Source organism: Talpa occidentalis, unplaced genomic scaffold (genome assembly GCF_014898055.3).
Source record: "Talpa occidentalis isolate TD23 unplaced genomic scaffold, MPIMG_talOcc4v2.1 talOcc4.9, whole genome shotgun sequence".
NCBI lineage: Eukaryota > Metazoa > Chordata > Mammalia > Eulipotyphla > Talpidae > Talpa > Talpa occidentalis.
The window spans coordinates 95756850-96045207 of NW_023605305.1; the positions used below are offsets into that span (position 1 = coordinate 95756850).

The window sequence follows — 288358 nt, forward strand, 5'->3', positions numbered from 1 at the left end:
AACAGTTCATGGTCACAGAAAGTCTGTGCGGCTGTTTGTTCAAAACTTCCAAAGCTCACCCATCACACATTCAGAGTCTCAAAATTCCCCTCAGTCCCTCCTTCCAGCTGCTCCTCCCAGTGTCCACTTTTCAACTCAAGCAGGAATTGTGCCCGGCTCCCTGCACCCTCTGCCCACCTCTGCAGCTTCCTCTGTGCTCTCTCTGCTATCCCACCATGCTCTGAGCAGTGGCGCTATCACCACTAACATTCCTCTCAGTTTCTCATGCTGTAAACCCTCTTATCAAGCACCTCCAGGGAGTCTCACTGACTGTTGGGTAAAGTCCACTTCTCTATAGGCCACCATTTTGGCTCCAGTCTTTTGCTTCATGCTTTTAAAGCCTACTTACTCCCTACATTGAAGGCAACTGGACTTTGTGCCTTTCTCCTCTACAACACATTTTCCAGCTTCCCTGACTTTGTCCACTTAAACATTCCAAACAGTCCAACCTTTGAGGCTTATCTCACATGCTCTCTTCTTTATGATGCCACTTTGCCTCTATCCTGCCTGGCTTCTCTCATGCTATCACTGTCTTCTTTCCAGGGACATGATTGGCTATAGATCTGTCTGATTACCCTCATGTCCCCCAGTCCCTCACCCCTTGATGCTCCATGTCCTTTTCTGTTCAAAGTTCCTTCCGGGATGGCCCATGACCTCTAAGATAAAGAACAACAGGAGTTGAGGAACCTGGACTGCCTACCCCCCCCCCATTCTGCTTTAAAAGGCCGCTCCCACGTGTGACTCCTTTGTTCAAAGAGGAAGACTCTCCTCAGTGTCTCGAAGCACCTGCTGACACCCGCGCCATGTCTTCTCTGCATTATCTTTCCATCCTGGCTGCCTTTTATTTGTGTGTTGAAACCCAGCTTGTCCTTCTACACTTAGTTGGCACCTCGTCTCCTTGAATTGTTTTCTCATGACTTTGGTTAAATGTTATATTTCCTACCTCTGAACTTTTGTGGCATTCCATTTTTATTGCAATTTGTCACATATGTCTTTAAATTTTTCAGTTTTGTATTTGCTTAGTTAGCCAGTTAATTAGCAGAGTCTATAGCCGATGTGCTCTTTTTAGGCTACTATTTAAAAATCACCCATGGTTTTGAGTGTTATGTCTCAGGGCTGTCCATTACATGAAGACACACTAAATGACTAACCATGTATCTAATTCAATTAGGCAGCTATACATTTACCATATTCATATCTTCCTTTTCTTGCTTGAAAAATGGTATGATTTCATTTGGTGAAAGAGTAGGACAAAGCTACAATGGACAGTTGCTCTATATTTTTCAATATCATGTGTTTTTATTATTGCTTAAAGTGAATTTGCATCCTAATTCAAATGTAACAGAAGAAACCAGTTTCTTTAGGGTGTGGCTACCTTCACTAGGGAACTTGTGGTAAAAACTGATAGGGCTTGGATTCTACTATCATAGCTTGGGGAAAAGAAACAACACACAAATTCACTAAATTCTACTTATTAGAAACACTCAGAGCAGAGGGTTAAAACGAGCTCTGTACATAATAGGGGAATTAGGCAGTGCCTTTTCCTTGTGAAATTAAAACTGAGTGTTGTGTGGACCTCTCTTTCCCTCTGGACATCACCTGGAGGGCCACCAGCCCCTTGCACTCTTTTTTTTTTTTTAAGATTTATTTATTATTTATTTAATTTATTATTTTATACAAGCCAGAGGTGCGGTACAAGCCAGAGGTGCGGGGGAAGGGAGACGGTGAGAGGATTCACCAGACACAGAGTGGGGAACAGAACAGGCAGACAGACTGAAATACACTGCTAAGGGGAGCAGTGGGCACGACAGGAGAGGTCTGCCTTGCCATGTGGGTATCTCTGTGGCCAGCAGGGAATCAAACCCGCAGTGCAGAGGCTATGGGCAGCTTCACAGTGCTGCGCTCAGTGCGCTGCACCACCGGGGAGGCCCCCCTGCACTCTTGACAGCTAAAGCTGACTCCTTATTTTCCCTCCCAAACTTAACTTTATCTTGGTTGGTGGTACCACCTTCCAGCATTTTCTCTGGGGAAGCCCTCTAGTTCTCTGTTATCACGCCCTCTCCCCATGCTGATTTTCCTTCTTCCATCCCTAACTTTGGTTCCCTCCACTCAATCAGAGCAAACACCTCATACTGCTATGGGTTTCCACAGTGTCACTTCAATGGTGCTTCCAACCGACAAATGAGCATTTCACCTATTAAATCTGAACCAGCTGCTTGTCCTCTCCTGTCTGCCCAGTGACAAACTCATCCTCGGAAACCCTGCAGAGGTAGACCTAGGAACTCATCCTAGTTCTGCTAGCAACCAGATGTGCTTTGGACAAGTCAAGCATTTTTCTTCAGTCTTAGGTTTTCCTCCTGCAAAATAGCAGGGGCAGTGGGCTAGACTAAAGCTAGTGATTTAGAGGTGCTCAAAGGTAGGAGGGCAACAGCTGGAAAGGGAGCCTGGGGCTGGCCTGTTAGCCTGAGCAGCTCTCTCTTGGCATGTTTCATTTGTTTACACATCTTGGTGATATTTAGCTTGAACAAAGCATTCCTTTGTCAAAACCTGTTTGAAAATCCCTAGCTTAGATGAATTTTTAAAATCCTTGTCCTTCTATTATCTCAGCAACCACAGTTCCTCATTTGTTCATAAGGAAAAAAAGTCTGCGCTGGTCTTCTGAAAAGGATTATTGCCTCTCTTTAGTTTTCTTAAAATTGAAATTTAATCATAGGTCCAGATGGTTCTTGAAACTGAGTTGGGTTGAACACTCCTGGCTTGTTTGTGTTTTTGTCTTTCTAACCATTGTGCCAGTTCATGCTGAGACTTACTCGCTGATTATGAAGCACGATTCTACCATGATGTCATCTTGGAGATTAGTTTGCTCTTCTAGGAGACCAGAAGCAGGCTTGAACTTGCTTTCTGTGAACGGAGTGGGCTTTGACAAGATTCATTTTCACACCACTTAAAAACAAGTTAAAAAAAGTTAGGATGCAAACAAAAATTCAGTTTGGTTAAAGAAAAAAGGTGTGTTAGTTGGGCACCTGTCAGGTGCAAGGTGCTCAACTTGGGGCAGTGGAAGGGGGTATAAAGGAAGACTACACCATGTCTTCATTCAGGAGTCTACAGATCAGAAATTTTGCAAAAAATGATTTAATTACTGTTGTTTTATTTTTAAAACTGACCTAAATTCACCAAAGAAATGCTTCAATTTTGAGGCTCATAATTGTTTGTATCCTATTAAAAAGCAAAAAAGGGGCCTCCCCTGGTGGCGCAGCGGTTGAGCGCTGGGTTGCGAGGCTGCCCGCAGCCTCTGCAGCGCCAGTTAGATCCCTGGCCACTGGCCAGGGTCCCTCCCAAAAAAACCAAAAGAAACCAAAAACCCAAAAAAGAACGTGGGAGTCATTTTGACCTGGTTAGTATCACCTTCAAAAATCAACTTAGTTCTGACTTGTCTTTGAAATCTAAATCTGAATTCTTTGCAGATGGTACCTTCATGGTCCAATGGATAGGAGGTATGTTACAAATTCTGGAATAACTGTTACTTAGTGACTGACTTATTACTTATTTTGTTTAATTAATTTATGTTTTATGAATTAGACTCACCAAAGAAACATGAACTTTTGCCCCCATGCCTTTGCTTGTGCTGGTCTCCTCTTTCTATGATCAAGGGATACTTGAAGTCTCTGTTTAGGGTGCAAAGTCATGGAAAGCCCTCCTAAGTTTGGGCTATGTATCTTTTGTATGTCCTCCTAAAACATATTGAACTGCCTCTTCCTGTAGTGTAGTCTTCCTGAGAGCACCCATATTGTATTGCAATAATTTGTTTTATTATCACCAACTTTTCGAATACTAACTTATACATAGAACTTACTAGATACTAACCTTATCTAAAATGATGTTTATAAATTAACACTAAACATTTATAAATTAACTCAATCCTCTCATTACTACAAGGTCGGTATTATTTCTATATCTATTAGGTACATGGATATACACAGAAATTAAGTGATGTGACCAGTCATGTAGTGAATGGCAGCGCTGGGATACTAGTCCAGGAAGTGGAGCTCCAGAATCTATATACTATTCACCATGATGCCTTTCCAAGAGCAGGACAGTCTTTCTCAGAGGGCCATCCAGGTCCCTGCAATGTGCTGGGTGTTTGGAAGGCACCAATGCAGGCTGGTTGGAAGAGTGGATGGAGCAGGACCCTCCCTCAGGAACTTCCTGGGTTGGACCTGGTCCCCAAGAGCTAGAACATGAGGTCAGAGGCAGATGCTTCAGGAGACTGAAGGCCTGAGAAGGAGGGAGAGACTTTCCGGCGGCTGGGGGCTGCCCACTGGGGATTCCACATTCTCCACTTGGAATGTATCTTGTTCTGAATCTTGAACTACTCACCCAGATGACCTTCATTTTAAGGAAATATTATGTCTTTGATTTGTAAAAGTCTACTACTAGAAACAAAAATAAATTTTTTCCTCTGTGCCAAAGAATGAAGAAATTAAACATGCAGAGTCGTTCTGAATGGTGGGATTTCCAAAGTGCAAAGACCAACATTCTTCTTCAAAGGATTTTGATCTAAAAAGCTTGAGCAGAGCAGGGGCCATCCTAGTTCCCAATGCCCCAGCTATGCAGAGAGGACAGAATTATCAGCAGAAGATGGCTGAGGACATCACTGTAGAAGGACACATCCCTGTCCACCTGCAGCTCTTCCATCCAGAGTATTAGGGGAGAGGCATTTATAAGAGCCTCTCATTTCAAGATTTATTTTTTAAGATTTATTTTTTATTTTTAAAGATTTATTTTATTTATACAAGAGCCAGGGTACAGGCCAGATGCGTGGGAGGGTGACAGGATTCACCAGAGACAGAGTGGGGAACAGAACAGGCAGACTGATGAAATACACTGCTGAGGGGAGCAGCGGGTGAGACAGGAGAGGTCTGCTTGCCATGTGCGTTGCTCCGAGGCCGGTGGGGATCGAACCGGCACTGCACAGGCTGAGAACAACTTCACAGCGCTACTCAACTGCTTGCGCCACCAGGGAGGCACTTCAACAGATGTTTTAACAGCACATGGTCATACCTATTCAGGTAGGTTTTAATTCATAGATTAGATGCTTATAGCAGGCTTGTCAGAATATTTTGGTGTAGCAGTCTGTAGTTGGTCTTACCCCTGCTTCCAGAACATGCCAGACTCATGGACTGATAGACTATTTTCCAGTAATGGAGGACAGTCACATTGGACATTCATGGGCAATGCTGCTGACTGTTGCTTCTCTTACATATACTGGAACCCTGAAAAAGACTGTCTCCTAAGACTGCAACCTGAGATCTGTGCCACCATAGATATGGTGGTATAAAAATTAAAAGGGGGGAATTCTAACAGGGTGGTCCCCAGGAAAAGGGGAAGTTTCAGGTTCCCTGCCCACCCAAAGGAGGGTGGAGCTGAGCAGGGAGGAGAAGAAGCTGGAGAGGAGACTGGAGAAGGAAAGAAGCAGGATGGAGAGCAAGAAGGAGATCTGGAGGAGGCACATGGAGCAGAGAAACATGTGAAGAACCTGTGCTTGCCTTTTGGTCCTGGACTGGTTGAAACAGATGTTTGTGAGAGACCCATGGGGAGGATAACAATGGTGGCTTTTATCTTGATTTTGATTTTGCTCTTTTCCTCCCAGACTTGTCTGGGTGATTCTGATCCTTTCCTATGGGTCCCCACGGGAAGGTGCTTTAGACCTGTGGTAGGCCTTTGGATCTTGCTCTGGGCCAATCCTGTTTGGGTGGACTTTTACCCATGAGGGGATGGGTAACTTTGGGTGCTTGATTTAGAAACTATGTTCTTTGTCTTTTCTGTATTGTTTATTAATTGTATTAAAGTTCCTTTCCATTAAAAACAACAACAAAAAAACCAAAACAGAACATGCCAGACTCCTTCTCAGCCCATGAGTTCCTTGCCTCTTTCTTTTCCCTTGAGCCTCTCTAAATCCTTCTCCTTTCCTGTTAAGCCTTCCCAAGTTACTCCAATGCTCACTAATATCTCACTTTTGGGAAATGCTACGTTTGTAATTTGTAGTAAAATGCTAAGGTAGTATTATATGATACCTTGCCACATCTGGTTATTGGCTTCAGAGGTGCTTTTGTCCACATCTTGGGCAACCACTTAACCTCTTTGAGCCTTCAAACTAATAGCAGTTCCTGCAGTTTGGGGCTACTGTGATGATGAACTGAGTAGATGCACATATAATGGTGGGCACAGAGCCAGGCACACATCATTCCCTCCTGGGCCAATCTCTGTGTCTCTCTGGTACTGGTGATGTCCCGGAAAAGACTTTGGGGTTGGAAGTGGTCTTGTCGTCATCCACATACACAAGACACAGGCACAGGAAAGCTGACCTGGGACTGAAGCTGCTAATCTAGTGTTTGTGTCCTTTGTAATAGGGAGGATCTCTTTTGGGCTGCAGAGTAGAATATTGCTGGAGCAGCTTTATCTCTGGTTTACTTATTAACCAAGTCAGGTAGAGTTTGGCTAAGGACAATAACTTACATTCAGGGTGTTAGTCTTTATTCACCTCATTGCTTGCCTCATCTTGATCCTTTGGCTTTATTTAAATATAAGAAACCAAAGCCAATCCAAACAGAAAGGTTTATGAGCCTAAAGTTGGCAGAGGCACCTCTGGGGCACCCTAGAGATGAGGCTACCTCCCCACTCCAGATGCTATCCATTATCACACATCCCAACTTCCTGGTACTTCACACAGCAGGCTGCAGGGATTTTTCATGAGATTAAATAGTAATGATTCCAAAGGAATCACTATGAGTAAGCAAAAACTCACTAGAGCAGAGACACTGAAATGTCAAAGTCTGTAACTTGGATTTGGGTAGCCCAATCTTTGGTCCGCGCTGTCAGCGTAGAAAAGAAAGAGCAGAACTGAGCCGTGACGCTTCCTGGGTTTGGGGTCCTGACTCTATGGTCAGGAACAGACCAGTCTTTGCACAGGGGTTTTTATTGTCCCAGTTCTGAGTTTTTAGTTGTTTAATCAAAAGGAACTGGAGATATGGGGTGGAAGAGAGGTCACTGGCATGAAAAGACCTGAATTTCGTGTTGTGGGATCAGGATTTGGTCTTGACCATGATTCACAGGGAAATGTTTTTAACATGAGACCCATCACTCTTGGTCAGACTTTCCATGCTGTTAACAATTAATGTTTGCCAAGTGCTTACTCCGTGAAAGGCAGGCCCTGTGCTCTGGGTTTGAGACATTGTTTCATTTTATCCTCATAACCATCCTTCAAGATAGGCTTTCCAGGTAGAAATTATATCCCCACTCTGCAGATTCCAAACTGAGAGGCAGAGAAATTGCCAACTGTCCCAAAGTCAAATAATTAGAAACTGGCAGGACTGAGACTAGAACAAGGTTTAATGGAGGCCCAAGTCTGTGCATTTAGCAGAATACAGGAAAATACCTGGCTGTCTCCTTCCCCTCCAGTTCAGGGAACTCAGTGGGAAAAAATGTGTTCCCCTTTTTCTTGTATTATACTCTGCAGCCTCCAATGCTAACACCTTGGAAATGGATTCGCCTCCAGAGGTGCCCCAGGGAAGGTGCCCCAGGGAGGGAGCCTCAGGCTGCCTCCAGCCCCACGGGGTGAGGAGGCACAAGTGTCCTTTCTCTCAAAGGAAAGGTACTGCCCAATCAAGATTTCCTTGTTTATACAAGGACCAACTAGAAGGGCCTTTGTGAGATTTTTGCCCTGTGCCCCAGACTGTGAATGTTTACTGCAGAGAGAGTTCATTGCACAGGAGGATTTGGGTTGGGCTGTATCCAGGGCTGAGGTCAAGGTTTCTTGAAACCCAGCAGTCATGTTTTTTGGGTTGGTCTCCTCCTCCCCTACCTGCCCTCCCAGGACTCAGCCAGCACCTGAGCCAGCTTCTACCTCAAAGATTGTATGATAGACAGACAGACAGATGAGGAGTAAAGGCATCTGTCCAATGTCACAGCCATTTGGGGTGGAATCAGAACTCCAGCCCTGGGGAACATTCCTCTGTCAGCCCTGCAGGTCTTCTAACTCCTATTGGTTCCTGGCCCATCGATACTCTGATCACTTTGTGGGGGAGATCTGTAGCCCCAGTTACCCTTGTTGGCATTTAGCTATCTTCATGTGTTTACGTTTCTGTTACAGGAAGAGACACTTTAGTTACTATGGCTGTTTGCTGGAGTTTTGCCACCATTTCTCTTTCCCCAGGAATGATGGGGGGCTTACAGGTGAGCAAGTGAGGGTGCAGACCCCACCTGCCTTGAGGATGCCCAAGGGGCAGGCCAGGCCTTTAACTCATCCAGCACATGTTCATGGAGTTTGATGTCCAGAACTGGAGGCTGCTGTGGGGTTACTACCACCCTTGCCAGCAAAAAAGCACCAGTCTGGTGGGGGCCTGGGTGTGTGATCAGGCGAACACATGCAGAGCAGTAATGTTTTCAGAGGAGAGAGAGTGTACTGCTGGGAAGGGGAGAATGTGCCCAGAGATCAGAAGAGGTTCCAGATTAGAAAGAGGGGACAGTTTGGTGACCACACCTAGTTTAGTGCCTGGAACAAGAGATGTGGGTGGGAGAGATGAAGCTGAAGGGGGGGGGGGCAAGGGTCTAGCCTTGTGACTCTTGAGGAAGATGTTGGACACTGTCATGAGAAGAGCAGGCTTGGAGACCTCAGTTCTAATTCTCAACCTAAACACATTTGAGAGAGGAACCCTTTGAACCCTCTGGTGACTGCCCACAAAAGGTGTTTGTCTAAGTGCTCTGGAGACAGAACAAGTCAGGGCATCTGTGCCAGGGGTAATTACTAACTCTGGTACTCCACGTTTTTGCCCTGGGACATGGTCTGAGTCCAGATGCTGGGGCAGGGAAGCTCCGTGCACCCTGCTGCTCAGTGCCTATTCTGGGCACAGGTCACAACACGCACTGGATGCCATTATTGAGGGCTCGTCCCACAGAGAAGGGCTCCACCCTTGAAAGTCAAGCGCCATGTCATGTATATTTTTTTTTCTAAAAGGGACTATCTTCTTGTAAGGTACTATTATTGCAGTTGAATACTCTACTGTGGAGCTATAACCCCCAAAGTAAGTTACTTTTATGAAAGAAAGAAAATGAAAAATTAAAAAATTAAACATCCCATTAGAAAGTGGAGTTTATTGTCACCTCTCCTAATTTCATTTCCCCAATAAAATCATTTCAGGTGCCCATTGGTCTAGGGTAAAGGACTGTGGGTGCCTTGGTGGTGAGTGGGTTTGGTGATGTACTGGGTTGGTACATGAACTTATACTTCTGAATCAGATAGTGTGGTAAGCCAGTGTCCCCTAAAAAAAAAAAAAAAAAAGGACAAATAAGAAAAAAAAAATTTTCTTCCTAGACTTTTAAAAGAAACACACATATATGTTGGACAAATCTTTTCTATTGCTGTATCCCAAGTAAAAACAGGCTCTCCAGATCCTTGAAATATCCTTCCATTCTTCTGAAAGTCCCCCAAAGGGGGCCTCATATGTAGCCATAAACCTGTCCATTTTCACGAATAAGTCTTTTCTCTCCTGTCCTTTGTTTTCAAAGAATTTATATTAATTTGTAGACACTCTTGATAAGACTATTAACTTTCTACTCATGTGAAACTGTTTGCATAAGTTTATCTTTAACATTATTAGTTTTATTCTTTGTTCTTGAGAAATTTTAAAATTTATTTAGTCAAATCTACCTGATATTTCCTTTACTAACTTGGTACTTTTTGTCCTGCTTAGAAAGGATTCTTCTGCCCCAAGATCACAAGAATATTCTTTTTTAGGAATGCAGGAGTTGCATATTTAAGTTAAACACTTTTATCCATTTGAAATTTGTTCTTGTGACTATCACATGGTAAGTAGAACTTCTTTAAAATTTCCCATCGAGTTGGCTATAGATCTAAAACCTAAGAGAAGAGACGGAGTGGCCCCAGCGACTCAGCTGGTTCTAGAAGTCTCTGTGCAGGGGAAGCTTGTTTGCTGAAAACACAGAGGACTGTGTTCTTGGCCAGCTTGGAGTCCCATCTGCTTCCTGCTGGGGATGATTCGCAAGTCTTATATTTTCAGAACTAGTCTTTCTTGTCTGATTTTGTCCAGATATTAGCAGATTGGAGAGTTGTCTTTAGGGATGCATTTTGCTGTGTGTGAGGCAAGCTGAAGAATCACTGTAGACCACTGAGGCCCAGGGCTTCAAGTGGCATCTCTGATGCCTCCTAGCTAACCTCATCAATGACTGCCCCTCAGTGTCTGGCACATGTTGGGGCCTCAAAAAAGATCATTGCATTATTAGAAAGTCATTAGGAAGAAAGTGAGAATGGCCAAAACAGTAGAACTTTAATCGTTCTGTGTAGTAGTGATAACATCCATTCATTCATTTAGCAAACATTACTCAGGTATCTACGATGTGCCAGACATTTTTCTCAGAAGTATTATTTTTCCACAACAACCAATTTTCTAATTCTCTAATATCAACAATCCACTTTATTTTTATTTTATTTTAAAAGATTTATCTTATTTATTTTTGCACAGAAGAACTTGGGTGTAGGCCAGAGGTACAGGAGCGAGAAGATTCACCAGAGAGAGTGGGGAGCATAACAGGTGGATCTACTGAAACACACTACTTAGGGGAGCAGCAGGTGAGACAGGAGAGGTCTGCTGTGCCATATGTGGGTTAGCTCCCTGGTCAGCAACTGAACTCAGGCTGTGGTGGTGATAGGGCTGAGACTTAACCCCTAGGCTGCCAGAGAGGCCCGCAACAATCCACTTTAACTATAAATCTACCTACTGGAAACTAGTGCAGAGTTTACAAGTTAGAAGTTCCATCCCACAAGACTCCCCTACCTCCCATGCTTGACGCAGATGGGGACCCCAGCTTACTTGCACTCCTGTCAATCTGATTACAAAATTTGTTAATTTGCTAGAATAACGCACAGAACTCAGGAACTTATACCATGACTACATTTTATATAAAGGATATAAATGAATAGCCAGATGACGAGGTGGAGGTATGTAGGATGAGGTTTGGAAGGGTCTCAAATGAAAGAGCTTCAGTCCCAGGGGAGTTGGGGTGTGCTATGCTCCCAGCATGTGGGTATGTTCAGCAAACTGGAAGCTCCTCAGACCCTGCAGTGTAGAGTTTTTGTATGGGTTTCATAACATGGGCATTGATGGCTGGACTCCTTTTTCCTCATTGGAGGTTGAGAGTGGCGCAGAAAGGGCCAAACCTCTAAATCACATGATTGGTGCCTGTGGCAACTAGCCTCCCTCCAGAAACTATCTGGAGCTTCACCTGAAGTGGCCTCATTAGCATACCTTTGGCTATAATCAGAAGGTGGCTTGTTGTAAATAACAAAGACACCCGATCACTCAGGAAATCCCAAGGGTTTTAAGAACTCTGTGCCAGGAACCAGGGACAAAGGCCAGATATACATATATTGTTTTGCGACATTAAGATATCTGTACCTGTGGAGGTTATGGTCTAGTGGGAGAAAGCACACACACAAAATAGACATAATAAGTTATATGATGTGTTGGAAGGTGGTAAATTCTATGGGGGAAAAAAGCAGAGCCGAGTAAGGGAGGTTAGGGCATGCCAGTGGGGTGGCAAGTGTGTTACAATTTTAAATGGGTTTCAGATGAAAACTTAATAATTTAGTGATAGACAATAACATAAATACTGTAATTGGTGGAGAATAGAGTGATTAAGAGAAGGGACATGGAAATCATCATAAAAAATATTTGGTTGATGAGGCCTCCCAGGTGGCACAAGGGGTTTAGTGTCAGCACTATGAAGCTATCTGCCGCTACTGCAGCACAAGTTCAATCTCCAGGCAGGGAGGTGACCCACATGGCACAGTAGACCTTTCCTGTCCGGCCCACTGCTCCCCTCAGCAGTGTATTTCAGCAGATCTGCCTGTTTTGGTCCACACTCTGTCTGTGGTGAATCCTCTCACCCCCACATCTCTGGCCTATACCCCAGTTCTTGTATGCATAAATAAATCTTTAAAAAAAATTGGTTGAAAGAAATTTGCTGCACCTTCCCCTGCAGTGACCTTTAGGGCTAACCGCCCCTAGGTCCGGCTGGGCAACCAGCGCGCAGGGGAAGAACAGCAAAACCCTACCTGCTGCACCTCCCCCCGCAGTGATCTTTAGGAATGGCTTTCGCCACGGTCCCTAGGTCCGGCTGGGCAACCAGCGCGCAGGGGGAGAACAGCCTGAAGCAGAGGAAGTGCAACGGAAGTTCCCTGAAAAGGCAGAAGCTTATCAATAGATAACGACCACCAAGAACCACTACAAGAATGCTAAAAATCTTATCCCTCTTCCTAGAACTACAAACTTTAATCCCTTATTTGTCTTTCTAAACTTCCTTCTTTCTTCTATAATGGTCATTGCTTGTTATGTAGATCACCTCCCTGATAGTGGTAGACTGAGCCCATGAGCAAGCTAATTTCCTTGATATTCGTTCCTGTGCTTTTGGAAAACATATATATACTGGTCACAAATTTAGAGAAAATTACACTCAGATTTTCACTCTTGAAGTGTGTCTGTTTGTCATTTCTTTCGCCGACGCCCTGACCACCCTGCACGCTTCTCTCAACCCTGAGGTGGCCTCATCGTCTACTGCTGTGCTGGTCCGCGGCAGAAATTGCCTTCATTATTACTCTTCTCTTGATAAGTTGGGTTCTGTTTTGGTTGGTTAGCTCAGAAAACAAAGGCAATGCCAGTAATAACTCTGAATGAGGTTTGAGTTAATTAGAGGAAGGATTAAAATAAACACTAACCAACAATCCAGCATAGTGTGTGATATGCAGCCATGCATCTACCAAACTGACCTGAGGACAAACACAACACAGACAGGTGTGAAGAAGTCCCATTTGAAATGGATTCGTGAAGACCTTGAATCGCATTAATCTTTTTTCTCCCTCCTTTCACAGCATGGGATGTTGACATTCTTGAGATGCTGTACTCATTTGTTTTTTAGGAAGAAGTTTCAAATAAACCCTGGGGTTCATCAAAACATATCCGTCCCTCAGATATCTGTGTTATCTATTTGTGTTAAAATTTTTTTGAAATGACCAACATACTAATTCTCTAGAGAGATTTCAAATTGAGAGTGGCTTTATCATTTATTTTCAACTCCTTATTTTATAGATATAGGAATTTCCTACAGCCAGTGCAGAGAATTTATGAGAATCAGGACTCCTGACTTGTTTTTTGAAATTTATTTTTTATTTTCTTACATTGTTCTCCCCTCAGGTATAGTTCCCATAGTTCTCCCACTACCTCAGCACCCATGATCCATCACCACAGTCCCTTGTGCTCTTCCCTCCCCTGTTTTGACCCCTCTTCCTTCCCTCTCCCTTACTGTTTGCCTCTAGTCTATGGTCATTTTGCAAGTTTTGTCTTTTTTTTCCCTGACCTTCTATTTGGTTTTCCTATGCTCCACCTCTGAGAGAAACCATTTGGTATTTTTCTTTTTCCTTCTGACTTAGTTTACTGAGCATAATCCCTTCCAGCTCTATCCATGTTGCCACAAATGGCATGAATTTATCTTCTTTGATCAGTAATATTCCATTGTGTATATATGCCACATCTTCTTGATCCATTCATCTGTACTGGGGCATTTAGGTTGTTTCTGTATCTTGACTATGGTAAGTAGTGCTGCAATAAACAAAGGAGTGCAGGTTTCCTTTCAAATTAGTGCTTTTGTGTCCTTTAGATAGATTCCTGCTAGTGGAATCGCTGGGTCATACAGTAGCACCATTTTTAGTGTTTTGAGGAAACTCCACACAGCTTTCCATAGTGGCTGGCCCGGTTTACATTCCCACCAGCAGTGTAAGAGGGTTCCTTTTTTCTCCAAACCCTTGCCAGCATTTGTTGTTGCCAGTTTTTTTTTTTTTTTTTAATATGGGCCATTATCACTGGTGTGAGGTGGTATCTCTTTGTGGTTTTGATTTATATTTCCCTGATAATAAGTGATGCTGAACATTTTTTTGATATGCCTGTTGGCCATTTACATTTCTTCTTTGGAGAAGTGTCTTTTCAGCATTTCTGCTCATTTTTTGACTGGACTGTTTGCTTTGTTTTTGTTGAGTTGTGTAAGTTCTTTGTAGATCTTTGACATCGGTCCCTTTTCTGTTGTATGGAGTGCAAATATTTTCTCCCATTCCATTGGATATCTCTTTGTTTTGGTTATGTCTGTTATGCTGTACAGAAGCTTTTTAGTTTAATGTAGTCCCAGTTGTTTATCTTCTTTGCTGTTTTTCTTGCTTCTGGAGACAACAATTCCTGATTTCTTGCAGGTGCTTTCCCTACCAGATTGTGATGTCCATATCATAGTGTTATGCTTGGACTATGGAGCTACTCCATTGTTTTTATGAATGAATATTCAGTTGTGGCTATTTTTTCCTTGTCAAGAGCTTCACCATCATGCAAGGAAGAGTAAATTATAGTTTAAAAAAAAAAAGAGAGATTCAATGTGTGCTAAGAGAAACAGGCTTGGGTTCATATCCTACTATGTCTCATTGGTTATATGAACTTAACAGATCACTCAATTTCTCAGAGCTTGGGTGGCTTCATCTAAAACGTGGGGGTTGGGCCTGCCTGGTGGCACAAGGGGTTAAGATGCAACCTACGAAGCTATCTGCAGCCACTACAGCACGAGTTTGATCCCCAGCCAGGGAGCTATCCACATGGTGTGGCAGACCTCTCCTGACTCGCCCACTGCTCCCCTATTTTGTCAGTCTACCTGTTCTGTTCCCCACTCTGTCTCTGGTGAATCCTCTCACCCCCACACCTCTGGCCTGTACCCCAGCTCTTGTACACATAAATAAATAAATCTTTAAAAAAAAAAGTGAAGATAAGAACAACTACTTTGCAGGATTATTTTGAAGGCTTCTAGTCCATAATAGGAGCTTGACAAATAGTAGTGTTCCTGCCACTCCCATTATGTTTTAAATATTTTCTGTTTGCCATGGGTGTGTTACAAAGTCACAGCCTTTGCAACATGATTAATACAGCTTGGGGCAACCAGAGTTTATACACTCAGATGATGATTTGAGAATGGGAAGGACTCAGTCCAATGCATCTGAAATACAATCTTTGAGTGAACCAGCCAGGTGCAAGTAAAGCTTTTTATATGACTGTTGCAATCATAAATCAAGCTCGCTCTGTGTGTCTGTGTTTGTAAATATTGATCTGAAATTCACTTTTGTTATTTGGTGTCTGAAAGCAAGTCATGTGCTTCTGAGTAGTGTCCCTAAGCTGAGAGCACTTGGAACATGTACAGGCATGGCAGAGGACTACTCTGACCTTTGGTTCTGACCATAAAGGCATTGGTATAAAGGGGAACTCAGACCTCTAGAACACATAACCAACAAGCTGAGTTTTTTTGTACTTTTTGTTTACACCAGATGACATTCTTAACTATGAGAACAAGAGGCAGCTGTGTCTTCTGGACAAGGTGGCAAACCATGGTACATATTGATGTAGTGTGGTGGGTAGAAATTATAGTGGGAAGAATATGGGAATTGGCAGGGTGGGTGAACCCCAGAACTCTACTGCCCGTTGTTTCTGTGATCTTGAATCTCTCTATGTCCCAGGTTAATCTTCTTATTGAAGTAGGGATGACAATATCTAGACTTGAATGACATAAAATGAATTTCATGTATGTGAAAGAATAGAATGATAGAATATGAATTTCATGTATATGAATGTCTCCATAAGATTTTGTTAACCAAATGAGCACAGGTTCAGTCCTGTCAGGGACTCCAGAACATGACTAAACTAGACATGTATCTCATCCAGATTCCAGCCCCCAGCAGAGTTTTTGTCCTCTAGAACGCAGAAATCCATCAGTGGATCTGAAGCACTGTTTCCAGGCCTTCACAACCAGTACTCTGTAGTGCCCCGGACTGCAGAGTGGACTATAAAAGGTCCAAACGAGATACTGTCTCTTTCAGACCCAACTCCAAGCTTTGCAGCTTCCAGGCAGCTGAAAGTTGTTGGAGAATTGCCAATGGATTAGGGGGCTTTGCTGAGTGAGCACATATGGGATACTTTCTGCCTGAGTGATTTTTCTGAAATAGATCCGATCACTCTGACTCTCTGTGGTTCCATGTCTCCTACAGCTGGATCTGGATAAGAGTGGTACAACCATCCTTTGCATCAAACCAGTCCAGCAAAGGTAATGATTATTCAGTGCAGACTCCTGGGTCCACTCCCTGACCTGATGAATCTGAATTTCTATGTGCAGGTTCAGGAAGCAGAGTTAAAACAAGCCCGCACCACTCTGATCCTTATGTACACTGAAGTTTGAGAACTAAAATACATTACACATTAAAGTCCAAATTGCTTAGCCTGAAGGACAAGGTCCATCCGGATGCAGCTCTACCCCACTCTATCCTCTCATTCTCCCCAAAGCACCTACCCATCGCACATGCGCCCTTCTGGCCAAACTGATGCAACTCACAGAATTAGGGGTTCTCTCTCACTTCCAAGAGGCGCCCCCCTGCTCTTCTTCCCACCTCCTTTCTTTTCTTCTTCTTGTTATTCTTTCATTCTTCTTAACAATGAGCTCAGTCATCATCTCCTTTAGATTAGGCACACCTCTATTTAGTGATACACAGAGTCATCACCTTTGGGGTAACTGTCTTTCTCTCCACTGGATTATGAACATCATGAGAATGGGGTTCCTGTCTTGTCCTTGGTTTCCCAGTGTCTACTGTGCTTTCTGGCACTTAGGAGGGCTCAGAAACAGATGAGAATGCATTACATTCTCAAGGGAGAGGCATGAGCCTTGGGGCTACTTGGGTTGAATATGTCTTAATAAAACCCAAATAATAACAGTGATAGTTGTTTTTAAATTTTGGCTTCCCAAGGACAATAAAGGAATAAATAAAAAAAATCCAGGCTATGGAATTAATCACATAGACTCTACTAGAAATAATTAGGGACAACATATGCAATAAATTATAATGGAAGGGTAAGTGGGGTGTAGCCTTTCCTAACCGTGCAAAACCACATTCCTGGGGCTGGAGTTAGAAGATTAGGTTGTTGGATGAGTGGGTTACAGTGGGGAGCCAGGGAACCAGGGGCTGAAACTAAGATAGATGTTCTATCCTGGGACCGCCAAGGAAAAAGGAGATAGATTGGGGTGAGCACTGCCAGGTGTTCCCAGGGTTGGCACCCCAAAGATCTAGTAACCTCACCAAATCCTGAAGGCAGCCCTGGAGCAGGGGCTGGAACACTCGGTCTCTAAGAGTTAGGAGCTAGACAAAGTGGACCAAGAACCTTGAGGGGTTTGGAAAAGGCAGGGCTAGCCTGGCCAGCTCTGGGAGTGAGCTCTTGGGACAGCTCTCGTGATGAGGTTTTATCATAAAGGCCTTGCTTGGGTAGGTCACTGAAGCATAGCTGTCAGTGATGTCAGGGGAGGGTGGGATTTGGGCACGATGTTCAGGATCTCCTTGATAGAATTTTTTTTACCAGACTCCCTCTACTTCTCCCCCTTTAAAATAATAATAAATAAAAAACAAAAACAGAAAATAATTTCTCACGGTTCTGGAGGTTGGAAGTCCAAGGTCAGGGCGCCAGCACAGTTAGTTCTGGTGAAGGCCATCTTGTGGGTTGCAGACAGCTGACTATTTGTTTTCACATGACCGTGAGGGGGCAGAGCAAAAAGCTTTCTTCTTCCAGCCTCTGCTGATGCTGCTCCCGACCACAGCTTTTGATGAAAGCTTTTGGTGGTGAGAAGGGCCACCATCCCGCTTTCTGCTCTCACCGACTATACATCTCCCCCTCTTTATCTCTTGCCCCCAAATAAAGACAAATTGTGAAATGGTGGGCCTGTGAGTGGGCATGTCTGAAGCTTCAGGAGCACCCCTGTGAGCCTCTTTCCTGTGTGGCCGTCTCTGTCAGAGGATACGGTCCGTAAATGCCCAGTGCTTCTTCAACTCCACACACCTGTTTTCAACCTCAATCTGACAAGAAGTTCATGTCTGGCCCCCCTGCATGTACTGCGTCTGTTCCTGCAGCCCCAGTATCAGCACTGAAGTGTTTATTCCAACACCTCACCACCCCTGCTTTTTTTTTTCCCCCAGTTTTCTTAAATCCTTTTGTCTTTTTATTTCCTGTCTGGCCAGTGTCTGCCAGTTCTTTTCACCTCATCAAAAGGTTGAGTGAAACAATGTTTGTTCATGGGATTTCCCATGGAACCATACTATTGAAGGGGAGAGTGAAGGTAAGTTTTCCTGTGTTCCTCAGCTTCTGTCCTGGGGTTCCCTGCTCTGCTGTCTGTGACCTTGGGGTGTGCGGCCTCTGGGTGGTATACAGTCACCCTTGGTCTCCGTGGTCATTTCAAATCCCTTTTCCATCCTGCACTGCTGGTCCAGTCCCAAGGTTTGTTTCTTATTAGTGTGTTCAGCACTGCAAAATATCTCATTCCTTCCTTCCTTCCAGCTCTTTTGCAGTAATGGTAGAAATACCGTGGTTTTGAGAAGAGGATTGAATATGTGTATACATGTGATTTTGGCCTTTCATTGAGGTTGGTCTCTCTGCTGTTCTTCATAATTAAAAGGGAGGAAGGTGTGAGCATGGGCAAAGACAGGACTGGGGCCTGATCCTGGCTCTGACTTTGAGTCTCCTCTGGCCTTGGGCAAATTCCTGAAATCTTCCTTTTTAAAAACAACAACAACAAAAAAACCTGACTCCAAGAAAGTGTTCAGGCTTTTTCTTGGAAACATGCTAAATGTTGAAAATGCTAATTACTGAAAATATCTTCTGAGCTGCAGAGATGAATCCTTGAACAAATTCTAAATTCCTTTCTGCAAGGTCTGTAGTCAGATACCCTAGTTTCCCTCTGAGCACCTTCATGTAGCTGGTCCACTTTTCACTGCATAAATAGGAATATCAGGCATGGACATTCATTAATTGTAGTTATTAGAAAAAAACCAAACCCAAACTCCTCAGCAAATTCAGATAGAATGTGTGTAGGGTAAGTAAAGTATCAGGCTTTTTTGCCCTCCTGCCATTAGGAGTGATGATGGAACCCTGTGGTCCTGAATGCATGCCTGATGGCAGGCACCTGGGGTAGGGTATGGGCATGCGTAGATGGGATTCACCTGGGCTGAGACTGGGCTTATAAGGGCGTTGTCACGGGGACGCCAAAGACCCACCAGCAGAGCAGAACGAAAGAGAATCAGAGGCCACGAGAGAACTATGGAGAGCCCAGAAAGAGTGAAGACTTGCTGGGGTCTGGGAGGCTAGCAGGCTCCAGTCCCCAGCTCCCCGGGACCCCTGCCTGCCATGTACCTGGTAAATCCCAATAAAAGCCTGCAAAAGCCCCCGAGGGCTCCAGGAATCCTCCTTTACCCCATCTGCTCGAGTCATAGAGATCCTGCACTGTGCCCATCCTGCCCCTACAATGCAGTTATGAAAGTCAAGGCCTATTGCCAAAGAAAGATGTGTGTGTGTGTGTGAGTGTGTGTGTGCGTTCGTGTCTGCTATGGGCCATGTGCTGAGTTATGTAACAATGATCTTTGATCCCTGGCTCTTATCCACTGAGTAGCTGGTTGGATTTGGGGCTATCATGCTTTGGAGCTATTTGTAGCCTTGCTGGGAACTAGATGACAGTACAGAGTTTCCATCCTGCTTGATAAACAATCTTTTCCCCTGCTCCACATGACAAGGCCCAGCTGGTTTTCAGGTCTAGAGATTTTATTGGGCCTCCTAAAGCAAGCATTCCAGTTAGTGAGGCGATGTTTCCCAGCTCCTGACAGCCTGTTCAAGGCTTGCAGGAAGGATTCTGGGCATTCTGGGGACACCTGTAATTCTGCACAAGGGTTTCCAGGCTTGCTCTGTGGAACTTTAACCTCCTAAACAGCTGCTTGAGTTTCTTGGAGGGAATGCACTGCTCCCACCTGGCACAGAGAGCAGTTTATTTTCTAAGTCAAGCTCCCTCCTGGGGCTGGCCCAGGCCCCATTGCTGCCAATGCATAGGACCTACGGTCTGTTGGAAAGATCATGGGCTTCAGTGGAGAAACTTATTTTTGGTTGTTGGATGAATCTAAAATATTTCCCCCGCTCTTTGGTTTAATTAAACATTCATGAATCAAGCAGCATCCCATCTAGTGAGTGGGAAGTGTTGCCCCAAAATGGTATTCCTTTCACATCACTGCAGTTATTAAAGCTACACCGACAGCAACTTGAGCCGCCTGTTGATCTGGGAGCAGTCTGTATGCTGGCTCTGCTCCACACACATTCGAGGACCCAGCAGCCTTCCATCTGTGTCTCTGCAGTCCTGAGTCCTTGAGGTTGTTCCTGTGGTTGAAGCTGGTTTACCACGAGCAGATTTGACATGGAACATTCTAGTGCCAGAAGCACAGGGCAGGTTTGCTATCGATTCAGGCAGATGGATAGAGAGTCCTGGAGCCCTTGGTGGATTTTTCAGGCTTTAATGCTCTCTCAGGGAAGCAGGGACACAGGCCCACTGGGAAGGAAGGCTGGCATGTAAGGAAACAGACCTGGGCTGGGCATGAGGGAGCCCGGGAGTCAGGCAAGCAACGAGCTTCCCAGCCCCCTGCAAATCTTCGTGCTCTGTCTATGGGCTCTTTCTGGTGTTCTCACTCACGTGTTTTCTCGTGGTCTTACCTCTTTGTAGTCACACTGCTTGTCCTCTTACTGCCACTGCTTTTAGCCTCACCTCTAGGCTCAGGTGTGCACACTTACACATGCATGCACACCCACACTCCAGGTGTCCACAATCAGGCGGGCATGCCCTGCATGCATGCTCCGAAGTGCCTTCTGCATCAACACGATCAAGGCTGCAGGTGGTAGCCACAGAGGCTAGTGGCGTAAAAAGCTTGATTAATTCACTTACCTTACAAACTTCAAGAATATTCCATTCACTTCACCTGAGCATTGTGAAATCTCACCGCGCGACTAGCTCTCCTGTAGGAAGCCCCTTACAGCAGCTCACACGGGACAGGAGCCCACACCTTCACAAAGATGTTCCGAAACTATACCAGATGACGACAGCAGGAGATCAGTGAATCCGGATGGTTTGTGATGAGCACATTTACATTTTATTTTCTCCTTAAAAATGGAATAAAAGACAGGCGTGCACACACAGACACACACACAGACACACACAGAAGTCTACTTGAAATGAGAGTGTTATCAAGGTCAAAGATGAGCAGAATAGACAGATTTCTATTGCTGCAGTGTGGATGAGAAGGGTTTTGAATTCCTTTGACTGGGTCAGTTTCACCATCAGGTATACCAGGTGAGGAAGTTAGTTTGGGTTTCCTTCTGGAAGAGCCCCCTTCGGAGTGTGCTGTATGCTCCGTATTATTGTATGTTTCTGCTGGCGAGGGAATACTTGTGAGGCCGGTCTGATCAGATGACCATGAGGCAAGGGTCCCCGCGCTTTCAGCTGTTTCGAATTCCTCTCGAGCTGCAGTGAATGAGTAGCGTGAAAGGAGGTCAGACCTGTGGAAGGAAAGTAGGTGGACACTGGTCACGATGGTTTTCTAAAGAGATGGTGTGACATCTTTCAGATTTTAAAAAATAAGTCATCAACCAAGCTCTGAAGGAAGCTCAGTGGAGGGTGCTGTGCTGCTGCCCGATGGCCGAGGTTAAGGCTGTGTTTGTTTCCTTGTCTTGGAAAATATCCTTCCAGCTCCTCTTACTACCCAGATGTTACAGACTCACGTGCCCATGTGCTAACGTGCTGACATCTTAGAAGCTACACCTTCTGTGCTGTTTCCCAAGGCTGCCATGGTGTCATTGTGATAGTTTTTAGCCCAAGAGAAAGAAAGTCCAGAAGTCATAATTTAGTTCATCCTTGAGAGAGTTCCTTCTTTCTATAGAAGTGGCTCCCAGGAAGCATGAAGAAATGACTTGGGGATGGGCAGATGGGAAGAATCTGGAGCTGGGGTTCAGGATAGCAGGTTCCAGATCAAAGCTGAGACACTGAGGTCCAGTTCCTGGAGAAGAGGACATCAGTGTGACCTTTCAAGCTGAGGAGACTTGGTCTTCAGTTAGAAGGTGGAAGTTGAATTCCTGAACCAACACCCAGCTGGGGACATGGAGGGAAGGGGATGAAGAGGGAGCTGGATGAAGGCTTGCCCAGTCTAGATAAAATGTGGTTTACCCAATTACCAGGCTTAAAACCACACATCCTTAAAGATGACTAATCTGGTATTTGGGACTGAGAGTATTCTTCAAGGTTGGCCTAGGATGCCAATCAAGGTTACAGATTGTTCTGAAATGAACGGACTAGGATAAAGATGAGGTTAAAAAATAACACTGTGTAAGAGCTAGGATCAAAAATTGATCTGAGTTGTTCCGGATCTTGGAAAACACATATGTGATGGTCACTCAATTACTATTCCATTTAGGATGCATCTAAATGTACTAATCATCTGATAGAACCTTAACCCTTACCTGTTTCTTTTTTTTTTTTTAAAGATTTATTTGTGCATACAAGAACTGGGGTGTAGACAAGAGGTGTGGGGTGTGTGTGAAAGGATTCACCAGAGACAGAGTGGGGAGAAGAACAGGTGGTTTGAACGAAACACACTGCTGAGGGGAGCAGTGGGTGAGACAGGAGAGGTCTGTTGTGCCATGTGGGTCAGTTCCCAGGCTGGGGATCAAACTCATGACTGCTGATAGCTTCATAGTACTGAGACTTAACTCCTTGTACCACCATGGAGGCCCCCCTCACCTGTTTCTTAAAACAGGTGGTGAGATTTCACAAAACCTTATCCCCAGTATATTTTCCAGGATGAAATCCTTTAAGAACTTAAAGCATTCTTGTTAAGCAGACACACAGAACTCGAGATAAGGAAATGTTATGTAGTCCTTGCTCACAAATGGGTGGCCAGCTTCTGGTATTTTCTAAAGCTGTACTCACATTGTTCGGGGGCAACTGGATGTTTCCAGAACTCAGTGGGAGAAACAATCCTTTTCTTTTTTGTAGGTTACTTTAAGGAAGCTCATTTTAAAGTATATGATATAAAAAAGAATGTATTTACTTCTCGCTTCATGACACTTGTTTGCAATGCTATGCAGAAGCATGTTTGCAAACCTTTATAAAGTTAATATGTCATAAAGTCAGGTTAGTTTTGAGTCGTGCAATTATTATGAAAAAGATACCAATAGAGTAAATATGTAGCAGTTTTCTCACACTTGTTTGCTAAAGTGTGACAAACACACTTGAAAAATGGTCTTATCCAAGAAGGTGGGAAAATTTGGGATTAGCTGCTGCAGATTATAGATCAGACCTCACCTGGCTCAGAGACACCTGGTATTAACCCTTTATGAGGGAACATACCAAAGGTGTAGGAAAACCATTGGTAGTTCCAGTAAATATTTTTGCTACCCAATTATGTTTTCTAAGAATAATTTTCTACTGGTGTAATCAGCAACTATAAGATCTATAATTGAGGAAAAAGTGCCTGGAAAATCTCAGCAAAACTACCCTTCCTGGATGGGGAACTTCACATGAGCATTTTAGAATCCTCTAGGTGGACGTGGGGCAAAATCAACCTTGCCACATAGTCAAGAAGAAAGGGAAAAATTCATTGCAGGTGCAGCTTTGGAAAGGAGTATTTCAAGCATTCAAGACATTTGGTTTCTTGCAATCATGAAACTAGTGGGAGGAATGAGAACTTTATGGTAAATAAGGTTTTGCACATCTGTACTTATTGGAAAAATGTTTTGATTTTGTTTGATTCATTCTCCAGGTTAGTCAGGAGAGAACGGCTGAATGACTTCATCTCTTTAAAATCCCAGGTTGAAGTCAAGGCACCTGGATCCTGGAGTAGGCACCAGTACAACAAGTTTTTAATGTCATTGGCAGATTTTTGAAACCAAGTCTTTAAGTGAGCGGATACACAGTGAAAGCTCGAGGAAGCCCGTCCTTGTGTGATGTTGTTATGGTTAATGTCAGCATAGACTCTTCCTCATCAATGTTAAACAAAGAGGTGTTATTCAAGGACATGCTGCACATTTCCTCCCCATGCCCCACCGCTGAGATCACTGAGAAGGGCATGTCCTTATGTGAGGCACTGTGCCAGGGTAGGAACATGGAAACACTGATCCCAAGAGTTACTAAAGGGACTCCCTGGTGGCCTAAGGGTTAAATCTCAGTGTCGTAACCTCCATGGCCTGAGTTTGATCCCCAGCCAGGGAGCTGACTCACATGGCACAGCAGACCTCTCCTGACTCACCTGCTGCTCCCCTCAGCAATGTATTTCAGGAGATCTGCCTGTTCTGTTCCCTACTCTGTCTCTGATGAATCTTCTCATCCCCCTCCACACCTCTGACCTACACCCCAGTTCTTCTATGCAAAACAAAGAAGGGCTAGGATATATACCTTCTATTGCGTCTTCTTTTACATCTTGGTATTTTAATAGAGAACAAAGTGCCCTTTTCCTAAAACAGACAATAACCCTTTAACCACATGTACACACTATAGAAATGGTGTGCCAGTTAATTCCCTTCTTTCAGAGCTCAACAACCAAACACATGATAGTATTCTCTCAACATTCCTTCTCATTCCCTTCTCATAAAAACTTTCAAATTTTTATTGCTGTTAGTAAAAACATGTGAGAAAGTTCTTTTCAAAACACTCTTATACCATCCACTGGCTTCCTGATTATAAGAGGAACCCACAGAACCACTGACTGAACCACACTGCACAGAATTGGTGAGGAGTAGCAGGGATGTGGGGGTGGGGGAGACATGGACGGAACCAGAGGGAACGATGGAGAAATGGAATGGGTAGGGTTCTCTGAAAGAGTCACATCTGTGTCCAGGGGGCCCTCAGGCCCAGCGGAAGACCCCCTGAGCCGAGGGGCTGCCTCAGGCAGTGGGCTGAGAAGCAACAGCAGGGGTACCTTGGCTTGTCAACAGGCGCCAGCAGCTTGGGGGTGCAAAGGGAGGTCATGAATCTCAGTCTTCTGTTTAGCAAAGTTCACAAACACCTGGAGGCAAGAGAACAGCAACACTAGGTAGGTGTTTCCAGAAAAACAGCCCTTCTCCCCCATTACTTTGCCTTCTATCTTGCCCAGTAAGCATGCAGCCCAGCTGAAGTTTGGTGTTCTGCCAGGGGCTGGCCCACTTGAGGCAGTCTGGACACCAGTGCCCTGGACAGGCCACCAGTGTACCCTAGAGTTCTTAGATAAGTCAAAGAGATCTGTGGGAGGACTTGGGCCACTGAGTTTGGGTTAAACAAGGAAAGGCAGAGTCTCAGCTAGCAGGGTCCTTCTAAGCCTCTCAGAAGAAACTTAAAAAAAAAAAAAAAAAGGAAGGAGCCACTCTCTTCTCTGTTCTGTTCTTACTCAATGTGCAATGTAGACATGACACCTGCTCCTACCTCACTGCTCACAGCTGACAAGGAGGTGCTAGTTAGTAATTCCTCGAAGGAATGAAGACTCGCCTTTTTCTATTTTAAAAGATTTATTTATTTATACAAGCACTGGGTACAGTCAGAAGCACGGGAGGGTGAGAGAATTCACCAGAGCCAGAGCGGGGAGCAGAGCAGGCAGACTGATGAAATACACTGCTGAGGGAAGCAGCAGGTGTGGCAGGAGAGGTCTGCGCACCATGTGGGACCCTTGCCGGCAGTCGGAGATAGAACCGGTGCTTTAGAAGCTGTGGGCAGCTTCACAGCCCAGTGCTCAACTGCTGTGCCACCAGGGGAGGCCCAAGACTCGCCTTTTTATACTGCTTTATTAAACAGTTTTAAAAAAACAAACAAGGGGAAAAACCTCAGAAACAAATGTCCATGCAAAGGAATAAACAGAATGTCCTTATAAAGGGATAAAACAATATGTATGCACGCACGTGCATGCGCGCGTGCACACACACACACACACAGGAATATTACTCAGCCTTATAAAGGAGAGATATTCTGACACATGTGCAACATGAATGTACTTTGATGACATTATGTTAAATTAGATATGAAAGGAAAAATACTACATAGTCTACTTAAGCGATGTACATGGAACAATCCACAGAAAGGTGAACAGTGAAAACAGTAGCTGGGGGTATTAGAGAAGACTATTGTTTCATAGAAAGAATTTCAATTTGGAAAAATGTAAACTTTCTTGGGATCAACAGTGGTGATGGTTGTACAACAATGTGATGTACTTCGTGCCACTGAGTCTACACTAAAAAATGGCTAACTAGGTTGTGCATATTTTTATCACAATAAAAAAGTGATCACATAAAAAAAACCTACACACTCCATATAAGTTTATTAAAACTCACTGAACTATACACGTAAATTAAGCATCAGTAAAGCTTATGCAAAAAAGAAAAAAGTCACCCCACAAGCCAGGAAGGATGAAATGACATGTGATAGTTCTTGTAGAGGGAAGGATGACATCAAGTCAGAGAGGCTGGCTGATGACTGAAACAGTGTTGGAAAAGTTTCTGCTATACCAGGTTTTACCCTAATGGACAGAGAGGTGCAACCTTGGGCCTGTCCTGTGTCCCTCTTGTGCGGGCTCCAGCCGGCCCTGCTCTGCACATGGCACTGGGCCACTTGCCTGGTCCAGAGTGGTCTGTGTGACCGAGTATTCCTCCATAAGCAGGCTGTCCTGGTGGGAGACGAGCAGCTGGAAGATCCTGGCCAGGGAGGAGGCAGAGACCTGGAACTGCAGCACATTGTGGCGCCTCTCCCTCTGCACGCTGCCCGGGAAGTTACCCTGGAAGAACTGCTCCACGGGGTTCAGGTCAGGAAGCAGGTCATCCTTCAGGGATTTGATTTTCATTGTGACGATGTAGCCATCTCCAAACCTAAGGGGCACCCATGGCAGCGAAGGGGAGGCCTCTGTTAGAAGTCAGCCCAAGGCAACCCCAAATAAGGAATAGACTCATCCCAAATGTTAGGGATTAGAGGTCCTAATGAATTAGAGGTCCAGCACACCTTGTGTGCTGGAGAAAATGAAATACCAGGATAGCCTGGAGAGATTGTTTGATATTAGCCTTTAGAGGTCTAAATGTCAGAAAGGTAGAGTGGGTCACAAATCTTGTCAAGAGGGCAGGTGTATTCATCTTCACCACTCCTGGGGACAGTCCTGGGGACACAGCAGTGTCCCAGGTCCGACTGCTGGAAATGCTCCTTTTCCTCTAACATACCTTATGAAATCTAAGCTCGTTTCAGCTCCATGCGGAGGTCACATCTGCATTAGACTTGAGAGGCTAATGCTTATTTGCTGATGGCAAAGGCTGCCTGGCCTCTCAAGAGACTGGCCAGTGTGAGCAGCAGCACTTTTCTGAAGAAGCTGCCAGAAGCAAATGGGGCTGTCAAAACCAGGGTCATTGGTGCTCCCTTCCTCTCTTCCCCAGGTGAGCTGGTCACCCTCCTGGGGGTGAAGAATGGTCCACCAGGGAGTATGTACAAGGCTGCTGCCTGGCTTCCCTGCACTCTTACTCACCCTAGACTGAGTCAGTTATAACTATTCCAACGCTCCCTCGCTCCCTCCATGCTCAAGGACTAGTCCCTCTGCAGAAAATCGACTGTTCTTCCTGTAAGGAATGCTCCCCTCTTACCCGCTCTAAGTGGGGATATGAGGGAGTGAGAGAGAGAGAAGCAGGGAATGTCTGTGTCCCCAGCAGTTGAACAGAGGAAGCTACAGGCACAGGTCAGGTGACCACACCTGCTGGAGTACCCCCTTGATGTCTGTGCCATGTCCAAGCTGTGGTGCTGAAGAAATCGAGGGTCAAATATTTCCCCCATTAGCCAATCCACTAGATCTTTCTCTGAATCCTTTATCTTCCCTGAGCATATGAAGAATGGTGTGTATTATGCAGTGCAGTCCCATGGGTACCTCAAGAAGCATCTCTGCACAGATCAGGGGTGTCTTGGGCTGTTCCTTTCACCGTGACTCTGTGGCTTCTGTATTTTAGGATCTCAAAAGTGTTGGATAAATGAGTGATAACTATAATTCCACCCTTTGCCAGTTATAAAGCATAGGGAGCATGGCACTACTATGATGATGCTATTTTAACTGATTGTCAGCTTTGGTTCAACCACTATTATTAATAACTCATCATTTACAGCATTTACAATGTGTAAATGCTCAGGTCATTGGTATTGCTGGTTTGTTGTTTAATACATGGTCATTTCTCAAATTCAAAAGCTTGATAAAACAGGGCAGAAAAACAAGTTGATTCTCAGGCCATTTGGTCTCCTAATCATTTTAATGTTGACTCTGGACTCATTAAATAGGTCGTTGGTCTTAGATCTGTTGGGATCAGTGGTGGGATAATGAGGTAGGGGTAGTGATCCTTCCTCATCCCAATCAGGCTCTGCATGCACTCTGATCAGGACACCCCACCCCTCCATTTGCAAACTCATGAATCTCAACCACTGGAGAGGAGTTTCTTTCAACACTACTGCTTTCTCCATCTGCTGCTGCAGAATGAGGCCCAGCCACCACCTGCAGGTGCCCTTGGGATGAGGGGACAACAAGCCACCCAAGTGTTAGTAGAGAGCTCATGCCTGGCTGAATACCCCAGAGGTAGTGGAGGGACCCCCACCATCTCCTTACTTGTACTGAGGTGCTGGCTGGTGCCCAGACACTGAAAGGCACCCTTAACCATGATGGCCAGCCGGGTACACAGGGCCTCACATTCTTCCATGCTGTGAGGTGAGAGAGGAGGTGAGGGCTGGGGAGGTCCTGCTGGCCCAGCCATGCCACCCCACCCTAGGGAGCTCCTGCCTGTGGGATGTGAGGACCACGGCCCTCCCTTCTCTGATGATGCTCACAATGGTGCTCCACAGCATGCAGTGTGCCTGGGGGTCCATGCCTGAGGTGGGCTCATCCTGTGGGGAGGCAGGGGGCGCAGCTTGGAGTTGGTGGCTCCCAGTTTCTGCATCCCCAGTTTCTGCACCCTCCTGACCAACTCCCTCCAAGCCACTCTGCTCTCTGGCTCACAAAGCCCAAAGTCAACTCCCAGTTGGTGAGGCCCAGGAGCCCAGGTTTGCTGAAGGTGAGTCAGGACAGTAAAGAAACATCATGCATACCTCTAGGGCATTTCAGCCACAAATGGGTTACTTGATTAAGGCAATGGTCAAATGACATTTTAAAAAGAAAAAAGAGCCTACATTTAAGTTTACAAGGAGGCAGGAGAGCGCCCAGAGGACTCCTGTGGCCCCTCCATGTTCTGTAGCCCTGTCCTCATGGACCCCACCACATGAACTTGGGCCTCTGGGGATGGCTCCACTCCAGTCAGAGTCACATGAGCCTCTGATGCAGCCAGAGCCCCGGGCCACTGCAGACTATGTGGACGTGCTCAGGCGCAGTCATTTGTGACCAGACACCATTCCACAGAGGGGCTGGCTGTCCCCACTGTGGCCTGCAGCCTCCAGGTAACATCCCAGCAACGCAGCAAGGATGTGCCGTGATGGCCACCCAGCCGGAGTGTTCCCAGCGAGCAGCTTGAGGTGCAGCGACAGACAGCTGCACTTCCTAAGTGGGCTGACCCCTCCACTGAGATGCTGCACTTGGTTCAAACCCTTGGTCTCCCCTGTCCTCACAGGTCGAGGTGGCCTTACCAGCAGCACCAGAGTTGGGGAGCCTATCAGGGCCATGGCCGTGGAGAGTTTCCGCTTGTTGCCCCCACTATAGGTGCCTGCTAGGCGGTCTGCATAGAGAGACAGGCCCAGGCTCTTAATACTCCAGTCTGCAACCTAGGAAAGAGAAAGAAATCTCATTCAGGACAGATAGATGAGCAAACACCTCAAACCTCTACCAATCCAAAGCCTGGTTCCTAGAGCTCACACCCCATGATGGCAGAACCAGCGAGGCTGAAACAGTCTCATTCTCTGCCACATGTATCAGGGGTGGCAGCTCCCCTACACGCCACGCTTTTGCCTTCTGCAATTCCTGGGCCCTCTGCCTGGAAAGCTCTTTCCCTTGTATGTGCACAGCCGCCTCTCTCAGCAACGTTAGGTCTTCAGTGAGAAGTTGCTGCCTCTGTGAGCCTTTCTCCAGCCACCTCAGTGTGCAAACCCCAGCCTGACAACTCTTTCCGGCTTTATTTCTCACCTAAGGACATTTCAGTCCCCAATGTTCTGTATATACTACTTATGTTTCTATTTATTGTCTGCCCTGCTAGAATGTACGCTCCTTTTAAACTTTTTATTTGGAATAGTCCAATTTATAGAAATGTGTAAGAACCATTAGCACAAGGAACACTGATAAACCTGATACTCTCTTCCTCTCTTACACTCATTCTACACACACACACACACACACACACACTTTTCAGCCCGCACACACACACACACTTTTCAGCCCATTTGAGTTAAGTTATACATCATTACCCTTCACTTCTAAATACTTCAGGGATTACAAATAAAATATGAAAATAGGGATAGTGTCTTATATATCTATAACCCATATCTCTTAACTGTCTCTGACAATGATAATCACACACAGTTACCAATGTCAGTGTATTTAACATGATACCTTTATCTACCATCTTCCGAATACTTCTATGAATAGTATTCAGAATATATTGTCAATCAACTGTTTATGTTTGGTTTTGTTAAGTGGCCCAATAATGTCTTTCCTGATATTATATTCTCTTCAATACAAGATCCAGCTTGTTCAATATTCATGTACTGTGTCTACATAGTTTTCTGTGATGAGAACATTTCCATAGTCTTTGTCTTTTATGACTTTGACACTTTGGAAGCATACTGTCCCTGTATATATATATATTTTAAGAGTATGTGCCTCTTTGGAGTTTTTTGATGTTTCTTCATGACAAAATTCAGGTTACACATTCCCAGCTAGAGTATTGCTTAGGTGAGGTCCTAGGTCTGTCTGTCTCTGTCTCTCTCTCTCTCTCTCTCTCTCTCTGTGTGTGTGTGTCCTTCTCAGGGTATCATGTGTAGGGATATGTCCATCTGCTCCTCATAGATGAGGCTAATTTTGATAACCTAGTTAAGTGGTCATCTAATTTCTCCATTGTAAAATTATTATGCTTCCCCCATTGCAACCAATTAACAACTTGAAGGAGATTCTTTTGAACCACACACATATTTTCTCATAAAATTTTTCTCCTAGATTTTGCAACCATTCCAGTCTTTATTATGATCATTGCAAAATGATTACCCAATGCCAAGATTTTCTCATTAATTAGTTGGCCCTCAGCATTTATCTTTCAGCAAGAACCCTCGGTTTTGTCCTGTTTATCTATTCAACAGTATGAACTTATGAATTCCCACTTTCCCCTCAATGGTTTTTTTATTTTATTTTATTTTATTTAAGATTTATTTATTTATGCATACAAGAGGTGAGGTACAGGCCAGAGGTGGGGGGGGGGGTGAGAGGATTTGCCAGAGACAGAGTGGGGAACAGAACAGGCAGATTGACCGAAGTACACTGCTAAGGGGAGCAGTGGGCGAGTCAGGAGAGGTCTGCTGCGCCATGTGGGTTGCTCCCTGGCTGGCCGGGAATCGAACTCATGCTGCAGTGGCTGCAGATTGCTTCATAGGTTGTGTCTTAACCCTTGCGCCACCAGGGAGGTGGTCATGGTTTTATAATTTACTATGGTATTGAGTTATTTTGAGGCTCAAGTTGTGCCTATTTGACCCTGGGGATCCCTTTTGAGATTGCCTTCTTCTTTTTTTTTTTTTAATTGTTGACTTATTCTTTTTTTTAAAAAAAAAAGATTTATTTATTTATTTATAAAGCACTGGGTACAGTCAGAAGCGCAGGAGGGTGAGAGAATTCACCAGAGCTAGAACGGGGAACAGAACAGGCAGACCGAGGAAATACACTGCTGAGGGGAGCAGTGGGCATGGCAGGAGAGGTCTGTCGCGCCATGTGGGACCCTCACCAGTGGCTAGGGATAGAACTGGCGCTGCAGAGGCTGCAAGCAGCTTTGCAGCCCAGCACTCAACTGCTGTGCCACCAGGGGAGGCCCTGAGATTGCCTTCTGAGACACCCCCCCCATCGTTCTGTGGTTTTTTAATTAAAGTATTTCTTTGCTTTCTGCCATGATTAGATGTTGCAGGTTCGCTTTATAATTCTGTTGTTCTAGTCCTGGAGTTTGTCATTTATCTGAGGAGTCTTGGTTCCTTTCAATGGGGATTGGTATTGGAGACCAAAATGTCAGCACTAAACACGCTCATGACAATCGGGGTATTTGTGTTTCTTGGCCTTTCAGAGGACAGACACACACATACATGACCACAGACATATGTGTGCATGGACATATGCAGGCAGATGTCAATACACATGAGCACCCGTTCACCTGTGCACCTGCATGCACACAACACATGCAGAGAGATATTGTGTGAGTTCACAACAATCTCCCATTTCAGTCCCTCCCACAGGGATCTTCTCTTGCTTTCCCCTCCCATATTTGCATGTCTCTTCTTCCACAGTGAGAACTCTGACTCCCAACAACATGTATGTATTTATTCATTAACTAAATCCTGTAACACATCTAAAGTTACTTCAGAATTGCTTTGCCAGGCTACTATAAAAAAGCATAAAGAGCCCAGAATTTGTTTGTAGTTCTTTCCCTGTGCTCCCCTCACTGAGACTGAGGTGGTAGACTCAGAGGTTGGGCTAGCAGTGATTCCTCTTCTCCCCTTTCTATGTCATGACATTTACTTGAATAAAGCTGAATTCATTTGTTTCAGTTTGTTTTCAGGGTTAGGATTTCCTTTCTATTTTCACTTTTACCCTTTCCCATTCTTATTGTGTGAATGTTATTTTTTGGATATATCAAACATTTACCTGCTTCCAAAAGTCAGAACTATACTAGGCCATCTCCTGAGAGGTGTGTTCTTCACTCCTGCATCCCTCTGTTTGATCACCAGTCACTGTTTTCAGATTTATCTTTCCTGAGTCTCTACTTATAAAGGTAAGCAGACATCTGCATGCTTTCTTATTTTTCCCACTTTCTTACATTAAAGGGGCATTCTACATGTGTTTTTTTGTACATTTTTTCACTTAGAAAGAACTCCCTGTTTTTTTTTTTTTAATAATTTACAATTGCATAAAACTTGATTGCGTGCCTGTACCATAAATTATTCACTCTTCCATGCCTGAACATTTAGGTAATTTCTAATATTTTGTGATTACAAATGCAGTGAAATGCTTCTTGGTCTTTCAGAGGATCATCACTTTATGCATATGCATTTTGTACTGTGGGAGGTGTTTGCTTCAGGGCAAATTCCCAGAAGTGAGATTGCTGGGTTGAAGAAAAAAGTGGGGCCTCCCTGGTGGTGCAGGGGGTTGGGCATAGTGCCATGGGGCTGTCTGCAGCCAAGTTTGATACCTGGCCAGACAGGGAGCTGCCCACATGGTGTAGCAGACCTCTCCTGTCTCGCCTGCTGCTCCACTCAGCAGTGTGTTTCAGTCAGTCTGCCTGTTCTGCTCCCTACTCTGTCTCTGATGATTCCTCTCACCTCCTCCCTGCACCTCTGGTCTGTACCAGTTCTTGTATGCATAAATAAATATTTTTTAAAAAAGAACAAATACATGCATGGTTTTGTGAGATATGAAGGCAGGGATTTTTTTTGTCTGTTCTGTTCACTGCTACAAGACTTGGCACATAGTAGGTGCTTGGTAAGCATTTGCGGATTGTAGATAGAGAGCATACTCCAGCTCTTCATCTAAGTAAATCACTCTCATGAGATCATCTGATGGTTTATCAATTTCCTAAATGGCCACAAAAACCATTTCTTACCCTCTCAATTTCCTCCGGTGGTATACCTCGAAGACGGGCATAGAGGTAGAGGTGTTCACGCCCTGTGAGCAGGTCATCAATTGCATCAAACTGAGGACAGTAGCCCATACTTTGATGAACCTCAGAGATGTTGGTTAAAATGCTGCAGGAAGAAGCAACAGCAATTAGCAAGTTGCTGTGATCACAGAGGGGTGATCACAGAGCTGGGGCTGGAGAAGCTTCTGATAACAAGATGAAGAAGCTGACTCTTCTCATCTCACATTTTGCTTGAGAAATGTGCACATTTAATAAGAGGAGCAGGTACCCTCCAAAATCCAAGGGACACACCAGTTTTCTCTTTATAAAATCTCCTTAGCCTGGCAAAGTCAATCATTAGCACAGAAAACCAATGAGGACTAAGGTCTCCAAAGCCCCTCAAACCCCACCTAGAGAGTTGAGCAGAGAAAGGGTGCTGTGTCACTGGGGTTCTTCATCTGGGGCCCCGGGGCTCCTACAGAGTCATAAATGTGCTCCATGGATCAGTAAATTCCCCCGAAACTGCAAAAACAGTGGGGAGGTAACAGGCACAATGGTGCATTTTTTTTAAAGATTTATTTATTTATACAAGAACTGGGGTACAGGTCAGAGGTGCGGGAAGGTGAGAGAATTCACCAGAGAGAAGGGAGCAGAACAGGCAGACAGACTCAAATACACTACTGAGGGGAGTGGCGGGTGAGACAGGAGAGGTCTGCCACGCCATGTGGGACTCTCCCTGGCCAGCCAGGAATCGAACCTGCACTGCAGAGGCTGCGGACAGCTTCACAGAGCTGCGCTCAACCCGCTGCGCCACCATGGAGGCCCACAATGGTGCATTTTTATAGGAAGAAGGTGCAAGTGTTCATCAGATTCTCACTGCAATCCATGCCCCGAAAAGATGAAGAACCACTGACTTAGTGCAGCCAAGAGCTCCCCAAGACTCCACGCGAACAGATGAATCTCTACAATCACAGTTCAAATAAGTTTGCCAAAGGGCAGTGTTTTGGATGTTGTGGACTGTGCTTGCGGGGAGGTCTCGCCCTCTGCACAGATCTTACAGGGTCTGATGCTTTCACCCTCCCTGTGCTGGGACAGGGACATGAGCCAGAAGCCATGAAAGACACCCTGGGGCAGGACGAGCAAGACTCTCACCTCTTGCCTGCTACAGTAGCATCACCTGAGGTCACTGCGGTGTCTCCAGTAAGCATCTTGAATATGGTTGTTTTGCCAGCTCCATTCACTCCCAGGAGGCCGAAGCACTGAGGGAGAACACAAAGAACTGCCTTGTCCGAGAGCTCAAAAAGGCCTAGAATGTTGGGTCCTGGGGCAAGTATGTGGGTTACAGAGAGGCATTTTAGACCTGCGCTTCCATTACAGAGGCTACCAGGCATGTGTGGCAAGGGCAGGCAGAACATGCCATCCCCAAACAGGCCACTATGGTGTAGGAATGATTTGATCTGAAGGCCACTGAGAAGCAGCAGGTACGAGAAAAACTCTTTGTTCTCCCCCATTTGCATAAATGCAGGATAGAAATGTGTAATTTATGTAAATTTGTCCCCAGATTGTCCCCCATCTCACCACTCTACTGTAAAGGACAGACACTAACCACTGGAGACAACTTTAGACCCTCATCAGCTTGGAGATGACACCACAGGAACTGCACAATAAACATCACTAACTAGCCTTTATCTCCCACTAGTTTTCCATATGGCAGCCTTCCTGCAATTTCCGCCCTACATACTCACAGTCCCTTTCCCTGTCCTGTCACTTCTCTGAAAATGCATCATTCCTTGGCTACTACGGCACAGAAGCCCAGCTCTCACCAGCCCTGAGTCATTCCTCTCTGATACTCTTGTGTGTTCACAACATACAAGCTAACAAACTTCTGGTTTTCTTTTCCTTTTTTTTTTTGTTTTTCTTTTCTTCATCAGTCTTTTGTCAGTTCAATTTACAGAGCCCAACCCAGGCCCTCAGAGGGTAATAGGAAAGAGAGTTTTTCCTCTCCTATAGTTGCTACTGACTGCTGGAAACACCTTATTCAAATTGACACGTGCTGTCAATGGATTTTGAAGATTTAGAATGAAAAGAAAATGCAAAGAGCTCATTAATAATGTGTCATTACAAGTTCAGGTGATAACATTTTAGATATACTGGATAAGAGAAATAACTAAGATTACCTTCATCTGTTTTCTTTTTACTTTCTTCATGGGGCTACTAGAAAAACTTAGATGACCTATGTGACTTGCATTTGAATGCTCCTGGCTAGTGGTGGGGGAAGAGACATACAGAGAGCTGATTTTCTGAAGTCCTTTCATGTGTGGTCTGGAGTACCCACCTCTCCAGGGCGGACCCCCACACAAAGCTGGTCCACCGCTGGGTTGGAGGTTCCAGCGTAAATCTGCAAGATCCAGAGAATATAGGATGAGAACTGAGAGCAGGGAGGGGGAAAGAGTGAGTGAGCAAAGAATATTAGGCAAAAGCTATCAACACAAGAAGGGTACACTGATAGGGGTGCTCAGAGAAAGGCTCTGATCCCGAAGAGTACCCTTTGAGCCACTGGGCAGAAACGGGGAAAGGTGCCACTGGTGCTTGCTGGTGTGGCTCCCGCTGAGGCCTCATGTCTCTCTAGGTGAACACTGGGGAAACCACATTGGAACCAGATGTTCTTAGAAGGCAATTTTAACTCAGCGATGATAACTCCATTTGAAATTAGGAAACTAATTCCTTGCATGGACCACTTATTCTACGGAAGGCAAATGACAGCTTTGTGACACCTGCGGGTCTAACTGGCACCTCCTCACTACACCTGTTCCCTTACCTTGGTCAGCTCATTTAGTCTTAAGATATCAGTTTTATTTCCCCCACTAGTAATTCTTTGTCTTTCTTCAGCCACATCATCATCTTCTTCTATGACTGATCCTTTAGTGGGCTCGGCCATCCTAGAGAAAGGAAAGGGGACAGGACTGGGGTGGTCACGCATCCCTGACACTGTCCTTTGTGCTTACTTTCTTCCCTCTCTGGGCTACTGCCCAGCCTGACCTAGCACCCCCCAGGCTTGAATTCTCAGGACAGCCACCAGGCGGAGAGCAAGCACTCATGTCCAGCGCACTTGAGTTATGTCTGATGTTTGACATGTCTCTGAATCTGTCAACTTCACTCCTTCAGCCACAGGACAGGGAGCAGGTATCAGTGTCTTCCTTACAGGAATGTGGTGAAAGGGAGCTTGGTACAGGGTCTGGTGCAAAGTCAAGACTTAAAACCTGGTAGCCATCATCATCACTGAAATACCCTGTTGATGGTAGACCCTGAGTATGCAGTTGCACTAGCAAGCAAGCCTCCTATTTCTTCATCAGGTCACCCAACATCCCGACCCTTTCATGTTTCCCCATCAGCTTTAGGTTTAAGCCCCAAATCTTCAGCTGGAACCCCAGAACCCTGCAATCGGGCCCACCTACTCTTCCCAACTGTGCTCCCACTTATCTCCTACACCAGCCATTTGGTCTACCCTGTCCCTAGCTCAAGGCTGGCTGTGCCTAACTTGCAACCAGTGTTGCAAGTGCCCCAGTGGTCTCTTCCTTCTGATCTGCCAAACAGAATCCTCTCCATCCTCCCATACCCAGCCTCTTCTCTGAAATCTTCCCTGACCATACTGATCTAGAGTCTTCCCTTCTCCCCACTACCATATACAGTTCATAACTAAGTCCTGTCTAATAAATTCCGATGATTTAGTCCATCAACCTATTTTTCTCCATCTCCTGATGTCCCACTCCTGTCCAGGCCACCACTGTTGCTTGTCTGTGTGCACGAATGGGCTCCTGTCTGGCCTCCTAAGTCACTGCCCTGATTAAAGCACTGTGACAGCTCCCTAAGCCCTCAGCTTTAAGTCCCAAGTCCTCACCCTTTCTTGCCCCCCACCTTTCTCAGCCACCCATGTCATATCCTCTGCCTTCCTTTCTCCAGCCTCCTCTCTCCTGAATGCCTGTCAGTGCAGACAGGGTTGTGAGCTTCTGGAATCAGAAACTGTCATGCTTCTCTGGTTCTCTTTCAGTGCTAATGCAGGCAGGGCTCACTCAATTGTCGAGGCATCTGACTTTGAGGCTATTAAGTTTGTTTTGGTAAATAGCTCCTTCCCCTCCCACAAAGCCTTTAAAGATGTGGTAAGAGCCACAGAGATGGGCTTGAGGTCCAAGCACCCTGTGGGCAGCAATTACTCCCACTGTTTCCCATCACCAGAACGACTGCCTGATCCTGCCTTTCTATTCAGAGGGTGTTGACACCACTTCTCATTCAATCCTCACAACCCTGTGAGTAGAGAGGCAGATTCATTTCCAACAATGCAGGTCCCGTGGATCAAAATCTAAAATACAAGACCTTGGAATTTCTATTTAAATGTGACCAGACTTGCCTGAGTGGATGAAAGGATAAGAAACAAGACACTGTCCAGGAAAGCTTGTCCTGAGGGCCCAGTGATTTGCCATTCAGGCTGCAGAATTGAACCCAGTAAAGGTCAAGCTGGATCGCAGAAGGCCTGCCTTCGGGAAACTGAGTGCCCACAGCAGAATGAGGCAGGACCTGGGACAAGAGCCCCAGGAAGAAGGGCAGGGTTGATTGGGGCCACTGCTGAGCTGGTCGGATAGAATGAGGTGGCAATCACCTCCCTGCACCCCACGGTCACTGCCTCTCCCCACTTGGCTCTCCTCCCACATCACTCCCTAGTACCCCCTCCTGCCCTGCCCCCACGTTAAATGAACATTTATTTTAGTTCATCAACCTATTTTTGACACCTGCTGTGTCTACTTTCTCATGAATGCAGAGATGTAGATCTATTTCTTAGTACTTTGAATACCCCTTAACCAATGTCATTTGTGATGTTATCCTGTTTAACTTGAATAATTATCTATTGAATAAATGAGGAGGATTAAATATAATAATTTTCATCAAAACTAATAGAATCTGGGCCTTCCTGGTGGCACAAGGGGTTAAGACACAGCCTATGAAGCTATCAGCAGCCACTGCAGCACAAGTTCAATCCCCTCAGCAGTGTATTTCAGTAGATCCACCTGTTCTGTTCCCCACTCTGTCTGTGGTGAATCTTCTCACCCTCCCCCATACCCCTGGCCTGTCCCCTAGTTCTTGTATGCATAAATAAATAAATCTAAAAAATATCTAATAGAAACTAATGATATATGGTATTTAAATATGTGAAAGATGAGATTCTGCACAAGTTTTAAGGTGCCTATTTCAATGTGTTTCCCCTTCTTGCATTATTCAGACCAAACTGGGCTCTCAGGATGTAAGAAAACACGCTGGAGTAAAGATCAAAAGAAAGGCGACGACCCCAGAGTTGTGAAGCTCAGACCATGGACATGTGCAGGGAGCTGCCCTGGCACCTGTAGGGAGAGACATACCGTCCAGTGAGGAAGAGGTGGCGCTGGATGAGAAGCGTGAGGAGGAAATACACCATGCCTTCTGCCGCCATGGCTGCCAGGTTCTTCCCAATCAGGTCCCACTGGAATGGATTTGAAGAACGCTCCTCACCTGGGGAAGGAGGCCACGGGAAATAAATCCACTCCACCTGCCCCAGCTGCCCTGAAAGATCTGGTTCCACTAGACTTAACTCGAGCAGGCCTTCCGCACAGGGCTAAGTGAGAGCCAACCGCAAGGCTCAACTTAACTCCTCAAGTGGGAATGTGGAAAAGTAGAAACATGCCCTTGACCTCTCATCCTGTGAAGTCCCTTCCTCCATCATGGAACAGCAGCATCCCAGTCCCTCCCAGGTGGCCGGGCAATCCCAGATCAGTCAGGGGTCCCCACCCCACTCCTAGCTGCAGGGCTGACCTAGGAACCCCCACTATAGCCCTCCCTGCCTTGGAGTCCCCAGACATACGCTCTACCACCCCCAATAGCCACCTACCAAACTGAGCAGAGACGTCTGTCACAGCCTGACTCAGTGCCAGGTCAATGAGGCCCCGGCCCAGGCAGAAGTGGGGGAAGATAATGAGCAGCTTCCTCAGGCCAGCGTTGAATCTGAGCAGGGTCTGAAACTCAGGAGAGCAGGACAGTTGGTATCAAGGCCATACCCACTGGCTCTCCTGAGCAGGGTGGGCCTGGATACCTTCCTGGGGCTGGACAGCAAGAAGACAGAGGGGGCCCAGCAGGAGGACTTTTTTAAGCAGATAAGGGAGTCTTGGAGTGCTCACAGGAGGGGCTTCTTAGGCAGCCTCTTCTACAGACTTACCATGCCCAGGGCACTGGATGTCTATGAGGAACTTCCAAGTTGCTTTCATAAAACCCTAGCTGACCGTGGGCACCTGTGGGACTCTGGAGAGAAGTGGCTCTCCTGTCATCTACTAGGGGGCCCTCACTGCAGACTCACTTTGAAATTATACACTTTGAAAGTTCTCCAGGGTATCTGTCAGCAGAAGTGTAGCCGCTGGTGGGATTGTGACCTGGGCTCTCTCTTCCTTGGTACAGCCATGAGTTGTCACTTGAGACAGGGGCTATTTCATGGGATCTCTCTTAACCCAGCTTGTACCAAAGGGGAGAGAGGCCCTGAGCTTCTCCCAGCAGTGATCTCAGCTCCTCACTAGGTAGCTATGGCTGTGAGTGGCTGCTGTCACCAGCAGAAAAGGGGATCAGGTAGACAGATGCTGCAGAAACCCCCAGTTTCCCTCAGGTCCCAGGGGCTGCTGTCACTACCCAGTTGAGAGGACTGACTAGGTGAACAGCAGGTGATGGACATGCCTTGCCCACGGACCTTCCCATCCCAGTTGGTGCCCAGTCTGTTGAGTGGGGGAGTTTAGGGGGGAACTTCTTTTCAGTGCCTAGTTTTGCATGCTGCCTTAGCCTTGGAGTGTTGGGCAGAACAATGCCCAAGAGGGAGGAAGGAGATGCCAAGTGCCATCAACTCCATCTGACACATCCTTAATCCATCACCTCCTTCCTGTTTAGTTTTTACACCTTCGCTCACATCACCTCATCTGACCAGGGGGACATCTAGGGTGTGGCTGGGACAATAGGACATTAGCGCTCATAAAAATAAGTCATTTAGGACCATACATTCTTAATCCTGTCACCAAGATGTACTTTTTGTACAGCACTTATGTTAGTAGATTATGATTTATGTAAGAAAGTGGGAGATATATATCTGACATGAATTCATTACCTACATGTGTATACTAAAACTAATATCCAAAGTCTCCAAGGAAACCTTCTTAAAGGAGTAAACACATCTAAATGTTTAGGATCATGGTAGGTTATTTATACCCTGCAGAATGAGCTCAGATAACCATGATTCTCAGGGCACATAAATGAACAATTAGCTCAAAGCAAAAAAGAAGGAAGGAAAGGTGTTAAGAAGAAAGGATAGAATGAGTGAAGGAAGGATGGAGGGAGAGAGGAATTATAGTCATTTATATTCTAAGTGTATGCAGGCAAACACTTGCTCATGGCTCTGCTTGGCTTCGGGTATTCTCCAGCATCCTAGTGATCAAACAAGGAAGCCAAGAAAGTCATGCTTACCTGATCATTCTCAAATAATTCCAAGATGAAGGTGATGGCACTGCTGTTGATGCCAATGAAGAAATTAGCACAAGACAAGGCCACATAGGCTGTGTTGGGGACATCAAACAGGAAAGATGCAAGGTACATCATGGGGATGACTGCCCATCTGTGTGAAATGACACAACTTGGTGGGATGGAACTCGAATTTCCATTTCACCTGCTGTACCCTGAGGTAGAACGCATTCCCCTCACACCAAGGTGACACATTTAAACTGGCAGGAGTCCTGGGAACCAGAGCTAGGTCATCCCTTGATCTTTGCTTCTCATCTTTAAATGGAGATACTAACACTTGCCCTGACCACATCATGGAGTTTTGTGAGGAGCAAACGTGATGGCTTAGAATGTGCTTTGCAGATTAATAAGCCTTAAACAATGTATGGGAGGATTCACCCCCCTGCTATGCTTTCTGCTTCTGTCTGCATCAGCTAAGCAGAGCTGTGTTCCCAACAGGCTTGTCTCCCCAGTCCACAGGGGCACATGCACCACAGTCATGCTAGTTCCTAAATTCTCTGTTTCCAAGGGAGATGAGTGGAGAGCATTGCTCTGGCAAGACTCTACTATGCCAAAGGGAGGGCTAGGTATCATTATTGCCATGTTCAGATGGGGAAACTGAGGCCCAGGGAGGGTGAATGACTTTCCACAGTTATGGATATAGTAGGTTGTAAACCTGGATATAAAGTTGCAAGATTTCCTCTATGTTCTACTGTGTCATCTTCTGGCCCTACCTCAGGATCAGCTTTTCAGCTGGGATCTTCTACTATGTGCAAGTAACTCTTGGTCAGTACACACTGAGATGGAGAGATTGGCCACAGAGGAATGAGAATCATAGCTGAGTGAAGGAATATGGGGATGAGCAATTCCCAGACTTGGGTCAGGCCACACTTCAGATTCTGTGAGGCATCTCCATCGTCCCTTAATATACGGGGCCTCAGGAATACCTCCATGTGTGAGAAACAGAAAGATTCCTGATTTTCAGTCTCAGCCCCTGAAGGGGATTGAGCTAAACTGGTGCCAGCACTGCCACCAAAACCCTGCTCTCCTGTCAGGGGAGCATGCCCCTCCCCTGGTTCCTTTTGGGTGGCCTCAATTGATGACCCAAACAACTCACCCATACAGCATCAGCAGAGCTACAAGGGCAGGAAGGTGGTCTGGAGAGGAGTAGGCTTTCTTCTGAAACCTGATGAAGATGCCCACCACCAGGGAGGCGCTCACAGCATAGTTCATCTTGAAGAGAGGAGAGCAGAGCCAGGATTTGACCTCTCTGGATCGGTTACCTGTTTTGTCAGGTGAGGGCTGGCTCAGCTCCTCTGGCACATGTGGTCTGGGATTCTGACTCTACTGTCTGATTAAGTTCTTGATTAGCAAACACATCTTAAGCTGACCTTAGTCCCTCTAGTCCTCTTAATCTACCTCAGCCCCATCTCATGCACAGGGAACCTTCAGGCTATCTCTTTTGAAAGAATGAATTTTAAAATTCTGTCTCATCTCTCATGCACTCTTTCTAATTGGTCATGAAATCCTGTTAATTCTACTTTCTAAGCATTCTGAATTCAGAAAAAGTTAAAACTAGTCTTTGGCCTTGCAAAGCTCACACAGATGACATGCTTTCATCTCCTCCCATTTGTCCCTTCCTATACACTTCAGTCCTAAAGCTTTCAGTTGGGACAGACGTGGGCAACCATGGTGGGGTTGGGAAGTAGTCACAGTGGTCCCAAGCAGAATGAGAAAGTGAGAAGGGTGAAGAGTGCGTCCCACAGTTCTTTAGGAGATTGAGCTGGTGGGGGTGGGGGTTGTCAGAGAAGAGCAGAATGAGGAGGAGCTCCATGCAGGGGAAGCTGCAGCAGGGAGAGGAGGGAGTCCATGTTGGGGAGGAGGTAGTGATGATAGAGGGGACTTACTACATACAGTTCTATTATTCAGGTGGGTAAATAGAAACCAATTTCTCACTCAAGGAATTACTAGAAACCAGAGTGAGCCCGGTGGTTTTGAATTGGAATGAGAGGTTTAGAGCACCTGATGTTCAGTAGACAAAAATGTATGTGTAAACCTGTGCATATCTACACCTGTTCATACACACATCCCAGGCCTCTCCACTAAGGTGTGGGACCTTAAGGACCCCAGTGGCAGTGAACATCTCTAACAGCCACATCTTGGCTTCTGAGAGCATTTTCTACCAAAAGGAGCCATCTCCCTGGGGAGATGGTTGATTCCCAGCTAGGGCTGGGGAGTGAGCCTGGAATGTCTTGCGTGTCAGAGGGCATGGAGATGCTCACACTGAACAGGGACACACATCAGGGAGACAGGCGGCAGCTTGAAGGGACCCCACTGGCCCAATAGGATAAATTGAGCATCACTATAAATAATAATGGTATTGGATTATAGTCTATCAACACAGAAACCATACAGGCATTAATAAATAAATGAACAAAGGGAAACCTTGCTAAAACCTTGTTAAGACACAGATCTTCCCATAGCATCAGCTCCATGCCCAGCAAGGCCAGCCTCATGCCTGCAGTACGGATTTATTCCATGGGTCTGCAGACCTCCTCAGTGTAGAACTCCTGTTCGGCAGTTGCTGAATTTCACATCCTTCCCCAGCTTGGGGGTCCTAGTTTTGTGACTTTCTAAGGAGGTATCAGGGGACAGCAGGCACAAGACTCTCGGCACAGCCCCTTTCAGCAGCCCTGGCAGTGTGAGAGTCCCACCTGCAATGTCCCCTCACAGCCGACACAGGCGCCCACACACTTTGAGCCCAGGAAGTCAAGGGAGGTGCCGTGACTTGACACTTAGGATGTCCCAGAGAAAGTTGGTCAGCCAGTAGGTAGTGGGGCTGACACCACTGACAAACTGGAGGTGCTTGGCTTTGTTCACCCTCTCCTGGATCAGATAAAGGACAAAGCTGGCTGGGATGAAAGACATGGCAAAAACCACGCAGATGGCAATCAGAGCATCCACTGAAGTGGTCAGCCTGCAGCAAGACGGGGTATAGGGAGAAAGAGGTGAAGGAAGAGGACTAGAAGCAGGAGAAGAACAAAGTCCAGCTCTGGGAAGCTCTCATCCAACCCCAGGTAACGGCCTCCAGAATCCCCTTCCCTTGCCCGATGCTTGTTTTTCCACTCAATTGTCTAAATCAAATTGGATCAAGGTCAAGTGGCTATTTGGAGAATTTCTGTTCATGTTAATATTGACTGTTAAAATAAATGTTACATGGACTATTGTTCCATGTTAACATAAAAATCTAGAAAAATTTTATTACATTTTCGAATTATTTGTTGATGGTATATAGAGATGGACTTTTATATTAATTGCATAAATTGCAATGTTCTTATTAGTGCTAATAATTTGTCTCTAGATTCTCTTAAATTTTTGTAAGTAGATAGCGATATAGTCTATGAAAGTTATTTTGTTAAAATAAAGTTATTATCGGGCCTCCCTGGTGGTGCAGGGGTTAACTCTCAGTGCTATCAAGCAAGCTACTGCCAGCCACTGTGGCCTGAGTTCGATCCCTGGCCAGGGAGCTACCCACATGGCACAGCAGACCTCTCTGGTCTTGCCCACTGCTCCCCTCAGCAGTGTATTTCAGTAGATCTGCCTGTTCTGCTCCCCACTCTGTCTCTGATGATCCTCTCACCCTTTGCATCTCTGGCCTGCACACCATTTCTTGAATGCATAAATAAATCTTCAAAAAATAAAAAAATAAAGTTATTATATTGTTAAATAATGTTTTCAAGATGTACATCACAAACTGGGAAAATGTACATAATAAATTTAAGTGAAAAGAGAACAAGACAGTTACAGAGCAGTGTGGCTCTATTTGCCTTTCCCTGGATCAAACAGGAAGGAGGCATCTGACTAAGGGTTGTGTGGAGGCTGAAATCCACCTTGAACCATACACCATGACTCCTGGTGTGGGCAGCACCCGCTGGAGAAAGGACCATCCTTTACCCACAGAGGGACCACACGTGCTAGTCATGGCTCGACAAAATTACAGGTAGCACAATCCACACAGAGAGTCAGGACAGGACAAATGACTGGAAGGAAACACACATAAATGTCTAGAGGAAACACCCCATACTATGTAGGGTTCCAGTTAATAAGTTCTTAGAACTATATACTTTATTTAATGAATCTATACTATTTTATAACCACGGAGAACCCATGTTTCATATTTCAGATTCAAAAGGCTTGGCAGGAGGTACAGAAATTTGGCTGAGTCAAAATTAACCTCCTGCCTTAGGCCCCAGAAGTGTCCAGAGGGAGCCCCCAAGGCGCCAGGGCCCAAGTCCCAGCAGACACAGGCATGTTCAGTAGCACGCTGAGGTAGCCACACCGGGGCAGGAAAACAAGGACCCTGACAGCCTTCCAGAAGACGTTTGCACTGGGCCTTCCCTGGTGGCGCAGGCAGTTGAGCACAGCGCTGTGAAGCTGTCCACAGGTTCAATCCCCGCTGGTCATAAGAGTCCCGCATGGCGCGGCAGACCTTTCCTGTCTTGCCTGCCAGCTGCTCCCCTCAGCAATGTATTTCGGTCGTCTGCCTGATCTGCTCCCTGCTCTGTCTCTGGTGAGTCCTCTCACCCTCCCACGCCTCTGGCCTGTGCCCTGCTTCTTGTATAAATAAATAAATAAATCTTTAAAAAAAAGAATTAAAAAAAAAGGAAGTTTGCACTGACAAAGGACTCCCCACTAGATACAGGCCTTGCACAGAGCAAACATATTACAGCATGCAGAGACTGATGTCCATACTGCCTGAACCTGTGAGCAGGAGCTGAGGCTTGAGGAAGGTGAGGAACTATTAGCATCCCCAAATCCTGACTGTCTGTGGGAAATGACTGGAATCTGAGGTAATTACTGCTGGAGTGAAGAAAGACTCACTGAACTTTCCTGGTTCCTGGCAGTCATTTTGCATACTGAAAAGGAGAATATTTGTATAAGCTCCAGGAGTAAGTTGTTATCAACAGCCAAAAGGGAAAGGAACCAAAGATAAACTTACTTTTCAAACAATGGCAGAGGGGGACTGTACAATGGTTTGGTAGACAAAGCATTTGAAAGTCTGACGCTCATCTGTGCCATTCACCCAGCAACTCATGTCAGTGAAAACCCTCTCCAAGGCCCACAGGGTGGAGTTAAGAAGGAAGCTGTGAAGCTGGGGCCCGGGGCCTTACACTGTGATCTCTGAGAGCTGCTCCTTGGTCAGGTTCAGGGGCTGGCTGATAGCGGTGATGCCATGCTCCTCCGGGTTCCTGTCCTTGTGCAGGCTGGCCCGCAAGATGGCGTTGTGGGCTACATTGAGAAAGCTGGCCAGAGCATGCCAGCCTTTGTTGTTAAACCACACCTAGGGGAAGGCGAGGCTCAGGTTGTGCTACAGGTGATGAGGAGAGGTAACACCCGAGTTACTGCACTAACAGTGATCTAAAAAAATGAGCTGCAGGAAAAGGAATGTGAAGAGGAGGGCTTGGCAGCTGCAAGACATTCCACACTAGATTTCAACAGGAGGGATGATATTTTTAATTAAGCTGGGGAAATAAAAATTAAATTGCCAGTTTGCGTGAATTTTTAACTCTAGGTCAGGTGGGGCAGGGCCAATACCTTAATGTTGTCTTCAGTTTCTAGATGTTGCAGGAAAGCAGACATTTCTTTAGCGGCCTCTTTGGTGATGGGACCCTAGAAAATCAACATAAACAAGAAAGAGGGTTGTTTTTCCTCAGCGCTCATGCTAATTTCTGTTTCTTGGTATCTGGCAAGTTGAAAATTCTAGTGAAATCCCCAGCCTGTTTACATACCCCGCTCACGTTCATTAGCTGGCCAAGGTCGCTTAAAAATCCAACGAGTGCTTCCCTGGTGATGGGGATGACTGGGAGTTTTCCTCCGATGGAAATTCCTCCGTACCTGAGGAGGGGACAGAAGTCCTCAGATCAGTGATATGACTCAGGGCCTGGTGCACCCTGCTTGCCAGCAGTTCTCCTGGGAGATGTGTACTTTAGGGGGATTGTCGGCACCAGCAAATGACGTGGCTGCACTTTACAAAGCTACTTTTTCTCTTTTTTCAAATTTTCACTTTATTTATTTTCCCTTTTCTGTCTTTTTTTTTTTTTTCTTACATTGTTGTTGTAAGGTAAAGAAAATGTCAGGCTTTTCTGCCCTTCTGCCATCAGGATAGACGATGGATCCTTGTCCTGAATGCATGCCTGATGGCGGGCACCTGGAATAGGGTGTGGGCATAGGTAGATGGGATTCAGCTGAGCTAAGACTGTGCTTTTAAGGGCGGCGTCACGGGGACGCCAGCAGAAGCTGAGAAAGAAGCCGATGAGAGAAGCAAAGAAGCAGAAGCAGAGAACGCCAGAGAGCCCAGAGAGAGTGCGGATTTGCTGGGGGCTGGGAGGACTGCCAGCCTCCCGGCCCCCCAGCACCCCGGCCTGCCATATGCCTGGTGAACCCCAATAAAAGACCTGCAAAAAACCGCTGAGGACTCTGACTCCTCCTTTACTCGGTCTGCATGGGATCAGAAAACCTGCACAGTGGTCCAGTCCTACCCCTACAGTTGTTCATTTTTGTACAATATTTGATTTCTCCCCTCAGATGTAGTGTCTGTAGTTCTCCCCCCACCACGGCACCTGTGATCCATCCCCACAGTCCCTTGTGCTCTTCCCTCCCCTGTTTTGACCCTCTTCTTTCCTCCCCCGCCCCTGCCCCTGCCGTATGACTCAGATCTAAGGTCAACTTGCAAGTTTTGCCTTTTTCCTGATGCAAATCAACTTTCAATGCTTCCTCTCTGCCTCCAGGATGAAGTCCTGATCACTTCTGATCCCAGTCTCTGAGCTCACCTCTCCAACTGCACACCTCCTGCACCCCTTCCCTTGAGTGGCATTTTCTCTCCCTGTTGAATCACTTCCAGAGCACCCCATGACTGGGCAACTTCAACTCATCTGTCCTATGTCATCTCTTTAAGTCTTACTTGACTCTCCCCCCAACACCAATGAATGATTCTTTTTGCAGATATTTCTGGTAGCACTGGGCTCAGCTTAACATAACCAAGACAGTATTACTCTCCTCTCTCAGTGCCTCTCAACCCCGTCCCGGCCCCAGGTAGACCTGCACGATCTCCTGCCTTCACTCTACTTCTAGCTTCTTAACCGGGATCTAGTCTTGGGTGTCTCTTCCTGGAATCCATTGAAGGACAGGCTTCCCCAAGTTGCTCGGAACAGGCTTTCCACAGATGTTATCACTTTGGCATGCAGCTTGATTATTTTGAGTTAAAGCCAATCAAGACCCGCAGGCTCACAAGAAACACTATGATCTAGAAGAATGAAAAGTGGGAGTATTTCCCAAAATTAGGATTATTATCAGAAATAACCTTTCTAAGAATTTATCTATATAGCAGGGCAAACATCTTATTGCAGAGCATCTTGTCATCATTAAACAAATTACCTTCTCATCATGTGAGTCTTCCTCCTTTCTCCTTAAAGCTCCAGACTTCCTGTCCCATGCATTTCTTAGCTCAGCATATACTTTCTCATTTTGTCCCACTTACCCTAGAATCTATATGCATGTAGATTCTCCACACATATGAAATTAATTCTTTTCTTCTGTTAATTTGTCTGATGTTAATTTGATTGCTGGACTAGCTTAAGAACTCAGAAGGGTGGGGGAAATTTCCTTTCCACCCCTACAGTAGATTCCACCTTGTTCTAGAAGTCTAAACAGCCTGCTGCTCTCTGACTGAAAATCCTTCAAAGGCAGGATAAAAGCCAAAATTCTTAATAGAACAAAATTAGTTTGCTGGTTTGGCAAAACAGAGGAGGAGAGCTTTATTTTTCAGAGGCTTCAAATTGTCCCCCTGATCCTTTTCTACTATGCTTCCCTCTAGGGCGAAATTCTGAAAGTGGGATTTCCCTTTTATGATTTAGAGTCTACCTAGGAAGTCAAGTCAACATCAATTCTGCATTCTAGAGACCACTTTCCTGGGAAGCCCAAGGCTGGCTTACATCTAGCATATCCCTGGAGGAGACTCCAAATCTCTGGAACCACTTGAGTCTATGGCATGGCTCAGGAAGGGGCTGAGTCTAGGGAGTCGGACACCAGAGGCTTAAAATGAATGGGCCAATGAGTGGCCAGAGCTTAGGTTCCAAAGCCTTTCATGCAGCAGCCTAAACTATTATGCTCTGTGCTATGGAGTATAACCTCCCTTGGGCTTTAGAACTTCCCTTGGGTAAAAATGCTGTAGAACACCACCTTCTTTTTATGTTCTTAAGATCTACTGCTGAACATCTTCTGGTCCAGGGTGTCCTTAGCTACATATCCTTCAGGACATGTTTTGTGAATTTCTGAGCACATGTAGAACAGTCCATCCATGTGGCTTTAAGGTGTGACTTTAATGTGCAATTATTTTATTTATTTATTTATTATTCAAAGATTTATTTATTTATTTATGCAAGCACTAGGTACAGTCAGAGGTATGAGAGGATGAGAGAATTCACCAGAGCCAGAGTGGAGAGTAGAACAGGCAGAGTGACGAAGTATGCTGCTGAAGGGAGCAATGGGCTGCAGGAGAGGTCTGCGCGCCATGTGGGACACTTGCCTGGCGGCCGGGGATTGAACCAGCACTGCAGAGGCTGCGCACCACCGGTGAGGCCCTAATGAACAATTATTTTAAATGAATCCATTTTAGATTTAAATTCTTAAAGAAATAGCTTCTTACCTCTGTTCATTGACCCAGAATTTGCTCTTTAGGCTGAAAGTCAAAATGAAACATATAATGAATGCCACAAATACAGTAGTAATGTTAACATTCTTTCCCAAACATTCACTGGGGTGTCTCAGTCTTCAAAGGACATTTTGCATTTCCTGATAGCCAAGCAATGAGGAACACCCTCATCCAGGGCAGAGCCTGAATACACACGCAGAGAAAGGACTGATGTTTTCCACCACTAGCTCCCTTAGTCACATCCATATGCTGGTCATTCTGGGTGGCCTGTTTGTCAGGTCGTTTGTCAGATCAGTGTGTCCCATCTGGACCTAGAAAATATGGCCATGACCATGCCAGTGTGGAGGGAACACTGCAGCTCTCTTCCACCTGCACAAGTGAGGCTCTAATAACCACCTACTGTTCTGGGAATTGTTCAATAGACAGGGCCATATTAGGCCCACTATGCTCCTAAGACAAAGTGAGTCTTCTCTTGCTGCTTGCACTCTCTCTGAAACTCAGGAGAGGCTCATTGTGATACACTCAGAGTTCAGAACTCCCAAGAGCGGATGTTACTCAGAGCTAAGTTTGTGGAGGTTCCTGCAAAAGATAAGCTGCTGGCTTATCCAGTGTGTGCCTGTGCATGTGTATGCATGTTAGCTTCTTAGTAGGACTGCTAATAAGTACGTAAGTACATACATTTGAATGAACTTTACAATATTGCATACAATGGAGCAGGTACTAACTCTAGACTTCATAATTCAGACCCATGAAGTATCATTGTCACCAACTATCAAGCACAAAATCCATAAAATTCCATATTACAAATTTGCTGCTAAGAATAAAGTTCATAAAGGGCATTGTTATTGCATTTTTTGTATAAATTCTATGCACTTTGCTTTTATTTTTGTGCTTAGGTGGACTTCATTTTACTAACTGCTCTCTTGGCCATGTGTTCACCATCTGCAGTTAACTCGTTAACTGAGTCCATTTGTCTTTTGTTCATGGTCTGAAATAGAAAGCAACTAAAAGTACTGCTAAAATTAGTATGTTTTTAATGAAAATTCCAGAGCATGTGGGGTCTGGATCAGGGATCCCTAGGATCCCTTTTCTGTAGCAAGTTTTTGTTAAGGTGCTTGCTCTGATGTGGGCTGCTGAAGCCTGTTCCATCCTAGGTTGGGGCTGGTAAGAGCATCTGCAGAATGAGAGAGTAGGCACTTATAGAGGAGCTCATTGGTATTTGAAAGGGTAGTGATGATATGGATGATAATTTACAGAAGGTGATTGTATAGTAAACCCAGCTAACCAGGTTGGGTTCATTTAGACACTGTCACTTTGCCTTTATCTTATCTTGATCTAATTTTTTTTCTTTCTCCTCTTTTGCATCTCGCTTTCCACCTTTTGCTTCTGTCATTATCCTCTATCCTTTTCTCCTTTACCCCTCCTCCCTCTAAAATTTGTCTCTTTTATAACTATTAAAAAATAAGACTGCACTGCTGGATCAGTTCAATGTCTTCTTATTTTACTGTGACTAGTACATGGGTTAGACTTTAAGGCTGCTTGGCTTTCTATCCCAGAAGACAAGAAGAACTGCAAATTAAAAATAAATCTAAGTTTGCATCTTAAGGGAACTAAAAGAAGAAAAAGCAAAATGAAAAGTCAGTAGATGGAAGAAGATAATAGAATTAGAGAATAACAAAATAGAGCTCAAAGAGACAACCCAAAATATCAGTGAAATAGATTAGAAGGATTAGCTTGTTAAAATGACTATACTGGGACTTCCCTGGGCGCCACACTGTGAAGCAATCCGCAGTCTCTGCAGCATGAGTTCGATCCCCGGCCAGCCAGGGAGAAACTCACATGGTGCAGCAAACCTCTCCTGCCTCTCCCACTGCTCTCCTCAGCAGTGTGCGTTGGTCAATCTGCCTGTTTCGCTCCTCACTCTGTCTCTGGTGAGTCTTCTCACACCCTGCATCTCTGGCCTGCACCCCAGCTCTTGTATGCGTTAATAAATAAATCTTTAAAAAATAATAAAAAATAAAATGAATATACTACCTCAAGTAATATATTCAATGCAATGCCTATCAAAATCCCAACTGCATTCTTCACAGATATAGAACCAAGAACTATAAAATTTATTTGGAACTATGAAAGATCCGTGATAGCAAAAATATTCCCAAGAAAAAGAACACAAATGGAGATCTCATATGCTCCCAACTTTAAAATGTACCACAAAGCAATCATAATTAAAACAGTTTGGTATTGTAATAAAAATGGACACACAGTTGAATGGAAGGGAATTACGGGTCCAGAAATAAAACCACACGCATATGGACAACTAATTTATGACAAAGGAACCAAGAACTTACAATGAGGAAAGGAAAGTTTCTTCAGGGGCAAAACTGGACCAATACATGCAAAGCAATGAAACTAGTCTATTATGTAACACTATATACAAAAATTAATTAAAAAATGGATTAAAGACTTGGATGTAAGATCTTAAAAATGGGATATATAGAAGAAAATAGACAATATGTTCCTTTATATCAACCTTAGAGATATTTTTGGGAACTGGACTTCCAATGGCAAGAAAAACAATAGCATTTGTAACACATGGATGGATCTAGAGGGCACTTAGTGAAATAAGTCAGACAAATACCAACATATGTTTTCACTCATATATGGTATATAGGGAAAACAAACAGGTGGGCTAACTAAAGAAAAAATAAACTTTGGACTATAAGACAAGTTAGTCAGTTTGGGGAGGCTGGTAAATTGAATAAAAGGGGGCAACTGGTATGGTGAAGGATGGATTTGGATATTTAGCAGTGAACTTAATGAAGTATGTACCATGTGGAATGTCAGTGATGCACACCTGAAATTTATATTAGGTTATATATTATTTATATAACATAATTTATATTACATTATAATGCAATGTTATTTCAATACAAAAAATGACTACTTGGTTTAAATGAAAGGCAAAAAAATATATCTTAAGCTGTATTTTACTTGCATATACCTTAAATGCTTTTTCTATTGCATGAAGTTTTCAAATTAGGAAAAAGAAAAAAGTTCATTGCTCTGACTTGATAAATCATGACAAGAAATTATCTTCTGTTCCTAGTTCATACTGTGTATAGGGGGCCAGGTGAAATGTAGGAAAGGGTCTCTCCTTACCTATATCTTATAAGAGCAGGATATGTTTTCACCAAGAAGTCAGAGATGTTCCTGTTGGTAAGGTCCTGCAGGACTTCAGTGCTGCGCTGTATTCTCTGAGACAATAAGACATTCATTTTAATTACTTTGGAATCTGAGGCACTCCAGTTTCTGAAACTGCTTGTTCTTCTCCAGAAATTATATATGGGCTTCACTGCTGGGAAAACTCTAAATTTTCAGCGAGTTCTGGGTCTTCCTAGTTCCTGCATCAAAGATATGGGAGTCATCTCTGATCCCTCTCTTTTCTCCAATTCATGGACAACATAGAATAGCTCTGCCTCCAAATAAATCTCCAACCCATTTGCATCTCTCTGGTTCCACCACTACCCCTTAGCCCAGGCCTCCATCTAAATCTCCCTTCAAATTGGTCTCCCTGATTCCACCCTTAGCTCTTCAAATCCATTCTCCACCCAGAAGCCAGACAGAACGTTAAAAATTTAAATCAGAGACCCCCACCCCCCAGTCACGTGGCTAATCACACTCCAGTAAACCCTAGGATCATATATAAATTCATTACCGAGACTGATGTGGCCCGCATGGTCTGGGCCTGCCCGGCTCTCTGAGCTCACCTGCTGCCTCTGCCCCCTCATCCCTATCTTTCCACCTATTCTCCCAGTTTCTCAAATCAACACCTTTCATTCCCATTATAACTTAGCACCTGGTTGATCCTTTGTCTAGGATGCTCTACCTGAACAACCTCACATGGCTCCTCTTTATTATTCAAGTCAGCCCAAGTTTTATTCTTCAGAAAGTGTTTTTTATTTCTAGTCACTCTCTATCATCACATACTAGTGTATTATTTTCACATCATTTCCTTCTGAAGGTTTTCCCTATTGATCTGTTTACCTGTGTGTGTGGGTTTTTTGAGCTTTGTTTACTTGTTTTTTCTGTTACATAAATTCCATGAGCAGGGGCTTTCCTGACTAGTTACCTATGTGTCACCAGCACCCAGAAAAGTGCCTGGCATACAGCTGAAACAATAAATTTGTGACCAGAATGACAGGATCCTACAATGCACAAATCACTTTCAAAATGCATCCAGGACTGGGAGTGAATCAGACTTTGAAGGAGTAAAAAGTGATGATCTTGGCCACCAGGTGGCAGTATTACTTAAATTTGGGAACTCGGCGCTGAAGAGGTTTCTGGTCTATTAGGAAGCTTGGGTATCAAGGGTGCCACCCAGAGGTAGCGGAGAGAATTTTTGGTGTCCTCAAATCATCACCCACCACACAACTTTGATTTTTATTTACTTGTTCCCCTCTCCCTTTTCCCATCGTACACACTCTCTTCACCTTGTTCCTCTGTCTACCCTAGGAAGAGAACTAGACACCACGGAATGCTTACTGTGTGCCATCTAAAACATTAACTGTGTCAAATGTTTTCTCTAGGCTATATCCCTTAATCCTTCTACTCTTATGAAAGTTATTACTTTAATTATAGGCAGCTATAAACAACTTTGCCCTCTCTGTTTATCTCTTCTTCCATTATGTTGCCTGGAAAGTATATTGTGCCATCTTGACCAATGAGGTTCATTTGAGCCTGTTTAAATTGGAGGACAACAAAGCAGATCATCATGGACCACTGACATAAACTTATACATGAGAGAGAAAAATTTGTGTCCTATTTTGCTCACTATTAGCAAAACTGTTAGTCATCACTAACATCAAAACTGTTGCTCACTGTTTGTCATCACTTGAGTTGAATCTAATTCTAAATAGTATAAGTTTCTAACCACATGATTTCACTGAATGGCCATATGATGCTACAAGGTCAGTATAGTTTTCCCCAGCTTATAAGTGAGGGAATAAAGACTCAGAGGCCAAGGAACATACCATGGCTTCCCTTCAACCCCCATACCACACTGTTTCTCTGGGAACCATTCATTCATTGGCAGATCTTTCTAGAGGCCCATATCAGGCCTAGGTCTGTGCAAGTCAGCTGGGAGGCCCTTTGTCATCCTAAGACAAAATGAGACTTCTCTTGCTGCTTTCACTGTCTCTGAAACCAGGAGAGGCTCAGTGTGATACATTCTGAGTTCAGAACTCCCAAGAGCGGATGTGACTCAGAGCTAAGTTTGTTGACGTTCCTGCAAAAGATAAGTTGCTGGCTTATCCAGTGTGTGCCTGTGTGTGCTTGCGCACGTGTGTGCATGTTAGCTTCTTTGTAAGCCTGCTAATAAATACGTAAGTACACATGCATTTGAATGGACATTGCAACATTGCTTATAATGGAGAAAACTTGAAGACTGACATATCCAACAATGAGAGATTAGTTAAGTAAATTAAAGTAAATCCAAAGAGAGGGTCAGTAAGCAGGCAGGCATGAAAAATGTTGATGTAGATGCGTATTTATTGACATGGACAAAGTCTTATGAAATGCTATGAAGTGAAAATAGCAGGCTTCAAGACAATGTTTTGAATACAATCCTGTTCGCATAGATAAAACCCAAATGTTGTTGGTGGTTACCTCCAAGTGATAGGATAATTTTTTCTTCTGAATTGTGGATTTTAAATTTTTCAGTGATGAGCATGAATGATGTATCTAATTTTTCCACATTTAATAATATTTTCTTACTAGATTAAATAGGGAGTGTTAGTTGACAAGGAAATTTTGGTCAATGACCTCCTCTGCATGGCAACCACTAGGCCCCTGGGAGGCTCCTCTGAGAGGACAGGGGTCAGCATTTAGTCCCTCTTTGAAGTGTCAGATTCAAATGTTAGCTGGCTAGAAACTTATGAGACCCAACTAATTTTCCCCAGTACACAATGGTTTCCCCTGGAGGGCTGAGTACCTCAGGGGGTGAGGGTCCTCCTGCCCCCTCAGGGCACTCGGGGAGCATGGTGAGTCTCTCTCTGGTGCTGCACCAGCAGGAAGGTGATGGGTTGTCTGATGTCCACTTTTGCTTCTGGAACAGGTGGGTGATGTGGGGGGACACAGAGGGTATTTTCCAGGGGGTTGAGTTGCCACAGGGGTACTCCCTCATGGAAGACAAGAAAATATTTCACCATCACTCCCAAAGTTAATAAAACCTATGGAGATGAGAACTAGTGCCCAGCGCTTTACTTTTTAGCTTTTCCTTCCTCATAAGACCCTTGCATTTTCCTCTTCTAGCTTTAGTTTCCTCCCCAGCGCTTTAGTTTCTACTCAAAAAAATCAATTCTAGGATTCTACTGGTTGACTAAGTGGGGCTGGGGAAAAATTATCTAGTTTGTGGATGGTTTTATCTCCCTTTTTCCTTCTGGTGGCTCTAGATGTTGAGAGAAGATATGAAAGAGGAATTTGAAATTAGCCCATTTGGGCCCTAATCAGTAGCTCTGAAAAAGACTGAATCAGAGAAGAAGTTAAAATTATATTGAACTTTTGGGATTCTTAGTGGATTTCAAAGGGCCTTTATAGCTCCTTTCTTTATACTTACAGCAATAATTGAGTTGGCCATTGGAATAATGTGACTTGTAATGAGAAATACATATTTGGACTTTAGCCACTTGTGACACAGAGTTCCTAAGACCCTTGGAATTTCCTATGATGAGAGTCACAAAGGGGTCTTTTGTTATGTTAATGTGGTGACTTTTGGTAAACACCTAAGGATGGGGACTGGTTGACAGTGGGATGAAGTATGTGACTAAAGGTTGGGACTTTCACTCCCACTTCTGTGGAGGGGAGAGGTTTGAAGAATGAATCCATCGCAATGGCTAATGATTTCAGTTAGGATTAATTTAGAATAAGTAATTGGCTCACTTAGTTAAGTTAGAACAATCATGCCTATGTAATGAAGACTCCATAAAAACCCAAGAGAACAGGGCTGGGAGAGTTTCCTGGTTAATGTGGAGACCATGGTGCTCTCAGAGAGGCAAGGAAGACCATACTCTTCCCATATCTTGCATCTCTCCAATATGGCTGTTCCTAACTTATATTCTTTTATAATAAACTAGTGACATAGCAAGGAAAATGTCTGAATTTTAGGAGCAGCTCTAACAAATAATTGAACCCAAGGACTGAGTTTTAGGAATCTCCATCCATCATCTATCCAGTTGGCCAGAAGCATAAACAAGTGACAACCTGAAGGTGGGGATGGGGAGTGGAAGTGTTTTGAAGGACTGAGACCTTTTCTCCAGGTAGAAAATGTCAGAATTGATTGAATTGGAATAGCCAACTGGCAGCCTAGAATTCCCTGGTGGTGTGGGAAAAAAATCCCTTCCCCACCACCACTTATCATAACTAGGTGCAGAATTAAAGCCATGCTTGCATCAATGCCATTCTAGGTCCAATTATATAACAGCACGTGCACATCTCTCTCCTTTCTCTGTTCAAACTCTTTTCCAATAAGTTGTGGGAAGCAGGTATCAAGTCACTATGAAACTTTCGATACTGAGAATTATGGAAAATATAGAGTGCCCAGTGATGCAGAGGCTGCCCAAGAGGCAGTGAACATGCTTGCACACCAGCCTTGGAGAGGCTGAGTGAATGCTGGTAGAAGATAGGGAGTATCTGTATGATGCAGGATGGGACTGGGATGGGGCACCTCCCAACCCTGCTATCCCGGGACCCCACCACCATGTCTCCAGGGCAGCTGCTGAGGTGGGCGCAGGGTGTGCAGGGACTTACGGAAGCCAATCTTCCTTCATGCAGCGGTTGCCGAAGCCTGGCTTATTGAGGAGGACATCTGCAAGTGCTGTCAGCTGCCCACTGCCCGGCTGGTCCATGCTAGACAGAGTGAGAGGGGCTTACTGGATGGACATGGGGCTGGGACAGAGGGACAAAAGCAACCTACGCACAACTCAAGAAGCATTTACTGATTGGCTGCTATATGCCAGGCACATACACGAGGCACCTCTTGTAGATAGGTTGGCTCTGGGTCCCCTGCAAGGGGGCAGGCTCTCCAGCCACACCAGTGATCTCCCGGCACATCACATCTGCACCTCAAAAAGGTGCTTTCTCACTCACTCAAGTTACTTTCTCTTTCCTCATTCCTGATAATCTCTGTTGTCCACATGATGTCACCTTTCTGGGCAGCTGCAGCTATATTAACTTCCTCTCTGAGGCAGCCCGACGACCCCTACCATGCTGGTGTCTGTCCTGGGTAGTGGAAAGGGCAGGCTCCACCCAGCAGCATGCAACCCAGGAACCCCACAAGCCACGGCAGTGAATGAGGAGCTCTGGGGAGATGTCTCCGCACCTGAAGAAGGTATACTGCTGCCCATACATCCAGGGGTGGAGGGTCAGCGCAGGATATTCACCAAAAGGATTGGATGATGATGGAAAGGGTCAGAGCCAAACACACAAAAGTGGCTGGGAGCATAATCTGTAGAAAAATAAACATGGGCCATGGTATACAGTCGTTAACACCCCACCCACGCACCCACCCCCACACACATAACATACACAAATTCTTTTAAACGTTTCTCCTACAGTCTCATAAACATGCCCTGGTGGAGAAGATCAGGCTTCTGGGGAACATTCTAGGCAGCATGCACAAAGGCAAGATGTGCCAGAAAAAATAGTGAAGAATGGCTGAATTAGGCCAACAGTGAACAATGTTGAACACTGAAGTAGGACAAAGTTCAGTCAGAGGTGAACCAGAGTTTCATCAACTGAATAAAAAAACATAAAAAGGAAAAAGAGGACAGCACCTTCCTGTGTAGGTTCACCTCAAAAATGAATGAAAACATGACTTTTACCTTCCCCGTAAAAATACAGACAGTATTAACACGGTCACTATTATTCCATTTTCTCTGGTGAGGCTGAACTTACAAAGAAGCTTTGTGTTACCAAGAGTCAAAATAAAGATTGGCAAGGAGGAAACGGAACAGGCAGGACCTCAAGAGGGAGCTCGTGACCATGTTTGAACCTACCAGTGGGACAAAACAGGGGGAGGTGGGTCCGGCAGGAGTGGGCATGCCAACCCCGGTGGGGGAGCAAGATTGCACAGACTAAGAGCCTGGCCCGGGCACTGCCCACCTGAGCCAGGAAGTCCTTGTGGCTGCGGATGGAGTGATGGAGGCGCTTGACCAGCAGCGCTTGCATATGCTGGAGGACCAGCCGGGCCCCTGTGTTGCGTCGGAGCCACTCCTGTGGATATGGGGAGGGCCGGCCCTCAGGGGCAGGAGCTGGCTCCACGACCGGTTGTTGGAGCTCTGGGTTGTCTGTTTGGACTTCTCCAAGGAACCCAAACCATGATGTTGGAAGCTGACGTTTTCTTTTTTCTGCTCAGTGTGGCCTGGTTTGGGGATTGAATTCATAATTTAGAAATACACAAGGTCTCAATCTCTTATGCCATGGCTTTCTTATAGCATTGGTTTTTCCTTCATTTAAACCAGCAGCAAAATATCAGGGCAGGTAGGGTAATATACTTAAAAATATTATATTTTTCAGTATAGATGCTCTATAGACAAAAATCACTTGAAGTTACTTAAAAAGTGCCCATAATGTTGATAGTTTAAGGGAATAGTATAGATCTAAATGCATTGACAGAGGACTAAATTGTACAGGTTAAAAAAAAATGAAGTTGCAGAATATGTATAGTAAAATCATATTTATATTTGAGTGCATAGATCATATAAAAAGAAAAATGATATTTTATATATACATGTAACCACAAAGCTCTGAGAAAACACCCCTTTCCTCCCAATGTCAATTGAGAATATCACCATGGGGCAGAGCTGGAACAGGGATGGGGTTGAAGTAGAATGTGATTTTAGCCTTTTTTCTGAAATTTTAAACATCAAAATATATTCATGCATGACCTATGAACTCAAAAAAATTAGAAGTCAAAGTTGACTTGGTTCTTTCTAAATTCTTACAGCTACTGACAAGTGGGGAAAGATTACAATCCAGGCATTAAGAAACTAGGTTTGAATCCTGTTTCTTACAAGATGCATCAACTTGGTTAAGGGATTCAACTTGTCAAAATCTGAGGCTTCTAATCTGTAAAATGAAAATAAGAACAATTCACAGAATTGTTATGAGCTGACTCATGTGAATTTGCACTATAAACCACTGCAAATCAGCAGTTAAAAATCTAGTTTACTTCACTGACTAGTTGCTCATTTGCGAAACAACTATGGTGGGATGTAAAGGGAGCACTTAGGGGATAGCTGGCTAGTCCTAGCTGCTTTCCTAACCCTTAACCTGGAGTCAATTCAAAATAAGTGCATTTGACCATCTGAAAAGTGGCCTTCATTTGAATGTGGAATCAGTGGGGTCAGATTTAAAAGTTCAGGCCTCAGAAGCTGGTGTGACTTTAGACAAGTCACCTGACCATGTAACTCAGTTTCCCCTAGACAGGACTGATCCTGCCCTATTTGCTTCATAAGATTATAGTGACTATCAAATAAGACAATGGATGGAAATCCTTTGCAAAGTATAAAGGACAAGTTTGAGTTAAGAGATATTTTGTGAACGTGGAGATTAGTTGTTAAGTCTTAGTTGGCTATCACACACTGTGTTATGGCTTGGCATGTATGAATGGATGTAATTTTCTCAACAACCCTAAAATGTGGATATTATTATTCTCCCCATCTTGCAGATGAGGAAATGAGGTTAACCAAGACTAACTATTTATCCAAAGTGACTCATTTAGCAAGTTATAGAGCATAGATTTGCTGTGTAGTTGGCCTCATTCTAGAGGCTCTTTTTTTTTGTTAAAGATTTATTTTATGTATTTATGCATACAGAGCAGGGGTGTAGGGTAGAGGTATGGGGGTGAGGATTCACCAAAGACAGAGTGGGGAGCAGAACAGGCAGGTCTACTGAAATACACTGTTGAGGGGAGCAGCAGGTGAGACAGATGAGGTCTGCTGTGCCATGTGGCTCCCTGGCTAAGGATCGAACTCGTGCTGCAGATAGCTTCGTAGTGCTGGGACTTAACCCCTTGCACTACAAGGGAGGCCCCCTAGAGGTTCATTCTTAATCTCTACCCTTCACTGTCTCTTTGGAACATCCTATTTTATGCCAAAACTAATGTGTGTTTTATTCTCCTGAGAGGACCTAATTATTAAGAAGGAGTATTTTGTGAAGATAAAGGACACTAACTCTTGAATCCAGCATAGCTTCTGATATAAATTTGCATCTTTTCATTTTGGTATTTGGGTAAATCTTTGCCTTTGGGTAAATGGAGAATTCAATTTCTGAATCTGTCAAACTAGACAGAAAACATGGACCTTGTGGTGAGCTGCTCCCACCCTCTTGTGAGGACTGCCCCCAGCTCCCCACTCTGCCAGGATGGCCACCTCTTCTAGGTCATGGGCATGCTTAAGTTGGTATGTTTGGCCATCAGTAGTTCTAAGCTTGTCTGATAACTAAACTTCTGGGATCACTTATAGAGAGTAAGATATTATCTTACAAGTTGGCAACAGAAAACCACAGGCACAAAATTCTTGATGGACAGAAAAACATCTGATATACCACACTGAGTAGAGGAGGTAACCAGTGGCAGGAACCCAAGGCAGCAAAGGGTAATTGTCCTACAGCTTTGCCCAAGACCAAGAGAGAGGAAAGCAGCATGGAAAAAGGAACTAGGGAGAGGATTTTAACAGTGGGTATTTTAATCAGTGAAAAGATTTTACCTAATAAGGTGATGCTTATTGTTTTATCTGAAGTAGCTTGTGTTATAGTCAATTCCCTACCTCCCACCCTGCACTACAAAGCCTACTGTACTCGTAAATGATTTCTCTGACCTTGAGATTTGGTAGGACTCATGGATGGGGCCAGATGGTGCCTGTGCTGACTCATATAGAAGTGAGACTCCAAGAGAGAATCCATAGAATTATAATCCCCAATGATTTCAGTACCATAGGGTAGATGAGAATTCAGAACTCTTTTATCTTGATCTCAAAGGGACCAGCGCTTCCTAGCTGGCATCTGGGTTGTATTTGCTGTCACCTTATCTCTAAGGACTCTGCCTATTGTCACCCACGCAGACAGGAGTGGAATCAGAGATTGGTGGAGATTAGAGGAAGACATGTGGATGGTGATGTGGCAGGAACAAGAGCCTGGAAGGTGGGATGAGAAGCTGAGGGACAGAGAAGCTACCAGCCTGACCTCCTCAAGAACCCCCATTCAACCAGAGTATTCCTGCCCAGACCTCATTCCTTTTGCCATTCTGTTGTCCTTCAAAGGAACAAAGAATGCAAAATGCCTGTTATTTGGGGGTCAGATAAATACTATGGAGAAGTATTTGCTTGCTTTGTGTTTCATGAGTTTTTCCTTAGGCTTTTAAGATAGAGCTTGGGGGAACAGCTACACAGCTGAGGAAACAGCTACACAGCAAATACCAGCAAATAGAGGTCCCAAATCAGAATCCTCTGTGACCTTCAGAAAAATTTGTTAAGAAAGAAAAAAGAGAGGATTTGGTAGGCATTCCCACTCTCAGAAAAATTAAACTAAGCTCAATTTTGTGGGTATTGTTCATAATGGGAAGAAAATACATTATGATTCTTTATCAAAAAACACAATCTTCTATAACTATAAATGTGTGCACGTAGTGACCACAACTACATAGAATATGTGTGCATATGGCCATAGGCAGGAGGAAATAGCCATAAATGAAGATAGTTGCTGTGTCTGGGTAGAGAATTAAGGATTTCTGCTCTTATAAAATTTCCTCCAGTGTTAGATTTTTGCAAAGAACCACCTCTTTGGGCAACTGGCAGAAACCAGCTAGAAACACTGCCTTACCTCTTCCAAGGGAGTGTCAGAAATTCCAAAACTGCTGAGCCCGAGGTCAGTCAGTGTCTCTTCCAGCTCTCTGAAAAGGCTAGCATATGCTCTCTGCTTGAAATTCTTATTTGGAAGAAGGAAGATAAGTTCTTGACCAATGCATTCCACCAGTTTTGCCTCTGGAACATGATGGCGAACTATATCCATCAGCTCATTCACATCCCCTAGGACAAAAAATAAACAAACACCAATGTCAACTCTATTTTCTAGGATCTGGAAGATTGTGAGTTTGCCTGGGCTCCTTATTTTCTTTCACTTTACGTTTGAGGAAGGGACCTTTTGTCCCTCAGTAGTGACTCTTTCTGTGGCTAAGACTCCATCATGGCTATTTTATCCTAGTTGGCCCTGGGATGGGCACTGAATGGGAGATGTGATGGAAACAAAAGCATTCCTCACTAACCAGCTGGGCAACTAGGGAGGTTATGTGATGCCCTGTGCCAGCTTTCTCCTCTGTTCTATCAAATATCCTCTCCTATTCAAGTTATGCAACATTGAGCAGGTCACACCCTAATTTCTTTATCTGTGAAAGTGGAAAATAATGGCACCCACTCTGTCATTTAGTTGAGAGAACTGGATGAGTAAAAGTACATAAAACATTTAGACAAATGTTCCTGGTATACTGATGAGTGATAGCTCCCATTGTTATCGTGAACATCACCTCAAGTGAAAAAGTGCTTGTCATCTTTATTACTCATTCTTATTCACCATAGCCTATGAATTAATTCAAATTTGTTTTCATTTTCCTGGTCTGGTCCAAGATGTAGTGGATTTGCTCAAGTTGCATACCTGGAACTGATGACTAAGTGGGGTGAGAACACCTCCTCCTAAATCACACACCCATATCTGCTCTGACTTTATGGAGCATGACACCATTTCTGTTGGGATTGCACCTTCCTCCTCAAACAAAGCAAAACTTCAGGAAAGGCTAAAGGGGGTTGAGAAGCTGTGGAGGTGGACCCAGGGATGGAGCGCATGTGCATAGTATGGGTGTGGGGAAGTGTCCAGTTAACACTCTAATTTAAAAAAGTTGAAAACATGCATTTGAAGACACGGTTCCCTAGCATGTCATCTTGAAAGGTGGTCAGAGATGAAAGCATTCCTGGGACTCAGAACCCATTTCTTCAATCAGTCCTCTCAAGAGTAAGAATCACCCAGTGGGTTCTTTTCTTTCTTTGTTTTTAAAAATGATCCATAAAGAGGTCCAGCAAGATGGTGGCAGAGTGAAGACACCGGGCTTACTTTCTCCACATATTCACAAACAAATTATAACAAAACAAAGACAACAACTCTGGAAAGATAAACAGTTGACTATTACTATATATATCAGGAGCAATGACACAGTGAAAAGGGGTAGGAAAAACTGTAATTAAACTTTGTTTAGAGCAATATGGGCCATAGAACTCATGAAAAGGAGGGGTAGCTGCTATATGGAGTCGCTCTGCTCTTGCTAGCTCAAGGGCATACCCATATACTGAGGACTTTAAAAACTAGGTATTGCACTGGAGAAGGGGTTGCACAGTCAGTGTACAGAAGAGAGAGTGAACTACTGGAAAACTACAGGAATCAGTGTACAGAGTGGTGATTACTGGGATGAACCTGATACTCATAAATTAAAACAGTGGGAGCTTGAACTGGGAGGGGGAGGCAGATTAGACTAACCTTTGCCTTATTTTAGAGGAGGTTATTATTTGTAGCCTGAGGCTATGATAGGTGAAACACCTGCGTTGCCCCCAACAAGGATGAAAACAACCGAACTCTCTCACTGAGCAGAGTTTGGAGCACCTGGGTCTGAGCAACACACACAAGAGCCCCAGGGTAATATTCCATACTCAAAATGCAAAGAGAACAACACCTGGCTTGTAGCCTTGTCTCAAATATAGTCCCCACCCAGCACTACATCTATTGCTCAACCAAAAACTAGAGGTTGAGCCTGGGACAAGACCATACAAGACATTTTGACCGAAGAGTTGACTTACTAGAAGGGATCACTATGGATCCGCAACACACAATTTGGGTACCTGCAGCATTGTAGGAAGTTTGAACCCTTGAGGCACACTAAACGCGACCTTTCAGTTACCTACTATCCTGGTTCCCTCCTACCTATTGCCCCCTACCTGCACCAGTTCCCCAACCATGTGCAAAGGCATTGGCCTATGAAATAATAGACACCTAAGAATTCTGGGTAAAAATCCTAGGGTTCTACCCAACTTCCTGTAGGATGGATATAAAGTCAATTATTTAAGAAAATTCTCTGTTTGAACCCATAATTCTAAAAATGAAGAGATAGAAGAACATATCACAAATGTTGGAACAAAAAATCATTGAGAAAATCTCAATCCAGGAGAACTGTGGCATATGCCTGAGGAGGATTTGAAGATAACACTTATAACCATCTTGCCAAATTAAGAAAAACAGTATATGCTCAAAACCAAGACCACAATAACATTGAGAAAATATGGGACTGTTCCGACTAGAAATAATGGACCTAAAAATCCTACAATTGAATTTAAAATATAAAAGAGTGCCTCAGCAGTAGACAAATACAATAGAGAAAATCAGCAACCTGAAAAGCACAATGCCGAGTAGACACAAATAGAACAAAGAGAAAAAAAGAATAATAACAAAAGGAAACAGCATAAGAGTTATTCAGGATAACTTAAAGAGAAATAATATCTGCATCATGGGGGTTCCAGAAGGGGTAGAAAAAATGAAAGACATAGACAATTAAAAGTATTGAGAAAAGAAGAGTAACCCATAGGGAACACATATTTGACCTATATGTTCACAGAATTTTCATTAGAAATTTTACATGCAAGAATGGAATGGCAGCAGATACTTAAAATACTTAGAAAAAAAAAGGATTTCTAGCCTAGAATGTTTTAGCCTGAAAAATTATCATTTAAGACAGAAGGGAGGATAAGGAATTTTGCTGAAAAGCAAAAATTAAACACCAAGCTGGATATGAAAAAAGTACTAAAGGGACTACTATAAAGCAACAAAAAACATATACATAAAGCAACAAAAAATCATATACAGAGGTAATAGATACTAAATTATACAACGTGAAAGAGGAGGAGCCCATCAGAATGAGTATAAGACTGGACTAACAGGCCACAAAAATAGTTCGTCACACACTAACTTCAGCAGAACCTTCAAACAAAGATGAATAGAAATAACACATAATGACAATGGAAATGGAACCCAAACAAAACAAAAAAGGAAGATGTCAAATATAAAAAGACAAAGACAAGCAAAAAAATTTAAAAAAATTAATGGGCAATAGTCTCTTAACCTTAAATATAAATATCATTAGTTGACCAATTAAAAGGTATTGAGGAACTGAATGGATTTCAAAACAAAGTCTATGAAACCATTAACTCAAAAAATTATATGCCCTGTGATATTTATTGCAGCATTATTTACAATAGTAAGAACAAAGAAACAATCTAAAGTGCCCACTGATACAGGATTGGATCAGAAAATGAGGCATAGCCACACAATGTAATATTTATTCAACCATAGGAAAGATGAATTCTCACCATCTATAGCAAAATGGAAGAAATATGAGGGGATTATGTGTTGCAAAGCAGGTCAGAATGATAAAAATATTGGACATTTACAGAGCAGATGATTTTAAAAAGTAAAACACAAAAACTAAAGGACACTATTAAATGAAGTGAGGATTCTGAGGGAGAAAGGGTCAAAGGGGTACAAAGGAGAATAATATTAAAAACAATAAAATAAAAATGACCCATCGGGGTGAGAGCTCTACACCTGAGAAGTGCATTACTACACTGTGCTGGGCCACCAGCCACAATGGGCTGGTCCAGCTGCCATATGCAATGTGCAGCCAGTGTGGGCCTCCTGTTACATTTGCCTGCCAAGAAGCAGCAGCAGCAGGCTGAGGTTGGGCCAGCCCACAACACCAGCTGCTTGTTGCACCACAGTTATATGCCTCAGCTGAGCACAACTGTTATCATATAGTCAAACCAGGTCGATGGCCTCCTAGATTGTCCCACTATGACACAGCAGGTGCAGCACCCACAAGGAACACACCTTGAGCATCTAGCTCAGTGGTCAGAGGGGACTATGATGATGAACTCCCTTTACCTAAAACAATGGAGACAATCACTCACCTAAAACCAATCCTTCAAGACCAGGAGAGGTAATAGGATTGCCTAATACATAGAGGCAAACACAGAGAATCAGGCAGAATGGGGGCAGGTCTCAAATGCAAGAGGAAGACAATAATCCAGAAAAAGACCTTAAAGAAGTAGAGATAAATAAGTAATGGTAATAGGGGCCTCCCTGGTGGTGCAGGTGTTAAAGATAGCACTATCAAACTATTGCCAGTCACTGCAGCATGAGTTCAATTCCCAGCCAGCCAGGGAGCAACCCACATGGTGCAGCAGACCTCTCCTGCCTTGCCTGCTGCTTCCCTTAGCAGTGTATTTCAGTAACTCTGCCTGTTCTGCTCCCCACTCTGTCTCTGGTGAATCCTCTCACCCCCGCACCTCTGGCTTACACTCCAGTTCATGTATGCAAAAATAAATAAATCTTAAAAAAAAAAAAAGGTAATGGTTATAAAAATACTCACCAAACTTGGAAGGAGAACATAAGAACTAGAAGAACTTTTCTTTTGAAAAGATTGAAATAGACGTTTAGAGCTATAGAATACACTAATAGAAAGGTACAGTGGAGGGGTCCAACAGCAAACTGAACAAAGCTGAGGAGTGGATAAGTGAGCTGGAAGACAACACAATAGAACCCTTGCAGATAGGGAAGAACAATTAAAAAAAGATTACAAAAGTATAGACACCTCAAGAGACATGTGGGACAACGTAAAGAAGAATATTTTTATTATAGGGGTCAGAAGAAGAGAGAAAAGGCCAGAAAAGAATATTTGTGGGAAAAAAATGACCAAAACTTGATCTGGGGAAGGAAACAGACACTCAGGTAAAGGAGTTACAATAAGAGGAATCCGAAAGGATCCACACCAAGCACAGCCTAATTAAAATGGCAACAGATAAAGGCAGAATTTAAAAACTGAAAGATTTTTGTCACATATAAGGGAAAACCCAGAAGGCTATCAGCAGGCTTTTCAATAGAAACTTTATAGACCAGAAGAGAATGGCAAGATATGTTCAATGTGGGAAAGAAAAAAAAAAAATTCCAGCCCAGCAAAGTTAACATTTAATATTGAAGGAAAGATTAAAAGTTTCCCAGGTAACAAAAGCTACAGGAACTCATTATCACTGAACAGACACGCTACAGATTTGGCTGCAAAAAATGTTAAATGGAAAAGAAATAACTAACATCAAGAACATACTTAAGAACAAATCTCACCAGAAAAGCTCTATCAGTATAGCAGAAATAGCAGAGTAATCATGTATAAAGGAAATGTAAAAATTAAAATGTAAAAATAGTAATATTTATCTAAAGTTGCAAGAATTAGTTAAAGGGTACATATAAGATAAAGATGTAAAATGAAACATCAAAAATATAAAATGTTGGGGGAGGAGCAAAAATGTAAAGTTTTGGAATGTGTTCAAATGTAAGTAGTTATCAACCTAAAGCAGAACATCACAGAAAGTTATATTTGAATATCACAGTAACCAAAGCAAAGACTTACAGTATAAAGAACCAAAGCAAAGGAATGAGCAAAACAAAACAAAAAAACAAACCTCAGATTCTGATAACAAAATGTTGGCTATCAGAGGGGAAAAGCATCGTGGGGAGGCACATAAAATGCATAAAGGAGACAAATTGTATGGTGAAGGATGGAGACTAAACGACTGGTGGTAATAGTGATATACTATATACAGATATCAAAACACATCACTATATATCTGAAACTTAAAAAAAATGAGGAAAGATAACAAAACAAGAATAAGTTCTTAGATTATGAGAATAAAACCGGGTCACCAGGGGAGTAGGGGGCTGGGGGCTGGGCAAATCCAGTAAAGAGAATCAATTGCATGGTGGTAGATGGAAACTGGGCTTTTGATGGGGATCAAAATATAGGGTCTATTGATGCTGAAACCTATAGGTTCTAAACCAATGTGACTTCAAGAAAAAAGTATTTAAACAAAAATTTACCCAGATGGAGGGATTTCATGACTTTCAACCCAAAATTCTTCTGCTTAGCTGGGCTGACAGGCTTGTTTTATGTTAAACCTGAAAATCAGGCCCAATTGTCTCTAGTTCAGGAATGACTTCATACAGAGGCTGGAGGGCCCCTGGGCTAGGAAGCAGCTCTGCCCTAAGGGCTCTCTAGGGGTCATGTTCATTGTTCTCTTAGGAAGGAAATCAAGCCTGAAGCTGCTGGATTCCCAGGAATTGTGTCTTAGATGTGTGTGTCAGCCTTTCCTGAGGTAGTCTACGATGCAGGGGACTGTCAGCATCTGGCAGGGAGGTCTAGGAGTGTTTGTGGTATGTGGGTATGTGTGGGTAAAACGTCTTCCAGGGAACAAAATGGGGATTAGCATGACCTTCCTTCTCTTATTTAAACATAACTACTAATTGCACTTCTCGCCTTTCACAGCATCCTCATTCTACTCAGAGAAAATATTTAGAAATAAAGTAACCTTTCAAAGAACCACTCCAGCCTGTTTCCAACTAGTTTTGGGTGCATGGTGGTAATCAAAATGATTTGCCCGAAATGCCTCCTGGGAGGAAACTAAGAAAGCAGAGAGCTTTGCCACAGGACGACAGGCTAGGGAAAAAGACCCAGAAACATCTTACAAAGATGTGTTCTGGGGCCTCCCTGGTGGTGCAAGGGGTTAAGATGCAGCACTATGAAGCTAGCTGCAGCCACTGCAGCACAAGTTCAATTCCCGGCCAGGGAGGTGACCCACATGACACAGGAGACCTCTCTTGCCTTGCCCGCAGCTCCCCTCAGCAGTTCATTTCAGTCGATCCGCCTGTTCTGGTCTCCACTCTGTCTCTGGTGAATCCTCTCACCCCCACATCTCTGGCCTACACCCCAGATCTTGTATGCATAAATAAATAAGTCTTAAAAAAAAAAAAAGATACGTTTTGTCTTTCGGTTTCTATCAGTACAAAGAAGATGAGAGAGAAAGTATGATGAAACTCTGGGCACTCTTCCTCAAAATTTAAGCATAGGACATAAACATTGACTGACTCTCGTTTCCTCAGATTTTAGCAAATTCTTCACATTTAAAAACTGTGTGCTTCAGTGGTTGAGCGCTGGGCTGGAAGCTGCCCGCAGCCTCTGCAGCACCAGTTGGATCCCCGGCTGCTCCCCCGCCACAGGAGGAGGGTCCCACATGGTGCGCAAACCTCTCCTGCCGCCTGCTGCTCCCCTCAGCAGTGTACTTTGGTCCTTCTGCCTGCTCTGCTCCCTGCTCTGGCTCTGGTGAATTCTCTCACCCTCCCGCGCTTCTGACTGTACCCAGTGCTTGCATAAATAAATAAATAAATCTTTAAAAAAAAAATAAATAAAAACTGTGTGCTTAATAGGAAACTTTGTTTTCTTTTTGATAAGCAGATACTTTCTCCCTCATCAACATGAGTCAGTATAGATTTAGTTGTGCTTTCCATTGAGAGCTCTGGGATATGTGGTCTTCCATTTGCAAAGTCATAGGGTTGGGGCTTGGAAAGGATTGATGGGAAGCATTTCCTGAGGTCAGACCTGAGGGCATGGGCTCTGATAGTGAAAGCCTCTATTCAGCATCTCCCTGGAGGTGGTGGCCCCCTTAGGAAATTTAATGCACCCTAATCCAAAAGAGAATTTCTGGAAAATTGGGAAACTGAGGAAAAGTTAGGAGTGTAACACAAATATGCAAATATTCCATAGACCTGGCTTCCACACAATGCAATATGACTCTGGAAAATTTCATGAGAGCTCTGTGTCACCCTGGCTCCATCAGAGGGTGCCACCTGGGATGTTTAAAAGCTCTCTTTCTGGGCAGGAGGTCCCCAGGAGCGGAGGCTTAGGGTGGGCAAAGGTGCAGAGTGAACAAAAACTGGATTCCTCCTTAGCGGTTGAGAATTTTTAGATATTGCCTTTTAAAACCCCTTTGGGGATGGAAGAGAAAAAAAGAACACAAAGAAAAGGATGAGCACTTAGTAGCATGACCTTGGACTTGGGAAGTACACAGAGTGTTCTCTTGACTCCCATTTAAATGCTTAACAATAGGGGCCTCCCTGGTGGTGCAAGGGGTTAAGACGCAACCAATGAAGCTATCTGCAGCCACTGCAGCACAAGTTGCTCCCCAGCCAGGGAGCAACCCACATGGTGCAGCAGACCTCTCCTGCCTCACCTGCTGCTCCCCTCAGCAGTGTATTTCAGTAGATCCGCCTGTTGTGTTTCCCACTTTGTCTCTGGTGAATCTTCTCACTCCCCCCGATAACTCTGGCCTGTACCCCAGTTCTTGTATGTATAAATAAATAAATCTTTTAAAAAAATAAATAAATGCATAATAATAGCACACACCCAACAATAGAGATGATGGCTAGACAAGAACCAAGGTATGGCCTGTCTGAGTCCTTACCATCCAAGACTTGCTCTGCAGTTACAGCATCTGTGCAGATTGGACACCGGATGGAAAACTCCTTAGATGCACAGTTGCAGGTTCCCTACAACAGAAGGACTTCCATCACGTCAGTGACAGCATCTCCCCATGCCAGCCGCCGTCACCACCACACTTTGTTTGTTTCACACTGCGAACTGTGGTGAAAACATCTTTTCATCACCATTTTAATCTATTACTTCATCAGAGCACTTTGAGGGTGTGACTGTTTGATTTTATCCTGGAGAGTGTGTGAGTCAGACCCAGAAAGAAGCAGAACCTCAAAGTCTCCCTTTGGCTTGTCATTCATTATGTGAATGCTGTAGAGCGGTCTTTTCTGCTCCTCCCGGCCCCTGGATGCACACTGGGCGGTGGAAGTCTACCCAGGGCAGGAAAACCCAGAAGCAGCCAGACTCTTAAGCCACAGGGCTGAAGGCATCAATAATGCTCCAATATGTTAAGCGTGACAACTTGAATATGAGCAGCGCCTATTCTGAAGGGGCCCAGAGCATATTCCTAATCCTTTATCTCATTCATCTTCACCACATCTCTCAGAAGCAGAAGCAGAGATAATCATTTTCATTTTCTGTGTGGAAAACACTGCCAGCAACCAGAAATTAAGTAATTTGTCTGGGATGACAACTTGTCCACCTGGCAGCCCAGGATGAACCTGGGTCTCCTCACACACTGAGGTGGTCTCTCCTGGTGGCAATTTTTGGCTTCATCATTTTCAGCTTACAGTTCCTGAGGAGACTTCTCTGAGCTTTCCTTTACCAGTGGAATTTGGGACACAGAACTGGAGTGAAAAAAGAAAACTTAAACTGCTACCTTTCCTGACAGTGAAGCCTTGTAGAATCAGACTCACTTCGATGTTGCACCACCCATGTGTAGTTCAGGGTTCTGGAATATAACCTCTAACCACGGGGCATTTAAAATGAGTTGTTTCATTAGGGGTAAAGCATCCTTGTAAGAGGGTTCGAAATATGTGTTTGTCAAAAATCTTCAAATGATCCCAGAAACAAGGAGGTCAAAGCTGGCGCTAAAGCACAGTCTGGAAAAATGTCTGCATTTCCTGCCTTCCACGCTGCGAGCTCCTGCTCACCCACCCAGGATGGGCCCTGGCCCTGGGCTGACACATACCTCGCAGTCTCTTCTTTGGCTCTGTATGTTTTTCATCTTGCGCACCAAGGTTAAGTAGAAGCCCCTGCCAAAGCAGTTCTTCAGGAAGAGCAGGGTGCCTGAGCAGCAGAGCCTGCCCTGGGAAATGATGGCAATGCGGTCCCCCAGGAGGTCAGCCTCGTCCATGTGGTGGGTGGACATGATGATAGTCCTGCCTGCCAAGGGAGGGTCAGGGGATCACCACAGGCGGTGCCAGGCTGGAGTGGAGAGGATGTACAAGGACCTCCCCCTCCATGGGTGTAACAACTGGGAGTTATTAAACAAAAACAAGCACTTAGCAGCAAGTCCAGAATACGGTAATAATAATGTCAATAGCTAATATTTTACAGCAATCTGCATGCTGTAAAGCACTGTAACATCCAGAACCTCTTCATCAGGCAGAGGCCCTGATTGCAATATATGACCCTACATGGGGCATTTATTCTTATCAGCCAGCATCTACTGAATTCTATATATATCAGTACTCTCTGGGCTATTAAACACTGCAGGTATAATCTTTGAAAGCACAAACATACAGACACACATTCTTATACAAATCAAGATGTTATTAAAAGGAAACAGTAATGAGGATGCCAGGATGGCAAACCAACCATGGAATTGGACTCTGCCCTCATTTTGGGGGCACTCTGAACTCCTCTGCTTGGTGCCTCTTTTGCATCTGCTCTCTCTGGTTCAAGGTGGCGTGAAAGGGGAAGGATGTCCCATTTTTTAAAAAAATATTTTATTTTTATTTATTTATGCATATAAGAACTGGAGTGTAGGCCAGAGATGCGTGTGTCGTGGGCGAGAGCATTCACCAGAGACAGAGCAGGAAGCAGAACAGGCAGATACACCAAAATATACTGCTGAGGAGAATAGTGGGCGAGACAGGAGAGGTCTCCTGCGCCATGTGGGTTAGCTCCCTGGCTGGGGATTGAACTCATGCTGCTGCAGTGGCTTGATAGTGTTGAAACTTAACCTCAGCGCCACCAAGGAGGCCCCAGATGTCCCATTTTGAGACATTTCCTTCTGCACATGGAACATACAGGCAGGTTACCCTCACACCTGGCCCCAAGTGGTCATCTGGCTACTCTGGAACTTCTTGGGATGTTTACAAGTGACCTGGGTTTCCTTAGTCAAACAAGACTTAGTCAAAGTGCACAGCTGCACTTGCTGTTTCAGAAACAAGGGCTAAAGGTTGATAGGACTTTCTAGAATATTTCTGGGAGCAAAGATTCCACCTTGTATTTGTATAAAGATCTGAGACTATTTAGAATTTAGATTCACCCAAGTCATGGATAAAGCCCCATCTGAGTGTAGTCACGGCTACTCCCGTACTCAGTTGCAAAACATCAGGTTTGAGAGCGGGGGCCATAACTCAGTGAGAACACAGGGCACTAAGCAGAGGCCATTACCTGGGCGATACTTCAGGAGCAGGTCCCAGATTGAGCGTCTCGAATAGGGATCCACACCAGAGGTAGGCTCATCCAGAACCACCACCTTGGCATCTCCCACCAAGGCAATGGCAACAGACAGCTTCCTCTGCATGCCACCTGGAGATATGAGGCAGGGAGGTTACAGGGGCTGTGGAGGACAAGCCAGGGGCCGGTTTTATGCTGTCTCCCAAGATATTTACAATGTCCAAAAACCTACTGGTGCACAGTGTTGTAAATGCAGAAAAGACAATGTTTGCTTGGATGGAACCTTTTAATTCAAACACAAAAAACATCAGCATGAACACAGCCCAGGCTGCAAGACAGCATCCTTGTGGGAATTGATCCAGGGAGGTCTGCTCTGAGGTGCTCAGAATAACTTCAGGACTGTCCTGTTGTAAGTCTCCCTGACGTTGCCCCCCACACAGGGAAACACTGGTTTGCCAGCTGGAGCTGCATCTTTTTTCAGCACCAAGCACCTGATAGATCCTGGGCCTCTTCATTCCTTGCATGGCGGAGGCCTGTGTCCTTCAACATGGCTTCCACCTCTAGCTGCGCCTCCTGCCAGGACTTGCCTTTCAGCTGCGTGTAGAAAATGATGTGTTGAGCCACGGTGAGGCTGTGGGGACAGGGTGAGGGGGATGCCATGGACTTAGCAACCCCACAGCTAGCAGTTGGTCTTAAAGAAACAGTGAGGCATGAGAATAAAGGTTTAGCATCAGGGATCTTCCTTGTGGTGATATCAGACAAGAACAAAACCCAAATATACCCTGCCAAATAGTTCCCGGACTGGGACTGCTTAAATAGCATATGTATTCAATGGCATAGTATGTAAATGTTAAAAGTTGTTTTATAGAAGAATATCTAATAACATGAAAAGATGTTCACGATATCTTAGGTTTTTAAAAAAAGGTGACCACATTTTAAAAAGTGGTAGGTTACAAAACTGTATGTATAGTTTTGCCCTCCTTTATCATTTTAAAGCATACACAAATATCTATATACGCCCACAAGAAAGTTCTGAAGCATCATTTACCAAGTTGTTAACAGTGATTATCTCTGGGTGGTGAATTAGAGGTGTCTTTTACTTTCTTGTTTTAATCTTTATTTCCTTCATTCCTTCCCTGTTTCCTTTCTTCAGGTAAGAACCTTAAGTTGTAGAGTAAAGCAACTGAAAACCTCCTGAAAAGTCTGTTTTTTAATGGTCTCATCACTTGTTCCCTGGAAGGAGAACTCTGGGTTTGAGCAAGCCATGTTGAAGGACACAGGCCTCCGCCATGCAAGGAATGAAGAGGCCCAGGATCTATCTGGTGCTTGGTGCTGGGCTCTAGCATCAGCCCCTATCAGAGAGAAGACAGCACTGTTCTTGGGGGAGAGACCCAGCTCTGAGTGGCAAAAGGCACAGGGGTTTCGCATTACCCACAGGACAAAGGTCCTTCAGCAGGGGACACCAACACCAAAGTATCCTGCCCAGACCTAGCAGCCCCGAGCTGGGTTCTAGGGAACACATTGTTGGGGGCAGGTGGAGCCCAGAGCCAGGGAGGGTCTCAATTCTTGCTCTGCTTACTGGTGGAACAGGATGTTGTGCTGTGGACACATGCCGAGACTCTGCCGGACGGCATCCAAGCTGGTTTCGATGTCCTTTCCCCCGATGAGCACAGTCCCTGATGTTGGCGGCAATAGGCCTGACAGGATGGACCTGCCAGGAGGAAGAGTCAGTGGCAGACCAGATGGGCTTTAGGAGCACCCTGGGTCCAGGATGGGTGAGGACCCTCACAGTGATTCCTGCCCCTGACTTCCAATTGAACCCAAATCATTGCTACCTATGGGTATCTACAGGACTTTCCACCAGTGTGTAGGTCCAGGTCCTGATGCCAGGACCACATCTGTCTTCCTTGCCTGCCTGTACTTCATTCCTAGTGCTCCTAGGGGGGCAGGTGCTGATGGGTCTTCTGATTCCCAACTACAGAATATTCACCTATAGCCAAAGGACCCACCTCTATGCAGTCGTCACAACATTGTGGGGGCTCAATAAAAGGTGTACAGTGCATGGGTCATGCTTCACCTGAGTCTCCATTACAAAGCACAGGGAAGATCTTAGTGATGGATAAGAAACCCAGGCCTTCAATATGTATTTGTGGATTAATTGGTTAAAGGCAAATATGGGAATTACCATCAATCATATCATCTTTGGATCCAAAACATAAAATGCTCAATAGCAATGTTGGACTTTTTTTTGGGTAAAGTCAGAAAAAAGGACTCCTCCCTTGTGGGGATTGTGGTGAGGATTAACTGAGTTAACCTGTGAAGCACTTAGGACATTGCCAGCATACAGCAAGACTCAAGAATATTATTATTTTTATTAAACATCGTGTTTCAATACTCAACGGTGTTTAATTTCGGGGTCAATGAAATAATGTGTTTGTCTTTGAGGAGCCCAGGGGTCCTGGATGGAACTTTGGACTCTTTGACTGTATTAGTTAACAAGGAGAGAAATCAGATGGATCTGAGCTACCCCACCCAGTTCTGTCGAGGCCATGTGACCTTGTACTTAGAAGATGAAATCTCTGTTCATCAGCCACTAGAGGGAAACAGAACCAAATAGAATGGCACCAGCCCCACATTCCATTCACACGAACCACCCTCAGAGAACATTCCAGTGCAGGGTGTACACGGCTGTTCCTTCCTGGGGAGCTACAAGAAGCCAAGGGACACGAAGACTGTGTATCACAAGGCTTTCCTGCCCCTTGAGAAGGCACCCCAGCCACAACTTAGGAAACCTCCACCAACTGTGCACTCCTCAGCAGATGGCGCTGTGTGCCTTAGAAAAGCCTGGAATTTTCCTGAGCTGAGCTTTCATTGTCCCTGAACTTGGCTTTCAATTGCTTGTTCTTACCCCACAGAGCCTCCCTAGAGACTGCATCCTTTTAATTTTCTCTGGAACTACCACCATCCTCTCATAAGTAGGGAAAGGAATGTGCTCTGAAATAAGCAGTGCTCTCCCCACCAAGCAGGTGATGGTGATGGCCATGACTCTGTTGTCCCTGTCCATGACTAACACTGGAGGGTGTGGCTGGGGGATGGGCTTGCAGTGTCAGAGATAAGAGGCCACCATGGCGGGATTTAGCTCTTACCCCTATGAATCATTACAACTTGGTGACCTCAGGAAAGTTGCTTTAACACCCTGGATGTCCATGTCCCTGGCACACGAAAGGAGAATAAACTTACTTTTACCTGCCTCTCCAACTTTGGGTATGGATCAGATAAAACAAAATGTGTCTTCGAGCTTTGAATTCTACAACGTGCTTTACATATTCTTGGGACACAATATATAGAGTACTGTTTTGTCATTAAACACAGTAGGAAAGAGCGGAGTGCAGCTAATAGGGGAAGACTAGAACCCAAAGATGGCAGGCTCGACTGGCCAAAGACTCACAAGGTGGTAGTTTTCCCTGATCCGTTGTGACCAAGGAATGCAGTAATCTGGTTCTCGTAGAAGGTAATGTTAAGGTGGTCCACAGCTGGTCTGCCATAGGGCTCAAAAGTTTTTACCAGATTCTTTACACATATCCCAGGAATGGAGCCTGGAAGCTCATGCTCAAAGAAGGAGTCTAGGGAGGAAAAAATGAGTGTGAGGAAAAGATTCCTTAATAGACCCACTGGAGTTTTTTTCTTTAGTCCATTGTCTTCTGCCCCTCGGCTTCAGTATGACCTCTGTAAACACCACTACAGAATAATAATGTTAATAAGAGTAGTAGCTAATGTTTATTGAGCCGTTGCTATGTGCTTGGTATTGTTTGGAGTGTTTTATATGGATTACCCCCACTTGACCCTATGACAGCCCTGGAGGGGGGCGACAGATACTGTTATGTGCGTGACTATAAATGAGGAAACCTAACACACAGACATCAAGTATTCAATCTAGGTCACATGGTTCACGAGTAGCAGAGCTGGGGCTCAACCCATTTACGCTCGCCATCTATATGGAAAATGAGCCTTAAGTTCCATCCTCAGTCCCAAGCCCTCTTTCCAATGGTCTGTAGGGTATTTCCTTACAGTTTTTTTGGCTCCTCCTCTTCTTCCCCAAACAATATTTTCCTTTAGCCTCTCCCAAGTTCATTCCTGGAACTGCCTTTCTCTTAGACACTTTGGCTCAAATCTTGGAGTCAGCTTTGACTAAAGTTGAATTCTTGCTCTTCAAAACTCCAGAGTTTCTCCAACTAATTGGGTGGGTGAGTCCACCCTTCCTCATCACGGTCCCTCAAACTCTGCCCCTCCACTTTTCTATCCCCTCACCCCACTAACACAGTGTCTCCTCTCTTCTGGCTCCCAGTCATGCCCTGCTTTAGTTCACACTACAGAGCACTATTAATTTGTTTTCTTAATATTGTGGCTCATTTGGTCCCCTTTGAAAGTATCTTAATGCTTCTTCTATCTCTGTCTCTTGGCTTTGCCTGTAACTGAAGTGAGACCAGCCCACAAAACCCCGATTTTGGCTGTGGAATTCCATCCTGAGAGAAAGGTCTTCCCAGAGGCACTGTTGACTGTAAACCAGCTCTCTGAGGAGTCTGGGTCACTGACCTCAGCTTTGTGAAATGGCACCTGGGCTGGGCCAGAGGCGTGGAGGCAGACCCTTTTCGTGCCATGTCAGGCAAAGTCCAGAGGCTGTGTTGCCTCTGTAAGCCCAGGGTGGAGATAACAAGAGCGTTTCAGCATCCACAGAGAAAGGCAGATGCTTAGGGAGGAGAGACTGGTTCAAGAGGGAACTGAGGCCAGCAAAAGCCAGGGAAACACTTGCAAGTCTAGACCATTTGTTCAGGAATCATTAGGTAACTTCCATGGTCAGGAAAGGCGGCTGGTGGCCTGAATGAATGGACTCCTAGATTTGTAAACCGTGAGTAAAGAGCAGTCAGCTCCACTAGACCCTTTCCCCGTGTGCACAGAAGCTTTTATTTTTGTCTTTCCTTATAGCTCATATCCGCTTTAAGTCCTAGTGACCCAAGTTATTGTTCTTGCTAAATCCTCGGAAGTCAGCACATTTCTGCAACTCACTTGGGAATTGCCTAACAAGGGCACAAACACATACTTTGGATTTGCTTTCTCCAGGAAATATGTGTTAATGTCTGGCTGGACCATTCATTCTGCACACGTGCAGCTGGACCCTCAAGAAGCTCTCAGGTTTAACTCATGACTGCAGAGAGTTAGTTTCCTGGGTTTCATGTCACCCCAATCCCAAGCTGCTTTGTTCTGACCCTTTGCAGTGTTCAGAGTTCCTCCCCTCTGCTCCACTGAGGTTTTTACCATTTCTTTCCTCTGGGCATTCTGGGTCTTCCTCCTCTGTCACAGGTTCGGTCTTTTCCAGGGCCCTTTCTTCTCTGGTTGAACACCCTGCACCAACCAGAACTCACTGTTACTCTCCTGGTGAGAACTGAGAATCAGTAAAGGCAGGAAAGGAAGGGAGAAGGGAGGGAGGCAGAATCGATGACCATAACTGGAAAACATAGTTCCTCCAAAAGGCCAAGTCAGCATTCCCAGAGACCAGCCCGAGCCAGGCCCTGCCAGGCCATGAACTACAGGGCTGAGGAGTTCTCTGAAAGTGGCCAGGGGTGCCTCCCAGCTGGACAGATTGTGCAATCTTTGCTAAAGCTCAGGGCATTTTGTAACAGGAGTTTTACCTCACCCTCTTAGTATGTCAGGAGGAGCCCACAGTGTCCAAACTCGTGATTAAAAAACAGAAAGCTAACAGACCAGGATGGAATCTGAAATGGGTTAATTTTCTTTAGCTCATCAGCAGACTTTCACTCCAATCTAAAATATGTCAAAGTCAAGGTGAACCTTGAGAAAAAGTCCATTCAAGGTGACCTGACACTCAGCCAGCTCAAATTACTGACTGAGAAATGACTTACCTGAGAAAGCAACCTCTATGGACATTCATATATTGGGGGTTTAACAGCAGTTAAGCCTAGTTGAGGTACAGGCCTGCACAAATTGGGAAGTATTGTGTAAACACATATTCTTATATTATGAGCATGCACACACACACACACACACACAGATGCTTTTTTTGTAAACTTGGCATTTGGTTTAAAAAGGACATCAGGACATCCTGGAAAGGGAAGAGGAGCAGAAGAGCAAGCCAGCCAGAGAGGAAAGCAGGGGAGGCGGAAACTGCCAATGCCAAGCATCTCAAGGCTCTGTCTCAAGTGCACACGTGAGCAGGGTGAGGTTTTTAAAGCAGTAGCCAACCAGGCCTCTCAGTCCATGCCACATATTTGCAGAAAGTGTGGTGGGGTGGCAAGTGACAGGGACCTGCTACCTCTGGTACTTCTCATTTTTCCTTCTGAAGGTTATTTTTTTTAAATTGAGATATTGTTGGTTATAGCACCATATGTAATATAAAGAATTAGGTTCATACCTCCTTAGATGTATGTCACCACACCCTACCCACCACCTGAGAACCTATAGTCCTGTCCCATAAAAATATTCTTCTAAATTGTTAGTCACTGGAGTGAATTCCTTGCCAAGTAATCTGTATCCTGTATCTAGAATTTGACCCAAGTGACCAATGAACACTTGGGCAAGACACTGGATGTCTCTTGGGCTCCATTTTGCATCTGTGAAGGGGTTCAGGATTGGGTAGGTGGAGACACTCAGCTCTTTTTTGATTGCAAAGAACTTCAGGAATCTGTTTCAGTCTAGCCTGTGGGACAGGTGAAAAATATTTGGTTTCTGTCAGCAATAATATATGTGATTCATTTTTGAAAATGCACACTTAAATTTTTTTTGAGAGTCAGAGTATCTGCTGAAATTGTAGAGAAAAAAAAAAAGTTCACAAGTCCTGATGTTCATTGACATTAGAAACATTCCAGAACATATTCTTATGTTGAAAATCCCCAATTACAGCAGATTGTAACTTGATTATTATAGAAATTTAAAGTTTACAGATTGACAAGACAGACCCACCAACATAATGGAAAAGTACTAAGCTGTCCAAGCACTATTTGTTTGAATCATGAGAAAGAAAGAAACCCACCCAAAGCCTTTTAAAGGCCCTAGGCTAATCCCCTAGAGAAAACAAACATCTACCTCAGTGTTTAAAGGACAAATCCTGGCCCAAGCCCAATAATACAAAGCAAAGAGCAGGTAGGTGAGGAACAAACAGATTGGAAAGTATTTCCTTTGCTTCCAGAACCTCCTAGCTCCAGGGTAGCCCCCAGCCCTCAACTCTGGAATTTCTTTGCTTTCTTATACCTCACAAAAAGAATCTGTGTTTTTCCCCACGTCTGGCTCTCTCCCTTGGCCTCCTGTCTTGTGCAGTAAGAAACCTAAATTTTATCTAAGATACATTCTGGGCAATGTCCTCTCAGCACTCTTCCCAGCCACAGCAAAGATCAAGAGGAGAGTCTGGGAGTTTTTGCCTTTACTTTGGAAGAATGAATTTATTTGTATCTTGAAAAGATGGCAAGGAATCAAAAAGCAGGACAGGGGCAGCAGAAGACAAATGCAAAGTCGCTTCTTGATTCTGTGGATCTCTTCGCTTTAATCTGAAAAGTTGCAAAATACTTACACCCTGAAGTGAGTTGGTCTTCATTGACTAGGGTGATTTAATCCATTGGACCCAAGGTGTGCTGGACATAGGGCTTATTAATGCTCAATCACCCTGGTCTAATGACTCACAAAACGTGGCCCCTGATGCTGTGCTGCTATACCCCCGAAAGCTGTGGCAGAGCCCTCAGGAGGCAGCTGATAAATTGGGACTTGTACACTTTGGTGTAAGAGCCACCTCTACAACCCACACACATTCCATGCATAGCCAAAGGAAGTGGTTTCAAGCATTAAGAGTTTTAAAAAACAATTTAAGATAACTCACCTTCACCACCCAGCCAATAGGACTCTTGCAGAAGGAAGTACCAAGGGAGTGGGGTTCCATAGTCCCCTAAAAATAAACAAGTAAATAAAGAGAAAATACATATGTGGTCCTGCCCTACCACACTTCCGTACAATCTAAAATTTATCAATTGTAACTGTAGATCTTTAAAGTTCACAAAACTACGCAGCTAGCTATCCACATGCTACCACAAGTCCAAAATTTTTAAATTAAAAAAGTCATGGTTTTTGGGTGGACCCGGTAACCCTAAGACTGATGATCTCAATTGGCATTCGTTTTCCAAGGACACATCTCTTTCAAGAATTAAATCATGCTCTTTTCAACAGTTAGCACATAAAACTAGTCATGATGATCACTAACACTTGCTGGGTGCTTCCTGTGTCAGGCATTACTGTAAGCCCTTTCCATGTGTTAAATCACTGAATCCTCAAAGCAACCTAAGAGATAGGTAGCATTTTTATTTTTGTGGATAAGGAAATTAAGGCACACAGAGTTAGAATCACCTGCCAAGGTCACAGTGAATTAAACAGAGGTGTGGGAATTCCAACATGGGCAATCTGGTTCAATACCACTGATGGCAACCCACCCAGTCTACTGGATATGTCTGGATTTCAAGAAAAAGACCCCCACATTTCCAGTCCACATCTCTTACATTTCACTCCCCTAAAAGGTTGTTTTTTTTTTTTTTCTAGGATATGCTCTTGGCTTATTGAATAGTTATTCCGTTTCACTGCTAGACTGTCAGTTGCTCAGGACTGAGTCTGCTCTTCTATCACTCTTTTCCTAGAACCTGGTGCTGCTGAGCCTAACAGGTACTGATCAGTTGTTGAACAATTAAAGCTTTAGTTTCACTAAAATAAAGTGTTGAATTTTGTACACATCTAATGCTAAATCCAAGTAATTTTTAGCTTATTGTATCTCCTTCCAATGACCCAGTGAGACAGAAAAAGTCCTGTAGCTGAGCAAGGGCAAGTATATTGTTCAAAGTCCCTGGTTTGGGGTGGATTGTGTGCTGCCTGCAACCTTCTCCCAAAAAGCATATCTTGAAGTATGGAATAATGTAAAACATACTTCATCTTTACTCCCAGCTTCTGGCACAAAGATCCTAACACCCTTGCAATTTCCTGATATTAGGAGTGCTTTTTGTTGTTCCTCGTAAGGCTCTTTCTTGATCACAACTGAGCTTATATTAATGAGGTGACTCAGCATGTGGGTCCCTAGATAACTTCCTGAGGGGGCCAGTCACCAGAAAAACCAAACCCATCGAGAGAGAATGAGAGGAGGCTGGGTACTGGGTTATTAAAACTCTTGAACAATGAAATACAGAGAACTTCCAGGTTGGCGAACACAGCAAGGTGCTGGGAGGGTAGGGGATGGAGGGGGTATGGTAGCTCTATGCCCCCTCACCCATTCATCTCTTTCACTTAGCTGTTCCTGAGCTGTGTTCTTTATCATAAAGATATAATTGCTAGGAAGACCACTTTCCTGATTTCTGTGAGCTGTTCCAGTGAATTACTGAACCCGAGAGGGAGTTGTGAGAATCCCCCAATTTAAGATCAGCTGGACAAGTGTGGGCAGCCTGGGCACTGCATTTGTGATTGGCATCTGAAGGGGAAGCAGTCTTGTGGAACTGAGACTAAGGGGAGGGCTCTAATTCTGGGTAATTATTGTCAGAATTAAGTCGAAGTGTTGGATACCCATCTGGTACCAGAGAATTGGTTGGTGTTGGGCAAAAATGACACATTGACACATTCAGTATTGGAAGCGATAGTAGAAAGAAAGACACCAGAGTTCTAACCCTTGGTACCACAGATGTGGTCTTGCTTGGAAACAGTGTCATTGCAGATGGGATCAGCTAGCAGAGATTAAGTTACACTGGAGTAGGTGGTCTCTAATCCAGTAAGACTGATGTCCTTTTAAGAAGGGGACTGTGTGAAGACAGACACACAGGGAGAACAACATGTGATACAGAGGACTGGAGTGATGTGTCTCCAAGGAATCCAAGGGACATCAAAGATTATGAAAAACCACCAGAAACTAGAAAGAGACAGGGAGGATCCATCGTCCCCTACAGGTTTCAGAGAGAATGTGATCCTGCCTACACCTTGATTTTGGGCTTCATAGCCCAGAACTGTGAGACAGTATATTTCTGTTATTTTACTCTCCCTTGTGGCTCTTTGTCATGGCAGCTGTAGAAACTAATATAGTCACACAGCTAGGATCCAAAGCCAGATCTCCTGACTCAGCCTAGCAACCTTTCTCCTGCTCCAGGGCTGCCGTCTACACATTTCTGCTGACAAAAGGCTGCCCTGAAATGATCTGAAAGCCTAAGTTCATCCCTCCCCAAGGACCTGGCCCAGCCTTCCTCTCCTCGACCTGTAGCTGGCGACGGCACTAAGACCGAGGTCCCAGCTGCCATAGTGCAGGGGGCAGTTGGTTGGCTTGAGGACCATTCACACAGAAGCCGAGACATCTCTAGCTACAAGGAAACACTAATTTGAAGGAAAATATGATTTAAGCAAAGGAAATGCTAAGCTGTGCAAATAACTGATTTTTTAAAAAGATTTATTTATTTATTTATTTATTTATTTTATTTATTTATTTATTTATACAAGAACTGGGGTACAGGCCAGATGTGCGGAAGGGTGATAGGATTCACCAGAGACAGAGCAGGGAACAGAACAGGTAGATTGATGAAATACACTGCTAAGGGAAGCAGCGGGCGCAACAGGAGAGGTCTGCAGTGCCATGTGGGACCCTCGCCAGTCGGCCAGGATCAAACCAGCACTGCAGAGCCCGCAGGCAGCTTCATAGAGTGGCGCTCAACCACCTGCGCCACCAGGGGAGGCCCGCAAATAACTGATTTTGATTTGGGAGCTGAATTTCTATGATGCAGATTAATCAGGTTATTCAGCATCTTCCAAAAGTCAGGCCTGAGCACTAATGCCATAACAGTGAGCAAAATGGACCATGGTCCTACCCAGACGGGCCCATCTTCCACTAAGGGGAGAGAGTCAATGCACAGACACAGAAAGACACATCATGGTAGATGGTGATGTTTCAAAAATGAAGTAGGAAAACAGGCCAGGAGCCCTGCAGGAATGGAATTTATAGAGGGGTAAATATTTAGATATTTTTATTCTGCAAAGATGCTAATGATAGGGGGACAACTGAATAGAGGTCTGAACAAAGTAAGAAAGCAAGTCTTCAGGGGGGTATGTGTGTGCATGTGTGTGCATGTGTGTGTGTATAAGTATGCTCCCGGCAGTGAGCAGCAGGTGCAAAGGTCCTGAGGAGGAATGTACTTAACATATTGATAGCAAGGAGGCTAGAGTGGCTGGAGCAGAGAAACATGGGAAGAAGGGAAGGCCATGAGATGAGGAAGACAGCTGGGGACCAATAATGAATCGTTTTGCAGGCCAGGATTGGGACACTAGATTTTATGCTGAACAAGAAGAAAAGCCAGTACTGGAGGGATTTGAACAGCAGGATTGACACCATCTAACCTAGATTCCAAAAGGATCTCTGAATACAATGTGGAAAAGGGACTGGTAGGAGAAGATGGTGGAAGGAGGAGGCTTGAACTGGGAAAGCTGAAACAGAGATAGTGAGCAAAGTCAGATCCTGGAACCGTTTTAAAGTAGAGTTAACTGCATTACTGATGGATATTTGACTCGTGGATTTAAATTTCAAATGCTGGTTCTGAAAGCCCCCATTCAAACAAAGGAGAATGAGATTTAAATGAGATGAGAAATAAAGGGCTGGGAGCTAAAGAAACAAATACTTTTTTTTTAATGATCATTTTTATTTAGGAAAGAGGAAGCAAAGAGCATAGTCAATCATTTCTACAATTCCTCTGCACGAGGACCCAGATCTCCCTCTCGCCTTCCTTCTTTCATTTATTGGACTGTAGATCCATTCACTCCCATTTACCTCCATTTCCCATGTCTATCTCCAACTCCCACAGGCAATCATTTTTACATGTTTAATGTATATTATTTTGATTTGTGTTATTATAAACTATATACAGTTATTGCATTCTTCTGCATTTTTTAATAATAAATTTTATTTTTATATTCCCCATACAATTGCAACCCCCTTATTTTGACCCCAATCCCTCCCCTCCCACCCCCTACCCCCCATAGAGTGTCTCTGGTTCATAGTTTTTTGTTGATTTTGATTTTCACTTTCCTATAGTTATTCATTTTCCTGGTCCCTTATTTAAGTTTTCTAGATTCCTGCTATGAGTGAGACCATCTGGTATTTTTCTTTTTCTTTCTGGCTTATTTTGCTGAGCATGATCCCTTCCAGCTCCATCCATGTTGCTGCAAATTGCATGTGTTTATCTTTTTTGAATGCTGAGTAATATTCCATGGTGTATATGTACCACATCTTCTTGATCCAGTCATCTATTTTTGGGCATTTGGGTTGTTTCCAAAGCTTAGCTATTGTAAATAGTGCTGCTATAAACATAGGGGTGCAGGAGAAACAAATACTTTTACTGTATGGAAGGGGACACTTACCTTGAAACACTTGATCCAGGTACCAGGCAAGAAGACCATACAGAGCTACATCGAGGAGTATCATCTTCATAGACATCAGGAAACTGAATTCATCCCCTTCCATGGGACTGTTTCCAATATTGTTCCACTGCAGCCCCAGGCCTTGCTCCTCAAAGCGAACCAGGTACTCAGTGTCAAACCCAAATGCCACAGGAGACAGCAGGCTCTGCAGTGGGGCAAAGAGGGCACAACAAATGGGCAGAGTGTCTTTTTGTTTGTTTGTTTGACTTATTTTATTTTATTTTATATATTTTTTACATCATTTTTCATTTTTGAACAATGTATACATTTTCATCTTGGTTATAGTCCCCATACAATTCCCACCCCTCTTGTTTTGATCCTAGTACCTCCTCCTCCCCACAACCCCATAGTGTGTTTCTGGTTTATAGTTGCTTGTTGATTTTGATTTTTACTTTATTATAATTAGAATTTTTCCTGGTCCCTTATTTAGGCTTTCTAAATTCCTGCTACGAGTGAGACCATCCGGTATTTTTCTTTTTCTTTCTGGCTTATTTCACTGACCCTGATCCCTTCCAGCTCCATCCATGTTGCTGCAAATTGCATGAGTTTATCTTTTTTGATTGCTGAGTAATATTCCGTTGTATATATGTACCACATCTTCTTGATCCAGTCTTCTATAAGGAACTCTCCTGCACTGTTGGTGGGAGTACAAACTGGTCCAACCACTATCCAGAGCTGTGTGGAGATTCCTCAACCTGCTAAAGATGGAGCTTCCATATGATCCAGCAATTCCACTCCTAGGTATTTACCCAAAGGACACAGAAACATTAATTCAGGAGGGCACCTGCACCCCTATGTTTATAGCAGCACTATTTATAATAGCTAAGCTATGGGAAACAACCCAAATGCTCAAAAATAGATGACTGGGCAGAGTGTCTTTTAATCAACCCAACAACAACTAGATGCCCACACTTTAAGTAGAGAGGCCAAAAAAGAAAAAGAAAATGGTCAATGTGGAGTTCAGGTATAAGGCCACCAAGAGAGGGGCTAAGGCAGTCTTCCCAAAGGAAGAGAGTTCTGGAAATGACTTTGGTCTCAGGGATACCTGCTCAATACACCCTAGGCCACTCACCTATTCCATGAAACATACTCTATGGAATAGGGAAGAAAATACCATGAAGCATGCCACGCAGAAGGACCAGAGGCCCTTGGGTGTACCTTCCTCCCTTACCCTCTTCTGCCTACTTCTTTCTTAAGACCCCACAATTCTCGGCAGGACAAAGAAGCAAAGTTGTGCAGCTTTGTGAGGGCCCAGCAGCGCCCTCAATCATCAGTATCCCAGAGCAGGCTTGGGGCCAGAGACGGGGTAGCCTCATGATCTGCTGAGGTCTCACGGCCTCCTTAGATTATGTTGACTATTAGCTTTTCCCACCTCTAGACTGGGGGGGGGGTCATTTTCTTTTCTTAGTTTCCTGTGGCGGGAAAAGTTCAACTGATCAAGTGCGCAGAAGGAAGTCTGAAGAGGAAGCTCCCCGTGAAGCCCCTACAGGTGGTTCCCCCAGAGCAGCAAGCACTTGAGCACATGCAAAGGATGGGCTGCTCCCATTTTCTCTGCTCAGAGGCCTCCCTGCAAGACCCAGGGTGGGGTTTAGAGGGTCTCTCTGCAGGAAGAAAGGATTCCTTAACTACATGTTCAAAAAAACCATTTAAAGTAGCTTTCTTGGGTCCTTGCTTCCAAGATGACCAAAAGAAGTAATAAGGGTCATGCCAAAAGGAGTTTTGGGATCTCTGTAGTCATGTGAGGTCTATATGTGGCATTAACTGTGGTAGATTCATACCTATCCCATGGACAGGAAATTCCCCACTGTGGTTCCAAACATGATAAAGACACTTGTAGAGATATCCAGATTCAAGTTCTTTTGAAGAGAAACACCCATGGACAGGGCCATTAAGAAATCTGTAACTGGAAATGTAGTGTATCCTCCCCAAGAGCTAAAGTTTCCTGGTAGATTCACATGCCCTTGAAGCCAGGTGTGGCCTCACAGCCCCGTCCCTCCACCCACTGCACCAGGATAGCCTGGCTCTGCTCACAGAGGGAGTCATAGGATTTCTTACCACTAGGCCATTGTGATTATTTTAGAAAACTGGGTGCTATAAATGGCAGCAATTTTTTATTTAACACTGATGCCTTGGCTCTGAGACCAACTCAGTTTAAGTCATGAGAACCATTCAGACCTTAGATCTTTCCCAGTGAGAGTTGGTGGCAGTTCCTTCTCAACCCTCTTACATAAAAACTGTGGACAGGACAATCGGGTAGGGCAAGGAAAACTGTATACTACAAGGCCTGGAAGCTGGTTAGCCTGGTTAAGAAGAAGATGGAAATGGCTGCTTTGTAAACAATTAGTGAAAAAGACAGTGCTGTTAGCTTTGGAGTCCTGAACTAAGAGAGATCTTGGGCAATCAAGTTAGTTTCTGGAGTCTTCTTCTCAAAAAGTGCCTGATGTAAGGCTCGCTCATTTTTGCCAGTCTTTGTGCATGCAGTGGCATAGCATGTGAAAGTGTCCAAATCAGACACCCCTAAATTCTCAGAATCTTTCTCCTCAAAACTCTTTGGCATGCAGAGTATTTTAAGCTGAAAGCAATGAATTCCCTGAGGCTGAGAAATTTTTGTCTTTGCCTAAGTCCTTATGCCTTCCTAATCGAAAAAGAGATCATCACTCCTAAGCTTCTGCCCTTTTTGTAATCAGAGAAGTGACTGCTGCTCCCCATTTTATGACCTAGAAGAATGTAATCTAGGGGGGGAGGTGTTATCCAAATATAGGTTTATCAGTGAGTAAGTCCTCTCTATCTAAGAAGCTCATCTTTATTCTCAGAGTAAGGGTGAGGTAACCCTTTCTTGCCTGTCATGTGAAGTCCCCACCACTCCACCCCTGCCTTCTTGATGCCCCAGATCCCTAAATGGAGCATAAATATCCCTAGTCTCCTCTATTATTCTTTAGAATTTATAACTGCAAATTCACCATTCATATATTATTAAATTTGGGCTTTTTCTCTTATTAATCTGTCCATTTATTCTTGTGTCCAACTTTGGAAGAACCCAGATAGAATAGGGAAATTCCCCACTGTGGCCCCAAACATGATAGAGACACTTGTAGAGCTAATCAAGTTCCTTTGGAGAGAAGCATAAACTTTTAATTTATGGAAATGTCTTTCTGGATAGAACAGTGGGGACAAGGGGACATGCTCCCTCCTTTCTGAATCTTCTCAAACACTGTGAAAGGAAAATTAAGTGAGATGGACTTAGCTGTTCTCGTGTGCATGCACAAAGGGACCCAAGAACTGAACTGGTTTTCAATTCCTTTCCAGGCTCAACTCATCAAGCAGGTTTGGTAAGGAAGAGCTGTTAGGTGGCTCATGATGAAGACTGCTTCCACTTCCCCAATTCTGCCCCTGTGCCTTTTAGTCTTAGGTCCCCCAAAAGCAAAGTGCATGCCCTCAAAAGGTGATCAGTCCTCCAAAGCTATTCTAGACCCCTCAGAAGAACCATACCACAGGTTAGGGGTGGCCTACAGTCACCTACCACAGCCATCTTCAGGTTGGCCGTCATTTGGTCCTGCCAGGCGAAGCAGAGAACGTGGGGCAGATAGAGTGTCAGGTAGATGATGCCACTGCAGGCGGCTGCTAGGCTGGCCCTGGAGAAGAAGGTGCTGAGCAGGAAGCACTGCATGATTGTTGCAGCAGAGAAAGCCAACAGAAACAGGAAGAGGATGAGCGGATTACTGTAGTGGAGGATTCTTCCATGCTGAAACCAGAGGCACTTGAGTCAGTAATTTGCACACATTCAGGGTACTGGCCTCAGGGGGTGACCTCTGTGCAGTGGTTCTGGTGCCCTCAGAAGCTCTCTATCATGGATGGATATTCCCCACTAGCCTTTTTTGGTGTCTAAACTTCTACATTCAAGTCTCAATATGTTGAGTTTTTAACCCTATGAGTGCCATTTTCCCTGGGAGGTAACACACTAGGCTGCCTTTCAGTACACTAATTATTGGTGGGAAGGGCATAGCATGCAGAAGCCTAGTGCAGAAGAGGCAGACCTGCACGGGGGTCTTGGAGCATCAAGAGCTGCAGGATATACCGAGTAGACGAGGACAAGGAAAGGGAGGTGGAGACCATTTCATAATCTCTAGCATTTTCCCTTGGGCCTGGGCTTTATGCAATCATTTGTGCTTGTATTCTGAGACTTGTCACTCACAAATAGGGGGAAATATTAGTAATTAATCCATATCACCTGCAAGTAGATTAATCCTCCCTTCCCATTAATATCATGTCAATACACTCCATAGAACCTGTGGGCAATACTCAGTATCCTCCACATTAACTAATGAGTTGATCACTTTGTAGAAAATAGGACAAACTATTTTTAATAAGTGATCCACTTCTCAATTACATTACAGAATAAACAGAGAAGTGCCAATTTGTTAGTCCTTGGTTCTCCTTTGTTATAGGCAGCCTATGAGGAGTTTTAGCTTTTGCACATGACTCTAAGTTACATATAGGTTGTCCTGTTTGCCTTTTGCACATGACTCTAAGAACATATAGGTTGTCTTTCCTCAGCAACATAGAGGTAAATATAGGATCATCCTTTGAATGGGTTCTGATCAACTGGAAGTGATGCCCCAACCACTGGGTTCCTCTTAGGAAAGAGATCTATTAGCAAAATCTGTCATGGGGAGGAGAGAGTTGAATGGAACTGATGTGCTGCTTATCAACTGTTGCTACCATTTCTCCTTCATTCATGCTCTCCTGCCTGCCAGTAACTAATAGAACACCTCGAAAAATAAAATAAGACAAGTGGCAAAGGAGGGTTGAAGAGAGTCATTCTTAACTAAAACCAGTTTGAAGAAATCTAAAAAAAAATGTCAATATTAGGATTCAGATCTCCTTACTTTGGACCTCACCCCGGACAGCTCACATCTTTTCCTTAATCACATACAACTTGATAAAAGCCAAGTCCATGACTGAACATGTAGCTTTCAGCTGGAAGAACTTTAAGATGGTGTGTTGCTATTTTTAGAAAAATAAAGTCAATTTCTTATTCCAGGTCAAACAAAATCCTGCAGACTTCTAAGGTTGTGTATTTTCTCTTTGACTTAAGGCAGAGGAAAGTCACTTGGCTGACCCAACAATCTCACTGGTGTGGGCTTCCTCTACTGGCCACTTTCATAACAATGGAACCTTCTCATTGTCCCAAATTTCCAGTTTCTTTCCTGAATGGTTGAGATGGGAAGGAAGGACAAGGGAAAGATGGGAGAGTCATTCAAAAGAAAATCCTATTTTGGTGTGGAAAACTGTTTCCGTCATCACTGGAACAATTTTCTGGTTCCCACAAGGAGAAACCCCATTGTGCAAGAAACTCTTGGTGAAAATTCTTAACCTCATTGTCCCAAAAGCTTTGAAGTCCGAATGCCCATTCTTAAGAAGGCAAAATTCAATGTCATTTATCAGTAATAAGTTGAACCAATTCTCATGACCATTGTAAGATGTCATGCATGTTGATGCATTAGCAAAAGTCAAATGCTAATGCATTTTGACTCCTTTAGTTTTGAGGACACAAAATATTTTGCTAGTGGGGGAAAGAACAGACTGAAGGATAGGAAGAAGCAAGGTGCCCTTAGAGGAAAATAAGTTCCTCAGCTTCTCTCCTCATCTTTGTGAAGCTCTGGGAAATTTTGCAAATTTAAAACCACACCAGTGTGGGATCAGGTTGTGTAAACTGACCTCTATGTTGGCATTCATTTAGATATGGCACCAGCACAAGGTTTGACAAAGGTCACAGATCACTGCATCCCAGTGCAACACTAACCAAAACCCTTCAGACTAGTACATTTTGCTGCAAAGAGAAGGAGCAGGATTTGGTTTAACTGGATATATGTTGGTTGGGCAGGATATATGATGGAACATTTTTAGATCAGGTTGATCACTGATCTTAGATCACTGTATGTGGTTCAGCATGAATTCAGACACTTTGCTGCAGTCTGTGGGTCAGAACACTAATTCCCTAATGCAGAGGTATAAAGAGGCAGGACAGCTTGATGAGGCTGTATCAGGAGCTTACAAAGTCAAAAGTCTGAATTTCATACCATATCCCATTAAAATTTTATTTAAAAATGACCTAAATTTATGTCCATATCATTCGACAAGAACAAAAGATATCCATTGTGGAGGAACTAAAAATGAAGGATAGCAGTGTATTAGGAAATGTTTTATTTCTAAGTCTAACTTTTGAGGGAGCTGCAAGTTTGTAGAGGATGGACTGATGCATGCCTGCAGCTATAAAACCTCCTTATCATTGAGAAAGGATAGCTTCCAAATTCCATCCTTTAAAACAGAGAAATCTGGAGGATTTTGCAGGCAGCAGAGTATTCTTTGGTGAATCCATGAACGACATGACCATGATGCTAATTAAAGAATATTCTGGGTCTCCTCCCCTAATACCCTGAAAAGGCTGCTCACATGCCCTCCCCAACAGGTGGTTGGGATCGTAATCCCAGGAAAACACTCCTCGTGCTCCTTTCTTCAAAAGGGAGATCCCTTTACACATCCAATCATCCTGTGCTGGACTTTGCTAACAGCAGCTTCTCCAGATATTCCACAGGATGATACCGGAAAAGCTATGTAGGCTATGGTTTCCTGGGCAGAAAGCGGGGGAAGGGATGACACTATGGCACCGTGGCTCTTCGGGGAGACTTGATTGCTGTCTTCAGCCTTGGCTAAAATGGTTAGACAGCTACATGTCATGTTATCCCTCATGGCCAGATCCAAGCACAAGTTCATGAACAGGAGGAAAGGTAGGAGGAGCAAAGGTATGTAAACTTTTCTCCATCTAACTTACCACGATGAATATCATCAGGAAGAAAATGCTCATTGACATAATGGAGAAGCTGTCCAGAAACCAGGTACACCAAATCACTGCATTGGAGACACCCTGATTTTTTAAGGTTTCCTTCAGTCTTAACTCTTTCTCTAAGACAATGCTCTTAACAGTCATGGAGACAGAGTAGATCCAGGACAGCACCATGAAGATAGGGAAGCAGCGGTTCAGGATGATCATAAAACTGAAGCAAAAGGAGAGAAGCAGGGTGGTAGAATGCCCTATACCTGGCAGACGTGGAGTAAATTTTTGTTGAATGGATGTGTTGAAAACAAAGCTGAGGTAGAATGAAAGGCAGAAAAAATTCACTGGTAATTTAATGATGTGAATCTTTTACGGCACTGCACTTTTTCTTTGAAGGTTTACATTTTCTTTAGCACAAGATGGTAGCTTTTTTGTTAACCTAGGTGAATGCTCTATAAGTAAAATGTATAAATTAAATCATGCTATGTATATAACACTGTTAAAAACTTCCCTGTAAGGTCTCACTGGAAAGGACTGCAGACTTGATGATGTGACTGGAATACACAGGCACATGCTAACTGACAGTGATGCCCAAGAGTGTGGACCACAAATTACTGATGTTGAGATCAATAATTGGGCTTCCCAAGGGAGCCTACTAGTGTAACACTGTCTACCCTGGAGTATAAACCCCAGTTAAGCAGGAAGAGGCACAAAATAACATATCAGCGTGGCACCTTCAGAAAGCAACTGACCCATCAATACATCAATCAGTGACCCACTGACTCCACCAGCCATGCATAGATGGAGTAGATCCATGGCTCTCATTTACCCCAGCAAGCAGGGTAAATCTGATATTCAGCAATTACTTTATTGTGAACTTTACATATGTTTATCCTGGACTTGATGTGTTAGTAAAGCCTTTGGGATTATTATCTACAGAAAATTGTTGTACTGTCATGGAACTGGCCCAATTCCAGCATGGGATCCTTTCAATCAAGATGGCCCCAGGGAAAGAGACCATCAAGTCATAAAGGCTGCATTTCTGGGGCCAGCCACTAGAGGACTCTCTCCCATACTGAATGGCCTGAATTCCTATTGCCGCCATACGTCTACTGCCACTTCCCAACCAGCCATTTGCATCTGATCCTAAAAGTAGAACTGGAATTTTGTTTCTGGCTCCATTTCTCATCTTAGCTTATAGTCCAAACCTAAAGTGACTATAGAAAGGTTTTTAGTTTTCTCTAGAGCTGAGGAGGGAGAACTGACAGGACTAAAGTGGTATGAAAGTGTTTCTTGTGCCCATACTGGCCTCTCTTTTAATGTCTTGCCAAGTGACAATCTGACTCTCCTTTCTTACAACTCTGTGTGTTGATCTACTCTCTGAATCTTGCAGACAAACAAGTACACCACTATGGTGAACTTCCCAGTTGTTTTCTAGGCATTGATATCTAAGCCAGCAATAGGATTTCTGCCTCATCCACCATGGTAAATGAGCCCACCCAGCCCCCTCTTCCTCTCTGTCCCTCTTTCTTCCACTCCCCCAAATCCAAGTTCAGAAAGCAGTAGGCTACTTGCTTGGCTTGCTACTGGCCAGCAATTGTGCAGGCCTGGGGAAGGCAGTGGGCAAGGAGGGAGGGCCTGAGCTCATCTAACACATTCCTCTACCTTTTCATTAAGTGTACATCATGGGAATGTTAATTAGGGAAGGAGCTGCATTATTCCAAGGCTCCTAGGCACCGAATCTACTTGCATGCAGAATCCTGATTTGCTAATTTGGCAATCATTGGGCAGACCTGCTGACCAGACTCCTTCCACATACCAAACACACTACGCAGTGGAAATTTAAAAAGTCTTGTTCCCTCCTCAATTCCACTTCCCTTGTGTTAATTTTCACCTTCACTTTTCTACCCATACCACTTTACAGATTGTGCCTATGGTCCTGCCTGGAGCTTGGGAGAAGCAGGCTCCTCAGCCATAGTACCATTCTCCCCAGTGTGGTCCCAACCCCCAGGTTTCTCCCTGGAGAGTTGCTGAATTTCCCACCAGCCACCTTATTATCTTGTCAGGGAAGAGGGTGAGAAGCCTCAATTCACGAGTCATCCACAAAGCAGGGGTAAGGCATCTGCTGGAGATAGATTCCAATGGGGACCTCAGCCTGGGCCTGACTCCTGGTAATCCCCTGTTCAACCATGTCCTGCAGATAGGCAAACCCTCCCCAGATGTATTGGAAATCTTCCACAGGATCAGCCCTGGGACCAGAATCCCAATACCTAAGAAGAAACCAGAGAGAGGGATGAGGTAACCTGGAACTCGCTCTCTTAAAGACATTCCTTTAAACTTTTCCAAACTATTGGTCTCCATTTTCTAACTCATGTTTAAATCTGTTATAATATTATATTAGCTACACATGACTTGTAACTACATTCAATCAGGGACTCTATCTTGAGCATTACAAATCATCATATTTCCTCTTATTTAACTTTATTGATGCATAGGTTGAATGCAGTCTCAATCCCTTTTTCTGTACTAAATGTAATTTCCCAGTGACCTTGTCAGAATCTCTGTGCGAAGATGATTCAATACCTAGAGGTATCCATCTTCAAATTGTACAAATCCAGCCAGGTTCAAGTGCTGAGCTGAGGGGTGAAGACAGGATAGCTGAGATCTCCTAGACTCAAGTAGGAGATTAGCCAGATCCAATTGGCTAATTTCATTCTTTGATACCCAGGTGTCTCTCTCCTTTTTCAAATAGCCCTCCTGCCCCCAGGAAGAGACGGGTGGCCTGAGACCAGAAGAGCCCTCTTTCCTTGCCTCACCTCCCTGGGGATGCCCAGGTCCTTCTGGGTTTTCCTGAAACATTCACCTGTCTTTGATCTTATTGGTTTTCTCCACCACGTCTATGTCCATCTGGATCTTGTACTTTACATGGGGTGGTAGGGAGCTGGTCCAGGGATGCATGTCAGGAAACACCACACCAGCCCAGAACCTGTTTTCCTCCAGCAGAGAAAGGGCTCATTGGGTGAGTTGAATTTCATCATCAGAGCTTTCAAACTTGTCCAGGACCAAACACTGCAGATAATCACAAAGGTTGAGAGAGTTTGAGGAACACCAACAGCAAGGACTCAATTGCCAAAAAAGGCAGAAGACCAGGGTTGCTACCCCGGGGGATGGGTCAAATGCAAGGAGAACTATAAACTTTCTGTTTGTTTAACTCTGGGGTCTGGTGTCAATTTTTCAGTGTCTGGATTTGGGGTGAAAGGGGACTTGGGAAACGCTGACTCGCTCTCATCCCTGCAGACTTGGTGAGGGTCACACTCTCCGGCTGTCCAAATATGCAAGTCGTCAAAATGACAAAAATACTTACAGTGCTCACTCCCCAGCATGGGGAGGCGAGGGAGTGGGGTCACATTGGACACAGGCTGCTTTGAAGATCTGAAAGCCTGCCGATTAAAGGGAGTAGGGGGTGGGGGGGGAGAGAGAGAGAGAGAGAGAGAGAGAAAGACCTAGTGCTGAACCTTCCTGCTTCGCAGGAAACACAGGGGGATGACCAGCTGAGGCAAGAACAGGAGGAAGAGAGAAAATCACACAGAGCCAAAATGACTTAGTCAGAGAATCATTTCCAGTTACAATTTCACGACAAGCAATGTGGGTGGAGGAGCACTTTCCTAATGTCTTTTCTCTCTCCCTGGAAGAGAAAAAATTCATTACCTACAAAAGAGCAAAATGAAAATTTTCAAACATTTGAATATTAGAGATTGTCCATTTTTATAGATATGTTAAACCATTATTTTGTACTGGGTCTAGTTTTTCCCTTAACCTCTATTCCTTTATACACTAGGGTTATTGTGTCAATGTCCCTTTCTTAGAACCAAACTCACAAGAGGTTTTCACCACATACTTATGGAGAGCCTGCAATGTGCCAGAGCCTGTGTGGAGAAAAGATAAAATCTCATCCTGAAAGAAACTCAAGATCTAATGAGGGAGACGCTTCGAGAAAACCAATAGTAATGCAGAATGGCCAGGTACTAATGAATGAAAAACCAGGGTAGCAGACAGGGGTAGCTAAGTCTACCTGGAGTAGTATGGGAGGGCTTCCTGGAAGAAGGGGTTGAGCCAGTATTAGCTGAAGGGAAGAAAGCAGGGAAAGCTCAGCTCAGTCACAGTGAATGGCACATGAGGTAGCTGGAGACTTCAAGGTTTTCATCCTTGGCTGCAAAGCTACCAGAATCACCTGGTAATTGATACTCCGGTCCTACTCCAAACAATGAAATCAAGTTCTCAAGAGGCAGGGCCAGGGCATCGGCATTTTGTTAATGGTTTCTGGGGTGTTCTCAAGTGCAGAAAAGCGAGTAGGTGAACAGAAGTGAGTGGTGGGAGATGAATACTAGGAAGGTGGGTGGAGACCCACTGGAAGACCTCCCTGTACAAGAGGGTAACCAACTAATTGACACAGCATTCTGTGCTACAACCAGGCAAATCTAAAAAAGCTATAGGGAGCGACTGTCAGGTTTTGAGCAAGCTTATGACTCATGGGATCAGATCATTTTTCTGAAAGATCACTGGTGAAAGAATGGGGGCTAGCAGGAAAGGGGTTAGAAGGCAGTTGATAAAATGGCTTAAAGGAATAATCAACTCTCACACAGAGCCTGTGAGTTATCCTCATTTTAAAATGGAACTCTCATTTTACTGAAGAGAAAACTGGACATAAGGAGACCTGCCCGCACTTGTGCAGCTCAAGTAGCGGATCCTGTTTCCTCCCCACTTTCTACTATAAGGTCCAAGTGCTACCTATCACATCAAGAGAGACAAGGGTAGCCAGGTCCAGGGCCTTCCGCGTGCTTGCAAGCATCTCTACTGTCTGTCCTCAGACTTGTAGATAAAAAGAAAGGAGACTTAGTTTTCTAGCTGATGTAAGAATGGGGAACATGAGAGGGTCTGCAGGGCCAAGTAACATTACACTAAGTGACATTATACTAAGAAGACAGTGATTTTAAAAGGAAATGGAAGAGGCGTTTCTCTCAGAAATAATAGTAAGTGCAGTCACACATCATAGAGTTAAGGGAAATGGAATTTTTTATTAAACTATTTTGCAGGAATTGGTGAGCCTAACATTAGCCAGTTCTTAAGTGGGATGAAGGACTTAAGTGCCTTATGACAGAGATTGCCTATAAATGTTCATTTTCTCTGGATATAAATAATGTAGAGTTTGCTGTTTTATGATTTCTTTCTAATGTAACTTGGAAACATTCACCACCATCCAAGACCAAGGACCTGGTTCCTGGTGTTTGTCAGTATTTAACTCAACAGCACCATTGCAGGAACAGAGAATCGGACACGGAGGAAAAAGTTGAACTGCTAGAGTATATTTTTTAAAAAGAAAGAAAAGAAACACATTTAAGTTTCCTTTAGGGAGATTTTGATGTTCTACAAAGATGAATAATAAAATAATTTCATTTTTAAATTAATCTGGTGAGATTAGGATTTCATGTATAGAATTTTAGTCTTGACAATTAAACTAGGAAATTGTTCCTTTTCTTTTTGAAAATTAAATTTCTAAGATGAAAAACAAAGTTATCTTGGGAGATGAAAATTCTTTGCAGAATCTTTTAACAAGGATACATTTACACACACACACACATACAAACACACAATTCTATCAATTTACTCACAAAAAGGGTATTTGGACAGAAGGAGTCACAGTGGTCATGTAGTCTGATGTCCCGGCTTTACTGGTGAACAAATTCCCATCAAAAAGGACAACATTCTTACCTCAGGTCAATTTAAGTCAGAAGCAGAATCTAAATCCATGACTTCAAATGTCAAACCTGAAGGGTAGCGCTGTTCCAACAGGTGTCTCTACGAGTAAACCACATCCCAACCACAAACAAGGGGCGACCAAGAGTTCTTTTGCCCCATCCAAGAGAGCAGCACTGTCAAGCAGAACTTTGGCAATGATGGAAGTGTTCTTTGCTTGCTTTATCTAATATGGCAGCCAGGAACCACACAGGGCTGTTGAATAGTTGAAATGTGGCCAGTGCCCCTGAGATGCTGACTTTTCTACCTTATTTAATTTAAATAGCCATGTGTGGCTACAGGTTATTATATTGTCAGCAGCTCTAGAGATAGTAAGGTTCTGGAGATCAGAGGACCATGTTTTGTTCACTGTAGTCTCTGGAATAGTATTTTCTCACAACAGGAACTTAGTAAGCATTTCCAGAATTGAACTGATTTAAATTTAGGAGTCCCCAATGCTGTAAGAAGTATACATTTATGACAGTGTGTGTTTTGAGCATTGCCCTGGACACCCCAATCAGATTATAAACCAGGAGAAATTAGTAAAAAGTAAATTTTTGCTACAATCCTAATGAGAGCATAACTCTCATTGAAGCAAAATAGCTAATAAAAACAAATACATTTCAGTAACGTAACTTTGCAAGCTTGCTAGCCTTTTTCTCTTTGAACTCTGCTTTCATGTCCTGAAGGGAAATCTATACTGGAATAGGTGGCCAATGTTTTCAGTGACATTGTTAAGTCCTGTGATGACATGGGCTCCAGCCCAGCTGTTTTATCAGGCACTGATTCACAGCCATATTTCCTGCTGTGTCCCCCTAGATTGGTACCCTGATATTCTCTGGAAAAACAAAACTTAAAAGGTTCTCCAACGTGCATATCTACCCTGAGACATCTGACCTATTGTCAAACTTGGGTTATCTTCACCATCTTGGAAAGTGGTAGCACATAGTGTTTAAGAGACAAAGGCCCAAGAGTCATCTCCTCTCTGCTGTTTCCTAGGCACCTTTGTTTCTCTCTGTAAAGCTGAGATCCCTCACTCCCATAGGTGGGCTAAGGATCATGTGACTTGCTTGGGAAGGTCCACCAGTCTCCCAGTAAGAGTAAAAGCTGATGCTTATTGGAGACACAATATGTGCCCAAGCTGGTCCAAGGACTCTGTTTTATTAACCCCTTGAACCTCACAAGCATCTTATGAGGTCAGTTAAAATGATCACCCCAAGCTCAGTAGGAGGTTTAACGAGACAAAGAGACTTCCACTGCAGAAAACCTAATTTAACCACTTAGGATATTAACCTGTCTCACAAATAACGAGGGCTCACCTAATACCATTTTATTACTGTTTTTGCAATATATCTTGAAAGTCAACAGAGGCTAGTGACTTTTAAGCCCCTGCTAGGTTACTATTCATTCATGACAGCTGTTTATCCTGGGAGGAATGTGGTTATTTTCTTTAAATTATATGTCTGTGAATACAGCCATTCTAAGCCAATCCACAGAACCTCCTTTGCTTAGAATGATGCTATTGACAGAAGTCAAAGGCCCCTATCCCCACCTAGGCAGTGTGGAGCAGATGACTCCTAACTCACAGTAGTTACTAGCCGCTCATTGGCCATCAAGTGAAAGGCATCTACCTAGGAAGCTGATTTAGACTGTTATCCTCATATTTTTTTCTGAGGTCAAGGCAGAGCAATTGTGGAAGACACTTTGGACATGAGTCAGACATTCCTGGGTTATGGTTTGAGGTCTGACATGATGTACCCTTGTATCTTATGGGGAGGCCACCTGCTTCACAGCACATGGCCTCACTCCCTGCTGGACGTTGCCCTTGTCCCCAGTGTTAAAATCTTGCCTAATGGCCATGTATATTTGTGGAAGTGTGTACACGACTGTGTTTGGGAGGCAAAGACAAATGATCAGACCCTGAGCTGAGATCATTGATTTTGACATATTTGGTTTGGTGTGATAAGCTTGTGAGTTAAAATATAATAGGTTCTAACTTGGCTGACACTGTGGAGTCTATATATAAAAGCTATTTGGTTACATACAAAGAGAAATCCATGTGATCGTGGATGTTAGGGAAGTTGGAGGCAGATAAGAATGGGCTAGTGGAAGGGGTGTAACAAAGGTAGTACCACCATTGGGAGAAGAATCCCAAGGGCATCTTTAGTGAATAAAAACAACAGTGTCTTATGACCTCAGAGGAAGATTCTGGCCAAATGTGCAGCCAGAGTTCAGAACGTTGAGCACCATCATAAAGCCCTACAAAGGCCAGGGGCAATAAAGCAAAAATAGGGATCCCTGTCCCCTTCTGTCCCAACTGCTGTAGCAAAGACCAGGTGGCAGATCTACCACCATTTGAAGTTCACATAAGTCCTGCAAGTCCATGTGGGTTGTTTTTCTGATACTCAACAGGAAACAGAGTTCACCCTGGCGGAAGGGGCTTGAGCTCTCTTCAGGGCAGGCAGCTGTGTTCAAGATCTCTCAGAACTCGGTCATTTGTTTACACCGCTAAAACAAATACCTCCTTGGGTGGAAAAACCGCAGTAGCAGCAGGTCCCCTTCTTCAATTGCGACCTCTCTGAGTCTAATTTAAACACATTAAGTAATAGATAAATTAAATTATCTATTAAGTGGGAGATGCTGTTCAGTGGAGGCAAAGAAAGAAAACCTCTCTTTTTGTTTGAACTTGATACTCCAAAGGGTCTGGCACCCTGTGCTGACATAGTTTGACTAATGCATCCAGGACATGTCAGGGACCAGGTCTTGGGGGGAAGGGAGGTGCTACATCCTTTGAGATGTTGGCTCTGTCATCCTGCCTCTGACATCTTTAACTTTCAAACTCTGAGAACAAAGAGGCTGATGAATGCAAGTGGAGGCCTGAAGTGGTCCTGCTGGTGTTAATGTAGACACCTGGGGTTCCTTTTGAAAAATGCCAGTGGATGTGGGCAAATATCCCAGAATGAATTTCCTGGCAGATCTAGACTATAACACTCAAGATTAATTTCCCATGACATGGAAAAAGCCACTGGATAAAATAGCTTTGGGCTGTCTGAGTTGGTGGGATGGTGACACAGAGGTCAAAGGTGCAACAATAAATTTTACTGAAGACATTGGGCGCTGTGAAAAAATATCTGAGATGTTCAGCCACATAGAGTGAGGAAATGCACCACAATTGGAAAACAAAGGGACAGGAAATACACAGCTGTTAAAAAAAAGTCAGTTTTTAAAATAAATAAATGAAACAAATAAAAAGGCCAAGCTGGAGCACAGAGCCTCACACTGAGATAAGCCATCAGAAATGCTTGCTGCCTAGCTGATTCTAAGGGAGGACATCTTCACCTGGCGGAGTACTGTAATTCTCAAAGTTTTCCTGTTTAATCACCCCTACAACCCTGAAAGGTGGGGTGCCACTATATTCAAAATATTTAATAATCAGCAGGACTAGAGAAAGACCAGTGAATGCACATCTTGTTGCAAACTCCTGGACCAGGCACACTCTGAATAACACACAATCACCGGCTCGTTATTATCCTCATTTTTCAGGCAGTGAGACCGTGATGTTGCACAAACCAGGCCAGCTGACCACTCTAGTTTCATCTCCAGACATTATTGTTTCTTCCCACACCCACCCACTCCCCAGATGCTCTAGCCACCCGCCTCTGCAGACTATCTGCTTCTCTTGAACTTGACCTGCAGGTTCATACTCGGCACTTTGCTTATGCTCTACCGTCTGTCAGAAATTGCCCTTCTGTTTTGCTTAGCTGGCACATTTGATCCTTAAAACCTGATATAAGTGTATTTTCAGTATTAATTTGGCATTTATGGGTGACTACTCTATGCCACTGCAGCTCTACTAACGTGAGTCGGGAAATCAAATGATAAATAAGCACAGATTCAGTCTAGCGGAGTGGGGAGGCAATGAACAAATGATCATCAAGAGTTATGATGGAGGTGCCTAGAACAAGGCCTGCAAAGCAGGAGGTAAGTCCTGAGGTTGGGAAAGGGGCAACGAGGAGAAGGGTCAGTCAGTACAAGGTGGGAGGTCCAGGGAGCATGCCATCCCCTTAGAACTTGGGAGAGTGGTAAAGGGGCTGCACCAGGATGGACTTTACAGCAATGAGGGGGTCACTGAGGGGCTTTAGACTGTAGGTTATGGTGAGCTTGTGGTTTTAGGAAGATCTTCCTAGAGAGAAATGAGAGCAGAACAGAAGCAGGGAGACCCTGGAGGTAGGTGACCAGCCAGGAGAGATGATACAGGCTTCTGTGAACAAAGGGCATACTTGGCAAGGAAGGAGGGATTTCAGAGATAATTTGGAGGAAGAATTGACAGTCTTTGGAGGATTTGTGACATTTTGAATCTGGATTTGTGCAACTTGTTTCTATGGCATCAGATTGAGCTATTATTCTGGCAGTCCTTTGAGATACCACTACTATAGTGGTATTTAATGGCATGCTTATGCTCCCAATAAAATATGACCTTCTAGGGGTCAGGGATTAATTGTATTTATTCAGATGCAAATATATGGATGTCAGAATGAGTTCAAGTCCTTTCGGCTTCCTATTCTAACTCTAGTTATTTATTTTTTTCAAAAGACTTATTTTTAAGTACTTATGTATACAAGAACTGGGGTATAGGCCAGAGATACAGCAGGGGAAGGTGTGTGTGTGTGTGTGTGTGTGTGTGTGTGTGTGTGTGTGTGTGTGTGTGAAAGGAGTCACCAGAGAGAGAGTGGTGAGCAGAACAGGCGGATCTACTGAAATACACTGCTGAGGGGAGCAGTGGGTGAGCTAGGATAGGTCTGCTGTGCCATGCGGATAGCTCCCTGGCTGGGGATCCAACTCATGCTGCAGTGGCTGGCAATAGCTTGATAGCATTGAGACTTTAACCCCTGTGCCATCAGGGAGGCCCACTAACTCTAGTTATTTTCAAACAGGTATGATCCATTCAGAATATGTCTATTATCCTGAAGAAAGTGCTGCTTTCATCCAATTCACTGTATAATTTACCCAAATGATACATACTGAGAACATCCTCATTTTATAGAACTTCCTCATTGGGGTCAGACAGTATTTGGATGCCCTGCTTATCTGCTGTGCTATGTCAGGCTAGTCAACAGTCAATCCTATAACATGATGACAATTGTGCCTACCCGGAAGGCAGTCAGGAGTATCGCATGAGCTGACATATAAAAGTGCCCAATGTAGGCCTCCCTGGTGGCGCAAGGGGTTTAGCATTGCACCATGAAGCAATCTGCGGCCTCTACAGTATGAGTTTGATCCCCGGCCGGTCAGGGCGAAACCACATGGTGAAGCAGACCTCTTCTGTCTTGCCTGCAGCTCCACTTAGCAGTGTATTTCAGTCAGTTTGCCTGCTCTGTTCCCCACTCTGTCTCTGGGGAATCCTCTCACCCTCCCCCCTCCCCGCCCACACACACACATCTCTGGTCTATACCCCAGCTCTTATATGCATAAATAAATAAATCTTAAAAAAATAAAATAAAAGTGCCCAATGAGCATGGTTGACTCATGTGCAAGTCCCTTCCCTCCTGCCAAAACCCTGGCCATACCCCCACACCCCCAACCCCATGCATTGTCCTCCCCTAGCTCATTCTGTTCTGAAATATCAAAAAGGCATAAAACAACGTCATTGCCCCTGAGTTTCCTATGATGTAGTTCATGACCCTTGGAATGATATTGCCATCATGGTGTGGATTTCTGTGCCTTTCCCACCTCTGTGTCAACTTCTCCCTCACCTCCTAATGTATAGCTGGTCAATGAATCAATAGAAGAATGCAATAGGACAGATAGTTCAAAAGTATTTGTACATCTGACTGTAAAGATATTATGTGATCAGTAGCTTTATCTTACTGATCCTATTTTTTCTTAGGCTAGCTTGAAAAACACACTTTGAGTACATTCTTATTGGGTAGAGGCTTGCAGATGGGAGCATGCAAAGAACTGAGGAAAAATAGTCCCTAAAACCCCACTACTGATACTTCACCCAGCAGATAATCACCATGTAGAAAATAAAGAGTTATGCACATTCAGCGACTGTGTTGACAGGCCTTCATGAATACATGGTTTTTCAAGACTTAGGGAAAGGTAGCTGTGAATGGTTAAAGTACAATTTTATGCCCTGACCAGAGGTATTGTCATATTAAAGTTTGGCTGAATTCAGTTTCCTGATATGAAATCCAAGACCTGAAATTCAAATACACTATGAAATTAAAATACACTGTGAATGCTAAATAGTATTCCATCTGTGCCAGGCCTAACCTTTTGCCAACAAAGACTAAGTAATCAGAGAAATTATTTATTAATTTTTTCCAATTGTGCTTTTCCCCAGAAGTCAAATACACGTAAGACAAATGTAAGTTCTGACTATGAAAGCATGGACACACCAGTTTAAGGTATTTACCTTTAGGAAGACTCATTTGCTTTCAGCCTCCTTAGATTTGGAAAAGAGGGTGATTGGAAGGCCTGTTCGAAGGAATTTCTCCATCTGTTAGAGATGGGAGACTTCCCAAGAGGTGATGGCACCATTGCCCCTTTCCTTTGTCCACTGCCCACCTTGGAACCATGAGGTCTGCCTTTTGATCATTTCTTTATCCCTGCTAAGTGTAAAGGGTCAGGAGAAAGACAGAACTTGCTATGACATCAATTTGATAAACATCAATTTGATAAATTTATGACATCAATTAATGACATCAATTTGATAAAATATTATCAAAGTCCCCTATTGAGGAGGTATTCCAAGGATAAGTAAAGTTCTAGAGCACTGGACCATCATCCACAGAAGTGCCACAATGGCAGGAGAGCCTCCCATTGGGACTCTCCTTCAGGAATGGTCTAGCAGTCCTGATGCCAAGCCAATTCACCAAGGCTAATGTAAAGAGTAACCTCACAGTCCCTGGTTAATGTGTATACAAAGCTTTGGAATCTGAGAGGAAGGTACATTCCTCACGTGGTCTGTGGGTCAGGGGTAGACAATCCAAGTAGTTTATAGCACTGCCCAGCACTGAACGTCTCTGCCACGCCCTGGCTCTCACAGCCACCTAAAAAGGAGGACATCACCACACCTAGAAAGGAGGACATCACCACCTAACAGAGGAGGGAGCCAGGGGCAGAGAATTTACACAAAGGCCTAGCCACACAACAGCATGATGTCTGAGGACTCTGTACATTTCCCTCCTTTTGTCCTTAAACATAACCCAGTGAGGTCTGGTACATTATGACCTGAATTTTACAGAAAACGCTGAGTTTTAACAGGTAATATGACTTTCTCAGGGTGATACAGCTAATTGGAAGCAGAGATCTAGGCCCATTTGTCCCCACTGGATGGGTAAGAAGTTTCCACAAGCAGCAGCCTAACATCACACACAAATGACCCAGCAAGGCAGCTCCCAGGGAATAGGACACTCTCCAGGTTATTCAATGGAATGTCCAGTAACTAAGGCCTCACCCAAGCAGAAAGAAAGGGGATTTAGCCCTTCTATTAGTTGAAGAGAAATGACCTATTGAGTCATTCCCATTTCCTATGAAGACAAAAGGCTTCAAGTTTTGCTTAGTTCTTGGAGCTTCTGCCTTTATTCAATATCACATCTGAGTGCACATTGACTTAGACTGACATGCTTTTCATTTTAAAGAGGGTTTGCTTAATTTCCCTGAAATAATTTTATTTCTTGTTGGCATAGCAGAGAAAGAGCACAGAGAGGCTGGCTCAGGAGGAAGCAGCACAGTTCTATGGTACAAGTCAGAAAAGGAGAGTGTCCATCATCCTCAAATAGCCCCTGAAGGGACAAACTTGCCAACTGTCCTGGGGAGGCTCCTAAAGCCCTCAGGGAGGGGTTCCATCCCTTGTCTGATACTGAGCATTCCTCAGGATGGGGGTTGAGGTATCTCTGAGACCCCGCTAGACTTCCCAAAACAGAAGAACAAAAGCAGAATAATCCAGAACCAAATGTGAAGACTGCTTTCTTCTTCATGTATTTCTTTTTTTTTTTTTTAATAGAGGCATGTTTTTATTTATTTGTTTGTTTGTTTGTTTGTTTATACATGCACTGGGTACAGTCAGAAGCGCGGGAGGGTGAGAGAATTCACCAGAGCCAGAGCGGGGAGCAGAACAGGCAGAAGGACCGAAGTACACTGCTGAGGGGAGCAGCGGGCGGCAGGAGAGGTCTGCGTGCCATGTGGGACCCTCCTCCTGTGGCCGGGGAGCAGCCGGGGATCGAACCGGCGCAGCAGAGGCCGCTGGCAGCTTCGCAACCCAGCGCTCAACCGCTGTGCCACCGGGGAGGCCCCTCTTCTTCATGCATTTCTACCCTCCCCACACTACCTTCTCCTTTCAGTTCATCCCCCTCCCCAATGGCAGGTAGATCAGAAACTATCATAATCATATGCTGGGCTTTTGCCACCATCATCCCCTCTCAGGATCCCCTGAGGGCCATTGACCTGTGGCCACTGTGGTCTTTGCTTAGAAGCTCCTAGTTCAGCTAATGGGATGGCATGCAGTGGGAAGTCTTGGTGGCTAAGGAGGGATGTGATTGGCAGCTTCATAATCCCTAGAGGAGCAGCTCAGTGGCTGGGCCTGGTTTCACCAATGCTGCCCTTCCCCTCCTCCTAAGCAGTATTTGTTTGTATTTTGTTTATATAAACTGCTTAAAGGGTTAAGAATTCGATCTCTAGAGCCAGACTACCAGAGTTTAAAACCCTACTCTTTGTGCCTCACTTTCCACATTTGTAAGATGGGATATTAATGGCACTTACCTAAAAGGCTCATTGAGAATTAACTGGCCCTGAGACTGCAGTGAGGAAAAAGCTGCTAGGACAGGGTGCTGGAGAGATGGCTCCAGAGAAGCCAGAAAGGAGAGGAGATGTTGAGAAATACTTTGGGGATAGAGTAGACACAGCTCTACTTTTGTGATTTATAAGAAATATACAGTGGAAGTTCCTCTCTGGTGCTGGCACTGAGAATTTCCTAAACCTTTAGAATTTCCAAGGAGAGTGATAAAGGTGTCTCTTGTTATGTTAATGAGGTGACTTTTGGAAAGCACCTGTGGATGGGCATTGGTTGCCAGGGAAACCAATTCAGTGATTAAAGGATTAATAGAATGTTCTGTTCCACCCCTATCTATCCTCCAGGAAGGGGAGGCAGCCGGAGGGTGAATCAGCCCCAGTGCTGGTGATATAATCAATCCTGCCTATATAAGGAAGCCTCCTATAAAAACCAAAGGAAGGGCTTCAGATTGCTTTCAAGTTGGGGAATGGTGTCCTCAGAGGGCATGGAAGTTCTGCACACCTTCCCACATACCTTGTCCTATGCATCTTTTTGATCTGGTTGTTCCTGAGTTACATCCTTGGATAATAAACTGGTGATCTAGTAAGTCAATGTTTTCCTGAGTTCTGTGAAGTCATCGGACCCAAGGAGGGCATAGTGGGGACCTCCGATCTATAGTTAGTCTGTCAAAAGTATTGGTGGCAATCTAGGTTTTTGGTTGGCATCTGAGGTGCAGGTGGGTGCAGTGTGGGTCTGAGCCCTAAACCTGTGGAATCAGATCTTACCTCCAGGTAGATAGTGTTAGAATTGAGCTGAATTATAGGACAGCTGGTATTGGAGATTTGCTTGATTGTGTGGGGGAGACTCCCACACGCTGGAACTGGATGCAGAATTGTCCTCAGTGATTGGACATGACAGAGGACATAGAGATGGATGAGGGGCAAGCTCTGAATTCAGGTGCACCAGATCTGGATCCTGTCTGCTGCACCTAACAAATGTGGGGTGAAGGGGGTCTTATTTAACCTCTTAATGTCTGGCTTCTGCATCCCTCTGTTGTGAGACTGAAGGAGTTAATGTGAGGAAAGGCACTTAGCACAGATGTGGCACAAAATAACAATAAAGGATGGCTACTCTGAAAGGTGAAAGAGAGAGGATTCAGGGTGACACTAAAATCTCTACTTGGGAGTTTGGAGACAGTAGTCAGGGTTGGAGATGCTGGAGGAGGAGAGGTTTTATGGGGAGGGTGAACACAAATTTGGCCTTAGACATGTTGAGTCTGATGGGCTGAGGTTTGTTGGGTGCTAGCCAATGACACACCAAAGCAATGGCTAACAGGACAGGGTGGGCTAGTGAGGGGGCGGGGAGAGCAGTCAGGAAGGAGTCGTGGAACTGTTAGGAGATAGGACATGTGAAGAGGGGACTGTTGACATGTGGACAAGCTATTAGAGAACAAGAGTCAGCACTGTTTGAGGGGCTGCAGGAATTCCTGTTTCTTCAATGAGGAAAATGAGAGCTGAAACTCAAGACTACCTGACTAGCTAAGGCTTCTCTGGTTCCACCCATCGGGGGGTCTCAGGGAACTGCTATGCCTTACCTCCAGGTATTGATTCACCAGGCGTAGAGAGTCATCAGTGATGTTAAATACATCCCTCCAGTCAAAGTTGGCCAAGTCATCAGCCTGCTTCTCTCGGGGACCATTATATAGGAAGTGCAGCATGGCATCCACAGGAAAACCTTCACCAAGGAGCCCATTCAAAAAGTCTTTTGCTGCTGGGTTCTGCAGGGTGTCCTGGGAAAAAGGAATACAGTTACAGCATTCAGAAACTCCACGGGATCTTTGGTCTTGTTCTTGGGCCATTCCCAACTTAAAAAAAAAAAAATAGGGATATGGATTTTAAGTCTCCCAAAGAGTGGGTTTTCTTCCATTATAAGGCATAATACTTATGCCCTTCCCCTGAAATGGAAGAATCATGATAGTAGAAGGAAGATGTGTTTGTTGGGGATGAGGGGAGAGGGACAGGGGAAATGGAATATGGGAAGTTTTTTTCTTCTTAAGGGTTTTTGTTCACCTTGACCTATCCCCTTATATAGGACTCATCTCCTTTGCAGAGCTGGAAATTAGAGCAGATAGACACATTCAACCACTTTTTCCATTACAGACCTGGCCCCTTAGGGTAATACTGTTTTGAATGTAAGATCCTCAAGTGAATCACAAAAGCAAGAAATTATAGAAAATCACTAGTATTATGGCAGTTTTTACATTTTCCTCAATTGAAGAAATATATTTGCTAAGTGCTTTGCAACCCTCCCAAGCCGGGTAGATTCACCATCGGTTCAGGCAGCTTAAAAGAGAAACTTGGAGCCCTTGGCATCATCCCTACAGGTTTTTTAATAGTACGCAGGGGAAACAAGCCAGCAGGGAGACAGCAACTTGGGCCCCCTGGAATCTCTATACGCCCTTTCCTCTGGGATTTCTCTGGTGTTTTCCTGTGGTCTCTTCCTTCCACTGTTGTTCATCTTCTTGTAGTCATTCTCTACTGCAGCCATCCTCTGAGTGATGTTGCCCTTACGTCCTCAACCTCTAGGCTCAGGCGTGCACACTTGAGCATGCCCACACCATATTCCAAGTGCCCACCATCAGGCATTCACCCCCTTGGCCCATGCTCTCAAGCTCCTCCTGCATTAGCACAATTGAGGCCGCAGGTGATAGCCACAAAGTCCACTGGTGCAAAAGCCTGAGCAATCTTCATCTACCCTAAACCACCCAAAGAAAACCATTCCACTTGATGATAGAACTCAGGCCTGTTCTATTTTGATTTCACTCCAGTAGTGCTTAACTGCTCATAAAAGGAAACACATGGAATTTTCTAGGCCCTTCTCTCTCTCCCCCACCCTCCCATCCTCTAATATCATCCGTACTCTGATCATGGCCATCTGTACACTCTTGTCCAAGAAGTACCAGATCTGGGGTCCTACTTCTTCCCAGGCTTTGACCAGCTTTCTCAAGTGTGCCACCTCTTCAAATGTTGAGTTGGCCTAAAAGCAGGCAGAGATTGGGACAAGACCAGAGAAACACATGTCAGAGAATCATTGGTTGTATCTTCCCTGCTCCAGCTACAAACCCTCAATGTTTGGGGAAGGCTTTTCAAAGAAGTGGCTTTATTTTCCCAGTCCTGTTACCTAGAACAAGCGGCTATGTCTCAGCCTCCCAGATGGACAGAATCTAATCTCAGAATCTCAGAGGAACATGTAAAATTGATGGTGCTATTGTCTCAGAACATCATTTAGGTCAGACTTGGACTCCCTGTGAGCAAATACTATAGTTCCCTTCCTCCCTGTTGTCTGTTCCCGGTAGGCAGGATTCAGAGATCTGTGAACCCTTTCATCAGGAATTGTGTTTAGGTGGTGGGAAAAAACCTCAGTGTGGGCTGCCCTGAGGAGGCCCAGGCAGGGGCACTGGCTGAAAGCATTCCAATGATGCTTGTGGATGCGGTAGGAGCCCAGGACTGTGTAGCAAAAAACAAACATGAGGTTGGCTACTAGGAGAGCACAGTGAAAAAATACACTCGCTCAGTCACTCACTCACTCATCTGAGTTACCCAGGGTAGAGGGGACAAAACCAGCTGGGATCTTACATGCTTGAGTATCCTGTGTGCCGCAGGGGAATCTGGAGTAAAGAGGATTTTCCCCATCAGCAAAGGCTTTGCTGCCCTCCAGGCTATTTTGGTTAGAGGATTTGACTCTAGGTTCTGGATCACTGAGTTACCAAAGGTCGCTGCCAGGAGAGAAGAGACAGATTTTATAGAAACTCCCCGTTGCTCAGCGCTAAACATAGTCATTGAGTGTGTTCAAATCACATGTCTCATTCAACCCTAGGCTGGAGGATTTGACAAATAACCTAAATTAATAGGCTGCACCCTACCAATAACAAGCTCATCATTAGCAAGTAACAAAATGCTACAGTGCATCTCAATAAGGGCCTCATCAGAGAACAAAGGATGGTGCCTTTCCCGTGATTATTGTGCTTTAGAAAGAGGCTGAGAAGCCTGCCCATGATCTGATGAAAGGGACAGAGAAAACAAGGCCTCCCCTTGGAATCTCAGCTTCAGTCTCAATAATTTCCCTTCAATACGCTGCATAACTTCTTTGTTGTGTGGGACTGTCTTATGGCCCAACTACCTTGTTGTGTGCCTTGCTGCCTCTTTTCCTTTTTTAACTAGAGGGTCGCCTGGTTGCATTTCTTCCACACCCACCCTCCTTTCCCCAATAGCAGCCTGTAATGGCAAGAAGACACAGAGCAGGATCTCTATGACCTGAGCAGACAGGGTAAAAGGAGGAGTCCTGGAGCCCTCAGTGGCTTTTGCAGGCTTTTATTGGGATTTACCAGGTACACAGCAGGCAGGGGTGCCAGGGGGCCGGGAGGCTGGCAGGCCTCCCAGCCCCCAGCAAATCTTCACTCTTTCTGTGCTCTCTCGCTTCTGGTTCTTCTGGTGATTCTGCTCCTTTTGCTCTGCTGTTCCTCTGATGTCCCTGTGATGCTGCCCTTATAAGCCCAGTCTCAGCCCAGGTGAATCCCATCTACGTATGCCCACACACTACTCCAGGTGCCCACCATCAGGCATGCATTCAGGACCCTAGGGATCCATCATCAGTCCTAATGGTGGGAGGGCAGAAAAGCCTGACAATTCATTTACCCTACATAGCCAAAAAAAAAAAATTGTAAAAGGTGGGAAAGTTTACTTGCCAGGGACCTGTCATGTGGAACGTAGTACTATACACACAGATTTTCAGTGCATTGTGTTTGGAAAAACATCCCCACGGCCGTGTTTACTTGCCAGGGCCCTCTGACCTGAGCTTTGCTTGCAATTCTGGTTGCTCCTCATTTATGTTTCTTCTCTTCCTCTAGAACTTAACCCTAGTTCAATCAGATCAGTGGGAAATATCCCTTCTGTTCCTGTTCCAAGTGGGTCTCAGTTCTTTCCATGGCTCACATCCAGAATCCTTTATGAGCACCAACTGCCCTCTGTCTACAAAAGGGAAATGAACTTCTGGGAGTTGAAGTCTTTTCACTCAAGACCCCTCAATGTGTCTCAGGGAGAGGCTGCCCCAGAACCTGGAAGCATTAAACCATCAACTTAACCAACTTCAGAGGCTGATTATACACAGGAAAAAGACTTACTTGTTCTTTTATCATAAGAATAGATGGGATCTTTCTTTGTGGAGCTGATCCCCAGGAAGGCCTTGTAGTTATTGTCTTCATACCAGTTGAAGGAGAATACCCGAGAGTCTCCACCCTCTGGATAGCCACAGAAGAGGTCGGACAGGATGCCCCCCAGCTGTGTGAGGGTCTCTGGACCGTCAGTCCAGAGAGGCCTGGTCACCCATAGCAAGTCCTGAACACTTGGCCGATGGATAAACTAGGGCAAGGCAAAGGTTTCAGTTACTTTTAGGCAATGAGAATCATAATCTACTATGAAGCCTAAGTCCAAAGTTTGGGGTGTTAGACTTCCACATTTAAATACAACATTCACATCCTCAGCATTCCTTAATCTAGCTAGAATATAAAAACCCACTGCCATCCACTGAGGATCTAGGAGGAAATTAGGATGAGCCTTGAAACCAGAGAGTGAACCCCAAAACATTCTAATATTACATCTCTCTTCCAAGCCCCTTTATTTGAGTTCACTAGGATTGTGTCCTTGGAGAAAATTAGAGAATTTTTCACTCTGGGCCAGTTCTTGGGTTGTTTTCTTACCAAGATGGAGGTACTAGAAAAAATGGGAAATAAAACGATGGAGGGATAGTTTTATCCCAGAAAAGGCAGAGTCAGAGCAAATATCTTTCACCAAATAGTTTAGAATTTAGTTTCTTATATTTAGACAATTATCTTTCTATTATTTCAATTTTACCAAATGTGAATTCTTCTATTTCCTTAAAATGTGATTTTCCTTAGTGTGTGTGTGTGTTTTAAGATGGTCAAATAAAGAACAAATAAATTCTCCATTCTTGGAAAAATACTTTTAAAATTCTGTGTCTTTTCCCCTCCAGTTGGGTACCCACTGGCCCTGTCCTTTGAAGATAGATCTGCAACTCTGAGAAATAAGGTAAGGGCTGACAGCATTGCTAGGGTCTCGGTTCCCATAATGCCTTTTGGTTTTGCTTTAGGGAAAAATACAAAACCAGGACAATGCTGCTTTGATTCCCAAACATACTTTATTACTCATTTTCAAAGGCACTTGGGAATTAAAAAAAAAAAAAAAAACATTTAGATTCAATCAGGTGAGACTGAAAACAGTTGCCCTGCTGCAGTAAGTGATGTTTACCTGTCATCCCTCTCTCTGTCCACATGCCAACACTTGCCCTCTGAAACTGTTGAGCACTGTGCAGAATCCACAGAGTGAGTCATGCCTATAATCACAGTCTAGGCTTCAATAATAAACTCGGAATCTCAAATTGCTTCAACAACAGTAGGTCTTATGACAGTCTTGTAAGGGATTATTACCATTATTATGTTGCTCACTTAATCAAAGCACTCAGAGATGAAGGGGCCATTCCGGGGAGAAGTGTTGTAGTATCAGTTAATATAAACTGGGCCATCGACTTCAGCCTAGTTCACAAGTGCATAAACTTGCTATCAAGGAAACTTCTAGAACTCCCACAGGGAATTAAGAATGTTGATATGCTTTGGGGACTTTTTTTTTTTTTTTTTTTTGAGTTCTCTATCAACGTCACCCTTAGTATGATGATATGAATTTTTTAAATTCTTATGAAGAAAAGAATGTTAAACAGAGACTCCCACTGCAGCAGGTGGCCATCAGTACTCTAGGCCCTTTCCTCTGCCCAGCAGAGCTCACACTTTAGTCAAGTTGAGCTTAGATTTATGAAGACAGATTCCAAACATGTACTCTTTCAGGTTGGTTAAATCTAAGTCAGCTGAGATACTGCAGGGGGGGAAAGTTTGGGGGAAGAGATATTTCACCTTTGGCTCTCTTTCAAAATACTCATTGCACCTGAAGGTAATCGTATTTTCACATTCCCCTTCCCTGTTGGATTATACATCTTACAAGGGCAGCGACTGTACCCATAAAGTTCATCATCATATCCCCAACACAGCTCCTCTACTATGCAGAGAATCAGTTTCTGTCTGGGCATAGGCTTGTGCAGCCGGATGTTAAATAAAATGTGCACATCTTCACAAACCAACAGACAAAAAAATCAATTACTTTTCTTAATGAAATGAGCTGACATATGTAAGACACTTAAAATAGAGCCTCGAGCAGCACTCTGTAAGAGTATGCTGTAACCACTGCTGTGTGGATTTGAAGAGCATAAGGGATAGGTCAATACTGAGAAGACTCAGATTTGAGCGTTAGTCCACTGATAACCTGTGCCACATCAAACAAGGTGACATTTCTTCCTGGAATGAAATCATAGGATGATTCCTCTGACCCAGGAGCATGGATAATTTGGACATAAATGGTGCTTTGAAATTGCTAGATGGAAAAATCAAATGTATTTCCCTTTGAACAGATTTTCAAGTGCAGTTAAATTACCTGACATGGCAAATGTGGTAAAATGGTATAAAGTTATAGAGACATTATAATTACTACTATCATTATATTACTACTATACATTACTTACTTCTTGAATTCTTGGTGACAGATCAGATAATATTCTTCCCCAGGATCTCAAATCAATACCTTGAGAATTTCTGTCTAGCAGGGTGGGAAACTATAATTGATAGGAAAAAAATATATACATGGGTATATATATTATACCTATATGCCTATATGTGTATATATACATATGCATATATAAACATATATACATATATACATATATGTGTGTGTAGTTACCCATACACACATAGACACTCTCTGATCTCCTGTATACTTGAAAAACATTTCCTCCCTTCTGTCTGATCCCAGGACCTCTTCTGCAAGATTGCTTTCAGAACCAAATTTCTTTTTTATAATTGAGAAAATCAAAGGCTCTTATTCCAAGTCACCCTGCTGAGCTAGTCAATCACAAATAGTTTCATGATGACATTAAATCTGCCAAAGTGATTCTGATTGCTGGTTTAGTGACACCAAACAAGACTCCTGGAGGAAGGAAAACAGAATGCAGCTGCTGGAGGGAAGAGGAAAGCCACAGGCTGCGTGCAGAGGGGGCCATCTGTTCACCCCGCTCAGGCTCCGGACACTCCCGGGCTTCCTTGTCATTGTTTCAAAGTCTTTGCTCCTTTTGTGTCCTTTTCAGGCAGGTTGTGTCTCTTCCTCTGTTCAGTGCTATTTACTTTCTTATGGAAAATTTGGTCCTTTACATCACCTTTCTTTTAAAGTTGCTGCTGCCTGCAGCTTTAAAGAAAGCAGTTTCTCTGCAGATTCTTTAGTTGACAGCAGGGACTCCTGGCCGAGGTGACCACACAGAGCTATTCATGCACTTTCCACCTCCACATGGAACATGGAAGCACACGAGTTTGCTGGCTGCAAGTCCCAGAGCCTGATGGGAACACCTTGTTTTCCAAAACCAAGTTCAAGTCCTAAACTTGAAGAATGAATGACCTCATTCTTCATTGTTTCAAAACAGATTGAGTCACCGATTTTATGTCTTTATGACTGAATTCTAAGTTTTAAGGCAGTGGTTTTCAAACTCAACTGTGCATCTTGACTAGGCCTGGAGGGGATGTGTATTTTTAACAGGCTCAACATGTAATTCTGATTCAAGTATTTGTGGACCACAAGCCACAAGCCTGGGCTTTTTATTTGCCAGTGTGGTTCTCCTAAATGATGGGTGGACAAATGCAGCAGTGGCACAGCTGAGAAGCAGGTGGAGTTAGGCTTCCACTGGCCCAGGCTCTCATTTCTAGCTGTGGTCCTGCTCTGTTCCTGCTGTAGGTGCAAGGGTCCTCACATCCTCTCTGACCCTAAAACCCAAATGGAAATGTTGGTGTACTCATGGGGTTCTAGCATTTTAAGCTGATTTTCTAAGAGTAGAATGAAAGTTTTCCTATACATGAGAGCTACAAAGCAGACAGGAGCTCTTGCCACAAGAAGGAGCAAAAGCTGCTATTCAAACTATACACCACCGAGAAGCATGTTCTCTCCTTAACCTCACCACAAGGTCTAGACATTGGTCTTCCAGGATTTTTTGAAACTCTTGAAAATATCTTCAATGTGTGCTGGGCAAAGCATGGTTTTTCCCATAGCAGGGTGGGACTAAGAAATGTAGGGAGGAAGGGAGGAAGCCAGCAAGGGAAAATGTATGTCAAAGGCAAGTTATCATCCAGCCCTGTGCCTTCTAACTCTTTCCAATTAGATCTTTTATAGATGAAAAGGGATCTAAGAGATATCAATAAAATGCCATGTGTGGGTCTTATTTTGTTGATCTGAATAAACCAGGTTAAAAAAAAGGTGAACTTGTAGGGTATTAAGAAGTCATTAATTTTGTAGGGTGTGATTACAACATTGTTGTTTTGTTAAAACAATACTTTTTTTTATTTATCAGAAATACACAGGGACATATGCAGGGACAAAATGATATGTTGTCTGTGATTTGCTTGAAAAGACACTAGGAAAAGTAGTGAGAACAGACAAAACAAGAATGGCTAGATTTGGACAATAGTTGAAGCTGGGTGATGGATGCTTAGAAGTTCAGGATATTGTTCTCTACTTTTATACTTATTTATATAATAAAAAAGTTTTAAAAATGAAAAAGAGGCTTTTTACAAACGTATGGATAAATGAATTACCAGATGAATCAATACTAAGTAAACATTCCTGTCTCTGTTTTGTCTTCTTCCCAAGGCTACCATTGCTCAGGCTCTAGTTGCTTCTGCCCCAGAATATTTTATCAGAACAGGCTTCTGACTAGTCCCTTGCCTCAAGACTCCTCCTTTCCATTGTACCCTCCTTGGGGTAGCCTGAATTACCTAACTGGCCAATCAAATCACTCAACTTCTTCCACTCAGAGATCTTCCATGACTCCCTACTGCCTTCAGGAACAAAGGTTGGTACCAGTGCTGGACACACATGCCTCCCACGTGCTGGTGGTAGCTGCTCCAACAGGCTGTTCGCCTTCTACATTCCCGACCCTGTCAGCCTGTTTCTCAAGTTCCCTGGCACAAGTCTCATTCATAATACAACTGTCCATGTGAAAGATAGTTATCCCCATGATTTTGATGAGACTCCTTTTTCAACTATTTTGCTTGCCCTTGCCCTGATACACTCTTTAAGGCATCAGGTCTATGTCCTTTCTTGTACTCTGCACCATTGGTAATTATTCTTTTTTCTTTTAAAAGATTTATTTATTTATGCATACAAGAGCTGGGGTACAGGCCAGAGATGGGTGGGGTGGCGGTGAGAGGATTCACCAGAGACAGAGTGGGGAGCAGAACAGGCAGGCTGACTGAAATATACTGAGAGACAGAGTGGGGAGCAGAACAGGCAGACTGAAATATACTGCTGAGGGGAGCAACGGGCGAGGCAGGAGAGATCTGCTGCACCAAATGTGTTGCTCCCTGGCTGGCTGGGGATTGAACTCGTGCTGCAGAGGTTGTGGAATGCTTCATAGTGTGGTGCTTAACCCCTTGCGCCTCCAGGGAGGCCCGCCATGCATAATTATTCTGTCATTTGCTTGTCAACTGTGTCTCTTATTAAACTCTAAGCTCCATGTAGACAGGAACCATGTCTGTGTGTTGGGCACATGGTAGACACTTAAATATATATCAAATATGATAAATAAATATTCATATTAGAGCAACAAGCAAATCAACTCTGTTTATACACCTGATGTTCCATGAAATGACCTATTAAGTTAGTTGTTAGGGTTTTCTAGAGACTCAGATTCAATAGGATGTATAGACATTGTATATATTATATAGTACATGCATATGCAGTTTATATATTACATACGTGTGTTTTATATGTGCATATATTATGTGTGCATGTATTTGTATGCATATATTACACAGACACATATATGTTAAACACATACATATATTATACATGCACACATAAAATGCATGTGTGGGTATTACATGCATGAAACACATTACATAGATATGCAAATGTATATGTGTTATATGCATTTATATATGTATAGTTATATATCATATATACAATAATGCATAAAATTTATATATTTTAATATATAATTTCCACATGAAATATGTTAATAATAGATATATTTTATATATACTATATATTTTTTATATTACTTTATAACTTATATGTAATTATATATAAAATATTTTTATATATGAGATTTGTTGTAAGGAATTGGCTCATCCAATTATGGAGGCTCACAAATCCCAAGAGCTATAAGGCTAGTCAGAAGGCTGGAGATCCAAAAAGAGTCACTGTTTCACTTTGAGTGTAAAGGCAGAAAAAAGCTGACATGCCAGTTCAAAGCCAGTCAGGTAGGGAAGAATTCTCTTACTTGGGAGGGTCTGTCTTTTTGTTCCCTTCAAGACTTCAACTGGTTGGATAAGGCCCATTTACATTAGGGAGGGCAATCTGCCTTATGTAGATTGAGTAAAACTTTACTGTTTAAATATTTATGTGATCCAAACATACCATTACAGAAACATTCAGAATAATGTTTGACCAAATATCTTGGCAACCCAGAACTCAGTCAAGTTGACATATAAAATTAACTATCACAGGAAGGGACTCTATCTTTTAATCTTTGTATCATTCAGACTTCTTCTCCATTGCATTTTTTATAGCAGTCAGGAAGCAGTTGTGAATAATAATCAGGGCAGTGGAATGAAGACGCTTAGAGCTATGATATGCTCATCAGACTATACAAATCTACTTCTTCTATGTTGCCTTTTAGAAGAGTAAATAAACTACATATTTTTTTATTTTCAGATCAATTTCCCCTGTACTGAAGTTGTATTAGAAGCAGATGCAATGGAAGTGCAATTAGAAATGAAAAATTAATAAATTATTGAAAATTCATAATTATTCAGTTTTACTAAGTCAACCAGTTTATTGACTTTGGCTTCTTAAAACTAACAAAAGTAATAACTACAATAAAACTCTTTCTGCAATCTGCACCCTACTGCGGAGTAATCATGATAATCACTATTAATTATTATTATTAATTATTCATGATTTGGTATGCATCCTTCTAAAACCATTAGCCTTTTCAATTTAATTTTACATTTTCCACCAGTTGATAATTCCACAGAGCTCTGCATTTTCACCACTGTTTCTAGTACAATCACACTGACTTTTATGGTGGGGCTTATAGAATGCCCTGTCCCACGTGGTGTGTTTTTCTTCCCTAAGGACGAAAGGTTTGTGCCAAGAATTTGAGATAAACAACCACACCCCTGACATTTTCATCACCCTTTTGCCTGAATGGCTCTGGCCCCCTCTTCCCTTTCAGTGCTGAGGTTCCCAAGGGCCTCCACATCCTCCTTCCTCTCTTCTGTACTCTCCCTGGAGAGTCTCATTCCTTTTCTCACTTAATCTGCTACCTTTTCACTGTAGTACCTTTGGATGACTTGTGAGTCAGCACCTCCAACTTCCAGCCGTCTGCTGGATGATTGCCCAGATGCAACTTGTCCTAAACCGATCATTTCCTCTTCCCCAAACCAGCTCCTGTCCTTATGTGCCATTCTTCAGTTGGTGGCATCTCTTTCTGCCAAGTCACCAAAGCTAGAAGCCTGGGAGGCAGCACCAGTGTCAAAACCCCCAGCCAGGAGATGTAGGACCTGGGACGGAGGCTGAACTCAGAGCAGAATGGGCCCTCAGATGGCAGGGACGATAGCCAAGGGACACCTGAAAGACGGCTTTAGTTGAGGAAGCTGGAATCAACGACCAGAGTCCAAGGAGCAGTGCAGAGAAAATACAACCACATTCTAGGTGACGGGAAAGCCCCAAGAGGGCTCAGCGCCCAGAGCCACAGGAAATACAGACCTGTCACATTCATGTGTCCAAAGGGATTGGACATTGATCAGCCACAAGCCCCATTACTTTTTTTTTTTTTTTTTAATAGAGGCATGTTATTTATTTATTTATTTATTTGTTTGTTTGTTTGTTTGTTTTGTTTTATACATGCACTGGGTACAGTCAGAAGTGCAGGAGGGTGAGAGAATTCACCAGAGCCAGAGCGGGGAGCAGAGCAGGCAGAAGGACCAAAGTACACTGCTGAGGGGAGCAGCGGGCGGCAGGAGAGGTCTGCGCGCCATGTGGGACCCTCCTCTGGTGGCCGGGGAGCAGCCGGGGATCGAACCGGCGCTGCAGAGGCCGCGGGCAGCTTCCCAACCCAGCGCTCAACCGCTGCGCCACCGGGGAGGCCCAAGCCCCATTACTTTTAATGACGTCCCTTTCTATCTAATTTGTTGCCTGTTTTCCTCACTTGACTATGGGCTGGAGATTAGCCATGGTTTTGTTTTTGTCCACATGGACATATTCTTTCCTTCCTTCCTTTGTCTCCATAGGCTCCTGGCCCACTCTTGTCCTAAAACTCCATCCAACATCAAACTCAACACACAATTCAACACTATCAATATCTATCAATATAAATATCAGTTATATTATATATTTTTAAGAGTCTTAATTGTGCCTTTGAAATTTTTTGGCCATGAGCAACTCCTTAAATGAGTGATCTGATGCAGTTTGTCAGTAATCAATGCGAATACTTAGGAATGTTTGTAAAGTGGAAAAACCTGAAACATAAATTAGTTTTTGAATTTCAAATTTACAAATATTACATTTAACAATAAAGCTGAATAATGTTACCTTCCTGAAATGTTCGATTTAATGCTTATTAATTTTAACTCTAATGCTTTCCTTGCATTTCAGAGCCATAATTAAAAAAAATTCAACTTTCAGATATTTTTGTTGGCCTCTGAAAAGCCTGTACCCTTAGATACTACCCTTATCATGCTAGGGCTTAGTAGATAGAAAGATCAACCCACCCCACTCCATTCCATCCTCACCATGCCCCTATTGGCCAGAGCCAATTAATCTGAAACCACTTCACCTTCTTCAGAAAGCTTTCTTTCCCCAAATGCAATGCTCCTTCAGCTGCTTTCCCATGGGCTATGTATCCCTAATGTGTTCATTTATTACTTTGATATTGGTTTGCTATTATCTTCAGTGTGTCTGTCTCTCTACTACTCTCACATCATCAAGCATAGAGATAGGCTTTGCTCTGCTTTATATCTTCAGGGCATGGTACACAATAGATACTCAGTAAGTATGTATGTAATAATAAGGAAATTAACTAGAACCTGGTGGAAAAAGAGAGTCTATTGAAGTTTAAGTTTCCATGGCTCCTACAAGGTATTGACTTACAGGAAAGGAGCCATCAGTTCCACAGGTGGAGGAAAGAATAGAAGGAGGGTCAACAAGAGAGAATGGCTGGAGAGATAGTCAGGTATCTGGGGACAGGCACTGGAGGAACGGCAGCTTCAGATGCATTTTTGAATCTGGTTAACACTTTCTTTTCTATCTTGTCAATAATTTAATATATACTTATTATTGAAATATTTACTGAGCTCCAGTTACGTGCCAGGCACCTAACTGCAATTCTTCTATAAGCTCTTTGCAGTAGGGGTGGTAAATAATGAAGGCTGTTACCACTTACTTCTCAGAGCAGTGACTAGACCCTGTAGGGAGTCCTCAATACCTATCTGGTCACCAAATTATCCAACTGGTGCTGCCATAAATTCTAACTTTACCAGGACTCTCCTCTTCCCTTGATTCCCTCCCCTATTATCTATTCATGTTCAAATGGATTGGTCCTGCCAAAAGAACTGGAAGAAACTAAGTTTATTTGAATGGAAATGTGAAAACATTTCTGGAAAAAGGGTCATAGGCTAGAATGGCAAGCATCTCACACACACACACACACACACATACACACACATACACACACACACTGCTTCCTATGCTACACAAATGCTCCTAATTTCCAAGTAACTAAACCTTCCATGTCACTGCTACGGGACTCAGCACTGCCAACCCAAGTTTATGGTTTGACTAGACCTCGTAAGCAAGGTTGGATAAACAAAAAGGTCAATGGAAAAGGCATATCTTGATCATTTCCCATTAGCTGTAGTTGGTCCGGGGTCACTGGGAACTTGATCCTACACTTAAGAGGGTGTCAAGGTCCTCTCCAGCAGTCAAGAAGATTCTGGCTACAAGGTCTCTGGGTTCTCAAGTGACAAGAAAGAAACATGTCTGTCCTCTGGGATGGTGCAATACTTTTTCTTAAGGCAAAATAAAGCATATTTTCTATGAAAAAAAATCTTGTTTGAGCAGTATTAGCTGATGCTTTGGATCTAATGGGTTAATCACACAGATGCCACACTGCCAGCTCACAATCTCATGAGTGAAACTTCTGTTTGTTCAACTTTCTCAGATATGAAGAAGACTATCTGGAAAACAGCTGATTTCTAACTTGAGGACCTTCCTGATACTAGAGGGAAGAGGTGGCCTTAGGTTAAAAGTGTCTTCAGGGATGGAGTGGTCTTTGGGGATGGCTTCTTCTGGAGCCAGGGAAAAGTTCTGGAGTGAGGGATGAGATGCTGTCTTGAAAGACCCAGATGGAGTGGTGGACAGTCTGTACAGGCCACTTGCTCTGTCCTGGGATGCTGCTACAGGAAATCCAGATTTATCCGGGAGGGAAGTTGTTGCTAGGCAACCGAGAGACTGGATTTGAAGCATGTTTGTTGCAACCTGACAGTTGTTAAGCATCAGATGAAAAGAAAGGAAGCCTGCTTCAGTGGTTCAGGGGCCACCAGGAGGGGACACCCTAAGTACCAGGAAATGCGTCATGAATGGAGAATTCAGACTAAATCACTCAGAGGGGGTGGAAATGCCAAACTGTCTCTAGCCACAGAGACATTCTGTCTCCCAGGACTGGAGGGGGCAGAGCGTCAGAAAGAGAGGGTGGGTTCTGGGATATGTGAACAGACAAGTCATGGGACTCCCTTTAACTCAAAGAAATGAGGTTTTCTCTCTCTGGGGTGACTTTCAGTCCTTATAGTTACCGCTGATCAAAGCAAAAGTAAGTTTGGATCATCAAGGGGTAGTCAAAAGGTCACTACGTGAGATGGATCTCTTCCTACTGTGAGTGGCCTGAGGAAGGAGAGTGTCTCACCTAAGTGTTTGAAGAAGTCATTTCTGGGAATAGAGCAATGGGGCGATTGGGGTGGGGTAAGGGAGGGACAATGGGACCATCTGCAAAGCAGTTGGTAAACGCAAAAATGGTTTTTGTTTCCATCTCTTCTCTGCTGTGTGCTATAATCCAAGAGATATGGAAGGTAGTTCTCACTACCTCAGTTTTATAGATGTGGGGGTGGGGGGAGAAGGAAGGGATCATTTTAAATGACAGCAAGTTAGGGCCAGCCCAGCGCTGGGTCCCAGTCTTCTGTGTGTGCCAGCGCCTGCCACCCTCTGGTCCTCGCTCCTTTGGGTCCACTTGTCCCACTCAGGGGTCACAGTTATTACTTCATAAGGAGATTTAAGGAAGGATCTGTGGCCATACTGAGAACTTTTAGGAAAGGATGTCTATTAGTGGCAGGTAGGAAAGAAATTGTGCTGCAAAAGCTCTTAACCTAGGGTCTGACGTCAGTGGCCCCACTTATCCCCACTCTCTTTGTGTCTGTGTGAATTTATATTTCTCTAGAGAGAAGGTTCTCAAAGGTAACCCTAATCCATAAAAAAGTTAAGAACTACTGTTCTATAGAGATAAGCAGTATCACAGGCCAGAATCTGCTCAAGACCAGTTTATGCTGGAGAGAACCTGCTGTCTAACACGCAGGCATTCAGTCTATACCTACTGGATGAAGGTCAGCACCCAGAACCCGCTGTTCTGAAGAGCAGCCTTCACAGGGGGCTGCTGCTGTCCTAAGTTTGCCTTGACCTCTCAGTAGCTTTATTTTTTAATTTCTAAAAACAACATCTGATCCATCATGAAAGTAAGTCTGAGCCTACACTATGCCTGGAGACTAAATGAAATGAAGGTCAATGGCAATCAAGCCTATGGGTGTAATGTACATGTAAGATACATTAATGCTCCTTGACTCTATTTCCTTTTATCTCTTCTCTAATAAAAATCTGTTTATCCAGAGGAAAATTTGACTGTACAAGAACATAATTTTGTAGATGTAGGCAAAACAAATATTAATGCTGTAAATCAAATATGCCTGCTGTGGCTTAATAATTTTGGAAAAATACCAAACAACTTATTTTGTGATTGTTTTCTCCCAACAGCCCCATCCCCCATGCTGCTGGTACTGAATATCCCTCCTTTCTCTACTTCACCCTCAAAACCCTCAAACAGAAGGAGGAGAAAGTTGACAGTCCAAAGATTCAGAAATTGGAAGGGGGAGGAAATCAAGTTATTAACGGAACCTCTCTGTAAAATACTGGGGGTTGGGAGTGGCAGTGGGGACCCAGAGAATTTTGATGAGGCGAAGTCATCTGAAAAATTGGAAACGCATAGTTGAAATTTAACAAACTGCAATGAATAATCCCAGTGAGCAGAGACCAGGGCCAGCTCGTACCGTGCAGTGGGCAGTCCACCCACATTGATTCCCAATGATTCAGGAATTTAGGGAGCAGAGCCAAGAACAAGGCAGGACACTGTGTGAGGCATGTAGTCAGGACCCCGAAGCCTACAGCCCTTCTTTCCCTGAATTCAGTGTTCAGCTACCCTGCAGTCAGAGAGATGCAGGTAGAGAGAAGTCAGCCAAGCCCAAGTGCCACAGAGCAATCTCAGGAAAGAAAGCTGAATCATGGCCCACTGGAAGCAGTCACAGAGGGGAAAACCGGGGCCAAAGTGCCCGGGAGGCCAAATTTCCTCTATCAACATCCATGGAGAAGGGGGGAAGGGAGGGAAACTCAGATTTCCCAGCAGTGTGGCAGGTCTTGGCACCCGCCTTGGTTCCCCTGCCGAACTTCCACAAATAAACATTCAGAGCAGAAGGGACAGATTTGCTTCTCAGCAAGATTTCAAAGCAGTGCACCAGAGTCAGAGAGAAAACAGGAAGGATCTCGAGGGAGGAGAGGTGGAGGAGGAGGGGCAAGCATGCCTTGGGCCAAATCAGATGGGAAACGTCCCAACCCCTCACCCGAAACTGACACACCATTTTTTATGAGGTGTAAACGTTTCAGGCAGTGCTGGCTGTCATTAGACCGTGGGCCCAGGTCTGAGCTGCTGGGTTTCAAGCTGGGGGCAGTAAGCCTGAGAGGCCACAGGTGAAGACAAGCTCTTTCAAGCTATCTCAATGCAGAGAAACCAAGAGGGGCTAAATCCCCTTGGAGAAAATCCAGCCACCTGGCTGCTTGCTGCTTTCCCAGCCACCTAGGTCACTGGCTCCCACTGTGTGTGTGTGTGTGTGTGTGTGTGTGTGTGTGTGTGTACATATGAGGATTGGTGCAGTAGAATAAGGTCGTTGGTACTGCATTTGGATTGAGGATGACAACTTCTGATCTCCAAGGGGCTGAGGAAAAACACAGCTGGCCCAGTTGGTGCTCACCCCCAATCTCCCCTCTCTCAGTCACGCAAGATCCCTGGGTCCCTGGGTCTCAAGGGTTGCGCTCCCACCCCACGCACACCCCCAGTTCTTTATACAACAGGAGCAGCTGTTGTTACAGTGGTTTACTGAAACGGTCCCTCTTTCTTTATTAATGAGCACTGGCTTGGCATTTACTAAAACCTTATTTATACACTGGTGTGCATGCGTGTGAGAAACAGCCTGGGAGAACAGAAGGCACAGCCTTCCCCGAGTGGAGCTGAGTGTGGCTGCTCGCCAACCAGCTGCAACAACAGCCTGGTCGCATGGAGGCCCGCCTGGCCTAGGCCCCTCTCAGAGGGTCTGCTCCGAGTGTCTTGTGGAGATCAGAAGTGAGTGCTGTCATCTGCAATCCAAACACATATTAGTACATATGTATTTTTTAAATGTTTAGCCTCTACATCCATTTGTCAAATGGGCAAAGTATATTTTGAGGAACACCAGAAGGGGTGCTTGTCCTTTTTGCTTGGGGCACACTTGTCTGGGTCTGTTTTTTCTCCCCAGAGACATATAGAAAGCAGTAAGAAGGGGTAGAACTTGGAGGCCTGCCTGCACTTCCTTCTCTAGGCATCTTGGGAGCCCCTCATCTGCTTTTTTTTGTCATTGTTGTTGGTCAAGCAAGATTTTATTTTATTTAATGCTAACGACAAAGGCTGCAGTTTAGCACTTCCACACCCCCAATTAACCGTGACTCTTCCACCCAGGCAGAGCACCTAAATATGGCTATGAAATGGGCAAAGAAAGCCAGGGGGATCAGGACAAAGGGGCACCCTGAGCCTGGCTCCTACAAGGTGGCTTCCCCCTGATTTCAGCAAGGGCAGCAAACAGAAACTCTGACTGCTTTCCTTATAGACTTGAACCAACAGCTTTTCCCTCGAAAACATTTGTCAATGGTTGCATTCCATTGCATCTAGTTAAATATCAAGAATCAAATATAATAAAACCATATTGGGCCTCGCCGGTGGAGCAGCGGTTGAGCGCTAGGTTGCGAAGCTGCCAGCAGCTCCTGCAGTGCCGCCATTTGGATCCCCGGCTGCTCCCCGGCCACCGGAGGAGAGTCCCACGTGGAGTGCAGACCTCTCCTGCCGCCCGCTGCTCCCCTCAGCAGTGTACTTCGGTCCTTCTGCCTGCTCTGCTCCCCGCTCTGGCTCTGGTGAATTCTCTCACCCTCCCGCACTTCTGACTGTACCCAATGCTTGTATAAATAAATAAATAAAAAAGAAAAGAATATTAAGATAATCATAATGAGAAAATATTATTTTAAAAAAACCATACTATGGTTTGTGATAATAAAATGTGATAATAAAACCACATTTTTCAGCATTTAGACTCATTGGTGCTTTTTCTTTGTCTTTTTCTCCTTGAAGGTGTTTCTTCTTTTATACCACCTGTGGGCTGTCTGAAAACAATTTCGTCACCTTTATCATCATCGTTCATTTTAACCTCTTCAGATTTTCATTTACTCAAAATTGCTCACATACAAATTGGTGCTGGGGCCCTGGCTCTCGACTGTCTTCTCAGGAGTGGTGGGAGTAACCAAAACCTTTTTGTTCTTCTTAGGTAAAACCTGGTCTTTGTAGATTTCATACAAGTCTGAAGCATTTTTTTTCCATTTTGTGTAAAAAGAAGAATTACAATCAATTCTTTTTTAGCCAATTTCTTCTAGGGTAATTATTCTTTCTTTTTAAATTATTCCTCCACCCAAAGCTTTTGGAGAAGAGTCCGATTTTGGTAATGTGGTTTCACTGCTGGAAATGATGGGGGTTAAACGGCACATGTCACCCTCTGAGAAGCTCTTCATGTACTTTTTCAGGTGATATAAAGTGACAAAAAAGTCTTTCACCAAAAAGGTAGTTGTTCATTGTTTCACCGACTATTTTGGCAACATCTTCAGATTCCAACTCCTCAAAGGCCTGGCCTCTGCTAATTCTAATCTTTTTACTTCTGGACAGTTGGAATCTTGCGATGGTGCCAAACTGGGAGAAACACCCTCGGATCTGAGTCTCATAAAATTCTGGAGGTAAGTGGCCCACAAAGCTTACTCCAGGAGTAAGGTTTTCTTTTCCCTGTTGCTGGGCAAGCCTGTGCCACCTCCTGAAATTTGGCTTCCTGTTGCAGGTTCAGGGACATGGGTACCTCACCAGGGCCACAAACACTGCCCTGTAGAAAGCTCCCAGGCTGAGGAGAGCCATACCTCATCAAAAGAAGGACTGTGAGGATGGGTCTCCACAGCACCCAGGTTTATGGGTGATCAAATGAAAGTGCTTCAAAACCATAGAGGCATTTGGGATACTATTATTTTTATCATAATAATAATCTTTATATATTTATATTTATTATTATTATTGAAGTCCAGAAATTGGCACTGTAAATAATGCTTCCATGTTCTAGGTCAGTAATTCTCAGCTCTGGATGAACATTGGAAGGATCTGGGAAGCTTTTAAAAATACTGAAGGTCAGTGGAAATTAGAATCTCTGGGGGTGGGAGCGGAGCATTCAGTAGTTTTAAAAGCTCCCCAGTAGTTTAGTGTGCAGCCAGGCTGGTGACCGCTGGCCTGGGGTCAAATGTTGTCAGTGTTGGCATTTCTTAGCCTGGTTGCTGGGATGTGGCCTTTTGCTTGTCTCAGGGGTGATGGGGGCGGGGGGGGGGTCAGTGTAAGCTGGGTGGCCATGGTTGGAGCCCTGACCTCTGCACAGTGCTGGCCCCTTACAAGCTGCCAATGCAGATTTGAAAAATGAGCCCACATGCAGAGATGGTGGGCGAGCACACAGGACCCATTTCTGGTCAGGGAAGGTGCAAGGCCGAAGTTGTCCTCTGGGTTCTGAGCTCTAGCCCTGCTGGGAAAGCATGCAAGGGCAGGAGGAGAGACTTTCTTGTCTTTCTTGTCTAATAAATAAATACTTTGGAACCAATGACCTGAGTTTGGGTCCAATTCCAAATGCAAAGTCCAGGTGCCCCTATATCCTTCCACATCCAGACCTGTCCTCCCAGAATTACTGGTCATGCCCTGAAGGTTTATTTATCTGTCAGTTGTCCAGGTGCTTGCAAAAGCACCTCCCCTGTTCACATTTATTAAGGCCCAGACCTCAGAATCCCCTAAGGAAACATAGCAGATTCTGCAACCTGCCCCTTTTATGTGACCAGAGGGTTGAATGACCCTGGGTGCTCCAGCAGCTCTGAAGACACAGGTACAGGTCTACTAGCTGTGCTGGTGTCCTGCTGCCTAGAATAAGGATCTTTATGGCCTTCCTCTTCTGTCTGATTCTGAAAGAAAACCAAGGAGTGTGTCCAAAATTGGTTTCCTCTGGGAACTTTGGGCAGAGGAGTTTGAACCACAGGCTTTTTATTCCCCCCACAGTATGGGGCACCAAGAGGGTCCTGGGCTCTCGGTAGAGTAGGTTGGGCCCTTCTCCCCTTTTTAGGCCAGCGTAGGCCTCCCTTATTAATAGCTAAACTGTAGAGTAACATTCCAAGGAAAGCCACACTTTGAAGAGGTTGAAGTGTGAATCTGCCAGAAGCTATGGGGTCTTTTTAAATTTTAAAATGTTTTCAGTTTCCTTTTATGAGAAGCTGAGAGTGGGTTTTCTGGGGCTTGAAAGAGCAACCACAAAAAGACAAATTTCTCAACTAGTTCTCAGTTACAGGCCCTGTCCACAACATAGTGCCAGAAATTAAGATGTAGGAGAAAGAAAAAAATGCAACTCAGTGTCAGAAATAATATGTATGTCACCTTCTCTGAAAGAATCTAATTTTGAGTGTTTCGTAAATCTTGGCCTATAACAAGCCCATCAGAAACACTTAAGGTAGCAGGACAGATTCTGGGCCCAGACCAGGCCTCCTGACTCAGTCTCTGGGGTGGGAATTTGGAGCTTGCTTCTTTCACTTATTTCCATGAAAATTTTCATACTCTCTGAAGTGTGAGAGCCGCTGCTCCGGAGAACCTCTAGCAAAAGAGCTATTATCAGGTCCGAAAAGTCTGTCTGGGATGCAGTTCCAGAGGGTTGAGCTAGATCAGGGCCTTGCAATCTTTTCAGAGTAGAAAAATTTCTTTGTTATTTTTTTCCTCCCTAGAAACAGTATCCATTGGGTTCAAGAGCAGATACAGAGCAGTGAGTGTGAAGCTCTCATTTATTGAAATTTATGAATGCTTTTCCATATATCTTTTCCTACCAGTCTATAAAGTATTATATTTGTTCTGTACATGAGCAGGAAAGGTCAACTGTCCTGCCCATAATCACCTGGCTAGGAAATGGCGGGGGGCATAGTAAAACCAAGCCTCCTTCTCCTTTGTATGCTGCTAGTGGTGGTAGAGAGGACTTACCCCACACTTGGAATAGACTCAGACCTGCCTCCACCACATACCTAATGGCCCAGGGACTCCCTGGTGCCTGGGCCACGGCTCTAGAAATACCATCAGTCAAGATTCCTTGGCCTCAGAGCCTGGAGCTTCCTCAAGGACTGTCTTGAACACCAACCTCACATCCCCTACCCCCTATCAGCGATTCATGAATTCCCAATGGCCTGCCACCAGGCCCCACTGCCCCCAGGAATTACTTTCTAAGGGGCAAACAGCTAAGCCCCTCCCTTACCACACGGAAGAACTTGAAGAAGCCCACACTGGCGTACAGGGTGTCCTCTATCCACTGCAGGGTGCTCTGGGAAAGTGGGCACAGGGCTTCACGCACCATCTGAGCCCCACGCCGCTGGCTGAAGATCAGGAAATGCTCTAGGAGGGCCTCACTGCAGGCAATGTCCTTGAGCCATAGATCTGGGACCCTATGAGCAAACTGCAGGGGGAGAAGCAACACTGGAAATCTCCTTGTGATGGAACACCAGTGCCCTCCAAAGATGTCCATGTCCCAACCCACAGAATCTGTGGGTATGTATGGGTATGTTATATAGCTTGGCAAGGAGAATTAAGATTATTAATGGAATTAAGGCTGCTAATCAACTGACTTTAAGACATCTCTTTGTCTTATCTTCTGGTCCCAAGGTAGTCCCAGGGGTCCCTTAAGTGTGGGAAGGCAGAAGAAAGAGTGTCAGAGTAATGTAATGTAAGGAAGAATTGATGGTCACTGCTGCTCTCGAAGATGAGCAAAGGCCACCAGCAAAGGAATGTGGACCGTCTCTACAAAGCAGAAAAGGTGCTGCAGAAAGGACTACAGCCCTGCTGGTACCTTGACTTTCAGACACCTGACCTCTGGAACCATAAGGTAATAGATGTGTTGTTTAAAGCCGCTAAGTTTTTGGTAATTTGTTACAGTAGCAATTGGAATCTAATGTACTCCCACATTGCATTTTATCAGAGAGCCATTTAAAATTTGAGAACTACCTCCCTAAGCACCAGATACTAAGATGTCATGAGGACCTACTGCCCCATGCTGAGGTGGGAGTGGCTAGAACACATTCAGGGTGATTTCCTCTCTCACCAGATTCAGCAAATAAAAATATTGGATGCCAGGTTAAATTTTAATTTCAGATAAACAACAAAAAATTTTAGTGTAAGTATGTTCCAAACTGAATCCAAAATGGGTTATATAACTGAACTGAAAAATTATTTCCTGTTTACCTGAAATTCAAATTTAACCAGGTATCCTGTGTCTTATCTGATGCCATGAACCCCCAGGTAGCTCACATCCCACTGCCCCTGTGGCACTTGTGTCAGTGAAGCACAATCCCCAGGAAGGCCTCTAGAGGCTAAGAAGGCCTCAACCCTGGCCAGGAACCATTGGCCACTTGCCACAGCAACTGGACTCCTGGAGTCCCAGAAATGAACAAGATCCCGAGTATTTCAACTTCCCTGGAACCCACTGTCTCCCCACGGCTTCCAATTACACAGTCCTCGAGGCTGGAGAACAGAGTAGGTGCAGTCTTTATTATTCCCTTGCATGGAAACAGCCCAGATCATACATGGAAGCCTGGTCTCTAAATGAGGCACCGGTTACCACTGACCATGGGTCAGTTGGACTCTTTCAGTCTCTGTAACTGGGTGCATGTTCCATAAGAGCCTTCCCAGTCAGCCCACACGTCACTTCTCATCCCCAGGCAAAAATCCCACTCCCAACTCTAATCCTAGGGTCTACAACATTTCGAGGTGGATGAAATCAATGAGTTCATTTTGTCCAAATCTCTAATGTTCTGGAGAAGTAATAACAGAGAAGTTAGGAGACATGAGAAAATCACACAGCAGGAAAGCTCCGGTTCATTCTCTTCTAGTCTCTCATTCATTCAATGCTCACTCACTGAATTCCCAATCTGCTGGCACTAGGATAGTGGATACAAAGGAAATAGAGCTAATCTCCTCCCTCTAGGAGCTTACTGGCTGGCGGGAAATGCAGGCATGTAGATAGTTATAAATGTTAGGTTGAACACAGTGAAACCAGAGCGCAGAAGAGGCCGCACTAAGAGTGGCTAGTAAAAATAGCTAGTAGTTATGGGGTGTTTACTGTGTGCCATGCACTGTTCTAAGTGCTTGACAGGTACTAATTCTTTTAACCCCTAGAACTTTTATTATCTCCATTTTACTAATGAAAAAGAGGGCATAGAGTGGTTAATTAATTTGCATGAGGTCACACAGTTTACTGTTACTGGCTAAAATTTGAACCCAGAACTTGTACTTAACTATTACCTATTATTAGCTCTTTGTCCAGTAAGGAGGGGTGGGGGCAAGACAAAGAAAGGAGGGTTAATAAACCATTCACTGAGGAATTAACAAAATAAGTTGGCCTGGAAGCATGTCCAGAAGTTCACAGGGCTGTGGTGGAAGGATGAGAACAGGCCAGAGAATTGTATCCCTCTCATTGCCTAATTATCCCCTAGGAAGAGTTGGAGGGGGGATGTAATTCCCCTTCAAGCTGTGCTCAGGTACCAGGCAGAAAGGACCAGGAGAGGTATTCAGTACCGATGGCAAAACCTCATGTTTGGAATTGATGAATTAGAGAGTTACAAACCACATGTGATTATTGAAACTTAATATACAGCAGATCCTTGAACAACATCAATTTGAACTACTTGTGTCCACTTATGTGCAGAATTTTTTCTATCTGCAATTCCAAATTCAAGGATTCAGTTACTGGAGAATGCCGGTTGGTTGAACCTGAGGACGAGGAACTCCTGGTTACCGAGGGCCTACTATCAAGGACTTGAGCATCTACTGGTTTGGGTATCCTCGGGAGTCCTGAAACTTATCCTTTACAGACACCAATAGATGATTGCAGTTAAGTTTTGGGAGAGTCCAAAGTTATACTTGGATTTTTGACTGTTTAGGGGTCCAAGGGTCAAATGTAATAAAAACTGAGTAACATTTTAAATTCAGGTCCTTAGCCATACCAGCCCCATTTCAAGCACCAGCCAACCATGCTGGACAGCAGGAGAGAGGACATTGCCATCGTAGAGGAAAGTTCTTTTTGTGTGCAGTGCTAGCAAGGAGTCACAGAAGAGGGTGAGATCTGGATAGAGATGAGGAGACAGGCTAAGGCCAGGCTGAGAAACGGGGTGGACAGGTAGCCACACAGGGAGCTTGGGCAGTGTGAACAGCTCCTGCTAGAGCAGAAACTCTAAGCTCTGGGATTTGCTGACCAGGGAAGGGTTTGCTAGTCAGAACCAGCAACACTAAATAAAGGCACAACCCGGTGACCCCAGCTTCTTCTCTCCACATGAAAGACCTCAAGCCCGATGCCAGCAACACAGCAACTGCGCTGTGATCCAAATATCACATCACTGAGGAACTGGAAAGAAATTCCCCCTAAATTCCTGCCCTTATCTCCATCTCCCTTTTATTACCAACTGGAAATCATCACAGGCATTTCCAGGACTTACATTTTATGAGATGAAGAGAAAGCAAAGGGGAAAATGAGCAATCAGTGAGGCTGTCACCCCCTTGGGTAAGGATGGGAGGGGAAGAGAGCTGGGCCAGGCAGCCAGGCCTGGCTCCAAGGGCCTTGCAGGAGCCACTGGGGCCAGGGCCTGGGCTCCAAGGCCGCCAGGCTTCTAGGGCCACGACACGGCGCTGTCTCAGGGCTGTCCCTCACTCCCCCTTGTCTAGTTTCAGTGAAAACCTCAGGGTCTGAAAATCCAGAAAAGCAGGTATGGGCTTCTTCATTGTTGTTCAGGGAAGTTACTCAAAATCCCCTTCAACAGCACCAGCCCCAAACAGGCAGATGGGCTCCCCTCCCTCCTCTGGGCTCAGACATCACCCCATGCAGACATTTATCTCAAGAATGACACAGCCCTGAGATTCTCTGTTTATGTCTCAGTCTCCCCTGGAGCCTGGAGGTGCAGACCTGGCCAGGAGAGGCAGGAGGGGTGTCTGTACCATGGACCACTGCTTATCTTGCTTTCTCACTGTGTTCATCACTCCAGGGGCCTACACACCCAGTCTGCTGGGGCAGGAGTACGTGAGGCCCCAGAAGAGAGCCCGTCAGAATCACCTGGAGACCTGTTAGAAAAGATCACTGTTCAGTCTGCGGGAGCCTGAGAACTTGCATTCCTAACAAGCTCCCAGTCCCTGCTGAAGCAACTGGTCACAGACCTTGAGATCCACTGCACTTGGATAAGGAGCAGGGGGTTAAGAATGAGACCTGGATTCTGCTCCAGCTCTGACAGTTTCTAGCTCTATAACTGTGCTTATTGCAAACACCAGCTGCCTCAGTTTCCCCATCTGTTCCTTCTCATTACTTTTTAAAAAAAGATCTATTTATTTATGCACACAAAAGCTGGGGTGCAGGCCAGAGATGTGGGGGGTAAAAGGATTCACTAGAGGCAGGGTGGGGAACAGAACAGGCAGACTGACTGAAATACACTGCTCAGGGGAGCAGTGGCCAAGATAGGAGAGATGTCTGCTGCACCATGTGAGTCACCTCCCTGGCCGGGAATCAAACTTGTGCTGCAGTGGCTATGGATAGCTTCATAGTGCTGCACCTTAACCACTTGTGCCACCAGGGAGGCCCCCCATCTCATTATTAATGCAAGAAACACAGAAACTGACATATTTGGGAGTTATATCTTAGTGGTAAAAATGCTCTCAATAAATTTGGAGATTATGAAAACTGAGCAAATAGATTGGCGGGGGATAAGGAGGTAGATCAGAATGTGCAAGGGGAATGGAAGGGGTTTGCCTGGCACTGAGAAGAAAAGGGGCCTGGAATTAGAGGTCTGCGCTGCATGCTGCTATTGTCACACTGTGACCTGGGAGGGTTATCTTGGCATATTCACATATTACATGGCCAGTTTCTGGCCCAGAACTGTGCTCTCCCAGTTATTTGCAGGGCTGCCAAACTGCTCCAGTACCATCTCCTCAGAAAGGCCTTCCCCATCTATTTCATTTAAAATTGCCCCAATCCCACACCCCAGGCCCTAACTCCTGGGCCTGCTAGCTCTTCCTCCCAGTGTCTACCTCACTCTGGAAACACATAAAATTATTTGCTCACCTGATTATCACCTGCTGCCCTCTGGCATGTAAGCTCTGGTAATCAGGGCTTGGCTGTACCTAAAAGGTCCCTACATATTCTACAAATTCATGAATAAACCTTGTTTTCCTCAGCTTAAGAGGAGGTTGAGCCCATCATCTCTAAAATTCCTTCAAATTGTTTTAAATGTCTCCAGGCTTCGTATTGCCACAGCATCTTCAGATGGGAATGCTCCCCAGCTGAGGCATTTTCCTGGCTATGCTGCGTGAATCATGGACCCAGAATGAGAAAGCAAGAAGGGAAAAAGAGCCAACTTCTCCTGATCTTTCTCAGGGGTCAGTGCTCACCCCTCCCCTCCAAGCACCACTGAACACTGACATCCCCTACCTGTTCTGGACGGACTTGGGAGTTGACCAGAAGGTGGACAACCAAGTCAGAGAGTCCAATGTTTTTCGTGAGAAAGACTGTCATTGTTTCTTCATTTTTAAGGATATCCTGAATTCGTATTCCTCTTCCTGTATATGGATGAAAGAAGAGGGTGTTGAGGGGAGATGGGTCAAAAGAGGGGAAACATCTACAATGGGTTGGAAATATTTCTAATTTGACTATCAGAAGCTGGCTCTGTCCTTGAGTCTCCTGGGAGTGCCTGGCAGTCAGGGCTCCTGCCAGTCGGCTATCACCAACACAGTCACAGCATCTACTGCCAAAGCAGCTAGAAAAATTGAGTGAGAAGGCACAGAGGATGGAAAAAGGGAGCTCTGGGTGCTGTTGGATGGTTGGTCAGATGCTTCGAGGGGTAGGTCTAAGTCAGTGACTCTGCAAAGGGTAGGGGTGAGGAACTGGAGGGATGTGATTTTGTCCTCTTGGGAGCCTTTAGCAATATCTGCAACCATTTTGGTTGTTACAAGTGGGAGGTGCTAGTGGGTAGAGGCCAGAGAAACATCCCCAAATGCACAGAAAACCTTTTTTTTCAAATCAAAGAACTATCTGGTCCAAAGGGTCAACAGTGCTAAGGTAGAAAAACAGGCCTAGGATTGGAGGAGATTCATGCTGTGTCCACACTGCAGTGGTCATGGGTTTGAGGACCCTTGTTTTCATCTCTGTCATCCCAGTTAAGGCACTAGGTTTAGTGTGTTGACATGGACTGGGGCAAGAACAGCTTCAAGTGGGAGAGAGGGGACGACCTATTGCCTGGATTGCAATTTCATGTCCTGATCAACCCCAATCACATTCTCTCTAAATCCACTCGAAACTTGCAAGAAGCAGAGATTTCTTTTTAAGGAGGCTTCCTAAAAGTTAAGGTGACCTTGGAACAAGTGATGGAAACTCTCTGTGTTCACATTTCCACAGCTACCGCTCGGGGGTTACTGCAGGAATGACGCAGGCTAAGGAATGGAAAGTGCTTAGTTCCCAGGCCTGAAAATAGTAAGCACTCAATAAGTGCTTGTTCTGATTGCATTAATAGTGCTCTTTGCCCTCTCAGGGGAGTCAGACCTACCTCCTCTGCCTGCTTCCAAGGCCAGCACAGCCTCAAGCTGGCCACTGCTGCAGTTTGCAGGGCAACTGGCCAGAGAATAGGGCTACGGGCCCAGATATTTATGAAATAATTTCAACATCAAGAGAAAGCATTTGGTTTGGGTCTGTGTGGAAATGCCTGTCATTATATCCCAACTTCTCCAGAAACCTGGTTGACTACTTATCTCTTGGTTCTTCTTTAATTAACCCTCTAATGCCCCTGCCGCTTTGTGGTCCTACCATCACAGCACCCCAGCTTCTCCTGCCCAAATTTCCCCTCACCAGGCAGCCACAGGCGACCCCCCAAATGCGTGACGGCCATCCTCATGCAGTGCCTTGTCCAGATGGAAGTCGCTGTTAATCTTCTCATGAAATGGGATGGGTCAGGCCTGTCCACACAGGTAGGGCAGGGCAACTGGCTCTGAGCTCCCACCACACAGCGGCCTTGCTCACTATGGTGGGTGCCTCTTAGCGTCACTACACTTCACTGAGGAAAGCCCAAAGGCTTTGGGGGAGCAAGGGACAGTCTCGAGAGAAATGGAGGGATCTAAGAGGGGCTGCCCTATTTTGTTTTCGCTTTCTCTCCTCCTCAAAAACATAAGTCCTGTCATCTTCCAAACCTAGTTCTCCCGCTTTTGTTCTTCCTTCCTCTACTCAAGTGTTCTTCTTTATATAAACATTATATTATATACCCTGGTCTCCAGCTACTCCACCCCTCCCCTCCCCTCCCAGACACAGAGACTTTTGAGAGGAGGAGCTGTGGATTCTACTGTTACACCCCTCATCCTACCAGCAATTCTGAGTGCTCAGGGGTGAGCCCTTGAAGTCACCTTGCTCTGACACCAGCATGAGAGCCTGGCATGGAATTGGGGTGTCTGGACAAAAGTCTGTGAACTACAGGAGGCACAATAAATACTTGTTGTCTTGACCTAGAGTCTGGTCCCATTTCACTATTTATCTCTTCGTTATTCTTTAACTCACTCACCTGACCTTACATACAAATATCTTGCTGAGGATAGGGACCAAAAAATGAGGGAAATGGGGAGCAATTTTGCTCTCAACCAGGTGACTGAGCTGCCATAGCCCCAGAGGGAAGGGGCAGGAGCTGCTGGCTCACACACCTGGGGGACAGCCCACCCTGCAGGGAGAGCGTGGGCCCCAACGTAAGAGGTGGCCTGATACCAGACAGAAGCTCCTCTAAACTTCTGAGGGAGAAATGTGAACTGGGGGCCTGAGGAAAGAAAAATAAATTTAGTTTAAAATGTGGTTTTTCTTGTTCTCTTTTCTGGGCAGATTAGAGCTGGGGGTTGGGGGCTGCTGAGCCATGGAGCTGGGGGAGCCATGGGCTGGGGTGGGATGGAAACCAGAAGAGCTTGAGGCACAAGGGAAGGTGTTTAAAGATGATTGAGAGACCACAGAGCTTGCTTGGGGGTGAGAGGGGAGGGGGCTTCAAGGCTGGTCTTTTTACCATTAATCCTCCCCTGGCGAGAATGCAGTACTACAGGTTTGCTGGGAAGGGAGAGAGCTGCCTGGGTCAGCCATCAGCATACTTCCCAGGTGACCAGGTACTGACAAGCAAAAGCACACCTCAGCCGCCTCTGGCCCCCTCCTTTCAAAGGTTTAACCCTTCACTGTGGCTTTGGGTTCACCTGGGACAGACTGAGGTAGTCTGCTGTGCTGACTGGACTTGAGTCCCTGCCTGGAATTCCTTCATGCACCCTTTCATGACCACCAGAGTCAGGGGTTCTACTGAGGTCTGTGCTCCCAGACCCCAGATTTTTTTGAAGAGGGACTTTGGATGGCCTCTGTGACCTTCCTCCTTGTGCCTCTGAGGCTGTGCTCCTTTCGCAAAATATTTTCCACAGTCTGAAGATGCATAGAAGGAACCACCAATAGGTTGGCGCCAAATCAGTCCTGCTTTGGGGTTAGGAGTAGTGGTTTTGGTCCCCACAGACTCACTGGAAAAGACCACAGAGAAATTGTGGTTTGAGATGACTTCCTCCCAGACACACTCCAGCTGCCGATTAGATACTGAAATGAAATGTCTGCTGGGTAAATGGGGCAGACAGTCAACCCAGGAGCTGGACACCCCAGGTTCTGGTCTATTTGTTGAATCTTGGGGGAAAAAAGGCTTCTGGTTGGTGACTACCCCTCCCCCTTTCCTTATGATTAGAATGCTAATTGTGCTCCTACCTTTTGAAGTCCTTCAAGCCTGAGCTCACTGAGTTTCTACCCAGAGCAGCAAAGAATGCAGCGTTTGTGATCTGGTTTGTAGAGAATTGCCACCGAAGTGTATGCGTTACTATTTTTGAAAGAATTAGAATGTGAGGCAGCAGCTGCATGTACCATCTGAACACACTCCTGTCGCTCATGAGGAGGGATAGGTGGAAGGTGCTCAGATGGGAGGATCAGATTTTCCAGGGGCCCCCACATGGTGTGGTCATGTTCATTCAGGCCCCCTTCTATGCTGGGAGCCCCAGGGGGCGGGCAGTGTGCCCTGCTCAGCAGGCACTCACCAACCATCTGCTGAATGTGCAGTGAGCTGCAGGGAGGACCCGACTGATTGGCACCACTTCCCACCTTTCTTGTCCAGATCCCCTGACCCCCTCAGCAGGAGTTCTTCTATCCATCTCCCCACATCTCCATGGTGGGACCCCTTCCTCATTCCTGTCATCTTCTAAGGTCATCCTGAGAGTCATCCCCTAACTCCATCATAGGAGGGGACTTCTCCAGATCCCTTAATCCACAGCTGAGCTCACCCCCTGAACACTGTCCCCACCCTTGTGACCTTTTCCCTGACCCCAGCTCTGCAGTAACCTCTGGGTTCAGCTGACACCCTGGCTGCTGCCAGGCCAGTCACTCTGGATCTGCAGAGGACCTGCTGTTGACCACTAACTTCCTCCTGTGTTTGAAAAAGATGTCAGTGTGGGTGGTGGGGTGGGCTCTGTTCCTTGGTTTTCTCCTTGGGAGGAGACACACAGGAGAGGCAGCTGCCAACTCCCCTTCCAAGCTGTGTCCACATGTGACCATCCAGCCTGGACTCGCCTGCCCTACACCTAAACCCTCACCTCCTCTCCACACCTGGGGGCTTGTTCTCACCTGTCCTGCCTGCCTTGGAAGTCCTGGATTCTCATATTTAAAAAATTATTTTAAAGATTCTATTATTTTAGACCAGTGTTAGGTTCATAGCAAAATTGAGAGGAAGGTACAGATTTCCCATCTACTCCCTGCCCCACACATCAGAGCTTCCGCCAGGGTGCAGCATTGTTACAACTGGTGAGCCTGCGGGGACACATCATCCCCTCCAAGTCCATAGTGTATACCCCTACCCATTAAATTTACTCATCATTGTGAGATTTATTTATATATAATAGAATCGACCCATTATTTCACATTTTTATTATTCTACCAGTACCAAATGCCTTAAATAGTCTGGTTTATTACAGGTTTTACTATCTGGTAGGGTATGTATCTCCCTATGGCTACTTGTTTATTTTTCATGTGATTTAAAAGTTTTTTCCAGTTTTCAAAGTTCTTTGTGAGATTTTGATGGAAATACCATTAAATACACTTTTTAATTTTTATTTTGTGCTATCATTTTCCTTTTTAAGTTTTTATTGAATTAATATTGCATTACATTATATGTTTCAGGTGTACATCATTATAAATCAACATCTGGACATACTACATTAAGTTCACCACTGAAATTACGTTTCTATTCCTCATTATACGATTTCACTTTCTGACCTTAATTTTCTCAGTCCTTAAACAGAGTCACAGGCCCTCCCAGATCTATATACTCCCTGCCCCTCAATTTTACCCTGGCCCATTTTAGTATTTCCGGCTTTTCAGTCACCCTTACACATCCTGGCCCCAAAATGTGTTAGTTCAATCTCTGCTTTCAACCTCATTACCTCTTGAACCTTTTGCAGTACCTCCATGCAAGGCCAGAACCTCACATTACTCCACTCTGCACCTCCTTTGCCTCTGGCTCTGGGATGCTAAGTATTATTGATGAAATGGAATAGTTGTGCATTTTAATGTCATGATAAACATATGGTCTCTGACCTCTCTGGCTCCAAAATGCTACTTCATATTGTTTTCACACATACTATTAGCTTGCTCTCACCTGCTCTCTCACTCCCCCACTTCCAGTACTTAATCTAGCCTCAGACTTCCCAGAGCACCATTTCTCTTGGCATTCCTCTTGGACTCAGCCTGTCTCTGGCCTTACCTGGGATGAGACTGTTCCTGCTCTCTGAGCCTTAGCCTGCCTCTAAATCAGATCCCTCCCTGCCTCCTTGAGTATATTTTCCCACCAAATCTCTCCACTCTTTCCTGTGTCTCAGTCTCACCAATGGGATTAGAACAGTGGAGCCCATCTTACCTGCAATCCTGTCTGGGTGAGCCTGGAGGGTGTCCATGAGTTGGGACAACGTACGAACTTCTGCCCATATACTGCCAAGGGGCTGGCTCTCTGGGGCATCTGCAAGTTTTTTAAAATCTTGATACACCCTTGCCAAGCTGTAAAAAAGACAAACTATCATTAATAAAGACATAGCTGGCATATTCATAACAACAGCATTAATACCTAGTGATATTTATTAAGATACCATGTGCTTGACCTGGCTATTACATTAACCATCTTTACAACATGCCAAGGCAAAAGGAGAAAGAGATATTGTTTATCTTTGTAGCACAGAGGATAAAAGAGGGAGGGAGGGTCGGGGAAGGGTCTAGTTTTCCAGTTCGGGCAGGACTGGGTGACCTCTCAACCCTGTGCTCTGTGTGTCTCCTGCATAGAGAAGCCTCTAATAGGATATTAGATATTAGATATTCCCAGAGGGTCTTCCCAGGTATCATCCGCTTCTCTGAGATCTGCCCTTATGGCCATTCACACAGGTAGTTTCTGGCAGCCTGCTCATCCTCATCTTCCTCCCTGCATCCTGGGGTGCATGCACACACACCTCCTCTGCACCCTGAGGTACATGCACACACACCTCTGCCGTGGCTCACTGGACAAGGAGAATGAAGATGGGCCAGTCAGATTTGCTTCCAGAAATTTGAACGGTATTCAAGGATGTTCTTCTGATTGGCCCAGCAGAGGTACTGTGCACTGGGAGACCAAAGTCTGCCTGCGCAGCGAAAAGTAGAAGACACTGGTCTGAGGAGAGAGGTGAAAGCAGCAGATGCCAGAGAAAGACATACTGGACCTCGTAGATTCCACTGTGAGAAGGCAGCTTCGCCTTGTAAACCTGATTTCATTCACCCTTGCAGTGCTCCCTGACATGTTTTCTAGACTTCAGCTGTCCAAGAAGACTTTTAAAGGGACAGAGATCTCACAGGGTTGACAGGGCAGAGAGTGATGTACAGGAACAGAAGGGGAACCAAATTTTTCTCATGTCATGCCTCCACCCAAGTAGATGGATGACCTGAGCCAGCGGACACATCTCGTAGGCTGCTGCTGTTGGATGCACCCGTGGTCACACCTTGGGAATTTATGGGCCAAAAATCATGTCCATGCGGCCTTAGTTTGAAGCTTTCTCCCTAAGTACTCTGACGGCTCATGAGATGCTCCAGAAGACAAACCTGCCCTGATCCAAAGAAGGTAAGACCTCAGCAATACACTCAATATTATGTGCTTAGGACAAGAACAGAAGGGTGGACCACCTCCTGTCCCCATGTGGTGGGAGTTGCAACACTTACATGGAGTTGTTACAGTTTGACACAATTTCCGGAGATTCTCCCGGGGTGGGACTTTGAAAACAAGGATTGTTCACATTGCAGAAAATGCCCTGGAGCCATGGCAACATTCCTGCTGAGGGCATCGCCTTGTTGGTAAAATGGCCTTTGACCAGAAAATGAAGAAAGGGAGTTATTCATGCGGAATAAGCAGGACCGCAGCCCTGGTGCTTTCCTTCATTCACCAACATTTAGGGAGCAGGATCATCTAATACATCCCAGGCCCTGCGCTGGTGCCAGAGACAGTCTCTCCTCTCATGCCCCCTGTGTAGTGGGGAGACAGGCAACATTCTAATAAAAGCAAGGATGGTGTGCGGAGGTGGGGACAGGGAGGTGTGTATCTTTTTGTGCAGAGATGCTTGCTCATGAGGCCTCTCATGGCAAGGTTGATGATGCTTGAGGAGTAAGGGTTCTGTTCCTCCAAGTGAGTACTGAGAACTAACACCCAAGCTGTAAGACGGTGCAGGTTATGGGCAACAGTGTGATGAACAGGAGGCTGATGCCAAACTTGGGGCATGGAACACATGAAAAAGAGGGTGCACCCCTGGCCTACATACCAGTCTTCTATACATAAATACATCTTTAAAAAAAAAAGGATGAGGAGCAAGAACAGGGGGCTGAGTAGCTTTGCGTAACTCTTGAGGTCTCCCCATCAGTCGCCTAGTGGGAGGAGATGTCATCTTGACCAGAAATCAGAGGAAATCACTTTTTATACTCTCCTGGAGGGGGAAGGTATAAGGGCACTCTCAGACTCACCCTAGCTCTCAGGACAGCCCTGGGATCCAAGGAATAAAATGTTATTGGGTATGATTGTATAGCATGTTTTCTCATTTTTCTCTGACCATATATAATGTATCCCTAAATTGGTCTCCCAAATTTTTAGAGAAATTGTCTATTATCTCCTCCCTTCAAAGGTATCAAAACCAAACAAATATAATTTCATAATTCTTCAGTAACTACATACCAGAATCTACATAGAATGTGTAGGATAAAAAAATTAGGTTATATAATCTTGATACTCTGTTTTCAGCATTATGGGCATAAAATGATAAGCAGATTCAATCCTGGCACCTGTAACCCCCAAGACTTTTCTAACAAAAGGACTGGACCTCAGGTTTGCCAAGGCTTCCCTCATATCATACCCCATCATGCTTACATTCATGTTGGCTGTAGAAGTGCTTGACATTCCTTAACCAGATCAAGACCAGAAATAAAGATAGGGGCCACACGAGTTCCACCACAAAACGAAGCTGGAAAAACAAAGCGAAAGAAAGACCAGCGATGTTAAAATATTCCTGGAAACATTCCCAGAGCAGATTCTTTGCCCAAGCACTGGTCTGTACAATGGGAATTTTAGCTGGGGTGTACGTAACTGAAGGATTTCCTTCTTTTATCCTTATTTCCTTCTTTTAGCCTCTCTCCCACACTACCTTTTCCTTGCACTAAGAAGATCTGGTGTCCATCTGGGTTCTACCTTCCCTTTATTTTAGGAAACTGCATTAGTGCAAGATCAGCACCTTTCTTTCAATTATTTTTTGTTGCTTAAAGACACAAGGCAGGGAACACTGTCCTGGGTTTTTACAATGTGGTAAGAACCCATGATGTCAGCATATAGGTGAGAGTTGGTATTTAAATTTAGGTTCAATTTAGAGTTTGAGGATTCTCAACTCCAAAGAAGAACCCCACACCCTGTGGTACTGCACATGCGGGGTGGGGAGGTTGGAGGTATGAGACTGACAGGGATAGAGAGAGTAGGGTGTGGATTGGGGAATAGTTCATCTATTCAATCCCCCCTCCAGAGATTTTAGGAAGAAAACTCATTAAAATCTAAAGGAGAGTTTAAGCAGATAGTCAAAAATAGAGACTTATGCAGGTTTATCCCTATTATCAGAAAGTAGAGTGTTTCTAAGGAAATCTTTCCCAAGTTGAAATGGTATACAGTAAAGAAGTAGTTGTCATTAATTTGTATGGGAAAAAAATTAAGCAATGCCAGAATCTCAAAATAACCTAACAAATTGCACATAATTACACTAAAATTTATAACAACACTACCATATAGTAAGATATAGGGAATTGCATGCAATTATGTAGGAATGATGTGATAAATATACAACCTGTGCAAAATAGTTTTCAGGGAAGGAAAAGTGAACTTTTGAAAAGTGAGAGATACCTGTTTATATTCACATGGCCTTTTACCTTTTATTTCCAAAGAAATATATGTATATTTGGCAAAATGATGGACACATAGCAGGTGCTCAATAAATGTTCCTTTCCTGCTAATAAGCTCTGCTGGCAACCCAATTATTACTGATCATGACAGAAATGCATGTGAGGGTTGTGAGGATAATGCAATGTTGAGGTCAGGTCATGATTATGTAGTTGTAACTTTTTGCAAAATATTTTATCAAAATAACTCTGGGAAGAGTGTTTAGAGGAAACACACACAAAGAGAACTATTTAGAGGACTAATGAGAAGGGGACTCATTTTTCAGGATTCCTTCCTACACATTCTCCTACATGCTAGCAAACCCTCAATATTGAACAATTCCCATCAGTATTTAAGGGACAGACCCCAAGCACACTTGATAGTCACTGGGAAGCTGGCAGTTCATCCAAGGCATGCACATCACAGGAGGCAAGCTGAGCCTCTTCCCCACCACCCAGCTCGCTGCTCTCATCCTCGCCCACCACAGCACCTGCAACTCCCCAGCTTATCACTTGTCAGACTCCAGGGTCATGGCAAGCTCCTTGAGGTCAGGGACCACCTTTATCCTGGTCACATCTTTGATTCTAGCACCCGACATAGGACAGGACTCATAATAGGTGCCCAATAATGTCCAGGGGCATGTCTGCTGCCTGGAGACCTCCCTTCTCAGTTCCTCCTGTCAGTGGGTAGTCAGGAAGCAAGATTGACAAATTAGCAATGTGAGTGATATATCAAGTGATGAAACGGAAGTTGTTCCTGGTGATTTCTCCAAGGAATGAGGCAATCAGTTCAGATTCTATACACTGATGCTTCCTTAAGACGAATGCTAGCAACCCTGCGTTTCTCCCAGGTAAGTCAGTGTAGGGTAAGGAAAAATGTCAGACTTTTCTGCCTTCCCACCATCAGGATAGATGATGGATCCTTGCGGTCCTGAATGCATGCCTGATGGCGGGCACCTGGAATAGGGTGTGGGCATAGGTAGATGGGATTCATCTGGGCTGAGACTGGACTTTTAAGGGCGGCATCATGGGGACACCAGCAGAAGCCGAGAGAGAAGCAGAGAGAAGGCCGAAGAGCCCAGATAGAGTGAAGACCTGCTGGGGGCTGGGAGGCCTGCCAGCCTCCTGGCCCCCCAGCACCCTTGCCTGCTGTGTACCGGGTAAATCCCAATAAAAAGCCTGCAAAAACCACTGAGGACTCTGACTTCTCCTTTACCCAGTCTGCTGGATCATAGAAAACCTGCACTGTGGCCATTCCTGACTCTACACTTAAGATGAATGCTAGCAACCCTGCGTTTCTCCCAGGTAAGTCAGCTGTCTATCATGTGGCAGTGTCTAGCTAGTCTGATGCACTAGACAATGATGCTGATCTGGGAGTGGGAAAGTCTGGGTTAAGAATCACTCTGACTCTCAGTTTTCCCATCTGTAAAGTGGGATTATTTTATCTTAATAATGTATGCTGAGGATTGATATAAGTGCTGTGGTTCTTATCCAACCCTGCTTCCTATTAGCTATATAACCATACCTAGGGGTCTCATGTGTAAAATGAGAGTGATAGCAGGACCTACCTCCCACAGTAGTTGTGAGGATGAAGTGAGTTAACAGTGTAAAGCACCCAGAGCAGAATCTAGCACAAGATATCACTCAACAACAGGAACCATTCATTACTGATTCTCATTTCTTACAAGGGTCGCAGGGAGATTGCAGCGTGTAAAAGCCGAAGGGCAGGGAGGTAGAGTTCAAATTATCTGCAAACTCTCAGGCCTGTGCTCCAGTCCCATGTATGTTTCCTTGCCTTCCCCTTTCTAGATTCCTGCTTAGTTGCCAGTTTGGAAACCTGGGACTTGCTGAGAAACTAAGCACACACAGGTGAGGGATCTGCCCACCTGGCTCACCTGGGCCTGGATAATATTCCCAAGTTTAAGGTAGTGCATCTCATCCCTCTTTGCACCCCTAACATTGCTCTGGGCCCCTCTTTGTATTGCACTCCTTGTGCAGCAGGCGTCCCTCACTCTCCATCCTCATATTTCAGTCTTTGCAAGGTGTGATGACTTAAAGTCCTCCATCAGTGGGAAGCCACATGTCGATTCTCTTTCCTCCTTTATCTTTGTTTGGCCTTAGAATTAGCACCTCACCTCCAAATTAGGGATGCTTTCTGCCTATCATCCCTGCCCCTCTGCAATCACTCGTGCCCCATCCATTACACCCATATCTCTGGACATGGGATATCAATTTTTTTTTTTTAAACACAGCTCAGGTAATTCCAATGTGCAGCTGGGCTGAGAACCACTGGTATAGGTAGTGGTTGGGAATCTTTGGAAGACATTTGTTGAGAGGTCGTATTATCATTCTAACTCTGCATGGGTTTGTTTTGGAGGGACCATGCACGTTTTACACAACACTCCCTGCACAGAGACCCCTGGCAATTCTTTCACAGCCCATTAGGTCCTCCCCACAACCTCTTCTCCTCCCCTCAGAGAATCCAGCTCGTTGCCCCCACCCGCAGCGGGCCCATCCTTGATGCTCCACTGTGGGCAGCATACCCTAGGGAGAAATTCCACAGTGTAATTAAAAACATGTTTTCAGAGCAGTTCTGACTCCCCCCACCCCTTCCCTTTAAACATGCCTGTAACTTTAATTAAGCCCAGCCAAGGCTCAGAAGGGGCCTGTGGAAATTTTTTCCCTTCCAAACTGGTATTTCCTTGTTCTGTCTTTTTTTTTTTCTTCCCATCCCCCTCTCTTTACCATTCAATCTACATGGGAGAGGAGGGGTCGCAGGGAAGGGCAGAGTTGTACTTGTTTTAAATCCTGGCCAGTTCAACTTTCTTCCCTTCTGCTCTGTTTTCAATTTAAAAGTGGGTACCCGAGGCTGGAAATGAACAGCAGTCTCTTCTATTCTGCACTGAGAACCCAGACGCGATGTTCAGCCTGGAGGAACAGGACGCAGAGCCCAGGTCCCTTAGCTGGCTGCCCAATGTCCACGCACCTGCCCAGTTCTTGCATCTGCACCGACGAGGTGCCCAGGCCGGTGTCTGGGACATGAGAAGCCCTCTACTCTCCTGAGTCCTCATCCTCCCCTCAGGCCTATCCTGCCCTAACTCAGAAGCTGGGACAGATGATAGCTAGGAGCCCTAGACTGAGTTCTCAGGATCAAGAGCCACACCTCATGCTCTTTCTAAATCCTCCCTGGCACAGTGCCTGGCCCACAGCACATCCGGCAGATGTGTATTTGTCCGTGGGGAAAGCTTTGGTCACTGCAAATGCAAATTCCAGGGTTGAATGCCTTGAGGAATCTCTTCCTACCCACTCTAACCCCAGTTTCTCTTTGAAGCTCCCAGATCTCATCCTGTCCCCAACCCTGAACTGCATTCTCCTCCACTGTCGCACCCCTCTTTCTGTTGGGTACCTGTGTGTGTGGGGGCTGTGTCTAACTCAGCTGACTGAATAGGAGGCACAGGGTGACCCCACAGGCAAGTCAGCCAGGCCCACTGTTAGTTTATATTAATTACTTCCTGGAGTCATGTTAATAGTACCCCCTTTTATTTTCAAAACTGCCCTGGTTTGGATGCTAAATGAGGTGACCGCCCTATCTTTGTGGTCTTCATGACCAGCCTATTAGATAGGATTTGGCACACGGGAGCAGGGTGGGGTCTGTTTGCCTGTCCTGGAGCCCCAGGTCCAGCCCCACCTGTCACTAACCCTCTCTGAAGTCTCAGTTACTTCATCAGTGCTCCTGGGATGATAGTGGTATCTTTCTCATGGAACTGAGGTGAGGGTTAAATGAGGTGACAATACAGTGCCAGGCACTGAGTAATATTTTATAAATGTTAACAGAGGAAGAGAGGGAGGGAGTAAAGTAGAGATCTGGAGATTTTCATTTTATGCCCTTAGGGATTGGGAGAGAAGGAAGGGGAAATTCAGTGTCTGCTTTCGCTCTTGCTCACAATAGTAAATACCCCAAACTTGGGAAGTTTGAGGAATTAAAAACCTAGAAGCTGAGTTATAGGCTGGGTGTGTTGCGTGCTTTTATTAGTCATCATTTTGTAGAAGCAGAAATTCCAGAATAACTCAAAGCTATGGAAGGAGCCACAGACCCCTCTCAGAGATATTGGGGTAAGGAAGGTGACTCCATCTTACCCAGACATCATGCAAATAAAGCATTGTTCAAAGGACATTCAATCTACTTCAAACAGTGCCAAAGACAGTGCCAAGACTAGGGGAGCGGTCATTGCGAATTCTCACCTGTGCGCTCACAATCGCAAAACAAAATTCAGGCTCGGGCAAAACCATGATAGGGTTCATTAATAAATGGAAGATTGGGAAAAGGAAAGATTTTCTAAGGCCACAAATGGCTGGATGTCCCACCCCAGATGGTGTCCGCAGAGTCGGTAGCCCCAAGCAAGGGCTGTTGGTTCAAGATGGTGCCCTGTCCCTCCCACCAGGCTGGAGCCACTGGTTGCTGACAAGGGGGCAGTGTCAAGATTTAACCCCAAGCACAGCTGGAGGTTCAGCGCTGCGGAGTAATGCCAAAGCACGCAGCAACACCTATTCGAGGGCCGGGCTAGCCTGGGTTGGACACCAGACTGGACAGCGCCAGCACCAGGAGGTGGTGGCAGAGGCTCAGAAGCGCTAGCTGGACACAGCACAGCAGGGCCGTGGTGCAGAGCACAGGCCTCACAGCCCTGTGCGCGCTCACAGCCTCTTAGAGACATGGCCCAGGCCAAAGGGCACAGGCTAAGAGTGGCGGCCAGGCAGGGTCGGAGGCGGGAGCAGCGTAAGGCAGAGGTTTGAGGCCAAGATCAGGTGCAGCGGTCTCGGAGGTCTCCCGCGGTCTCCCAAAGTCTCCGAAGTTCTTTCCCAAGGTGCACAGGAGTCTCCCAGATGAGTCCGGATCCCAAGGTCTGAATGAATCCTGACTGACTGGAACCCGGGCTTGTAGCCACTGCCTTTCAAGCCTGATTGGGCCGTTTACCATCTTAATTGTTTGATTGGTGCCGGTGAAGCACCAATCAGCTCCGTCCATTTCTAACTCCTGTATCCCATCAAACGCGGAACCCCAGCTGCGCATCCAGACCTGACCAACCGGGAGGTCTACGCAGGCTCTTGGTTGTGCACTTAGGGAATCCAGGGCCAGGGCCAGGCACTTTCCCCAAGCCAGGGTGATGCTATGGGGGCTGGGCCTGGCCACAGACTAAATGCACACCAGCCTATAAGCCCCTTCTCGCCCTGCAGTAGCAGCAGCTGTGCGGCCTCTGTTTCAGAAATACCTGGTATGTGGTAGCAGGGGAAGCCAGCAGGTGGAGTCATACCAGACACAGATCTCAACTTCCAGGCCATCAGGATGGCATGAAAAGAAGGCAACCCAGACTAGGTGCACCCTGGAGATTCCCCAGCCAAGGTTCTCAGCCTGAATGAACCCACCTCACCATAGAGGGTTTTTCAACTCTACCCACATCTCCTTTGCATTTCCACGTCTTAGTAATTCCACCTTATTTCCCTCCACTCTCAGAGTGGCAGATTCATCCTGCATTGCTGTCTCCATGCTACCCTGAATTTGCTTTTATCCGCTGGGCTTCCTCTCAGCTAATGCCTTTTTATATTAGATTCTCTGTGACTGGCCCTTACAGAGACAATCAAACATAGGTCTTCAGCTGTTCCACTGTTCCCAGCACCTCTCCTCCCGAACATTCCTTCCAGTGGCCCAGAGACCCTGTCTTACCTACATAAGCTCAGACCTGAATTGAGGTTTGGAACAAATCTTTTTCTTCTTCCCCATAGTGGTGATTCTGAGCTCTCCCTGCCTTGCCTGGTTCCTGTCTTCCTAGCCTCAGCCCTGTCCAACCACACCCAGGTCTTCCGCCTATTCAGGCACCTTTAGTCATTTCCAGGCTGCTGCAAAGCTGTAGGAAAGTGCATCATTTCTTCATCGTCTTAAGTCCACTTTTCATCCCTTTCCAGAAAAAAAAATGTAGAGGCCAGTTGGCATTTATATGTATACCATTGGGGTCCTCTGACTTCCTGTGGCTCTTGCCTGTGTCTCTCCGGGCTCTCTGGCTTTCACTGCTTTTTATTGCTCTTGCTCTCAGCGTCCAATTTGGATTGTTCCAGTGAGCAAAGAAGTCACTGCAAAGTACAATCTGTGGGTTATGTTACTAGGCCCCTGATCTCATCCCGTCCTGCGTCTGCTCACTGAGGGGCTCGTAGATGTCCGTGGTGGTTGGTTAGGCATCAGATCTCACCAAATATAAGTGGCCATTGTCTGTAAGAGGCACAGTTGGGGTTTGCACCCTACAGATCACCTGAGCCTCACAGGACCAATGAGCTACAGTGTTGTGGGCTGGGAAACTCTTGCAGAACATTATCTCCCTTTGAGCTCATTCTTCGGGGCTTAGGCTTCTCCATCTGTGAACCATGGATGCTGAAAGGCATATGGATGAGTCTGGCAGGCCCAGGGGGCAAAAGGGGTAGAAGTCTGGGGAAGGGCATGGCAGACAATGCATTCCTAGGCAAGGCAACAAAAGAAGATACGAATGTGACTGCATGGGGCTTGGAAGGAAGCCTCTGACTAGGACAGAGAAGCCCATTTTCTGAGAAGACTCTTATTGGAGAGGCTTACTGAGCGACTAGTTCAGGGCTAATAGTGACCAGTGTCTTGACTGCACACATACCCTCCCCCACTCTACTCCCTCCACCCATCACCACCTCAATTTGAGACCACAGGCTGCACATGTTACCTTTTGTCTCTTCCGCAGGGTCTAGTTCTTCCAGAGCAAGAGCTGGATCTGTCTTGCAAAGGCCATGCTGGCACCCCCGGGAACTCTCCCTGGTCCTCGTCTGCAGTCACGGCGCAGGACGGCAATGGACAGAAATGCTGGTCCCAGAACCTCCTGCTGAGCGTGATGTGTCCGTCCTTTGCTGGGTGATTACAGCCTAGTCTCCCCCTTCCAAGCATAATCCTATTAATTACACATATGCCCTTTGTGTAGGAAAGCAGGCAGACATTCTGTTGGCCCCATTTCAGGAAGAGAAGAGAAACCTAGACACAACTGCTGGGCACCAAGTAAATTGAGGTGGGGGCCTTTCATGGAACATAAGATCCTCAGATTCCTTTATCCATCAACAGTGGCTCTTGGGGTTCTTAAAGGGGATGGCTTTTGATCTCTGACCTTCCAAGTAAGGGACAAAATCTACATAAATAGAAGCTTTGGGTTTTGTCCTCCACAATAGCCAGTCCTGAGCCAGCATCCAGGGTTTGACGGCCCCTTTAACCCTAGTGCATTCATTTGCCAGATCTAAAGTAATCTTTCCCTTTTAGCCCATTATTTTGCTCTGTCTTTAGGGCAGCTATTTGGGGGCATCTCTCAGTTTTGTGGCTAGAAAGTGATTTTTATCTCTTTGCTAAAATTGATCATCCCACTGTGGTCACCTGAAGCTGTGCAGAAAAAGCTGCTAGGACACTGCAGTCTCAGCAAGACAAAGGTCACGTCTGACCAGTGATGACTGACACAGGCCAGGCTTAGGGAGAAACAATGGCTGGGCCAGCAATTGTCATTCCAGCTCGCAGGGGGTGCCTCTGGATGTGCTCATTATTTGGTGGTATATCCATGATTCTAAGGGACACCCCAAGCAGAAGACTCTCTGCTCTTTCACCACTGGGAAATTTTGGTTTCTACCTCCTCTAATCTCAGAAGTTTTTTTTTTCTTTGAAATACTCTAAATTATTGAGAGCTGACAGGGTGAAGGTAAAGTCATAGAGTGGGAGAGTAGGCTAACTTCATGGCGTTCCAGGCCCTGATTGTAGACATAAGACCTGAACTTTGGATAATTTAAGGGCATCAATGGAAGCAATAGAGCATTTGAGTTGTGCAAGGCAGGCTTCTGAGAGGAGGAAGTGGTTTCTGTTTAGGAAATCACAAAGACTCCTTGGAGGCGACTGAGTGGCATTATAGATAGACAGGCTTCGATGAATCACAAAATAACATATTATGGTTTCCAAACTGCTTTTGTATATGTCATTTTATCCTTGCTAAATTTTACAAGGTAGATATTTGTTCTATTTTACAAAAGAGGAATTGAAGTTTAGTGGGATTAAATACTTTGCTCAGGGTCACACATGACAAGGCCGGGCTCCTGAATGCGTTACTAAAACCAGTGCAAAGACAGGGAGGCAGCAACAGCTTCTCCTGCCCAGGAAAACATTGAGAAGGGATGCTCTGGTGGGTGGAAGGTGTGGATGGAGGAGAGCTGGAAGAGGAGACTAGGCAGGAAAATGAGGACCAGACTGAAGAACTGATGATGAGTCTTAACTCGACTGAGATTGCCTGAGTGCCTGTAAAGGGATCTCTGAGTTGTCTGTGGGTTCAGGTCACCCCCAAACAGAAACAAGTTTTGTGCAGAGCTGTAAAGACCTTGCTGCATGTTGGGAGTATCTCAAGCAGGAGGCTGTGGTAGACTTAAATGCAATAAGGAAGACCTGAGCAAAGGCAGTAAGAGGGGACATTTGGAGGGATTGGAGGAAGGGGACACAGCTGGACTGGATGACTTAATTGAAGTGGCTGGTGAAGAAGAAGGAGACATTAGGATGACTGGGGTTCGTGGCTTGCTTGGCTGGATAGTGAGACATGGGTAACTGAGGGGGGATGCCAGAGAATGGCCACTGGAGGTAGGAAGACGTGTGAGAAAAGAGGGGATCTTTGATATTTTGAGGTCCCTAGGTGACATCCCAGTGGAGATACTTAACATGCATTGGCAATGGACATGCACATTTGGGAACCATCAGCATATAGACAGAAGATTAAGTCTTGGGGTAACTAAGCAGATTCCCCAGGGAGGATACATTGTGTAGGGCCAGTGTGTAGGTTGCCATGCGGGAGCCACAGCTGCTGAAGGAATAGGCCTGCTGTCAGTTTCCAAAGGGAAAAAAAAGGTTGTAGTCATCAGATAGCACCTATGAAAATTGCATTCTGTTATAGTTTTAAAATAATCCATTTTCCATTGAGTTATGATTCAATGATAATACCCCAATAGCACTATTTCCAGCTAACTCATTGTTCTTTTCTGGACAAATGTGTTTGCTGAGGTTGCTACTCTTCTAATTGTGATAAAATATATATAACATAAAATTTATCATTTTAATCATTTTAAGTGTACAATTCAGTGATATTAAGTGCATTTACAATGTTGTTGATCCATCACCACTGTCTATCTCCAGAATATTTTTCATCTTGCAAAATGGAAATTCTGTAACCATTAAACACCAATTCCCCATTTCTTCCTCCCCTGCCCCTGGCAGAACCATTCCACTTTCTTCTATCTCTGAATTTTGAGTTAGATACTCACCAAAGTGGAATCATGCATTGTATATCCTTTGGTGTCTGACTTATTTCATTTAAAATTATTGACAAAGTCCATCTTTCCTTTTCATTGCCAAGTGATATTTAATTTTATACATATATAAACACATATGTATGTATGTATGTATCTATCTATATCTCCATAGTCATTTGAACTATTTGTACTTTTTGGCTATTGTGAATAACACTGCTATGAACATAGGTGTACAAACATTTGTTCAAGTTTTTGCTTTCAATTTTTTTTTATATACCCAGAAATGGGTATGTAGTGAGTCTATAATTTTTAAGGAATTACCATTTTTTTAAAAAGCCCTCCTAATGGGTATGAAATGGTATCTCATTGTGATTTTGATTTACACTTCCTTAATGTTGAGGGCACTTATTTTTAAAATATTATAGCTATATTTAGGTATGATTTTCAACCTTCCCCTTGGTACCTACAGTTGTTTACAAATTATGTCAAAATAAAAGCCTATGTTCTCAATATCCTCAAATATTTCTGAGCGTATATCTGGTTAGTCAAGAATGTTGTTGAGAGCTGCATATTTCCATAAGTACCACCATTAACACGAATTTGGGGTGTTAAGTCTGGAATTGATGTAAATGTCTTAACATGTGGTGGTTTCCAGCGAGGGGCCAACATATGGGTTGAGAGTTGTGAAATTATGTGATGAACTACAGTGACCACATTTATCTTCAGCCATACAAATATGTCAAGGCAAATGGTGAAGCTTAAAAATTCCCATCATCCTCAGTTCTAAGGGTTAGAATGCAGAGTTACCAAAAAAGAGACTCCGCTACCCCAGTTATTTTGCCAATGAAAATTCAGTAGTGGAGAAAAATAAAATGCTCCAGAAAATGTCTAAATTAAATGAGTCAAATCACTGTAATATTGGAGTGAAGATCAATTTGATGATGAAATAAGTTCCCACAGGTAGCCATCAACACTGAACCAAACTAAGGAAAATAGAATGTTCCCCAAACACATCAAGGACCATGTTAAATTTCTTCGAGAACAGCAGTTACAGGTGAGGTGGGAAGCAGGATGGCATGAGTCTGAAAGCAGTTTTGAGCCTGATAACATAGGATAAAGGGGGGAAAAAAATCTTGATTTCTAACTTTGAGTTGATTCTTACAAATTCAAAACAAAATCACTGGGCAGTCAAAACCTGAAACCCAATCATCACGAATAACATAAATATTTCCCCAGCCTATTCAATGACATTTGATAAGTTAGTAGTGGGATAAATGCACAAGCATCAATTCATGAAAGTTACTCATAGAAAAACAATCCAGCGCAGGGTGGAAGCTGCCAACAGCTGGATGCCTGCTCAAAGATTTGCTCTTGCCTGGGGGTGGCCCCAATGCCAAGGGAGAGGTGTGCACTAGACTTGTTCGTGAACCTTGTACCCCTGCCCTAGCTGATTGGTCACAAGGGGTTACCTGAACTTAACTGGATGGTTCAGAGCCCAGTCACATGGGCCTGCAAGAAGCATGAGTTCATCATTGCAGAAGCGATGAGAAATCAGAGGTCACGCTGGGTCACTAGATCCCATTTGTACTCTGTACAAGGTTCTCCAGGCGAACAGAGGGTTGGGGCTGAAATCTCACATGCTTTTGCTGACCAAAGCTTGGGCCCTGGTATAGGGATGTATCCAAGAAAAAGGAGTGCCCTTTCTTTTCACAAAGTGCCTTCTGCTTCCAAACTATGCAACTGCGAGTCTGCCTTTACTCAGAGAAGCGCCTTTTTTAATTTGCCCAAAAGTGACATTACCAGCTAGCAGAGGCCCCAAGGCTGTGTACCCCACCACTGGGAGAAATCTGATCTGCAGTAAAAGGGAATGAAGGGAATGCAGAGAGAGGCCAGAGCATGAGCTGCAGCTGCGTCCTCATTTCCAGCTGTCCTGGGGATACAGCTGCTCCCCTGCTGTTCTTTCAGGCAATTTAGCTTAAGATACTCCAATCCTCCCAATAAAATCCTCTTCTGCCTAACTTAGCTTAAGTTTGGCTTCTATCCATTGCAACTAAAAGACTCCTGACTAATGTGAGTTATCATAATCAGGAGGAGGCTATAACCTGGTCCAACTGACATAGAGGGAAAAATATTTGCAGTGTGTTGTAACGTATGTGAATAAAATTCCTAGGAAGATATATGATTTCAATATTACTACGAGTCTAAAATTTAAAAGAATTGCAGCAAAGTATAAAGGACAAGAGGCATACTGTCACAAGTATCTTTTAAGAAAGCAAAAGAACTCCAAAATAATCAATATTGTCTATCACTCTACTACAGGAAAAGGTTGACAATTTTTTGAAACGTATTAAGCTGTGTGAATGCATAACAAGCGTGTGGCAGACACAAAAAACATCAGTCATTGTGCCTTTTTTTTTAAATTTAAGGTTTGGACAACATATGATTTCAACCCTCAGGTGTGGTCACTGTAGTTTTCCCACCACCAAACATTACAAGCTGGGGTTAAAACACTTTCATAGTTTTTCAGAACACTGGAAATTTTATCAACTGGTTCTTCAAGTATTTTGGTGGTTAATGAATCAAGTGGGAGACTGATATTTTCCAATTTGAACCAATTTTTTGCTTAAAATGTATTTGTCATTCACTAAGGTTTACAAGAATTCTTTCTAAAGAACCTCAAAGTGAAACTGTAAACACATTTTGCCTTTGTTTTTTAGAACAAAAAGCAATACCACATAGTTTATCATCAGGGAGAAATGATGACTATTTCAAAACCATTTGGCACAGAGTACAGGAATTTCTCTAGAAAAATAATCTCCAAAAGTCCCATACTTAAAAATAACTTGGGAGGAGAAAAAATAGAAAACATGAGAATTGGGTAGTGCATTTTCTCTACTTCTTTAGGACAGTATAAAATTAATATCTATTACTATAGATTACTAGCTCTATTAATACCTTTTTTGGAAGAATGATTATACCAGCATAAAATGATTTAACTATTCAGTAAGCAATAGCAAACACATAAAAAAATTTCTTTACAGAATTGACTCACCTATAGGTTTGCTTTTCCCTAAAATATCTACAGCTCTATTTCACCTGTTCACTAGTCTTAACTTGTACTTAACAAGGTCTTCAAGTTAGCCTTGTGGCTTCGAGATGCTGTATTTGCTTTGACTTGGTAGGGCACTGCAGCAAGAATAGCATGCCTGTTCCCTACTTGTCTTGCTAGAAACATTTCCAGTGTCACAAAAGAGGTCCAGACCTCATCATTAGCTGTTGAATGACAATTAATGACCAGATTTATAGAACTTAAGCATTCAGTGGTATTGCAAGTCATGGCCCCACACCCTGAGAAATTAAATTTTACTAATTTATTCTTTTCTATGTAAATATCGCACAGCAGCAGGCACTGATTGAATCTGGCCTGTAAGAATTTTGCACTCCAGGTGGTTGTTCTTTTTGAGCTCATGTGAGACATTGAATTTTAGCTTATGAAGATAGAACAATTTGAAAAACTATTCACCTGAAAACATTCCATGAGCTTCTTTCTTGATTCACTAATTCACAGGAGATACTACTTTCCTGTCTAAGAAATATTTCCCCATTCATCCTCCAGGTAGGCCTGTCTGCCTGGGAAATATGTAGAGGGGGATGTGTAGGTTGGAAATCTAGAGAGCTTCCTGTATAGGAAGCAGGTACTTGTGTGTTTCATTCCACCCAATTTAATAGCAAAGACTGAAAACTCACCAAACACCCATCACAGAAGAATGGTTAGATGGATTGTGGGATATTTTCTCAGTGAAAACTCAAGCGACAATGAGCATGAACTATACCACAAAAGGATGGATTATTTTCTCATCTGTAATGCTGAGGAAAGTAAGCTCGACTAAGCGCTCCTGGTCCATATTTATGTAAAGTTCAGCACAGGCAGGATTCATGTCTGATATTTAGTTAGGATGGTGGTTAGACTTTTGGAAGATATGGTAGCTGGAAGGGGTACAAGGGGCATTTCTAATGGTGCTGGAAACTCTCTTGATCTGGATCTTAGTGATTTAAGTGAAAATTATTAGCTTTCAAACTTATCAGTTGTGCATTTCTATGTACAAATGTTATACTTCAACAATAATCTTTTTTTTTTTTTTTTTTTTTTTTTTTTTTTTTGGTAATTTAGTGAAGGAGGCTGAACAGGGTGAGATAGTGATGATCAGGAAAAGTCTGGAAAAAGAGGTGTCCTGGAAGCCACTGAAAAAGGATGCTTTCAAGAAAGAGGAACTGGTTCTCAGGCCCCAATGGCTCAAGAAAGGAGAAGTAGAATAAAGATCAAAAGCTGCCCACAGGATTTAATGACTGACCTGCAGGGCAGACACCTGATGGCAGAGGGTGGAAGAGGGACAGCCGAGGCAGGAGGCCATTCTTCCAAATGTAGATTGTGAGACAGTGGCTGGAGGGCGATTCGACCAGACCAGGTCAAACAGGTCTTCATTTCCCTGAAGACAGGATCATGCTACTCTGTGGGAAACAGCCAGTTGAAGGAGAGATGCTAAAGTTAGTGAGGAATGATTGATGGGGTCCCAGGAAGGGAGGAGATGGAATTAGCCTTGGGCAGGGAAGGGGCACCTTGCATTCCACAGAGAGACACTGTGGGGAAGCCAGGAAGGTGCAGTGCAGATTCTCTTAGCGGGTGAGGCCAAGAGTTGAGGGAGCTCACCCTAGTGCCTGTTAGCTTAAAGGTGGCATAGGAAGAATACGGTAATTGAGATAATGTGAAAATACTGCATGAATTACAAATTAGTAAATGTTTGTGCAAATTGATTGTCTCATCTTTCCTTTGCCCTGCTCTGATCCTTTGCTTAGCCAAGTACACATTTCATCAGCCACCTATAATGGGAAGGTGATTTCTGCAATTTATATACAGTATGTAGAAATCTTAGGGGCCAAATTGTTCACAGAATCTCCCTCAGACATGCTTGATGATATATTCATCTAATTAGTTGACACATTACAGGCACAGTTATTCAATTCAGTTTGACAGTTGACATCAATAATCTGGTCCAACAAAATTGTTTCCTGGAGTCTTTTCCTGGTTATAGTTACTTTCATGACAGGGGAGTTGGACCCTTTTGAAGGTCTGCTGTCTTTGGGAAAGGCAGGCCCTACTTTCTGGGTCTCACCCCCACTTTTGCCAGCCCTGCACACCACCACGCACCTCACTTCTCCATACCCCTCTTTTTCCTGGACACGCAGCCCAGTCAGATCTCCATAGTTGCTCCAAACCTTCTCTCAGTCTTCACACTGCATGGGGCACATCTGCATGCCCATCTCTGCAGTCAGATGCTCTGCTCCTGAGCTATATGCCGGTCCCCCTCCCCCATGCTCATCTCTGTCAGAGGCAGGTTAATTTCTGGAAACCATTCTTGTGGAAATTAAAGATCTGGAAATGTATTCATGTAAACAGTCTTAGTCTGGTACCTTTGAAAGTCTCCGTGGACGTGAGAAAGTGGGGGAGGGAGTCACCCACACACCCCAGTATAAAGAAATCTGCTGTTCTCCTAGAATAAAATTCAATCAAACTGCTATCAAAATGAGAACGCAGGTTGCTACTGCAAGCGCATTTTATACATACACTTCAACAACTGTTTGGAGGTTTGCTGACTTGACATCCTGAAATCCCCCAGAGCCCAGAAGTTTTACAATTTCTGGGTATTAAGTACAAAATGCTTGCCAGATAACAGGGTTCGGGGGGATGCCGAGGAGGGTTGCACAGCCACAGCAGATAACAGTCTGGGCTGTTATCACATGGGCTCTGGTGGGAGTTTTGAGCTGCTGGCTGTGCACAGGGTGATAACACCTGAGTAGCCTCCCTCCCCAGGGATACTTGCAGCTTATAATCCCAGTACATTGGACATCGTGGGCTCAGCCCTAAGAGTCAGACATTCCAAAGGGCTCTTGCCAGAGGCGAGCAATACCACCAAGTGACAAGCTTGAAGAAAGAAGGGAAAGAGTCATCCTGGCGCCAATAGTCATTTTTGAGAAGCAGGGACCTGGACAAATCCAGAACAAGTGCTTTGTGGCAGTCCTTTTAACAAGATAAAAGAGTGGCAGAGATTTGAGCACCTGTGTGGAAGGCGCATGCTTCCTCACGCCGCCGAGGAGACTGGGCAGCGGCCAGCAGGAATTTGCAGTCAGGAGGCTGGCACACCTAGCCTGGAGGCACACTCAGCCCTGGGGCCTGTGTATCTGCACACCTTTCAACCACGGGCACACTGCTCCTGGTGCAACCTGGCAACAGGGTGATCAGGACCAGTGCCCTTTCAACTACCTGCTAACTGGTAAAACCAAACAATAACCAAAATCTGTCTATTTTCAGTGACTGTTTGACCTCGCATTTGGAGGGAAACAGAAGGAAAGGGGAAACTCCTCAGGCTGCACTCTGTGAGGTGGTAGAAGTGGCGTGGGAAAATATTTCTCATGTTTCTTGCCTACTCAGCCTTACAAAGAAAGCTTGTGGTTTGTTGTCGGATTCCTTCGGCTAAATTTATCAAAAGGAGAAAAAAACCACTCTAGAGAAAGGGAAATCTCTCACTTTGAGCAACTCTGTGTGACCCCTTCCTTAATGACTCATACCACCCTAACCCTCTGCCTCCTCCTCAATTTTGGGGGAGTGGAAAAGAGAAGAGGAGGAAAGGTCCTCATATTCAGATACCTGCACTGTGTCAGCTTGTGGGGTTGCCCAGCCCATCTTCCACCACCAGGGGATGGTGCTCCGTCATGTCAGTGGACACACATGGCCCTGGCAGTGCTGGGCCCAACCAGCAACCCCTGCAATCATTCTAGGAGCCCTTATGAATGGTATGCAAATGGCTTCCATCCCTTTGGCTCAGTCAAATCCCCATTCTTTTTATTCTTGAATAAAATGAAGTCCTTTTAAAGGGCTGCTCCTCATAATCAGTCAATAAAGATTTGTGAGGGCTATGGTGTTCTGGTCTCTGGAACCAATAGAACCGGATGCAGGTCTATGATCTGCCCCTTCACTATTTGATGGCTGGCTGATGAATCACTCTAATCCTCTCTATGCTTTAAAAATCAGGATTTTGCTAATAAAATGATAAGAGCAAATGTCTGTATTAAACCAGGAGATCTTCAAAAAAATACACAAGGGGATTTTTTTCTTTTTATTAATAGATGATGTTTCTCTATTTTTTTTTCTCAATAGCTATTTAAGTTGTTAGGTTATATTTGGAGATTGTCCATAGAAGACCCCTAATGCCAGAGACTGTGTTGTTTTTTCAAGTCACATCAGGCCAATACTGATTTCTCAATAGTGCCTGACAAGTTATCTTAAGGAAAGCCCTATCATCAAAGACAAAACCAACTCACGTTAAAGTATCTATCACTGACTTTCAACCTGTAGCAGCTCAGACTAGCAAACATTCAGAGCCTAAACTGAGCAGTGAATCCCAGTAAGGCTATTACTGACATTTCTAGAAACTTAGGCTTTTTCCTCTGAAAGAGGTTAGGTCATGCTATCAAAAGTAAATTCTCACTCTTCAAAGCAGATACTCATGCCCTATGCAGAAGATACATCTGCGGTTTTGGATCCTCTATGTAATGCAGGGTTAAGTGCACATTTCTTAGAAAGGGAATGAAACAATCCTTTGCCTCAAATTGCCTTCCTTATGGAGTGAATGCATTCCAGCAGAGTAGAGGAGGTGGGGTGAGCTTTGAGGCAACACAACTACTGTCAAAACAGCTCTTTACTGTTATTATTAATGTTGTTGAAGATGTGAAGAGATCAATAGAGATCAATCAGAGATCAGCCAGAGATAGCCTCCAGGTTCCTCTCAGATAAGACTGTTTCCAAACAGAGCAAGCTTTTGTCAGTGCTTCCTACAATCATTTGCCTTCTACTTTTACCATGATTGCCAGATCCAGGTAACACTTTTACTTTATTTAATTGATTTTAAATTGATTGACTTTCTATACTTAGCTGAATCCTAAGTAATAACTTAGGGAACCACAGGTTTTTTTTTGGTTTGTGTGTTTGTTTATATTTTTAAAGAGTACTTTAGTGTACAGAACTGTGAAAATACATTTTCATCTACCCCTTAAAATACTCTGTGTCCCACCAGTAGGCACACAAGACTTTGAAAGGCCCTCATGATCAAATATATCATGAAAGGTATAACTGTTACCAGCAGGGGATTAATGCCTCTTTTCTGTTCCCATACTATATCAAACCTTTCCTGAAATTTCAGTATTTTAGATCCCTTTTAGTACCTCAAAATACTCTCATATGTACTATCTCATTTGATCCACACAACTCTCTGTGTGGTGGGCTGAATAAATATTATGACCCCCACCCACAGAGAAAAGTAAGAGAGTTTAAATAACTTACCCAGAGACACAGAGCTGATCAGGAATAGGCAGGAATAAGCTTTCTGATTCTTGACTCAGTCTGTCAAATCACACTTCTTAGTAAACTCATGGCTGATGGAAGCTGTATGTGAGTGGGGATGTGTGTGTGCGGCGCCTGTGTGTGTGTGTGTGTGTGCATGTTCAAGCCCCTCTCATCATCATTTATCAATTTCAAGGATAGGGACTTAAAGTCAACTTGTCACAGAGATAAGACTTCTGTTTCAATTCAATGGAAAATAGTGTGGCTTCCATCACCTTCATGGTTCTGGTGGTAAAGGTACACTTGGGTTTGAAACTCTGTTCCACTTCTTATTAGGTGAATGACCCTCGGAAAGATTTTAAAATTTTAATTTTAATGACCATCATCATCTGTAAAATGGAAATAGTATCTGTTGCACAGGTTTGTTGCTGATAGTATCTACTGAGCAATCCTACATCATGGAGCTCTGATTTGCTAAGGTGATAATAAAAAGAAGAGCTTATCATTGCACATGTCTAAAAGGAGCATTAAATGATGACCATTATCACTTTGATAAGAAATATCTATTGTTGATGCATTTGCTACCTAATATTTTGAGATCTATAATGATAAGATCGAATTTTTTAAATGTTGGTCTATCTTCATACAAATAAAAATATACCTGTGATAATAGGTACGTCCCTTCAAACATTTACTGTTTCCCTGATGAATGCAATAACAGTACACTCTCCTTTCTCTTGCTTCATTTTTGTGACTCAATAATCATTGTCAATCTCTGCAAATACCTTTGTGGCAACAAAAATAGTTCACACTTTTATAGAACTTGAAATGTGCATTAACTCAGGGAAACCAACTCATCTTTCCTTCTAGTTGCCTTGTCATGCAAATATTATTCTCATTTCACAGATGAGGAAACACTCAAAAAGGCTTGAGGACCTGCCAAGGTCACATAGCGTGTAAATAGAAAAATGAGGACGGAAACACAGGCCTCATTCTTTCCCACCACGAGTCTCTGACAAAGCAGGAAACAAATACACAGCTGAATCTTCCTTTGACTTCTATCTCCTTTTCCTGGTACACAATGTCATAAGTTCTGCACAGTTACCCAATGCCTCCATGAGCGGGAAGCATCCCCTTTTCAATTGACACTGATGCAGGGAACAGTAACCCCCAACCTAGATTACCATCATTCAGTTGTGGTTTTATGCCTTTTAATTAAACAGGGAAATCAGGCATCTGGAATTGGGCATTTTCTAAAAAGGAACACTGAGTCATTTGTTTTTTGCTGATTTCCATTCTGACCTCCTCTGTGCTGATGGATGGCAAAGGGTTCCTACACTTTTCAATGACGCATCCACCACATATTGGCAGTATGTCTGGGGTCCCAATTCAGTTTCAGGATATGAATTTCCTATTTCCTCTCTATTTCAGAAACCATCACAATGGGCTTTAATTACCACTGTGAGCATTCAAAGGGAGGAAAAGACAGGTTAGTTTTACATACTATATGCTTTCAGTCCTGAGGAGGACAACTCTGATTTAGAGCCTGCAGGTAAATGTACTGCTTGACTATTTTTTTTCTCCTAATGGTCAAAAACAGGCTCTGCGTCCCAGACTTCATTCATACTTCTGAGAAAAGTAAGAGAAAAGAAGCATGGAGAGCAAGGGAGACAGGAGCAGAAACAGCTAGAAAAGAGAAGGATACAGAGCAGGGCAGGCACAGAAGGTTATCAGGCCCCTCTCCTACTTAGCTCCCAGGAGAGAACATCACAGAGGTACTCAGGCAACTGGAAAGCCTCCCCATTCCGTTTTTGTCTCTTCTCTCCTCAAACAAAAGCATCACAGCCTGAAATCACCATTCTAATTAAGCACTTTTGTAACAGTAAACATTTATCAGCAGCTCTCCACTATAGAGAGCGCTGTTATCATGTCAGATTACTTAGCAGAGCTCTCTCTTGACTAGGTTATGATTATATTTGACCTTATTTCAGTAAAGTCTGTATTCTATTTTCTTTCAGATTAAAGGGTAGGATTTGTGAGACATTGCCAGCAGCTTGGGTATGAGAGTTCAGGTGCCTGGGTTTGAAAATATTGGGTCCAAGACTAAGCTCCAACCAGGAATAAATGCCTCCAAGGGACACAGAAGTTTGTCATGCACATATTTTTTGTTTAAAAACCAGGCTTTTAAAAAGCTTGGTATATGCCCCAGCACAGGAAAATTCCATGTGGATATAGGCTGTGAAGACTTTCTGTAGTTTCTTCAGCCACTGGCAGTGAATAAAGCAAAGTCCAACCCAGAGTCACCTTTCAATAGGTGTCAGCCCCCTGCATCAGAATAAGCCTGGGGTAGATGTTAAATATATGGGTTCCCAGACTTAGCAAAAGACTTACTTACCAGAGATCAGAAAGACAGGCCTGTCTTCCACTGGGCCTTCCCACTGGTTTGCTTTCAAGCTCTGTGGTGTAAGACCAGCTTCAGAAATACTACAAACCAACCACTGTGGTAGCGCCCACCATGAGTGAAGTTGGTTTATACTAAGAAAATATAACACTGGCTTTATTTTATCACCCACAAATCTTTGGGAATTTTACCTTATTGAATCATATAGTTCAGTTCTGGGATCTTCTGTGAAGCTTTGACTTGAATGCATGACTTATTTTTGGGATTTTTTTTTTTTTTTTGCATTTAATTGTCATGTATCTTTATTCTCCTTGATTCAGGGGACTTTTTTCATTTACTTTTTAACTGAAGTAACATTGCATTATAACATTATATGTTTTAGTGTGCACTACTGAGAATCAACACACGTATATTCTACATTAAGTTCTATACTTCACCATCATTCAAAGGGAAAGACTCCATAAATATGTTTTATGAACTATAAAGGCATGTTGCTTCTGCAATCTTAGATTGTTAGCAACCAGAATCTCCTTAGGAAAAAATTTTTTTTTAATGACAAAAGAGGTTGAGTCTGCCTGGGTTAAATTGTTAGGTTGGTGGACTCAAATGATATAACTCAACAAGTACAGTTGTGGCTTTGTCAGCATGTTATATATTTAAGTGAAGCTGGATCCCAACCCAGTTCACCAACTATGTAAACAGTTTGTGAGAGTTGCCTATGTACCAGGCAGTTATGCTGGGTACCAATGGATAGAATTAGGCACAATATTATTTCTCAACCCTTAGCTGGGTGTCACCACTAACCATACAGCTTTAAAAAATATTGACACAGCAACATGGATGGCACTGGAAGGGATCATGCTCAGCGAAATAAGCCAAAAAGAAAAAGAAAAATACCGGATGGTCTCACTCATAGCAGGAATCTAGAAAACTTAAATAAGGGACCAGGAAAATGAATATAAGAAAGTGAAAATCAAAATCAACAAAAAACTATGAACCAGAGACACTTTTTTGGGGGTGGGGGGCGGGAGGGGAAGGATTGGGGTCAGAATGGGGCGTTTGCAATTGTATGGGGGAATATAAAAATAAAATTTAATATTAAAAAAAAAATATTGACGTGTAGTCACCACATGGCACTGAATCAGACTCTCAGGGGCAGACAGTGACCAGCAACTGGATGTACAAACCTTCTCAAGTGATCTTAATGCAGATGCAAGGTTCAAGCCCACAGTGTTACAAGTTCAACATCCTAAGAAGTTTTAGTCTATGATATAAAATACTGATATAAGTCTATAAAAAGAGAGGTAGAATACATTTTTGACAAAACAAAGTAGCAAAAGATAACATAAAATGTGACAAAAAATGTATAGATGGAAGGATAAATGCAGAATCAGCAGAGGTCAGAGAAATGTGGAGGGATTTCTGGGCAGATTCTACTATATCTGGTTGATGGGAGATAAAATAGACTGCTGTGTTTTGTGTGTGTGTTTTTTTTTTAAATTTCAAATTAAAGGCTGACACAAAAATTGATTCTGGTTTAAGAAGTCATACCTTAACTTTCTCATAATTCTGATGTAAGTATTTGAATTTGTTTAAAAATTATACAAAGAAAGTTTTTGAGCATATGCAATTTGTATTAGACCTACATGCTATTTAATTTTTGTTGTAGGATAGAGCTACAAATAGCTAAGTTCTGCATAGGATTGTTGTTCAGGAAAAATGAAAGACTAAAGCAATATGCGATGAACATGTATGAACATGTATTACATACATGTTTAAATGGATTCCAGGCAGTCACATGTCAAGAGAAGAGAAATCAAAGATTTGAGGTGAGGCTAATAAGAGGTTCTCTGAAGGGCATTCTGTGGAATGCGTTTCTCTTGGCAGTTACTCCAGTGGACTCAATTCAATTCTAAGCAGATTTCTTTAATCCTTGGCTCTAACTGGGTCAGCATCAACTGACTTTAAGTATTATTATAGGAGACGTGCACAATGATTATTGAAGTATGTACAACAACGTTGCCTGGAAAGTTGATTTCGCTTTGAAAATACTCAAAAGACCCAGTACATGTAAATTGAAAAACCTCAGGCAGGACCACCACTAATTGCAGAGGAGGGGACAAATCAAGGTGGCCTTCAGTTGATAAACCTGCCCAAAATTCCATTGAAGGTTAATTTAATACACTGATTAGGGGGGAAAAAGGCTTAATTAGCTTACCACATTCTCTATTAGTTTAGGAAGATCCCACTGGGTAAACTGAGGACATGGACTTGGAGAGAAATTATTAAAGTTGGGAGGATAAACATATTGTATAAAATCAAAAAAGTTAAAACCAATTATGTGGTCACCCCTCACCAGAGACCATATCACCAGGTAGGTCAGTGAGAGTATTTCAGGAGAGCTGTTAGATGCTGCTCATTGTGGACACAGGGTCCTGCGTGTCTACCTCCATCATCTTAGTAAATGTTCTTATTTCTTATAGTCTGTGATTCTCTTCAAATTTTTAGGTTTATGATTATATTTCAGCTACAATCAGTGATCATTTAATCTTATCCTTTCCAAGTTTTTTTTTTTTTTTACTTCTACAGTCTTTGTCTTGCTTTTTTACTTCTGTATTCTATCAGTCAATATTTCTAGTACGATGTTAAATAGCAGCTAAATAGCAGTTGTGATAGGCAGTCTTATCAAGATGCTTCTGGTTTTGTTCACCCATGATGTATAATGCAGATAGTTTGCCAGCCCACCTCCTCCAGATAAAAGGACAGATTTTATATTACAGGGCTAGTCATGCATTCCTAGAACAAATTCCAGAGTTTACAAACGTAAGAGGCATTATAGTAGCAGGACTTTAAAGGAAATCATAGTACCACTTCTCAAGTAAATGGTAAGAAAGAGAGGGGCTTAATTTTGTTTGCTTTTGAGATCTCTAAACTGAAATTTCACCACAGGGAACAGTATCAGTTTGTGTCCATAAACATTCATTGCCCTAATAATGTACTCTAACAAATATTTTCAAATGCACTCCCATGTTAGTAATTAGGTCTTCACTCCATGAAGTCAGGTTACCCAGACACTCAGACACTGCTTCAGACACGTGTGCAGCATATGAGCCACGGGCACTTGTGCTTGCCAGGGGCTTGTAGAGGCTCAATGCTATTGCCCTTTCCCATCACCGAGATCTCTGCCCATTTGTACTAAGTCACTTTCTGGCCTAGTGATTCCCATAGAAAGAACTATTTTCTTATTTAATGGCCTTAGAAGTTGACAAGTGACTACAGGCTAAGGATTAAAAGTAGGAGGAGGTGCCAGAGACCCTAAAGGCAGGATTTCCCAGCTCATGGCAATGTGCTGATGGGAGGTGCGGTGGGATGGGATGGGGAGATTAGGTAAGGAAGGAAGGAATGATACTCCCCCTGAGGTTCACCAGCAAAGGGAAATAAAGATGTCACTCTACCAGGTAATTCTATTATATTCTCTGGCTTGGCTGTCTTCACATGTTAAAAGACATGTGAAGGCATTTTTAAGTGCATAAATACTAACACTGATTACTTAATAGTAAGATTAAGAGCCCTGGCTTTGTAATCTGACAATTCTATGTGTGAGTCCTAGCTCTGTCAATTACTATAGTTTTACCTGTTGTGTGATCTTGGGCAAGGATCTTAAAGAAGTCTTAGTTTCCACATTCGTGAAACAGGGATAATACACCAACTTACTTCTTAAGCCTGCATGGATGAAATGCAAGAAGGTATGGCGAGTACTTAGTACTTGGCGTGTAACAGACGTTAGTGAATGTTAGCTACCATGATTTTTTAGGTTCCCATAAGATGATTCTTTTATATTTTACTCAGTGAGGACTAAAAGCAAGGCTCTTGGGCAAAGAGGATGGGCTACTCATTTCCCCCTAGTTTTTAATTCCATATAGAAGTATAATACAACTTTCTATAAAATATATTTCATATCACAGCCAGGGGAAGTATGAATCCAAATGTTGAAAACCAAGTGTAGGTTTCACTGACCACAGTTTCAGGATCACGAGTCCTAGAAATAAGATATAAAATTAAGTGTGTATGTGTGTGTGTGTACATATATATATATGTATATGTATAAATATATATATATTTAGATATTTAACAGCTAGAACATATAAAATACTAGAGGCAAATATGCACATACTAATATGGAAATTAAGGCTATTTTGGCCTATCTTATATAATATTTTAGACACATCATTCAAAACCCAGAAGAGGTACTGACTATAAAAAAAGACACTTATCAAAATAGCAAATGAAATATTTAGCTCACACTGACTTATTCATCAAATTCAGGGGTCAGCAAACTTTTTTTTTTAAAGGAAAAGCTAGTAAATATTTTAGACTTTGTAGGTCACAGGATTTCTGTACTAACTACTCAACTCAGATGTTGTAGCGGGAAGCAGCTATAAGCCACATGTAAATAAAAGGGCATGACTGGTTTCCAACAATATTTTATTTATGAAAACAGATGGCTGGCCAGGTTTGGTCTTGGGGGTCATGGTTTGCTGACCTCTGATCTAAATCACATGTTCGTGAATCATACTCCAAATACTGTGACTTATTCAAAAACAAGCTTAAATAAATCTGATCACTGTACTGGGTAATTTGTGCCCTGTTCACATGTGAAGATATTGACTCATATATTATATATACTTACATCTAACCCAGTACTAAATGATTCATATAATTATGAAAAAGCTATAAACTGTATTGTACTTATTTTTATGCCCTTATTTTCAGATGTTGGCAGTTTTATGGGTTTGAATGAAATATGAATTGTCTATGCCAATTGTCTTAGCATCTATATTCCTGCTATTTAACCTCTATCTGACCCACTGTTCACTTTAGCATTTTTCCTTGTCTTCTTTTGGATAACACAATATTTTACCTACTCTTTTTAACTTGTTCTTTTTGATATGACAGATACCTTGATTAAATTACCATTTACCACTTCCTTGATAATGCTAGAATCTTATAATATTTCCATTGTTTTGCCTTGTCCATCATTGTCATGTATTTTAACTGCATAATCTTCATACTCCATATCACTAGTATTTTACTACAGTCAGCACTTTCTAGAGGTCTTGAATCTTCCCTGCATTTCTGTATTTCCATCTGGAATTATTTCTCTATAATCTAAAAACTTCTCTATAGAATTTTGATTAATGTGGGTTTGTCAAAGAAGTCTTTATTTCACTTTCACTTCTGAAGGATATTTTTACTCTACATAGAATTTGGGGTTGACATCCCCCCTCCCCACCTCCAGCACTTTGAAGGGGTTGTCTAGGTATGAAGTTTAAATGTTTCTTTGCTGTGGCATAGTGAAAATATCGCTTAAAGGTGATTTTAAGATTTGTGGCACTCAGACATATATCCTTCAAATTTAAATTCAAGGTCACTGAATCATGATCATAGGTTGGTCTTTACAAATGATCTGGCCAATTTCCTCTCTAATAACAATCCTTTTAGGTCATTAGTTTTTTCCTTGAACACTTTCCTAGTTTGGGGAATTCGCCAAATCATGAGATAATACATCCATGTTAAAAGTTCTGGTCATACCTTTGAGGTTCCATTCAACCCCAAAATTCTGATTCAGCAATCCTGTTAAGTGTGGCAAGACTGTCAGAAAAGTTAATGGCATTCAGCCTGCATCAGTAAAAGCAGAGTGTTAACCAAAAGGAGGTAAATATCCCATTGTAATGTATCTCTTGAGACTTTAACACATTCAAGAGCAGGGTAGATGCAGAAAAAAAAAAAAAAAAAAAAAAGTTCTGGTCATAAATGCCTCTATAGAGTTCTGAACAAAATCTGCCTCTGCTGAACTTTCAGTCATGCGACCTCATTCTGCCTAAAGGAGCAAGTGAGATGTTTAACCAGAATCCTGTTTTCACTTCTGATATCTGAAGAGATTTGTTATGTCCCTAGTTCATTTAAGTATCCTTTACTCTAGCGTACAGAACTCCACCCTCAAGCTTCACTAACTCTACATTCATGATGGGTCACCAATTCCTAAAACTAAACCAGAATTTAGGTCATCGTCCCCATAGACAGTGACTTGATTTACAGCCTATTTCTTACCTGGATTGCTTTCCTGGGTTACCAGCAGAACCTATGAGATCTCATCCAAATCCTGTTCTTTTTATGCTTATCATCTTCGTAGCTTTCCATTTTGCACAGCTTTCTAAACTACTCTGGGACAGTGTGTGGAGGAATAGGCTTGTTTATTCTGTTACCTGCTCTGTTGTCCTGTTACTATTAGCAAAGTTTAACCTATGAAACGGACTGCGACCCAGAAAAACTTTGGTTAATTTTTACGTGCAAAGATTTTTTTTTAAAAGATTTTATTTATTTATTTATACAAGCACTGGGTACAGTCAGAAGCATGGGAGGGTGAGAGAATTCATCAGAGCCAGAATGGAGGGGAGAGCAGAGCAGGCAGAGTGACGAAGTACACTGCTGAGGGGAGCAGCGGGCAGCAGGAGAGGTCTGCGGGCCATGTGGGACCCTCACCCAGCAGCCGGGAATGAACCGGCGCTGCAGAGGCTGCGGCCAGCTTTGCAGCCCAGCGGTCAACCGCTGTGCCACGGGGGGAGGCCCTTTACATGCAAAGATTTTATCTAAACTTATACATACTATAAATGAATTTGGAGCTGTGATATATAGCTCTAAACTTACCCTAGCAACTAGAAAAAATATATATAGCCTAAAAGTATATAATTTTTAAGTTTCTGGCTTAGAAAATGGGGAATGATTTAGAAATAAAACAGAATTTATAGTAAAGACAACTGAGTTCAAGTCCTATCACCCTTTCTCAGTAACTGTAACTCAAGTCAGTTTTTAGCCCTTTTGAACTTTACTTGCTCATCAAGAAAAGGCAGGGAAGAATATCTCCCTTGGTAAATAGTAAATGAGGTGAATAAGAAAAAGGCACTATATCTAAAAAATAAAAAACAAAAATAACCACTTATGTTCCTCTTTTCATAAAAAAAAAAAAATGAACCTAATCACAAAACCTAATCATTTTAAGACAGTTTACCATGCAGCATTGTTCAGTGACCAAAAAACCTGAAAGCAACCTAAAATTCCATGAATAGTGATAAAAATATTTACAAATTTTTATAGTTTATAAACATAAAAGAATATAGTTTAAAAAAAGGAAAAAGTATTTGTAGCTACAAACATCTATATGGCTTACTCAAAAACATACTAAATGTAGGAAGCCACAAAATAATCAGTGGTTCTATTTGCAAAAATTTAAAACAAAACAAAAAAACCAAAGAACAGGTCAAATGAAATAATACACAAGATAGCAAATCTTTTAAATAGCCAGGGAATAATTAACATAAAATTAAAGATAGCAGGAGACAGGTATGTGTGCAGGAAGGGGAGATGGGTGACGCCTTAACAGGGGATTGAGGGCAAATAGTTCATTCTCGGGCCTCCCTGGTGGCGCAGGCAGTTGAGCACCACACTGTGAAGCTGTCCGCAGCCTCTGCAGTACAGGTTCAATCCCAGACGGCCAGGGAAAAACCCACGTGGCGCAGCAGACCTCTCCTGTCTTGCCTGCTGCTCCCCTCAGCAGTGTATTTTGTCAGTCTACCTGTTCTGTTGCCTGTTCTGTCTCTGGTGAATCCTCTCACTCTCCTGCACCTCTGGCCTGTATCCTGGTTCTTGTATAAATAAATAAATCTTAAAAAAATACCCCAAATAGTTCATTCTCTCAATGATACATATACATTTACACACCCCTGCATTTATGATCCAATTAAAAAAATCATTTAAAGCTGTCATTATGTATCTGCATTTGTAGATGGAGAATTCACTGATTCTATACCTTCTCCTGTCTTGAACCACAACAGGTTCTATGGCAACTGACTAGATGAATTATCACAACTTTAAAGAAGATAGTTGGATACAGAAGCATTTTGATTTTGTTGGAAGTAAATCTCAAAAAATGAGTTTCTGATGTAAAATGAGTAAGATACAGGTAACAGCAACTAATACATGTCAGGCTGAGTCTACAATTGTAAATAAGATCTTACCACACACTGTCTATGACCTGATTTCAAACTTCAGGGCTGCATTCGTATTTATCAGCATCCTCTAGGCAATTAAAAGTTCACTGGTCTATTCACAGTTGCATCAGCTGTTCTTTCCAGTTCTTGAAATGCTACAAGGAAGAGTTCTCATATCCTGTAATGAGTTGGTAGAACCATCTCCATAAACTTGAGGTAGGTTTTCATGTGATATATGGCTCTTATTTATTCACTTAAAGTCAACAATAAACCCAAATAGGACTTGTAAGTCAGAAACATGGACAATTTGTCCTCTTTACTCTAATTTCTTATGTGTATGCTAATTTTATAGAGAACAATTAAACTTGTTGATTGTAAAGACATAAAGAGGAAGCATAATATAATGTTTAGTTACTACAGGAAGTCTTAATATTCAAAAATTATTTGCAAATATTAGATTTAAGATAGCATAATAATTTAAAGCATTTGACCTCTACCCCAGTTCTTGTATAAATAAAATCTTTAAAAAAATTTGTGTCCATTTGTTTAAACATTTATAACCATTTAAAAGCTTTTCTTAGGAAACTCATTAGACATATATTTAATAGTCACTGACTTTCAAAAGATCATGAATTTGTCCCTTTCCTCCCTTCTACTTGGGGCTGAGGATTCAACTAGATGACCAGGACCCAGGATTTAAATGGTGAGGTCAGGATTGGTATCACTGGGGCCAAGAAATCATTTGGCCTGGTCCTCAACACAGGCTATGATTTGACTGGCCTGTTAGGGATGTGTGGTCAGGACCAGGTCAAGAATGGCTGAGTATCTGGTATATTTGGGGCTAGGTGGGCCATTGCAACAGCTGGCATTATCAGGAGGTTGGAAAATAAAGTGAGCAAGTAACATATTTAGGATTTTATGAGCCAGATTTCTATGAGGAAAAGGAATTACAAATATGGACAGGACTAACCCTGAAATACTGAGTTAGAACTATAAGTATCGGGATGAACTCAAGGGTTTCAATGTATATGTGTAGATAAACAGACAGACCATGTCTATGTGTATATACACACTGGTATTTGTTTATCTGTGCACCAACAGGGTTTACAAGCAATGACATTCCAGCAGCAATGAGCACTTTCCAGTTCTTGGTCTCCAATATACTATTTTCCATTTAAAGGAATCAGGGTTCTTTGGAAAAGGGCTAGGGTGGGGAAAAGCATAAGCTTGGAACAACATGATGTGGCAAGAAAACATGGGCCAAAAAGCCAAAAGTAGAGGTAAGCTTGAAGGGACTTCCGCAGACTCAATCTGGGAAAAGTTCAGTATCTAAGTAAATGACAGTGATATATTCTAACTCACTGATTAATGTATGAATTCGAAAGTCCATACTGATACAAATGAACAAATGGAGAAGGGACTGCTCTTCCTTATGCAGAATTATCAAAGCTTAAGCAAAGATGGACTCACCCATTTGGCAACCAGAATAGTGATAACCGATCCAGGAAAGAATTGTTAATGGACTCAAAACTGGTGACAATTTGATGAGGAACATGGCATTTACATAGTCCCCAAAAAATCTCACAGGTTTTTTTTAATTAACCTTACAAAGGAGAAACCTGACGGGTACTATCCTAATCAAAAGTTAGTTTCCCCATGAATGGGGCAATTTGATATTTTGCATCTCCTCTAATAAGAATACAGCAATATTTCTGACAAAAAATGTATAACCTGAATTTAGTCATGGGAATTATTAGATAAACCCTATACATCTCAAGTTTCATGGTCATGGAAAAAAAAAAAAAGACCTGAAAAACTATTGCAGATTGAAAGAGGTGAAAGACAAGATAACTAAATCCACATAATCCTGCACTTAGACAACAGAGCAGAGAGGAACATCATCAGGGCAATGTGCAAGATTTGAAAGTGGCCTGTTGATTAAACATATGTTAATCTCCTGGTTTTGATGGTCATACTATGATTACGTAGGAGTGTTCAAGGGTTAAGAAAATATCACTAAAGTATTTAGGAGTAATGGGGCATCATGTCTATAACTTAATTTGAAATGGCTCCAAATTACATTTGATGGATTATATTGAATCTATAAAATACAAGATCAAAGAACATCTGTATATTTGAAGTTTCCAATCCATGTATATCATAGAACACTCCATTTAGAATGAGTGGCTCTCGATATAGTCTAAAATTTACTCCATGAAGATCTTGTTATATTTAGTCATAGGTACTTTGAATTTTTTAAGCTTTTATTTAAGAGATCTTTCTAAAAACTTTCATTTTCTATTAGTTGCTAATACACCAGAATACAACCATTTTTTCGTACTGATTATGAATGCTACAACTTTTCAGCACATAACTTTGCATAAGAATGCAGCACATAAACTCATTGGGTGTTACTGAATTGTCTACATATACACTCATATCCATACATTAAGGTAATCTTCTGTCTTTAAGAAAGAGAAACCCAAAGAATTATACTGACTATAGCTTGTCTTAAAAATATGCAATGGTTGCCACTTAAAAGAATTTTTATAGTGGTACAAATACAGTGTTACCTGGAATAGTGTAGTCACAGTACCATTTTTAAACCACCAAGAGAGGTATGGTTCTATTTGCTTCTGAGCTCTCTAGGCAACAAGTCCCTCAGAGGGACCTATCTTCTTCATCTCTGTATCAAAAGAAACACAATGCCTAAGGTGCATGCAAAGTAATTTTAAGGACTCATAAATTCTAATTAAGTTCTCATAAATTCTAATTAAGCATTTTAAACAAATCTATCTAGGGATGTCATGACCAACCCCTCACAAATGACTTCTCAGAAACTTGAACAATATGCTTTCCAAAAAAAGCTTCCTGGTGGTCTGGCAGCTCTAAAAGGATTCCCCACTATTGTCCTTTCCCTTGGCTCAAATTCTTTCCACGTGTCATAAAACAACTTCCCGATGAGTGACTGCCACACTCCTGCACAGCAGGGCACAGGGCTAGTGCGGGTACTCTAAAAACAGCGACATCTTCTTAGGAGATATTTGCTAATTTATGCCCCCAAGGAACTAGAAAGCATCCTAAAACTGAGGGTTTAATCTGGACAAGATGGTCCTAAAGGTAGACAGGAATCAAAGTAAAAGTCTCATTTGTGAGGCTTAACAGTGAGGGAAATAGAGAAGCTAGTTGATACAATACTGTCTTTGGCTTGTCTCATACATTAAAAGAAAACTAAAAGGAATCTAAAAGCATGCTTTCTAATTTGTGAAAATGGTAAATTTCATGTTATGAATATTTTACTATAATAAAAATTTTTTAAGTGCATTTTGTTTTGCTAAACACCATCTGCTACCACGTTGTAATTAGTCATAAAGAGCACTAACAATCAGAATCTTACAGTCCTGTATTTGCGATTTAACTCCAACTGTTATATCTAGAACATATAACTAACCCTTAGTTTCCTTACCTGTAACAAAAGGAATAATGAAATACCTAACCATCAAAGGCTGCTGTGAATGTGAAACCAAATTATTTATGTAGGAACTTAGCAGAGTTCATGGCACACAAAAAATGCTGGCTCTTATTTTCTTTTTAGGTTTTTTAACAATACCAGTCCTTTATATTTTGTACAATGAGCATCACAAACAAGGCTCTAGCACAAAAGGGTAGGTTATTTATTTCTCCCTAGTCCTTAATGCCATGTGGAACTATATATATATAAAGCTTCCTATAAAGTACATTCATATTATAGTCAAGGCATGTATCAGCCTAAGTGTTAACCACTAATCCATAGTGGTCATAACTAAAGATCAAACAATTTCGGAGATGCTATGAGGAGCTGAAAACATTCAACAGGTATATATATGTGTGTGTGTGTGTGTGTGTGTATGTGTGTGTATGTATATGTATGTATGTATATATGTATATGTATGCGTGTGTGGGGGGTCTGCGTATATACATATCTATGTATATTTTAAAATCAATTATAACATGGCCATACAAAAGCATTTACTACAAATAGAATTCACACTTACAAAAAGAGGCTATTTTATTTTTTTGTCCCTTTTTATATCCTATTTTAGGCAAAATGACCAAACCCAGAAAATAAAAGAACTTCATTAGTTCTACAAACTGGGAGTTTTATAAATGATATCAATCTGAACATCTATCTACACCTCTCAAATTCCAAACAATGAGGCTTACTTAACTATACTCTAATAACCAACTTAAATAAATCTTCGCATGATTCAAATGAAACATACATTGTCAATAGTTAAAAGTCTTGGTAGGAAAAGTATATAAAATTATATTCATAAGTGAAAACTTTTCATACAAAAGGAATAGTTTTTTTTTAAAAAAAACAAACAAACAAAAACAACCCAGACAAAAACAAGAGGAAATGCACTGAATTTAAAAACTTTTTTGGGGACCATTATATAAAATATCAAAAGGTTCAGAATTGCTGAACAACTATTAAATGTATTAAAACCATCAAAAGTCAAATAAGACATAACTGAACTATATAATTTAGAAACAGGTTTAAGTGCATTTTCTTTGTATAATTTACTCTCATGTAAAAACTGGCAACTAAGATGCAATTAAATACAGATTTGCAAGACTTTTGGGCATTAGGTAGATATTAAAAACTAAATGAATTGTCAACTGAAAAAGTAAAAGATTACATACATACAATAAAAGCAAATATGGCCAAAGATGCACTATAAAATTGTGTGGGGAATAAAACGATCATAGGAAAGATCTTTCAGGCACTTGCATTCAGAAACATTTCTTTTATAAATAAGCACTTAGTTTCACTTCAAAAAAATAAATCTGAGTTTTCCCAATTGCACCTATTAGTTGAAAACTACATCATATATTAGGGATACATTTAAATGAATTATTGTATGGGGAAAATCCACTGAACTTTTAAAAAAGTGAGTCCACCTATTTATTCACAACTTCAAAAACACAGATTTAAGTTTAATTCCAGTGAGGCACAAATATGGCCCTATCAAAACATTCTACCATTCAATAAAACCAACACAGGATAACACAGTACAACAGCATGATTTGGCAATCCTATATATAAGGGGCCCCGTCAAAATGTTCTTTCACAAAGCAAACACAAGAACACAAAACAACAACAAAATGAAAAGCTAGATTCTGATAATCCTACACAAACTGTGGAATTTCATCTTCAAGGTCTTCAAACTGTTGCATGCGTTTTAGCCTTGGTCTCTGACAGGTTGGAGGCACATCAGGCAAGCCGTGCTCCTCAGAGTTTTCTCTTGGCTTACTCGTCGGCTGCAGAGGACAAGTGGATATGTTTTCCGAGTCTGGAGTTGGTTGCAGCACGTGTGCCTGGGGAAGGTGAGCTGTGCCATGAGGAGAGGCTGCAGAGGATGCTGCAGGTTTCTCTTCACTGCCTCTTGGGCTGCCAGTGGGAGCTCGAGGTTTATAAAAGGTTGTCCAGTGCTGGGGCTGCAGAGTTCTGGGTGCTCTGACAGAAGTCAGAGGGCACAAGTCAGAGGACCGTTTCTCTGACATTTGTCTTGCTGATCTGACTGGTTCCGGGTATGGCTTACTGGGCTGGGTGGCACTGACTGGGTGGTCCCCGCTGATCCTGATGCTTGTCACCCCTCTTTCCTGGAGGACATTGGGCACAATCACTGCAGTTTTTGCAGCCAAGTCATCCTGTTCATATTCTTTCTCCTGAGTTTTTTGGAGAGTTTGCAGGTCAAAGTCATCAAATTTGGAACAAACAATACTAGGGGCATCTTTCCTATTAACTCCTTCGAAGGCAGGATTCTTGCAATACTTGTCCAAGTTTACATTTCCCATATTTCTTCCATTTCTCTCAATAGGAGGGCTTGCAAGAAGTAGCAGTCTGTCTACGGGTAAGCTCACAGGTCTGATCTTGATCCTTGGAGGCGGCCTCCCCACACTGTTTGTTTCCCTATCAGACTTCAGAGCAAGCGCCTTGGACGTTTTACAAACAATTTCCTGCTTGTTTGGTACTGATTCAAGCTCCTGGTCTGCAAGCAGACGCACTTTGTGGTCTGCAAAAGGTAAAGGTTTATTTAAAAAGCAAACTTCATGGCAAGTAGGTAACAAGAGTCTAAGTGAGCTATAGATGAACATCACTCAGAAAAACAGGGGCCTTACTTATTTTTTCCAGGTTATTCTCAATTATCTCTGCAGAGGAGTTATATACAGTATTAAAGGTGCACTCTGAATAAAAATGTCAAAATTCTATCTTTAAGTCATTTATTAAGTATTTACGATACATGGTTATAAAATCCAACACAGGTGAGTAAAAACAAAAAAACACCCGATGAAGTAACTTTTATGCACCACACATGAACAGGGATTTGCTGGTCATCAAAATTTCAATTGGCAGACATTAGTCAATTAACCTCAGGAAAGTTAAGCTAATTCACACACCAACCAAATGCAGATGTGCCAAGGCTGCTAATTCACTCGCTTTTCAGTTATAAAGAACCCACAGTAAGAGTACATCGTATGAGATGCTTAGATGCCCTGAATTCTGATCAACTAATAAATGGACTATAACATTCATCTTGTCAAATTAGGATGAACGACTTTATCTTAAGTAAAACATGCCATTCTCTCCATTTACTCTTTCCTCCCAGACTTACTTTCTCCTCTTAACAGTCTGGCCCCATAGTCATGTTTTCTCAAACTAGAACTTTCAGCCCCTTTAAGTCCTGTCCATTTTTTGCAGCATTTGCTCTAAAAGTCTCCCATTTCTGGAAAACTCCAGCCCCTCCGTTCAGTCTTTTGGGCTGCGGTGTGTAGACAGAAGCCCATCAGAGTCACCTGTCATCCTCTTTTCCGCTCACCTTCCTTCCAGAGTCTGCTGTCTGCTCTGCCCGGAACTTTCAAGGCAACTGTCTCATTTTGGCTTTCCATGTCCTTCCCCCCAGTTATAGACCATTCTAAGGATCTGACTCATTGTGGCTGGGCTGTAAGTACCCACTGAAGAATATTCTTAGGTTGTGAGGGTAGGCTTAGAGCATAATGGACCAGAGTACAGACTGTGATGCCAGTTGCTGGGTTTAGCACAGGCTGGTGACTTTTACAATGGGCAAGGCAATCTCACTAAGTGTCTACATCTGTCCAAAAATAATTGTATCTGTGTTGACGTGTGGCCTAAATGATCTAATCATGACAATGCTAAAATAACTGGTGTATAATAAGCACTCTGAAACAGTATTTATTGTTATTACTATTTTCAAATTGGAGCCCTAGTTCATGGGTTAGCGAAGTGCACATTTGAAAACAGGTTCAGATCCCATTTATTAGAGGCATCATTTAACCTCTCTCCAATTGTTAGTCTATGGATAGAATGGGCTAACACTACCTATTGTATAGCAAATGGAATCAAACAATAAGCACATAGCTTAGTATACAGCAGGTAGTACTCAATATTTTCGATCCACTGCTTTATTAAACCCTGTTAGGCTAGATCACTTATCAGTTTAATTATACATTACATTGAACATGTATGGCTGCATTTTTAAAACTTAAAATATTAGTTCTAGTAATTATAGAATTACAGTAACAAATGGAAGCTTTTCTACCAGCTTGATTGCTATCAATCACTGCCAATGAAAATTATCATTCAGTGAAGGAATAAATGATTGCAGTCAAGAAAATAATGGCATATACACAAATATGCTTAATACGTTAAAGGCATGTGACAGATAAAAGCATTTGAAAAAAGTTTTAGGAATTTTAGGGGTCTAAATTTTTTGAATTTTAGGAGCCTAGTTGACTCCTTATGAAGAGTTAGAGGAACTCAATGATCTACAGTAACAAAAGATACTAATAAATGATCTATCATACTACTCAACATGTTTTTGCCTTGCCTTTGATGACAAATAGGAAAACAAATTTCAGCAAGAACACAAAACACACCTATGAACTCCAAGATATCTTTTGATAAGAATGATCATTTTGAAAAATAGCATTCATTTAAATGCAAGGTATATTAAAAGGCCAATTTTTTCATTCACTAGCAAAAGTCCATTTACTAATAAAGCTTTAAAATTTGCTTTAAAAATTTCATTACAATAATATTGCACTAGGACATTATATAAGCTTCAGATGTACATCATTACTGAAGCTTCCTTTTCTGACTTAACTTCTCAACTTGACTTTTAATCAGTGTTTATTGGAACAGTTTTAAGTCACCAAAGGTGTTTTACATGGCCACTTACCAATGAGACATGCATCACATTTTTCTGATGTATTCTGCTTGCGTTCTGATTCCTCAAATGATGTAGCTGGTTCAAAAATTTTGCTTTCACTGTCTGCAGTATGGATCTCCTGTTAAGGAAGAGAAATTTTAAATTTGAAGAGGCAAAACATACCTCAAGATAAACGGTTCAGAGATTTTCAATTATTATCTAAACTACAAGGTTCAATACAACTACAAGGTTCCAGAACAATTCCACAAAGGTCAAAACTTACTTCCTTTGAAGAGAAAAACAGTGACTTCATGGAATGCTCTGGGTCTCTCTCTTCTGGGGATAACAGAGGCTTTGGAAGACAACCTTGCTCAATGGGAAGTGCACCACCAGCTGTACTGCACACGACCACATCCTGGGGCTGTAGGGACCCATCAAAGATCTTCTGTGAGTAGGTAATTAGGAACTCGACCAGTCGTGCTTGATTTGAATATTCAGCAAGAGAGGAGATGGTGACAGGAGCAGCTGTGGGCCGTGGCCTAATGAGACTTGGTCCAAATATTACCCCCAAATTTTTGGAGTTCATTTTATTTTCTTCTGCATGATCTACAACCCTGAGAATTAGAAAACACAAAGCTGTATGAGATGTGCTATTAAATTTCTTTTACTACGGTGTGGGAAGGGTGGAGGACTTCTGCAGAAATCTAGGAAAAGGATATATTTACTTGATTAAATATTGATGACACCAAATGGAATTTCATAGCATCAGGATAAAATTTAAGTAGAAGAAACTACCACAGTTTTACCAGCAGAAATTTTAAAAGATCCATAAAAACTGATCTATGCTTAGTAGACAGTATATTCTTGCAGGTTTTTATGCTGGAAACTTAAACATCATTGTCAATTTCTCTCTCGCTATCCACAGCCAGTCTTCAAGCCTATTTGATTCTTCCTCCTAAAGATCTCTTTTCTATTGCCACTCGCTCTGCTCTGGCCCCACTTCAAGTTTCATCCCTTTTATTTCTACGACTATTCAAAGAGACCTGAATTGTAGTAAAGACCTTCCCTATAATCTGCAGCCAGAAAGATCTAAAAGGAAAATCTAAGCAAGTTAAATTCCTGGCTCAAAATTCTTTAGTGAGCACAGAAGAATGACAGTGAACTCATCTACCAAGTAGTAAGGCGTTATGAGACCTGAACTAGCTCAGTTCCTGCTACTGCTTGCTATATGCTAGTCTAACCAAATTATTTCCCAAATGCAAAATGATCTTTTATATCTCTGTGTCTATCACCCTCTGCCTTCTGCACATTCTTTGTCATCAAACCACTACTCAGTTCTTCAAGTTTGGCTCAAGACTACCTTCCCTATTCCTTATTCCCCAATCTCCCTCTCCCCATCTTCTGCATACTGTGCACATTGCTGGTAGAACAAGAATGATGCAGCATTGCACTTGTCTACAGGTCTGCCCCCCAAGTTGACAAGCACAACAGCTGACAGTCACTTTCATCCTGTTTTCCCAGTCAGAATCTGGTCCATAAGAGGCATGTGAGGGAACGTCTGCATGAGTATATATTCAATGGTACACTTTATATTATGTGTATTTTACCATATTTCTAATAAAACAAAACAAAACAAATGAAACCCTCAGCAATTATCCACCTACTAAATGAAGTTCTTACCGCTTAAGATGTACTATGAGGTAATGAAGGCTGTTCAAATTTGATGCTGGCAATTGTCTTAGAAGATCTTTGCTTTTCAGAAGAATTCGGTTTATTTCTATACATATGCTTGAACACTTTTTGTCCTCAGGATGATCCTTTTTTGTCTCTTGTTCTTCATTTATACGTTGGATCTCTTTTGCAAGGTCTATAAATTCTTTGTACAATCGGAATAAAATAAATGGTTCTGGGAGCTAAAGAAATAAAATTACATTAGGAATGTCATTCTGTTCATTTTTCCTCCTGCTAATAATCACTTGAAATGGTGCTTAATGGTTTAGCATGTCTCCTTAGAGTAACACAGTGTAAGATCAATCCACATTTAGAAATGTCCATTTGTTTGCTACGGATATAATCTGACATCACTGCTAAAAGTTAAATGTGTTAAACAGGAGTTAACTCTAAATCTGAAGGTGCACTGATGAGATTTAATAACTTGGATCTTTCCTATACCTATTACATTCTTAACTGCTCCAAAGTTAGTACATCTTCAACTCTTTTACTGAAATAAACCCAGGATAATGAACAAAATAAACCAAATTAATTAGGAAAAGCTTATATTCTGACTTTTATTGGTATAGGGGAGGCAGTAAAATGCTATAGAGTCTTTGTGTTTTACTTGGGTCAGAATAAAGATTAGGCTAAGAAAATAAGGTTCAAAATAAAGAAACTATCTATATTTTATTTATCTAAATTTTAAATACAACCTGGATTGCCATAAGTAGGTCAAAGGGTATGCCACCTTGATCTGTGTACTGCCATAACTGAGTTCAACATTTCCACTTGTTCAGTGATGCCTTTGGTTAGCTTATGTCCTAGACTATCTGTGGTGAGGCAGCACCAGCTTCTCCGCTTTCCCCTGCTGGTCCCAAAGAAGGGAAGCCTTGGTATCAATTTCTACCTCCCACTGCTCTAGGATCTGAAGGTGGTCACTTAACCTGCTTGGAACTTCAAATTTCCCAAATGGCATGTGAGTTAAATGAAAGCTACTCTCTAATATCCTAAGATTTGAGTGTGGCTTCCACCCTGAAGTTCTGATCTCACAGTATTCCTCAGATGAAATGAAAGTTGATTATATTAGAACAGAATGAATGCTGTAAAAGAAGCAGAGAACAAGAGTTCTTAGAAATTAAAGCAATACATCAAAAATGAAATAGTTTCCAGTAGGAGTGAAAGATAAAGCTGAAGAAACCTCTTACAAAGTATTAAAACAAAAATTGAAAAAAATAAAAAACAAACCAATAAAGAACCAGTACAAGCTGTCAAGCATTTAAATAGAAGTTCCAGAAAGAAAGGAGAGGACATGAATTACAAAATAAAAGTTCCAAGAACTAAAGAACAAGTAACTAGAATGATAGCGATTATGGAACGCCCAAAATGGTGGCTGAAAATAATCCACACATCAAGGCATTATCAAGGATAGTAGGGAGAAAAAGAAGACTATACAAGCTGTTGGAGGGGCAAAAACAAAAGGTGATACACAAAGTAGGAATGAGAAGGATTTCAGGCTTCAAAGAGAACAATAAAAAATGCCTTCAAAATTCTGGAAAAAATAATTTCCAGCCTAGAATACTACAACCTTTCAAACTATCCACAGTCTTTCATTTCCAGTCAAGAAAGTGGAATAAAGACATTTACAGATAAATATGCTTTCAAATATTTACTCTTATTCCATCTCACTCAAGGACAGGTATACAAAAACAGAGAAATCAAAAACAGGAAGGCCTCACGTTTGCCTCACAAAAGAGGAGGAGAAATCCCAGGATGACAGCTATTCACATTAAAAAAGATGCAGATGGAGCAATAGAACTCCAGGGAGGGACATGTCAAGGACTGTTACTATGTCCTCTGTAAATGTAATTGTCTCTTCTATTTCACCTGAGCACAGAAAGCAGCTGAACATGGCCCAAACATTTTTTTTTAAACTTGGCTCATCATGACAACGTACTGATTTGTTCCTACAATCCCTTCATGAGCTGTTGCCTAAGCCATGATAGTTACTGATTTCACCCACAGAAGTGTTTTCTTTGAATCTACACCACTAATCTTAACTACAGGCACAACAGTGAGGCACAGAAAGTATGGAGCAGGTGACTCCCTGACCATCTTATTTCTTCTGAACTTCCAGGTCCCAGCTATATAGGATAGTACTGCCTAATGCTCCAGAATCCATGCATAACCTTACCCAGTGACTTCCTTCAACAGCTTTTTTAAAAATATCAATGAAGGTAAAGCGAGACTCTGACTCAGACACTGATCTACTTACTGAATCCTTTACTTAACAGTGTGAATGACGGCCTTTCCTTACACAGCTAGATTTAAACTTCTTGATCAGTTTTCCAAAACCTGATACAATGGTTAGGAATACACAGTATGTATTAAAACTAGCAAGAAAACAGAATTAAGAAGGTAAGGAAAATACCATTCGGGTGGGGTTGAGGACTGCAACTAGGGAGAGGCACACAAGTTCTTCTATTAGGTATAGTAATGTTCTATTTCCTTAAGTTAGGTGATGGAAAAAGAGTGTTTGTGTTATTATTACTGATTTGTAAACTCTTCATAAATTTTATATACCCCCTAATTGGCACATCAATACTTAGAAAAACAACAATATGGTCGTGTTAATGAAAATGAATACAAAGGAAATGTTATCAGCAAAAACATATTTTGGTTCTTTTCTACTTAATGGTAGGTTTCAAGGGTAAAATCTTTACCTGTCGAAGGTATAACTTCAAGACGTCACAGATGTCATGTGAACTAAATTCTGAAATGTCTACCAAATGCATTCCATTTTCCAAAGCTTGACACAGTTTATCAGTTTTTATTTTGTTTCCACATACACGATAAATTCCCTTTGAGAAGAAAGGGGGAAAATTTGTAAAATTCTGCTTTATTACAAAAGGATAAAATGCAGATATGTGAATATATTTGAAATGTCTCCTTCCATTTTTATAAGTATTTTAGAAAAGCACTAGTGTTAGGGGGAAAAGGATGTCCTAAACCACGTTGGGCGCCAGCTGCTATAGGGCAGCCCTGATATTGAGTGGGTTGCCTGGCTGTGGGTCCTCACCTGTGCGCTTAAAAGGGACCTATTAATACTCCACTACAGGCATACACAAAAGGTTAATAAAAGGTTTATTTACAAGGGAAAAGGAAATAAGGAAAATGTACAACTCAGGGAGAAAATAGGGAAATAAAGTCTTTAATGCATCCTACCCGATTCGCCGACCTGGAAACCCAAAGGCACTCTCAGGGCTGGCGGGACCCTGCGAGCTGGCGGAGAGCCAAAATGGGGGAACCCCTCCAAAGCCCAAGTATCTGGCTTTATACCAACCTGGCTGCTTAACCCCACCCTCAGGTCCCAGCCACCTTCCCTTTGGTGGTGATGGGATTTGGAGTTCCCAGTGTCTTTGGCTTTGGCCTGGGCTGGGGGTAGAGTCCACAAAGCCTGTATGGAATTGGCTTTAGGACATCCTTTTCCCTCTAACACTAGGTGCCAAATGAGGTAATTGTTTTCCTGATGAACCTAAATAAATTCAGTTACTTATTAAGAAATGAGAACACTGTTTTCCTTTAGTCTTTTTAAAATCTTAATTTTAAGAACTGGAAGGTACCTGTAGACACAAGGCTCGATTTTCAATCTCTGAGGCACATATTTTGAGTATAAAAGGAATGCCATCTGGTTCCTTTTTAGCAACTTGTGTGAATTCGGCTCCAAATAGGTGTATTTTCCCCAGAAGTTTCTGGTGACCACAAATGATGACTAAATTTTCTAAACACTTCCGGTGACAGACAAGAAGACACTACAAAATATGATAGTTTAAAACTGGTTAACTCAACTTAAAACTTATTTACAACTGGGCAAACTACAGGTAGAACAGTAGTAACACAACAAAAATGAATTTAAAAAGTATTACTTGTGGCACCTGAAATACATTTAAGAACAAGCTGAAATATAAAATTTTGAAAGGTACATTGTAATTCAATTTATTAAAAATATATTTGTAAAGGGCGCTAACAACTAAAACTAACAAGAAAAGTATAAAGCAATAAGCATTAAAAGGCTAATATAATTCCAGAAAGATCTTACCTCTTCACATTCAACACCTTGAAATACTACAATGCCTTCACAATCTCTACATTTAGTGGGGGATCTCAATTTGCGAAACTTGTGAGTGAGAGCTGCCTTTGACATCAATATTTTCTTAAATGTTCCAAGGGAATTGGGTCCTTGCAACAGAAATAGATTAACATATAAGAACTGTTAAAGATAACAGAAAAATTATACTACATGATACTGTGTTTTGAAAAATCTTTACACCTTAATCTATTATAAAAGCCATTATATTGAAGCTGAAACATCAAAATAAGCATCCAATTTGCAAGGCATAAATATATCAAGTATTTTAGCTATGAGTAAAAGTCAACACCAACCCAGTAAACAACCCATTCTAAAACAGCATGGTATGATGTTTCCAGAATCTGCAAATTTGTAACTCTTTTTATTAATACACTTTCATTAAGCTGGAAAGGTGGCATTACATTCTTTTAAATGTCCCTGTAGGACCTCCCTGGTGGCACAGGGGATTAGTTCTCAGAACTATGAAGCTATGGGCAGCGACTACAGCACAACTTTGATCCCGGCCAGGGAGCTAACACACATGGCGCAGCAGACCTCTCCTGTCTCACACCTGCTGCTCCCCTCAGCAGTGTATTTCAGTAGATCTGCCTGTTCAGCTCCCCACTCTGTTGAATCCTCTCACCTCCCCACAGTTCTGGCCTATACCCCAGCTCTTATATGCATAAATAAATAAATCTTTAAAAAAGATCCCTATAAAAGTTGCACAGAAAACCAGCTGCATGTGTCCACCTTTTCTTGCATTAAGAATAAAGCTATTATTAATTCACTATAAAATTACAGATAGTTATGTATCAATATTACACCAGAGGTCAGATATTCATATTTAGGATATCATGCTGAAACAGGTATCTGAAACAGGTATTTCAAGTCATTAAGGTAACTGGCTTGTCTATCCTTCAACACCCACAACTGTCTTTGTTCTCAGGAATTATACTTATTCACTTTTCCTGCCTTGCTTTTTCCACTATTTCTTTACAAGAGGGTTTTTCATAAAGTCTCACATACTACAGTTACATATTAGGTTACTGAAAAAAAGATCAAAATATCTAACCTTATTTATTTTAGCACCATGCTAATAATTTTAGATCTAGCAGTTCTGCTTTTTCTTATACTTGTATTTGTAACATTTGATTATTACACAATCAACCCATACTGGTACATTATTTCTTAGGATATATTTAAGTCATTAAAATGTATTTTGTTTAATATGTTGTAATTTTTTAAATTAATCTATTTTCCTAATATCATGCAGTGCTACTGACTGAACTTGATGTAGTGAAAACTCATAAAAGCAAATGCAATACCTGTTTCTGAAGGAGACGGTGGTTCTCTTTCATCTAAATCATCTGCAGAAGACATAGTCCCACTGGATGGAGTTCGTGGTAGTTTTCGATGGAAGTCTCCTAAAAGATAATTGTAGATACAACTGTCTGAACATTTACTGGAAAAATTTAGAAATGGATGATAACATATTTTTTGACTAATAGAGCCAACTCTTTTATTAACTACCAAGTAAAACTTGCTTCCAATCTCAGACTTCTGGATACAGGATGATAGATGGTAAATATATTAAGGGTTTATTTTATTATTTTTCATTATGCTATACTATGTATGTTCACATTCCTCTTTATGAAACAACAATTCATTAGAAAAATAGTTTAAAAATATCCCCAAAAGGAGTATTTTAATTTTCCACTTAATTCTCACTCCTAGACTTAAATACAAATGTACCTGGACTTATAGATTCTGAATCCAGAGATCTAGATTCACTGCTTCCTCCGGTGCTCTCAGAGTCACTAAACATCCCAAACGTCCATGACCTTATAAAGGAAGGACCTTTAAGAAAAGAATATTTAAAGTCAAACTTGGCTAGAGATGGATTTCATAAGGCAAAATACTGACATGATTATAAAATGAGACAAGTCCAATTTCTTTAAACAATGGTCAACAATCCACAGGGATAGCACTTACAACTGTGAATAAGGTCTCATAAAATTCCAATTCAAAGCCTGATTTTTATTTCCAGATTTGAAACTCATTTAACAACCAAATTTATATAATTTGAGCTTTCATAAATCAATGCTCTTTAATTTGAACAACCTGTCATATCTGCACTGTTAGAGCATCTGTCATCTTCAATCTTATTAGAATTGTCGGGAAGGCGTACAACATCTTCCATAGAGTCGGTAGGTCCATATCCAGATGTATGAGGACTATTCATTAATTGCTTATTTACATTCCTAAGAAAAACCAAACAAACCAATCACTGAGAAGAATGACTAATAATCTGTTTATTTTATTCTATTTTCAGAAAAATCTATTAAGTTAATGAATGCACTGTAAATATTAAACTATATTGACTGGGTCAATTTCTTTAAAAGAGATGTTAATAAAACCCATTATTTGTATTTATAAGGCTTAAACAGAAAAGAACAGCAAAAGCAAAGCCTGTAATTCATGTCATAGTTAAACTTTTCTAATATATAGTAATCTCTGTACAACATGTGGTTTAACTATATGTACATTTGACATAGATAAGCCTAAGATTTGCCATTCTCAAAAGATTTCTAATCACTGTTAAGATGAAAAGCTTTACACTTAAATGAGCTATATCTTATATAAAGAAATTCAAAAATTTTAAAGTGAATTAGGCTAATGTTATAAAAGATACTAACATATGTCAGATATGAACTCTAGCCATGAATGTTTTATCTCTTTAAATAGTCATCTATATATTAATTCTCACCCATCAACTTTTTCTTCTTCGCCTGAATTTGTGGCCTTGACAAATTCACTGTACTCTTGGCCTGGGTCGTAGAGCTTGGCATTATCACAGAGAGACTGTAAACTATTTGCAAGGGAGGCAGCCTGTAGGTGCTGCATCTGGAAGAGGTTAACTGTTACCTATGGTTGCAAACAGAGACAAAAGGCAAACATAACTCATGTTATACAGATGCTATGTAAATATACATCTATTTCAAGTAGGCAGCACCCAGAAAAAGGCAGACAATGCTGAATATCATTGTGAGCATATTATGTTGCTTGATTTTGTGTAAGGTCTAGATCAGGAAAGAAAAAGTAATCCTATATCTACTCCTGACTGACTCCAGAAAAACAGACTTTAAACAGAAAAATTCAGCAGTTCATGATTTTAAGAAATGCATTGTGCTTTTGAGGATTCCAAGTTCTGTACTATGATAATCTGACCACAATTATCTAAACTGTTAAGTGAAAAAATGTGTGTGGGGGGATTCCAGAGTACAAATATTTTCACTTTCACTTTATTAATCCTATAAAAACAGAAATACCTTGTTATTTATAAGCATTCTACAGTACTCAATTTTTATAATTAGGAAATATCTTGAATCTATTCAAAACACAATATTCCAGATTTTCCACAAATGCCTAAATACATTATCACTACTACTACAGTAACAGCAGTAGCAACTGATAAGTGCTTACAATATGCCACATCAAACCATGAATTAATTTAATGTTTACAAAAGCCTAGGCATTGGGTACATTATAGTAAATAGTCCTCATAGAGTTTATATTCTCCTGAGGATGGTATCTGAACAAATGAAGTTAATACAATATATGGTACTGAAAACTGCTATGAATACTGTACAAGACCATCAAATAATGGAATACAAATAGGTCTGTGTTTGCAAAAGGGCACTTTTGACACAGTAGGTTAGTGAAGGCTTCTCTGGGACCTCATGTAAAAGATTCAATGCAAAGTTTCAGGAAGTAGACCAATGCAGGGTCTCCCCAATGGCCCAGGGGTTAAGTCTCTTCATAGCTTTCACCACTACAGCCTGTGTTTGATCCCCAGCCAGGGAGCTAACCCACATGGCACAGCAGACTGAGCCTGTCTTGACCGCTGCTCCCCTCAGCAGTGTATTTCAGTAGATATTCCTGTTCTGCTCCCCAACTCTCTCTCTGGTGAATCCTCTCACCCATATCTCTGATCTACACCCCAGTTCTTCTATGAATAAATAAGAAATCTTAGGGAAAAAAAGACCAATGCAGACAATGGAAGAAGTAGTACAAATACCCTAGTGCAAAAGGGCAAAAGTGAATGAGAAACGTCAATATGTTGAAGCTCATGGAAAGTATATGGAAAGAAGTGGAGCTTCAGTCTGAGAAGAAGCCAACAAGGGATGAAATCACCTAAACCATGGTAGAGTCTAGATTTAAGCATAATAGGAAGTTGGTGAGGAGCTATACAAGAAATTGATTTCTTTTTAAAATGCCACTCTGGCTCCTGAGTAGGGAATGTACTTTTGGGAAGTGATACTGAATGAATGCTACATTTTGACTGACTTAATGTTATTTCAAAGACTGCCATGTTTCCTCTTTATCTCTTGAGAATTAGATGATGTGTTAAACTTCTGATAGCTTTTAAGTCCATTCCAAGAGAGATAGGCATCTTCCCTAAGAATAACTGAGACTTAGCAAAATAGTATTTAAGGGCCTCCCCTGCTGGCGCAGCGGTTGAGTGCTGGGCTGCGAAGCTGCCCACAGCCTCTGCAGCACCGGTTCGATCCCTGGCCACCAGGCAAGGGTCCCGCATGGTGCGCAGACCTCTCCTGCCGCCCGCTGCTCCCCTCAGCAGTGTACTTCGGTCCTTCTGCCTGCTCTGCTCCCCGCTCTGGCTCTGGTGAATTCTCTCACCCTCCCGCGCTTCTGACTGTACCCAGTGCTTAAATAAATATTTTTAAAAAAATAGTATTTTAAAAGTGCACATAATAGATTTGTTCCCCATTCTGTCTCTGGTGAATCCTCTCACCGTCCCACGCATCTGGCCTGTACCCCTTTCTTGTATAAATAAAAAATTTTAAAAAAGTGCACATAACAGAATAGCTTATTTGTGCCCTAACTCTTCCAAGAAACATAGGAAATTCAAGCTGCTTATGGTAAAGTTTAAGTCCAGCAACGGGCTGTCATGAAATTCTCCAGTTAATGGTAAACTGAACTTACTCCTTGATATGAAGAATAGCTCTCGATTTTTAAAATTCTTTAAAATGAACTGTATGAATCCAGTTTTAAAAACATCAATTAAAAAGTTAAATGAATATAATGGAGTAACTGGTTCATCTGCTGAAAGTTTATCTTTGGGTATTTGTTAATAATAAAGACTTAAACACTAATAAATACTGGTAACCCAATCTTATTTTCTCTTTTCCCTAAAGTATTCAGCTTCCTCCCTCCCTTAACAGAATGCTAGAGTGAGGTCTCCATGGATTGGACCCTACAGGATTTGCTGATAAATACCTCAAAAATCACCTGTTAATCCCTTAATCTACTTGAGTCACAGACTTACTGAGTCTTATTTCTTCTAGGTCCCCAAAGTGTAGCATGTGCAATGATACAGATGAGAATCAAAAATCATAAAGGGGAAATGACAAGGTGAATACAGCAGTAGAAAGCATTATCAGTTGAGGTCATACTGTAATTTTGCTTATTTTCTGGTATTGCCCACTCAAGTACAAAGGACTTCCTACTTTATGCTCAGCTTTCACTGTCTACAACTAATTTTTAGTGACTCCATTGGTACACTGATAAGTATACATTTTTCTGAGAGCTGTTAAAAGACATTTTCTTTTCCTTTTTTTAAAAAAAGATTTATTTATTTATTTATACAAGAACCGGGGGACAGACCAGATATGCAGGAGGGTGAGAGGATTCACCAGAGACAGAGCTGGGAACAGAACAGGCAGACTGACGAAATACACTGCTGAGGGGAGCAGCGGGTGCAACAGAAGTCTGCTGAGCCATGTGGGACCCTCGCCAGCTGGCCCCGATCGAACCTACACTGCAGAGGCTGTGGGCAGCTTCACAGCATTGCGCTCAACTGCCTGCACCACCAGGGGAGGCCCTCTTTTCTCTTTTCCTTTTTTTTGTGGGACCCTCGCAGGCAGCCGGGGAATGAACCGGCACTATAGAGGCTGCAGGCAGCCTCGCAGCCCAGCACTCAACCGCTGCGCCACCAGAGGAGGCCCCTCTTTTCTTTTTTTTAAAAGGATTTTATTTTTTTATTTTTGCAGAGAAGAACTGGGATGTAGGGTAGAGATATGGGGGATGACAGTATTCACTAAAGACAGAGTAGGGAGCCAAACAGGCAGATCTGTTGAAATACACTGCTAAGGGAACAGAGGGTAAGAAAGGAGAGGTCTGTTGTACCACACTGGTTAGCTCCCTGGCCAGGGATCAAATTCAGGTCGTGGGAGGGATAGTGCTGAGACTTAACCTCTGGGCTACCAGGGAGGCCGTGCTGAAATAAATTTTCCTAATGATCAAATCAATGGGAAAAGTTTCTCCCATATAATTTAGCAGTAATTAAAAAATGTATTTTTGTTCAATATAATTTTTATCCTATATATTTTTTAAAGATAAATTTATTATCGAATGTTTTAAAAACAAAAGGAAAAATCCCTGCTCTAATTTCTACCATTCTTTAAAGCCTACTGATTAAATTAGTTCTTCCATGACTGACTCATGGTCATTTCTTCTTCCCTTTACTTAGTAATATAATTATAATCTACATCTGACACCTTTTAGTACTTCATAATAATTAAATATTCAGAAGTAATCTTTGATGCTCATGATGTAAGTTAAAATTTTGCTGGGATGGGAATCTGATTTTTGTATTTTCCTCATGAAGTAAATCTAGCTGAGTGTCTAAAATATTTATATCTCAAATGACTTTTTTTCTTGCAATCACATCTGTAATGATACATGCAAGAGTCAAAATTAAAAAATTTTAAAACAATCTGAGAGATGGTGTTCAAATGTAAGTCACCAAAACCCTCAAATTTTGCTTTTGTTAGAGGAGTAGAAATAGAGAAAATAAATCTGAAGTCATGGTCCTTACCTAGTATGTTAGGTTTACTATCTGCTTGCATCTGCATGTGAAAAATGCCACATAATCCACACAAAATAAGTAAAATTGACTGATTAAATTGGTTCAAAATAACTCTAGCAAGTAAGAAATTTTACTCACATACACATATACAGACATATATGCATGTACAAAATATCTCTGTAAATTGTCTCTACATATTATATACCATCGTGATTTTCATAAATTTGGGTATTTGATGAAGTTTGGAGAACTGTTCAACTCAAAGTCTTCTTTACACACTGATAGACACTGCTCTCCAGTTTTTCACATGTGCTAATTCTCTCTCCCTTGCCATTTAGATAAACATTTTAAAAAATAAAGTAGTACTACGAAAGTGTGGTCTCTCCTCTCTGTCACTTGTAAACTGGATGAGAAGGAAATCCCAGGCATACCAGAAGTTATGAAACTATTATCATTTTAATTTACATTCAGGATAGACAGCATCCAACTTGAAGGCAGGGATGAGGGTTGGGGTAGCCATCTTGCATGGTGTGATCCTGAGTGATTCTTTCAATTTCTAGAAATCAGAAACCCCATCACAAAATGAAAGGGGCATGATCAGGTTATCTTGAATATTCTTTTTGACTTCTAAGCTGTTTGGGATCAGAGACTTTGGAACCTCTATTTAACGTGTGATACTTTTAAAGCTTCTATTGCCTTGAGCTCTTTTCTTATAAATGTGTGTGTGTATATATTTTTTCCTCCTGTTCTGCTGTGCATTTAAATATATCTTCCTATAATCCAAATGCCTCAAAACAGATGAATGGATCAAGAAGATGTGGTACATATACACAATGGAATACTACTCAGCAATGAAAAAAGTTAAACTCATGCCATTCGTAGCAAAATGGATGGAACTGGAAGGGATCATGCTCAGTGAAATTAGCCAGAAAGAAAAAGAAAAATACCAAATGGTTTCACTTATAGGAGGAATGCCGAGGATACAAATAAGGGATCAGAAAAAAAAAGTTATTATAATAAGGTGACAATTAAAATCAACAGGTGACTATAAACCAGACAGTTTGAAGGTGTGGGGGTGGGGAGAAAGAAGGGAGTAGGATCAAAATGGGTGGGAAGAGTACAAGGGACTATAGCAATGATGCATGGGTGAACTGGTGGTGGGAATTTCATGGGAACTATAACTGAGATGAGAAAGCATACATTGTAAAAAAATGAATGATGTAAAAAATATATATATACAAAGAAATAAATCAGCATAGTCTAAAGTGGAAAAAAATAAATATATCTTCCTATTCAATAGCCCCTTCCCCATTAGCAATAAAAAGCTTCTCAAGGATATGATTTCATTTCTTGCTTTTATTCTGCCTCAGTTTCTCCAAGATCTCTTCTGAACTGTGGACACCAAAAGTTTCATCACTTTTTCACAAGTTTTACCACCCTTACCCAAAATCACATAACTTGTCCTGTGTTCTAAGAACTTGGAAAGATGCTGTCAGGGGTCAGCGTGAGCCTCTCCTTATAAAGGAGGTGCTGCAACAGCTACAGTAATGGCCTCAAATATGTCACAACATTTTGTTTAAAAGCTCACTTGGCATGGATGGCTATTGTGATACAACCTTGTCCCTGGACCTAAGGATGGACGTGGTTTCTCTGGTTCCTTGTTCTGGCATTTCTCTTGCTAGTCACGCCCACTTTCTCAAGCATCTTGGCACTGGAAAGGAGGTGAGTGAAGGCCTGAGTACCCAGTCTAGCCCTAAGCTACCCATCCAAACATTCAAGGCAAACAAAATTTAAGGAGGGTATCTGATTCATATGGAAGTTAAGCTTATGTTCTCTAGTCTCCCAATGAATCCACCTAAAGACATTAGATAGAATGCGTGAATCAGCTGTCACAGGGGGAAAAAATGGTGGCAGGTAAACGGTGGGAAAAAAAAAAATCCTAAATATGGTGCGACAGACCTCTCCTGTCTCGCCTGCTGCTCCCCTCAGCAGTGTATTTTGTCGGTCTGCCTGTTCTGTTCCCCGCTCTGGCTCTGGTGAATTCTCTCACCCTCACATGCTTCTGACTGTACCCAGTGCTTGTATAAATAAATAAATAAAATCTTTAAAAAAAAATAAGCTAAATATGACCAATTCAGTGGGGTATGCTTCCTGTTATTTTGTCTGCTACTACGTTTCCCAGCCAATACTTAGCTTCTGTTCAAAGACATGTGACGACAAGAGATGGGGGAAAAGTTTCTCATTTCTTTTTTACATATCTTCTCTTCTGCCCCAGCCCTGAAACATGACCCATGCCGTAAGATGTGGTCCTGTGGCAGATGGCAATGATGGCAGTAGCAGATGGACAGATATCTAAGATTCTGAGGGGAATTCTCTATGGCAAAGGAATTGCGATTGGAAGAGTGAGAGGAATAAAATCCTTATTATTCTTTTTCCCTTTTTATCATTCCCCAACTTGACCCTTAATAGCAGCAGAGTAGGTATACTTTTCTAGCCAGAAGACCTAGAAGGTAGCCACTTAGGAGCTAAAGGGTGAATCTAACTAGATGAAATGCCTGATAAAATTTAAAAAAATCAACATTTAATACAGGTAATAAAGAAGACCCCGGGTCACATAATATAATACTGAAAATGTCCAAGATATAATCCAAAATTAGTTGTTATATGAAGATGCAGGAAAATCTCAACAACTCACAAAAGAATAGACATCAACACTGAGATGACTCAACTATTTGAGTTATCCAAAAAAGACTCTAAAGCAGCATTGAAAGAAATTAGGGGCAAACAACCTAGAAATATAGAAAGACTGAAGTTTCAGCAGAGATATGAAAGATATAAAAAAGGAAATGTTACTGCTGAAAAAGATCTTAAAAACAAAGTTATTGGATTTATTATTTAGGTAAATGGAAATAAAGGAAAGAATCAGTGTTACACAAGTGTTAAAACTTGTGAAATGTACACAAAAAGGTTTATGTATCTAAATTTTTTTACCAAATTCTTTTTATAGAGGCAAATGAAAACACTTGAGAGAAGTATGCTTTATCTTCAGATGACTCGTTGGGCTCAATTTTAATATTTAGTTTACTCAAATTCTGATGAAGAATAAGTTGCATTGCTAAAAGATGTCTCAGGGATGAAATCTATTTTGTTAACCAAGCCAAGAAAGACAGTGGACTAGAGGCAATTCCAAACTCTCATACTTCAATAGTAATTGAACAATCATTAATCCATGGGGGAAAGAGGGGATCGAGATAAAATATGTAACTCAAACCATATACTACTATTAAAAACTGAAAGTCAGTTTTCACTCTAAATGTTCCTTATGCTCAGAAATTAAATCCCATAAGTATCATGACTCATCTGGCAGCTCCTTCTCTTTTGTAGATACAGACTTTTTTTTCCCTCTTGCCTTCAAAAACTGAAGGAATTACTTACAGCTTTCAGAGTAAGATCACACTGGAAAACAAGTTTCCGAAGTTGAATTAAGATTTCTCTTTTGGCATTTTCTAGATCATTTCGTCTTTCTTCAACGTTTGTCACACAAACTTTGTAGAGGTCATTTGCTTCTTCTACCTTTGGGAATACCCAGGGGAAAAAATAAGACTGATTGATAGAATCTATATTTTAATACAAACACTTAATGTAGAAAGCTCAACTTTAAAAGTCTTTATGCGTGAAATTTCTAAAATCTGTTTTAAATAGAATATTTCTAAAGGTAACAATCTGTTTTGGTCAGTAATTCAAGGGCACCTGACTTTAATGGACAATTATATATGATTTATAATTAGTATAATATCTGTCCATAAAAGGTTCACTTCTAGTCATATTTACCATTTGAGATTATAATCTTAAAGAATTTCTTTATCAAATCGTATTTCATAAATAATATAAAGTTCCAGCCTAATCTTTTAAACAGGTCCTAGGATTAGTACACATACATAGTTTCCTAAAAAGTAGACTTTTTTAATCAAATAAAAAATATTAAACTACTGCCTTTTCTAAGAAATCTATTGTACAAACAAACCCATAATTTCCTAAGAATCTGCAAAAGTCTCTTTGAATAGTGGTTCTCAAAGTCAGATCCACAGCAGCATAGCCTAGGAACTTGTAAGAAATATAAGCTGTCTGGGCCCCCTTCCAGGACTGGCTAAATCAAAAACTCTATAGTTAGACAATCTGCTTAGACAAATCATCTACATGATCCTCATGTATGCTGAAGTTGGATAACAAAAGCCTTAGCAGATTATAGCTAGTTCAATTTGCAAATAACAAAATGAGGTCATTACTTTTTGCAGAGCCTCCTCCTCCAGTCTTCTTTTTTTTTCTAGCTGCTTGTTGGGATTTTTTACTAATCCACCACCACTTGAGCAAAGATGCTCCTCTTCTGCACGAAACATGGAAGATTTAGCTTTTTCATACTCATCTTGACGTTGCATGCATAACAATTTTGCCTTTTTAAGAGCAATCTCTGTTTCGAGCTACACAGAAAAAAAAAGTGTTAAATACAGAAGAAAAAACCTGTGATATATAAATTTCTTTAGGATATTTGGCAAAATAGTTAAGAAAGAATTTAGAAAAATTACAGAGTATGCATTTCTCAGGGAAGATGCATATTATGTATTGCAGATGATGAGAAATATTCAAATTGGTAGATGAAACTCCAGTATAATACTAACCATTTTATTTTGTTCCTGTTTCCAAAGTTCTTTTAATTCTTTCCTTTGCTTTTCCATTTCATTCTTTCTCCCAAGTAGAGGCTGTCAAGGATATTATTTTTAAAAAGAGAAAAAAAAAGCTGTTTTCTAAAGGCATGGTGTTTAAAAGAAAAAAGTGTCTTATAATGCAAATTTTTACCTGCACAAATTTGTTGGCTTGGAGAGCTCCAATTGTCTGTTGTAAAAGGTGGCTGCTCTTTATATCATTAAGAAGAGCATTGGTAAATAGAGACTGCAATGGCATAAATTCCTAAAATTTAAAAGTAAATTTTTCAATGAAATGGCACAAGAGTTCTAGAGCCCCTACTACCTTTTTTTCCCAAGTTTAAAGTTTTTTTCAGAAGAGTGATTAGTCCTAAATAGGACTATATGAGAAAAGTATTTATGAAAACTAATTATAATCATCAAGCTAGTTAGCAAAATTAGTAGCTAACAAGACAGTATCTATATAAAATGATAAATTTCTTAATTTTTCTCAATGGGTACCTATGTAATTTAAAAGGATTTTATTTTGTCAGTAAAAACATTAACATTTAAGTTCTTTCCAATATTAACCATGATGTTTTCTGATTTTGCAATGTACTATTGTAACAGGGTGGTGCCCAGGAACGGGGGAGGTTCCAGGTTCCCTGTGCCACCCAAGGAGGGTGGAGCTGAGCAGGGAGGAGAAGAAACTGGAGAGGAGACTGGGGGAGGAAGGAAGCAGGATGGAAAGCCAGAAGGAGACCTGGAGGAGGCACATGGAGCAGAGAGACATGTGAAGTGAAGAAGCTGCATTTGCTTCTTGGTTGTGGACTGGTTGAAACAGATGTGGGTGAGAGACCCGTGGGGAGGTTAACAACAGCAGTTTTTATCTTGTTTTTGATTCTGCTCTTTTCCTCCCAATCTTGTCTGGTTGTTTCTGATCCTTTTCAATGAGTCCCTGCGGAAAGGTGCTTTAGACTTGTGGCAGGCTTTCGGGCTTTGCTCTGGGCCAACCCTGTATGAGTGGAATTTAACCCACAGGGGATAGGTAGCTTTGGGTGCTTGATTTAGAAACTATATTCTTTGTTTTTTCTGTATTGTTTATTAATTGTATTAAAGTTCCTTTCCATTAAAAGTCTGTATGTTTTGTGTTGATGCTACAGATGGCAGAACCTATTTAGAGAAGGCAGGTTTGGGGTTTCTGGGGTGCCGCTCTCCCTGCCCTATAGCACTATCAGAAGTTCATTCAGTTTGAATTGAACACTTACTTGTATTCCAATGTTAGTTCTAGTTGCCTCTGCCAACTTGACAATATTTCTAGTTGACTCCAACTCTGAAAAGGTCAAAAAAGGCAAGAGAAGAGAAAATTAACTTGTTTTTCCCTCCACACTGTAAAATTATTTGCAATTCCCCAATTAAAAAGTGATCAGAAATACTAGTCTATGTTATGATATGATGCTGTGATTCTTATTTGGAAGTGCTCATCAAAAGCAAATAGGAAACTTTCAAAGTATACTTGTTTAGACCTCACCTCTATGAGGGAGTTGGAACCTATGCTTACATATTATCCTTTTATAAGACTAATCACAGGTGGATCGTGATGGCCATTTCCTATTAGAAAACAAATAATGTAGCAGAAAGAGTCTGGGCTTTGGGTAAATTCTATGTTCTTCCAGCCATTGCTTTATGATCTTAGGCAAATCTGCTCTCTGACCTTGGGTCAATCATTTGTCTCAATTGCTTCAATTGCAAAACTCAGATAGTAATTCTTGTCTTGCATCCTTTCCATGGTTTTAGTAAGGATTAAATAAGATCATGGATGGGAGAGCATTATGTCAACCATAAAACACTGGGAAAATAATAGCTATTAAGATACTCCTTATATGTTTCCATTGTCTTCTGCTTATACGTTTTGTTACTTTTATTTCCTTGTATATGATTACACTTCTTTTTACATATTATGGTATTACTTCCTTAATGGTAAAGTCATTCTATTTATCTTTTATGTCCCCAAATCTGTGGTTTGGTCCACAGTCATGTTCATTAACTACATTTATTCTAAGCATCTTTTCAATTTCAAGAAGAGAAAATGGACAATGATGTTACTCAGTATAATGAAACAGCTATTAATTTGGAATCATTTTACTCAGAGTCTATAGAAAGTGAATTACAAAACAATTTTGTTTTTTACACTCCAAAGTTAATCAGATACCCCAAAAGAACAACTCACCCAAGCTAAGCTTTTTTTCAACCCATGAAACTATGTTCTTGGTATATTTTGACCATGTTTTAGCATATGACAAAGCCAATTCTATAGACCCAGTGTTCTTTAATAGCACATTGTCTAGTTCCATAGGAGAGAAGTTTCCTGGGGAAAAAAAAAAATCAAGTAAGAATACATTAAACGTGATCACATAATTCTAAATGAAGAATCACGTAAATCCTAAGATCTTCAAATCACTCAAATCCTAAGTTCTTCAAAAAACTAGTTAAAACTACACAGGAGACAAATTTAGAATTAAAAATTCAGAGTTTAATTTTGAGTTTAAAATTGTTTAATTATAATGTATTTTTTCTCTTAATATGTATTTCTATCATTCATCAACTTACAAGTCCTATATAATTCTTGACAAGTCTCTATCATTATCTTTCTGTTCTAGTAGGACAAGTCTCTATGATCATCTTTCTATTCTAGCAGGCTTTTCTCTGAAGTTTTATATCTAAAACTTTAAATATCACTCAATGGTAAATATGAATACATTAGGTTACTAAGCAAAAAGAGATTACTGAAAGTAACTACAGAACACTTGACAAAGTTTTAAATAACTCAAGCATTACCTTTTTCATTAGATGAGTCCACTGATTCCACAGAAACATTTTCAAAAGACTTACAACATGGAAGAAAACAAATTTAAGATTAGAGCAGAAGATAACAGACCTCTGCTTCAGAAATTTTTCACTCTAATTTGTTACTCTGACATAATTCCAACTAAGGAATTTCAAGTATTTAGAACTCAAAGGGCCTTAAAAGTCTGTTAAAATACCAGAACATTTATAAGAATTATATAGCTTTTTACAGCAGTAGTTCTCAAGGTCCAAAATGAATAACCTTATTGTTTACGAACAGCACTAGTTAATGTTAGTGAATCCATTCAATATTTCAATTCTGCAGCTCTCAAAATTTAAGTAGTTACAGACACAATCTAAATAGACTGCTGTCTAAATGGAAGCCAAAGACCTCTTTTCTAGTCATTTATTATATAGTAAAAATGGCCTTTTGCAACTTTATCATATGACAAGCATTTTCTAGAAGTTTATTGGACAACTTAAGTGTGTAAGTTTCTATGATGATGGAAATGTTCCAATATCTGCACTATCTAATAAGATAATAAGATAGTTACTGATATTAGTTCCATGTAGTTGTTTGTACATTTTGAAAAGTGGCTAATACATAAACAACAAGTAAATTTTTAATTTTATTTATTTAATTAAAATAAATTTAAAGAGCTGCATGTAGCAAGCGGCTATTTTACTAGACAGAGCAGGAAAATATTACCTACAAAATTTGAGAGAACTTAAATTTGATATATTTAGCTGAGCAATGAAGAGTATACAGGGATTCAATGCAAAAGGGATCAGAGAGACCTGGATTTGAAGTCCAGTTCTATCACTTAGTAGTTATATGACAGTGTGCTATGAATTACTCAACTGGTTTGCTCTTTTCTAAAATAGGGATAAGAACATACTTTCATAAAGCTATTTTAAGGATTAAGATGATGTAGGCTTCACATAGTGCCTGGTACATAGTAGGCACTATTAAATAAACAGCAACTATTATTTTTCAAGGATGTTTTCAAAACTGTTTGTTAAACAAAGTAATTAAGTATTAGTATAAATATGAGTGCACCAGAGAGGCAAGGAACAGGAAATATGATTCACACCTAAAATTTAAATTATTTAGAGCCTTGTCAGAATGTTTTATTATATATTAAGAATTAGCAAGTTTGAAAAGATAAGTTAAGGAACAATCATGAATCACAGGATAAAATTCATCATTCTGATAGGGCTTATACTCTGGCCTCTGATTCACCAATGGAAATAAATGACTTCAGAAATAGTCACAATGTTTTCCTCATTACTGTAATACATAGAGCAAATACCTTAAATAGTCATTCATATTTTGTATCATTTTTAAGAGTGACCTGAATTTTTTATATTATTTTGATATAACACAAATGTCTGATACATTTCTAAACATTTATTGAAATACTTTTTGGGTTTCATCATCTGCAGGAAATGATCCAGAAATGTCATCTTGAACAGGAAATGTCCCTAACTGAGTTTGTTTAAATATCTTGCATTTGGAGAAAAGAATTTAATCAAATAAAAATAATGCTAATGTCCTTTGCGTTTTAGCTAAGATCAAGTGTGAAAACATTACTACCAATACTCTACATACATGACTCACATTCTATCAGGTCACATCAATTTTTCATCTATTTGGGAATCAGAACACCAATCCTCTGACATAAGAATGCTGTTAGGGAAAATTAAGACTTACAGGCTTGTTAGTAAAGTGTTTCATGGTAAAAAAATGCAGGATGTGTGAAAAGATCAACACTTTCAGTCTTTAAGATGACAAGGTTAGGAGGAAAAAAATGACTTAATATTATTTTTTAAAAATTTGGATTAGATGGCATATATATTAATTTCATAAGACACTATAAAATAACATGTTTTGAAATGAGTTTGACTTAAAAGGTTCGTTTAAATTTTTGTTTCTGAAAATGACCATAATTTATCTTATTTAAAATGACTGATCTATTTTTCTTGTTATAATAAATTCTAAATTCAAAAACTATCTCAAAAAATGTTGAGATAAAAATTAAGAAATTTTCAAAATATCAAGTTAAAAATACTGAAGTCTTTTCTTTCACACAAACTTGGCTTACCTTACTTTCCCGAGAAACAGGCAATCGCAATAATGAATCATTGCTTACATCTCCCATAAGGAAGTTTGTAAGACTATGCAGAGGAGTTAAAAAAGGAAAAGACAAAAGTCATTACACTGCTTGGTCACCAGCTTTACATTCAACATGTCATCTAGAAAAAAACTTTTTTAACATGAGAACCTTAGAAATAAATGCCTAGAATTCACTCACATAAACCACAAACATAATCATATGCAAATGGATGTTGCTTCCAAATAGTTATTTTGTAGTAATAAAGGAGCACAGAATGCAGGTTTTCCAAAGCTGTGATGTATTTCATTTGTAAATACTTTACTTTCCATGTATCTACTGAATTAACATGGAAATCTCTCACTCAATCACCTATGCTCAAATGTCTTTAAAGGACAACTGTCTACTTACATATTCCCGAAGGTAAATGCCAAGGTTTCAATGGAAGAAAACACTTCTCTGAAGAGATCATTTTTGTTTTCTTCATTAACTTCTGTGAAATTTACAGCTAGAGGGAAAAGGTGGTTACAATAAATGAGGGAGCAAGCATTTCAAACGCAATTTACAGTCATTTAATCCTTTAAAAATCCACCATTACTTCTAGAAACATTAGAAGATCCAGAAACTGAAAAACCTAATACACGAATAGGTTATGATAGTCAAGTTCTTTATAAAAGAAATCGAAGAAAAGAATCAGCATGCATAAAAGTAGCTGGCATTCCAAACTGCCCCAAGCATTACATAATTTCACACATCTTAAAAGTGACTCAATGTGAAATCAATTGGTTTTAGAGTCACAAAGTCCACACCACACCAGAACTCTCTCATTAAGAGTGAGTGGTCTGTGTTATTCTCTCTTATTTACTGCTTTCTGGCATTTTAAAATATGAGTTAAACATACTGTAGCTCACTGACATGAACATGAAGTATATTTTCACCATAAATCACCAATAATTGAAATCGTATAGACATTTGACATAGTATGACACCTATATACAAAGCAAATTACATAAAAAGCACCTAATGATTTATAAATTAACTACAGTCTTATTTCTTACAGGCTCTTGGGTTTTGAGGTTCATGCTAATTGACATACAGCTTTTTTATTTTTTTAACCATAGGGATGGTCTAACATTTTACATTTTGGTAAAGCAAATTGTGACACATATTGGACAAGGATTCTTTTTATAAATTATTCTGTATGTACCTGGGTTAAAAGTCCAGCTGAATTTTACCAAGAAAATGTGAAGGTGGAATTTTTTAAAGTAAACCATTCTACTCAGGTTGAATTAAAGGCCTTAACTGGCTGGCTTTATCCACCCTCCAGAGGTCCTTGCCAATAAAGGCAAAGAAACCAAGTAGAGAGGAAGCCATCCCATGCTTTAAAACAGTTGTTACTAAGTTTGGCTACATATTAGAGTTATCTAGAGAGTTTTAAAACTAAAGACTGGATCCCAGATTCAGATTCAGACTTTACAGGTCTGGTGAAGCACAGATATTCATTCAAAAGCTCTCCTAGGCGATTCTAACATGCAACTATGATTGAAATTCCTTACTGGAAGGAAATCAAGGATTCCTCAGCAGGGATGAATTAAACCTCAAGCCTGTAAGCCCCATAAAATTACAACTAAGACTTTACTGTTTAAGCCTTTATAGATAGAAGAAGCTAAAGCCCATACTTTTCATTAGATTCTGCTAAATATCCTGATACAAACAACCTAAGAATCACTGTAAGTAAGCCCCATTGATTATAAAATAAGTATTTTAAAAAATATTTGAAAGATATTTTTGGATTTCTGCTCTAGCCAAGATGGAAAAACAGGCTTACACTTCTGCTAGAAATGAAAAGAAACCTGCTCAAAAAAAGTGAAACAATGGTTTTCAAGACATTGAGTATCAAGCCAAAAAGGCCAAAAATCCTGATAGAAAAGAAACAAACTTAATTGTAAGGTCTACAACTGCCCTGCTTAGGGCCTAATACCACACAAAGCAGATTCATGAATAAAGAAAACAAGGGGAAAAGAAGGTTATTTTATAATGAGGAGTCAATTCCTCCAAAGGACATAATTCTATAGATATACACACCAAATAAACAACTTCAAAATGCACAATATTATGGACCACAAAAGAAGTTTTAATGGGATTTAAAGGATTTAAATCAGGCAAAATAAGCTCTGTGACTACATGGAACGAAATGAAAAATAACAAAAAGACCTATGATAAATCCCCAGATATTTGGAAATTAAACACGCTTCCAAATAACCTGTAAGTCAAAGAAGAAGAAATTAGAAAGTATTTTGAACAGGATGAAAAAGGGGCATGCATTATCTGGACTGCGACAAATCCATAAGAGTACACGTCAAAAGTTATCAAACTGTACCCTTTAAATATATGTAGTTTATATCTATCAATTATACCTCAATAAAGCAGCTTTTATAATCTTATTGGAAGAGACTTTAAATAATTTATAATATGAGCAAAAACGTAAAGGCTAATCTATTTCTAACTTTGCTAGAATTTAAAGAAAAAACATTTATAACACTATCCAAACTTCTTTCTTTTTCCTAGCACTAATTATGACTGGCAGATTAAAAAATATAATTCTGGGCCTCCCTGGTGGCGCAGGTGGTTGAGTGCAGCACTGTGAAGCTGTCCGTAGCCTCTGCAGTGTCAGTTTGATCCCCGCTGGCTGGGGAGCAACCCACATGGCGCAGCAGACCTCTTCTGTCTCGCCAGGTGCTCCCCTGTCCACAATAATCTCCTATTAATAAAAATTGAGGGCCTTTTTTCCCCTAAGCTTTCATCCAACTTGACCATTCTGCAACTCTAAACAACTCTTCTACTTAATATGTATACAACCTTGGAAAAGCCTCTGTTTCAGCTTTCTTATTTGCAAAATAAGAGCTCATTTAACAATAGCATTGACCTCAAAAATGTGCTGTGAGGATTAATGCAATAATCCATGCAAAGAAGTTAACAGGGTCTGGCACACAACAAGTACATTCTAAATAAGATCAGCTGTTATAATTATTACAAATATTAACGACCTCATTCCATTTGAAGTATTCGGCTCTCTTAGAAGCAGTTTGTTATAGTGACTAGAAGTAAAGACCTAAGTTCAGCTTCAGACCTAAGTTCAAATCTGATCTCCACCACCTCTTGTGTTACTCTGGATACATTACCTAGCTTCCATTTCTTCTTCTCCTTCTTATGTAAAATAGCAACTGCTGAAAAGTTGAAAGACTGGGAAAACAAATGTGAGACGCCTACAAGCATGTTAGTAAACATGGGCACATGCATGTATCTATCTGTAAGCAACTCATACTTCACAGTCATTCTCATTCTACCTGCCGTTCTCATTGTGGCTTCCTTATCTATACATTATCACTCAAGGAATCTCAAAAACTACCTGTCTTGTTTTTAACCTCTGAGTTCTAGACAAACATTTCCAATGCTTGATATATTTCCTACCCTTCTTTCCAGTCTTAACCCGCAAGTACTGTGATCGCAGCTGAACGCTACCTACTCTTCTGCTCTATCCTTCCAAATCTGTTTTCCTGATATTCATTAGCTCATTAGCTTTGCTTTCAAAACATGCATAAAATATTTTTTGTCTTCCTTTCTAGTCCTACTGCCACTGACTTAGCTAAAAAAAAAATCACATTTTATACCTTTAGTGTGGGCTATTTAACAACCTGCTAATGTGTGTCTTTGTCACCAATCTTTTCACACTATTAGCTGTTCTTCAAATTCTCAGCTGCTCTCTATTCTATTTCATATTTTAAAATGCTGGTCACGGGCCTCCCTGGTGGCGCAGAAGCTGCCCGCAGCCTCTGCAGCGCAGGATCTATCCCTGGTCGCCGGGTGAGGGGCCCACATGGCGTGCAGACCTCTCCTGCCGCCCGCTGCTCCCCTCAGCAGTGTGCTTCGGTCCTTCTGCCTGCTCTGCTCCCCACTCTGGCTCTGGTGAATTCTCTCACCCTCCTGCGCTTCTGACTGTACCCAGTGCTTGTATAAATAAATATATCTTTTAAAAAAATGCTGGTCATAATCCACAAATTTGATGTCAAAAATCAGGGCTCACATTTTGAAAACCACTGAACTGTAAGATATAATGGAAGAAATGTCACCATTTGCATGGAAAGAAGTATGTTTTGGGGGGAAACAAAGTACAAGATTTACATAATGAAAACTAAGTTGCTTCTTAGAAACACAAAGACAACCTGAAATGCTACTATAATACTATAACATAATAAATGAAATGCATACTATATTTTTAAAAATATAGTATGTAAATACAGTATGTAAACATGTAAATTCTTAATTACTTTATAAATTTAATTCAAATCACCCTCAAATACCAACAGATATTTTTTGAAATTATACAAGTCAATTCAAAAATCCTAATGAAAAAACAAAATCCTGAACAAAAAGAGTAATGGAAAAGGGAGCTATCCCCACCAGATACTAAAATATACTATAAACTACAGTATTGAACATGACTAAACAAGTAAATGGGACAGAATTATGCCCAGAAATATAACAATTCATGTATTCATGATAAAGATGGCATTTCAATTCAGTGGGGAAAAGATAAATTATTCAATAAAGCAGTTATTACTTTATTCAATAAAGAGTATCACAGATACTCTAGAATGTATCAGACTTAAAATAATAAATGATATAATAAAAAAATTAGAAGAAAAAACCAGAGGAGTCCTTCTTAATATCTAAAATCCAAAAACATAAAAAAGATTGATAAACTTAAGTGCAGAAATAAATACCACAAGCAAATCAAAAGATAAAAACAAACTAGAGAAAACATGCAATTTATATTAAAGATTAAGGGCTAATTTCACTTACAATTTTTCAACACACACAGAGACCAACTATCAAGAAAAAATAAAGGGGGAATTCACATGAAAGGATGAACAAATTTTTACTATCAGACTGAATAACACAGTTCTGTTGGCAGAGATACAGGAAACAATCTTTTCAGCACTGCTATCAGGACAGAAAGTCTTCATTTGGCAGTATCAAATGAAGTCATTTGGCAATATAAAAAATATAAATAAATGTGCATGTCCTCAGAGCCAGTAATTACTGATCTAGGAGTTTACATGGCTACCTCTTCACTGTACCATTGTTGTAACAGAAAAAAATTGGCAACAATCCAAGCAATTACTATATAAATTATAGTGCTCAGTATACGGATTACCACACAGCCTTAAAAAAATATTTAAAAAGTAGTAAGTAAATCTTTTACGTATAGATAACTCAGAACAATGAGCAAGAAGCAAAATGCTACCAGTTATATCAAAAATATTGGGGAAAAGACATGCTGTATTTGTATTATATGTCTCTGGAAAGAAACAAAAAAATAGTTAATAGTTGCTGCTTATCTAGGGAAAGAATGGTAGCAAAAGATCTGAAGTAGGAAAGACTTATCACCATTGAAAACTCTTAGCCATTTGTATTATGAACCAAGTGAATTGATTGCCTATTAAAAATTAAGATTTTCAAACAGAAAGAAAATATGTGGCAGCTACAATTTTGTATGCATAATTAAAGCTTATTTTTGTGTTTGCTGAATTTTAAATGTAGAGCAAAATACAGATATAAAAACTTAAATAAATGGTTCTTTTAATTTATATTACAAATAAAACTGACCAAAATAACTGTAAATAATAAAAACACAAATATGAAATACATAATAAATTACTGAGTGATGAAGATTATATTTATCTACTTCAACAATAAGCTATATCTCTCTTATCATATTGCAAATATTTTGTGAGACTGAATTTCTTGCTTTATAATAAAGCAACACAGGAAATACAAATCACTACTAAAATGAAGGTGGGGAAGCTAAGAACTTTTTTTTAAAGGTATAATAGATGGTAGGTCCACACTTAAAATAAAAAACGAGAAGTCAAACATTCTGACTTCTCACTTTCATGTACAGAAATTGATAGGTTTAATCATTCAAACCTGGATAGCACACACTGAGATTATAGTTTCCTGATTCTAAAGTTACTCTGTGTATGGTTTTGTTTTTATTTATAATTGCCTGGTGTATGGCATTGACAGTTTGATGTCCACATTTCACAGAATGCCTTATTTCATTTATTATTTTTTCTGAAAAGGAAAGTTCAATTAAAATTGTTTTAGTTTTGACTATAGAGTAATTTTTTAAATAAGGGTTATTTTGAAAAATTCTGAGGTTAATTCAAATGTATGCCAATATCTTCCAAAGTCAGGTAGTATTCAGAGCCAGTTGTTCTGATCAGATGGCTTATAGAAATTTCTGGAATATTCACATATGAAGATTTCTTACTAATGAATGTCTTTAACTTGAACCTAACCAAAAACTGCAACTTTATTCTGTGTACATTTCCACAGTACAGTGTGAAGAAGTTTTGTCCCAAACAATAAAATACTTAAGCTATTTACTTATTCTGTTTTTTTAATACTGTGATAACATTTATTAACCCCCCCATAAATGTAATCACAGCTATAACTAAATGAGCTCCACATTCCTCAGTTTCTCTGATCCTAACATACAATGATTTTTAAGTTTTTCACTTTAAAATAAAATTTTACCTTTATGGTTTTTGAAATTATTAAAACAGTCAGAAAATAAAAAACACTTAGATTTCTACAGAATGGATATTCAAAGTTGGTTTCGACCTAACCCTTACCTTTCTAGGTTTTGAAAACTAAATTATTTGTTAAATAACAGAATAAGTTCTGATTTAACCTCAATTTTTCAGGTCACTAAATATTTTTCATTAATTGGGAGATTATTGATTAGACTCTTCAACAATAAGTGGGGGGAAACTTTTATTTAAAGACATAAACTTACACCAAAGAAAACACTATTTTTTAAGTTTTCTAGTCTGATGGAATCCTACTGACACAGCGTAAGTTTCCCAACAACAAAATAATCTTTTAGATTTCCTCCAACACAAAAGTAAAATAATAATCCCAAGGGTAAAGACAGTCATAGTGGGAAATAATATTCAAAAGATTGCTTTATCTCAAAGAAAAATGATCTTCAAGGCAGCTAAGTGGCCTCTCTCTTCAAGTCTGTTTCTGGAATGTGGACACAAACTATACACAGGCACACTCCTTCCCCAGGACATCCTGACTACACACAATAGCCACTGACAACAATTGAATGGGTCCCTATTTCTAAGCATGGAAATTTTACTATCTATAGACACAAATATCCCTATCTATGTCAAGTTAAATGGCACTTATAAACAGTCTATTTAAAAACTAATTTAGTTACTAGGCACATTTTTTAAAGTCACACTTCTCAGAAGCAATCCATTTTTCCATTTAAAGTCATCTACATTTTTTCAGTGCTTGAAATACAAAAACAAGATTCTCACAAACATGATAAATCTATGTCAAAACATAGGGGGCAAGTTGTTCTTAATTATATGGACTGTCTTTTGACAAGGTTTTACTTTATCTTACAGCCTCATCCCTTGACACTTGCCCTTTGACCTTTCTAGTTATGAGTATTTCACCAATCTATCTTCTTCATATCCAGACTTTTTATACAAAAGTCTTATATAGAACACACTTGCACCCCCACCTCACCACACCAACCCAGTTAATGCCTACTCAACCTCTGAAATTCAGAACATGCTAAAGTCTCCTTTCCTCTCCTTACTCAACCCACGGTAAGCCACTGTTTAGTTACATTATTTGAATCTGTAATACCTATCAGTGACATTTAGTATTGATGATTTTAGAAGCCAGCACTTTTTAACTTCCATGACATTTTTTTCCAGATCATTTCCCTAGTTTTGTAGGTATTTCTCATGTTCCGTTGTCTTACCTCTATTTCCGGGATCTCATATTTAGTCCTCTACATATTCTGCATCCTACCAGTTGGTGTTATTCTCTTTCATCACCACTTACACATCAACAAATCTACATCTTCATCTCCAAACTTCAGCTTAAATCCCTCCCTATCATTCCACCTGCTGTATGTTTCAGCAAACGAACATCAATGCCCCTCTTCTGTAACAACCATGCCCCACCTCTAACACACCCTAGCTTTTGCCTTAGATCAAACCCTCATATAGTCCAGTATTTCTAATCTCTAACTGAACTCCCTCTCTTCAGGCTCATCTCTTTTCAGATATTCCCCTTACCTTCTATCCTCCTTATATTCTACAGCCCAGAATAAAAGATTTGAACACTTTTGGATGGCAAGTCATTTCATCTGAGGATAATGTTCCATTTCTTGATTCTTTTAGCACATGTAAAAAAGGTGTACGTGTATACACACATGTGCACATACACATATGTACATTCTTACTTTTTACTTTCATTTTTTCACATTTTAAAAATAAGAAGACTTCTTTTTCTCCATTTGGTTCTACCATTTAAGTGCAGTCATTACAAATGACCAGCCATTTTCTAGCATCAACTGTCCTCATGTAACAGTTTTTTTTTTTTTTATACACTAATAACACACTTCAAAAGAGCATGAACGGGGCCTCCCTGGTGGTGCAGGCGGTTGAGTGCAGTGTTGTGAAGCTGTCCACAGCCTCTGCAGTGCCAATTTGATCCCCGCTGGCCGCAGAGCAACCTACATGGCACCGCAGACCTCTCCTGTCTCACCCGCTGGTCCCCTCAGCAGTATATTTCGGTCATTCTGCCTGTTCTCTTCCCTGCTCTGTCTCTGGTGACTCCTCTCACCCTCCCGCACATCTGGCCTGTACTCCAGTTCTTGTATAGATAAAATAAATCTTTAAAAAGAAAAAGAGCAGGAACGCTTTCAAAAAAATTCAAAACTTTAAATGTCACTTATTTCAATTAGCATTTTTAGAGTGTTTCTGTCAAATAGAGAATTTTGGTAAGACTGTGGGAATATTTAAAATATTGAAGAATATGTAAAGTCTGTGATACACATCATACCAAGGACAGGAGAACAGAGGGTGCTAGTCATTATGGACCAAAATGTGTTCTTTTTGCATTCTTGTTGTCCATATCAACCCACTTTTACAGATTTTCCTTACCTTTCACTTTTGCAGTAAGCATTTCTGCAGCATTGTGAAGATCAACAGAATTGAGGTTCTGATGTCTATTCATTATAGACTTTAAAACACGGAGAAGTTCATCCAGACGTATATGAATGACTTCTTTAAAACAATCTTTAAAAGGAGAAAAGAGTTATTTAAAATTTATTTTCAAGTTTCGGGAATCTAAACTATGAAAAACCATTTTGAAGCACATTTCAATAGCAGTATTAACTTCACAATTTTTGCCTATTAGATGTGCACTTCTATTTTCAGCATAGCAACTACATACAATCTATATTGTCTTTGGAAAATCCTAAATTATTTTAATTAATTAAGTATTTGATTCTCAGTTATGATCAATTCAGCACTACCTTTTTCAGTTTTCTCAGTAACTGTGCTTTCCGGTTTTCCCTTGAGGCAACTTCATAAGCTAATAAATTTTTTCCTGTCTTAAAGTTTCTATTATAACACACTTTTATCATATATAGTAACAGAGTTAAAGTTCTACAATATTAGCCAATATTAAAGAACACTTACAAGTTTCCACATTAGAATTAATTCTTTACATTAATCACCAGATACTGGAAGTTAGCAACTTGTAGGCAAATATATATACGGCCTGCAACGTGACCCACTCATTTTTCAAACTGTGATGTGCTTTACATGTGAATAAAATGCATTTATCTTTATATGGCTCAATGAATTTTTGTGCTTTTTAGAAAATGTGAATTAGTTGCCAATGCTGAAAAATTGGTGGATTTTTTAAAAATTACAGACTATTCTTGAAAACGCAAGTCTTGTTATAGCAGGTCCGCCTCCTCTTGGCCACAGGGAGGACCAGAGCACTGCAGCTCTCTTAGGCGTGCATTCTTTCTCAGTCTCCACCAGTCTGTTGCCAGCCTACTCCACTCCTTTACACCATCCCTGATCTGAGGGATGCCGATAGCCTTTATTACCCCTGGAAATAGGGTAACCATAACATAATCCAAACCAAAACACTCCAGCAAGTGAAAATGGGAGACACTACTCATAGTCATGCTAGCACAAGAGGCATATTCCAGGATCACCAGCCTAGGGAAACCAGAAAATGTAATCACAGTAAGCGTTAAAAACTCTAATTCTCAAATGTCTGAAAAGACAACTACTTAAAAACAATACCTTGATGTAATTTTTGGTTCTGTAACCTTACATAGCACTAGTGTTTAATAATTAACATTTATGAAGTGCTTCCATGCACTTAAAGGATATTATCTCATTTAATTTTCACATCAATCACATTAGGCAGATAATTTTAAAATCTCCATTGCACGGATGAGAAAATTAAGGCACACCCAAGTTCACCATGTTAATAATCTCTGGAGACAGAATTGTACCCAGGGAGGAAAAATGCAGAAACCAAGCACTGAATAGTATACTGCCATCCTACTGAAATAGCTCAAAAAAAATTTTTTTAAATACTGCCATTTTGTAGTTATACAATTACTTTTTTTAAAAAAGGCTAAATGACAATGCTAGAAATAAGGCCAGTCTATGGCATAAAGACCAAAAAATTCTACCATCACCTATCAAATATTCCATTCACTAACAGCATTATCAAGGGAGAGACACACAGGATAAGACACAAGGAGAGAACAAGGTGGGGAGCTATAGCTATAAGGGCAAAATATATTCCAGGAAAAAGCAAAGAATAATAGTTCAGGTAGTGATGAAAGCAAAGAGAACAGTGTGAGAGAAAATCTGACTTATCCAGCAAAATTTAATGATAGGAAAAGAAATACAGGAAAATAGGTGCTGGTTGAATAAGTAACCTTGGAAATAAAGAAAATCTGTAATACTAAAGGCAAAGGAAATGCACAAAAGTACTGTACCCAAGTTGATAAAGTGTCCTTTATGAGGGTTCAGGTTAACAATTTCAATTTTGCTGTACCTCTATACTGGAAAAGAACTGTTGAGTAAATTGGTAGTGGATGGTGGAAGCCAGGTATCTCAATACTGGAATGGAAACTTACAAATAAGCAGAGGGAGGAAACTGTAATGATCCCTGTGATGATGGATTAGAGTTGGATAATTCAGTAAGAATTCCTGTTTAACTTAATAGGTGGCTACATACAGAAATATTTATTAAAAAAAACAACAAATATTTCTAAGTAATTGTAAATAACCTGTGCATACACAGGTTAGGAAGGCACATGTATTTCTTCGCTCTGTCCACTAAGAGGGACTAAAAGAAATGACACCAGCAGCCACAAGCATACCCAGCACCTTGATCTTGGTTTCTAATACCATTCTTCAATAAAACAAGTCAGGCTCCTTGGCCAAACGGCTATATCTCAGAGTGTGGCAGGAACTATATAAGATGAGCCAGGAACATTCTGCAGTTCCATAAAGAGTAAAAAGAACAATGAAGAGGATATGCCATAGGTGAATAGGAGCCAAATGAAAGAACTGCCAATTGCCAAAACCGGAACAATCTGATCAACAAATAAAGCAGTACTTGATTATAACCCATAGTAAATATTCATGAGTTCATACTGATACAAGTAAATGACTGAATGAATCAGTAAGTGGGGAAAGAGATACATTTCTTATAGATAGGATTTTCAAATAATTTATACAATATTTTGTCCTCAAGGAGGTGAAGCATATGCAGAGACTCCATATAAGGAATATGAATGGAAGATGGTTAAAAAGATTAATTTTACAGGAGAGAAACTTGCCAACTTCTACTTAATACAGATCAGGTCAACATCAACAGTGATAAATCATGTTCACCCTTCAAGTGACATGAAAACAGCACTTTACATCTGTTATCTTTCTTCCAACAGCCTATAACCCCAGACTAATGAGAAAAAAAAAAATCAGACAAATTCTAATCAAAGTAGATCCTACAAAATACTTGACCAGTACTTCTTAAAATTGTCAAGGTTATTAAAAATGCAACAAGTCTGGGCAACTGTTGCAACCAAGGAGGGCCCACAAAGACATGACAATTAAATGTAATGTGACAGGATCCTGGAAGAGAAAAAGTACATTAGGGCCAATTTATGGAAATCTGAATAATAATGTATCATTATTATAAAATAATGTAATGTATCATTATTATAAAACATTGGTCCATCAGCTCTAACAATTGCAATCTTACTAATATAAGGTGCCATAGGGGAAACTGGACATAGGAGTATCTGGGAACTCTGGACTCTATTTTTCTGTAAATCTAAAACTGCTTTTAAGATAGTCTATTTAAAAATGAAATACAAATGGGTACACGATTTTAAGAATTTTATGTAGTTTGAATTTTTCCTATAAGCATATATTAGTTTTATAATTAAAAGATTCACTTTAATGTGAGTATACAGCTATCTGCCTAATAAAGTTATTATCTTAAAGAGTCACTATCTGTTTAATTTGTCTTATAATTGTGGGTATTAGTTTGGCAGTTTCACTAAATTGAGGCAATATTGTTTACTGGTTGGTTAAAAGCATAGCCTCTACATTGGTGGTGGGCCTGGCGTAGATGTTTGAACCTATAACCCACAAAGCAGATGTTTGTAAATGTCTGAACCTTTGTAGATGTTTGACTCTATAACCCCCAAAGCAGATACAACAGTATAAAACAACTTTACCTAAACAAACATAATTGTGAAAAAAAATTTTTAATAAAAGTGAAGCATCTAGAATCAGACTATAAAATCTGAATCCCAACTCCAGGATAATAGAAAACAGAGAGATAATGGTAGCTAGTTCATAGAATTGTTGAATTAAATGAGTTAAAACACATAAAGCACAGGCCTCCCTGGTGGCACAAGGGGTTAAGATGCAACCTGTGAAGCTATCTGCAGCCACTATAGCACAAGTTCAATCTCTAGCCAGGGAGCTACCCACATGGCACAGCAGATCTCTCCTGACTTGCCCGCTGCTCCCCTCAGCAGTGTATTTCAGCCAATCTGCCTGTTCTGTTCCCCACTCTGTCTCTCGTGAATCTTCTCAGCGCTCCCCCTGCCCACCCCCCATCTCTGGCCTGTTCATTTTTTTTTAAATAAATCTTTAAAAAAAAAAACACATAAAGCACAACAGTGAGTGAATATGGTAAGCCTTCCATATGTTTTGTAACTATTTTCACAATTAATTTATGCAGCAGTAGAAATAGGTTAATAACGGAAGTTAGGTCTGAAATGGAACTGTAACTTCAAAATAGAAGAACTTTCTGGGGAAAAATACAATTTTAATAGTTGCAAGAACTAACAATTACATTTTCCACAGTTCTGCATTTTATGGTAATACTTCTGCCTACTTATCAAAACCAAAGTTAAATGATTATCTAGTACTATAAAGCACTATACTGTACTCTCTTTGAGACCTAAACTGTTAGCCTTAGAAAACAAGAGAAAGGGAAAGTCAGTCATTTCTATTCCTATTGATATTTTCACAATATAATCTACAAATATGAATATACCTAGGGACCCATATTTTGAGGTCTCAGGCCAAAAGAGTTTGACTTTTGAGTGTCAACAATTAATTATCAATATTCAAAGTTTGCTTTGGATTTTAAGTAAGAACTACAAAATTCTAACGGCATTGATACCTAAATAAGCCAAAGTAATAAATTCTAGCGTTTTCACAGTCAGAGAAATTAAATATGTTGAAATAAGTATATTTCAAAATTATTCAATGATTTTCAATGTTCTTAGTTTCAATTTCTAACACAATAAATGGCAACCTAAACAAAAACTCTTTGGGATCCTCAATAATTTTTAACAATATAAGGAGTCCTGAGAAACCCTGCTATAGTTTTTCTTTAAAAATTGCAGGAAAATATTCAGTAATATTTTACCAAATTGAAATCTTTTTTCCACAAGGAAACCCTTGTGATACTGATGATGTTCCAAATCAAAATAGTGAAAAACAGTAACTGAATTATTTTAGTAAAAAATTCAGATAAGCAATAACTCAGAAAAGCCTAAAGTTAGCCCACAAACAATTCCCATGTCCTGTGACTGAATATACTTCTGAAGCCTAGAAATCAATGTAAATGAATACAAATAAATGAAATGTTAATTGCAAAGATTCATAAACTTTCTTCTATTTTGAGTAGAAGAATCAACTGCTAGGATATCAGTATATTCTGATAATATTTAAGGTGGGGCTTTATAAATTACCAAGATTTTAATCGTGTTTCATTAGTGGTTAAAAAAAAGTTCCATTTTTATCAAATGTTCTATTTCCCTTATAAAAGAATAAAGTTATATCAAATTATTTTTATGAAGCAAAAGAATCTCTTTCACTGGAAATTTAACTTAAAGTTTTAAGTAACTCCAACACTATTACTAAATATCCTCAACCTTGTATCACAGGCAACAAAGCAAAAGAGGCAGTAACTGTTCTTCCCCAATACAGAAAATGTGGCTGATTGGTAGGTAGAAAACAATACATTTTAATCAAGAAACTTTAAAAAGTTCCCAGTGCTTGATCTCCCATTTCCTGGAAATGATCATACACAAACGCTTAGCTTCTCTGATCTCAGATTCACCATCAGTAAAATGGAATAAATAAGAATACTTATTCTAGTTTCCTCATAAGGAACATCAAATAAATTAAAAGACACAAAACAGCTGCTATTATTATTATAAATCTGTAAGCCGTTCAAACTATATACCTTTGAAAACTGTCTCACACAGAATTGCGTTCAATAACAAACGTACTTATAGCAAGATCCCACACTATCTTGGCTAATAAAAGAGACATTAAAGTTGTTTCAGTTTCATTTTATACTTAAAATCTAAATTCATAAGTAACTTGGAAATAAAACATAATGAAGGCTATATACCTATCAAGTTAAAGCACTTAATTTAATCATATAAGACAAAAAATTTTATCATGGCTGCTACATTGTAAATGCAATGAAATTTAATTAATATTGCACAAAAATATTATATATGTGAATAAATGTTCAAACCAAAGTCTTAACACTAGCAATCTAGAACAGTAAAACTCCTGTATGCAAACCTTTGCTTGATTATCTACCTTTCATGTAATATGGTAAGCCGGATTTTAATTTAATGTTTCACTCATTTGTGCCATTTCTTTTCTGTTTTATTCTTCTTATCAAGAGAAAACAGATTAGCCAGCTCTACTTTTTGGTTCTCATGCATTAACACAATACCACAGTGTTTATATTGCAAACACTTCATGGAAATGCTTAAGTAAATAAATGAAAAAATCATGGTGTTTTCCTTGATTAAAAAAAAAAAAAAACTGACAATTTTTAAAATGTCTTGTTAATTCAGCTTGCCTCTCTGGGAAAACAATGAAAACAACAAGAAGGAAAAAGTTTCAAAACTTATCTCTAGGAAACTCACTTCATTTATTTATTTTTTTTTGCTGTAATGTATTCTGAATTTACAGGATAAAAGTGAATTCTGAACACTCACTCACAAACCCCAGTCACTTGGGGATTGTAAAATAATAATAGCTGACATTTAAAAATATTTATTATGAGTTTTACACATATGAACTCATTTAATCTTCACTTCCCAGTGATGTAGGTTCTATAATCCCCTTTTAACAGATGTAGCAACTGAGGCACAGAGATGGTAAATAAACTTGCCTAAGACTACAAACAATTAGCAAGGCACATAGTGGGGATTCCACCTGAGGGTATTCTACAATCTGTGATTTAATAGGCTTTAACTCCAATCAAATATACCAGTTACTACTATAAATGTGTTAAACTATGTAAACCGTTTATAGACATGGGCAGAAAGGGAAAGCACTTTCCTAAGAACTGGCACATGTGCACTTCACACCTATACCTCATTCCACAAAGATCCACTTGGCACCTCCTAGGTAGTAAGTCACAATCTATTAACATTTACATTAATTTCTCCTTTGTGATACCCATTAGAAATCGCTTCCAGAGAGGTTTATTTCCTAAAAACAGCAGAAGGAAATATCTGAGACTAGCAATTTCTTTTTTTTTTTTTTTTTTTGAAACTACAAATGAAGCATTTTATTTTTTTGTTTTATTGAGGTAATATTGCTTTGCAACATTGTATGTAATTTATGGGAATAGGTTCACACCTCTTCAGGTGAATGTTACCACACCACACCAAAGCATCTATAGTGCTTTTACCATAGACTTTTGGGGTCTCCTCCCCCCTTTATCTCAACTCCTCCTCTAAACAACCCCTCTCCCACTCCCTACCCACCCCCAGCCTCAATTCTGCAGTGAAACTAGCAACTTAATGTTTGTAACAATTCAAAATTTCTACCACATTGTAGAACCTGCAGCCAGGTAGCAATGATAAAATTAGCATTCAGTGAACTAAATTTACATAGCCTGGTAAAAATTGGGTGAATCTATAAAACAGGATTTCAATTAAAAATGAAAATTTAGACAGAATTTCCTCTCACAAACAAAACATTATTTAATGCTACTAAACTTTAACTCCTTTTCTTCAATAAGATTTGCTTTGGAAAGTTAACATAACCTCTTCTAAATATAGTTCTGTCAAATTTAGGACACAGAATTCATCAGAAGCTATCACTTTTATGTTTTTACAAAATAAAAATGATATACTGTTAAATTAGAAAGCTTTTTTTTAGAGAGCTAACTACTTTATTTGACACTGATTAGTTTTTTCTTCATATCTCGTCTAATTAAACAAAACAGAAAAACAAAGCACTACCATACTAACAGTAATTTTTATTAAAATCCACTTTAAAATGGTTTTCTATAATCAAAAGGCTGTGTGTAAGAAGAATTTGACAACTGATTTTCCTGCAATTATATTTTATAATGGCAATGAAAACTTTGCAAAATGGAGTACCAGCAAATATTAATTAATTTGCTCTATTCTCTCCAGCTCAATTAAAAATGCTTGCACTAACTGGTCCAACCACTATGGAGAGCTGTGTGGAGATTTCTGGACCTACTAAACATAGAGCTTCCATATGATCCAGCAATTCCACTCCTAGGTATTTACCCAAAGGACACAGAAACATCAATTCCAAAGAACACCTGCACCCCTATGTTTATAGCAGCACTATTTACAATAGCTAAGCTTTGGAAACAGCCCAAATGCCCAAAAATAGATGACTGGATCAAGAAGATGTGGTACATATACACCATGGAATATTACTCAGCATTCAAAAAAGATAGACACATGCAATTTGCAGCAACATGGATGGCGTTGGAAGGGATCATGCTCAGCGAAATAAGCCAAAAAGAAAAAGAAAAATACCGGATGGTCTCACTCATAGCAGGAATCTAGAAAACTTAAATAAGGGACCAGGAAAATGAATATAAGAAAGTGAAAATCAAAATCAACAAAAAACTATGAACCAGAGACACTTTTTGGGGGGTGGGGAGCGGGAGGGGAGGGATTGGGGTCAGAATGGGGCGTTTGCAATTGTATGGGGGAATATAAAAATAAAATTTATTATTTAAATTAAAAAAAAATAGTTAAAAAAAAAATGCTTGCACTTTTGAACTTCCCTACTTCCGAGCTTCCATGGTATTCTACCTGGGAATGGGGAGGTATGTCACAAAGACACACTTTAAGATTATTGTATAAGCTAGAAAACATTTATGAATCTTATCTGGAATTAAGGATCGTTACTATTGGTATTACTCTGCAGTGTCATAATTAAACACTGAGGACATATGCATAATTGAGTGTCTCCAGCATATTAAAATAAGATACAAGGCCTCCCTGGTGGCACAAGGGAGTAAGTCTCAGCACTATGAAGTTATCTGCAGCCACTGCAGCAAGAGTTCAATCCCCGGTCAGGGAGCTGACCCACATGGCACAGCAGACCTCTCCTGTCTCACCTGCTGCTCCCTCAGTAGTGTATTTCAGTCAATCCACCTGTTCTGCTCCCCACTCTGTCTCTGGTGAATCCTCTCACATCCCCGCCTCTCCCCACACCTCTGGCCTACACCCCAGCTCTTGAATGTATAAATAAATCAATCTTTAAAAAAAAAATTTGCCCATGCAATTTTTAATAATGTATCTAAACAATACTGAACAGAGATGTAAAATTTCACATTTGCTACTAACTAAAGTAACCTACTCCTAGAAGCAGGATGAAGTGGATAAAGTATCAACAAACTATCTCTTACCCTATCAAAGCAAGTATTTCACAGTCCTAAGTCCCACATGAAGCTCTCCATTTTTATTTATAAAGCAAAATATTAGAGTCAACTGATAGGAACACAGAACTCTTTGGCAGGCACTTATTTTCTATAAACAGTTCCTCATCAACTTTTGCATATGAGCTTCACATTCTCACTTGTGAAATTTCACAAAACCACACGTAAAATAGTTATCATAAAACTCACATTCAAGAAATCCTATAAACTGGTGGGAGATGAATGTCCTCTAAATGCATTATACAATTTGAAAACAAATACTTAATAGATGTCTTCTTTAGGTTTGAACTTTCAGTATTCAGAACAACGCAAAATCTCCAACTCCAATAAAATGTTGAATCTCAGAAGTGTTAAGACAAACAGTATCTGATGAATGCACCTCATTCTTTTTTTTTTATTTTTTGTGGGACCCTCGCCTGTGGCCGGGGATCAAACTGGCGCTGCAGAGACTGGGCAGCCTCGCAACCCAGTGCTCAACCGCTGCGCCACCAAGGGAGGCCCATCATTCTTAACTATTTATTAACTGACATGCCATAATCCAAACCACTCAGTAGAGAACCAGGCCTATAACCTATATCATATATGTGATTCTCTTCCCAGAGCTCTTTTTGTCACTCTCACTATCAATTCAACCAAATTATAAACAGGCTGGAAACAGATGAACTGGTGTTCAAATTGAGGAAGGGCATGAAAACTACACACTCCAAAGGCAATTTAAGGAAAGGGATTCCACCTATTTCTAGGTTAAATTTTCTTAAATTTGCTTCAATGATAACTTTTTCTAGGTTTCTTTTTAAGAAATCAAAAATACTTACAGCTCAAGAATTCATTTCCATATTCTCAAGACTGATAAAGGCCAAATGTCTGTATTACCATTGTCCAAAAGAAAGGTCAATGATGGAAATCTTTGCAACTTCACTGTCCATTATGGTATCCAATAGTCACATATGGCAAATAAGGACTTGAAATGTGGCTACCCCAACTGATGAGCTAAATTTTCAATTTAACTAAATTAAAATACCCACTGAAGGCTACCATATTGAATCATGCAAGTCGACATAATCCCCGTGGAAAACAAAATTAGCTAATGAAAACAAAGCAGCGAGTTTTGAATGCCTGCAATGTGAAGCAGTTAGGAAAACACAGAAAGAACACACCATTCTGTCTTTATGACCTCTGGGTTCCAAATGAAGTCACACTTTATCAGCAATAAAAGATTAATGAAATAACATAATCTAAGTTACACATACAACTCATCTGTGAAATGTGGCTGAAATACTTGCTTCTGTGGGGATTGTGTGATTATTGTCTATAAGTAAAACTACCTTATAAAATGTGAAGCATCTTAAACAATTATGTATTATTTCTGTAATTAGTTCAAGGAAAGGAAAATATGTCTATAAAACAATCAACAGCTATTAATCTAAGCCTAACCTCAATAATATGATTGAACACCTGAAGCAACAGTCAAATGATTTTGCACATATTGCCTCATGATGGGTACCTGGATTACATCAAATGGTGATCTAATTGTACACATACATTCTATATTCTTTAAAGGTAGCCTTTTAGCTTTTCAATCACCAACTAACATGAATTAAAAGGCAGTAATACAAAAAGCCGGCATCCTTCCTCTTAAGGATGCAAAAGACAAAACAATGGCAAAGCCACTGACAAAATTTTTGAGAGAAGGCTCTCTCAAAAAGAAAAAAAATTCAAGAAAGTTTTATCTTTGCTGTCTGGCCAGTTTACAATTATGGTGGTACTAAAGAAGAACATATGTTCCAGGGTATTTCTCAAAACCTGGATGGAAAAACGCATGACAACTGTCTACAGGAACATACATAAAAATACCACTTTAAATAGTGGTAATAGAATTTTTAACTTTTTACCTGTTTCTTGAAGATTGCATTTCATTATTATTCTTGTAACAACAATTTCATTAACAAGAAATAGTCTGATAATCTAAGAACCTGAAAATTATGATCAAAATTAAATAAAGCCTGTCATTATAGATCATCTCCCTCACATTTTGTAATGAAGTTGATTTATGTTTGTAAATACTACCTGTTTAAGGGAAAAAACAAAAACAAAAATCGATCTCAGAGTATTTCAATATCAGAGTATATTTCCAAATCTTTATAATAGTGATCCAAAGATATTAAATACTTGTTAAATCCAAGATTTATTATGAGATGGAATACATACATACATACTTTTTTTTAAACCTTTTTTTAAAAGATTTATTTATTTATTTATACAAGCACTGGGTACAGTCAGAAGTGCGGGAGGGTAAGAGAATTCACCAGACCCAGAGCGGAGAGCAGAACAGGCAGACTGATTAAGTATACTGCTGAGGGGAGCAGCAGATGCAGCAGGAGAGGTTTGCGTGCCATGTGGGACCCTCGCTGGCGGCCGGAATGAACCGGTGCTGCAGAGGCTGCAGGCAGCCCTACAGCCCAGGGCTCAACCGCTGCGCCACCAGGGGAGGCCCCCTGAAGAACAAAGAATATTAAAATCAATCAAAGGGCCTCCTTGGTGGTGCAAGGGGTTAAGTACAGCACTGTGAAGCTATCTGCAGCCTCTGCAGCACCAGCTGGATACATGGCTGGCTAGGGAGAGACCCACATGATGCAGCAGACCTCTCTTATCTCACCTGCAGCTCCCCTCAGCAGTGTATTTCAGTCCATCTGCCTGTTTTGTTCCCCACTCTGTCTCTGGTGAATCCTCACATGCCCTGCACCTCTGGCCTGTACCCCAGTTCTTATATGCATAAATAAATAATCTTTAAAAAAATAAATAAAATCAATCAAAAGGTAAATAATAAAAATTCTCTGGTCACTGTTTACTAATAAAAGTTTATCATACAAATATTTTTGTATTTTAAAATTAATTTACTAGTCATAAGTAGCAAGCATTTTTATTATTAGTGATACAACTATTTAAAACCTGAAGTACTGATTTTATTAAAATATTTTTAATACTAAGTTTCAGTTAAAAACATATTTCCATATGCATCCTTTTATCTCAAGGTGTATCTCCATTTGCTGTCTTATACTTACTACCACTTCTGTCTTTTCTCAATTACCATTTCCTTCCTAATCTCTGAATTATTTAAGAAATTAAAACTCAGTAAAACAGTGGTGATAAAAAAATGACTTGTTTTAAATTACCATCATTTTTAATCTGTGAAATAAAGGATAAGTATACGAGATGATTTTAAATAATATAAACCTCCAAGGGCAAACAAAAACAGAAATCCTAACAAAAAATATTAATATTAATGAAAACTTTATTTTAATACATTAAAATAAGATTTTGCCCTAAATTAGTTGGTTATTTAAAGTTCACTTGAAAAATTAATCCAGTTAATTAACTATACATCAAAAAGAATAAGTTTTACTGTAATTAAATTAAAAGACAAATTTAAAACAATTATCCTAATTAAGAACAAGTCTTTATTAAAAAGCTATGCTTCTTTAAACAAGTGGCATGTCTGTTATTTTAGTAAGAAATCTGTTAGCAGTATAATACTTAGTGTATTTAAAATATCTTTCCAGGGCCTCCCCTTGTGGCACAGCGGTTGAGTGCTGGGCTGCAAAGCTGCCTGCAGCCTCTGCAGCACCGGATGGATCCCCAGCAACCGGTGAGGGTCCTACATGGCACGCAGACCTCTCATGCCACATCCACTGCTCCCCTCAGCAGTGTATTTCATCAGTCTGCCTGTTCTGTTCCCTGCTCTGGCTCTGGTGAATTCTCTCACCCTCCCGTGCTTCTAACTGTACCCAGTGTTTGTATAAATAAATAAACAAATGTTTTTAAATAAATAAATAAAATATCTCTCCACAATAACAGGATAATTTTATTATTATTAATCATCCATAATTAGACCTTAAAATCAAGTTATTGAAATGAACAGAATGTAGGCAACATGACTGTCATGTGATTGTCATTTTAAGAAAAATTTAAAAACTGAAATTGAGGCTATACATCAAGTATAGTTACTTTTTGCATTTCAACCTGATAATTACAGTCACCTTAGAAAATAAACTCTTCAAAAAACAGTATTCAGTAAAAGTACGAGATGTGGTTTAATTTGTTTTTCAGAAGTATATCAGAAACTGAATATTTAACTTACACACGTACAAAATATTTATTGAAATTTTATGTCTCTGAAACCTCAAGAGGTCTCATACACACTAGGAATCTTCATTTTCCATAGCAATCATATCATTATGCACATGGAAATGAACTGCTACTTAATCTCAAAATAATAGGAGCTGTAACTTCATAATTATCATTGCCATCAAATTTGGATACACAAGAGGCACTAAAAGTTGAAAGACTTAACTAATCAAGGAGTGCAGATATAACCCTTTATTTTAGGAGACTCAAGCCTTGCATTCCATTATCCATTTCTAACTAGACAGGGAAGAGATGCTTATCCCTTAACTTAAGAGTTTATAGAACAGCAGAACAGAGTCTGATTTTTGAGAAAAATTCACTCAAATGCAGTAATTTTAGATTATGTTTTAGAAACAACACAGAAAACAGAATCTAGGTAGAAGTGTCAACAATGTAAATTATAAACATTACTCTGCTTATTAAAGACTAATAAATGCACTGGTTATTAGGAACAGAATGTAAAAACTCCAATGATCTAAATTTTTCCTCTGTCAAATGGGCCTAACTACAAAGAATCAAGGACTAATTTCCAATTGTTTGTAATTTTTGTTCGTTCACATTTACCGAAGTTTCTTTTATGTATGGCACTGTATCTGATTATAATGTTTATTTACACTGTAAACATCAAACATTTGAGGGGAAAAAAGTCATGAAATAACTAAAGCAGGATACCCTGTTCCTACCACTGTGTACACACTTATCTATAGCTAGGATGGCATTTAAAATTTTACAAACTACCCAGTAAAAATACTAAGAGAAAAGAAATGACAAACCTGAAAGAATAGCTTCTTTCAAATATAGTAACATATGGGAGAACTTCCTGATATCATTCACCAACTCCTTGATGTAATCCGGATCAAAAATGGAGTTGGAACTTATGGATTTGAGCCCCATTTCAGAAGTTGTAACATCAGTAGAGAACTGGCCTGATGCCCAAACACGTTTTTTCTTTGTCTTTTTCTGTTTGTGAGCAATCATCCTTTCATATAGCAGTCAGATAAACTGAAATCCTTAAGGGGGCAAGAAAAAAAAAAAAAAAGAAAGAAACACAAATACTACATCAACAAGGGGAAACATAATAGCTTTTTCACAAATAGCCCAGAGCCCACCCCAACATTCCATTAAAAACAACAAGCAGCTTCCATTTATTAAGTGTCAGTAACCTTGATAACTCTATGATGTGCAAACTATCATTCTCTTTATGTCACAGTGAGGAAACTGAAGTTTAAAGGTTAAATAACTTGTCTAAACTCTCAGCTGATAAATGATGGACTCACACTTAACCCGGTATCTGCCTTGTTGCCAAAATCCACATTCTTACTAATGTTCTCTTAACTAGCAGAGATTTTTTAATAGTAAGTAAAAGTTGTTCTGAAATGTCACTTTGTAGAAGGACATATTCTCCCTCAGTGATAACAACATCAAAAATAAAGATGAAATATGAGCTCTGAAAAAAGAAAGATCTGCTTTCGAACTCCCTCCCACCACGTACTATGTATGATCTGACAAGGTGGCAATCGTCTCTTCCTTGGCATGCTCCTTTATAAAATAAGGGTAACATCTTGACAATACCTATCTCATGGAGTTATTGTCAGTATTAAATGAAATAGTATGGAAGTGTCCAGCACATAAAAGAAGTTCAATTACAATTAATTCTCAGCAACACATGCATGTGTACAAACACACACTGATGAGTTGTCAAGTTTTTAACTTTGTTAAAAACAAGTTCTAAGATTGTCTACTAATCTGACATACCTTGGTTGGACAAATAAATGTATGATTATTGAAATAAATTTTTGGTATTTCAGGATGATATAGTAAAAACACCACGTTTGGGAATGAGAAAGACTTAGATGTGGATCCTGGCTAAATACTTAACTAAACATGTGACCTGTACAATCTGCAAACAGGCTTGTAGGAGGTTTAAAGGGGAAGACAAAATTTACCAATGTCATATGTTAAAACACCAGGTCCTGGCTCATAGGTGGAACTCAAGAAAATCTTAATCTGTTTCTTCTGTACCCTCATCTTTAATCTTTCCAGATGTAATAATCCTAATTTTGCTTGTATCTCTTGAAATCAAAAAGGAAATGACTGGAGGAATTAAATTAGTTCAAGCACTATCACTAAAACATTTTTCAAATACTTTGTCTCAAATGTTTGGATAGTTTCAAAATGGTAGAGCTACTAATATCTATAAAATTTACAGTAGAAAGCTTTTGAAATATTCATTTCTGGATGATACATAAGATATATTACCTTATCATTTACTCTTTCCTAAAGCTCACTGGACTCCACTGGTTTTCCTTCTTCCTAATCCACAGCTCTTCAACCACTTGTCTCTACTATCACACTAAGTGAACTATTATCATCAGCTCTTGTCTGAGCTACTATATGTATATCAGGTGTGTACAGGAATGCATTAAAACTTAAAACAGATTCTGACCAACAAGCCAAGTGTTGAACTCAGATATTTCCTATGTTATCCCACTTCATTTTTTACAATGATGGTTGCAACCCACCAAATTGGTTTCATACTCATAATGAAAAAGATTGTTAGACTCAGGTCCTGTCTATAAGCAGTCCCACTTGCTGGACGACCCTCCCCCTTCATTTATTCATTCTGATTCAGTTCAAAAACTAATTCTTCAAAGACACCTTCCTTGGCCAATCCAACCCAAAACCACCAACAAACTAGAGCAGAATCTCCTATTTGATGTTGTATATATAGATAGCATCTTATACTTTTCATCATTGCAATTATCAAAGTTCGAATAGATGATTTGTATCTTCCTATCTAGATTATATCTCAAGGAAATCAAGACCATGTCTGTTAGCTAACCGAGTTTTCTCCACTCACAGAACAGAGCTTGGTTTATTAAAGATGAACTACTCAAGACGATTTGCAGAATGAATAATAAATTTATAGAATGAATAATGGGTTTATTTTCAATCAATTTTAATAGAAACAAAAATGGTTCACTTAAAAATTTCAAGAAAAATCAAGCAAATGAAGTTGCTGAAGGCAATGACTGAAATCAAAGTTGGAATTTTATTATTGTTTCTGTTTCTGATTATTAAATAAAGTGCTTCCAACATGTCTCTAACAGCTTTCAAAGTTCCTTTATTCCATATTCTTGTTAATCTTCAGTAATTTATGAAAAATGTTATTTCTATACTAAAACTTGTTTTAAACCTCTATGACATTAATCCTCAAATATGTAGAAAATTCCCAAAATAAATCTAAGGCAATATTTTGAGCACTATTTTTTTAGCACTACTATTATACCTAAGTCTTCCCCCCCTCCAACAAAAACAAAATACTCAAGGGCATTATTTGGGCAGCTCTTCTACAAATCCTAATTGAGAAGACTAACCTAACATTTTCAGTTTTGCAACTTACCTCAAAAGTCAGTGATTAATTTTGATGGCTTTTAGTTTACTATATTAAGGAACTGGTCACTGTCACTGGTAATAGATGGTTATAAAATTATCACATATATCATAACTTCCAAATAAAATAATTCACCTGCCTCAGCAAAAAGAATTTAAGTAACCAGGTCAAATTAGTAACCCAGAGTTGTTAAAAGTGTTTAAAAAATGCATAAGCATTTTTAGTCAAAGCTAAGAAAAATCCATAAAAAAACAAAAATGGTGGAGAAGTAAAAAGGTTTTTACTCTATCTTTAGGCAGCATTATGGTGATTAATGTACTAAATTTGTGATACATACTTTACAACCTTTCATATTTCAAAATGAAAAACGGAATATAAAAAAATCTTAAATAGCACAGATAATCCAAACTTGCATGAAACTGAGCTTTATGAGAAAGTCTGGAATATATACACTTTTCAAAATCATATACACTACTTGCACAAATGCCAAAAAAATTTCTTTGGTTGGTGGTAACAGAAAATGTAATTATGAACAGACCGCAACTGGCAATTTAATAAAATGAAATAATATGAAAAGCAGTTAGTACAGTGCCTGGTTCATCATTGTGACTCAAAATGTTAGCTATTGTAACCAGCAGTGGTTTATCATGGAAAATTGTTTCTGAATCTACAAGATGTGACTCCACTACAATATATCTATAGATTGTGAACAAGAAACATAGGACTGGAAACGTCCAGAAACTAAACTTACTCCATGGAAACCGACTAACTGGCTTCCAAGTGAAGTTTGAACTGTGCAAACAGATTGTTGAGCAAAGTATTTGTGAAATTCTCCATGTGTGCCTTCCAACTCCAAACCATCAATACTTAAAAATGTTTTCTCCACTTCCTCTGTTATGTTCTAGATTCTGGGTAATAGGTGCATTAGAAAACTGAATACAATCTTCTCCACACCCAGAAACAAGGCTTTTCCAAAACTTCAGCAACAGTGTTAAATCAAATACCCAGCTCCCCATTCCTAAATGCATCATCATTTTCATTTTAGGCATTGGGCTGCCTAATTAAAGTATAAAACTGGCCCCAGATAACCGTACTTATAATTGCCATCTTCTACTTCTACCTCAGAAAAAACATTGTCAGATATTTCAGACGTCTACTTTCTTGGCACACTTTCTGATTTGATAAAAATCTACTCTAATGCTTTTTAAAAATGTGAAAAATTCATCCTGGAGATGTTTGATTATATTTTTAAAAGGCTTTCCCCCACAAAAAAAGAGTAACAGCACGTCAAAAACTTTTCAATAATAATCGAGTAACTGTAATTTCGAAAGAAATGTATGCATTACACCGCTCTTCGTTCCTGCGCAGTAGAACCCAGCACTTAGGAAAAAGAGGAAGCTGCCCAACCTCCCACCCTTGCAGAATGTCTAGCATTCCTCACAGACAGGGCTCCCCCCTGACCAGTCACAACTACCCCGTGCCAAAGAGCATATTCCACATGCTAGAGTTCAAATACAGAGCGACCAAAAAGGGGAGCAGGCAATGATGGGGCGGAAAAGATAGTCAAGAAGACAGAAGGAGGAACGGGAAGGGGCTCCTAGTTCGCGCCTTGAGCAGTTAGCAGCCTTGCCCTCCGAAAAGGTGTGAGTTCAATTTCTTCTGGAGGAAGAGGGGAAAACTATAAAGATGGAAACACGAGGCTTGTCAGTCACGAGGGCTCCAGTTTGAAAATTCTCAGACTTGGCTCACCCGTCAAAAGGAGATTTTAAAAAGCAGAGCCCCCGCCCCGCCCCCCTCACTCTCCAAACACGTCCACAACGGAATTAGGAAAAACCATTACCAAGGAGGCGGCCTCGGAAGGAAACGCCGCTCCTCAGTCCAAAAACACAGACCGGAGAAACAATGTACCGCGGAAATCCTCAGCGAGCTCAGGAATGAGACCCTGTTGGGGCAGCGCCGGGCCGCGGCCGCGGCGGACTGCGGGGTAAACCGCCCGCACGCAGCTGCTGACCGGCGCCGCGCTCGGGTCGGTGTTCAACTCGTCCCCCCGTGCAAGGGAGTTAAATCAAGGACCCACGAGAGGCTGACGAGCTAAGCCGTGGAGCGCTGCGGGGACAGTGCCCGGGCCGGGGGCGCCGCTCGCCGCGGTGCCAGCGTCGCCGTCGCCTCAGGTCACAGCCCCGCGCTCCCCGCGGCCCCGCCGCGCTCGCCCGCCCGACCCTCCCCGCGGCGCGGAGCCGCGACCACCCGGCCCGAGGGCGCCGCCCTCCGCGCAGCCCGCAGTCGCCCGGCCCGGGTCAGCCGCGTGACCTCCGGACCCTGGACGGCACCTCGCGGGCGGCCCCCGCGGGCGACCCCGGCGGAGCCCCGCCGCCCCGGCCGAGCGAGCCCCGCCGCCACACTCACCGCGGGGCTCCATCCCGCGCCGGTCGCGGACGCCCGCGTCACACTCACGGCCGCGGCCGCCTCAGCAGCAGCCGCCACGGGCCGCAGCTCGCCGCCCCCATCCCCCACGGCCCGCGGACGCCCCTGCAGCTACCGCCACGACCGCGCCGGCAGCGGCCGCCCCGCCCACCCCCGCCCCCGGCCGCCCCGCCCACCCCGCCCCCGGCCGCCCCGCCCACCCCCGCCCCCGGCCGCCCCGCCCCCCCCGCCTCCGGCCTCGCCTCCCGCTGCCCGCACGGCGGAGGCCCGGCCCCGCGCCCATCCTACTGGCCCGCGCGCCGTGGGGGGCGTGCCTGGCCGCACGCCCAGCCCGTGGGCTCCTCCGCCCGGGGGGCGGGGCCGGCGCTGGGCGGCAGGTGGGGGCGGCTGCTGGCTGTGGCGCGCCGGGCGCTGGCTGTCAGCTGCTCCCCGGCCGCAGACTGGCCCCAGCATTGCAGGACCAGTGAGCCACCCCGCGCGGCTGGTGGCAGGATAAGGCGGAGCAAAGTTAGGAACGAGTCACTGCATTCTCAAATGAACGATCTACATTTCTTATAAAGTACTTATGACCACCTTGTTCCTCTTTCTCCAACTCCTTTAAGATAAACATAGCAAAAAAAAAAAAAAAAGGGGGGGGGGATAGGCGGGAAATAAAACACATGCTTAGCTCAACTATTTTTCAGAAGGATGAACAGCCTCAAAACCAGGGAACTATTCTGTCCTCCGTAGAGGTATTTTCTATCCTACTTCCCTCAACAGCACTCTCAAACTCACTCAGAATGAGAAATGCTTAGAAGATGGAATAATTAAAGAAAGCAGCAGGGGTTGAAAGCACGTAAGCTTCTAAAGCATACTATTCCCTGGAACGAGCAATGTCATTTACTCAGCGCCAGGACATTTAGAAAGAACTGGTGGACAATCAGACAGTGACTGTGGGCAGAGAGAAAAATTTTCACCAATGGGAGAATGCAGAAGAGACAGTGGAGAGTGTGTACAAGAGTAATCCAAGGTGAAGACAAATGGGGAGAGAGACAAAAATCAAGGAAGACAGTAAAAACGTGAAAGTCGAATGGGTAGATGAACAAGAAATGAGAAGTGAGAATTGCAGAGACAAAAAGGATGTGAGCATGGTAGAGCCAACAAATGCATAGGGAGTTGGGAAGGGGGAGGGTGCAGGAAAGGAGAGAGACAGAACATTCAACTACAGGGGGAAAAAAAGAGGAACATCTCTCATAACTTTGAACCTTTATAGGAAAAACAATCCTGGGGGGAAATAAAGCAAATTCAGATAATACTTGGAAAAGATAAACATGAAATACTCACCTCCTTTGTTACTTTGAGTTCCATGCTGAATCCTTTAGACTCAACTTACACAAATTTCCTCCTTCAAACCCCAAACACAACAGTACCAAGGACAAGTCACAGACAATCAAGAAATCTTAAAGTCAAACTGCCTTTCTAAGGACACATACAAAGAAAAATTCACCATGGAATCTCACCATGGAAACTGATGATGCCCCAAAATTAAGCAATCTAAAAGAAGAGCTCAGGAGTTTCCAGGCTAAAAGGGGGCAAAAAGGGGTTAGAAAAGAGCAATCCTGATTAAATAAGATTTCTGAGAGAAGTCACTTAACCTCAAACATTTCCTTATATCTACTTTTTTTTTTTTTTTGTGGGACCCTTGCCAGCGGCCAGGAACGAACCTACGCTGCAGAGGCTGCGGGCAGCCTCGCAGCCCAGCACTCAACCGCAGCGCCACCAGGGGAGGCCCTCCTTATATCTACCTTAAAATGACACTTTGTGCTATCTTCTCCAGCATTCCCCTTAATAAAAAGGATCATGTTCCTTTAATGGAAGAACTGACAATGTCTTGAACAAGGTCTGATGGGGAGTATGTGGGGTATGTGGAGTATGTAGGGTGGAGGTGGGAGAGAAAAAGCAGGAAAGAAAGACAAGAGAGGCGTGAGAAGGAGAGAATCCACTGCAGAAAGGAGAGGGCAGGAAGACCAAGGAAGATTCAGAGACAAGTAAAGAAAGAGAAAATAAGATGGAGACAGACGATAAGAAAGAGAAAAAAAGAGACTACCCACTGGAGAAGAAAGGGAAGAGGGACACCTCTCTCAAACAGTTCTAGGGATGTGAAATTAATTAAGCCCCTAGATTGTTACATGGAGAAGAAATACGAGAATCCCAGGATCCTTGATTACCCGAGCTCTACAATTATTTCTCAGACTTAATTTTTTTAACTTGCCCATTAAGTCTTAAACATAACTGTATCAAGTCAAAAGTACTGATGACCAAACTGAAGCACATCATTGAGGAGAAAGGATTCCAAAGACCTAGGAGGGCCTGGGTGGGATAGCCTTTAGGGAGCTCAAGGAAGGAATCTGTGTCTTGGATCTGATCTGAGTCAATCTCAAGGCCTATCTCACCAGATCAACTTCTAAACCACCTCAGAAGAGCCAACTATTGTGCATAGAACCTAACACAAAGTGGGTCTCAATGAATATTATCTAGACATTTAAATTATAAGCCTTTTGAGGGAAATTCTGAGAAGTCTCTCAATTTCAATCTTCCTGTTAAACTTTTTAAAAAACACGTCATCTCCCTACCCTTCTTCCTTAATAAGAACAATGTTTGGAAACATTTTTAAAAAATGGTAGTTCACCTTTAAATCAAAAACAATATTTTGTTAATCCCCCTCAACATGTAAAGTATTTCTTCCACACAAATAAGTTTCAAGTATGAAAAGCTCATTATTGCAACAATATCTTTCTGCAAGTCAAAATTCTTGGTTTATAATTAAACTGTAGAGTGTTTGAAGACAAAGAAAAAACATTAGTTTATATATATATAGTAAAAGTTCAATATCTTAAAATGTTAAACAGGTTGAAGAAAAACACTTATGGAAGCAACATAACTTAAAAGAACTTACTTGTATTTTTACAATTTTACATTATTATCATCTCTAGTATTTTTCCTTATCAAACAGAAACTCAAATCCCCTATAATGTTGCTGTTGGGTCATTCATTCTATGAAGCCTCAACTGGATACTGCTAAGTTGTTTTTCACAGATTCACTGCTTTGATATTTCTGTCAGGTAGGTGTCTTAATAGTCCTATAGTTGATCCTGTATTTAGATAAATTATATTTCATAACAGAACATGGGTTGAAAAATATTTGACAACGTCTGGAAACATTTTTGATTATCACAACTGGGGAGGGAGTTTTACTGACATCTAGTGGGTGTAGGCCAGGAATGCTATTAAAAATCCTACATGTTCAGGTCACTCTCCAACCATTCATCACGTCACCTACAAAGAATGATCCAGCCCAAAATAGTCAATAGTGTCAAGGTTAAGAACTTTGCTCTAGTTCCAATTACCACTTTAAAAGCAATACAGAGGAACATATTAGACTAGACAAGATGGCAACAGCCAAATCCAGACTGCAGGTCATTTTATAGGGCAAATGACACAATTTCCTAAAAAAATAAATTTCAAGGAAGATTAAAAAAAGTCTTAAAAGATATCGCAAGTGCAGGAAGAAATGAGACAGATTTTCCCTTCCACTATACTGTTCATCGGAATACAAAGCAGGGGACTGTGATTCTTGAGAGGTGGGATCACAAATAAATATGGTGAGCCCTACAATCATCCCAACTTTCTCTGGCACAAACTACACTGTGGGCACAAGAAGGGGGAAGCCAAGCAGAGTGTGCTACTCTCCTTAAATTGAGGAGTCAATGCTCATTCAGAGGGGAAGAAGATAGCGAGGAAGAGCTCCAGAAATTTACATAGGCAATCACTTAATTCTCTTACTGAGTAGTAAATTTCATGTGTGCAGAGTGAAACTCCATAGGATAGGCAAAGAATTTCCAGGGAGTTGTACCTGAACAATTCCAAAGCCTCCCACAGGGCTAGGAGACTTCTTGGTTTTCATCAGTCAGAGTAGAGAAACCTGTTGAACTCCCAAGGTAAGATCTCAGCAGGCCATGTGTTCACAGAACATCTAACAGAATCCTAATGGAAATATTCTAGACTCAGTCCAACAAAACTTCAAGATGTGTCTCATTGTTAAGTTTCTTTTTTCAAAATTTTGATGTTTAAAATAAAACTAAGAAGGGGCTTCCTGGTAGCGCAAGGGGTTGTTAAGCTCAGCACTTTGAAGCAATCAGCAGCCTCTGCAGCATGAGTTCCATCCCCAGCCAGCCAGGGAGCTACCCACATGGCTCAGCAGACCTCTCTTGTAGGTGCTGCTCCTCTCAGTGTTATTTCAGTCAGTCTGCCTGTTCTGTTCCCCACTCTGTCTCTGGTAAATCCTCTCACCCCCTGCACCTCTGGCCTGTACCCCAGTTCTTATATGCATAAATAAATCTTTAAAATAAAATAAAACTAATAATATTATGTTGTGGCATTTATAACATTTATAAAAGCAAACTATATAGCAGTACAAATAAGGGAGGAGGCAAATAAAGGTATTCAGTAAGGTTCATACATAATATGACAACATAATATTATTTGAAGGTATACTATAAGTTTAAAATGTATATTAAAATCTTCAGAAGTACTTATAACAAATGTACACACATGGAATTTCTTAAGGTTATCCAAAGAAAAGCAGAACAAGGAGAAAAAGAATGAGAGGAGACAAATTAAAAACAAATGGCAATATGATAGACAAACCTAATCATATCAATAATCACATTAAATATAAGTATTCTAAATACTATAAAAAGGCAGAGACTGTCAGACTGGATTAATAAAGTATGACTCATCTTTCTGGTCTAGTTCAATGAGTTTCTAGAAATCTCTTTCTGGAGACTTTTATCAAAACCTACATCTAATTAAATATATGCCTGACATATTCCTTTATTAATAACATGGAGACCATATACCTAGTGGGGGAAACTTTGGTGTTACTGACCAGTAGTTATGGTTATTACCATATCTCATTAATTCCAAGATGTACTAGTTTTTCACAGTTTTAAATGACTAAAATAAGAATTAAGCAGGTGGCATCTGTGGCATAGTTTCTGCAGTGGACCATGAGTGAATTTTGTTATGTTTACTCATACTGCCATTACTTTGAGTAACAGGCATTGTTGGATCTTCACATATTACAATTAACTCCTTCCTGTTTCAATGATATTTTAAAAAACTTCATTTCAATGTGAGATCATATTGCCAAGTTATTTTGAATAAAGGTGCATAAATGAAGCGGCAGGCTGTAAGAAAAAAAGGGGGGGTTAAGATTCAACTGTATACTACTTATTAGAAGCAGACTTGTAATATAAAGAAACAGACTTAAAATAGAACAGGAAAAAAACATTATGCAAATACTAATCATAAAAAAGCAAAAGTAGCTCTATTTTATCAGATAAGAAGTTTTACCAAAGATAAAGAGTAGCATTTCCTAATGATAAATGAATTAATTCTTCTTAAAGACATAACAACCTAAAGGTGTATGACCCTAAAACTTGAGCCAGAATATATGGAGCAAAACTTAAGAGAAATGTGAAGAAAATAGACAAACCCAATGATTTAGTTAAGATTTCAACAATCCTTTCTCATGAATTGATAGAAAAAGTAACAGAGAACCAGTAAGGATATGAAAATTTAAACAATGCTAACAAGCCAACTTGACCAAATAAGACATTTGTAGAGAACTCCATAAAAATGAAAATATAACACTTCAAAGGTATACAAAGAGCAATGATTAAATACACATTTTTATATTTTTTTTAAAAAAGAGTCTAAAGTCAATGATCTAAGCCTCCACTTTAAAAAGCCAGAAAACAAAGAACAAATTAAATACAAAATAAAAAAAAGGAAGTAATGATAAAAGCAGAAATCGATGAAACAGGAAACAGGTAACAAAAAATCAATGTAATCAAAAGCTGATTCTCTGAAAAGTTCAAGTAAATCGATAAGTATATCTAGATAGACTGATCAAAAAGTGAAAACACCAATTACAAATATCATGACTAAGAGAAGAGATATCACTACAAACCCTACAGATATTGAAAGGGTAACAGGCCCAATAACTGGTGATTAGACAGGATGTGTGTATACACACAATAGAATACCATAAAAAAAGATGAAATTTTGTTATTTGTGACAATATAAATGAACACTGAAGGGACTATAAATGAAATAAACCTTAAGGAAAAAGCCAAATACTACGTGATTTCATAATCTGTGGAATATAAAGAAATGAAGCAAAAGAACAAACCGAACAAAAAAAAATATACTTAGACTCTGACAACAGAATAGAAAGAGGGGGGTGGGAGTGGGGTAGGGTGTGGGGGGATGAGCAGGTAGAGGGGGTTGACTGGTTTGGTGGGAGTTGCTGTGTGATACAATTATTAAGGCAAAAACAACTATACATCTGAAACCTATATATACTTACAAATAAATATTACCTTAATTTTCATAAAAATGATAAAAGGGTAATAAGGGAATGTTACAAACAACTTTGCAAATAAATTCAGCAACTCAAAGGAAATAGAAATTCCTTGGAAGATACCAATGATAAACCTGACACAAGAAAAAGAAAATCTGAATCGCCTCATACGTATTAAAGAAATTGAATCCATCATTTAAAACTTCTCACAAAGAAAACACCAGACCCAGATGGTCTCACTGGTGAAATCTACTGAACCAGATAAAATAAACAGACAAAAATTCTCAAAAATAGTAGAGGCAAGAACACTTTCCAACTAAGAAGTTCATCATTACCCTGACACCAAAACCAGACAAAAACATTACAAGAAAATTAGACCAGGGCCTCCCTGTTGGCGCAGGGGTTAAAGATAGCTCTATCAAGCTATCGCCAGTCACTGCAGCACCAGTTTGATTCTTGGACTTCTCCTGTCTCATCCACTGCCCCTCTCAGCAGTGTATTTCAGTAGAGCAGCCTGTTCTGCTTCCCATTCTTTCTCTGGTGAATCCTCTCACACCTGTACCTCTGGCCTACACCCCAGCTCTTGTAAGCATAAATAAATAAATGTTTTTAAAAAAGAAAAAGAAAAAGAAAATTAGACCAAATATCTTTTTTTTTTTAAGATTTATTTATTTATACAAGCACCGGATACAGTCAGAAGTGCGGGAGGGTGAGAGAATTCACCAGAGCCAGAGCAGGAACAGAAAAGGCAGACTGACGAAATACACTGCTGAGGGGAGCAGCGGGCGCGGCAGGAGAGGTCTGTACAGGAGAGGTCTGCGCGCCGTGTAGGCCCCTCGCCAGTGGCTGGGGATCGAACCAGTGCTGCAGAGGCTGCAGGCAGCTTCGCAGCCCAGCGCTCAACCGCTGCGCCACCAGGGGAGGCCCTAGACCAAATATCTTAACAGTATTAGCAAGTCAAATTTAATAATACATAAAAGGGATAATACATTACAACCAAGAAGGATCTGTCCCAGGAATGCAAGCTTAGTTTAATACTCAACAGAGAAAAACCATGTGATCTCAATATATGCACAAAAAAAACCACCTGACAAAATTTTGAACCCTTTCATGTTTAAAGCAGTTAGCAAAACACAACTAGAATAGAATTCCTTCAAATTGATAAAAGGCATCTAAGAAAACTATAGCTAATATCCTAATTAATGATGAAAGATGTTCTCCCATTAAAATCAGGATAGTATGGTTACTGAGGGCTTAAACTAGTTTAATAGAACAAGAGAAAGAACAAAAGCACAGATTGAAAAGAAGTAAAACGGGCCTCCCCTGGTGGTGCAGCGGTTGAGCGCTGGGCTGTGAAGCTGTCCACAGCCTCTGTAGCGCTGGTTCGATCCCCGCCCGACAGCGAGGGTCCAACATGGCGCACAGACCTCTCCTGCCGTGCCTGCATAAATAAATAAATCTTAAAAAAAAAAGAAAAGAAGTAAAACACTTGATGCCAAGTTGGCATGTTTACATCAGAGCTAGAAAATCCTATAGGGCCTATAAATAAACTAGAACAAATAATGAATGCTATAGCATGGTAGCAGATACAAGATTAATATACCATAATCAATTTTATTTCTATATACTAGCAACAAATATTGGATGAGATTTTAGAAACAAATTATCATTTATAGAAATATCAAAAACACACACATTTAGAAGTAAATTTAACAAAACACACACAAGACCCTAAATTTAAAACTACAAAACACTAGTCAGGATTCAAGGATTGGAAGACTCAATACTGTTAAGACGTTCATTTCTTGCAAATTATCAATAATGTCAAGTAATTCCAAACAAAAATCTTTCCTGGTTTTTTGTAGAAATTGACAGGCTGAGCCTAAAACATAAAAGACCTGGAATATCCAAAAACTGTTTTGAAAAAGAACAAGTTTGGAGGACGACTTATACTGCATGATTTCAAATTTTACAACAGAGCTATAGTAGTCAGGACTGTATGTTACTGGTATAAAGATACAGATCGAAAGAACAGAAGACAAAAAGCAGACCAGAATTATCTATGGGCAATTGATTTTCAAAAGAAGTGCCAAAAATATCAATATGGGAAAAGGCTGTCTTTTCAATAAATGGTGCTGAAATAACTTGATACCCATATGTGGAAAAAATAACCTTGAGCCTTTCCTTCACAGCATACCCTAAAACTGACTCAGCAGATATTATATACCTAATCATGTCACTTAAACCTATCAATATTTAAATTCTGGGCTATCTGATTTTATAAATAAAAATATTATGGGAACACAGTCATGCACAATCATTTATATATTGTCAATCATTCATGTATTGTCAATAATTGCTTTTGAGTTACAACAGTTAAGTAGTTAAGGTAATATACTCTATAAACCTAAAATACTTATGATCTGGTCCTTTAAGAAAAATCTGGGGCTTCCCTGGTGGCACAAGGGGTAAAGTCTCAGCACTACGAAGCTATCCTCAGCCACCATAGCACAAATTCAATCCCTGGTTAGGGAGCTAAGGCACATGGCACAGCAGACCTCTCCTATCTGGCCTGCTGCTCCCCTCAGCACTGTATTTCAGTAGATCTACCTGTTCTGCTCCCTACTCTGTCTCTGGTGAATCCTCTCACTCCCCCTCCCCACACTTCTGGCCTACACTCCAGTTCTTGTATGAGTAAATAAAAAAAATAAAACTTAAAAAAAAAAAAAAGACAAAGAAAGAAAAGTCTGAGCCTCCCTGATCTAAAAGAAAACATAGGAGAAAATGTAAAGAACTACTTTCTAGACAGAAACAAAAAATAAGAACATTAAAAGATAGCACTAGTCAAAATTTAAACAACTGAAAGACAACTGTTAAGGAATGAAATACAAATCACAAAATTGGGAGACACTATCTGACAAAAAAACTTTTATCCAAATACTACCAAGAACTCTTACAACTCACTAAGAAAACCACCCCATAAATTAATGAATAAAAGGTGTGAACACATGTGGCACAAAAAGATATACAAATGAGCAATAAGCACATGAAATAGTGTTCAACATAATTACTCTCAGGGAAATGCAAATTTAAATCACACTAAGATACCATTAAATATTTACTAAAATTTCTATTGAACACTGAAATAGCAAATATTGGTGAGGATATACAACAGCTAAAACTTTCATATATTGTTGTTACATAGGTACACAATCACTTTGGAAAACATCATAGCAGTTTCTTAAAAAATTAAACATATATTTACCATACAATCTCGCAATTCTATTTTTTATAGACCTAAAAGAAATGGAAAACATACACTCATCTAAAAGCTTGTACAGACACTCATAATAACTCTTTTCCTAACAGTCAAAACCTGGAAACAACCCAAATGTCCATCATCAGATATAAAAGGAAGAACAAATTGAGGTATGTGGCCTTATAATGGAATACTACTTAATAAACACCCACAAAATAGCAAAAACCACAGATGAATCTCAAAAGCATTATGCTAAATGAAGGTAGGCACAAAAGAATACATATTGTATGATTCTATTTACATGAAATTCTAGAAGAAATGAACCTAGTCTTAAGTAACAAAATATATTATCAGTGACAAATATTGAATCATTATGCTGGAAATTCATATAAATGTGGATGTGAATTGTATCTGAATTAAAAAAAATCATTAACAGGGCCTCCCTGGTGGCGCAAGGTGTTAAACACAGCACTATGAAGCTATTCTCAGCCTCTGCAGCACCAGTTTGAATCCTGGCTGGCCAGGGAGCTACCCACATGGTGTAGCAGACCTCTCCTCTCTCACCTGCTGCTCCCCTCAACAGTGTATTTCAGTCAGTTGGCCTATTCTGTTCCCAGCTCTGTCTCTGGTGAATCCTTTTACCCCCCCCACACACACCTTTGGCCTGTACCCCAGATCTTGTATGCATAAATAAATAAATCTTTAATAAACTAATAACATATCTGTGGTTACTTGGGAACAGGAGTTGGGTATGGGAGTTCCAAATGAGCATAAAGGAACTTTTTGAAGATGAAAATGTTCTATATTTTGATTACAATGTTGATTACAAGTTTGCATTTATTTGTCAAAACCTCCTCAAAGTGCATATAAATTAGATGTTACTCCAGTCAGTGGTCAATAAATATTAGAAAAAAGAATTGTATGTAGGAGGTGGTTTGAATGGCCCCTCAAACTCAACTTCCTCCCTCAATAATTTTCAAAATACATTAAAGCTCACCATCTTTTCCATCCCCTTTCTTAAAAAGGAAGACTATGGTAAAAGAAGACTTTCTCTGTGACAAACTTGGAAATTTTTTTTTTTTTTTAAAGAAAAAGAGAAGTTCTTATCTAGGGGGCAGTATTATCAAATGACTCTCTTGCTTATCAGAGTGAAAAAAAAAAAAAAGACAATGAAGAAAGTGCAAACCCTCTACAAAAGTTTTCATCATACCAAAACTGCTCCTAATCTCCCTTTTAAATTTCTTTGTTTCTTTGACTGTGTCTTTATGTGTTGTGGCTCAATCACAATTGGAGCCACATCACATTAGCAGTGTGGTGGGAAATTAAAAACAAACAAAACGGCCTTCAAAACAGAATTCTGGAAGCCGACCACATCCTAATATAAATTTAAAATAATCAGCCATTCTCCCAGAAAGGCCTGTTTGCCTTCTTACCTTGAAAGTCACACAAAAAGTGACTTCTTCCAAGAAGTCTTCCCCTACCTTCCACTGAAAATAAATCCTATACCCTCCCATAGGACATTCAACATACTTCTCATGGGTAACCCAAGGTATTATGATTTGAGCTCTATTTATTCTGAATTTTCTACTTCTATCCAAGAGGTCTGCAGGACTTTGTCTAACATAAAGTGGTATCACACTAAATTTTCTGAGTGATGGCTGAATGAATGGCCAGTGGCTCAGGAATGCAAATCCTTCCAGGGTGTCTTCAGAGCATTAGCTTTGTTCATCATAGTACTAACCCCTGGGGCAATAGCAGTATTGTAGAAGCCCACATTCCTAGGTCCAGCGTTTTTTACAGCTGAAAGTGAAGTTGCTGATAATTTAGATGGATGTTCTATTTTAGGGAGGTGGGCAAAGATGGAATGACCAGCCACCACAGATTTGCAAACTGGTGCAGGCAAAGTTCTAGCTCCTGCCAATTTAGGAATAAAACATTTTCTACCCCGGGCTATCGTACTTTCCCTCAAGCTCACTCTTGAACTCCTCTCAAAATTAGGATACTCTAGCTGTTTGTCCCACAAAGATAATGAAGCTTGAGCATCAGGGTTCCTCGCTTGCACACTTCCTATAACCAGGAAGCATTTTAAGTCCTCATGTGGGGCAGACTGCCCAAAGGGAATTTCTACAGAAAGAGACTCAAATCTCCAAGACTCCCATAATTCGTTGTGATTGTTTTACTCATTCTAAGTGAGGAATTTATTTCCTTCATAAATAATTCTGAAAGTTTTTTTCCTTGAAGACGAAGCCCCCTCCCCCAAACTGACTAAAGAGGCCATGTAAATTCCCAAAAAGGCAGAAAGAAAGAGAATATGGGAAACAAAAAGCTCCTTGGCTATTCCAGCTAAAGGGTGGTAGTGGAACTTTGACAAGACACGTCCTCACACCCCCCAAAAGATCCACTAACTTAAGACAGAAGATGTCGAAGGTTTTGGGAAAAAAAAGATGGGGGTGGAGGGTAGAACTCTAGTCTCTGAAGAGGGGTGGGGAGTGAAAAAGCAAGAAATGTCCTGGACAGGTCATAGGGACTCAAAGACAGTAGAGTCCCGGGCTACTCTGTTGAAGCCAAAGGAAGGTCGAAATTCCCAGCACCAGATTTCAGAAATTCCTGGACAACCAGGGAAACAAACGCACAGGGATATGCTCTCCTAGTAGCTGCAACCCCCTGCCTGCCATTCCTATTTTGCAAAGGACAAGAACAGGACCAGGTCCAGGGCAAGCGGGGGAGATGTGGAGGTGAAGGAACAGCTACAGGGAAGAGGAGGTGGGCGGTGGTAGGAAGGGAGGGGTGTGGATGAGAGTCGGAGACGCACCAGAGGGGGGCACTAGGATGTAAAAGGAAAGGGGATGTTTTTCTACCTTCAGCGCGCCCCTCCCCTCGCAAAAAAAATAATAAACAGCCTGGACGTAAGAGAGGCGAAGTGTGATAAGGAAAAGTCGATACGAAACACGAGATGTCTGTTATTTTATCTCAGCCTTGGCATTTGTCAGAAGGAAATTGCAGAAACGCCACCAAACTTCCAAAAAGATCCCGCATGAGAAAGAAGACCGTGAAGACCCGCCGGAGAAGGAAACCAGAGGGGAAAGGGGAGGGGAGCCCCGGAATTCCGCGAGCAAGCTGAGGAGGACGCGCGGCTAGAAGAGGGCGGGGGGCTAGAGGACGCTCAGGAGGGCCTGGAAGGGAGGGGAGCCCGCCCGGCAGCCTCTCCCCGGTGGTCCGAGGGGCGTAGCCTAAGTCCAAGCACACAGCGGGGTCCGCGGGTGCGCTCCCCCTCCCGGCTCCCCGCCGCGGCCCCGCCGCCCTCGCCCGCCGGACCCTCCCCGCGGCGCGGAGCCGCGACCACCCGGCCCGAGGGCGCCGCCCTCCGCGCAGCCCGCAGTCGCCCGGCCCGGGTCAGCCGCGTGACCTCCGGACCCTGGACGGCACCTCGCGGGCGGCCCCCGCGGGCGACCCCGGCGGAGCCCCGCCGCCCCGGCCGAGCGAGCCCCGCCGCCACACTCACCGCGGGGCTCCATCCCGCGCCGGTCGCGGACGCCCGCGTCACACTCACGGCCGCGGCCGCCTCAGCAGCAGCCGCCACGGGCCGCAGCTCGCCGCCCCCATCCCCCACGGCCCGCGGACGCCCCTGCAGCTACCGCCACGACCGCGCCGGCCGCGGCCGCCCCGCCCACCCCCGCCCCCGGCCTCGCCTCCCGCCTACCGTAAGGCGGAGGCCCGGCCCCGCACCCATTCTATTGGCCCGCTCGCTCAGGGGGGCGTGGCACCCCTGCGCCCAGCCCATTGGCCCGCTCGCCCGGGGGAGGGGACCAGGCCCCGCTTCCAGCCCATTGGCCCGCTCGCTCGGAGGGGCGGAGCCTGGCGCTGGGCGGCAGGTGGGGGCGGCTGCTGGCTGTCAGCTGTTGCCTGGCCCGCAGACTGGCCCCAACATTGCAGGACCTGTTGGCCACCCCGCGCGGCTGGAGGCTCCCGACGCCACCCTCGCTCAGGGAGCAGGTCCTCTGTCCTTGTTGTTGAAGTGGATATTTTTCAAGTGGACACTTAGAATTCCTAGCAGTCCAGAATCTAGTCTTCACCTTGTTTTGCCCACCTTCTTCTCCCACCTTCCTTCCCTGTTCCTTTCGGAACAAAAACACACTTTGTACTTGACTTTAAGGCTGCAACGCCTTTCTGTCTTCCATAGTCATTTTGAGAAAACTAAACCGAAAACATCAACTGTTATGTGCAATACCTGTCTGATAAAAGTTGTTCAGTAAATACTGAGCGCATGCTTTTTGCTTCTTACCAGAAAATGCTCCTCGAGTAATGGGACTTAGCAACTCTGTAGGGGGAAGAACCAAGCAAAATTAAAGCACTTATCTAGACGTTGAATCACACATTATGTATATATTTAAGAAAACCCGCAGCATTTCTCTTGATTAAAGTATATGTAAAGTTGTTAAATAACACTTAACTCTATCAAGAATATTTTTCCTGTCCTCTATGTGGAGACATAACAGGCACGCAATAGTAGCTGAATAAAAATGTTGTAATTATGCATTTAGGAAGGGAATTTAGGAGAGTTTCTCAATCCCATCCTCCCCTTAAATTTTCTTTAAAACTATATTAGATATCTCCATCAGTCTGGAGGAATATAATATTTGAAAACAATCTCAGAGAAAGATGGTGGTGATTCACTTTTATGAAAATACATGCAAATGATAACTGAGAAAGCATGAACATAAAAAATATGGTACCTGGGCCTTTCAAGCCAACCTGGTTTTCTTACAAAGCAAATACTTTTTAAAGTGACTCAGAATCATGGCTTCAGAGGACAAGGAGTTACAGACAAGCAAACCAAAAATCAGAGACAATTGAATGTTGGATTAATAATGAAACATATGAGAGATGGTATATATAGTATTGCTATAATTACAGTATTTATTAATAACACATAATGACTCTGCTTATTGAAATGCTCTTTATTTTTCTCACAATATGGAGAATATCATCTCTGTTCTGAAACCTTCCTGTTCCCTTCATTGAAAATCAATCATCCCATTTGACCTTATATGATGCATAAACTTCTATTCTTATGACACTTGTGGTTCTTATTCCCTATTTTATTTGGCAGTGTGCATTTATGCTAATTAGACTGTGAAGATCTACAGTATTATATTACTTACATGTCTAGTACAGAAGGTGCTGCTACTAAATATTTTCATTCCCCTGAGGGAATGACCTGTGGGCCACGAATAAAAATAAAACCTTCCAGAGTGTAGAGTGTGTGTGTGTGTGTCTGCGCGCGCGTGCGTGCACGCACAGTCTCTGCTCAACTTGTTATAACTAGTGGAACAAAAAATTCAGTGGCCATGAAAACCTTATGCCTAATGCAAAGCCTGTTCCAGATACCCTTTGCCTTGTGGTAAAGTGGTTGGTAATGAAAATGTGGTGGGTGTGGGTGGGAGCCCACCTCCACAGCAGGTAGAGTGGACAGGTGTTCTTTTCTCTGCCATGCTTTATTGACAGTCACTTTAGAAGAGCATAACATTTTCTACCAAACCTATTCTATTTTTATTCATTTCACAAATATTTACTGAGTACTTCCAATATGCCAGGCATTGATTAAATGTCACACAGGAGAAGAAATAAGGGATGCAGACCTGGAAGTAGGCAGGTTCCCTATCACTGCTGCTGCCCTTGATCTGAGAGATTCCAAAGTGGGCAAAACTCACCGAGCAGGTTATTAATCTTGATTCCATGATTGTTGTAATTGAGAAACAAGGAACCAATTCAGACCACATACTGGAAGTGGATGTGAAAGACATTGCAAACATCCAAGAGTTCTGTGTTGTCATGTAGAGAGGTAACTAACTGAAAAAGAAAGAAAAACACAAGTGAGCCTATGAATATCTCATACTTAGTTATGTCTAGATTAAATTATGAAATTTCAAATCCCAGTTTTCATATGTTCTTTCACTTTCTGTAAGACATTTTATGACATAAACCTCTGTACTTGACCCACCTACCTTACCTAGAATTCTAACAATGTATGTAAGAAACTGTCCCACTAATAATGGCCAGTGCAAATATATATATATATGTCAAAAATAGAATTGTTGATATTGTTTTGAATAAAGAGATGAATGTGATGTTGATGGTAATAATAATTAGCCCTGCATGGTTTACACTGCACTAGCCATTGTCTCAATTATTCATTATATTGTGTAAGTCATTTAGTCCTCATAATAACCCCAGAAGGTACTATTCTTTTTTTTTTTTAAGCCTGATACTTTTTTTTTCTTTTTTTTAAAGATATGTTTATACAAAGTACTGGGTACAGTCAGAAGCTCGGGAGGGTGAGAGAATTCACCAGAGCCAGAGTGGGGAACAGAACAGGCAGACTGACGAAATACACTGCTGAGGGGAGCAGCGGACGCAACAGGAGAGGTCTGTGCGCCAATGTGGGACCCTCGCTGGTGGCCGGGTATCAAACCGGTGTTGCAGAGACTGCAGGCAGCTTCACAGCCCAGCGCTCAACTGCTGCGCCCCAAGGGGAGGCCCAGGAGGTACTATTCTTATCCCTATTTTACCAATGAAAAACTGAGGCAAAGAACAAAAGAGCTTCAATAAAGAGTTTTTGTTGGACTTAATAAAAATTGATGTTAAGAAGAAGTTTGATCATAATTTTCTTAGAAAAAAAGATAGTGGAGAAACACTCCTCTTCTCCCTCTGCCCCTCTGTCCTTCTTGCTGTTCCCTGAATGTGCCTAGTGCCCTATTGTCTCAGGGCTTTTGCCTTTGCTGTTCCCTCCACCCACACAGGGATTCCTCCATACCTCCCAGCATCCCCGCCCCCACATATCTATCTAATTTGCTCTCTGCTTCTTTCCAGTCTCTCCTCAAATGTTCCATGCAATTGCTGTGTTCCCCAAAGACCCCACAGAAACAGCCGTCACCCTCTTGATTCTCCATGTCTTCCTTACCTTTAAATTTTGCATAGCACTACCCTCCAGTGATTTGGTAGAGATTTATTAGTTTCTTTGGATATATTTTTTATTTCCTCACACTAATGTGGGAATGTAAGCTCCTATAATAGAAGGAATTCTGCCTGTTTTGTTTGTTTGTTTACTGTTGTATCCCCAGCCCCTGGAAAAGTACTTGGAATTGATGAATAAACGAAAAGGTTTAAAGAAAATGATAGTACATACACCCAAATACTAGATGTATCTTTTGCAAAGATTAGTTTAACACTTTGATTTTTTTAAATCAGATAAGAGAAACTCTATTGCTTTGTTTTGACACTGATTTCTGTTAAGCTGCTTGTAACCAATATACTAGCCCATGCCAAATTTAATGACTTCACTCAATCTTTATCTGAAAGAATCATAAATAACTCTAGGAACTGAAATTATTTTCTTTTGTCTTTAAAGGGGAGGAATAGACATCTTTATTGCTATTGTTTTGCATCTATTCCACCACATGCTGACTAGATAAGAAAGCAAATACAGCCCTCCCCGGAATATTCCATCCAGAGGAAGCCACTGTGCTATGGAGTACATCATGACACCTGATACTCAAGAAACCTTACAAGGTGGGATAATGAACTCTGTTTTTCCCAAGATATACCACAATTTTGAGTTGGAGGGATGTTAGTGTTCATCTGTTTGCTCCATTTCCCTTTATTTTTTATTTTATTATTTTTTATAGATTTATTTATTATTTATGGATGAAAGAACAGGTGCAGGCCAGAGGTGCTGGGGGTAAGAGGATTCATGTGAGACAGAGTGGGGAGCAGAACAGGCAGATCTACTGAAATGCCCTGTTAAGGGCATTTTGGGTGAAACAAGAAAGGTCTGCTGCGCCATGTAGGTTATCTCTTTGGCCTGGGGTCGAAATCAGGCTGTCTTGGTGCACCTTTGCTGTGGTAGCACTGAGACTTAAGCCCTAGGCCACCAGGAAGGCCCTTGCCTTTATTTTTTAAAGGCAAGTCCAGTTTTCCCAGAAATCACATGGTTAGTCATTGGCCTAACTAGACAGGAACCAAGACCAAAGTTTTTTTTTTACACTAATTGATAGATCAAGATTTTAAAATGTCTGTAAGTCTATGAAATTCAATTGGAGTACCTACCTGAATTATCCTTTGTTAATAAATAAATATGTAAGCTATACTAACATAATTTCAACTGAGGAATGAAATCACTTGAATGAATTACAGCAAAGAGCATGATGGCTAGAAGGCCACCTGTCCTGGAGAGACATTTATATGTGTGAGTGTGTCTGAGTGTGTGTGTTTGTGTGTGTGTGTAAAATTCGGTCAACAAATTACCTCCTATTATTTTGGAGGGCTTATCAAGTTTCAAAAAAATAATGACCTTGAAAAAAATGTGGCTTAGCATGGAATGAAGGAGAGCTTGGCTTGTTCTAGAAGTAGAAAGTTGTCCTGAGGCAAGGTGAAGCACTCACAAATATTACTACCTTTCTCCCTGGGAGAGGGCTGGTTGGCTTTAGGAAGGCATAAACCCAATGGAAACACTGCTAATCTCTTTCTTTATCTACCCACTGAACAAATATTGCTGAACTCTGTGAAACAATGCTGCCACTAGAGACTTTAATGAGTGTTTGTCTTTTTATCTGCGTATTTATATAGGGGTGGTTGCCTGTAGCATGCTTGCCTGAGGATTGGGAAGTGACCGCTTGTAAAAGTTGAAAAATATTTAGTTTTACAAACCTGCTTCAGCGAACTCTCCTTTTAAGTTCATTCAAGAGGATGCCACATTCCATAGCGTCAGAAAAACTATTGTTACCCTATTATTTAGATACTGCATTTAAATGATTTTATTCTAAAACTATCTCAATAGCTGACAATGAAAGGCATAAATTAGAAGAATCTAAATACAGGAAAAAGTAGTACAATATATTAATTATCCTAAAATATTGATGTCTAAATATCTGTTAAACCACTTTGCTTCAAAGATGTTGAAAAATATTGTCATGGATTTGCCATCCTTATTGTGTTTGATGGCATATTCAATTTAGGGTATTCATCAGTGTAATTAATTTTATCTGGAAGCTAATGTGCTACAGTTTATAAGGTCACATATATAAGCCTATATCCTACTAGCCCAAAAACTAATGAAATACCTGTTATGTAACATCACTGAAACCAGCAGCTTAGCATATTCAGGGTGGAGAACAGATTCGGAATGGCAAACAGATGTCAAGACAGTAGGTTGCCTTGCTTAGGAGTTAGACAGAGTTGGGTTGTGAGGTAAAGCATGCTTTAGATCTCCTGGAAGTAGATGAAGACAATATCCTTAGTTGGAACCAGCAAGATGAAGGCAACTTCTAATGACTTCTTTCTGGGTTATGTCTAAGAACCAAAAGGGAAAATGAAATTTACATTCTGGAGAAATGAGTAAAAGATAAAGCAAACTTACCAAGAAACCAGAAGGAAACAAGTAGGCCAGTAGATAAGAGGTCTTGATAGACCTCAAATTTACTCAGAGGCTAAAAAACGGAGTATAGGATGTGGATCACGGGACAGTGGATTCTAGAAGGACTCCTAAAAGATACTCCACAGAGAATTGGTATTTTTCACTTGCATAAGCCTTTCTTGAACTCCCTAAGTTGGCGAAATGGAGCTGCCAATGTGAATAGAAATGCTGTTTGTGAAGCAGTGTTTGAAGTGTGATGAAAACTTAAAAGACTAGATGGTTTTGGTCGTGGGGGTGGAGCAGGACTGAGGGGAGGAGGAAAAGATAAGAAGATAGAGATCACAGGGAACATTTCTTGAAAACAAAGCTCACATATTTCTCTGACAAGGTGTTAGGAGCTTAACTGTGTTGCCTCCAAATTCATAGGTTGAAGTCCTAAGCCTCAATACCTTAGAATGCACTGTATTTGAAATAGGGTCATTAAAGAGGTACATAAATTAAAATGATGCCATTCATGCGGGCCCTAATCCAAATGACTAGTATCCTTATAAAAAGAAATTAAGACACAGACAAAAGACAGTGTGAAGACAGAGATACACGATAGCCCTCTACAGGTCCTAGAAGAAATCATCCATGTTGACACCTTGATTTTAGCTTCCAGGATTGTGAGAAAATGACTTTCTATTAAATCACCCAATCTGTGGCGCATTGTTAGGGCAGATGTAGCAATCTGACACACAGGGCACCACCATCTTTCAAATTCTAGGAACAAAATAATACTAGGAATAAGTTCTAGGTGGACCCAAAGCCATTCCTCTTTCTCACCCCAGAGAAACATTAAGTCTAAGTCTGGCTGAAAGTTGCCATATCCTACTCTTTAAATGGGACATTTCTTCATAATATTCACAAGGTGCTGTGAGTCAATATGACTCCTCCTCTGGGGTGTAGGCGGAGATGGGGCACCATATCCATTGTAACATTGTCATTAAAATGAGAAGGCAGGATGTTTACAAGCCTGGTATTCTGGGAGTATTTTCAGTTGGAGGAGGTGGATTGGTTTCTGCTCTGAGTAGAAGGGTTGCCCTGATCTCTTTATTTGTATCCCACAAAGAAAGATTTGGGGTGGCAATTTTAAGGATATTACTGCTACCACTGCAATTAGTATCGGTGGCTAGTTATTAATAGTGATTCCATCGCAGTGCTTGGGATAATAAGAGCTTAAAAAGCATTAGTTTACTTTTAAATTATTTTTGGTTCTATAGCACTACAGTGTACAAAGCTTTATCACACGCATTATCTCAATTCATCTTCAAAACAAGTCTGTGAAATGTGGATAATTGTTATAATTCCTATTCAGATTTCTGATAAGAAAACTGTATCTCAATGAGGGTAAGCTATTTACCCAAAGTTGTACAGCAAGTTAATAGCAGAGATTGAACTCATAGCAAGGTCATCTGTCTCCTCAATAAGACTCTTTTTCAACACACCCGGTAGATCTAAATAGTTTTAACACATTTTACGTTTCAGATAACCCACTTTGAACAAGCCATGACATTTTTGTATTCATCTCATATTGTAGGTAGTAAAGAGTTTTGATAATTACTACACAGAATGTACTTATCCTACAAATATTAAATGAACAAATATTTTGTACAAATAAATATGCAGAAGAGGACACTGCCCCCAAGCTCCCTTGGTAAGTTACTTTTCCCACCATTGTTCTGGTTCAGAATTCCTAAAGAGTGAATACTTTTAAAAAAGAAAGAATATTGAAAAATACATTTTCATACATAAACATAGAGTTCCAACTGCAAACACCCAAGGACAGATTTAACAGTATTAATCTTTAGATAGTCTATGGTGCATTTATTTCATTTTATTTCTGATGTGTGTATGTGTGGTGAGGGCAGGCAACAACTTGGTTTCTATAGAAACATATTTTTTAGATTATTTATACTAGACTCATAAGCACCTTCTTGGAATACAATCCAGTCATTGGATGGGAACTGCTTGAAAATTAAGAATTTTCAAAGAGTCAGTTTATGTTCCTTGCAAAACAGTCCTTTTACTATTCAGAAGGCACTTCAAGAATCTTGAAATGACTAAAAGAATATTGAGACACAGGTGACATAGCCCAATGATATATGCCCATATGATTTAGAGAACTAATGGATAAGACCCAGGGTGGTGACAGATTGCTAATGACATTTCACACATATGGCTATGCTATTGGAATTCTATCAGAATCCCTGATAGCACCTGAGTGAAGTCCAGCACATGCATATGCATTGACTGGTGACTTGTCCCATGATCTTTGCTTCTTAGAGCTAGGAGCTGGTACCCAGGTCAGAAATGTGGGATTCTGCTGAGATGGCCATTACTATGTGTGATAGACAAAAGTATTAAAACAGATGTTGAAAACTTAAAACCATAGAAGAAGGGGCAAATAGAAAGGCAGATTCCCCATAGGATCCAGACCACTTAGCTTCTGACGCTGAAGTCATGGGTAGGGTTACCACCCAAAAGTCCCAATTCACCTCCTCTCATTCTCAGAGTGTGTTTATTTGTAGAGTATATGATGTGCTAGTCATAGGAAAAACTAAATATAGTACTACCTGGTTTCCTAATTTTTTGAGCCCCAAATTTAGTTTTAAAAGAATATCTTTGGATTTTTTTAATGTGGACAACACAATCTAAATTTTAAAAATTTTATTCAGGCCAAGGAAAACTTAGAGAGTCAGAATCTGGCCTGGGAAGTGGGAGTTCACAACCTCTAGGTTAAAATCTCTGAACAATAAGAGACACAGAGTCCTGCACAGTGCTCTCTGAAGATTTTGTCTCTCTGGTAGTTGACAACAGAGGATCTTGGGGTGCCTTTTACATGGGCGGACATTCTTGCTCTGTGACGTTCCAGTGAAAATTAGTATGGGATCCAAGAGATCAAAGGCCTGATATGGGCAACTTAAAACAATTGTTCTAAACTTTCGTAAAGATTATAGCTAACACTCCCCCAGTACTAAATGCATTACAAATATTATTTCATTTACTCTCATAAATCTCTGTGCAGAAGATATTACTATCTCTATTGTTTTAATGAAGAAACTGAGCCTTAAAAGAGACTAATTAGTTTGTACAAAGTCACCCAGCTAGTAAGTGAGAAAATAGGTTTTAACTCTTATCAAAACCCATTCCAAAGTCCATACCATTATCTTTGGTGCTTGCTGCTTCTCTGTAGAGAGATCAACTTTCTCTTTCCCTTGGAACATTTTTCATTTGCAAGAATCTTTATGACCTCTTGTCACTATAGAAATTTATGGTCTTGCCTCTGCATCTATAAGAAAAAATTTTCTTGTTTTTATTGTGTCAGTGGTTCATCCTAAATCTCTAGGAATTGGGGGGGGGGGACAAGGGAATTTAAAGCCAATGTCCTTGCTAGTGATAAGTAGTTCATTTATTTATTTTTTTATTAGATAATAAATTTTATTGTTATATTCCCCATACAATTGCAGCCCCCCCATTCTGACCCCAATCCCTCCCCTCCCGCCCCTGCCCCCCTAAAAGTGTCTCTGGTTCATAGTTTTTTGTTGATGATAAGTAGTTCATTTAATATGTGTCCTTTCTTCCCGGTCCCTTGAGAATCCATGGCAGTGCTAGGCAGCTGATCAAAGATTTATGGTTCTGTAATTCCAGTCATCTTTTTATCACTTGTCCATTTTAGAGATAGAAGTAACAAATAGAGGAAACCAAGAAAAGCACAGGATTTTCTTGCCATTATTAATTTGGCCAAATATTAGGACATGCTTATTTAGCATGTTCTACTGGGTCAAACAGCATCCTATCTCCGTCAAATGCATGTCTGTCTGGAACTTCAGAATATAACCTTATTTGGAAATAGGGTCTTTACAGAGATAATTCATTAAGATGAGGTCATCCTGGTTTAGGATGGGCCTTAATCTGATGCCTGGAATCTTTATAAGAAGAAAAAGAGACACAGAATCCTACATAGAGGGAAGATGGCCATATAAAGATAAGTTGAAGTTGGAGCAATGTAAGTTGTTAGCCAAGGAATACCAAGGACTGCTGGTAACAACCAGAAGCCATGAAGAGGCAAGGAAGGATTCTTCTCAAGAGCATCATAGGGAACATGGTCCCATTGACACCTTGATTTTGGACTTCCAGCCTCCAGAACTGTGAGAAAATAAAAATCTATTGTTTTAAACCATTCAACTTTGTGGTTGGATATACAACAGGAAACTAACACACGTGATAAAGAAAAAATTTAAATACATATAATGCCCTTTCAAATGGAATGAAAGATCTGTGTGGAATGTTTGAATTCAGAGTTTCCAAGTCCAAAGTCCAGGAAGTATATCTTGACCCACTATTAAACTCAGAGAGGAAAAGTTCCCTCCCTATAAAATAGCAAGACATCTACAGAATTTCTACAGAGGACCAGCATTATCTTGTGTGTTGGTTCAAAATGGCTTATCTCTGACCTAATCTTGACCAAGATAGGATGTCTATCAATCCATCACCATTTATCATATTATCCCATGTTTGAATCTGATATGGCTAGGGCAAGCTGTAGGCATTCAAGTATGAACTATGTGGTAGTCTTTTCCCATTTTCTGTCATGTATGCCTTGTTTATCTGACTGACATCTGACTCTTTCCCTCCTGAACCTCTGATTCTGGCAACCTCACCAATTTTTATTTCTCTAAGAGCAAATCTCTGTATTACTTTAACTTCTGGTTGGAATTTGCCTCAAATGGGATGGACTCTTTGTGTTGAAGAGGAATCTCTTACACTCTCAATTCCTGGAATGCCCATTGCCCTTTTTGAGGAAAGGTCACATCACTTACAACCTGACCTCAATGAAATTTGGATGTCTCATCCAGGGACAACCCATCCATAGGCCTATCGGTGCTCTGTGAAGTAATGTGGCAAATGAGCTCCACCCAATGACAAAGGGGTAATTAACAACACCAATAAGACTGCTATGGTGGAGAGTTTGAACAGACCTCTGGAGAACCCTGCTATTGGTACCCCGGCATCTAAAGTCTGCCCCTTCTATCTCAAGACCATTTGGGAAAAACATAAATAGCTCTTGTCCTACTAGTGAGTGGAGGTCTGGAATTGGTTTTTGGTTCACTGGCAGAAACATTAGACCCAGAAGCTTCAGTGCCTTTGGGCAATGCTTCTCCCTGAACACCCCTGTGTGCCTCACTATAGCTCCCTTTCACTTTCTTCTTTAAAGTTTTTGAGTTGACTTACAAGAGTCCCACCCTATTCCCACCATCAAGTTGATATCTGCTTTCCCCACATCACACTTGCCTGCCCCTGTTTCCTGGGGCTGGGCATCTCTTACTCTTCTCCACCTCCTATCGGATAGAGTTCCTTGGAAGATTTCACTTTGAATCTCCTAATCCTCCATTCAGTCCACTTTCAGTGTCTGCCAGACTCCACTAAGACCATTTCCTTAAGTTGCTCTCCTGTGTGAATTGTGTTCACCTTGAGATCTCTAAAATGGGCAGTACTTTCTGTACCATTGCTTTCTCTTTGTCTCGTAATGCCATTCTTTCCTCTGGGCTGCCACTTTGGCCTTACCTTTCCCCTGACTCTTACAAGTCCTTCTCACTTTGTCTCAGAGCTTATGTTCCCAGCAGGTGGTGGCTCATGTGCTGGAAGACTAGTGAGAAACTGACACTTCAAGGCCTTGCTTCTGCATGTTAAGAAGGTATATTAAATGCACTGAAGGGCTATGGCAGTTTGCCAGTTTCATCTTAATAAACTCTATTCCACTCCCTAGACATAGCCTCCCTGCCTCACTTGCATTTGGTCTTCGGTCTGTCATTTGTTTTAGTTCCATTGCTGACTCCAGCACCTTGATTGACTTTCCCTCTATTTGCTGGCTCCCCATGTGATTTTGCTGTTCCCCACTTGGCTCTCCCCTCCTATCTTGGCATTGCTGGTCTGGTCTGACTTCACAGTGAGTTGTATCTATAAACTGCCCTGGCAGAGATGACCTGGCATTCCTGACTCCCTGTCACCCTCCTGACTCTGGCCCTGCTCCATAAGCTGCATGGACAGGATATTTTAACCCCACTGATTCAGTTTTGTCTGAGACAGTAAGGCCTAATATTTGGCTATGGGGAGCCCAGGCCCAGACCATCCCTTGGAAAGGAAGGCGGAGAATTGTTACTCAGCCATGAAGAAACAAATTCTCAATCATTGCCCAATCATCCATCTATGGGATGTTCTTACACACTTCCATAGCATCATTTTATTGGGAGCTGCCAATAACTTTTTCCTTAGCCCTATCCTCAAAGCTCTGAATCCCTTTGCTTCAAAGGTGGGGGTGTCTGGTCTTAGTGAGTGCCACAAGGCTAAGGGTCATTTCACGAGAAACAATGGGCAACGCCAGAACCAAGAGGGTGTGGAGATGTCTCTGGTCTTGTGCAGCCAAAGTCCAAAATTCCAGGGTGCCTCTGAACTTTAGCAGCTGTTACAGATTTGGCACAGAAGCAGGTATGTGGATGTAGGGAGACTGGAGAGAAGCAGACTGCCTTTATTTCTGGACTATTTTATGAGCCAACAAGCAAGACACATGGTGGTATTCTTTCTGGTCAAGCTGTTTTTGATTAAATGAAATCAAAACCTGCTCAAAGTTCAGGCAATTGGAATGAGAGAAAGGGTTGACCCTTCTAAATCAAAGCTAGCAAGGGAGTAGGGGATGACAGGAAAATTGACTGACATGTCTAGACTTGGGGTCAGCCAGGCTCAAATGCCAGGCACTAGCTGGAGAGTGGTCCTTGCCATTCTTCTCCTTCTGTGGCATGTTTTTTTCCTGGGCTCCTTCCTGCCTGCACAAACTCTAGGACCTCCTGAAACCCAGGCTACTCCAGAAACTGTTCTCAACAAAGTCAATATTCTCACACCTCCAAACTATGCTGGGGAATTCTTAGCTTTGCATAGGAGTCTGAGCACCTCTCCTTCCTGGCAGAGAGGGGCTGACATTTCCCGACTATTGTACTTACTGTGCAGATCCAAGAGCTGACAATATCGCCATGTCTCGCCTTTCTTTTTCCCTCCACTCTTCTCTCCCCCTCATTTCTTGACTCAGGCCCCTTAATGCTGTGGCTTTTCCTTCTTTTCATCTGCAAGGTAGTAGGGCTCAGGGTGTAGAACAGAGAGAGGGCCTGAGCGAAACATAACTCTAGGTTCCATAACTGGTTCTAAGAAGACTCTTCAGGGTCTGTTAGCCAATTCTTTTTTTTTTTTTAAGATTTATTTATTTAGGCCTCCCCGGTGGCGCAGTGGTTGAGCGCTGGGTTGCGAAGCTGCCGGCGACCTCTGCGGCGCTGGTTCGATACCCGGCTGCTCCCCGGCCACCTGAGGAGGGTCCCACATGGCGCGCAGACCTCTCCTGCCGCCCGCTGCTCCCCTCAGCAGTGTACTTCGGTCCTTCTGCCTGCTCTGCTCCCCGCTCTGGCTCTGGTGAATTCTCTCACCCTCCCGCGCTTCTGACTATACCCAGTGCTTGTATAAATAAATAAATAAACAAACAAATAAATAAATAAATCTTTAAAAAAAAAAAGATTTATTTATTTATACAAGAACTGGGGTACAGGCCAGATGCACGGGAGGGTGAGAGGATTCACCAGAGACAGAGTGGGGAACAGAACAGGCCGACTGAGGAATACACTGCTGAGGGGAGCAGTGGGCGAGACAGGAGAGGTCTGCTTCACCATGTGGAGGCCGGCCAGGATCCAACAGGCTGCAGAAGCTGCGGACAACTTCGCAGCGCTGCACTCAACTGCCTGTGCCACCAGGGGAGGCCCAGTTAGCCAATTCTTAATGAATCCATGATAACTTAACTTTTGGTATCCATAGCCTCCCTAGCACTTGGGTTTCCCATTCTAAGTTTCCTGAATCAAATTTCTGGTTCCAGAGACATATAAGTTATTTGTGACACACACACAATCATTAGTCCCTCTAGGAAGTACACTCATTGGCATTCTGTAAGCTTTATGGTATCATGTGTATGAGGAAAGGAAGGTTTGTAGAGGCAAGACGATTTGTCCAAGGTCTCATGAGTTAATGGTAGAATTCAAGGATCTTTCCATTATCCTATCTAACTTCCTGAAGGGTTTGTTCATCTTTGGCTTATGCAATAGTGCATTCTGTTTTGAAATTACTTTCATTTCTTAGAAATAGATCAGTTGTCTGCTCAGCATTTTTTCCCCTGGATTTGTACAACGTAGTCTCAAACTACCTTAGCACAGCCCCACTAAAGTATAAAACCAGGCTACCATGGGCTCAGATTCTCAACAGGTGTGTTAGCAATCGTAGATCCTGGGGTGCTGGCTGTTGTGTTCTCATTTAAGATAAGTTTTTACAGTTTCAATATCCAGTCACAAGGCTTGCGTGTGAATTATGTCCTTTCTTAAGTTCTGGGACCAGGTAGAAGTGCAATGTGATTGTCAAATGCAATTTATATTTCTCCTCTGCTCTGGTGAAGATTTAATTCACCTACATTTTATCTCCCTTCCAATACATGAATGCAATAGTAAAATGTGGCAGAGAGGTAGAATTGCAATAGAGTGTGATGGTGGATTCTAAAGTCATAAATTTGGGATCATATCCTGACCTCACATGTGATCTTGAGTAAATTACATCACCTCTCTAAGATTTGGTTTTCTCATTCATAAAATGAGTTCTATTGAAAAGAATTATATGAAATAATTCATAAGAAAGACTTGAACTTGGTGTGGCCAATAGCAAACCTCCCCCCCTAATAATTTCTTATTATTGCATTTTTTTTGAACTTCCTCACTCTGTGCCATATAATAAGAAACCTTGACTACTCAAAAGTCTAGGAATTTCTTCAGCATTTTGGCAGTGCTAATATCTGCCCTGTTACCTTTTTCCTTCTTCTTTGCTATCTTAATCATTTTTACCTGCATTAGCTTTAGCTTAAAACATGGGTTCCTTCTGACAAACAGAAAAGAATAATGAGTAAATTTTACTATAGTTCTGTTAAATATTTTGATATTGAAAATTATGCCTTTCAATTTAAATATTCATTTTGAAAATAACCATTGAAACTCTTAATTTAATTAAAATATTGTATTGAAGCAATACCTATAGATAATATTTGATACATTCAGTTAGAAGTTACCTACTTTACTAATTTCTTCCTTCATTAAGTTTTTGTTCAAATCTCACTTCTTAGTGGGACTCACTTCTGAAAGCTTCCACCTCCCCTCACTCCTGTCATTCGCCCTATTCCTGCCACTCCCCTTCCCCTGACCACCACCAGGTACACATATATGCTGGCACTCCTGAACCACCTGGTCTTGCTCAATTTTTTTCCCCCATTTATCTAAAATACCATAGGCCTCTCTGGTGGCACAAGGGGTTAAGTCACAGTACTATGAAGCTATCCACAGCCACTGCAGCACAAGTTTGATCCCTGGCCACGGAGATGACCCACATGGTGCAGCTGACTCGCCCGCTGCTCTCCTCAGCAGTGTATGTCAGTAGATCTGCCTGTTTTGTTCCCCATTCTATCTCTGGTAAATCCTCTCACCCCTGCACCTCTGACCTGCACCCCAGTTCTAGTATGCATAAATAAATTGTTTTAAAAAATACCTTATAATTTTATTATGTTTTCACATGACTAGGAGGCTCTCTCTGTCTCCTTCTCACTGATGTATCCCACCTGCTGAGGATAGTTCCTGGGGCATTGTCATTGTTCAATAAGCACAATAACTATTAATTGATTGTTTGTTGAATAAATACACTGGCATATTTAATTAAAGTAGTTCTATTTAAACTGCCAAATGATTATCTTCCATAGCAGAAATACAGACTATTCTTTGAACCATGAACTTCTATTTGTCTTTTTGTATTTACCTACAAAGTCAAACTAGCCTTAAGTAATGACTATTTTTATATATATGCAGATGTATCTATATACATATATACACACATATATATCCGTTATGCATCTAAATATATACACATATGTAAGATTAAATCTTTTCATGGCACAATAACTTTTAAATCTGTCAACAGAGCATTATCTTTTTTGTTTTCTATTTTGAAGCAATATTTATTCTTAAAGACATTTATCACATATCACATAGAGTAATGAATGCCTCAGGATAAAAGTCCAGAAAGTGCCTTGTCAAAACTCCCAGAGTTGAGTCCAGTTTGGGTCCAAATCCAGTTAGATAACTGAATCATTTGCCATGTTGGTGCTTGAATATGGGGCATCATTTTAGAAGCACAGAAGCAATCTGTTTTTTATCTAAATAGAAGTGCTAGTTGCTGCTTAGCCCAGGCAGACTGACTTCATTCAATTATTCATGAACATTCACTTAACTTACTCATTTCCCACTTTTTGTCAGGCATTGTGCTAGGTCCCAGTTGTATACGATGACAGGACAAAATTCCTTCCTTTAAGGAATCTGGTCATTTGGAAGAAATAGGCAAATAAAAAGGTAACTATATATATACAATGGAGTGTAAGTGCCTCTCTAGAGTTCACAACAAGATGCAAAAGGAACATAAGGGGTTAGGATGTACTCATGGTCTCTATAATCCAGGCCACTGCCAAATTCACCTCATGCAGTCAGATTTCTGAGATTGGATCAGTCCTTTTGTCTGCTGTGAAATGGCAATTGCTTGTGGCCAGGAACAGAGAAAGCAAAATTTACTATTATTATTATCGTCATTATCATATTTTAATGATAACAATAATGATGAAGAAAAGGTATTTTATAGAACAAGAAATACAAGCTTACTTATAACTAAGGCATTGCAAATTAAAATAATAATGCAACAGATTTAGTCAGTTATTGAGCACTTATTATGTAGCAAGCACTCTTGAAAGTGCTGGAGATACAGCAGAAGCTAAGACCTGCAATGTTGTGGCTCTCTAAGAATTGATTTTCTGGTTGGGGAGCATAAACTAAGCAAATAGATTTGTATGAGCTTATCCTTAGGGTCCTGGGTGAAGCCTAGTTTACCATAGGTTCATAGGGCCCATGAATCCAAATGGAGGTCATTTCCCTTGTCCTCAAGTATAATTGAGATCAGCAAATTTGGACGTTGAAGAAGTATAAAGTCAAGGGAATGAATAAAATCATAGTTTTGCTCCAGGGCTACAATTTATCACAATATCATCTGAAAAACAGAACTGGGCTCCCCTCAGAACATTATTACATCAATAACATCAGATTGATCAGGCCAAAACACAAGAGGTGGTTAGGGTGCTGGAGACCCTGGTAAGGTGCATGCATTTCAGAGATGGGGAAATAAACTATATGAAGATTCAGGGATCTGCCACTTGAATAAAGTTTCCAGGGTATAATGGTCTAACAACCTCTACTATAAAGAAGGAAGCACTGTGCCTGATGCTCATCTTGGTTTCTATACCTTCTACACCTAGAAATATTGTGTCACCCCTTAAATCTGTGTCGTGGGAGATTGTCAGCTCTGAGTGGGGCTCATTACAGAGAAATGCTCTATAACATGTCCAAACAAGCAATCTGCCTGGTTGGGCCATAAGTTCTGGCATATCTATCCTGGTTGGGTTGTCAGTGGTGGAAAAGAATCCCAATTTTTAAGTTCTTCCTCAGAGCTGGCTGCAGTCCAATTCTCCTTCCCCTTCTCTCCTTTCATGTATGTTGGACTTGTGTCACAATCCGGTAGCTCTTCCTGTGTACTCCTATTTGCCCCTATTTCCTTCATGACCTTTCCCCCAGTAAATCCTGAGCATGTCTAGTTTCTTCAGGGTGTCTGCTTCTTGGAAGATCTGAATAAACTCAAGCTTACGGCGAGCTTATCTCTTGGAGTTCAAGAGAAAATGTGAAAAGACATTTCTTTGTTCTGGATAGATCCTAATCAACATATGAACATCCCAAATATATGAATCTACACTACAGTCCAACTTTTAGAGCGTGAATTTATACATTAACAAAAACTTCAAGTTCTCATTGCTATGGGTAATTAGACAAATGCCCAAGCAGCAACCTCCTCAGATGGGTAATGAATACTGAAAGGAATCAAGGTAGGAGATGCTTACTGCTGAAAATTCCTATGAAGGGGGGTTTTAGTCAATGCCAAGACTTTGGAAATCCTGGGTGCTAAAGGAAAAACTGAAATTCCATTTTAACTTCGTGATCAGAAAGAAAAACTAATAAATAAGATGTTAGGTGAGTCAGAGAGCTGTCTTCCTTTATATGAGCTACAATCCCCTCTGAAGGACATCTCTCTGATTAAAGGACTTAAGCAATTTATCTGAACAAGAGTGGTCAGCTGGCTTTCCAGCAATGAAGATTATGAGTTACGGAAAAGATGCCTTTGGAGATTCTTGGCTTGGTCTCTTATTTATCATTAAGACCTTTCTTGCAACAAAAACATTTGATATATTTAGTGTTCCACCTCCACATTTTTTCAAGACATTTAATAGAATTGCCATGGGTGTTCGGTTTTAGAAGCAATGGAGTAATGTGCAAGATGACCAAATTCTGAGATAAATGTCTGTGAAGTCAAGTCCCACTTCTGTCTATTACAATTGAAATTTGTGCAAAACAAGCGCCTCATATCAAAGCATATTTGATATGCCCCTTAAATATATTGCCTTGGATTTCTTTATAGAAATGAAATTTTTAGTCTTTATTCTGGGAAGTTGAATACTTTATCTCTAAGAAGTGGTTGAACCAAAGTTCTTTCAAATAGCAATATTTTCTTTAAAGTTAAACAAAATCTTGGTTTTATTTTTTTTAATTTTAAAGCAGAAGAATAGCAGGAAAAGGACCCAAAATATAGACAAGCTTTTAAATATCACAAATATAATAGCTAATATTTACAGAAAACCTACTATGTGCAGGTTTACAAGGATTTTCCCATTTGTTGTAAACAAGAGCCCTAGCGGATAGAGAACATTATTATCCCCACTACCCAAATGAGGAAAACTGAACTTTAAAGAAGCTAAGCAATGTGTCTGTCATCACACAGCCTGGTCTCCAGGACTCTCAGAGTTAGCAAATTCCCCCGTTAAGATACAAATAGTAAATATTTTTGACTTTGTGAGTCATATAACCTTTGTCTCTCAATTGTAACTACCCAACCCTCCTACTGTTTCGTGAAAGCACCTATACATGATAACATTCATGAATGGGCATCACTATGTTCCAGTAAGCCTTTATTTACAAAAACAGGCCCTGTGGATTTGGTGGGTGCACCTAACCTTTGTGAATGTTGTTTCATATTTTCAGTGGAGTAGTATTGTGAAGCACTCAGGTTGCTTTTCAGAATAAATTTGCTCAAAATAAATGTTACTGCAGAGAAAATTCTAACCAAGCTGGAACTATCTAAAAAAGAAACCTTCATTCAGCACATACTGAGTTTTTACTGCAGGGATGTTGGCAATACAATGATTACAAAAAGCTTAGATGGAATTTACAGTGAAAAAAAAAAAACAAGTGAAGAGAAAATTATTGTTTCAATACAGTGTGACAAGAGCTGTATGATAGGGCAGTGATTGGGGTATTAAGGGAACACGGAGGACGAAGGACAACTGGCCTGGGATCAGGGGGCTTCTGGCTGAATGGATTGATGATCTGTGCCAACCCCAGACCCCATGTACTCAGCACGATTCTACAGGAGCAAAGGTTACTTGAATAACAACAGCTGGAGCATGGCTTCAGCTTGCTGTACAGTCTCCATCTGTTTTAAGTTTAGGCTCTTTACAGAGCTTGATAAGGTCACTGGAGGTCTGCTCAAAGTATTCACCAGCTTATTTTTAAAAATCTTAATTTTTCTAACTTTGCCTTGAATCCTGATCCTCCCTAAGAAGCCATTATGATCATTCTCAGTCATCATTCCGCCCCCCCCAAAAAAGCATGTAGAACAAGTGGATAACTGTGGCTGGGCCTCCCAGAGGTTCTGAAACATATGAGACACTTACTTGAAATAGAGCCCTAGGGTCCTGATCCTGGAGACTGTGATTTAGAGCATCTTGGTTTAGTGTCTGAGAATCGAACTTTTTAACAAATGCCACCATCATTCTTATGTGCATGAACTATGTTTGGAAACTGCTGGTCAGGAGGGTTTCTAAAGTTGCTTTTAACCTTTCCATCAGGCTGTTCTGTGTTTATTGCCATGACTACATTTACAAACATCCTACCAAGAAGGCAGAAAAAAATCTGTTTTTAGGGATGTTTACCACAATTTCTACCTTCCCATCAATACCATATAGGGGCAATGATTTGTTTGATAGGCTCCTGTGAGGGAGTCAACTTTGTTGCCCTAATATGCTGAAGAATGGCCAGGAGCTCCTCCTGGTTAGGTAACAGAGCAAAAATGTGAATCTTGGATGGATCATGCCTGCAAGCTTACTTCAGACATGCTTCACATAGCAAAAGAGCAGCACCTGTGTGTAAATCAAGCCTAGCAAAGTATAAGCAAGATTCTTCCTGCCTCAAAGTTTTGGACAGACTGGGGTTGGTTGGCATTCTTCTTAGCCCTAGTGTTGGTTTAAACTAACGTCCAGTAGGATCACTGAGTGCCAACTGGCAAAAGTCATAAACAGGGGAAGGAAAAGAGTAAAAGAGAACACACAAGTGAGCAAGTGTTAGAAGACAAAGAAATGATGGACCAGCAGCAGGCCTTCTATTTTATTTCTTATAAATTAGTCCCATTATTGGGTTTTTAGGTACTCTGGTGTCCCCCCCAACCCCCCCCCCCCACTGCCAAAGTCCTGAGATTCTAAGCTTTTATTACAAATTAGGTTGTTTGGGTAGAAGTAGAACCATATCAGCAGAAGAGTTTTCAACCTAAAAAGAGTTCTGGAAGCCATCCTGGATATACAGCTACTGGAAGTCTCATAAGAGGGTACAGGGTAGGGAAGCAGACTGTAGAATTAGGAATAAGATGATCTCATGGAGACAATCTCAGAAAGATATCAAATAATCACATTAAACCATAATTACTCAGACATAATGTTGACTTTTAGAGAATTTTAAAGTTACAATATAGATATTAGAAAGTCCCAAGGACTAATTCTCCATTGCCACTTTGTCACATTGTCACTCCATTGTTATTTCTATTATTTTCTATTATTGCTGTGTTGGGAACTCATCTAATATGAGTCTCAATTTCCTTTTTGCAATATTGTCACCTTGCTCCTGAGCATCGTAAAAAGCAAACTAACTTTCCCAAATAATTAAGACTTAAGAGTATTAGCATTAACCAGCCAATGGATTTAACAGCCATAGCTATGACCCTTAAATTGTTAGTGAAGCTGGAGCCTCCCTAGTGGCCAAGGGGTTAAGATGCAGCACTATGAAACTGTCTACAGCAGGAGTTTGCCAGGAAGGTGACCCACATGGGGCAGCAGACCTCTCCTGTCTCACCTGCTGCTCCCCTCAGCAGTGTATTTCATTCCATTTGCCTGCTGGGCTCCCCACTTTTTCTCTAGTGAATCCTCTCACCCCCAGTATCTCTGGCCCAGCTCTTGTTTGCATAAATAAATAAATCTTTAAAAAAATGTTACTGAAGTCTTTATGAATAATAATAATAAAAAAAAAACCAGGCATGCCTTCAGCCAGTTTTCACACAGCAGGAACTTTCCCAGTCAACTCTTCATTTTCCATGATTTGGATCAGAGTGCACTTTTTCACTTTACTTTGGAATGTGTTTTCATTCTAACATTTAAATAGGGATGTTTCTAGAATTCTGGGAATTAAATGAACTTTAAATAAAATAATATTGCCTTTCTGGGAAGAGCCAGCTCTGAACAAATTGGACAGCAAGCTATCTGCTCATTCTTAAAGATGAGTTAACTATGCAAGGAGAGGAGTCATGCCACGAAGAAACTGCAAGGCAGATTTGTCATGGATTTGGATAATCAACATTTGGCTGAACTCAGTGAGACCACTGAGACCTTGCTTGTCTTTCAGATCATCTCCCCTAAATTACTGCTCAAGGTAAAAGCAAGTGATCATTTGAACTAGGATTTCAAACTAATTACTAAGTTGCAATTTTTTTAAGTGACAATTATTTTTGTAGGCACTAGGTGGACCAGATTCAGTATTTTATTCTAGTGGTTGTGGTGCTGGGGTGGAGGTATATGTGTGTTTTGACTTTGAATGGAAGAGGAAGACACTAGATATGGTAGCCCCCGAGTCAACTTGGGAAGGAAAAAGGACAATTCATGAATTAAATAGATATTTTTTTCTCTTTCTCTGACATCTTTTCCTTCTTCTCCCATCAAAGTAAATTTCCCATGATGTGATCTGCCTGACATCGTAATGGGAGAAAAGATAGGAACAGGTGAGCCTAGTGATTTCTTTTCCCTCAGATCCCTACAGGAGGGAGGCACATTCGTTAAGAGTTCTCCACCAATTGCTGATGGGGTCTTCTAGACATAACTCCTGTAGAGAAAACAATTCAAGTCCTCAAGAGCAAAGGGGTTGAGTAGTTTGGGGAAAATAAACACCTTTTGGTTATCTGATATTCCATGGTAATCTGGAGATTGTCTATAAATTTTATCTGTGCATCAGTTAGTGAAATATTTCAAGGATTTTTTTCCACACATTGAAAATACATCCAACCCTAATTCTATTGTACCCAGGTTGTTTAATTCATTTAAAAACACACACATATGCTCACACATACAGTGTATTTTGTAGTTTAGAACCCTCTGCCCCCTTAAAAGGGAAATATTGAGAATAACTATTCAACTATTGGCAAAATAAAAGGTAAGGACTGGAAGGATCTTTGCAACTCTTGTCCAAACCTTTCCTTCACAGATAAGGAAAGAGCAGCCTGGATAATTTCAGTGACTTTTGCCAAGGTTACACAGCTAGAACTGGCAAATTAAAGACTAACATCTTACCTGCCGTATGCATGTATGGTGTGTGTGTATGTGTGTTTCTCACCACATCTAGGGAAGAAATGTCCTGAGAGACATTCTGAAACTCATTAAAAAATTAACCTAATGAGGGTTCAAATTGAGAGTGTCTTAATTAGTTATTAAGTTTATTAAGCCAAACACTTTGCTGAGGACCCTCAGGGCATGGCCACATTAAAATATTTTAAGCCATATAAAAACCTCACTTTAATTACCAAGTAGACATGCCAGCCTGGAAAGATGGGTTTTGGACCAACTGTACTCTCAATAAATAGGAGTAAATGCTTAACAGCTCCACTGCTGCGGGCTGCCCACCTGGTAAAACTCCTGTTGTTAATTCAGTTTATCATGGACCTTTATGACAGTTCTACATGAGACTGTATTCAAGCTTATTGGGTAAATGCACAAATGTGACTATTAGGAAAAAAATACTAACTTGATGTGTAGGAGTATAAGCTGGTAATAATAGTGGTCACCTGACATTTCTAAGGAATCCAATTAGACTACTTATGAGGTACGTTTATAGGAATCAAGTTGACTAACTTGTTACTAATCAAGCTGACATTCATATGAATGTTGGACAACACTGTTCAACTATAAGCTTCTTTGATTGTTTTTTTGGCCAGGTTGGCTATTTCGAGGGGTTGGCTTTTCTCCTTTAACACGGTAGTTCTCAAAGAGCAGCTGTGGGGGTTTCCAGATGGATAATCTCCAGCAGTCTTAGTTTTTTCAGTATAGATTAGTGGGCAGCTGCTTAGAGTATGAAGCAATGCTTTACTTGCCTTGCAATTTCATGGCCCTTTGTGTTGTACCCTCTGCCTGGAATTTCTTCTTTTCTGACAAACTTCTACATTATACTTCAAAGACTTTAAAGTCATCTGTCTATGAGGTTTTTTTTTCTTGACCCCTGCAGTGTGGCACTAATCGCTCCTCCCACCCTATGTCATTTCATTTAACACATACCTCTAGTACAGCACTTTTCAGTTCATATCAAAATTACTAACTACCTTTTCCTTTTCCAAAGTAGGATAGAGGCCTTGAAGATAGTACTGTCTGACTCAGCTCTGTGGCCATAGGAACCCCCTGGGTAGACCTTTCATCCATGCTTGTGTCAGTACAGCAATGCTTCTTAATTTTGTGACTCACTGAATAAGAGTGCGCTAAGCTTTTCTTCTCTGGTCTCAATTTCTGTCTTAACTCTTGAGAGCTACCTCCACCCTATTCCCACTTCAGAGCCCTGAGAGCCCTCCAAAGGGCGGGGTTGGGGCCTCCCAGGTGGCACAAGGGGTTAAGAGGCAGCACTATGAAGCTCTTCATAGCAGCCACTGCAGCACAAGCTCTTTCGCTGGCCAGGGAAGAGACCCACATGATGCAGCAGACCTCTCCTGACTCGCCCGCAGTGTATTTCAGTGGATCTGCCTGTTCTGCTCCCCACTGTCTCTGGTGAATCCTCTTCCCCTACCCCCCAAACCTCTGGCCTCTACCCCAGCTCTTGTATGCATAAATAAATCTTTAAAAAAAAAAAAAAAAGGAAGGATCTTTACAAAGGGCGGGGTTGACTGGGGCTTTCATTCTATCTATAGTCCTTTCCTCAGGGTTTTCTATTCATTCTGATGGGTATTTAGTGAAAATTGCTTTTTGGCTAATAGTTTCTCTAATCTGCCTCATAGCATCTTGATAGTGCCTTTCACCACACATCCTGACCACATCCAACTGTTCACACAATTATTCATAGTTCCCTGTTTTTCCTCAGTTTCTACCACAGCTCACATTTGGTCCTCATTCATTTACTCATTGCCATACACTTGCATTTCATTCATTTATGCAAGAAACTCTCATAGGTCACTTACAATATGCCAAGCACTCTTCTTTACTGCCAAGACCATCCTTCTCCTTCCTTATAAATCCTATTCCTCTCTTGATCTTCCCCAGTTAAACCTAACTCTTTCTTCTCCTTTCACTTCTTAGCTCTTGTTTTCTCTCTCAAATTTCATTTGGTTTGATGATTTTTTTGGGGGGTCCCACTTTTTCTCCGGTAGATAAGTTCTTGATAAATAAGAGATCGTCTATAATGTTGTATCTCCCACTCAGTGTGGCACAGTCTTTTCTAGGTAGACTTCCTACAGTAAAAGTCCCTTGAATTGAAAAGTGAATAAACCATTAAAAAACCCAAAAAAGAAGATAGGAAGTTTGGAGACTTCCATGATTCTCACTTGGCGTATGCTCTTATTAGTCTCTTCCGTAGGCTGCTTAGGCTAGTGACATGAGCTTGGTGGACTCAGGAAATTCACCAATATATATAGAAATTGCATGCCACTGAATTGCACCATTACAGCTGGCTGAAAAGATAAACATTATGTTTCATATTATATTTTCCCAGTGAAGAAAAGCTTGCCCTGGAGTTATGGAAATAAAGAATGAAAGAAGACAAACAACTTGGAGGTACAAACAGAAAGAAAAGTTGTTTCAGGAAGTAGAGAAAGACTAGAGTTTATCTCAATTCTCTTGTGTAAAGTGCAGTGCAATTCTTTACATATTGCATAACCATTCCTCTTCCATAACTAGGAGGATGAAATGAATCTATCAAATTTCTTTAAAGATGGAATAATGGCAGGATAAACAATATCCTTTATCCAATATCCTTTCCATTTTCCTGTGCCACCTTCTCCATCAATCCTGAATTTCTAAGAGTCACTGCTCAACTGTGAATAATGACAAACAGTGACATAAAAAACATTTCAACCATTTCAAGGATTAATCACATCTCTACATGTCACAATGTACTCTGCTATAATTATTAGATATAGAAATGGCCATAATATTGCTCTTTGAGATACAAAAAGACAGTAGAAAATTCATGGCTTATATATAGTATATGGGTGTTGTGCATGCACCTTAATATCACACATACACACATGCCTATATTCATTATAAAATATTCACATAGATACATGTGATACAAATTAAATTCACTTTCAAAAACAAAGATCTGTAGTTTTCTAAAATGATGTTTGTGAAACACAATAGCATAATTGGGAAGGACTTGGGGCCCCTGTGCTATCATATCTCCCTGGATAGGCACAGGGCAAGAGGTATGCTAGAGGCTGCTCTCCCTGGAAACAGTCCAACACTTAAAGCTAACCCTGAGCTCAATACCATCAGTGAGAAAAGTAACAGAACTTCATGGCAGCGCATCACAGAAATTCAGGCATGTATCAAAGCATTCGTTACTCTGGCAGCAAGAAACAAGCTGAAAGAATTTAAAGAATTGCAATCATACATAATAGCGTTATCACTGCGAACTTAGAATTTGAATTATGTGCATGCAGGCGTCTCCTTTTAAATGAGTTCCTCTGATAGGTATGCTCACAAGAACTCCAAGGAAAGGGTTCTGGATAAAATCAACTAAGGTGCAGTTACCTGCCCTTTGGCAATTACTATACAGTGTAAACGATGGGGTGCTGCTAGGGTGGGTGAAAATTGATTCTGTGCAATCAATGCAATTTTGGCAGCACTTCTGGGGAATTTATGAAATCCCCTGGGAATGTGATGACTTATTATTGTCATGTGGAAGCACATGCAATCACTGCAGTCCCTGCATGGAATATTCTGTGGTCTGTAGGCTTGCTCTCATCAGCACCAATGAGAACATGATTCATGTGTGGAAGGGAGGCAGCACCGGAGGGACGTGGGAAGGACTCAAATTCTTTCCACATCTCTTAATTGTCAAGAAGGATCAAAACCCCAGGTGCAGCCCTTTTATCAATGGCAGAGACCAAGGTAGCCTGCAGCTTGGTAATTCTCTCAATACTTTCCAGAGTTGACAGGTAATGAGACTTATCAAGGAATCCTTTAAAAACATAGATACCCGATCCTACCACTCAAAGAGTCTGATTCAGCAAATGTGAACTGAAGTCCCACACTCTGTCTTTAAAAAAAGTTCATGGGTGGTACTGTGATCCAGTAGTTTTGAGAACCACTGGTTTAAGTAGTGGTCTGTTTTTGCTAGTGGGATGGTAAAAATGAAGAGAGGATAAAGAAGACACAATAGGATTTGAGAGTATCTTACTATCTTCTAGGGCCATCAGTGCTCTCCTCTGTTTTGTGAATGTCCATGGCCTTATCATACTTCACTGGGTGATGAGAGAACCATGAATTGCTTCATGTGGAAGAGGAACAACCAAGAGCTGATTAAGATGATTTCCCTCTCTGTGTGGTTTATCCCCAGGCAACAATTAGAACTGAACATCTGAGTGAAGTTAAATTACTCAAGTCTAGTTCAAATCAGCATTTCTCTCTCTATGAGTCAGGGAGGGTGTATTCATTCTCTTTTTGTGAACATGGGATTTCCCTCACTTTTCTTTACCTTGACAGTCTAGGTCCTGGTATTTAACCAAATTAGAAAGTTTAGCAAATACACAAGCCAGCTATAAGCAACCATTTTTTAAACTTAAGAAAATATGCACTAAAGCATTATTTTAAATTCCAGTGTCAGCCTTGTAAGATTCTTGTAACTGAGCATGTTTTAATGAGATCACAAGATGGCAAGCTCTGTTTTTTTTTTTTTTTTTTCTTGTACTGGAGACGTGGCCATTAGTTTGAATGCCAGTCTGGGTAACTTTGCTACTGTTATCAAACTATTGCATGGTGAAAAGGTTATTCTGCACAGGATAGCATTACTGAGGTATAGTGTGTGTAGTTGACAGGGCTGAGGATGAATCTGGAGGTGCCAACCATGCAACTTCTGAGGGTCCTTCCTGTCCCTCATTTGAAAGGAGATTTTTAAATAGGAAAATATATTTCAAAGTCTCACTTGGAAATTCCCAATTGCATATTATTTTTTAAATTGTATTTAATATCTCACGTGATTACCAAATGATTAAAATAACTAGAATCAATGACCTAATTGAAGGAACTTTTAACTCTCTCTCTATATAAGATTTCTTTCAGTCACTCAAGGAAGAGTAATGAAAAAGTGGTAAGTTATTATTCTACTTTGTTTTTGATGGGTGAATCCAGAAGCAATCTTATCAGTATTTGTGTAACTCAAACTATATGCCAAATAAGACAACCACGCTCTTTGCTTTGACATTATTTAGTGTAGAATAGTGTGTAAATTTAAGAATTAAATTAGACACTAGAAAAAAAAAATCTCCAAAATGGTATTTACAAAGTTAGTGGCTACTGGGAAATGACAACATAAAGTTCTAATTCCATCTCTAAACCAATGTTAGCCAATATCAGTATCTAGAAATTCCCTGAACTGGGAGCTGTGCTAATTTCTAGTGGTACAAAAGTTATGTGACATGAACAAAAGGTTTGTCCCAGTTGTTTATCATCCTGTTTAGAAAACAGAACTTGAACATGAAAAAAAAAATGAATAGTAAATCAGGATTTTTATCCAATCTATCTCTTCAGAGAGCATCTTGATTCTGGCAAGTTATCTTGCTGGAAAAAATATTGAGCCAGTACTGCAAACACACTCAGACAGTTTCATTGGGACCTTCAAAGAAAAACAAAGAAAGAGAGAACTAATTTACTCTATTCTGAAGTGCTTGGGGAGTCTTACTATAATTGCTTTCACTGACTACCTGGATTTTTAAACTTTAAAAGTGAAACAGCTACCATACAGACTTCAATGTATCAAATACTTTATATATATTATTTAGCATTCTCAATCTTTAATACTGATATTTTTTAATGATGAAACAGAGATCTGAACAGATTAGAATACATAATGTGATAGATTACATTACTGTTCACCATTTTTGTACTCCTCTCTGTGTGAATCCAGATGTGGCAATATGACTTGCTTCAGCCAAATGACATGTATTTCTGTGTGAGTCATTTCTGCCAGAAGTTTCAAAATCCTGTGCCTGTTTCTCCAAACTTTCTTTGCTATAAAGCTGGCATGTCCCAGGAGGTATCCTGGGTCTGGTATGTAGACTTGGTGGAGGAGAGACACAATCAGACCATGATGGACATGTAGCATGAATGAGAAACAAAACTAGGATATGGGAAGCCCCTGATATTTTAGGATTATTTCTGCAGCAAAACCTAGCCTATCCTGACTGCTATATATTAAGTGACAAAACTAGTAGTTAAGCCTAATTCTGTTTAATTTCTAAGCCCTAAACTTGGCACAAAGTGGGAACTCCATAAACATTTGTTGAAGGAGGGAATTCATAGTTGCTGCCCAGAATTGAACACAATACTTCAGGTGTGATCTGATTCACGTAAGAATCATTAGGAGTACAAATATTCTCTTCACATTGAACATCTGTTAATGAGACCTAGAGTGCATTGAAAAAAAAATTTTTTATTTTTTATTTATTTTTTTTGGGCAAGCATACTTATTTCCTTAACAAAAATGTATTATCTACTGGACAGGTACTAAGGGCAGAGTAAGATGTCATTGGTGATATAACAACAAAAGGTAAAAACAATTATTTTCCAGATACTCATAATTTCATGAGTGAGAGTCACACATTCATAACCAGCTATGTCACCAGGCAGAAGAGGGTTGGAGAGACTGTTTTATTGAATACAGACTTCATGTGGAACTAAATGAAATGTGAGTTTCATTTATTCATTCCACAAATCTATGTTGAATTTCAACAATGAGTTGGGTAGTATGTTAGCTTCTGCAGATGCAGAATTAAAGAAAAATACAACCTCTGATCTCAAAGATCTCATAAGCTACTGGGGGAGACAAGTTCACTAATAGGGAATTAAAATAAGAACTGGGCTATAGTTAAACTTAAGAAGCTATTGATATATAAGTGAGGAATATGGAATCAATTTGGGTGAATCAAGGAAGTCTTTCTGGAAGAAGTAATCTTTCTGTTGATTCCTAACAGATGAATGAGTGTTTGCAATGTACAGAAAGGAAGGAGATGGAGTGGTGGAGTGAAGGGAAAGTTAATTAAAATCTCAGTGAAGAGTGGGTGGAAAAGCCAGCTCACATAGACAAGATAGTTTGAAAGAGCATTACTTGCTCTAGGGGAGAGCTAGTAGCACAGTTACTTCAAGCTGACATAGTGAAAGGCCTGGTCTAGATGACCTCAAGAACAGACTTTGATTTTTTCGCGTCTCCTTGGGAATGAGGCTTCCACATGAGAACTTTGAGGGAGGAGACACAAACATTCAATCCTTAACAAACACCATGCCTAGAGAATAAAATATATTTTGAAAAAAGTGGGAAAATGAACACCCATCAGATGTAGTGGAGTAGAGGGAATACCATTCAATTGACCCCAGCTCACAGTGGCCCCCACCCCCTGAGAATGTCTTATACACAATAGGGAGTTTCTGATGGTCACAGCTGTGCCACTGGTCCTTTCATGAGACTACAAACTAATTGATTTGTTTTCCAAGTTAGGCCAATCAGAGTATTATTCTTGAGTAATTTGAAACTAGAAGCAAAGGATGCAGAACTTGAGAATCAGAGTCGCACTAATGACCACCACAGAGAGAGAAGGGCCACATAAACAGTGCACAATCAGCACAATGACAGTGGTAGCCCCAGTTAAGGTCTTTGGACTTCTGCTGTTGCCATCTCAGAGCTTCCCCGGTTCAAGTTCTTCTGGCACTTGGTTGTTCAATTCTTCCTTCAATTCCATGAACTTCTCCTAAACCGTTGCATCAAACTGACCTCTTTTATTCTTTCAGTGCTTACCAGTGCTGTTTTATGTTTCTTGCAACCAAAGGAATTTACTATAGAGATTTTTACAGCAGGCTAGTGTGTCTGAATTTCACCACCAGGAAAATAAGTAGTCACTGAAGTGTTCTAAGGAGGAAGTAAAATGATAAGAAGTTTGTTTTGGAATGATCACTCATTTGGTGGCATAGAAAAAGATCAGAGTTATTGAGATTGGCTAGAAGTTTTTTTTAAATAACATTCTAAGCAAGAAATAATGAGGTCACAAGGAATAGAGGTGATACAGGATTTCAGAACTATTGGGAAAGAAACAGAATCAATAAAGGCCTGCTGATCAAATAAATGCATAAGAAATTGTGCTTTAGGAGTGTAAGGGCAGGACCGGACACGGTGCAGGTTTTCTGATCCCATGCAGACTGGGTAAAGGAGTCAGAGTCCTCAGTGGTTTTGCAGGTCTTTTATTGGGGTTCAGCGGGTATATGGCAGGCAGGGGTGCTGGCTGGGGGGCTGGGAGGCTGGCAGGCCTCCCAGCCCCCAGCAAGTCTTCACTCTATCTGGGCTCTCTGGTGATCTCGGCTTCTGCTTCGGCTTCTGCTTCGGCTTCTACTGCTGCTACTGGTGCTGCTGCTGTTTCTGCTGCTGGCGTCCCCGTGACGCCGCCCTTAAAAAAGCAGTCTTAGCTCAGCTGAATCCCATCTACCTATGCCCACACCCTATTCCAGGTGCCCGCCATCAGGCATGCATTCAGGACAAGGATCCATCATCTATCCTGATGGCAGAAGGGCAGAAAAGCCTGATATTTTCTTTACCCTACAGTCCACCCCCTCAGGGTTTTCTGCCATACAGTCTATACATACATATATACACAAAATTTTCTAAGCAAACAAACAATGCAGCCATGGCTCTCAAAAACAAATACATCAAATATAACAAAATACAATATAACAAAATACAACAGAACACAAATAAGTCCAGGCAGGGCCCCAACCTAGCGCAAAAGACAATTATTGGTACCAGCAGATGAGCCACCAAATCTGCTGCCGAAGGCACTGCTCATACGAGGGAGGGGAAATCACACACGGCATCTGCTATAACACACCAGGAGCCATCAGGCTTCCTGGCCTTCTCTGGCTGTAGTCTAGGCTACAAGGCACACACAGCATCCACCCCCAGGATGCACTAGCACTGGGATTGGCAATTTTATTCTGTTGGGGTTAATCGCCCACCCTCAGGGTTTCTGTCTGCAGTCGCTCCAACACTCGGCCTTCACAGCAATGCGACTCACAGACCCCTGCACTCAAGCCAACCCACTGCACAAGCACATGGGTTGGGGATCCAAACTCTGCATTCGGCTTGGGCTCCACCCAAGCCACGTTCCCCACCTGTCCCCCAAGGACAGGTTCCTCAGCTCCTCACCCTCACTCAAGAATGAGCAGGGCATCACCCACAGGTGATTTTACAAGACTCACAGGTCTTCAGCATACCCAGGCTGCTTAACAGCCACTCAGGGCATCTCAACTTATCATCAGTACCAGCTTTTGCTTTCTTAGTTGGCTTTTCTCCTCCACCTGGCTGCTGGGCATGCACAGGCTGCTTTTGGCCATCTAGGCCCACTGGCCACCCCCAGGGTCCCAAAACATATCAACCTGCAAGGTCCTCCGCCTTCTGGCGGGATTGTCAGTCCAAGTTTATCAGTCCATGTCCATTGGCCTCTCCCTGCGTCAGCAGCGGCCTGCTGCCTCAGGGGTCATTGGCTGGTCCTTTCCGGTGTCGTTGCCTGGTCCTTTCCGGTGTCGTTGCCTGGTCCTCTCCTCCCCGACGATTCTGCTGCCTCAGGGGTCGTTGGCCGGTCTTTTTGGGTGTCATTGGCTGGTTCCCTCGGGCGTCTCCTTCACGCCAGGTCTCGTCCTGTAGCTCGTGGACGTTGTCCACCTTCTGTGCCGCCATGGCGCCTCCAGCGTCGTCACAGGCAAACAGTCTGTTCTCCTTAGTCTCTCCAGGTCTTTGGAGGGCTCCATACCCGTCTACATGGATCTTGCCGACTTACGCCAATTGTAGAGGGCAGGACCGGACACGGTGCAGGTTTTCTGATCCCATGCAGACTGGGTAAAGGAGTCAGAGTCCTCAGTGGTTTTGCAGGTCTTTTATTGGGGTTCAGCGGGTATATGGCAGGCAGGGGTGCTGGCTGGGAGGCTGGCAGGCCTCCCAGCCCCCAGCAAGTCTTCACTCTATCTGGGCTCTCTGGTGATCTCGGCTTCTGCTTCGGCTTCTACTGCTGCTACTGGTGCTGCTGCTGTTTCTGCTGCTGGCGTCCCCGTGACGCCGCCCTTAAAAAGCACAGTCTTAGCTCAGCTGAATCCCATCTACCTATGCCCACACCCTATTCCAGGTGCCCGCCATCAGGCATGCATTCAGGACAAGGATCCATCATCTATCCTGATGGCAGAAGGGCAGAAAAGCCTGATATTTTCTTTACCCTACAAGGAGTCAAAGGTGACTTCAGAAACTGGGCACATGGAAAATGTTACCATTCAATAATGAAGGAGGACTGGAGCAGACTATAATATGGAAATAGTAATCATTTAATTTGGAGTATGTTGCGTTCTAGAGACTGGTCAGACATATAGTCAGAAGTCTCACAATTACATATACTGAGTTAGATTGCAGGTGCAAAATTTGACCTCTTTTGACCTCCAGACTTAGAGACTATCTGTGTATAGGTTGCCTGTGCAAGTGGCCACTAAAACTGGGTAAGAATGCCTAGAGACAGGAGAAAAACATTAGTGGAAGGATATGAGAAGAGAGAAAAGAATGACTCAGGGGAAGGGTCAACATTTAAAAGATAAAAGGAGGAGGGCAGGGCAGGCGATAACATTGTCCTAGAAGGCAAGGTGGGAGAAAGTTTCAAGAAAGAAAGCAGTGTTAAATGTCTTGAGAGACCAAAAAAGGCAAAGCCTACAGATTCTATCGTATTAGAATATTAGGAATTTATAGCTGGCTGACCATGGCAAAAGCAACTTTAGTGTGAGACTGAACAAGACTATTGTGAAAAGGGTGAGAAAAGAAATAAGAAAGATAAAATGGCGAGTGTAAACTTCTTTTGTCTTAAGGGGTTTGAAATTATGTTGTTGAGGGCAAAGAGAGAAGATATTGTCTAAGAACACCTAAAAAGATTGGAGGTGAGGATGAAGATCTTAAAAGAAGGATGTCACCGATATGTACATATTCCTTTCCATCAGGTTTCAGGTAGAGAAGGTGTATAGGGGTGATGTTCCAGAACTGAAATTTTTGTAGAAGAATGAGAAAAAAATGGAGCTGAGCATATTAAGCATGAGAAAGATGGAAAGGATATATCATTGTTTTTAAGCTGCTTGCAGTAGGAAATGACCATAAAAGAAAACTGAGAAATTGGGGGTGGAATGGAGGAATGAAGGGGCTTAGTGCTTTTGATGCAATTTAAAAATACGCATTAATAAGATTAAGAGATTGTGCTCAGATACTGGAATTTAAGATTTCTGAGATGAAACAATTCCAGTTGGTGACAAGATCACAAGATCCGGAAGGTGTTCAAAAAGTAGATAACAGGTAAAAAAATCAAGGACCTGTGAGGCTAGGATGCTTGAGCACGTTTATATATAGATGAGAAGAATTCATTAGCTAAGGAGAGTGTCAGTCAGCAGGAAGCAGATGAAATACTCACACTGGTGAGTATTTGAGGAAGAGACAATTTACAATGGTATAGCTAAAATATAGGAAACCTGCAAGGGATTGGAGGATACCCTAAGGCAAGAATAATCATTTTAGATTTAAATGGAGGTGGGAACAATGACCAAAATCCAGAAGGAGAGATAGTTATCTTGAGACGGCTTTGACTTGGGTTAAAAGAAACAGCCAATCTAAGAAGACTTTGACGGAAAGAAATCAGAGAAGTAAAAAATCAGAGAAGTAAATACAGCTGTGCATCCCCTAACAAAGGGATCCAATAGGAGAAAAGCATGTTAGGTGATTTTGTTGTTTTGCAAGTGCAACATTTAAGAGTGGGGTTTGTATATTTGAGGGTCATGATGAACAAAACAACATGTAATTAAATTGAGCATAAAGGAAAATGATACTATCAAGAGACGTGGTAAACGTGAGATAGTGAGGCTGCCATTGGAATAAAACACTGTGTTAGGAGAGCTACAGAATCACTAGGGTGTAGGAATTTGGGGACCAGCTTTGTACATGGGTCGCTCACCACTGACTCATATCATTATATGGCACAGAACTATAGCTTACCTCTTGCTCCTCACTCCTCCACATCTGCTGGGGCTTCCCATTGGCCAACCCCACCAGAGAGGAGAGGCCAAGGAAGCTGCTGGTACAGTTCACACAGACTTCAGCTTCCCTCGACACAAGCAGGGTAGAGAAGGCTAAAAAGTGACTCTGGAGGGCCTCCCTGGTGGCGCAATGGATTAAGACACAGCCTGTGAAGTTGTCCGCAGTCTCTGCAGCTAGAGTTTGATCCCTGGCCAGTCAGGGAGCAACCCACATGGCTCAGCAGACCTCTCCTGACTCACCTGCTGCTGCCCTCAGCAGTGTACTTCGGTTGATCTGCTCTGTCTCAGGTGAATCCTCTCACCCCCCACACCTCTGGTCTGTACCCCAGCTCTTGTATGTATAAAATACAAATAAATCTTTTTTAAAAAAAGTGACTCTGGAGAAGCCTGCAGTTATCTAGTCTAGTAAGTTTAGAGATACAGGCTTGGGAAGAGTAAACTGATAGTGCAGACTTCAGACAAGGTGGGAGGAGATGAGATCCAAATCTCAGATGAATAGGACCTCAACAGGGAAGATAACTCCTTTATTAAGAGAAGAGACACTTAATAGTGGGTGGGTTATATTAGCAGTTAGTTTTATGGTTTCGTTTAGTCTATAAAGCAGAAGTCATTTATTGAGGTGGAATGGGGTGAGAGCTGAGAGTGATAAAAGGTTTGATGTTATCATTGGGAAACATAAGAAACCCAACCACAGAGATGTAGCAGGCTTGCTAAACCATACTGAAGACCAGATCACAAACAGAGTAAAATCAATCTGTCCTGTCTATGATTTACTCTAGTGTTGTTTAACTGCTCACAAAGAGGTTTAGAGAAACTGGATAGTTAGGTCCATGGATTGAATTTCTGCCAGATGGAGGCAAGGGAGTTTTTGAAATGTTGAGCCATATTTCTGAGTTGCAAAGGGAGGAATGTGAAGGCAGGAGGGGACTAAGGCACATGGAGAAAGCAGAGGAGCTCATGGAAGACTGGGAGCCCCAGTAAGGCTTAGCTGAACAAACTAGAAAAGATGACAACTTGAGGAAAAGAACTTGCTTGCATTGACAGTTTTAGAGGTTGCATTATTCTGCTCCTTTTCAGCTCCAAATAACAGTGGTGGACTGGTGACATAGCTTGTTCAGTCAGGCTTTGGAGCTTATATTAAGGATGCAAAGACACAAGGACTCTTCCGCTAGACCCACCTCTGGCTGGGAGGTTTGGAGTTGCTGCAGCTGTGAGAGGAGCTAGTTTGAGTATTCAAGCACACAAAGAAAAGGGCAGGGCTGAGAGAATGTAACAGGAGGAGGTCATGGAGCCCAAATGTCAGACCTCTGGATCAAGTCAGGCTGGGCCAGCCCTACCTCCAAACATCAGTGACATGAATCAATAAAACCCCTTGTCTAGATGAGCTATCTTGTTTTTGTTTTTTTGTTTGTTTTTAACTCTAGCATAGAAGATCTGGACTGTAGGCCAGAGGTGTATGTGTTGTGAGGGGGAGGATGATGAGAGGATTCACCAGAGACAGAGTAGGGAGCAGAACAGGTGGATTTACTGAAACACAATGCTAAGAGGAGCAGGCTGTAGTGGTGATAGTGCTGAGACTTAACTACTAGGCCACCAAGAGGCCCCAGAAACTCCAAATACTTCTTGTGATGGTAGATTGTGGCTTTGTATCACCCTAAATAGACTTCCATGGGGTTTATTAGCGTACAGCTCTTTTAAAATCATGTACATATACTTTAGATGCTTACTATTGCATAAGTATAAAGAGGCAAAATTTAAAATAACACACGCAGAGGGCCTCCCCGGTGGCGCAGCGGTTGAGCGCTGGGTTGCGAAGCTGCCCGCGGCCTCGGCGGCGCCGGTTCGATCCCGCTGCTCCCCGGCCACCGGAGGAGGATCCCACATGGTGCGCAGACCTCTCCTGCCACCCGCTGCTCCCCTCAGCAGTGTACTTCAGTCCTTCTGCCTGCTCTGCTCCCCACTCTGGCTCTGGTGAATTCTCTCACCCTCCGCGCTTCTGACTGTACCCAGTGCATGTATAAACAAAACAAACAAACAAATATAATAAATAAATAAATAAATAAAAACATGCCTCTATAAAAAAAAAAAAATAAAATAACACGCAGAATGAAGATGAAGAGGTGAAAGCCACCCTGGCCAACCAAAGCTGGCTCACCACTGCACACCCCAGTCCAGCGCCTTTGTCGTGCCACCAGCATGCCGGAAAGAAAAGCTGAAGGGGTGCTGAAGGAGATAAAAGCAAGGTGAAGGATGAACCACAGATAAGATCCACAACCTAGGTTGTCCGCTAAATCTGCTCCTCCAAAGCCAGAACCCAGGCCTAGAAAAAGCCCCTGCAAAGAAGGAAAGTACCCAAAGAGTTGTTATTATTTTTTTTCCCTGATGTCTTATTTGGTTTCCCTATATTCCTCCTACAAGTGAAACCATACAAAACACAACACAACAAAACAAAAACAAACAGACAATTATAAACCAGAGACATCCTGCAGGGGAGGAGGGGGGAGAGAGATCAGAGGGAGGGAGGGAGGAGGAGCACAGGGGACTGAGGTGATGGTGCACGGGTGCATTGGTGAAGGAAACTCTATGGGGACCACAACTGAGTGGGGGGGGGAGCAAATATTGTTTAAAAATGAACAAAGATGTAAAATATAAATAAATTTTAAAAAATGTCAGAAGGAGAAATATTAAAAAAAAAAAGGAAGAAAAGAAAGTACCCAAAGGGGAACCAACTGCTGGCAAGGAGAGGAACAACCTTGCCGAAAATAGAGATGCCAAACAGACCAGAAAGCCTGGTGCTTCCTGGTGAAGTGTGTGCACTTTTGATAACTGTGTACTTGTGCTGAGGGTACAGCCTGAAATACTATTTTCCTACAAGGTTTATAAAAATGTAAAATTTTGTTTTCTTTTTTTTAAGCAATGTTGTTAGCACACAACTCTTCATTGTTGTTTTTCTGGGAAGGGCATATGTTACTAATAGAATGTCTCCGAAGGTGGATTGCTATGGGGGAAAAAAAACCTTTCCCTTCTGCTTTTGAGAGACTTCCTCTTGGTTCCCAGGAGGAGTGATTCATTCAGGTTGACTCACAGTAGCCACCTTGGCACAGGAGTCTTGATGCGGGTGGGGGGGGGCTGCAATCTGGGCCTCCCTGATGGCACAAGGGGTTAAGCACTGCACTATGAAGCAGTCTGCAACCTCTGCAGCATGAGTTCAATCCCTGGCCAGCCAGGGAGCTATCCACATGGCGCAGCAGACCTCTCCTGACTCGTCTGCTGCTCTCCTCAGCAGTGTATTTCAGTCAATCCATCTATTCTATTCCTCACTCTGTCTCTAGTGAATCCTCTCACCTCCCACACCTCTGGCCTGTACCCCAGCTCTTGTATGCATAAATAAATAAAATCTTTAAAAAAAAAAAACCTGAAATCTATTTTTATTTCTTCTCTCCCTGCCTCTAACATTGACTTGACTACCTTAAACCCAGAGAGACCTGTTGAGACCTGACTCCAAAAAGGTGGTTATCAGTTTGTCAGGCAATCTGGACTTTCCAGTATCACCACTGAGACGGCATCCTCAAAAGAGCATTCGTTCCTTTTTTAGATTGTGGATCTTTAGGATAAGTCTGCCATTTTCATTTCCTGAAAGTCAGTATCAGCTTCTGAAAGGTTGTTAAACAACATGCTAAGTGTAAAATGTTAATCCTGACTCAAAACTTTCCCTGGTCAGACCATCAAATGAAGACTTCCCTGAGCTTTCAAGTGGTTTTCTGATTTTGAAGGGGGGAGCTTGAAAGTTGTTATAGACCGTTAATGATTGTCTGTGTAGGACGCCCCTGGTGGCCTGGAGGTTGGGACTCACGCTGTTACCACTGCCACCTGTGTTCGATTCCGGGCCAGGGAGCTAACCCACATATGGCAGCAGGCCTTTCCTGTCTTGCCTGCTGCTCCCCTCAGCAGTGTATTTCAGTAGATCCACCTGTAATGCTCCCCACTCTCTGGTGAATCCTCTCACCCGTGCCCCCCAACCTCTAGCCTACACTCCAGGTCTTCTATACAAAAAATAAAAATAAATAAATAATTGTCTACCCAAGTCCTGCCTGAAATACAATGACTTTTTATGAAAAGTATCTTTAATAAAGCTGGATTCAGTTTGACTCGGAAAATAAAATAAAATAACATGTATTCATTTTTTTCTATTATAAAATTATGCCCATTGTAGGAAAAAATAGCTTATATCAATTATAGGTGGTCAGTTCTATAAGGATTGAACATCTTTGATCAGTACAAAAAGTCTTCATTATTTTTTGTCCTCTGGAAAAATTAATTTGACTTTGAACTTTTTCGAGTTGTATTACCCAACTCCTATGTCGCCTGCTGCTCCCCATAGCTTCAGCTATGAAGAGCAGGAGGATTACTTAATTAAAGCAATCTCTCATTCTATCTCTTTCTGTTTCTTTCTCATATTCTTTCCTCTGATTTGTGTCTGTTTATAGCATTTTACATGAAACAGTTTAGACACAGTTCTTAAACTGTTTTTGTTTTTAACATATTGAAATGTATTCATAAAAACATTTACCAGAAAGCAATGAAATACATTTCTGTCCTTACGGTTAACGACTTAGTATGTTATTAGCCACAAAAAATAGGTGTAGTAAAAAAAGTAGGTAAATACACAATGAGTTCTTATATGTAGTTTTACATATTTAATTTTGCAAACCCAACTCATGGCCATTCATTGATGAAAACAAAATGAGCAAAACAAAACATGAAAAAACATAGAAAGTCATAATAAACTATAAACACAGTGCTGCTGAAACTCAACCACACACATCCTCGCTCTGGTTTGGATGTAACACAAGTGTTTTAAATTGTGCTGGGTGGAGGCCCTGGCAGGAAGGAAGCATCGGATATTACTGGAACATATCTTTGTTTGAGCAACAGCTAATGAGAAAGGTCACCATTATGCTTTGCTTTCAAACACTGTCTGTTTTCAAATTAGTACTGAACATTTCATCACAAATGCTAGTTTAGACTCACTGAGTTGTGCTATTAACCTTTTTTCTCTTCACTAGAGAATAAAAACCAAAGTTTATGTTTTTACCACTGTTTTGATCAGAATATGTCAGTAAAAGATTAATGACTTCCTATTTATGGTTCGGGGTTCCTGGTTATTTATAAAATTCCAATAGTGTGTTTTTTAAAAAAAATGTAGCCTTATAAATGATTTCCTGCACTTTTAATGTTCTTTGTTTGCTTGTTAAATTCATTGCCAATGTATGAGACAAGGCTTTCTGGACTTGTTTCCTAGCATTGAAAGCATGTGTTTAGTGGATGAAGTCAATAGCACTGGGATCCCAAGAAAGAGCTTCACTTTTTCTTTTGCGCAGTGTTTGCTGACAGATGACTTTAGGCCTCCTCCCAGGAAAAGCTGATATATCGAGAACAGTAAAAGCAGTAATTGCACACATTCCTGCCACAACTTTGGAAGAGAGAGAGGAATCTATTAAATCCCTCCGTTTATATTTTGGTTTTCCCTGTTGGCCAAGCTGTTGTATTCCCATGTCCGCAGCACGTTCCACTGTGGGAGCCTGGAGCTCTGAGAATAAACTTTGGGAAAGGCTGGGTCCACCCTCTGGGGAGAAAGGAGCCCGGGGGAGGAAGGGGAGGGGGTAAGAGGAAAGGGAAGGGGATGGCTGTCTTCCTGTGTTTGGATGACCTTTCCTTATGTTTATCTGGAGGGACTGGGCAGCCGCACCGGGTTTGGTGTCGATCTGCCATGTTGCTTGCTGTGATCTCTTTCTTAGCTTTATGTGGGTAAAAGGGCTTTGCTTCTGCTGAAAAGATTAACATCTAGGAGTGGGGGAAAAGTGTCCAAGTCTGCTAGAGGTGAGTGTCTGCAGGAAGAAGGCCTCGGAAACATACACACGTGTATATGTCTGATGGATTCTCAAAAGGAAAGATGTAGGTGTCTCAGAGTTGCTTGAGGGAGGGTTTGCCTGTTCTGTCCTCCTGCAGAGAACTAAACTGGAGTTTATCTTCCTGTTCCTGAATTCATGTCATTTGGCATAATGCCCTCCACCTGTGGATAGTCCATAAATACTTCTTGAATGAGAAAATAAATGAATGAATGAATGAGCAGTCATTGAGAGGTGACTTGGCAACAGGCGGAGGGGGTCCCCACAATGCCTAATTTATTTGCCAGTTCCCTGCTCGGAAGGGCGCTGTGTAGTTCCACTTCAAAGTAACCCATTTCAAACCTTCCTGCCTCACATTCCTGAAGGGTGAATCACTGTTTCTTCTCTGTGGAGAAGAAACCAACTCTGCTGGTTTCCATCTCTGCTTTTTTCATTTCAGTGCCAACCTCTTACCCCAACCTGGCCTTAGCTTAAATGTTATTTCCCCATAAAAGCTATTCCTTAATCCCTTCACTTTCCTCCACCTTGATCATATTCCCCCAATATACCTCTTACAAAATTTTCTACATAGCACTTAACACGATTTCTCATGATATTAATTTGTGTGATAAGCTAGTCTTTCTGTTTTCTCCACTGGGCCACACGTTCCTTAAAGCAAAGGGACCATGTCTATTTTCTCATCCTATAACCTCAGCAACTGGCACAAATGCTGACATCTAGTAAGTACTTAGCAAATATGTGTCACATGAACAAATGATCAGATTAGTGAATGGACAATATTGGAAGGAGAAATATTAGCTTACTGAGGATGATAGTTCGAGCCCAAAAACCCTATTCCAATCAGAGCTTGCACACTTCATGAGTTCAAGATTCTGAAAGTAGATGAGGTAGTTAGCAGACAGAGTAGTGTTATGGATTTAACCTCTGGAAGCTAGCTAGCTCTCGAAACTCCTAGAAGTACCAGTAACTTTTTCTTCTGACAGTACCCCAGTTAGAAATATTTTCCACCTTTTCAGTAATAGAATCATTCTCGGTCAACAGGTATCCACACCTCAGGAGAACTCTTGACTTTTCTGCTTTCTCGTAACCATACAACTTCTTGTTCATTTCTTCTTTCTTCATTCCCATGCAGGCCATTTGGTCTAGTGAATTAGTTAGGTTTCATTCTCTCACAAGTTCCAGAAATTCAACTCTTATTATCTTAAAAGCCCAAATCAGGAATGTACTGGATCAGGTGTTGGGGAATTTGAGGGGGCAGTGGGCTTTAGACATGTCTAAATCTGGGGGTCAGATGATTGCTCAGGACTCTACTTCTCTTGCCACTTCTCTGCTAGCTTAGGAAGGACTACTAGGAGCATTGCTATCCTAGCATCTCACAGGACCAGAGAGGATGCCGATGCACCTGTGATATAAGGATGAAATCACTCCTGCCTCCGTCCCAGTTGGGGGTGGAGGGAGACAGGAGGCAAGTTTTTCTAATTGGCCTGATCTGGGCCAGACTCTTATATGGCCCTTATGTGAGGAGGGGTTCCTTGATTTTTTTTTTGAATGAATTATCATTGTTTTACATCCTTGTTAATATTTTGACAGTATAGGATTTCTTCCCTCAGGTGTGGTCACCAAGCTTACAGAAAGAGTTTCTTAAGGAAAAGAAGGATTATATTACCAGGATGAGCTGAGGACATGGTGTTAGATAATCAAGAACAGAATGTCTTCCTGCTTTAGTCACCCTGCCATTCATCCTGTGTCAGGTGCACAGTAGGCCTGCAGGGGAAAGGAGAGTGTGTTATGGAGTCAGATTACTCCTGTTCACATTCTACCTCATTTACTTATGAGTTATATGTTATTTTGTACAAGTTTACCTCTCTAAACCCCAATTTTTATGGCAAAAAGAGATGGAAGACATCCAGTGGAATATTATTCAGCTTTAAAAAGGAAGGAAATTCTGGCACAAGCTACAGCATGGGTAAAATTTGAGGATTTTGTTTTTGTTTTAAGTGAAATAAAGTAAACACAAAAAATAATTATTGTATGGTTCACTTATTTGAGGGACCTGGAGTAGTAGACTACATAGAGACAGAAAGTAGAAAAGGCAGTTGCCAGGAACTGGGATGTGGGAACAGCTATTTTTTAAT

The 288358-nt window shown here is 41.7% G+C and overlaps 2 protein-coding genes across 4 annotated transcripts; both read right to left on the minus strand.

Annotated features, from left to right (window-relative positions):
- Positions 1-21007: 21007 nt before the first annotated feature.
- On the minus strand, positions 21008-152539 carry ABCA4 (ATP binding cassette subfamily A member 4). Its single transcript, XM_037500828.2, is given in 53 exon segments — positions 21008-21061; positions 24947-25033; positions 26606-26855; positions 27942-27948; positions 28619-28704; positions 28784-28887; positions 29620-29754; positions 33777-33918; positions 34944-35050; positions 36127-36189; positions 36610-36730; positions 39200-39329; positions 39706-39829; positions 41313-41460; positions 42463-42578; positions 44139-44322; positions 46517-46686; positions 46941-47015; positions 47135-47240; positions 50050-50082; positions 53215-53309; positions 56045-56231; positions 57859-57957; positions 58430-58497; positions 58499-58555; positions 59212-59369; positions 59372-59470; positions 62526-62576; positions 62931-63134; positions 71487-71571; positions 72645-72838; positions 74078-74215; positions 74575-74714; positions 75663-75794; positions 77532-77706; positions 79397-79483; positions 81966-82031; positions 86507-86711; positions 90087-90308; positions 93399-93621; positions 95495-95671; positions 96265-96470; positions 109565-109759; positions 110890-111006; positions 111606-111745; positions 113150-113387; positions 115612-115701; positions 131102-131299; positions 136307-136434; positions 141822-141958; positions 143141-143282; positions 144333-144426; positions 152116-152539. Coding segments are annotated over 53 exon segments (6855 nt in total). The 5' UTR covers positions 152182-152539.
- Positions 152540-174154: 21615 nt separating this feature from the next.
- ARHGAP29 (Rho GTPase activating protein 29) lies at positions 174155-232384 on the minus strand. 3 transcript variants are annotated; one of them, XM_037501243.2, is made up of 23 exons: positions 232314-232370; positions 227287-227523; positions 213175-213309; positions 204545-204641; positions 204125-204197; positions 202011-202059; positions 201403-201540; positions 200441-200505; positions 199348-199458; positions 199170-199250; positions 198780-198971; positions 197929-198066; positions 190372-190529; positions 189726-189865; positions 189357-189461; positions 188930-189028; positions 187575-187714; positions 187099-187287; positions 186199-186336; positions 183446-183678; positions 182049-182379; positions 181796-181904; positions 174155-179611 (listed from the first exon to the last, which is right to left on the minus strand). In XM_037501243.2, the coding sequence occupies exons 2-23, from the start codon at positions 227489-227491 to the stop codon at positions 178725-178727; spliced, it is 3813 nt and encodes a 1270-aa protein (XP_037357140.1). In that variant the 5' UTR covers positions 227492-227523; positions 232314-232370; the 3' UTR covers positions 174155-178724. The 3 variants fall into 3 exon arrangements, with proteins under 3 accessions (XP_037357140.1, XP_037357141.1, XP_037357142.1); XM_037501244.2 differs by lacking the exon at positions 232314-232370 and adding an exon at positions 231748-231791; XM_037501245.2 differs by lacking the exon at positions 227287-227523 and having other exon boundaries at positions 232314-232384.
- Positions 232385-288358: the final 55974 nt, after the last annotated feature.

Excerpts from the sequence above, each read along its gene's own strand:
- ARHGAP29 (XM_037501243.2), bottom strand. The coding sequence starts at position 227,491 with ATGATTGCTCACAAACAGAAAAAGACAAAGAAAAAACGTGTTTGGGCA. Across the intron at positions 202,060-204,124 it reads CTGTTTCTCGGGAAAGTAAG|TCTTTTGAAAATGTTTCTGT; the intron begins GTAAGCCAAGTT and ends CCATGTTGTAAG. Across the intron at positions 198,972-199,169 it reads AACAGGAACAAAATAAAATG|CTCGAAACAGAGATTGCTCT; the intron begins GTTAGTATTATA and ends TTTTCTGTGTAG.